The 288,358-nt window shown below is 43.4% G+C and overlaps 1 protein-coding gene across 1 annotated transcript; it reads right to left on the bottom strand.

The window, feature by feature from the left end:
- Nucleotides 1-75,926: 75,926 nt before the first annotated feature.
- Khdrbs3 (KH RNA binding domain containing, signal transduction associated 3) lies at nt 75,927-223,023 on the bottom strand. Its single transcript, XM_051159570.1, has 9 exons — nt 222,884-223,023; nt 174,280-174,398; nt 154,728-154,844; nt 150,479-150,625; nt 143,623-143,762; nt 138,942-139,137; nt 117,929-118,011; nt 78,637-78,695; nt 75,927-77,043 (listed from the first exon to the last, which is right to left on the bottom strand). The coding sequence occupies exons 1-9, from the start codon at nt 222,969-222,971 to the stop codon at nt 76,952-76,954; spliced, it is 1,041 nt and encodes a 346-aa protein (XP_051015527.1). The 5' UTR covers nt 222,972-223,023; the 3' UTR covers nt 75,927-76,951.
- Nucleotides 223,024-288,358: the final 65,335 nt, after the last annotated feature.

Here is a 288,358-nt window from a genome sequence, read left to right on the forward strand (position 1 = left end):
TGTCTGCAATGTTCTTGATCCCGGTGCTTTTGACAGCTCTAGCAGATATCAGAAGCAAATAGCTCATCATGTCTCCACAGGTCTATCTACAATGTTCCCATGCTGAGATCCCTGTCTTCCTACTAACACCTGACTCTCTCAGTGTTTTATAATCTCCAGCCAAGGTCTTTCATTATGACCATCAGCAACATACACACACACACACCAAGATCTGGCCATTCTCAGTCTGTGAACCTGTGCTTCTCTTACCAAGTGGGAAGTTTTCTCCCCAACCCTGGAATTGCTACCATTGTGTGTGCATGTATCTATGTTATGGGCCAGTTGGGTATGGTTCTTGTTTTATCTCAAGGAATTCTGAACCCACGTAAACAGAAAACCCTCTGGTTCCATGACGGCATGTTACTAGAAACCAAAAGAAGGATTCAACGCAAAGATGCACAGTGGTCTGAACTAGATAGCCATGTTTAAGTTCCAAAGTATATCTTAACTGAATATCTTCAACATAGTAGGTAATGTCTGTATACATATAATCAATTGTTAATTTTATGTACTAATTTCGAGCTATTGTAAATTGTTTTACTATTTTATTCATGTTTAACAAAACTGTAGTGCCATTTTAATTAGTAATTTTATTTCCTTCATCCAGATTTAAAAACATAATTTCTATACCCCTGACCACAACCAGCATTATAATAAACCATAATACTGTAGAGTGGGTATCCTTTCCTTATCTCTGAATTTAGGAGGAAATTCAAGAACCTCCATGTATAACCCAAACTGCCTTTGGAACAAAACAAATATCATTGTCCAAGTTATAGAATGTTTTTGTGAATTTCTGTTTTATTGAGCATTTTTAATCAAGAATGAATTTGCAATTTTGTCCAGTGGCTTTTCAGTTCTGCAGATTATCTTGATTCTTTTCCCTGGTATATATAAATATAATGATTTAAATGTATTGCCTTATAATGGAATATTCTTGAATTATTAAAAATAAATACCACATAGTCATGCTGAGCCCTTTAAAATGCACTCTTTTATTTTTGCTAATGTGTTATTCAGGATTTTCTATCATTTGTACAAATGAGGGGTAGTTTTTTTGCAAATTTATTTATGTGTAATATTTGTTTATGTTTGAATTGGATGCTGTGTTCATGACAAACATAATACTGTGGAGAATTTTGAGGAGCATTAGCAAGGTCTGCACTTTAATGGACAGAAAGCCCCTTGGAAACCATGTGGATTTGGTACATGTTACCATTTGAATATGATGGGTTAGGAACTTGGTCCCCATCTAATCGTCCTATTACAGGTGAAAGCTTTAAATGGGTTCCTGAAGGAGCTTTCATTAGAGTATCCTGTCCCTAAGCTTTTCCTATCTCTCTGCTTCTTGTCTGTTGTGCCATGAACTGCTACCTTCCATCATGTGTTCCTGCCGACATGATGATCTTCTGCCCAAGCACAGGAGGCCAGGCAACCATGGACCGACCATCAAAACCATGAGCCAAAATAAACTTTGCCCTATAAACACTGTTACCAGGTATGTGGATACAGTGACACAAAATGATGCTTTGTTGATGGCAAAAGTTGTCCTGTGACTATTTTCTGTATTTTACCTTTTACCAACTTGTCAAGTACCAAGCCAGAGAGTTTCTTGTCTTAAAATAAAAATGGTAGACAGTACCTGTGGAACAACCCAAGGCTGAACTTTATTATCCTGGAACAACCCAAGGCTGAACTTTATTATCCTTCTGTTTTACACAAATTTACCCTCTTAGGTTACTTTTAATCTCATCTGGGTTATCTCTGGGCTTACGTGCTTCTCTAGAAAAAATAAGCCTGTTTACCTCTTTCATTTTATTTACACAGATTTGAGGAGTATTTTTATGATTAAAATCTATGCTGTTTCCACTGGTAACCCTTTCTCCCATTTTTCAAATGTCTATTTGTGCCTAAGCTCCTCACTTTCTATTATTAGATGACTATGCAGCCTGTTAATTCCTAAGAATAATCCTTAGGTTTTCATTGACCAGTATTCTTCTTTGCCCTTTACATAACCATCAATTTCCTCTTCGGTTTGGGAGGCAGAATTTGACTACTGTATGCTCTCCTGAATGATACTTCCCCATGCCTGGCTAAGTCTGATGAGTAGTTTCCACAGCAATAGTTCTAGACATCGTGCACTTTTAGTACTCTGTGACATTACAGGTACTTAAGACACCATAGCTGCTTAAAAGGACTATATGTTTTTAATATTTTGCTTATGTATAGCTTTATTTATCATTGAAGACACCTGTATTGTTTATTTTTGTTATTTGTTGTAGTTAACTGAAGGAACAATATTTGGTCAAGTTTATTGACTGTTCCCTGGCCAGTTTTTAATGTTCAGTGTATAAAATCTACTGTATCAGCTAGAAATGCCTTGTCATTTTATTTGGCTTTTCTATAATCTTGCATATTTATTTTGCTTCTCAACTTACTAAACTGAGACCTTCTCACAAAATGTTATTTTTTCCCCAAGAAGCACATAGCTTCAGAGATGACCTAAATGAGATCAAAAGGAATCTGAACAGGGAACTTTGGGTATTGTCACATGTTCACGTGTTAGAGGACAATGGTGGGTACTGATTGCCAGCTGCCATCCTTTGTTTAAGACACAATCTACCGCTATCCTGGAATCTTGTCATCTAGACCAGGCTAGCTGCCCAAAAGGTGCCAAGGATCTATCTTTTTATTGCTCAGCTTATGCTACCATACTTGCTTTTTTTTTTTTTTTTTTTTTTTTTTGAGATATGAACTCAGGTTCTCATATGTGAAAGACAAGCATTGTGTGTGTCCACTTAAACCACCTCCTGTGTCTCATTCTTTTATTTTAGTAAGCTAACTCCCTATTATTAGCTAACTCACTATAATTCTAGTTATTGTTCCTTCTTTTCAAATATAAGACATATTACCGCCAGAGAAGTTGTGTGCCCCCAAATAACCATAAAAGAGCCTGTCCTTTGAAATCATATAAATCTTGATTTGAGTAGCAGCTGTAACATAGGGAGCTAGCCAATAATATTTAAATGAAAAACAAGGGTCTGATACAGCCCAGATAGAGGGAATGCCTTCTTCAGGAAGCCAGCTGGAACTGGTCACCAGAACGTCTGTTGGGCCAGTCAGTAGGAACCCTGCCTCCCTTCATGACTTCTGGACTTTCCAATTATTCTAAGATGACTTTTGGGTGGTCTGCAAGGCACTGGGGAGCAGGCATGGCAATGTATGTCGATCTCTCCACCAGAGTTCATCACAATACCATGACATGATGTGCTGTGTCCTCAAAACAACAGGTTTTCATCTCATCAGAAACTGCCAACTCTGAACATAAATGAACAAAATGAGAGATCTCCTTTTAGGGTCCAAATGTTGGTGAGGAGGGTCACTGCTCAGGAAATAAACATGAGCATTTGTTGAGTGTTTGCTCTGTTCAGATACTTGATAGATGTGTGTCAGTATTTGTAATAATATCATGAAGTATTATAACTGTACTTGATTTACATAGTTTCTCCTCTCCCTCCTCAAATACTTGTCTCAAGAATCCCTTTTTGTGCAGTTGAATATGTCCCGTTCTGTTTTGTACTGCTGTGACAGAAACCCACAGGCCAGTTATTATGTATCATTAGAAATTTGCTTACATGTCTTCAGACTGAAAATTTGGTATCGAGATGCTGGCATCTGGGAGCTTGGGAAACAACTCACTTGCCTCCTAAACAGCATGACCTGACTTTGATCCCCAGAACCTATATTTAATTATTTTAAAAACAAGATTGAGCCTGGTGATAAAAACAAACAAACAAACAAACAAAAAAACAAAACAAAACTTATAATTCAAGCTCTAGTGGAGATAGATGGGTCCCTGGCATTCAATGACTTGTTAGCCTAGCCAACTTGTCAAGTACCAAGCCATAGAGTTTCTTGTCTTAAAATAAAAAGGGTAGACAGTGCCTGTGGAACAACCCAAGGCTGAACTTTATTACCCTACACACAGAGAGAGAGAGGGAGGGGAGAGAGGAGGAGAAGGAGAGAGAGACAGACAGACAGAGAGAGAGAGAGAGAGAGAGAGAGAGAGAGAGAGAGAGAGAGAGAGAGAGAGAGCCCAATGCATCCATCAAAGGCCATCTAATTATGTCATAAGATGGTGGACAGTAGATGACAGGAAAGGTGAAGGGGAGAGAGAGAAGGAGAGAAAACAAGGAAGAAATGGAAGGAAGAAAAGGAAGAAGGAGAGGAAAGAAGGGAGAGAGAGAATGCTCCTGATATTCTGGTGACACAATTATTGTAAACATTAGAGAAAGCCATCATGGCCTAAGGACCTCTCTTCAAGTTTGCACTGCCAAATACTATGATTGTTGATGCACATGGCAATTAGATATCAGCAGGACACTTGGGAACATTCCATTCATATTGAGCTGTGGTTGCTGCTCTTCTTTTACAGACCATGAAGCTAAGTGCTTTCATGCCTCACACTTCAGATGTCTGTGTGATCCTCATGTGTGCCTGTGGACTTGAGACGTCTCCATACCCTTCTTGAGTCATATACTCTGAGTCCCAAGCTCACCAAGAGGCAGGTCCCATGAAAGTCTGCACTGACCAGGAAAGTGGGATAGAGGTGAGAACATCCTATTGAGACTCTAGGTGAGAAAAATATAGGGGATAGGGAAGTAGGTGGATCCAGAGGGTCCTAGCAACCTACAAGAGGAACATTAGGTTGGGAGGATCTGAGCCCAGGGGTTCTGCTTGATCTAAGGCACCAACCAAGGACAAAGCATGCAGTCATCATCAAACCCCTACCCAGATCTAGCCAAGGGACAGAACATTCTCCACAGTTAAGTGGAGACTGGGGACTGACTTTCACAGGATCTCTGGTGCCCCATATTTGGCCATGTCCCCTTGTTGGGGAGGCCCAATGACACTCGGAGGAAGGATAGCGGACTACCAAGAAGAGACTTGATACCCTAGCACCATATTCAGGGGGAGGAGGTCCCCCTCGGTCACAGTCATAGGGAAGGGGGATTGGGGTGAAACGGGGAGGGAGGGAGGAATGGGAGGATGCATGCGATGGGATAGAAAATGAGATGTAACATGAATTTATTTTTCAATAAAAATGTGTTAAAAAGAAGAAAAGAAAAGAAAGAAAGGGGGATATAAAAATATAGAGGACCCCTACACAGATCTAGCCAATGGACAGGACATTCTCCACAGTTGAGTGGAGAGTGGGGTCTGAGTTTCACACGAACTCTGGTGCCTCATATTTGACCACGTCCCCTGGATGGGGAGACCTGGTGGCACTCAGAGGAAGGATAGCAGCCTACCAAGAAGAGACTTGATACTCTATAAGCATATACAAGGGGAGGAGGTCCCCCTCAGTCACAGTCATAGGGGAGGGGAGTAAGGGGAAAATGGGAGGGAGGGAGTAATGGGAGGATACAAGGAATGGGATAACAACTGAGATGTAATATGAATAAATTAATAAAATATATTTAAAAATATAGAGGGAAGATAGAACATAGATTATAGAATCCTACTCCTCAACTCAAAGCCTTAATTGTTACTCACAAATAAGGTTATCTTTAATTCATTGGTATTGAATTTTGTATATTGATGCAAATTATGATCATGCAAATACTAGTCTAATTTTATCTCAAGAATAGATACCCTAGGTCTATAGATTCTATAGATGGATAAGGTAAAATAGTTAAATAAGGTCTTCAAAAGCCTCAGAGACCTACAGAATATGGCATTTAATGATGTTTTTGTTATTCTAAAGATTCTATGACAACAAGACAAGTTAACTCCTGGCAACACCCAGCTGACCTCAAAGCAGATGATGAGCACCAAAGAATCTCTTTATAGAGTTGGCTTCAAATGTGGCAAACAAGCCAATGGGCAAAATGTCCTCATTTCTGCCACAGAACGAATTCTGCCTAAAAATAGGCAAGCTTAGATCCAGGAAGAGTTGACAGCCGAACTCTGCCAGAACAGGGTAAGCAAGTCCTCAATAGTTCCTGCCTTGCAAATACATCTGTCAGAGATATTGCGCCTGAAGGCCGAAGATGATGCTCCAATGTTATAAAGAGTGTTGGGTGACTGTTCAGGTAGTAAAAGGTCTCAGTCATTTTTTCATTTTGGAAGCTGCTAAACTGCACCTCCAGTTCACTCAGGTATTTAAGTTTTATCCCTTCTCAAGTCTCTGATGGGGTTGAAGAGCAGATAGTTTAATCTTACAATTAAGCTTAGTTGGTTAGGGGTTAAGATATTTTTAGATCAAGATAGATTTTTTAAGTTAATAGAGATGAGATATAATAGATATTGATTTTCATTCAGAAATTTAGACCTGACAAGATAGGAAAGATGCTTTCTTCAACTTTGACAAATACAAAAAGCCAAATTCCTATGAATGTAGCATTTATCTAACTCCTGATTCTCTCATGGTTCTTCCTGCAGTATGTAGTTTACCTTATTCATGTGTAATAATATACATGTATATGTTAAAATTAATTTTAAAAAAGACTTGCTGGCTTGGAAAGCAAAACACCTCCCACCCCAAAGTCTCTCTACAGAAGACTCTGGAAGGAAGGCTGTCTGGGCCAGGATCACTTCGGGCTGAGAGGATGAGATGTTTGTTAAAGCAGAAAATGCTCCAATGTGCTGCCCCATCACCACATTCAGTCAGGTAAATATAAATCCTTCTATGTGTCAGGAAGATGGATCAGCAGGAAAAGGCATCTGTCGCCAATGCTGAGGACCAGAAATCAAGCCCTTCCTGAGGAAATCTGGTGGAAGGAGAGAATCAGCTCCTGAAAATCTTCTGACTTTCAGAGCCACGCAAGGGTGACGTGCAAGCATGACATGCAAGTGCTTTCCCCCAAACACACTAACTGTATGTGTTTTTTAAAATGTTTTACATAGCCTCCTATGTAGCTGTTAGAGATTTCTGTAGACCATCATCTTTAAAAAGGCGTTTCTGGTACAACAACCCCTTTTTGAGTGTAAGGAACAGAAATGTGTCCCTTCAAGACTCACATTAGCCTATTATGGAAGTTATAAGTTGATATGGGAGAACCCTGTAGAATGTCTAAACAATGTGTCTCTGTGCGTGGAGAATAAGGATTTAGAATGAAAAGGGACTATAGGATCACTAACATTTATGATCAAAAAGTGGAATCTGGGTGTTGCTCTGAAAACCCTTGTGTACTGAGGGACATGAGGACCACACTCCAGTCCTCTGTTCTTCTCAAGGCTGTACCTTTGCATCCCTGGAGAAAAACACTAGGCCCTTTCTATCATTCTGCAGGAAGAATAAGGAACTGAATTTGAATGAGCTGAGATAGTGAATCAGAACCTACTGCTGCCATCCATGGAAACAACTCATGCTGTATTGTATGACATTGATTCACGCACAGTGGCTCTGGTGGCTTCACTGTGGTCCATGATTTCTGCCATTGAGAGATCGTGAAATTTTGCAAAGTGAGAGAGAGGCAGGAATAACAATAGACCCATCTTGAAACCACCATTGCCCAAGTCTTCAGGCACACTGACTCCATCTTCAACACACAAACATGTTCACCCAATATTACAAGAATCCTAAGTTTCCCCAGGGAGTTCTATAGGGATATTGTTTAATATATTTTTTGGTTTAAATATAACTACTTCATTTCCCCCTTCACTCCTCTAACACTTTGCACAACCCTCTTTACTCTCGCTAATGGCCTATGTTTCTTTAGTTTTTGCTACACACACACACACACACACACACACACACAACTATGTGACACTCAGCCCAAACTGATACAACACTCTAGCCCCTAAAGTTCATGAATCCTAGCAAATCTTCTGTGAGATTTGTCTGCTAGAAATGTCAGAGATGCTATGCTCATGAAGTCTCCTTGACATGGCTGCCTAATAAAGACTGAAAAAGGACACCAATAACCATGCCAACAAGAAATAGGCAAAGCAGTGGATCTTATGATAGACTAAGGAATACTGAGCTCAGGGAGAATGGTTTCTCTGACAAAGAGCCCCAGATTGATTGTCCCATTCCAAGTAGTCAGCCCTGAAATCATATACATTCAAGGAACTCTGTGCTGACTTCTATTCCTTAGAACACAGGAGAGAAGCATAGGCTGATTCCCACATACAAAACTCACACACAAAAATTATTTCCCTCCTTTCTATAAAGCCAAATAGAGTATTAGCATAAAGCTAATGGAAGTAAGACACTAGGCTCTTTCCTTCTCACAAGCAAACTTAAATCCCTGGGCAGGGTCACTGGCAATGTGTTTCTACAAAGCAATTTGTTGGACCTCTTGCAGAAGTCAGATGTTGTTATTTCAACTGACATGACCACCGTGTCCCGCCCCCCCTTCAATGTGTCTACTGCCAGACATACTAATGGGAATGGAGTGACTACAGCAATGACATCTTGAGGATTTGGATCATTGAGGTTAGGTTGAAGACATAATTAGTGGGGATTTCTTGAAAACTACAATCATGGCTTTGTATACATGGTGAACCTATTCTGAACTCGCAAAAAGACACCAAACTTCATGGTTATCCAGGCCCTTGCTTAAAATAGCATAGAATTTACTTGTCATTTTATATATGAACGATACCCCGTCATATAATATTGTGTGAAATCACCAGGATCCCTGAGCTTAACCTGAAGTGGACTGTTGAAGAATGAATATGCTCTATGAGAAGGTATGGTTTGAACATGGTTTTGTGCTGATTTTGCACAGCCAGTGCATGTGATCCTGAGGAAGTCCCCTGGCTACAGATGAGTGTGAACCCTGACTTGTAATTGACAACATTAAATGGCCTGAAGAATCAAGTGGCAAACCCCTACATGAGCATTAGCAAGTCAGTCAATAAAAGGGTCAATAATTGGATTATTTCATTAATTAATAGCTCATCTCAAATTAAGAACAACTTTCAAAAGCAATTTTATTGGCTTTTTGCATTTTATATTAATTTCATATTTTGTATTTCAGATTAATTGTATATATATTTTCAAAGTTATTCACATTTTATATTCCAGATTAACTGTATATATTCAAATATATAATGATATAAAAACTCAAGTACGAGCATAATGAAATATCTTAGTAGAGACAAAAGAAGGAAAAACATAAAAAGGAAGGAGTGAGAGAAGGAGGGAGACAGGAAATGGAGGGAGGCAGAATCTTCCCTAAGTAAAGGCTTTCCTAGTACAGCAGAGATTAAGACTCTGCTGGTTAAATTCTCCAACAGAGGGAAGCCAAGCGTTGTGAGCAGGAGTGTAAAAGCAAGAGCCTTGACAAAGAATGTGAGAAACAAAATCCAAAAGCACAACAGAGAAGGTAAGAACAGAAGGAAATCATGATGTGCACAGACCATACCATCCACATGGGGACTGGCAGCAGCACCACTGTGCTGGGTTTACTCGGCGGAACGAGGTCTGTGATCTTTTGATAGCATTTTATAATGAGTGTCATTTAGAGAAACATGCTTCTATCTCTAAAACTCAACTCTCTTCCCAATATTATGATCACAATAACACTTATCTTTAAAAAAAACAGAATATACAACAAACAGAAATGGTGCTTCTGACAAAGGTATTTTTAAAAAACAGCTAAACATCTTTGCTGGTGGCTGCCCTATGTGAATACTGCTGGTTTGTACAGCTGTGCTGGGCTGTAGTGTGTCTGTCACATGGCTCATAATGAACCACACATCACCTGCTGCTCCAGTACTGCGTTGGATGCAGCAATCCTTCACCCACATAATTATGCTGAGTTAGTCCCTTAAAGGAAAATCTTAACACTTAGTGAATGACAGCTGTCCATCAATGCAAAACTAATTATCCATCCTATGAAAGTACTGCTGTTATAGAAAATAAAGGGCTTTATGTCCACTTCAAAAACATGTCAATAAGACAAACAAAAAACTTGAGGCTGGGAATGTGGCTTGATTGGCAGATTACCTGCCTCACGTGCATGAAGTCCTGGGTTTGATACCTAGCACTGAAGACTCAGCATCGCCTGTAAAGGGGACTTTTATTTGCCTGATGTAATTTTCCTCCTGGCGGCTTACTGCCTCCATCTGTTAAACTGGGCTTAGTCTTGGAAGCTTTTAGCCTCCATACAATCAAATCTGGGCCTAGAATGCTTTCAGCCTGTGGGACTTATTGCTGAATAAGCTCACCCTTTCTAGCTCTTTCTGAACTCTTACTGGCTGGTTCAACTCAGCTGTTTTGGCTCAAACTGGCTTCTCTCAGCTTCTGACTGAATTGCTCTGCTTGGCTTCAAACTAACCTCACAATCTGTTATTATCTTCTGGATCCTTCTTATTTTCTGGCTTCTTCTGTATTCACCTATGTCTAACTCGTCCTAATACATAAGATAACCAATATGTATTTATAGAACCAGAGAGTATTGAACTAAGGCATAAATATAGGAATATAAACACACATACTTGTACCTAGAGAACCATATGGAACAATCAAAGAACATGGAAGGCCAATATCTATCTAGGGTCTTCCTCTGACCATTTGAGTTACTTTCATTAAATTACACGTGTTTCAAATTTCATTTAAAAACAGTAATGATTGTGATATTTTATTTGTTAATGTTGATTGTCCTAACAAATTTGAAAGGTGGTAAAATACTTGAGTTATTCAATATCAGATCAATGCCAAAAGAGCAGCAGTCTTTTATAAGAGCATTCTAAGAGGGACTGTGACCCAGAGCATGATGTAAGAGTTCACAGAGATAAAAGCTCCTATGTTCACCACTGCCATTCAGTTGCCCTTAGACTTCCACTTCAGCCTGTCATTTTCTCTACCCACAACTCACATCCTAGGCTCCTCCACATCCTTCAAATATCCACACCTGCCCCCTACTATAGTTAACCATCAAACTTTCAGTCCAAATTTCTGAGCTTCTCTTGAGTCACACGCCTACAAATATCCCACAGATGACACAAACATGGTGCCTCACTCCCTTTTCGAACCATATCTCACAATTGATAGATTGACGAAAGGATTTCCAGGAGTCTCCTTTTGACTTTAAGCATTATTCCTTACTGAACGGTTTCCCAGCGGATGCTGGTACAGCCGTGGAAAGTATAAATAAGAAGGAGAAATGGTGGTCCTTGGTGACAAGTTAGGGACTTGTTCCAGATCTCAGCATCCTCTAAACTGCATCAGGAGTCATAAAGGTCACTGCTGGCTCTTCTGCTACAAGATCCTTCAAGTGTAAGGGGGCATTTTACAAATTCTCAGTGATATTTTTGTTTTGTTTTGTGGTTTTGGAGACAGGCCTTCTCTAATTATACAGCTCTGTCTATTCTGGAACTCTCTTTGTAAGTCTTACTGGCCTGACAGAGATCTGACTTCCTTTGTCTATCTTGTGCTGGGATTGAAGGTATGTGCCACCATGCCTTGCTTAAGTGAGTTTAAGCTGGTAATGACTAGAAAATACAAATACATCCCATGTTCATGGATTAGAAGAATGAATAATGTGAAATAATGTGACCATCCTACTAAAAACAATTTACAGATTCAATGCAATTTTATTCAAAATTCAAAATTCAAAACCTTATCTAGTTTGCTGTGCATAAATAAAACATCAGCTAATTCAGCACCACGGCAAGCATCAGAGAAGACCTGGGCTTAAACCCTAAACATATAAAAGATTGCTCCCCTCGCTCTATTCAGATTTGCACCCACTCCCAAGTAATTTGCAAGCATCTCCCTGTGATCATTCTCTGTTTACTTATCATTGATGTGATAAGCACCAACAACCAAAAACAACTTGGAAAGGTTTTCAGCCTAAAGGTCCTTCATCAGTGGAAGTTGGGGCAGGAGCCCAAACATGAGAAAAAAAGAGGAGCCCTGTAGGGATGCTGATTAGAGGTTTCTTCCCAGGTTCACTTTCATTTATCTTTCTTTTTTTTATTATTAATTTATTCTTGTTACATCTCAATGTTTATCCCATCCCTTGTATCCTCCCATTCCTCCCCCCCCTCCATTTTCCCATTATTCCCCTCCCCTATGACTGTTCCTGAGGGGAGGGCATCCTATTGGGACTCTAAATGAAAGACGCATGGGAGAATAGCAAAATAAAAGGATACAGAGGGTCCTAGAAACCTACAAGTAGAACAATATGATAGGCAGATTTGGGCCCAGGGGTCCCGCTCAAACTAAGGCACCAGCCAAGGACAATACAGGAGGTAAACTTTAAACTCATTTATCTTTCTTATACAGCGCAGGCCCACCAACCTAGAGGTGTCACTGTCCACAGTAGTTACGCCTACCTCCCTCAATTATCAATCAAGACAATATCCCACAGGCCAGTCAGATTTAATGGGAGGCAATTCCTTAGTTGAGGTTCCCTCTTCCCAGGTGTGTCTAGTTAGCAACCAAGACTACAGTATGTTATAACAAATGCTATATATGGATCTATGGAAAAATAAGATGAACTGGCCAGCAAGAAACAGCTATGAATTGTGCCCGCACAATTTGATGTACCACAACACTCACACATGGGTGTGGAAGAATTTTATGGTGAAATGGCTATAAAGCAGTAAACATGGAGTCTCAGAAGCATATTAGACAAGTGAATTCAGCTTTTTGAGCCAGCCTGATATATACGGTGATCATATCAGTCTTCCGATGTGGCTGACAGGATTCTCAGGAGACAACGCATGTGAAAATACCTAGCATACTCTCTGCTTTATATAGAAGCTCCAATGCAATAAAAGTCTTTAACATACATTTTATGAAAATATTCTATGCACTTTCTTTCTCACTAAAGCCTAAATATCTTGGAATATCCGAGCCACTCATAGTTGCTTATCTTTTCTTTCCCAGTTCTGAGCACCACACCTGGTACCTGATAGACCTTCAACAGCCAAATAAAGTCAAACAAAAATCATAAGACTGGAAATAACAGACAAATAGCATTTCTGGACAATGTGGGTCTAGGCATCTGACAGAAAGATTTACAGAGAGCAGATGAGCAGAGGGATTCTCAGAGCACAATCGGCTCTCAAACAGCTACTCGGCAAATGAAGGCAGAGTACACTTGGTGCAGAAAGACCTGAGAAACTGGAGTGAACAGGATTTTTAAGAAACTAGAAGCATCTCCAAAATGAGTGAGGTATTGGTGGAGTTTTGGTACTCTAAAAGGTCTGTGCACTTCATTTCCTACCCTCTTTTTCTCCCTTCTGACACATGGAACTTTCTTGGCCACTAGTGGATGATGGACACTGAGTTGTTTAGTAGAGGGTTGGTAGTAGAGGAAGACTTCCAAATGTCCCAGTAGTGACAGAGATTCCAAGGTAATGTGCCTGGTGCTCTTAACACACACATTTAATCCATAACCTTAGAAAATAGGTGTCAGTTTTGCATGAATTAAGATAAGACATAAAGATTTTAATAGGTCACATGACAGTATTTGGAATGATTTTTTTACTACTATAAAAATGTATTTATTTATCTGAAAATTGTACACACACACACACACACACATACATATATATAGTGTGCCTTGTTATTCATACCTGACTTACTCCCTTCTTTTCCCCTGAGGTCCCACAGTGTACCTCCCTCCCATCTTCATGTTATTTTTTTTTCTTTTTAAAAAATAACACACGTTCACCAGGCATGGTGGTGCTCACCTTTCATCCCAGCACTCAGGAGGCAGAGGCAGGTGGATCGCTGTGAGTTCGAGGCCAGCCTGATCTACAGAGTGAGTCCAGGACGGCCAAGGCTACATAGGGAAACCCTGTCTTGAAAAAAACCACACTTATAATAATAAGTCAAATTAATGTTGCCTCTCTGCTCAGGAACATGAGTAACCTACCAGTAGATACCATTAACAAATAAAAGAAACTCTTCATCCCTCAGCAGCCTTTAACTGGCATGAACCCCTCAGGTAGGAGTGGGGTGTTGAGAGCCCCTTCTCAGTTTTTGCTGGAATTTTTAACTAGCTTGACTTTTTGCAAGTTTTCTGCATGTAACCATAGCTTCTATGAGTTCATATGTACAATGGTCATGCCCTTTCCAAAAGAAACCATTACTCAGAATTCCTCCCAATTTTCCAGCTCTTACAATTTTTCTGCACCCTCTTCTATAACTGAGGATCACTTATTTTCAACAATAAAAAAAACCAACTACACTTTAACCATAATAAATCATAAACACCAGCCACGTAAACAGGAAGCCCAAAAGTCATATAGAATTCATAATCAAGCCATTTTGTTAAACTCTATTTCTTTTTGGTATTTTATTAAATTTTTATGAGTATATGTTATTCTATTGAGAACTGGGTTACGTTCCAGCAATTTCATATGAGTACACACAATGTGAAGCCAGACTCAGATTCTTAATCTCCCAGTACCAAAACCCTGTGCTTGGCATTGTTCTCATGAGAGCATAGTAGTAGAGGATGGTAGATAATCCCAGTTCCCCTATGCTACGCTTTCATGGCATGCTCCCTGGGCTCAAATGATTTCTCTTCATTTGCCATACTTGTTCCCTTGTCAAAAGAGCAACATTCAAATGTCATGAGACCTTACTCTCTGGATGATCACTCGCAGACACTTAAACCATACCCGGCAGTCAGTACTTAAGGCCCGGATCAGGGCCATGAACCCCAGAGAGATGGGAAGGTCCCGTCTCTATAAGCCCCAAGGAAGGAAACTACAGTGAGAGCCAAGCCAGCCCAGACAGTATCATTCAACAACACCAGAGGCTGTTGACAGTCTCAGACAAACATGTGAAGAAGCTCACCTTATTTGCCCAGTAAGGTCTGCTCTGTTTTGTGCTTGCCTGTGTCTTCTGTATTAGCTCTCATCTGTTATTTTCCACTTTTCTCTCTCTGTGTTTCTCATTTACTTTTACCACAGTCCATGGTGTTTTTCCATTACCTGGCTGCACAGGGCAGTCCTGAGTGTTCTAACCGGAGACCTCCAGTGACCTTGACTGAATAAGACAACACAAGCCTCTGCCTCCAGCTGCCTGCTAATTTTGGTCCTTCCTAGGTGGCCAGCTCAGATGCCCACCACATCCCTGACCTGGAGCAGATCTTCAAGCACCATTCAGCTTTTCCTTTGTCTTTGAGATTAGGCATAACAGGCTTTGAATCTTGGCTCTGCTGCTCATTCAGTGGTATTGTCAACTTCTTTACCCTCTGTGGGTCTCATTTCTTCATTTGAATAAGGAGACAATCAGATCTGCATCACTGAGTTCAGGGTTATAACTGCTTTATGAGGATTTCTGGGCCTTGCATGTAGATCAGCTTTTGTTCACATCCACATATAAAAGAAAATCTGCTACTTGTCTCTGTGACTGACTTATTTCATGTAATCTAATGCAAGATAGGAGGGAAGGGAAAAAGGGTGACCAGATAACAAGTATCAAAATACAGTCAGAATAAAGTAGTGAACTCTGGTTACAGAATACAATGAGGAACACCGTCCATATCTGCTTGTCATGTGAATTGTGGACAGGTGAACAGGGGTGCTCAGGGCTCCAAGCTCCAAGCTGTCATGGTAATGGTGTGGACATATTATATCAATCTTATCAGTATATCTAGTATAGCAAATGTCACATCTGATATCATAAATATGTCCAATCATGCATGGGTCAACATCCTTAAAAGGAGATGGAAATATTAACTGCCCTGATTTAAATTATTACAACATATAGAGAATGGTAGATAAAAATGATGATAGATGATAGATAGATAGATAGATAGATAGATAGAATTGTGTGTACTTTAAATTTGTTTGTACCAATAAAATAATAATTTATAAATATTTAGGACAATGTAATTCCAAAAAATCTGCTGAACATTCCATAAGGTTATAATGTACATCATTTTGAAAATTGTCATGTGTTGTTTCAACTCATTGAGAAGCTGTCTTTTAAAGCAAGGCCATGTATTTGTCTCAAAATATCCTCCAAGGACCCTTGTTTGTAGATTGGCTAGTCCAACCTGACTCTATAATGGGGTGGAGATAAGAAAGAAAACAGCCCAAGAATGAAAGCACCATATCCTTGAAAACAGCTAGAAGTAAACCATTACAGAGATCACTGTAGTTCATGCCATATGTAAAGGTGCCTGCAGTGAGGACACGAAGCTGGAAGTTCAGCCACAGGATCCTCCTCCACAAAGAGACAGCTCAATCAGAAACTCCAGTTGGATGTATTGGAGTCTATTGAATGTTTTGTGAGCCCCCGATATTATGTTACATTTCTGGTATTATTCGTTCTCTTACTTGGAGGCTCCAAGGAGGCCCTCTGCTTTCCTTCTGGACTCTCTCTATTTACAGAAACCATCTAGATGGCTGCCTAAAGGGCTTCCCCAGGCAGATGCTGCTAGATAGTTTAAGTCTGATTTGATCACGTTTTACTGTCTGTATGTCTTTCTATCCTGCTATTCTTTCTTTTTAGCTCACTGTATCCTTAATAAATTCACTCATTCAAAACTTTTTAGAAAGGCAATTAGAGATTGTTTGTAAGACTGACTGTTCAGAACAAAGGAAAGGACTATTGTTGTTTTGTTGTTATTATTATCATTCAACTTCAAATATCAGCCATGCCAAAGCTGAGAATCTCTGTCCTTCAGCTCTTAGTCTCTATCACATTCCCCAATATAGCCCAACTATCTATCATTTACCGTCACATTTGCCACACACTAACACATAGATGCATAGACAGATGGAATCATTTTTCACTTCTAAGATTCTGTCATTTGAACTAGATACCTTTGTTTCAATGGTGAAAAGATGGTTGTATAAATGTTAAGATAAAACTCAGAGCTAAAAATACAAAAACCTGTGTGGGAAGGTGAAGAAGTGGACAGCTGTGTGTATCATATGATTAAATAAAAATAGAATATTCCTTACAATTGAAATGTCTCTATTCAAATAAGTAGCCTTTCCATTGTACATGGATCCACCAAAACACACCTTAAGGTACCATTAAGACCTTGTTAGCATCCAGACTGGCAATACAGATGAGTATTCAGATGGAGAGATGTTATCTGAAGCCTCAAGTGGTTAGTAGAGTTATGAGTTGAAGATTATGAACCAATGTCTCAATGTGGCAGATAGGCACTCTTGATTGATTAGTGATACCTGTATGGACACAAAAAGGACTTTAAATCACACGTGATGCACCTACTGACATTACTGTAGTCACAACTAAAGACTTGAGTCACACTATCTAGGACTGGCTTACCAAGAGAAGAGTGTTGTCTTGTATGAGTCAGTCTGTGTGTCTAAAATTCCATCCATGAAATATATCTTTGTTTCATTACATGGGTGGCATCAGTCAATTTTGTTATATTTAATGAAAATGGTTATTGCTACCATGTGATTGAAATGAGATATTCTATTATGATAGTGTTTGTTAACTTGAGTTCCAAGATAATATCTGGCACTAGGCATTTTCTATGTTTCAGATTTTACAGCAGATGATAAGGTTACATTTGGACAGCCTCCATTCGTCTCTGTGTAATGTGCTATGTGGCAGTTTATGAGGTATGTATATTGTTGACATTATGTTATTGAGGAGAGAAGTTATAGGTCACTCTCTAGGTTCATCTCAATGTCCTAACTCTATATATCAGGTGGGTAGTGTTTTTGATGGTAGAAAATTTACTGAAGACTACATTACTGGTATAATTGGTTCCCTTCTCTAATACACATTAGATTTCTCTGGTGACAGAGACAAACTTCCATTGCTAAAGTGCATACAAAAATGAGCTGTCACAGTTACCTACCTACTCGATGGGTCCTAACGTGGTACTTCAATATTCACTCTCTTGACCCTTAAATCTGAATTGATTGATGGCTAAAACCAATAGAGCACAGAAAGAATGACATCTTATGTCTTCTGAGGCTAGATCAAAAAAAAGATGTTGCAACTACCTCTTAGAACATGCATGCTTGGAGAAACTTTCTACACAAATAGCTGGAGACCTTGAGGCAGCCATAATGGGAGAAAGCCCAAGTATCCAAGTGGAGAATACAGAGGAAGAAACAGGCACAGTTAGTCTCCAGATGTTTTGTGTCTCACAACCCAGGTCACTATATAGCTGCAAAGGTCACCACAATGCTTAGTGTAGTAAAGTGCTCAAGTAGCTCAATTCCAGATGCCACATGACTACAAACTATGGAAGACAAAGCAAGGGCCACTAAGGGAACTATTTCAGGTGAAGCTCACAAAACTGTGAGAAATAACAAATGACCATCCTAATCACAGAGGTGTGGAGTGTTAGGTATTGGGACTGGAGTCACACTGGCTGTGGCATATAAGACAAGTTCGAAGATATGAGGGTAGATGCTTTCATTTTCTAAGAGTGCCGTAGCAAACTTCCGAAGTTTGGGTGCTTTAATTAGAAAAAATATTTATGTTTGACTGTTCTAGAAGCTATAACCCAATAGTAAGGTTGGGTTGCTTCCTTCTCAGAAATGTGAAAAAACAATAGACCTCCTTCTTGCCCTCCTTCTTCCACATACCTGCTAACTGCCTTGGTGTTCCTGTGCATCCAGAACATCCTCTGTCATTCATCATGGGGCATTCTTTGTAGATATGTGCCCACAGCCAAATTCCCCTTTTTATAAGGACATGAGACATGCTAGATTAAATTATACTATGATTACCTAATTCTAGCTTGATTACGGTTTTTTTTTTTTTTTTTTTTTTTTTTTTTTTTTTTTTTTTTTTGCTTTTTCTTTTACTTGTGCAGCCTTGGATGTCTTGGACTCACTTCGTAGAGGAGGGTGGCCTGGAACCCACAGAGATCCATCTGCCTCTGCCTCCCCGAGTGCTCGGACTAAAGGTATGTGCTACCATGCCCAGGTTAGATTATTTTTCTTTTTTCTTTTTTTATTAATTTATTCTTGTTACATCTCAATGTTTATCCCATCCCTTGTATCCTCCCATTCCTCCCCCCGCCCCATTTTCCCATTATTCCCCTCCCCTATGACTGTTCCTGAGGGGGATTACATCCCCCTATATATTCTCATAGGGTATCAAATCTCTTCTTGGTAACCTGCTGTCCTTCCTCTGAGTGCCACCAGGTCTCCCCCTCCAGGGGACATGGTCAAATGTGAGGCACCAGAGTACGTGAGAAAGTCGTATCACACTCTCCACTCAACTGTGGAGAATATTCTGACCATTGGCTAGATCTGGGAAGGGGTTTAAAGTTTACCTCCTGTATTGTCCTTGGCTGGTGCCTTAGTTTGAGCGGGACCCCTGGGCCCAAATCTGCCTATCATATTGTTCTACTTGTAGATTTCTAGGACCATCTGTATCCTTTTATTTTGCTATTATTTTTCTTAAAATATTATTCTTACTAATTCCTTGAGACTTTCATACAATGCATTTTGCTCATTTTTCACTGTCCCTCCTCCAACTCCTATGTGATGAGCCCATACTTTCATACCTACCCAACACCATGATCTCTTTTTTATTTTATTAAGGTGAGTCTTATTCATGCTCCCCAAATACTCTTGGATTTTTTAGGGATGCCCCAGGCGTGCTGGTCAACATTCCAGTGTCCATACCCTTAAAGAAAAGTAAATCTCCCCCTTGTTCAGCAGATATCAGCTATAGCTGCTCAACTATGGGTAGAACTTTATGCCCACATGCCTCCTCCATGCTGGGATTTTGTCTAGCTTGAGTTTCTGTAGCTCATGAGCTTACAATAACATCCTCTACCTGTGAGTTCATATGTACAACTTCCCTGATGTGTTTGGAAACCACTGTTTCCTTGTACGTCATCCCCTGTCTCTGGCTCTTCCAATCTTTCTTCCCTCTCTTTCCAAGTGATCTCTGAGACTTGCCATGTAGAGATATGATATATATGTTCCATTTAGAGCTGACTATTCTGCAGTGACTTTTTCTCAGCATGGTGGCCAGTTGTGTGCCTCCATGTTGATTGTCATCTATAATCAAGAAGCAGCTTCTCAGCTAGGCATGGTGGCGTACATCTTTAATCCCAGCAATTGGGAGGCAGAGGTTGGTGGATTGCTGTGAGTTCAAGGCCAGCTTGGTCTACAAAGCAAGTCCAGGATGGCCAAGATAACATAGAGAAACCTTGTCTTTGAAAAACAAAACAAAACCAAAAGACAAAACAAAAAGAACAACAACAACAAAAGAAGCAGCTTCTCTGATGAGAGTACACTTCCTAAAAACTAAGAAGCCTATTCATTGAAAGATATCTGTTTAAAGGTCATAAAAGAAACTATAGCCTGGCAAAATCAATATGACACATATAGCTGAGAAAAATGACTCATATTCAGAAAATGGACTGGAGATAGATTTGTAGAGTGGCAGAGTGTTTGCACAGTATACATGAGGCCCTGGTTTTGAGCCAAGACAACACACATGCGCACACACTATCAAAATGTTTGTGTAGCTCCTGCAAATAAAAGACTCATCAATCTATTTTAAAATGTACCCAAAAGCCAATAGCCCTAAAAGACTGCAAGCTATGGAGTATCTGGACCTCTCCTACACAGTCATGGGTGCATATATTAGCTCTGCAATTACTCAAAATAGAGAGTTTATGACCTAGAAATTTCCATTTTCACTTTTTTCATAAAAGAAGGTAAAGATTTATACCCACTCAAAGGCAGGTCCAAGATTGATCATAACATTATTTATCACCATTCAAAGGTGGAAAACATTAAATATCCATCAATAATGGAATGAATAAATCATCTTAGTTATCTAATACATATATATTGTAAGATATAGATACTGTGTCTATGCTAATGTATCGAATGGATTATAAACATACTTCTTGGTAGAGTTTTTAGTCATGAAACATATCTACTAAGCACCTAGGTTGGATTTTCTCCATAGGGATGTCAGTAAGACCAAAGACAAAGAGTGCACAGAGTGTTTTCTCTGTCGTTTCATTCATAAGATGTTCGAGAGCAGGTGGCAGTCACTTGATGGAATACTTAGGATTGTCATTCCTTCAGCTGTCAATAGACATGATACCTGGAAGAGTAGTGGTCGGACACTGGACTCTTCTCTATCATTATATGCAAGTTATAAGTGAAAACTCATTGTGGAGGGTGGGTGGTGTGTGCTCTAATGAGGAAAGAGGTAAGAGTTGGTGAGCCTAAAGGGGAGGACAAGAGAAGTCAGAGGGATAGGAGTACAGGAAAGTATTAACTGTTAAGGAGTGGTGGAATGAATAAGGTTAGAAGCCATCAGATGGAAAGTGATGGAGGAGGGGCTGGGCTCAAGGGTCAGTCTGATTGCATCAACACAGGAGCACAGAGAGAGATGATGGGAGGCTAGAGGAGCCAGCCAGAAGCAAGAGCTGTCTTAAGCTCCAAAGGATGGGTGGGAATTTGTTTGGTAGGACAGGTTCTGAAAAGCAAGACCTGCAGGGCCACTCATGTCTCCTGGTCCATTGTGTCCAGGCTAACGAAAGGGTGTTTGTTTGTTCATTTTTTTTTCACCCACTAAATTCCTTCTGAGTTTTGTGGTAACAGTGAAATGTAATTTTAAAAAAACCACTGTGTCTATCTGGCAGAGGTAAAAGAGAAGACCCCAAAGTAGAAAAATAGCTAGTCCCGTCCAATCTTCCTTCCAGACAGGAAAGGAGGGGGCGGAAGGTGGTGTGATTGTGTTGAAAATGCACGCTGCTACATTCTTTCAGGAGCAGCGCTCTCTGAATCTGAAACCCACTTTATCACAGCTGTCAAAACAGACTCAGGCAGTACATAATTTATAACCCTGGGGTGGCATCCAAGGGGAAGAAGCCTAAAAGATTGGTTTATTTTTCTTATTAATATTTATTGCCTACGAAACAACTCTACCCCCACTGGACAAGAATATGGCCTTAATTTGAAGCAGATCCATTTGATTTGCATGTTTGAGCCTATGACTAGTCCTTGGAGCCTCAACATAGTTAAAACAGGGAGGTGACACCTCTTCATCACAGGCCACAGAGCTGTGAGGGAGCTGGAAGCTAAGAATATGAAGATATTGTCCTAGCTATCTAAATTTCATGCAAAAACTTGTCTATGACCAGGAAATGGACAGGTAAAGTTCAGACATCCCTTCAGAGTACTGGAAAGAGACATAAAAATCCCACCCAGCACAGATGCTCAGAGGGAAAGAGTAATGTGGCCCAGCTGTACATTGAAGGGCTGATGGGACTTACATGAAGCCAAGAGAAGGAACAGTATTTGCAAAGTGCAGAGTCAGGCAACCTGGGGGACTTTTCTCTCTTTGGGAACATTAAATATAAACATATATTCATATATAAATACTATTTACACATGCACACATATGTGTATAATTTAAAGAATATATAATTTTAAGAATAACCCTTTCCATTGAGACTGGGTATAGGGGTCAGGGGGAAGGAAGAAAACAAGGAATAACTATTGTTCATCCCTTCTAGAGGCTGCAAACCCGTTGAGTCAGAACTGAAGCATGCTTGAACCCCTGTGTCTACAGGGCTACCCTGTGAGACAAAGTTGGACGGGTGCTCTTTATTCCCATCTTCTGATGCCTTCCTTACCTGGTGTACTTACAAACATGGTACTTACCAACTATGAAGTTTTGTGAACAGAAAGATCCCTTGGCTCTATTCATGTACTCTTTAAACCTAGCGCAGTGAGGGCAGGTGCTATCATGGCACAAGTGACAAGTAGGGACTCTACAAGTGAGTAATTGATGAAAGATACTAGCTTAGGGTCTACAGGACATGGAGTCCGGTCTCAGACTCCAGACTCTTGAATCCAAAACCAGTTACTATTCTCTTTCAACACATTCTTGTCCAACTGTGCTTCCATCTTGGTTATCCACCGCAGCTTGACAGAAGGAAAAAAGCTCGAGGAAGCGCTAGCAGACAGTAAGACCGGAGTCAGCAGCTGCGGAGTCACACACTCTGTCTATGTGGATACAGTTCTGTGCCAGGCACCAGGCTCCAAACTTTGGCGTCTTGCTTTAACTTTTTTTCTTCTGCACCATCATCATTTAAAAAAAAATATCAAGGATAGTATTGCAATAGCAGCTCACAACTACTGGCGGGTAGTGCGGTACCACGTACTCACAGAAGCTGGTTGGTGCTTATCTGCCCAGTTCAGTTAGAGAAGTGGAGAGGGAAAAAACACAGGGTCCTAACCAAACACAGAAAAGGAAGGAGGAGGAGGAGGAGGAGGAGGAAGAAGTTCCCTCCTAGGACCAACCTGGCACAAAGAATCTATTCCGGAATGCTCTTTCCTCCTCCATTTACACCGCTTCCTTTTACTTTTTTTTTTTTTTTTTTTTTTTTTTTTTTTTTTTTTTTTTTTTAAAGTCTTCTGTGTTGCCAGGAGTCCACACGCTAGAGACAACTCGGCTTCTGCTTTTAGGTGTGGTTTTTGAGAAAGGCTTTTAGGATGTCGTTTTTTAAAATCTTTTCTGGGAAAACTTACTCCCAGAGAAAAAGATATCTTCTCTCAGAGCAAGAGGCTCTCGGAGTGACAAATGGATCGGATGCTGCTGACTTCCAGGCGCCCTGTCAGGCCTCTCAGCCATGCTACTGAATTCTCCCCAGCCCTGGCCCAGAATGCTGTGCTGGGGCTGTTAGCCACTCTCCCTGTAGGAAGCCAGGAACCAGAATTACAACTGGACAGAATGTGAGTGCCAAGCTGGAAATGAATACAGCAGGAATAGCAATGGAGCCTAGGGGTGGGGAGGGACAATCAGGAGCCACAGCTTCCTCTGTGCTGTGCAACTCGCTATAATGTGCTTAGTTGTGTCTCTAAGAGAACATGTTCAGGTCTTGACCTCCATGAGCACCTGTGAAGAGTCTCTTACTTGGAAATAGTCTTTGCCGAGGCAATTAAGCTGCAAAATCTCAGTATGAAATAGAATGGATTGAAAGTTGGTTCTAAATCCAATCAAAAATGTCTTTATAAGAAAGGAGAGATGCGTTTTGAGACATGGCAAGAAGGCCTGTGGAGAAGGAAGCCGAAAGTCAGTGTGATGTATCTGAAAGCCAAGGAAAACTGGGGTTTGCTGGCAGCCAGCAGGTGCCTGAGGAAAAGCCTGGTGTGGCTTCTCCTTCAGAGATTGTGGGAGGATCCAACCTCACCAGCGTTTCCAACCTTTTAACTGGGAGAAAATGAGCTTACACTGTTGTTGTTCTTGTTGTTTTTTGTATTGATTTTGTTATTTTTTACATATATATTTATATTATTACACCTATATAAAATAAACTACATAAAGCAAGAAGAACCACAGAACATTCAGGAATTACACTCATGTTACATTCATAGTGTTTTTGGCTGTTTGTATTTAGCAATCTTGGAAACATTTTCCTACCTCAGTGAGTCTAAAATTCTGACTGTAATGCAGTATCTATCATATCTCATCTCTATCAACTTAAAACCTCTATCTTGACCTAAAGACATCTTAACCCCTAAATAACTAGGTTTAACTGTGAAACTCAACTATTTGGTCTTCAGCCCCATCCGAGACTTGAGAAGGAGTAAAATTAATTACCTGAGCTTACATTGTTTTAAGCTACCTGGTGTAACCTGATCCACCAGGCTATGAAAACAGTTCCAGGGCCACGAGGAGGCTTTTTGAGGCTCCCAAGTAAGAAGAGAGACAGGAAGGAAGGTGTTGGCTCTTTAAGAACAAATTCCAGATGTTTCTCACCCCCACCTACATAAAAAGGGGAGCATCACCAAACTCAGGAGGCCTTTTTCCTCACCTGCAGGTTTGCAGGGCTCACACAGCCCTCAGGAGCCAGCCTTGCCTCCTTCTGCCTGCTTTGAATACACCTTTACTGGTAGGTGAAGGAGTGTTCTGACACTCCAAGGTGTGAGAACAAGCCCTGGTCACAAGCCCTCTTCTATGCTGGAGCTGCATACCTTCCCTTCTGCCTCCATGAGCCACGATGGAGTATGGAATAAAGGATTCAGGATATGACCCTGCCCACAGTAAGGAAGGAGATGTCCTGTGTGGTCTTGCTCTCCTTACCCTCTTCCTTCATCTAGACAAACTAACTCGAGCAAATAACTAACGGCTCCTAGATCCCATGGTCCCAGGCAGTGTTTTCCTGTCTCTGCCTACCTGGAGCCCCCATGACACTTGTGATGCTTCTGAGCTTTACAATCCCAGGAAAAGATCCAGGAAACCTGCAGAGCCATACGAATAGATGAAGCCTGTCCAGGTGTTGAGTGCTTCACGCAGGGAGCTGTTTCCCTCAGAAAGCTGAATAGCTCATGCTGCTATGTGTTTGCAAGCTCTGGTCCCTCTTCCAGGCACTCTTCTTCATCTGTATTTTTCAGTCTCCGAGTGCAACTCAACCTTCGACTCCTTTTCTTTTGTGCCCCTGTGCTGGTGTCTATGCCTTTTTTTTTTTTTATTAATTTATTCTTGTTACATCTCAATGGTTATCCCATCCCTTGTATCCTCCCATTCTTTCCTCCCTCCCATTTTCCCCTTTCTCCCCTCCCCTATGACTGTGCCTAAGGTGGACTTCCTCCCCCTGTATATGCTCATAGGGTATCAAGTCTCTTTTTGGTAGCCTGCTATCCTTCCTCTGAGTGCCACCAAGTCTCCCCCTCCAGGGGACATGGTCAAATATGAGGCACCAGAGTACGTGTGAAAGTTATACCCCTTTTTACAGAGCTCCCTGCTGACAGATAAAGTCAACTTGAAGAGTTCTTTTGGCCAAAAGCACATCTCAGAAAAAGATGGGTCAAGGCAAGGAGCCACATCCTATAAGGACACAGAATCGGCAGGTTTGTGCTAGGGTGGTGAAGGAAACAGAGACAGGAGGGCATGTGGGGTGCAAGTCTGACTTTTCAGAAGCATGAGATCCCCAAAGTGTTCTAACCATTCCAGGAAGCCACAACAGGGCACAGTGCAGAGGACAACGGGTCATGAAGTGTCCACCCCCAATTGCTATATCTATAACACAAGCTCTACACCTAAGTCTCAGGGAATATTGTGAACAAGGGGTCAAAAAGATTGTGAGATCCAGTGGTCCAGGTCTTCAACTGCAGGATAGTGTCTTCTAAAGAGAAGGAGGAGGATGAAGAGGAGGAGGAGAAAGAAAGAAAAAGAAAAGACATGAAGTGGAGGGGAAAGGCATGAAGAGGGATCTAAGAGGTCCTAGGGATAAATATGATGAAAATATGTTGTCTGAAATTCTCAAAGAATTAATAAAATATTATATTAATAACAGGAGACCAGATCTCCCCTTGGCTAAGCAGAAGATGCTCAGGATGCGGGAACAGAAGGACCATCTGCCTGAATGATTATAGAGCATGGATGGAAAGTCAGGACCTGGGACTCCAGCCTGCTCACTGGTGAGTGGTTTCATTCTGGCACAACACCGCACACTCATGTCTGCCTGACTGTGGCCACTTTTCTGATTAAATGGTTGAGCTGAGCAGTGGCAGGAGGCCTCCTGACCCTGACTTCAAGGCTGCAATATTTACTATCTGGCCTTTGACATAGACGCCTTGGCAGTCTTTGTTTTTAAAGTAAACGCAAATACCTCTTCCATTTACTCCATCTCAGGGGAGGACTTACAGGTTGTGCTCCTTCGAGTGGGAGCACGGTGTACATTGAGGTAAGAGCACCTCCCATCGGGACACCTTTATGGTGGGGAACTTGCAGTCCAGGTACTTTTAGGTGGGAGCTTTTAGTGTCCACCTTCAGGTAGTGCTCGCACATCCTCAGACTGATGAGAAGTCGGCTGTGTTTTCCTTGTTCTCTCCAGTGAGACAGGACATACAGCATTCAGTCGCTCCATCAGCTCCAAGCTCAGCCCCACTCTGAATCTCTGCTTCCCCACCACCGGCATTGACTCCCCTTCATGTGCTCAAGCATGGAATGGGCCTGGTGGGTATAGCTCCATGACACCCATTCCCCATTCTTGGCTACAGAAGCTGAACAAGGGTCAGGAGAAACCCGTAATTTCCAGGGCAGCCAGCTCAAGTTCCTGCCAGACACACCTGCAGGTGCTTTCCAAGCAGGGAGATAACCAGCACCTTCATTCCACAAACACCTGTCACTTGCTCATCCCATATGTGTCTTCTGAACAGCCACTGGGTTTCAGAAACTGACAGCAGGACATGGTTACACAGGGAGACCCACAGAGTTTGTGAACTCACGGGGAAACAACACTTAACAAAGCAGCCCTAAGCCAATATGAGCGTGGTGCTGAATTCCACTCATCCCAAAGACCTGAGATGTCTTCAGGAAGATATCTTCAGATGAAGGCAGGTGTGCAAGGCAGCCCAGTAGATTGGAAGCAGGAAGTTTAATCAGGGAGCAGATCCAGGCCATAATCCACAATGCTCACCTCCCAGGGATGTCTTCCTATAACTAGGTCCTACTCCAAAAAGTTCCACAAGCACCTAAAAGAGTGCAGGCAGCTGGATGGAAAAAAGGTCAGTACAGAAATGGCACAGTAAAGGTGCTGCTGCTAACAACAGGGCCCAGCACAGCTGGGACACACAAGAAGTGTCCAGAAAAAGCCCTGTAAGTGAGAGAAACTAGCTTCACCCCTGCTACTCCCCCCATAGTACTTTGGAATACCCCCAGCATTGTACCTGCATTTCATGTCAGAGAAAGACAAGGATGTAGCCCCACTGGGTTGACAATTGTTACTATCAGTGCTCTGACCAGCCCTCCAGTGTCTTAGCTACTTTGCTGTTGCTGTGAAAAATACCATGACCAAGGGAACTTAAAGAGGAGAGAATGTATTCATTGGAGCTACAGTTCCAAAGGCATAAGGTACCATCACGGCAGAGAGGCACGGCAGCAGGCAGCTAGAATAGGAAGCTGAGAGCTCACCTCAGGAGGGAAAGAAAATTGAAAGCGAGATGAGGAGGATGTAACTTTCAAAACCTGCCCCTAGTGATGTACCTTCTCCAGGAAGGCTGCCCCACCTATACCTGCCCCAAACAGCACCACCAAACAAGAAACAAATGTTCAAATACCCAAGTCCATGGGTATTTGAACCTATCTCCTTCATGCCACAGCCTCTGGACTGCATACTAAAATCAAAATTCAGTACAGCCAGGTAAAGTGTGCCCTCCAGGCACTGTGAAGGGAACAGCAGAGAGAGGTAACAAGGCCCAGCTGTGGTCAGACTTGCCTCCAGTGGGGACCACTGGGAAATCTATGAAAGAGGAAAAGGATGCAAACAGAGAGAAGGAGGGAGTTTCAGGTGGCAAGGCAAGTGTGGAGGGGAGCCAAGATAAGATGAGGTGAGGACCATGGCCATTTGGAGATTCTGCTGCCTCAACACCAGTCACACCTGCCCTAGGCTGTATCTCTCAGGTTAGAAACCAGGACCTAGTCTCCAGGCCCCTCCCTGATGTGAGACAGGAGCATGTGATCTAGCGCTACCAGCCACACGCTCTGGAGTGATCCAGAGATGGCAGGCCTGGATCATATGGAGAAGAATTGAAACCCATGGTTTTGTTTCTTAAAGCCCAGATCTCGGAGTCTAGTTCCTCCCACTTTCCCTTCCCTTTCACCATGTCCATCTCCTCCCTTTTCTCTCATTGCTGTCTGCCCCAATTGCTTCTCCACAAGATGTTATTTGTGTGATTTACAAAAGCTTTGAATGGATGTGGTTCCAAGATGACTCACTCATTTCTCCAGATTCAGTAGATGATGTCAGTGGCCTCAGTGGAGATGTGGATGGGAGGAAAGTGGTCAGACACATCTATGCATGGCCGTCTCACAAGTGATCCAGTGAGAGTATGGCCTGCTGGGAAACATCCCACAGAAGTCTGCATGCCCATGGGTGCGGGAGTCAGCAGGGTACAGGACATCCACTAAGGTGATAGAAGTGCAATAGAAAGAAGCTACCAGGCCTTGGAAAATACCAGCTCATCTGCCCATAGGAGTCCCATGGTCTTCAGTGGTCCTGGTTTGTGTCTGCACACTTTTATCCATACACACAGAAGTGCCACACATACAAATGACTTAACAGTTTGCTGACCCTCAAATCCAAGGTAAATCATTTTCTTGGTTAACATTGGTCACCAGAGAAAAGAACTATAGAGAGTAAAATATGAAAGTATATTTTTATGCCCCACAGGCAGGTTCAAACTGAGGTAGAACAGAACAAATGCAGCTCTTTGGTACAAAGAGCCGAAACAAATTAAAGCAATAAATCTAGGACAATGACAAAAGCCAACTTAATAGGACATTCCAGCAAAGGTTCATTTGAACACCACACACACAGACACACACACACACACCCATACACAACAGAGACCATGTAAAAATTACATACATAACACACAACACAGACTTTATACATAACATACACACATACAGAATACATACAACACAACACACAAAACACACATATACATCAAATGCACATACCATAACACACATATCATCACCACATTTTTCTAGTATGTGCATGTATGTTGTGTGTATATAGTTTGTATATGTGACATGTTAGACTTGTGTGTGTATATGTTATATACACACATACATATATATGTGTGTGTATTGTGCTTATACTCTGTGTGTTTTATTTAGTGTGGGGGGTATGTTTGTATGTATGTTGAATATGTATGTTCTCTGTGTGCTGTGTGTATAGTCTATATGATCTGAGTTGTGTGTTATGTATATATTTTCTATAAAATTTCTGTTGTGTATGGTGTGTGTGTGTACCTATGGTGCATTTTTGTTCAGATGAACCTTTGCTGACAACTATTAAGTTAGCTTTTTTCATTGTTCCAGATTTATTGCATATATATATGTGTGTGTGTGTGTGTGTGTGTGTGTGTGTAATAATATATATTTCAGGTATGCACAGATGACACACATGCCTTATATCCACATGTATCATAAACACACATAACATGCACAGTATTCTCACACACATACCATACACACATTAGACATGTATGCCACATATACATGTGTACATAATACATACTACACAGACACATACTATGCACATACCATACTTCCTTCGTGTACATACAAAATATATGCATACATTATGCTTGCCACTGTATACGTAACACAACACATAGAACAGATATTATACACACCTACCACACATGCTCACCCACATACATATTGTATACCTATACTATGCATTCCACACTCCAAATACACAAACACCATACATGCCCATCACATTAAACCCTATACATACACACATACCATTTACCATACATGCACATATCACATGCATGCTGTACACGCACAGCTCACATGCACAGCCAATATCACTGTCTGCCCCTGTCACCATATCACCAGAGCTCCAGGAGCCAGACAAGAGTGAAGAACAACTGGGTGAGTCAGAGGAGTTGCTTATGATATGCACAAAGTGTTGCTTGTGATACTCACTATGCGTTTTGTTTTCTCTCCATCACTGAATAATGCCTGAGTCAGTTTCTGCTCCCTACAGAGGACTTTGTGATGATAACTTTGCAATACACCATAGGCACAAGACTCTTAGGAGGTGGCTGTGAATCGCCACTTCATCAGTGCATGGCGTGGATCCTTTACAAATGCCAGTGTTTCCACCATCACCATCACTTTTGACTATCTGAAACCTCATTAACAGCCACAGTAATAATAGTTGTCATTGCTTCTCAGACTTTGGGCTTAGGTCAAGTACAGCAACTGTTAATTCTCATGAACCCATATCTACAAGGACTGGATCATGAGAAAAATGCAGCGAGGTTCCAAAAGGCGATGATTTGCCCAGATCAGCTGCACAGTTGTGCATTGCCTCACTCTAGAGTTGCATCCATGTTGGTCCTGATCATGGTTGTGGGCATTTCCTCAGCAGGTGGCAGTAAAAGGCTTAAGGGGTCAGTGCTTTCTTGGTCACAGAGACTTGTGCTTAAGTTTCATTCTGTATCCAACATATTATATCTTTTCTCTGCAGAATCTTTCCTCATAGTGCCCTTCCCCACACTGTCCCCAAGCAGGGCCACCTTTTGAGGAGCAGTCTGAATAGCAAGCATTAGAAGAAGGGTGTGGGTACAGCTGTCCACTGCCTCCACCATGGGTGGGGCAACATCCTTCATGTGAGGGCATCCTGGACTATGGCTGTGCTTGGAATCAGTTGATAGCACCAAGGGGTGTGGTTTATGTGTAGAACCAGCGTAAAGGGCTAGAATTGGCTCATATGAACCTTATCAAGGCTTGCACTCTGATATGTGTATTCTTTTTTGGACATGGAGCTGCATCTGCTTATAGAAAGAGAATCTTTGGTTAACTCACAAGAAAGCCCCAGACAAGTAGATGAGCTTCTTGGGGGAGAGAGAAAGGAAAGGATAAAGCAGAAAGATAGGAATCCTTTTATTCAGTCTGCAAGCATGCCTTGTTAGTAAAGAGATGCATCTTATGAGTTGCGGATAGAGTTCAGTTATAGAGCACTTGCCCAGCTAAGCTATCATGTGTATGTTAGTAAGTTGGTCCCAGTTCCATAAAATGAGTGCAGAGAGAGAGGGGTGGGGTGGAGATAATGGTCATATTTCCAAGGTCCTACCAACCACATAGATCCTCTATAGAGTGAGGTTGTTGGTGTCTACCTCCCATGTCAACAAGCAGTTCACAACAGTCTTGGGCACATGCTTACCACTGTCCCCAGTACTTCATTAGAGCATGCATACCAATCTGGGATGCCAACAATGGACAAAATCGTGTAGAAGAAGGCTGTTGGTACAGATGGCCCTTAGCTGCTTCAGGGCCCTGATCAGAGGCTCGATAAAAAAAAAAGACTTTCACTAGGGTAGCAGCATAGAGTTCCCTCAGAAGATCAGATGAACTCAAGGAAGCAAGCGAACCATTATGCAGTCATACTGGCTGAGGTCTGAATTGAATGGAATCTGTCTGCACATCACGAGCTCCACCCAGCACCATGTGACCTACTTTCCATGGCCCTGATGTTGCTTGGCTCCGGGAACCTCTGTACCCACTTAGACCCCTCTCACCCTGACCTTTTACATGTCCATTCTACCAGGGAGAGCTTTTGTGCCATCTTTATCTTGCCTCAGTTTGTAGACAAACAAGTATCATTTCAAGTCCTTCCTCCATCAGCTTTTGGCTGATAAGTCACACAGAAAGGCCCTTACACCCTGGCTTCTTTTCCCACCCCACAGAGACCAAGCAAACCTTTCTCCAAATTATCAAAATAAGACTGAGAGTTTCAGCTCCCCTCTGTGGCTGCTGCTTTGAGGAAACCCTTCACTTCCTTAAGCCCAATTATTTGCCTGGCAGAGACATTAACAGCCAATAAAAAATGGGCTTTAAAAGTGTTACAGCACTACTCCACATACAGCTAGCACTCGATAAGCCCTGCTGCCCATGTGACAGGCATGGTCCAGCCAATCCTACACTCTCAATTATTCCTCTTCTATTTGCTTCTCACAAGATTACTCACAGATGACAATATCTGAGCATCTATTGTGTACAGACTCTGATATATTTACAAGCATGGCCTTAGCCTTTGACATGCTAGATTTAAGGGGATATGAGCTCATAGACAAATAGTCACTACACAGCATGAAAATGATCTCCCAGCTACTGCCTTCATGGTGTTATGTAACAAACCACTTCCTAAGCCTCAAACTGTCATGTCACTATAAGCACTGTTGTCACACATCAGGTCCCATGGGCTGGCTATAGGGGTAGCTGAATTCTCCTGAGTCTCATTCATTGGCTGTCTGAAGGCTCTAGATTGGAATCTTGTTAGTGTCTGTCTCTTTTCTTACCCTCCCTTGACCAGCAGTTTCCAGTGCAACTCTCCTCACTGACAGATAATCAGAGCTCAAGAAGGTGGTTTCAACCAGGCAAGGGCACTTGATACTCCTCAGAGGGCTTGTCCTGTCATCTCAGTGCCGTAGGCCTGAGTCCAGGCTGAAAATCTATGCCCATTGTATCTACTTGTGATGAAGAAGGGATACAGGATAAGGATGTGTCTAGACTGTGCCAGCTGTCATAGGAGTCTTGACTCACAGGCAGTCGTAGATGCAATGGACACAGGGAACAAAGAAATGAGAACCCAGACTTGGGTTTAAAAAGCACATTTGAGAAGGGAGGAATTGGAAGCAGAGGGCATTTGTCATGGACCATCCAGGTGCTCCATGGGGCCCACCCTGAGCCATTGGAGAAAAAAGGAAGAGAACATAACTGGATCACACACTCTAGTGCTTCCAGCTGGTCCTGAGTGCTTTCCAATAAATGAAAATAACTCCCCGAGGTCACTTGATAACATTGGTGAGAGAGGTCAGAAGGGCAAAACGATTTTTCTAAGACTCCATTAGTGCAGATCAGACGACCACCAGGATGAGCTTTGGCTTTCATTACTCACCAGCATGGGTTCCCCAGGCTCCTAAGGACGGCTGCCCTGCAAATGCAAATTATTAGTTGCCATTTGAGAAGTCTTAATTATCTGGATCCATTGGAAACTGTGTCAGTTATTTGAAACCCAGAGGTCGATCGCTCAGATCAATGCTGAGCCATTAAGGCAACACACAGTCAATAGAAACAGCCCAACTCCCTACGCAAAGCTCCAGATGCCTGAGGATCTTCGTTTTCTGAAAAGAGAAGAGAAAACTTCAGTCCGACAGCATAAACACTAAGGAGGCTGACCCGCACAACCGCAGTCCTCAGGGGGACACAGAATTAGATTGAGAGCTTTCATTTAGGTTGCTTGCAAAGTTTTTCCCTTTATCCCTTGCAAACTTGACCAGCTTCAAAGTGAGCCAAACCTGAGGGGTCTTTCTGTCATCTCATCGCCACTGCAGCCCCGTGGAACCACAAAGTCCTGACAGAGAAGAGGAAGGTTGGGCACTGTACGTGATGCTGTCACCGCTTTGCTGGAAGGCTCCAGTACTAGAGGGAAATCAATCATGATCTTGCCCACCCTAGATGTTCCAGTGTGACTCAGGCAAAATGCCACCAAGCGTGTCCCTTGGCTGACTCCCTTCATCTCTATCAGCAGGATATCTGGAGCACAGGGTAAACATTTAGGTGCCAGTGTTAGTGTTTCTCTTTACAGAAACATCCACATGGCCATGCTCACTCATGCTCTCAGCAGGACCTGCCACCAAATCGTGTCCTGGATCTACCCCCTGACTTCTGTGGCCTTTGCTCCTACCATGGCCCAGATTCCAAGAGTTCTTGCAGGAAGAACATTTGCAGCTATGGTTGTTCTCCTGTGTTGCCAGCCCTGTAGAGTGCAAGCTCTGCACAATTGCACACCCAAGCCACTGTCCAACATGAACTAAAAGAATTCAGCACAGTGGGTTCATCCTTGTCTCCTGAAAAATTGTGTTGAGGTCATATGCTTGGTACTAGCAATTGTCACCTTAATTTTATCTTCTGTGCCTTTTAAATGGGGAAGTGACCTAAATCTGATGACTAGGGTAGTCATTAGAAGAGGACACACAGACACATCAGAGAAGGTCATGTAAAAACTCCAGTGGAGACTGAGGCAAAGGGCCTCCAGGACTATATGCAGCCAGCAGGAAATGAGAGAAGCACCCTTTCCATCAATGTACTGTAGTGGCCTAGACATACTAATTACTGACTCTGTGTCTGTTAGCACCTCAATTAATCTTCTTTCCCCAGAACATAAACTTGATAATACTAGAGATGCCATCTATATACTCCATTTTAGGGTTGGAGAAAATGGCTCAGCTTGTTGCTAAACCTGACCATCTGAGTTCCATTCCCAATGGAAGTAGAGAACCCATACTTCTGACTTCCACATGCATTCATGGCATGCACACCCACACCCACAACACACACACACACACACACACACACACACGCGCGCACGCGCGCACGCACACACACCACATTTATATATAAAAAACAAATAAATAGTCCACATCTATCACATTATCAGTGACGTCATGCCTGGTTCACACTACGGCAAAATGATATGTGTGGATAACGCCATAGAATCACTTTGATACCCCTTTCTCATCTTTGAGGACATTAAACTAACATGTTCACCTACAGACTTGTCTTATGACTGGCAGGACCCATCCTCAGCATAGGACTTTGCACACTATGGTCCTGCTCCTTCATGTCCAGGTAGCTGTGAACAACTGGACAAATAAGGACCAGTGACCTCACAAGACCTTTCAAGTCTCGTCTTGTACTCAGTGGGAAACCCTCAGATCCTTACTACTGCAGCACACTCCATACCTTCTTGCTTCATGCATTAAACTGATGGTAATCCATTCAGTACCCAAAGATGCTCTGGGCTCATTTCATAAGAGATCTGGTAGTCTATACATGAGCCAAGGAAAGGAAACCATATAGGTGATATTAGCTGACTGATCACACACAACTTGGGGAACTCAGAAACCATATTCCAGGTGATATGAGAACACCATGGATACCCTAACCAAGAACATACTTTTGCTGAGTGGATATGGCAAGGTGGTGAGGAAAAGCAGTACACAGACCAGGTAGGAAAAGGAAGAGTCTGGATATGATGTTATGGAGAAGCCCAGGACTCTCAGGACATGAAAACAAAGAGAAGAGTGACCAAGGGAAGCTTTCCCAATCACCCACCTTCTGAGGTTCAGTAAGGAATCTAGCCTGACAGATTGAGTTGCTCCATCAAGGCTCCAAACTCCATTTTTCACTCTTTGAACCAGCCAAGCCAAGCTTTCTAAACTGCCTCTCCCCAGGAAAATCATAGGAGTCTGTTATTGGTGGAGGAGATGGCTGATGGTCTGGGAGCTATCCCCAAGTTCTCCTACAGTGCCTACAAAATAGCAGTCATTGCTGCCTGTCACTTGGGTGAAAATATGGCCACATGTATGGAGCTGATTTACTACCAGAGGAAGGGGCATTAATCCAGCTACAAATTCTCTCTGCTAGGACATGAGGTGGTAAATTACAGCTAGCTAGGCAGCAGCTCCAACTCTGTAGGGTGTGTGTGTGTGTGTGTGTGTGCATGTAGTGTGTGTGTGTGTGTGTGTGTGTTAATAAAGGAAACTCTTTTAGTTCTTAACTGAACCACATTTCCAGATCTAAAAACCATAGCAGATGATGAGATTGTACAAACAGAAAGCATAGAAATGCCTTCTCCTGGCCTTTACTGACACTTGAAAACACAGTTAATTGAGTGAGCCTTTTTGTCTGCAGTCAGGACATTCCATGGTTTTGAGTATCATAAGAGAATTAACTCAACCAGAATAATTTATAGAACACCTATTGCATGCAAGGCAGCTTTCTAAGAACAAAGTGTCATGATCTCAGCCATTAATATTATTACCTTTATAACTTACTGAATACCTCTCATGAACTGAGCACATTACATACATATCTACACATTTTAAACACCTCTGGAAGGCTGTCTTTTATTTTCTCATCTACTGAGAATGGGCCATGTGCTTACAAGAGATAAGCTGGCTGATTTTGTGTACAAACTTGACACAAGATAGAGCCATCAACTGAGGAAATGCTTCCATGGGATCCAGTTGTAAGGCATTTTCTCAATTAGTGATCAATGGGGGAGGGCCCAGGTCATGGTGGGGGTGGTGCCTCCCTGAGCTGGTGGTTCTGGATTCTATAAGAAAGCGAGCTGAGCAAGCCAGGGGAAGCAAGCCAGTAAGCAGCACCCCTCCATGCTTCCAGGATTCTGCCCTGTTTGAGTTCCAGATCTGAGTTCCTGCAATCATGAACTATGATATAGAAGTTTCAGCCTAATAAAAGCTTTCCTTCCCAACTTGCTTATTGCTCATTGCATCAATAGAAACCCTAACTAAGACACTCGGCTTTTCATTACATCATACATATTAGATCCAGATCTCAACGTTTATAGGTCTCCTGACATACTGAGGTTGGGGGAGTTTCTGCTATTGGTTGTGTCCCTCTGTGTAACCCCTCCCGCCTCATTCAGCTGAACCAGAACCCTTCAGTCCTCTACTTGTATGGGCTCTATGGAAGACATAACAGGGTTTTGTCCCACGTCTCCTCTATCCTTTTATGAGGGTGAATCTCATGTGCTAATTAGCTGATGAAACACCCTTCTGAGAATGTCCTCAAGGGCAGCTCTGTGTGCTTGGAAGAGATGAGCATTCATATCAGAAGAGTGAGCACAGATGACCACATGGCAAGCCTTTAAAGAGTTAATCAAATGAAAGCTGAGGTCATTGGAGGTGGTCTTTATTCCATCTGGTTGGTGTCCATAGAAAGAGAACATAGCCAAACACATATACAACAAAACAAAATATAGAAGACAGAAGAGTGGAACCATGTGATTAATAAGCCAAATAATACAATATGCCTGTAAGCCACTAGGTGCCAGAGGGTATCAAGGAAGAGCCCTTTTAGTTTCTGGCGGAGAGTGGCCCTCCAAACATTTTGACTTTGATCTCTAGCCTCCAGAAGTATGAGGCAGCTTATTTAAGCCACCCAGACAATAGAATGTCTTACAACAGCTCCAGAAAACAGTTGCAAGAGACCAGGGCAATGTTAATATGTTCACATTATAAGCACCACACTTTCAATGTACCCAATTTACAAATGACAGGTGAGACTCAAAACTGTGTCTTCTCCCTTGTGGCTCAAAAGCTAGAAAGTAGCAAGACTGTCTGTGAAAAGAGCAGAGCACTCTGGACCCCTCAAAAACACTGTGTCAATACTTTCTGAGATCCAAATAGTTCTTAGCCTTCTGAATTGTGAGATCCATTCTACCAGGGGATGGCGTGGCCAAGTCAGTGACCCACTGGCTGCTTGTTGGGAAGTCACTGAACATTCCAGTTTCCTATTCTGAGAAGGGAAGAACAGATGTTGTGACCAGTACTGTAGCACAGAGTGATCAAATAACGCTGAAAAAATAGAACACTAAAGAGTAAGTAGCCAATGTTTTCCTGCAGAAGAAAGTGCAATGGGTTGTCAGAGGGAGAATGTCTTTTGCACACAGTATTCTGTGGATCTACTGCACATACTTAGCAAGCACTCTGCCATCCCATAATTATCTTCATGGTTCATGGCCAGAGTCAGTGGAGTGGTAGGGATGGGTGTCTGCATCCCAGTGTAAGTACAACTTCCACATTCCCAGGCTGCTGGCCATAGAGTTTCATAAAGGAGAGAGGAAGAAGAGAGGAGAAGAGGGAGCAAGAGAGAGAAAGGGCAGGAAAGGAGCAGGGAGAGAGAGAGGGAGGGAGGAGGCACAGAGACCGAGACTGAGAGTCTAGCCCAGCACTGATTCCCCTAGCAGCAAGATGAGCCTCTAAAGATGGAATCAAGCAATCCATCAAGGAGGAAATTAGGACACTAAAGGAGGGAATTGAAAATGAAGCTGAGACTGACAAGGAAGTAGATGAAGTATGAAAAGAATCTTTCTTTTTATGCATTTATACATGAGCACATCAAAACTATCACATCTAAGAGAGGCCACGTTTCCATTTGCACATGAACTTGTAGAAGTAAAATTCAAGATGAAGGTTGCAATGGCAACAATGGTATGGTATCCAAGTGTGCCCTGAGCCTGTGCTGCAGATATGTGTGTGCATGTGCGTGCATGTGCACACACACAAACACACCCACAGAGAGAGAGAGAGAGAGAGAGAGAGAGAGAGAGAGAGAGAGAAGAGAAGAGAAGAGAAAAGAGAGAAGAGAGAGAGACAGACAGACAGACAGAGATACAGGGAGACAGAGAGAGAGGGACAGAGTATGTGAGACAGAAAGAGAGACATATAGAGAGAAAGGCAGAGAGAATACCTTGGGAAAGCCATTGGTTCTGTGAGTTCTAGCTGTTTTTCGGGGAGGCATCAAGGGTTCACAGTGAAACAGGTGTGGGGCCCTGCTAAAAAGTTCATTGTCCCCTTCAGCCAAGCATGCCACCATTATTTCAAGGCTATTGCGATGCCCACTGAGACCAAAAGGCAGAGTAGAGACCTGGCTCTGGCCTCCTGGCTATCACCCAGGCTCATGGCCCACTGTGGCCTGTCCTTCTAGCTCCACCGTGGGTCTGTCTTTTTCCCTATGCAGCATCCTGAGCCCCTGAGACACGAAACTTGTTACAGCATGTCACCTGGTCCCCACCTTGCACAAGTGCACCAAGGGAGCTGAATACATGAAAGAGGCCAGCAGAAAAATAATTGCCAGGCTGAGAGACTCGATAATTGCCCAGTGACTGAAGTCTGCAGATGCAGGAGCTTTGGAGTTAAGTTAATTGATGTTCTTGACATGGGCTATGAAACAACACGGCAGCCTGTAGTAATGATTGCAGGATTCGCTAGTCCCCACGGGGAAATGTGAGCCTCTGTTTCTAACACCTTGATGTGTATAAATGTAAGCCCATCCCCCTCCCAGCAGCACAACCAGGAGATTCAATTGTGGACCTTTGTCTTAACAGCACTCAACTGGAGGATTACTTGTGCTTCTTTAAAACGTGCTTCATGATACACATATCAGGTCCTTTGCCCTCTTTAATTGGTTACTGTTATTGGTAATGAGATGTCCAATCTCTGCATCATTTTGCCCATTGCAGCACTATTTATAGCAGCTGAAACATGAAAAGTGTCTGTCAGTATATGAACGGATAAAGAATTGTGGCATATATAGAATGTTGTTTCCGCCAACTATGTGGTAAAACTGTACTGTATTGCCGAAAATGCCACACACTCTAGCTACAGGACATGGCAAAATCATTCTAAATAGTACGGATAAACCTCCTCCCTGCTAGGTAGCGTTCACAGTGCCAGAAGATGCTGTGGAGGCTGCTGTGGGGAAAAAGGCAGCAATATTCTTACCCAGTGTTGGACTCTGTGTGCTAAAATACTAACCCATCAGGCAAGAGGCACTCACTGCTGCAATAGTGCCAAGACTGTTATAGGGCACCCCACTGCTTTCTGATCAGATTGGATGCCTGCTCCATAGGAAGGATTCATGTTTAGTACTGTAAATCTACTCAAAAGTCCGTGACTGGGAGACCATTGGCTCTAGGGGAGGAAACTAGGGCTGTTCTTTTGCTAAATGGTCATGTTGTCAAACTGCTCTCTAAATATTTATGTTTATAACCATAGACCTGGCTGTTCTTAACCATAGTAGAGGAATTTCTTATTGCAGTGGGCAGCAACTCAGTGCAGAGACTCATAACTGGTCAAAGTGCTCATAATGAGTGACTAGGGGTATTCAGCCCTAAGCGGGATGTCTTTATCAACTTCCAAGGCTCAGGGAAGATTAAAAGGAGACAGAGAAAATAGAATAGTCAAACATGGTTGCACACACATTTAAGACCAGCTCTCAAGAGGCAGAGGCATATAGATCTCTTTGAGTTCTAGGTCCACATGTTACTGCAAACACATGGTGCACAGACCTACATTTAGGCAAACACTCATACAAATAAAATATCAAAAATTAAAATAGAATAAAAACAATGCACAATTCATCTCATTTTAGTGAAGCCCATATGTACATGGGTCAGGGGGCATAGATGACAAAATGAACACGCCACCCAAGGACTGTTGCTTTGCCTTCTCCATTGCCTATCCAGTGGCAATAATTCCTCACTGAGCAGTGGGGTCTCACGAGCTTCGGTTCTGGCTTGGTCTATATAGCAAGTTGCAGGCTAGCCAGAGCTGCATGGTGAGACCTTGTATCTAATGACTGAGAGGAGCTGGGCAGGGTGGCGCACAAGTCTAATCTTAGCACTCAGGAGACAGAGGCAGACAAATCGCTGTGAGTTCGAGGCCAGCCTGGTTTACAAAGTGAATCCAGGACAACCGAGGCTACACAGAGAAACCCTGTCTCTGGGAAAAAAAAGCCATTTATTAATTATTAATTAATGAATTAATACTGAGAGGAACTTAAAAGGAATGTGTCAGAGGATGGTGAGGAGTGCTGTGAAATGCTTTCTTGTGGACGTGAAATGGCTGTTGCACTCATGGACTCACAGTGGCTGCAGTTGCACACACAAGACCTATACAAGATCGAACCCATCAAAATTCCAGCATAGATGAATAGATTTCAAGGGGATTCATCAGTAAAGAAAAAACAGCCCCGTGAGGAGATGTGCACATTAACTAGATACTATAATCATTTCACAGTGCTCCATGTATTAAAACATTATGCTTGCATACCTTCCATTTGTGTTTATGTGTGTGCCTGCAGGAGTTGTCTCCCAGCAAATTCTAAATCTACTCAAGTGTATTGCAAAATCCACTGCCACACAGAGAAGTGTTAATCACCCTCTTCTTCTAGAAACTACCAAAGTCCATGGCTATTGGGGAGTGATGTTAGGTCACACTTGAGTTCTCAGTGTGACATAGCCAAAGCACCATCTCAGATAGCAATTTCTGCCAATCCAGCTGCCATCTCGCTGTGGTGAAGCCCATTCTGTTTCTTGAAGTATCCGGGCAGCTTGAGAAGAGTGACTCTTTGTTGGTTGTCTCATAGACATACTACTGAATCAACCAAGAAGCAGCAGACCTTCAAGGGTGTCACCAGATTCCACATCATATATGTCCACTAGAATTCTAAACTCAGGTGTTCATAAATACAGCTTCTGTTCTGCTTTCCCTTGGTCACCGTATAAAGACGATGTGTTCTCTAGTATGTATAATATTGAAAGGCACATATTCCAAGGACCTGCTTTGTTCAAAGAACCCCTAGCCTATGCCCTTCTTGTTGATAAGGAAGAAAATGAAACCCCTGGGGAGAATCGTCTTGATTTAATCACCAGTGAGGAGTGCTGGCACCTTCGTACTTACATAAAACATAAGCATGGGAAACAAGGAGCCAAGAGCCAAGGCAGGAACACTTCTACCACTGATTTAACTCTTCTGCCTGAGTGTGCACCACCTGGAGGATTTGGAAAATTATCTATTCTTTCCTTCAAAATAACCTCAAAGCCTAATGGCTCTTCTCAACACCCATTCACCATTTCTCATGTTTCTCCCTCAACAATGAAATAGCGTGCATAGTGTGAACCCGTTGTTGTACATGCTACCAGACCTCCCAGGACTAGAGAAGAGATTCGGAATTTCTGATCTGGCTCTGGGAAGCTCCTTTTGGATTGGTTGAGTGACACTAAATCTCTCTGTGGCATCTGCTGACCTGTCCAGCTGTGAGCTTGGCCAGAATGCCTCGCTTCCCCAGGCACCTAACTTTCCATGAGGTGTGTCATCATCTCGGGCCCCTACTGGTGATATCTCATGTCGATCAGTAGCTTACATGTCAATAAAACTAGATTACAACAGAGAAAGGATCAGTATGCAGTACTTAAAAAATATCTTTCAGTATTGATGATTTGATAGATGTGTACAATAAAATAGGACCAGCTGTCCCCTTTCCTCCTTGCAGCACTTCACATATTCCCCCAGCACCCCTACCACAAACTACATGCTTCTCTTTCTCAGTTATTTTTTTTGGGGGGGTGTTGTTATTGTTTGATAACCCACAAAGTCCAGTTAGTGCTGCCCATATGCACATGCTCTTTGAACTCTGCATTCTGATAACCAATGTCCTACTGGCAAAAAACAAAAAACAAAAACAAAAACAAAAAAACAAAAACAGCAAGTGCCTTTTATTGGTTCTTTGGGAACACAAACATTATTTCTGCCTCACACCCATTTATACCAGTGTGTCATGTATGAGCATACAAGTCTTTCCGGAGACACAGTGATTGCCTCCTTGTTGTTCTGAGTTCAGGCTAGCTCTCTCCACCAGGACTGTATCCCTGGCTACACAGAGAAATCTTCCTTTAAACGGTGACTGCAAGTGATGCAAGCAGCTGTCTCATGTGTTCAATGCACTTGTCAAACTTGGGAAGAAACTGGAAGGCAGTGCCCAAATCAGCCTTTACATGGTGGTAGCTGCCATACCCTGATAAGTCTGAACTGCATGTTATAAGGTGGGACACAGGTAGAGAGGAAGGCTGACAGGCAATTCTCTGTGAAGCCAGAGTCCCACAGGATTGGCATCTCCCCACTCCCGCTCTGCCTTAAGTGTGACCTAGAAACAGAAAACACCCTGCAGAGAGGCAGCAGAAGCCTTTGCTGCTCCCACCTCAGCCCCAAGTACAGAGAACCAAAGCATCCCCTGGGGTCCATAACAGCATGTAAGCGCTTTCACGTGTTCGTATACTCGATTATTATATTTAGTGTACTTTCAAAGACCCTGAATTAGTTGGCTGGTGTTGAGATAACAAAGTACCTTTGACATGTTTCTGGGCATGTGAACAAATCAATACTTTAAAAATAACTTCCAGTCAAACAGAGTAGAAATGTTCATACATTTAGATCCATTAAGACCCAGCTACTCTGTAATTAAATTTTTCCTAACAAAATAACTAATTGTATATCTGTAGGCTTTCACACACAAAATTATGACATCATTGTTTATAATAGAAATAATATTAAATTCATAAAATTCTTTGGTTAGTTAATTTATGACACATCCAGTTGGTAAATAGCATGCATGCAGTACCAGTGGTTTATTACATATCAGTTAATAGCTGGGGTATGAAACTATGATTAAGATCCAATTAACTCAATGAAGATGCCTACATGGACACTAAAACTGAATAAGAAAACATTCCCAAATTCTCATGGTTATTTCTAGTTAGGAGGATGTTACATAATTCTCTCCTCTTCCGTACTTTCCTGACCTTCAAAAAGAGACATCTATTGTTTCCAAAATGAAAATCAATCACTTAATCACGATGTCATCTTGTTTGATAGAACCTGAAAAATTGCTGAAAGAGCTTGTCTTGCCTTCCTTCCCTCACAGAAAGCTAGAGCTCTGATTCTGAACAACGTGTCCTCCTTTCCAAGATAGATTATATCTCAGAATCTCATCCATGTTCTCAAAATCCTGTGGGTTCTTGGTCTCTGAAGAACAGGAAGCATCTCTGACATTGCTTGGAATAGGATCCTCTCCTATCCAAACACTTACATAGTGAGAAACATCATGTTTCCTCAATGAGCACTGCTTGGCCTCGTAATCTCCATTTGCCTGTGGAGGGTGTGCTGGAAACTACCAAGATGCCCCTTCCACTCTCAAGAATTTGCTGCCTGAAATGCTGAATATGTTTTAAGTTGATCATCCTTGTGGTGGTTTGAATGAACATGGATATGTCCATAGGGAGCAGAACTATTAGAAGGTGTGGCCTTGTTGGAGTAGGTATGCCTTTGTTGGAGGAAGTATCTCATTGGAGGCAGTGGACTCTGAGGTCTCAGAAGCACAATCCAGGCACAGTGGCTCACTCTCTTTTCTTGCTCTCTGGCAGTTGTAGAACTCTCAGCTACCTCTCCAGCACCATGTCTGCATGTGCACCAACATCCTTTTAGCAAGGATGATAATGGACTAAACCCCTGAACTGTAAGCCAGCCCCAACTAAATGTTTTCCTTACAAGAGCTGCCATGGTCATGGTGTTCTTTGCAGCAATAGAAACCCTAAAAGAATCCTCTTGTGGAATTATATTAGTCAAAGAAAGCTACATTGCCTGTATTCAAGGCATCTCCTTGGCTATTCCACATCCATTAGCAAGTCATTGGTAGAAACACAAAAGCACAGATCCTCTGATTCACCTCTAAACAACCATGAATTACTTGACTTGAGACTTCCAGATGGAATAAAGGCTCAATGTGGCTCCTTCACCCAATGATGAATCCTTCTTCTGATTCTTAACACCATAAATGTGACCACCAGAGCAAATACTAGTAAACTTTACACATGCTCATATCCATCCTCAAGTCTTCTTTCCAAAAGAATGCCTCATAGTACCTGCAGACTCTTCCCATCTTCTCCTAAGATATTGGTACCAAAGGCCCCATTCTGCGTGACATTGATTTGTTCAGTGTCACCACATTCATGCTGGAGTCCTGACCAGTCCTGACCTCATTGGAGAGTCAGATCCCTACTCACAGCCCCAGTGACCTGTAACTCCCCTACTGGTCCTTCTATACTCATTCAATGACATATTTTTTACAAGCTCTTACAACTTAGCAAATACCCTGCTAACTTCGAGGAAAGAGAAGACAGGTGTCTTTCTTGTTTCCTTAGAATTTTCAGATCAGTAGAGGAAATAAACATTAATCAAGGTATCACATAAATTCATACATATTAGTTTGTATGATATGAAAATACTAGTATTAAGACAGTTTAACTTATATATCCAGTAATTTGCTTTGGCTCAATGTGAAAATTATAAGTTGTGTTAAAGTCCTATGTCTTATCTTCTCAACATGAGAAATAAATCAATACTAACAATTTTCTCTATTCATTATTAACATTTCCCCAGTACTCAAACTAAACATTCTATCCCATTTTTTTGTTTCTTTCCTCCACTTCTGCCTTTTTCATTAAAAAATAAATAAAATAAAGCCATGTGTTCCTTTAAAACTCTGATTGGATATTGACTTTCTTTCCCTTATTTACCTATATCCTGTATGCTGCAACTAACATTCAGAGTGAAATTTAAAAGGGAGTTTGGGAATTAAAACCCAAGCTAAGCAAAAGAAAAAGTTCAGTAAATAAATGTCCAAGTGTTCAGGCCCATTTCTACTGATGTGCTTTTTACAGATACTGTTAGGAGTTGACAGATGACAGATGACTTCCTGTTTGCCCCCTGCTAATCCCAGATCAGTTTAATGACCATGTACTGAAACCATTGGAAACATAAGCAGGACTGTGTGGTGACTACCCCAATACTAAAGTCTGTTTCCAGGAGAACAACTTGCAGAGGTCTTAGGGAACTGCCCAGCATGTTTGTGTGAGAGACATGGGGACATTCTTGGAGAGGCAGTGAAGATGTGTACAAGAATCCATAGTGAATGGGTGGCGTGGGGAAAGGTGAGGCAGAGAACTGATAGTGGGTAGTTGTCAATGGTCTTCTTTGGAGAAGAAACTTCTTTCCCAAATTGGTACCAGCTTGATTACTTCATGTCCTATTTCTCAGATGTGTGTTGTCTTCAGCAATATGGTCTTACTATAAAATTATGGAGGTCAATCAACAGAAATGGCAATAGGCTCTAATGCTTGGGAATGACTGTGGAACCCCCTCTTAGCCACAATGCAAAGAGAGATAATACATACCTGGCACTGAGATTTTTATCTGATAGTCAGTGGTGTCTGAGGAAGCATTGTCCTCTGTTATGGGGTAACTCCATTTAAACTCCTTTATATATTTGAAATAAAAAGCATGTATATTTTTTATTGTAGTAGATGGCAGGTTAATATAGAGACATAGTACAAAATTCAAAGTACTGAGAATAAGCAATTACCAGTGCTCAGCCAAAGGTGGGACATCTGTAACACAGCACCTACAACCAACACCAAAGACTCGGGAAACACTTCCGAAAATGAGGCAGACAAAAATGTAAAAACGAGAGGATGGAAAGGGATGCTGTTCAATGTTGTCCTTTGGACATGATATGGACGCTATACCCATGAGCTGGCAGCAACAGTGCTTATCTACATAAGGCTTGTATAAGATCAAGCCAATTGAAAATTCCAACATGGGTCGGGGAGGTCCCAAGGCCCCATCACAAGCTGGAGGACTATTGGCAGCTGATGGGTGTTGGGGGATAGAGAGTCATTTTTCCTTAGTAGTGCAGGCACTGTTAAGTTCCTTGTGACCCAGTGGCTGATCCCTGGCAGCATTACTTGAACTCAGAGGGTCAAAAACTAAAAAGACAGCTCCATGAATGGGAAAAGGAAGGATACCAAAATTAAAACAACTAAAATAAATAAATACTTATAAAAAGAGGATATCAAGTTGAAAGGAAGATGAGATGGAAAACTCTTGGGGAGAGGAATGGCAGGAGAGGAATAATAGGTGGATATGCAGAAGGTAAATTTTTTACCCGTATGAAGTTTTCAAAGAATAAACATGCATAAAACTTAAAAATACACAAATTTACTTAAAACAAATATCTGAGCAAATAGCTATATGTATTCAATGTTATTTATTTTTATACACACATAAAAACATTCATCTTTCAGAATAAAGAAAGAAAGTGTAGAGGTCACGAGCCTCAGAGAGGCAGGTGCTATTCCATGTGTGTTGAGTTTCCAAATGCAGAGCTCAAGGAAGGCAGTGACATAAAGGGAGGAGAAGAGAATGTGGGTCTACTGATGGCATTCACGGGTAGTGGGGATTCAAGCAGACCTCTAGCCTTCTTTGCCCTGCCTACTTGGGCAAGAAATGTGTCCGACATATTTCTGTTGAGACAGATGCCAATGGGAAGGGGACTTGGGTTTGTTACTTTTCTTTTGTTATGATAAACACCAGGATGAAAGCAACCTGAGGAAGAGGGAGTCTGCTTTGGCTTACGGGTCCAGCCAGAGGGAGAAGAGTTTATGGTGGCAAAGTGGAGGAACCAGAAAGTGGCAGATATGAAAGCAAGAGAAAGAAACTGAGGCCAAAGCAAAGAGAGTGAACTGGAAGTAGGTGAGGTATTCTTTTTTTTTTTAACTCTCCAAGCCCACCCCAAGTGACATACTTCTTCTAGCAAGGCCTGCATCTCTTAACTTACACCTGAGGAACCAAGTATTCAGAGGCTTAGACTATAAGAGACATTTGCCATTCAAACTATCACAGTGCTCGATCCCCAGTTCTTGGCTAGCTACTAGCTATATCCAGAGACTATCCCCAGCTCCCAAGAGAGAGCTTCATGGGAGTTCCAGAATTCAGAGCTACCTACTTTTATTTTTATTTTTATTTTTTTTATTAATTTATTCTTGTTACATCTCAATGTTTATCCCATCCCTTGTATCCTCCCATTCCTCCCCCGCCCATTTTCCCATTATTCCCCTCCCCTATGACTGTTCCTGAGGGGGATTACATCCCCCTATATATTCTCATAGGGTATCAAGTCTCTTCTTGGCTACTTGCTGTCCTTCCTCTGAGTGCCACCAGGTCTCCCCCTCCAGGGGACATGGTCAAATGTGAGGCACCAGAGTACGTGAGAAAGTCGTATCACACTCTCCACTCAACTGTGGAGAATATTCTGACCATTGGCTAGATCTGGGAAGGGGTTTAAAGTTTACCTCCTGTATTGTCCTTGGCTGGTGCCTTAGTTTGAGCGGGACCCCTGGGCCCAAATCTGCCTATCATATTGTTCTACTTGTAGATTTCTAGGACCCTCTGGATCCTTTTATTTTGCTGTTCTCCCATGCGTCTCTCATTTAGAGTCCCAATAGGATGCCTTCCCCTCTGTCCCAGTTTCCTGGTAAGTGAAGGCTTTTGTGGGACATGCCCCTTGGGCTAGTATGCAGATATAAGTGAGTATATACCATTTGATTCTTTCTGCTTCTGGGTTAACTCACTCATTATGATCATTTCTAGCTCAATCCATTTATCCACAAATTTCGGGAATTCCTTGTTTTTAATAGCTGAGTAGTATTCCATAGTGTATATGTACCACAGTTTCTTTATCCACTCTTCTACTGAGGGACACTTAGGCTGTTTCCATGTTCTGGCTATTATGAATAAGGCTGCTATGAACATGGTTGAGCAAATTTTCTTGTTGTGTGCTGGAGCATCTTCTGGGTATATTCCAAGGAGTGGAATAGCTGGGTCTTGAGGAAGCCCTGTTCCCATTTTTCTGAGATAGCACCAGATAAATTTCCAAAGTGGCTGTACTAGTTTGCATTCCCACCAGCAATGAAGGAGTGTTCCTCTCTCCCCACATCCTCGCCAGCATGTGGTGTCACTTGAATTTTTGATCTTAGCCATTCTGATGGGTGTAAGATGGAATCTCAGAGTTGTTTTGATTTGCATTTCCCTGATGACTAAGGAGGTTGAGCATTTCTTTAAGTGTTTCTCAGCCATTTGATACTCCTCTGTTGAGAATTCTCTGTTTAGTTCCAAGCCCCATTTCTCAATTGGGTTATTCGGTTTGGTGGTGTTTAATTTTACTTTTATTTTCTTATTTAGATTAGTATGTTATAGTTCATCCACATAGTAAGTGTGCAGTAAATTTTGTGCAGAAGAGAAAATGATGCATGGTAGTTAAATACATCATCTCAGAGAAATGTCAAATGCAGACATCTTTAAGTAGAACATTATGATAGGCAGATTTGGGCCCAGGGGTCCCGCTCAAACTAAGGCACCAGCCAAGGACAATACAGGCAGTAAACTTTAAACCCCTACCCAGATCTAGCCAATGGTCAGAGTGGGGCTTTCTCACGTACTCTGGTGCCTCACATTTGACCATGTCCCCTGGAGGGGGAGACCTGGTGGCACTCAGAGGAAGAACAGCAGGTTATCGAGAAGAGACTTGATACCCTATGAGCATATACAGGGGGAGGTAATCCCCCTCAGGAACAGTCATAGGGGAGGGGAATATGGGGAAAATGGGAGGGAGGGAAGAATGGGAGGACACAAGGGATGGGATAACCATTGAGATGTAACAAGAATAAATTAATAATAAAAAATTTTTAAAAAATGAGTTACAAAAAATACTGACAAAGGTCTAGCAGTAACAACCTCTGGACGAAAACATGCACTTGCAAAAGATCTCCTTCATCCCCCTCCAGAAGAGAAGAGGAAACACAAGAAAGAAGCACACAGTATAGAGCCCTGATCTTTACTTTGTTAATGTGAAATGCCCAGAATGCTACACAGTCTTTCACTGTGCACAAACAATAGTCTTGTGTATTGGTTGCTTCACTGACCTCTGTCTGCCTACAGGCAGAAAAGCAAGGCTTACAGAATGATGATCCTACAGGAAGAAGCACCTGAGCGAAGAAGAATTAGAACCACCACACAAACACACCTGGATATATAATGAAAATCACTAACAAGGGCAGATAAATGGTCCCACCATCAACCTTCCATCCAACACACAGATAACAGCTACAGTGGGCAGGAGGCATAGGAGTGCAACTAAACAGGACAGTCAGGAACATGAAGCTAGCATTAGACTAGCATGGGGCTGAAAAGAAGATACTACTCAAAAGATATGAGAACAATTCTGTTTTCTCTGAGCTGATTTTTCCAAAATTCTCCAAGGTTTCAAAAATTTCCATCTTGTCACAAGTTATTGGTGAAAAATATTACCATAATTCTCTGAGTTAATGAATCTTACTCACCCGTCCTGCAGTGAACTTCTTGGAGGTTCCTGCTTCTTGGACACACACCTAGGTCTTTCTGATGCCAAACAAAAGCCAGGCTATTTCCAGTTTGCTGCACGCTGTGCAATTGTACAATGCGATTGTCCTAGACTTCCATTGTTTTCTTTGAAATGCTATTCACAGGTCTGCATTAACCTGCTGGCAGCCATATTCATATTTTTAACTTATAAAGAGTATACCAAGTTCTGTTTGAAGATCTTAGTTAAGTATTGTCAGAAATGATAGATCCGAGTCCTCATATCTAGGTGGAGACCCAATATTCATATGCTTAGCCATCCTGTTCAGAGCATAGGGGAAAGCTGGGCAACTCAAGCACAAGGCTCCTGGTCTCTCAGTGGTCTAGAGAGAGAGAAGGCAGTCCACAACAGAGGACAGACAAGGGCAAGCAAGGGGCTCCAGGCCTTGAACTTGCCCAGGTGACAACAGTGAAATCTAAAAGGTTGAAGAGGCAGGAAAAGCTGCAAGAAAGAACAGCTAGATAGGGAAGAATGTGATCAAGGGCAAAGAAGTGCATAGGCTTCAGTGCCTGACAAACTGTGAAAATGTATATTGTTACCTCTAAATCACAGAGTGGGGAGAAGAGCCTCAAACGGACCAAGAAACCACACCATCCACAAGATGCATAGTCACCTATTAACTCTTTGTCTTCTAGAACAAAACATTGTGTCATCAACTTCTCCAGCTCAGAGAACTTTGGATTTAAGTAGCACTCTGCTACCTGCTTTTTTCCCTTATAGATGCCATTGCATGAGGCTTTATTAACCTTCACAGTTATGTGCCCCAATTCCCCAATAAACCTTGTTCTCTCTATCTGTCTGTCTATCTACACAATCCATATACCCATCCATCTTATGGGACCTGTCTCTCTTGACAGCCATACCTATACAGTCTAATAAAAAGGCTGAGCACTTATCTCACCCAGGCCTACAATAACATCAACAAAGTCCAGTCTTGGAGAGGGTTGACTTAAATGCTTGGGAAGAGCCCCAGACATAATATCTTCTTCAAAGGAAGTCATCATCTAAAGGGGAGAAGTAGGCACAGAAAGGGTTCGTGTTGTGATAATAGAGTAACTGGGATCCCAGTAGAAGCCCTGGTCCATCTGCAGGTATCCCATAGCACTAAGCCCTGGAGAGTCAGGGAACTGGAGAGATTGAGTTTCTGGATGAGTGACTAGCCTTGCCTTCTGTCAGAACCATTTGTCTGCTGAGTCACTTTTGATGCATAATTCCTCCATGTTTCAGTGGCCTCAACTGGATAAACAGCTGATGGTAGAACTGTTTCAACAGTTAAAGGAGCTGCAAGCTGGAAGCATCATCACCTGCCTGGTGTTCCCGGAAAAAGGCAAGGTACACTCACCTGAGCAAAAGCCTAAGGTTAGTCTACATAGACAATGGAGGAAGACTATTCCCCCTACTCTCATCCTGGTCTCATATACTGCTTTATCAAAGCTTAAACTTTTCTTAAACAGGAGCCCCTTGCTGATGAGCTAGCCCGTAACCATCTACATCTGACCACTATCCATCCAGCTGCAGATAGACAGGTGACTGTTATCCATCCTGCAAGCCCTTCAAGGTATCCCAGTTGCCTAGAGTGAAAGCTTCCCCTTCCACTCCTTTGAGGCATGCTTTATGGGGGACCCGATGGGGTTGGGGAAAGGAGATTCAGACAGAATCTCACTGGACCTCCAGACCTTGATCTAACTCCCCGCCCTCAAGCACAGAGTCAAGGGCTGGGTCATCCATCATCATTACAACCTGGTCATCCTGCCCTCTGAGTCGCCGCCTGGGAAACTTCTGCAAGAAGCCAGACTCCAGTGCCTGGATCGATTCTAAGCCTTGCCTTTTGTTTCTAATCAGAACAGCGCTGCCTGACAACAAGTCCACTCTTCTCCGAACACATGGGGCTTTCTGAAAGGTGTGTGGATGATGATGAATTAGGGCTGAGGCCCAGCCTAATGAAGCCCATGTGTCTTCATAAGCTGAGACTGGAAAAGTGGCTACAGATAGAACCTGGAGAGGGGGGCATGGTTGTGTAGCTCCTTTGCTGGGCACTGAGCATACACTGAGCTGGGCCTTTGGTAAGGAATGTCGTATGCAGTCTTCCAGTGCATAATCAACCAGGGAGAGTGGGAGTGTGGGGTGATGGGGAAATACAGAGATGGGGAGATGGGACGTGAATGTGAATCTAAGATCCCCACATCTTCCTTGTATGAAAAAGGATGTTATGCTTGACACATAGCATAATCATGATCATGTGAAGAAATTCAAAGACACTCTTAGGTCAGTGCTTGGTTTATAGTCAGGGATTTAACTAAGAAAAAACAATCTACATAAGGCTAACACAGGCTTTGGGCACACACATCTCTCCCTTGTGTATGCCTTTTCTCTCCATTCAGTTATCAAGGCAGATGTTGGATATGATCATGTGAGCTTTGGCATTTGGTTCTCCCATCAATCTTGCAAGGAAACAGAATTAGTAACACATGGTTCATGAAAAGACAAGTTCAAAAGTGTGAGGTGATCTCCCCAACTGTGCCATGGTAGATACACCTATGGGGACAACTGAAGCATCCTTCATGAGCGGCTAAGGTTGAGGATCAACAGTAAGGAAAAGGCTCATTTTCGATATGCAGACAATGTACTTCAGCACAAGAATTACTATTACCACCATTCCACCATATTAGCAATATCTCAGATGCTATTGTCTAAATACAGCCTTAGGCACATTTATGACTAAAGCTCAAGGAAGCTTCAGGTCCTGTCCACATGTGCAATGGGAATCATAAGTGATCCCATACCTGACTTCATAAAAATCACCAATGAGATGCTGTGGAGGGTCATGGGTCTTTGGGCCTTATGGTACCTCTGTTTCTGTATGTTGCAAGCCAACCTCTTCAGGACAAGCCCCACAAATGCACTTCAGTGACAGTGGCTCTGCCCTTCTCTACTCTGGAGCAGTTACCCTGCCTCATCTGCTCTGCTGTTATTTTAGAGTGCAGCTCTCCCTGGGAGCATGCAGCCTTTGTCTATGGGAAAGCCAGCAGGAAATTTCCCTGCACTGGGCCGATTCTTGTGTTTCTTTCCTGCTTTCAGTCTCTAGGCGATTTTGAGAAGTCTGAAGCTAGTTTCAACACGATGATGCTAGAGGCAGGCATACTTGAGTCCTGAGCCATTGTTCAGGACACTGCAGTTTGGGGGAGGGGAAACAACAATATCACACTTCTAATAACTGGTTTATAAGTCAGCACCAGCCCCCTGTTCATATTCATATTTTCTTTCTCCATCTGTCTTTCCTTCCATCTTTCCCTCTCCAAAAATACATCCTTAGCAGTATCCCAGATGCTATTGTCTAAATACAACCTTAGGCACATTCATGATTAGAGCTCAAGGTCCTGTCCACATGTGCAATGTGCAGAAGTAACCACTGCTGAGTACTCTAATATACCTTCCACCTAAGGCTCTCTTTGACCCTGGACCAGCAACATCAATCCCATCAGGCTCACTAAAACTGAAGTACTGAAGTGTGCCCAGCATCCTGTTATGACAAGTTCAGGTGATGCTGGTCCAGCTGAATTTGGGGATGCTTTGCTGCCAGAAGTGATTATTATGTTTCACTCTGGTGACAAAGTAGCTTAAGTTGTCATCCTACAGGAGAAGAGGTGTGTTTGGGTTCATGGTCTCAGAGGGCTCAGTCTATAGTTGTTTGGCTCTGTTGCTCCAGTCTGTGTTTAGGCAGAGAACCTCCTGGAGAAAGCTTAGGATGGATCATCTTATAGCAGGTAGGATGCAGAGATGGGGCATTCCTTCAGTGACCTCTATCTCTCCCATCATGTTCCCTCTCATAAAAATCCTGCATTCTCCAAACAGCACTGCTTACCAGTGATGACTAAAATCTTCTGCATATGGCCTTTGAGGGATACTACAATATAGAGGAATTTTAATCTAGCAACATGTCTGCTCTGGTCATATCCAAAGGCCTTCCAGGTCCATGTGATTGGCTGGAATGCAGACACACCCTTAGTACACACTTTTAAAGCCAGATAATGACACCTAATTGAGGGACAGACAAAATGACAAATCAGAGAAAGATTTGACAGAATAAGATACACTAAACTCTCAGGAAAACATCACAGAAAAGAGAGGCTATTTAAAAGAGTGTAAGAAGAGGCAGTTGAGTTGAGTTGAGTTGAGTTGAGTTGAGTTGAGTTGAGTTGAGTTGAGTTGAGTTGAGTTGAGAACAGTCAGTTGGCAGTGAGTTGAGAGTTGAGAGGCAGTGCAGTGGAGTTGAGCTCTTGCAGGTCAGTGCAGGTCAACAGAGGCAGTTGAAGCCAGAGAATAAGAAGAAGCCAGACAATTAGAACAAATTTCCAGAGTTAGTTTGAGGCCAAGCGGAGCAATTCAGTCAAAAGGTGAGAATTGAATCAGTCAGCTTGAAGAGGAGTTTGAGCCATAACAGCTGAGTTGAGCCAGTCAGCCAGAGTTCAGAAAGAGCTAGAAAGCATGTGCTTTTTCAGCAGTAAGTCTCTGAGGTAACAATTATATCTGGAGAATAGAAATACTTTTATGCTAAAACCTAAAGCATAACACATGCCTGGTGGTCCTCACTCACCTGTGGTTTCTCCTGAAGCTGAGCTTAATGTGTTTCCCAGCATCCCACCACCTCTCTGCTTGCTGACTCTAAACTTTAGTGTCGACCAGGGGTTGATAGCATGTGTTGGGGTTCATACTCTTATGGCTATCCATGCAGCAGGGGCAGGAATATATTCTCTGTAGCTTTGCCTTACCCTCACAGCCATGTTAGTTTGTAAGCAATATTAGTGATTTAGCCATAGTGTTCGATCTTTGCCCAGGCCAACTAAACATCAGGCACACATGGTTATCCTGGATGTGACTTCTTTGAGACACAGAGGCCATCTGGAGATGGAAACCACCTACTAAGGGCTACAGAGAAGTCAAACTAAAGAAGCAAGATTTCTTGACTAGAGTGAGGTTCCACTAATCTGGATAATATTGTGGAAGCTAAGACCTGACTGCCTGCCTGCAGTGAGATGCTCATCTCTGTTATGAAATGTTGGCAGGTCCCTTAAACTCATCAAGGTTCTGTTTCCTAGTTGGAAGAAGCATACTGTAAATTGCACCACTCCAGAGGGATACTCATTCCCAGACATCAATGAATGATCAAACATCAGACATTTGTCCCAATCTTGGACAAAATTCAGTGTTCTCTGGACAAGCAACATCTGAGACTCACACTATGAACAGGAGATATTAATTTGTTTGAACCTATTTTTTTTTAAGTAGCCATGAGCAGGATCAGTGAAGAGACTGTCAGCATCAAGGGCTTGGCCAATGGTCTGCACAGCATGAGAGAGAACACGTTCACTGTCACTGAATGGTTTTGAGCTCCCCCCGAAAACACACCGAGGAGTCAGCATGGAGGAGTTCCAGCACAGCTAGACTGGTTATTGTGTTAACTCTTCATCTATAAATGGCTGGCCCGATCCCAGTCCTGCTGAATAGAAAGCCTTCCAGACAGAGCCCAGGATGTGCCTCGGAGCACCCTGCACAGCTGGCTGTGTTGTAGTGCCAGCATGGAAAACTCTAGCTGTATGCTGGGCTGGGACCTGGATCTGGAGTGGGGGTGTGAAAGTCTGTCTCCAGAGGGTTTCATTAGAGTTTTAGTTTTAGCACCCCCTCCCCCTGCCATCTGCCCAGCACCTCACCTTTTACAAGAGGGGTTTCTGCCTACTCCAAGGTCATATGGTGAATGAATATCAAGTGCTTGGCTCAAAAGCAGCCTTAGGAAGCTTCCACCTCTTTCTCTTCCTCTACCTACTGCGGGCATTGGAGGCACCCATTCTCGAAACCTTGTCACCAGAAAAGCGTGTGTTGGAAACTGGTCTTCCCTGCAGCTCCCCTGAGGTCACCCTGCGATGAGGGGGTGGGGTCTCCGCCATCCTCTTGGGCCATTCCACACCTCTTCTCCTCTCATGATGCTCATGGAGCTCAGAGGCCCTTTGGCCTCAGCATCCACCTTCCATTCCTCTCACAGCCTCCTGTCTGCCTCGGTCTGCCTCTGCCTGCAGAAATGCTCCCAAGGCTAGTCTCAATTATCTTAACAAAGCAGACAAATCTACAAACTGCAGTGTGTAAAGTACTAGCTGTCACCTGTTCTCTGGGGCTTGTATCCCCACAGCCCACCATGATAATTGAGAAGTGCTGGGCTGAACAGCTAATACCTGCTGGAGAGCATCCTCCTTAGTAAATAGCAAGCCTCTGGAAGCAGCTGCAGGCATGGCACTGATGGCCAGCAGTAAAGGGGGCAGGGCCCAGGGACCCTGAGTAGCAGCATCCAGGTGAGAGTAATACTTACCCCTCCTGTGTTACCTCCAGGTAGCTTGGAGCTAGATTAATAGCTCAGAGGCAGAAAGAACCTCAGCCTAAGTGCTGTGTACGCAGATATTTTTTTTCCTCTTTAAAATAATCTTTATTTTACAGAGGGTTTTTTGTTGTTTCTTTTATATGGGTTTTAATATTGTAAGACTTCTCAAGTCCTTTCTAAGGAGTAGACAGAATATAAATGATAAATGAATAAACATATAAATAAATAAGGAAGATTTAAGCGTCTTTTCCAAAGCAATTTTTCATTTCTTCTTCCTGTCTGTCACTCAAGAGAAACACCCTGACTATTGTCGGGCCCCTTTCATGCCCTTGTTCACCCCTGTATAGGAAGCTGTCTCACCAGGCCCTGGCATACACTGTTGTAGATATGCCTCGGCAGCTACATTACATGAAAGGGGGCTCTGAGTTAGTAATGAGACTGTCCCGAAGGATGTGGCTCTCATAATGGGGTGTTGACAGAAGGATTAGATGTGGTAGAGACTCCAGGGTCCCCAAGTCTGTGCTCTACAAATCTTAATCAGCCCTCAGACATGTCCAAAGTCAAGAGAAGCTAGAGACCAGTGTGACTCGGGTAGAATCTGAAAAATGGCATCGGGAAGGAGACAAAAGGCCTTAGGAGGTTTTGCTTTGTCTCCCACTAGGGTTTTCCTGAGTGGGTCACAACTGAGGCTGTCTCTGTCAAGATGGAGGGACTTAAAGACAGGGCTGACAGTGGGGGAGACGGGACCATGAAGGAGTAGAGGGACTGGAGGGAAGTGGCTCCAGTGTACGACAAAAGATGCTGTCATACCACCCCCTCCCTCATACACAGAATTCAATCAAGTCTGTGCCTTTGGCTTTGATCTTGACCCTTCATGAAAATTCTTGAGTACACTCGGAGTCTTACTTAGACGTTTGGCATTCTGTTTAGCAGTAGTGATTTCCCAAATGTGGCGCTAAGTACTAAGACACCCTCTACTCATAAGCAGGGACCTCCATGAAGGACCCTCACAGAAAGCTGAGAGGCCTTTATCTGACATTACATTGGTCCCCAAGCTTGTGTCGGGGGTCTCAGAGCAGGGTGGGTCCCACAAAGTGGGCTGCTTCTTGCAGGCTTGGGTCTTCCAGGGTTTGGAGAGGGGGTGTATCCAGAGTGAGTTCTAGAGCACCAGTTCCACATGTGTGAGTGGCCCCAGTTTTGCCAGCTGTTCCCACTGGTAAGCTTTCTTAGAAAAGGACACAGACTGGAAGCCCCCTCCCAGCCTGAGCAATTCTGCATCTCTTCTTAGCTTCTGAGTGGTCAGGCAGGTGATGCAAAAACTGCAGTTCTCCATGTTCAAGGTCAGAACTGACTAAAAGCTTTGGGGTCGATGATGTGGGGATCAATGCAGCATCTTCCACTGCAGTGGTTGTTGGTGTTCAGACAGTAGCCATTTTCTCTTTCTTTCCAACAAGGGACTATTTCATGAAGACTACGCACCCCTGTAAAAGACTACACTGTTGAGCCCTCCTTACAGCCAAGAGCGGTTGCTTTGCATAGCTCAAGAAGAAATAAAACAAAATGTCAGACTTCTAAGAAGACTACATATGGGCAGCTAGCTGGCTTTGCAGGGATGGGCCAGGCAAAGGAGGCAGAAGCAATGGCCAGGACTCTAGCATCAATCCTAGCCCATGAAGTAACTTACCAAGATGAAAGCTCTCATTGTGCCTGATGACCCCTCACACTACCTTTGTTGTAGCTGACTGTTCACCAGCCCATCTCTAAGGCTTTCCCACCTGCTCTCCCATGTGACCCCTATATGACTCTGAACTCACTCTTTCATAGCTCCTTCTACATATAAGATTGCAGAGGCTCATCTAACAAGAATAAATGAATAAAAACTAAAAAAAAAAAAAAAAAAAAAAAAAAAAAAAAAAAAAGATTGTAGAGGCTCCCAATGGTGACATGGCCTCTGAGGCACTAGAGCTCATCTTGAATTGGACTTGTTCTTGAGATTAAGCATCTCAGTGTCAACTTTGTTCTCCTCCTCCTGGGGGACATAAGGCACAGGGGACAAGTGCTTTGTGCCAAGACTATCACTGGGCCCAAAGAAGACTTGCTTTGCAATCTGGTCAGATCCAGTTTTGATCCACAGCTGCTAGGGGGCCAGGTTAAATGCCTACTTCATGACTCTTGGCATGACTACCCACCTTCCCCTGCCCAGCAGGGGACTCTGTGCTCAGCAAAGCGGACCACTGTGTCTAGGAGAACCACAGCTTCACAGACCTGTACTGTCATTGTTTATCCCTCATAGGCATCCTTCACTTGACCATATGGCCTGAGGCTACAGACAAGAGGCAAGGTGTGCTCTTCCAGCACAGTTGCTACAGCCCTGCAGCACAGCCAATGATGGCGAAAGCTGTTGATGCTCTGGCCTATATTCTCAAGGCCCCTCACTGACCACAGGGCAAATTTTAGGTCCTGGGCATGGTAAGAGGGCCTGGTCCATCCTGGCCCTATCCTGTTCTACAGTGTGAGCATCACCATTTCACTACACACATTTGCTCTTCACCAGGCATATTCCCTCTGCTTGCTGCTTGGATGGTGTTTCCATCTTCCCTAGTCTCCTCCACCTGCCAGTTAGAGCTCAAATCTCACCTCCTCTAAGATAGGTTTTTTTCCTTCCTGCCCCATTTTGTACTCCCTATAACCCCTAAAAATCCTTTCCCTGGGCTGATGGAGTGTTTCTGTGTTCCTCTGCACACTCTGGAGGATGTTTCTTGTGGAAAATAAGCTTTTTAATCACCTTTTTTCCCCACCTTGACTATTGAACTGCTCAAGGACCTGTTTCAGGCACATGGCCACTAGTCTCACCCTGTGGCTATATGTCATTTCTTTAACCTCAGTAACCTTTCCACCACTTTTTTTCTTTCTCTTCTATCCTTCTGCATTATGATATACTTTGCAGAAAAAGATACTAAATCCTTTAGTGGAGATGGGGGGATGGTGAACACCAAACACAGAATTCAGTCAGTTAAAATCATAAAAGTCCACCAACTTCTATGAATTCAATTACACCACTAATAAGGGCAATACATTTCTCTTGAGAGGCAATGAGACAGCATGCTTTTTTCCCACCCATGTAAAATGTTGTTGGTATTTTAGGGAAATGAAAAATAAATTGCCTTGCCTTCTCCCTACCATTTATCTCCTGCTGATGTTCCTCTTCAGCAGTCTTTAAAAAAAATCTATCTGCAAATCCAGGTCAGAAAATTAGGAGTGACACACTGCAGAGTGCACTCAGACTTTGCAGCACACACACAGCAAAAGCAGGGTCATCAAGACAGGACAGCCCAGCTCTGAATGGGCCTCTTCCCCGTATACCCAGGGCTACCGACACCTCACAGATGTGTGCACCTGTTTCCACTGCTGCCAAGCCTAGAAGGTCGACACAGGACAGACCACTATCCAACTCAGCACGTTAGAAGTTCAGTATGAGTCTCATGAGCTACAACCCAGGCATGAGGAGTGTCCTGCTGCTTTCTAGAGTCCATCCTGCCATTCCCAGCTTCTGCCATTCTCCTTGGTTTAGGGAACCTTCCTCTACCAATACAACTCCTCACAGCTCCTCTCTCTGAAACTGATATCTTCTTATAAAGGTGCTTGTGATTACATTGGGTCCCAAGGTCCCCCAGTGTCTGCCTCCCCAGAGTCAGTGGCTTTTTGTGGGGTTGTTGGGAATTGAACTCAAGTCTTCATTCTTGGGAAGCAAACACTGTACTGACTGAACTATCTCCCTAAGGCCCGGCTCCTTAGCTTTTTGGTAATATTTACTATAATTCCAATTTACCCCAGCAAACAAGGTTGGCTCAAGTGGCTCCATAAAGGAACAGAATCCAGGCCACCACCCTGTAAGATTCTCCTAATTGCTGGTCTTAGTGCAGATCTTCATATGACGTAAATTCTTCTTCAGGAAAGGGAGGCTACAGACCCTGTTGATCTGCCTGTCCCCTGCCTCACACTTTCTCCTTTCTCCCAGAATGGCTCTCTGTTTCTGTGAAGCATCTATTTACAAAGCAGGTCACAAACAGGCATCTAAAGACAGAAAGTCATTATGGATCAGACAGGTGTCTGTATGTGTCCCACATAGGCCAATTCTCTTCTGCTTCCCCCTTTCTTCCTGCATCTGTGCCCTCCACACCATCCTCCTTGTCCCACTGCCACAGCAAGAGAGGATTGTGGAGCATTTTGCAGATGACATGTTGTTGAGCCCAGGATAATGCCCCATCCCTCGCTGCTCTGTGAGGGCCTTGGAGAGATGTTTCTTCATTTATTCCTGATTCTCACTAAGCCAATACTGTCATTCCAACTTGGCCACTGAGGGAAATTGCAGCTTGGAGGACTATGGAGCTGTGTCCATGTTCCCAAAGGATACCATTGCTGGTGGTGAGTGCTGTTGCCCAGTAACTGGAAGAACAGCGGAGAAGTGTGGGGTCCAGGCCTGCCCTATCCCAATCCTGAGGCAGTGTTGTTGCCTCAGGGGCATTTCTGAGCTAAGATGCAATGCCCCCACCTTATCAGACACACACGGTATGAAGCTTGCCCATGCACAGCCTGCAAGTTGGTTCTGCAGCCCCAGCCCACTCTGCAGGAGAGGCAGGACACAAAGCTCAGGTCAATGGTGACAGGGACCAACCAATGCATATTTTCCTTGTAGGTTTTGCCTAACTAATTGCTAAACGTGAAGTCCACTGTGGCCCCCACTCGTCACCTTGGCTTGTCCCTTCACAGCTGTCCTTATTCTACAGTCATGTGCTTAGGATATGGAGTGTGTGAGTTTTGCCAGCTAATTGGATTCCCTCTTCTGGCAAAGTAGTGAAAATAAGGCTCCAGTGCTTGAACATGGGGCATCAGATCCCAAACCAAATGCAGACACACCCACACAGTTTCCAGTAAGGCTATGAGAAAGGCATTGCCACCTTACAAATGCATCGAAACCCACTCAGAGATCTCCTCCACTGCTTAGCCAGTGGGGAAGGAGAGTAGAAAACAAAGCTGGAGTCTAGTTTTAGCTGTCAACTTGACACAGTCTGGTTATATTATGGAGTCTCACTTGGGAGCTTGCCAAGATCAGATTGGCCTCTGGCCATGTCTGTGAGGAATTGTCTTGGTTTTGATTGATATGGGAGGGCCTAGCCCACTGTAGGTGGCACCTGCTCTACGCAGGTGGTTCTGTGCTTTATAAGAAAGCTAGCTCAGCATGAGCCAGGGAGCAAGCCAGTCAGCAGTCTCCTTCCATGCTTTCTGCTTTGGTTTCCCTGTGGGCTCCTGCCCTGACTTCCCTCAGTGATGGGCTGTGACCTGAGAGCGTAGGTCAAATAAACCCTTTTCCTCCCCTGTATGCTTTAGGTTGTGATATTTGCCACAGCAATGGAAAACAAACTAGAACAGCCTGGTTTCTGAGAACCAGCCCTCAAATCCAAGATCAGGAGCCAGGCAAGCCAATCCTGGCAGCAGCAGCAGCAGCAGAAGAGGCTCTTGGGCTCCACTGGTGCTTGGCTCCAGCTGCCTTAATACCTGAGACTGGGCCCAGCTGCTGTTTGGCTCCTGATGAGGCTAGGATCCCAGAGGCATGAAGAAAGGCAGAAGAGCCAGAGCCCCAGTCAGCAGGGGCACAGGGAGTCAGCCAAGGAAATTGAGACCAAATCTCAGCAAGAATGGGGAGGTTAATGCCATGAGTCGTGTGGTACAAGCACAATGACATGAGCAGTGGTCGCCCTCCTCTACCATTGGAGGCTACTGCTTTAGAGGACACACAGCTAAATGGAACAATGTCATGCCAGAGTTGCTGCTGGACCACTCTCTTTGGCTAGGTGACTTGGGGAGATACCAAGGACCAGCAGATACAGGGAGAGAGCGGCCACTTCTAAAAAGGCAAAGTTTCCCAGCCTCCCAAAGGGCCTTGGAGGGAGCACTGTTAAGGTCACCTTGTACCTCTGCAGAATGGCACTCGGACACTTTTCCCATCCTTCCTTCCATAGAATCGTCTTTCCAGGCAGCTTGCGAAAATGTGTTTTTAATTTATGTGAGTTACTGTCCTACTTCCCCATCCTTTGATGTATCACCATGAAGAACCTGAGTGCCAGAAATGCCTCCTGAATAGAACATGACCTGACTTTCAAGCCAGTAGGCTAGTGGACAGCCAACTCTCCAGGCATGCTGACTATTTTGGAAGCCATTGTAAGCAGAGCCAGCACTGGCCCAGGGAGTATGGAGGTGGGAGCTGGAAGGAATTCAGTGAAGAGGAACCAGTGGCCATTGTTGAATCTGAAACCACCTCCAATTTGTAAAGTCAACTGCATGATTCTAAAATGCACCCAACTTGCACTGTAGTTGAGAACATTTCTGCCCCCCCCCCCAACCCCATACAGTAGAGTCAATTTGGTCCCATCTCAGCATCATCTCCATGTTAGGCCACTGGGGACTCAGGTAAAGATACTGGTGCACAAGTCTCTTCTTAAGTTCAGGACACACACACACACACACACACACACACACACACACACACACACACACACACACACACAGGCTTTGTGTGGATCTGTGGAAAGGTGCTCCAATTCAGTGGGCTCCAAGAAGTGTATAACAAGCATAAATTCCTCTGCTTACTATAGTCTGCAGTTAGAATGCCCACACCATTAATCTACTAAATATGGATGTTGGGATGCTGTGACCAGTGTCCATCAGATGCTAGGCTAGGGGTAAGGAAATGAGCATGGAAAGCGCTCCTGGCAGAGATAACTTACATAGTAATAATGTCACACTCTTGGGAAAGAGGCTGGAAGAAAGGCAAAGAGTTTCTGATGGTGTAAACTCTAGGTGTGAAGGGTGCAAACTGCAGAGGAAGAGAAATCCCCAGAGACTAAGACAGGAGTAAAGTGTGTTGTTTGACTAGTGTTGAGCTCAATGCAGGCTGACTTACAGAGTTCAGTAGGGAGACTGAAGAGCCATTGGGAAGGGAGGTTGGCTCAGAAAGGAGAGGGTTCTCGGGGCCTACGGAGCTTGACCTTTACCTTAGAGACAATTAAACTGCCTCAAAGAGCTTAGTGTGAAGATGTTTAGATATCCGGGAAGGCTAGTCTAAAGCAAGGTAAGGAGACATGATACAAGGTAAAGGCTAGAGACCTGGAGAAGCATGGAGAGATGCTCTCAACAGGGCTAGCTTACAGAAATAGCATAGCTTCCAGCCAGGGCCCTGAGGCTGGGTAAACTCACTGGCTTTATGTTTCCACTTGACACAAGCTAGAGCCACCAGAGAGGAAGGAGCCTCAGTTGAGGAAATGCCTCCATGAGATCCAGCTATAAGACATTGTCTCAATTAGTGATCAATGGAGGAAGGCCCAGCCCATTGTGGGTGGTGCTATCCCTGCGCTGGCAGTCGTGAGTTCTAAAGCAGACTGAGCAAGCCATGTGAAGCAGGTTCGTGAGCAAGACTCCTCCGTGGCTTCTGCATCAGCGCCTGCCTCTAGTATCCTGTCCTGCTTGAGTTCCAATCCTAACTTCCTTTGGCGATGAATAGCACTGTGGAAGTGTAAGCTGAACAAACCCTTTCCTTCCCAACTTGCTTTATGGTCACGTTTTGTCTTGTTTGTCTGCTTGTGTTTTATGTTAGCAGTGGTATGGGAGAAGTACTGCCCTTACTGAACAAGTATGTCACCATTTTCTCACAGCTCCCATGAGACCGGCTTTGCTGTCCCATCTTGAGAATAAAGGTAATAAACACATATGCAATGAGACTCGCCAGTTGGAAGCCAGCTTACAGATGGCACCTAGTTGTCTCGTCCCCTGGTTCATAACCTTATGCTATGATCTCCAACCAGGGTGGCTTTTGGCCAACAGCATGTACCACAGGTGATACAATGTCACTTCTGAAGCTAGGGTCAAAATGTCGGTGGCTTCTCTGTTTCCTTCTCTGAAAGGCTCTCTCTTGAACCAGCTGGGTTGGAGGAAGCTGCCACCAGGTTGTGAGGGTTCCAAGGTAGGCTGTGGCAGGATTCATGTAGGCAAGGAACGGAAGATGTGGGTAACATAGCCTTGCTGAGTCAGCTCAGAGACCCACTGAGCCTCCTGAGACTCTGGGACAGAAGAATTCCCAGTTCCCAATCTCCAGAGAGAGGATCATAAATTATTGTACCACTTACTTCTGAAATTATTCCCTAGTGTTAGTAACTCATATACCAGGCCTTAATTCCAGTAGGACAATGGGCCACCAGAGGCCCTCTCTGAGGTCTTCAAGCGAGTGGTGCATGTTGAAGATAGGCATTTAGGGGCAGGGGTAGCAATAAAAGGTTGGGCCTTGTGGGTAGGATGGAAGGGATCTTCTTACCCATATGGTTAGCTTTTGTCAGTATCAGGTGAAGTGGGGGACACAGATGGCAATTAGGAAACAGCACAGAGCAAACTGCCTAGGCAGAGCGAAAATGAAGGATTGCTGTAAATCTTCACCAAGTAGGAGTGTGACAAGCAGTTAGGGCCCATGAAAAACATCACTGTGCCAGCACATCTATCTGATCAGGCCAGACTGGGCCAATCTGGTCACATTCAGGGAGGAATCCTCAGATAATAAGAGGGAAATCTTTTGGCACAGCATCAGCGACAGCAACAGCAACTATTTTCACAACTCCATGAGGCTGTCACTTTGACCATAGAGCTTGAGGGTCTAAAGTAGTCAAATGCACTTGGAAAAAAGCCAGGAGCTGTTATTTTTTAAACCCTGGGGAGCTGCTGAGATCCTTTAAAAACCAAACAGGAGAAAGGTTATTTTTCAGCCTTCCATGCTTGAGAGCCGTTGATGAGAAGATGTCAGCAAGGGACCCCAGGTCTCTGAGAATTAACTCAGCCAGAGAGAAGTCGAGTCACCTGCCTTGCAGATGGAGGAGCTTCTCTCTGCATCCTCTATGCTGAGGAACTTCCCCTGGCATCTTCCTCTTAAAAAAAAAAAAAAAAGGAAAGGAGGACCTCGGACCTCGCAGCCTCCACTGTTTATAGTCAGCCTGGGGCATTTTGGAGTGAGATGTTGGAAAGGCAGTCCACAAAGCCTTGAGGGACTGGCCAGTCAAGGAAGCCATGAATACTGAACTGTGATTGGTTTCAGGTGTAGAGTTTATTCATTGCTTTTGGAGCCAGAAGTGGCTGGAGGCCTCTTCCACCCAGACTGCTGAGTTATGCTAGTGTCATTTCCTTTGTGTCATATCTATCTGGCTGGAATGACACATAAGAGACATGTAGGAAAATCTGGCCCATATGGATTGGAGATGTACATGCCGTGTGAAGGGAGGTGGTGTGTGCTTGCATAGGCAGGATATATAAAACTGTGTTAGTTAAGATGCTGTGGGAAGCTGGGATGTCCTCAGCTCCCAGCCATGGAGGGTATCAGAGGTGCTGAGGGGAAGCCCTGTATTTTATCAGCTGCTGCCTAGCTCTGCAGATGCTACTGCATACACACCAGAGGCTGCCAAGAGCCAGCCCTCCCTATTCTAGTCCAGATCTAACGGTCTTCCTTACCACCTCCTGTGCCAACAAGAAAAGTGGGAAGCCAGGGCCACTTCCTCCCTACTTTGTCCGTACTGAAAACAAACCAGACAGGACCAATATTTTTCTTCTCCAAAGTAAAGTCTAAGTGGGAGCTAAAAGAGATCCTGAATACCCCAAATGTTCACACTAGTTGAAATTACTCATTCTATAAATGCCAGGGAAATCTCAAACAAGCAGCGACTGATGGTAAAGATGAACTCTGAAATTCCATGATCATTAGCTGAGCAGGAATTTAAGAAAGAGATAATAAGTAGGTAGAGGCCCACAACCACAAGGGGTCATGTGAAGATGTGCAGCTGACCAGGAAGCTGGGTGATCCTGAGGACTCTACACATGATGGCAGAAGAGGCTGAAGGCAAAGAGGCTGAAGCCTCCTCCATGTGTAGAGACCTATTGATTGACATAGGGTACATTTGCTCATCTGGCTGCAATCCTACCCCATCTCCATGCATCTACCCTTGCTGATGCCCTTCTTCTTTGCTGGTATCAAGCCCAACACCGGAGCATAGACTCTGACTGTCAGGGAAGGCGACAGCTGTCTTCCATGCAGTGCTCCAAGCCTTGATGAAGTCCTAAGAGCTGACAAAGTCACTCTTGTATGCTTTCTTGATCTAATCCAAGCTTTTGTTTCACTCTCAGGACCATCAATCCTGGGACTCACTCACTAACCCATCTAATGTGGGGAAACAAGCCCCTTTCCTTGAGATCGTTTTTTGCCTGGAGCACCACCCCCCATTTGCTCTCAGCCTTTAGCAGCTCATCCTTGAACCCTTGCACCTTGCTGACTTCGAGTTCTGCACAGATGCAAGGGGTCCCTTTCCAGAAGTCCATCCTCACAGTGCAGCATCAGACTCTGACAGCTCTCTGCCAGGCTTTTCTCGCCAGCTGCACGTGGCCCCTTTAAATAGGCAGTTTAAACACCATGCGTCACTAGCTCCTCCTATGACCAGTCTTCCCAGCTCAGGGAGACCATCCTTTTCAATGGCTTTGGACCTGAGTCTTTGCCCCATCCTGCTCATGTCTTCATCTCACCATCAGCCCTAAGTGCTCTCCTTTCAAAATCCACCTGCAATCTGCCACCATGCTGCATTATGTTGGCTTTCTCTTCCCTTCCATAGTCTTTATGAGATTTAGCCACTTTTGTGAATAGTCACTACCTGATGTATTGCCCTGTAATTTAGCAGAGTGGGGTAAGACACACTGATCATTTCACTCTTTGATTCAACATTTCTGCTCATCCTGTTAACGGCTCCCATGAAACTCAAAGGTTGCCCTCCATGCTCTGTCTTCTCTCCCTAGCTCCCTAGCTCCATTTTTCTCCATTGTCTGTTTCGTTCTTCTACTTCTTAAACTAGCATCCCTGCTGTCTTTTTAGCACGAGGAACACTTCCACCTCAGGACCTTTACACACACTAGCATGTCAGTGAATGGCCCTTGTTCACTTGTACTGGTCTGCTAAGGCACTCTTATTCTTCAAGCAGCCCGGGAGCGGCAGGGCTTTCTCTTGTTGCCATAGCTCCACCGCCACCTGATCTTCCATTTTGTGGCTGGTTGCCTGTCTCCACCAGAATGTAAGCCTTTCCAGAATGGACTCCCTCTGGTTCATTCTCTGCTTTCTCTGTAGCTAGCAGTGTATAGTTGTTCTTAGGAAATACGTATGTGTTTAATGAAGGTGGTGAAGTGCCAGGCCGGAATTTATGTATCAGAAGTGCAATCGGTGACAGGACAGAGCTGAGCTGGGAGACTCACAGCCATAGGACTTCAGTTGAGTCAGCGAGCAAGAAGGGGGCTCAGAGTCCTTCATTTATCATAGTCTGCTCTGAGTCTAAGGTTTCTTTCTACTTTTCTAAATGGGTTAAGGGGTATGCTGAACTGTCACGGGCTTCCCTAGCTTGCCCATAGACCTCTGCTCTCACCCTCTTCTGCAAGAGCCTGCTGGCTGTAGGGTACTGCTGTGTCTTCTCTAGCACACATCTTGTAGTTCACAGAGTCAGAAGATGGAAAATGTACATTTGATAAATATAAAGATCAGAACTTCAGTAGTAGACGTGTGTGGTTTTGGAATGCATAATGAAAGGATAAGACAAGGTTAAACTATTCAAAGTTATTCTATGTTTAAACAATGCCCCAAACTCAGGGTGCCTCTAGGAAACATGGGAGGGGAGAGAGCAACACTTCAACAACGTGTGCGACTGCTCTAGAAATTCCAAGATCAGGAAGCATGTTGTGTCATCTTCCAGAATACCACGCTCCTTGGTATTATGCAATTAACATCACAGTGCACTAGCAACCGATGGAAGAAAAAGGAACAGAGTAACACTACACAGAGACCATGACCTTTGTGTTCTATTTCAAACCGCAGGCAGCACTGAAGTCCCTGCTCTGTTCCATGTGCCCCTCCTACAGAAGCCCTTCTCCCAACCTGGGACAGGACAGGACTCTCTTGCCTAACACTCGCATTTATTGGCCCATAACTGAGATGATAAATCACTCTACATCTGCTGTCTGCATAGATTTTTGACGTCTTGTGGGGAGTCACAGTTACACAAAGGTCTCAAAAATGCAAACTTTATAGAGCTGTGCAGTGATAACTAGATTTGTCATCTTCATCCATATTAAAATAGAAGAGATTTTGATGGGGAACCTTTATTAGCTACACACAAACCATTCTTTTTGTTTGTTTCTGAGGCAACAAAATAGAATGTTCTTTGAGATGAAGAAGAAAAAACGACTTCTAAATTTAAAAAAGGCATACTGGTTCATAAAAACATTCCAAAAAGACAAATTTGGGACAAAACAACAATAATCAACTGATGACTGTCAAGTTCCCAAGTGAGTTCATTCACTGAGTAGGCACAACGGTGAGGTGACTGTCCCTAAGCAGCCGTAACAGAAAGCAGTTCCTGAAAAAGAGAAAGATGAAATTCATTTGCACACATCAACAAAGCAACAATGATAACACCTATGTCGAATGGTGAATTTCAGGCCAAAGAGGAGGCAGGCAGGGATTGAGCACACGCAGGGCATGCATGAGAGGCAGTCCAGCAGAGAATGGCTAAAGTCAAGGCAGAAAGCATTTCTGGGGTAAAGACGGTGGATAGAGAAGCAGCATGACTGAGCTCAGGGCATTGTGGCCTTCAGGGCTGAATTCAGAATGGTGATGCCATGTCACACCAACCATTGGAATAAACGGTGATATTCCCATGGTTCCGTTCAGCACCATCCTTTCATCATGGTCAAACATGAGCCTGCACTGCTGGGTATTTAAACAACCCCTTTATTAATGAACACCAGACTGCTTCTTTCTATGGAAAAACTGCTAGTTCAAAAGCCAGGTGGGGCTGGAGAGATGGCTCAGAGGTTAAGAGCACTGACTGCTCTTCCGGAGGTCCTGAGTTCAATTCCTAGAAACCACATGGTGGCTCATAACCATCTATAATGTGATCTGATGCCTTCTTCTGATGTGCAGATGTACATGTAGACTGTATACATAATAAATAAATGAATATTAAAAAAAAGCCAGGTGACAGGCAGAAAGACCATCCCCAGCCCAGCAGCACCAGTGTGAGCATCCCTGCACCGGAGCTCAACTGCATAGACTGTGCCAGGGGACAAGGAAGCATATTTATAGCTTGCGGAGACCTAGCACCTTCGCATCTTTCTAGAGCATCTTGCTCCATATGTCTCCTGGCAACCCATGTTCCACCAACATCGAATAAGTCCTCAAACACATAAGCTAGCCCACGCGGCCATCACCTGCACCACCTCACACCAAGCCAGCCTGTCAGCACTAGTGTTTTTCTCATCCCCACCTCCTTGCATGACTGTCACTTTCACAACCCTGTTTCAGCCTCAACCCCCGCTGCTTCCACAGCAAGTGTGTTGGGGTCACACTTGGGAGAATCAGATGCTAACTGCTTTTCTAAGGACTAATACATCGAGTTAAAACACTTTGAATAAGGCAGGTCTATTGACCTTTAATCAAAGATAATGCTCGAATGACTTTTAATGCTTCAAGTTTATAAACTGTAATGTCCTAACGAAAGCCTGCCTGAGCTTACTGAGGGCTGAAAGAGAAACCTGCACAACCAAGCCAGGAGCTGGTAATGTCTAGCGGAAACAGCAGGCTCTTTTGGCTGCAGATGAGAGGGAGGTCTTTGGCCAGCTGGCGGATCCAGAGAAGCAGAGAAGAGGGGAAGATGGGCACAGACATTGTGAAGCCAGTTTTCTCCAAGAGGTTCAGGCCTCCAGTAGAGAGGCCCTTTACAGGCTGGCCCGCAAGAGGCACCTGTTATAGTAAGCAGGCTCCTGGAAGAAGAGAACACGCCTGATGGGTGAGGATTTCACCCCTCCTGTAAGGCACACAGATGGGCACCCAAGGCTGTCTAGACTGAACTCACCAGTCGTGCCTCTCCTTGCTTATTCACATGTCCCCAGGCCACCAAGTGCCACATACCCCCCTGCACGTACACGTGTGCACCCTCCCCTCCATCCACTTCACAACCTGTTTATAGAATTGTAAGAGAAGACCAGAGAAATCCTGGTCCATTTCTAACTGATACGACACGAATCCACCTCAGTTCCTCAACCTAACAGTCACAAGATCTGCACCTTGAGTGTATATATTTTAATGGTGGAGAGAAGGGCAAATGCCTAGTCATGGAACATTTGTGTCAGAATTCACAATGTTCCATGGGTCTTTGAGTGGTGACTGGGTATGGAGACAGTGGCCAGGGCAGAAGCTTCCCTGTGTGTGGTGTGATTCAAGCCTTACTGAAATTGATGGGCAAGTGGTAGACGCTAAGCTGGACTGATGAGACAAGGGAGTTTGCATCTGGCAGAAAATGGCATGGACAGGAAAAGGGTCACGGGGTGAGGGGTGGGCAGGTGAGGAGCAATCCCTCCTGCAGGCAGAGGAAGAGACAGCAGCAAGACCTTGGCAGAGCTCCACTCACAGCTGAGTAGAAGATCTGAAAAGAATTCAGCCTGGGTGCTGATCCAGAAGGAGGTGGGGTGTGGAGGCACTGAACTAGGAGTCCTAATGCAGATCAGTGTCATCTGCAAGTGGCTATAATTTCCCATTAGATAAAGAGAGTCTGATGAGGATAGGAAACTGATTTACAGCTTCCCCCCCCCCCCCCCCCCCCCCCCCCCGAGGCACAGAGACAGGACACAATATACCACTTTAAAGCTAATGATGAGCGCTCTCCTTCCCGCCTCTGTACAATGCTGCACAGGAAACAAGCATAAGCCTTATTTTATTCACTACAGATTTTTGAAAATAGTAGCACAGAGGCAGTTGTTGGGTTTCTAAATACATTTTTATGTTATCAGTTTTATATGAGACCTTTCTCTGAGCATCATGATAAGTATCTTTATGTCATTTGGAGCTAAACTGGGAGCACTAGATTACCTGCACTGTAATGATTTCCATGACATCTCTTCCCCTATAAGGGGTCTCAGCTAGCCTCACTGTGCCTTGGGTGTGACTCACTAAATCCACCCCTATCCACGGCTGTGTGATGAGCCAGAGATAGGAGGCTGTTGGTGCCAGGGCACCTAGGTTATCCACTCACTGCTCACTGGGCTCCAGGAGGTTGGTACAGAGTTCTGAAGGGAGGCTAGTGCATGGAGGTGTGGGCTGTGGACTCGGAGAAGGCAAGCTGAAAGGAGATCCTGCATATGCACTGCATCCCTCACCTACCCAGCCGAGATCATCTCTCACTTTCACCATCTAACTTGGCTGAAGTTTCCTCCAGGATCACATGTTCTTACACACACACACACACACACACACACACACACACACACACACACACACACAGAGCAACAGGTAAGAGTAAAGACCTTTGATCTGTTTTGGGCATGTTCTTCTCCATAGCGCTGTCATGTTGATTTTACAGATGGGGACCCTACAGTTGAGAGGAGTCACACCATTTTACCCCAGGTTACCATGCTGGGTGATGAGTGTTCCCACAAGCTATTCTGTGAAGGTATCTTCTTTCATCTGGCCCTGAGCCCCTGTTGACAACTTCCTCTTTCTCCAATCACCATGCCTGGATTTTGCATGCCTTTTCTGGCATCTACAACGCACTTTACATGTATCTGCCAGAGGCCAGGCTGGTTGGCGCTTTGCTACTTTCCACAGAAGAGTGTGGTACCTGCAAGAGCAGAAACTGTCTTTATCTGTATATCCTTTCCTCCTGTTGCCAAACAGATGCTCAGAAGATAGTTACTCCAAGTGAATACTAAAAATGATTTGACTTGTAATACCTACCGAACACAATGTTCAGGACCTAAAAGAAAAATCAATGCATCTCCTTATGCAGGAATGTGAGGCCGTGATGGAGAAAAGAGAGGCACTGATAATCATAATGTTTGGCTGATGCCCAGTAGAACCGAAGGGAGCAGCCAGCTCCGCATTGTAAGAATCCTTCACTATGATGAGGCCTGTATTACACGGAGACCGGAAAAGGTGTTTTAAGACTCTAAGACTCTGGATCAAAGTGGCTATGTTCAAATCATGCTTCCAGAGTTACAAGGACTTGGAGCTAACATCATCACCTCACCTTCTTTCAAAGCTTCAGTTGCTTCCTCTATACACATGGACAACAATGCTTAGAGTAATTAGAATCCAGTGAGACAGTCTACAGAAAGAGCTAAGCACATGCTTGGCCACTGATACAGCTAGCAACTACTGTATTATGACATTAATACTGAAATGAAGTAACAGTCACAAAACCAGCTCTTCAAAGAGAGCAGAGGATGACAGTCTAATTAACAGCAGAGGGGACACAGGCTGAGTTCAGAGGACAATGATCCACTTATAAGCAGAGAAGACTCTGGAATGAGTTCAGAGAGGGCAGAGGATGACAAGGGAGTTAACAGCAGAGGGGACAGTGAACTGAGTCCTGAAGGTCAGGGCTGGTTCCCATGTGCAAAAGAGCAGAGGATACGGATTCACCACAACAATCAGATCTCAAATTACTTTATTAACCTGAATCTTTTAAATCACTACATTTCTAACTTATATGCAGTACAGAACTCACACTGTGAATGTCATCACATAAAGAAACAGGTGGACTTCAAGGAAGGGACAGGAACAGGACACATGGAAAGAGCATGGTGTGGGGGGCACTATGGGGACTTCCTGTGGCAACAGGAGAAAGTCAGATGTGGGAGAGTGGGGGCAACGCAAGAGGATGTCCTGAGGTAATGACCTTTAACCCTACCAGGCAGACTACACTGGGAACTGCCTGGGAGAGAAGGAAAGCAAACACACCAGAGAGGCTCCAGAGACTATTAGTGCAGGATGGCTCTGACAAATCAATAGTTCAAGCCACCGAGAGGGATTCACACTGTGAAAGACTTCCAGGAAGTGGTAGAATACTGGCAGGTAAGCCTGGTTGGGGAAAGTGTATCTCTGGGGATGTGTCTGTCCAAGGATGTGTCTGGCTCCTTCCTGTTCCTGTTCTTCTCTGAATCTTGCCTGCTGTGGCAGAAGATCCCCTAAGGCCACAGGCCACAGTGACACAATGTCTTCCTAACATAGCAGCCAGTAAGAACACTCAGGACAGACAGAAATAGCTCTTGTCCCTAGAATAACTCCCTATCAATCCAATGAAACTATGGACACTGCAAAAATGGAATAGACCTAATATTCTCCAATTCCTGTCTGTTAGAAGACCACGCTCTGCCTACCCATAAGCCCTGATTTCAGAAGCATATGTGAGCTGGGTGTGGGGGCACACGCCTTTAATTCCAGCACTCGGGAGGCAGAGGCAGGTGGATCGCTCTGAGTTCGAGGCCAGCCTGGTCTACAAAGAGAGTCCAGGACAGTCAGGGCTACCCTGTCTCAAAAAACCAAACCCCCTTCCCAGAGAGAGAGAGAGAGAGAGAGAGAGAGAGAGAGAGAGAGAGAGAGAAGCCCATATGAAGATTAACTCACTCACTCTGGACTCAGCATAGGGTCTGATCCAGGGAGTGCAAGTGCTCTTCAGAGCCCAGCAGGGAAAGGGCTAGTATTCCCAGAGCCTGTACAATGGACCATTGCCAACATCCTGACTGGAGCCCAATGTCACAGTGTTGACCCATAGAATTCTATGATAATACACCATTTACTACTGTATAAACCATGGAAAAGAAAAAGCTACATGTATTATTTGATATGCCAATTCCTAAAAAAGAATACTTCAGAAAGAAAGAAACCCAAAGCTCTAACACTGTCACATTCCCTCCCAATAGTAGGCAAAGCAAAAACAAAACAAACAAACAAACAAAAAACAATAAGCAAACAACAAACCCAATAAACACCACAATTCATTTTTTTTCAATGGGTGACTTAGTGATTCAGTTAATTCTAACTATTAAGAAAAGTTTCTCCTTTATATTAGATACATGAACTCAATCCTGACCACCAACTTTCATGTGACTATATCACTGTCAGGTTAAATACGCTCACAGTATCACTCAAAGTTATAGACCTATAAACATGATAGTGTGCACCATTTCCCTGGTAGTGACAGGAAGGGACACTGGCTCTGATGTGCACAGCTGAGTGACAGAGCTCAAATACAAACACTTGAGAAGATCCAGCCAGGCAAAATGGTATACACATGTGATGAGTTTCAGGCCATCCAGGGCTACAGAGACAGCAAATCACAAAACACAAAAAGGAACAACTACCAAAATCCATTAACACCTACAAACGTCACACCCCAAAAGAGAAGTAATCAGAAAGGTCGAAAGGTCATGTGGCCTGGGACCTGAGTGGTAGTGGTTATCTACAAAGTGAGGTCAAATTAATGCTACCATCCCTCTTACAGATATTTGCCTTACAGACCTTCAGATTAAAAAAAAGAAAATTCCACTAAACACCTGATTTAACATTTATTTTATAAAAGCCCCAATATTCAAAAATCAGAAGCAAATAGCACTGGTCTATTAGACCAGGTCAACTACTTTGAAAACCTGCTTGTATGTTTCTGTAAGTTTTTGCATGTGTGTATGTGTGTGTGTGTGTGTGTGTGTGTGTGTGTGTGTGTGTGTGTGTATTTAAATGTTCACATTTGACATTTAGTTTTGCAGACATTTTCACTTAAAAATGTAGAAAACCTTTGCAGATTATTGACTAAACTGCTCTATTCTCATTGAAAATTATGTTGGGAATCCAGGTGCTGACAGCCTGGGGCTCCAGTTTCTAGCCTCTGGCCCATTCATGCTGCAGATGCCTGCTGACTGCCCAAGGAGGTCCTTTAGGACCTAAGGAAGCTGTCACAAGGGAAGCGGAGGTGGGGTGCCATGCCCCACGCCACAGCATTAGTAGAACTGCGGCTTTTCTCTTCAGCAACTTGGAGTCATGGGACAAGAGATCCTTACCTTTGTTTGCTCTGTCACACTGAGCTCCACTGACAGTCCAAGATGGTCGACAGTTCCTAACAAAAGAAGAAATCTGTTTACTCAAAATAAATATAAGGAACCCCCAAAATAAAGATAAACATATTATATAATCTACAATTAAAACTTAAGCCAAATGATTAACGAATAACTTTATTAAAGCCTTGTCAGTTTTAAGAACGCCCTCAATTACTAACCAAAAGATGTATTACACACAACTAGTTATGAGGTTTTACAGTTGTTTAATAGGGAAGAATTGGCCCCAATTAAACTGGCTAAACTAAGGCTTTTTAGATTACTAAAACAAATTAAACTTTTTAAAATGAGAATTTAGGTGACCTTAAAGCCTTTCTAAAATGGATAATGAAACTGGCTAAGTTGTAATCTCCCTGGTTTTATTAGTTATATTAAGATAAATTAAGTGAGATTAAAATCTTATTTGATTTATTTACCTTTGAAAATGAAGACCGTTTAAGGGTTACACATCCTCAGCCTTGGCGAGTGCGACCTCAATTAGTCAAGTCAGAATGTCTTTAAAAGCTTTGTGCTTAAGCTTCCAGCACGGAGCGAGGTGTTCATTAAGGTACCAAAAGTCTCATAAAAAATCCAAAGTTGCACTAGTGAAAAAACGCTCGACAAGATGAAAACTGATCACATCCTTTTCAGAAAAATCCAGTAGTTATTTTAAAACCAGTTTTAAAACCAGATTTGGTTTGCATGGGTTTAACGTGCCGCCTGAGCAGCTCGATACCGTGTGGACTCTTTAGACCGCCTCTGAACCTATGGTGAGTATATCATGGCACATTTAATTTTATACCACTTTTAAAATAAGCTGTACAATATTTAGTGTGACCCTTTTATGACAAGCGCTGCTAGAGCAACCCTTTCCCTGTTTACAGCTATTTATGAAGGCCTTTTTAAATAGAAAAAAACATGAAATCGTTAGCTCACACACACGAAATTTCTTTCAAAAGTTTATTTAGTATCAAGCAAGAGGAGACTTTGCCTAACACTACAGAACAGAAGAGTCACTTACAAAAGAATCCCACATTGTTTGCACTTGTAATCGGCTCCCTTTTTACGCAAGTTGGCAAGAGAAAAATAAACTAGCATATGGCTGAACGATAAAATAACTAAATTCTATGGAAACCTTTAAAATGAAAGGTGAGGCTTATGTTAAAAGAATGGATTAACATATTTAGTAAACCTATTCTTTTGTTTAACACTAGTTAATCAAAGTTATTTTTTTTTCCTTTTCATGACCTAGTTTTCATATACAGACTGCAAATAACAAAATTTTACATGTCCTTCTCCCTGCCAAGTGGAGGCTTCAACAAAGTGGTTTTAAGTTCCATCCATTCAGATTTTAAGCATTTTGATTTATTTAAAAAGGGATTGTTCATAGAAAAAATTACTTTGAACAGTATACAGGACGGTGGAGATTGGCTATGTCACAACATCAGCCAGTACAATCAGTATCTGCCATACGGCTGGTCTCTGTAGACGCCCTTCGCCGTCCTCGCCGAAGGAGCCTTATGTCTTGAGTTTGTCCATTCCTCTTGCCCTAAAACCAGGAAGATGAATCATAATTAGGCCACTGTCATGGGGTCCCAGGAGCTTCATCTGTCAGAAGCAGTGGTGAATGTCATACTGGAGATACGGGTCTCCGATGTACTAATAAAAGAAACACAGGGGATTTACTTAAAAAATATTGTGAACACAATACAAAATGATCTTGTCACCAGCGATGTGATCGCCTTGAGAAGAGAGTGACCTTTGTCTTGAGAACAGCAACTAACTGGAAGAATTTCCTCACGGAAAGATCATTCTAATTTCTTCCTACAGCAAAGACAAGGAGCAAGAACACGGATAACTTGGGAGAAGAGAAAACAGAAAAACCAGAGATCAAAGTGGGAAGGGCAGACTGAGAACAGTCACTGCCTCTTTACAGGCTCTCCGCACGGTGGTGGGGACTTCGTGACACCACGTCATAGACAGCATACATGTTGGACAGCTGTCACTAGACACAGACATTCTATCGCCTTTACCTCCTGAGATTCAACAGTGTCTAGTGTCTGGACTTTTACTGAGTTATCTCCAGGTCTCAGACAGCAAACAGTTAAGTCCCTGCTGCAACACACAGCAATTGAAAAGCCATGTGTCCTCAGAGACCAATTTAAAAATCTGTGAGAGAAAAACGCTTAAAATGACCTCTTCTGATACAAACATGCAATCAACGTCACTCCCTCACCAAGCCAATGCATCTCTCTTAAGTGTTTGTTATGAATTTAAAAAAAAAAAAAGCAACCCAAGAAAGAAAATAAAAAAACACCCAATATATGACCACCCCAGCTCCTGGCAGGTGATTCAACAAAATGCACTCCAAAGTGCACCAGAAAAATGCATTTTCAACTTCATTTCAGGGAACTGTCACAGAGTCACCTCCCCAGGATCTTGAGTCTTGCACGGGACACTAGGCATTCTTGGAGCTGTGCCCCCCCCCCAGGGCCTTCTCCTTCCCGCATCCCCCTGCCCTGCAGCAAAGGCAATTCTCCCCATCATTCTGTCGCCACTGTCAGTTCTGTTAATTAAACCTGCCACACTTCTGCATTTGGGGCTCCAGTCATGGATTGTCCAGGACCCTTAGGAGCTCCCTTGGAAGGAAGAGAAGTTACTTCCCAGAGAGCCTGACAGACCACTGTGGCTCCTCCCTGGCACGGTCTTTGTAACCTTCCTGAAGTAACTCTTACTAGAACCTTTCTGAGGCCCTGAGGTTAGGTGTAGGAGAAGCATGGGAGCTATAACCTCAATGGCTTGCCTTCCCTCACTGTCAGGGAGCCAAGACACGTCAAGAAGACCCCTGCCACCCAGTGTCTGCAGTTTGGCAACCTACTCAGTTAAAACAGTGAGAAGGTCAGTGCTGGCCATCACCCCAAACACAACACCTAAGCTTGGGCTCTGAGCTCACGCACTTCACTATTACATGAGCCTCTGGCAAGAGCAACGTGTACACATAGGAAATGAGAGGAGGAGGGTCCACACACAAAACAAATTCATTAGTAAAACGAGTGTGGATCTCCCTTCCAGTCAGGACGTTTAAGGTCTGCCCACGGCCACTTGGCGTCTCTCTGTGTCATTACTATGGCCACTCACTCACCATAGGAATCGTAAGCCTCCTCACCGAGTCCATGGCCGTAATCATAGTAATCAGCTCCGCTGCGCGAACAAAAGAAAACCCTGTTAGCACAAGATGTTTCTGCTGTGGAGTTAAATCATACCCAAAGAAGTGCTCACAACTAGATACACTAAAAATAGAGCCGGCTAAAGTGGAATTAATTCCTCCTGAGATGGCAGAAGGCTGAGAGGAGGCAGACTTTTTTCACCAGCAAAGGCTCCCCCTCACAACTCTCGAGTCTGTCTTTCAAAGCACATCTGGCCAATCACCCCACAGTGCAGGAAAGGCCGGAGGGAAAGGATGGATGGAGTCCTCTGAGAACCCATGCCAGCAACCAAGGCAGGGTTCACACCAGGTGCTGTGGAGGATGGGGCAGGAGGCAGCAAGCACTAAGCCTTTGTAAAGGATAGACAGGGTTTCTTTGACCCCTGCACATTTCCACAGAACTCAGGACCATGACAGTTGTGGGCACTTTACTCATCCACTGAACAGCAGGCCTGAGAGCTTTTGCCCTTCTCCATGAGCATTACTGTATTACCACTGAAGTGGCAGAAAACTCTCCACGGGTGCCTGGACGATGTGCAATGCAGTGCGGATGAATCATCCTGGGGGGGTTACAAGGCCTTTTCGACACACAGGTGAATCTCGGTTCTAATCTACCACATCTTGACAGCAAGTAGAGCCTGCTATCACCACCACTGTGCAGACACGACAGAAAGAGGCTTCGTCTTCATACCACATTTGAACTGTCTGTGATTCTGTTTTGGTTTTACAGGCAGAAGCTGTGTCACCAAACCACAAATGGTCTTCGTAGCTAAGGAAAAGGTTCCATTTATCCCTTTATGCTTTCTTCTTTCCCACCAGTTTTTTAAGGAACATGCATCATTGTTTCAAGTCCCAACAAGCAAGCATGAAGGTTCCAGGCAGAGTGGACCCCACACCTCCACACCTCCAGCAGCCTGGTGTCTTTTGCTGGCTACTGAGATTCATAGGCCCTGGAATCAAGGTAGGAAAGCTGTCACCCCATGTTACAGGTTAAGGATGGGTGCCAGGGATCCAGCCTAACATCTCACTGGTTACAGCATAGCTCAGTCTATAATGCACGGACCCCAACTGCAGGCTATACCCACACCCATCGTACCTTTTGCCCCCATGTTTCCTTTCTCGTATAAAATATACCTACGACCAAACAGTCCAAGGCACCATGAAGTCAGCTAGGTCCCCTCAGACCCCAGCAATGGAGTGGTACTCCACCGAGATGCAGCTTCCTGTTACTGCCCCTTCTGCTGGAGATGCTCTTTCACCCTCCCAGCTACTTTCTACTCAAACATCGCCCTGAACGTTACTTTCACAGTCCTCCCATTCGTAGTCAAGCTGGCTCCCAGCCTAAGATGCTGTCATCATTTTTCATCCTCGCCTGTACCAGAGGCTTCCACAGCAGGCATGAGGGGATCGATATATGGGGGAGGGTCCACACACGTGCACGCGCGCGCGCGCGCGCACACACACACACACACACACACACACTGTATAGAGTGCAATGTTGTGCAACGCTCTGAAGGGCCAGGAAGATGGAAGTGAAGGAGAGCTAAGAAGGAACAGAGTATGCACAGCACAGAAGAAGATAGGCTGAAAAATCCAAGAGTTTCCAAGTGTCTTTCAAATAGAATTACGAAGTTCTCAGAGCATAGGTGGACCAGAATCTTCTGCAGGATAGGTCTCCACTAAGTGCACAATATGTGGCAGACACCTTGTTAACCACATCCTTACAGGTTAGCTAGACACCGCTGAACACACTGGATCCAATGTGAATCCTCTGTAATCGAGGTTCTAGACCATGCTGAGCTGAGTTTCTCTAGCTGTCTGTGCTGTTGGGTCCTACAGCAGTCACCAAAGCAGCTGGTAATTATATTCAATGCAATGAACAACCTTTCCCGGGAGGCATAGGTAGCTACAGGGCTTTAGACATGTTCAAAAACCTGGCTGGCGGCTTCTCCTGAGCATATTCCACCTGAGCTAAAAATCTGTTTTTCTTGTTATATGACAATGAAGCTCAGAGACGCAGAGGGGCACTGTGCTTGCTAATGTTCCCTGGTGAAGTGAGTCCCATGTATAGGGCCTGAGTGGCAGTCCAGTTGGGCTGGCTAGATCCTGCCCTTGGCCCCCAGTGCTATCCAAGGCTCAGCCACAGAAACCGGCCCCGAGTTAAATCAAATTATTTTCTTGTTTTGTTGCAAGTAAAGTGACAAATAATGTCTCCAGGAAACTAAATTTAAGGAATCTTTGTTTTCTTTCCCAAAGTCAGGGGAAACATTATAATGGCTTCTTAGAAAAATTAACTTCCTGAGTCTTGAAAGTTTTGCCTATTGTACAGATAAGGAGAGAGTACCCTTCGTGAAGCCGAAAGGGCTTCCTTTCCGTAGAGACTTCCTGCTCAAACTCAGGGCTGACACGGCAGACAGGCACTGAGACTAAGGAACCCAGAGTGTAACAACCGCCCCTTTTATTAGATGATGTCACACAGGCTGGAGAGTTATCTGTGAAGAGCACTCACATTGCTCAGCGTGGGGTGGGGGGTCACGAATGTTTTCCAATGATCAGGAAGAGAAAAGGCAGCATCATTTGGCCCAGCACTGGTTTGGTGATAAGACAATCTTAGTTTTGACAAGTGAAAACTTTAAATTGACATTCGCTATCATTTCACCCGGTTTCTGATTATTTATTGCAAGACTGTCATCAAGCTGTGGAGCTGGAGCAGCTGCGCCCCATTCGCCTACCTGTCAGCTTCCTCCGAATTGCTCTCACAGCATTTCATGTCGTGTACCTCAAACGTCTATTAACCAAAGCTGTGTCCTATTTCCCAAGGATAAACTAAAAGCCATGACATGGCAGAGGGGAAACAAACATCAAGAAAATGACATTTAAGGGCACAACTTACAGTATTAATAAAAACAAACAAACAAACATAAAAACACAACAAACAAACAAACAAGAAACCATGAGGTTGCACAGTCCACACTCTATCACAAAAGATCCAGATTAGTGTCCCCAACCCCCGCCCTTTGCCAAGAGGCTAAGAATGGACTTCTCCTAGTCACGTCCCCAGACCTCCACACTCCTGCCCCCAATGCCATGATCACAGAAAGCCCAGATGCTCAGTGTACTTCCGGCCTGGAGAAGGTGCCAGTATTGTGATGGTCTAGCTCACTGAAGGTCCATCATGCCCTCTTCTTCTCCAGTTTACTAAGAATGAGCTCATTCATTCTTAAAACCTTAAGGACTTTTCTTGGTTCCATCATCCAAGTCAACAAACAAGCCCGGGCACTTCACAGTGGTGCACTCCTCTGGCCTCTTCTGATGGAGTTCAAGGCACAGGCTGGACCCTCTCTGAGGCTTCTGTCCTCCTTCCAGAGGTAAGCAGGGGGAACATGCACTGAGCACAGACTCCAAAAGGCCAAGTCCCCCTTTCCCAGATCACCCCTTGAGTAAGTTAAGAAGAAATGTTTGCCAGTTACTTCCTTTGCCCCTAAGCCTGCTGGTTAGAAGTTAGACCTTTCCCCTAATTTCTACCTTGAAGCTATTGGGCTCATTTTTACTAGTCCCTTGCTTATGTCAGCGAAGGAAGCCTGGGACATGACATCATAACACTGCTAGTGTGCCTTGAATTGTGTTTGCTCCAGCTGCTTCATCCTCTCCCCAGCTCACTCTCTGAAACTGCACTATGGAAAGTTGAGGGCAGTGTTTCCATGTAGCCCTCTAAGTGTCCACCCACCCCTACCCAAAGCAGGGGGGAGGGGGAGGAGCAAGTCCTTTCATCACTAGCCCCCTGGCCCCTAGCACATATGCACAACTATGACACTGCACTACTGTGCAGACACTGTGCAGTGAGTCTCCCAGCAGGTCCCCACCCCAGGTGTACTGGTTTCAGGATGTGTAAATGTCACCCTTCACCTTGTCAGTCCTCCAAACTCCTCTTGTCCTTTAATTAGTCACCTCTGTGGCATCCCTGAGGATCACGTCATTAAAACACAAAATAACTCTGCTTCTTCAGGCCTTCTTTTTGTGGGTTCCTCTCAGTTTCTGGTAGGGCAGGGAAGCCCGTGTCACCATCCCCATGTCCCCTCACACTCTCAGCAAGGTACTTCTTGGCTCTTTTCTACCACTGGCAGTCCCTCTTCCCTTAGACCAGTCAAGTTAGAGCATTTGAGTTCAGATGTTAGTCCTCTTTTCTTACTTAAACAAACCCTTTGGTCATTTTACATAGTCTCTTTAAATAAGATCTAAATACTCAAGCTTCTCAAATTTATGCAATCTTTCATGATGTTTCTAAGATTTATATTCATGTGCCAACTGCCTTTTAACATTTAAACATCTAACAGACACTTCAAACAAACCCAACTCCACATCCCATCAGGATGCCTGTACCATGCCAGCCAGGGCTGTGGGAAGATTACAGCAGCCCACCTCACCATGGCAACTCTGATCCTGCATCTAACTCTTCTGCCCAGTACTGCCAACTGATATACACAACACTTCTGTGCCCTTTCTTTTCAGAGAAGGTAAGACCCATGAGAAAGGAATGTGGGTCGGTTTTACTCAGTGATATGGCTAGACTTCCCTCAGAATAATGTCCAGGACAGAGGAGGCACAACACACTGAATTTTAGTTGAATACACTGAATGAGTGGTGAATGAATGAATGATAACATTAGAGTTGGAAAAACTATATACCCAACCAATCTGGAAAGATGCAATGTTATTTGCGGGTAATGCTGAACAAGAGGCATCTAATCTATCTCCTCCTCCTCCTCCTCCTCCTCCTCCTCCTCCTCCTCTTCCTCCTCCTGTTCTAACTGAATCAGATGGATAGGCAGAAAGCCTGTTACTTTGTGAATGTAGAAGGAGCCTGAAAAAATAAAATTTGGCTCTGAGCCTGAGCAGAAGTAGGCATTCAAAACCACAAATGGGACCTTTTTGTGTGTGAGACACTGAGCTAAAAGTTCACACAAAGACACAAGGTGCCCAATCCAGTAGTTACTGCAGACAGGCAGGTGCCTGTCAGCAGCACAAGGGTATGGATGCCCCACACTGACTCATCTTCTGAGGTGGAAAGGAAGAGGGAAGAAGACTATTCAACACAGTTGTCTAAGAGAGCTGAGTGACAATGGAGGGCAAAAGTAGGAAGAGGCAAAAGAGGTTGGACTAAAAACCATTTCTTGGACTCTTGTAGGAAGATTCTAATTTGGCAACTATACAAAAGGCATTATTGGCAAAGTTCTAACCGTATATTTAATTTATAATCATATTTTATATACCATATACTAGACATTCCACATATCAGGCACTGCTCTACAAACCTATGAAGTAGATATTATTAATTGCTTTTTATTCTCCAAAAGTGAAGCTGTCTAGTGTTAACCTTACTGTGTAAGAACGGCTACGAGAAGACCAAGGCTGGAAGGTCAGATGACTCAGCCTAAGGCCCACACCAGGCTGCATCCCTCACATCTGCAAAGCTATGGAGTCTGGAATGAACCCTCCATATAGCCAAGTGGCACACAGCCTGCTTATTGCTAACACTTGTTTGTCTTCTTACTGCTGCTCTGTACCCATGGCTTATGACCTGGCCAGTTCTTTAGCAGCTGCTGTGCTCTTCAAAGTGAATAGAAGACTATTCGTCTTTGGTTTTAGAAGTCTCTCTTCTTTCTAAAAATTCTTGCTCCTGTCTTAGCTTCTTTTCCTACATTGTTGTGATGAAATTTACTGACAAAGGCAATTTAAGGGAGAGTAAAAAACCTTATATGTCTTATAGTTCAGGGTGGCAACAAGGTCAGAGGCATCAGGAGACAGGGATTAACGAAATCTAGTACTCAGTTCCACTTGTGCATTCTATATTCTACACAGTTGATACAGTTGAGATGGGGCTTCCTATATCACTTAACATAATCAAGATAAGCCCCACAAGCATGCCCAGAGAGGCCCATGTCCCAGGTCATGCTAGACACTGTCAGCTGGTGACAATGACTCCCCTGGAACTGTGCTTCCTACTCTGGTAGTCCTGCCGAACTCCTTCTGAAGTGAGTGGCTGAAGCCTTCATCTCTTGGCCTCTGTACATTTTTTTTTCCTTCCCTAACCATTTTCATCCCACTTCAGAGCTGGCTTGGCCATTATAGGCCATGTCTTCTTATCCACACAGATATTAATTACAAAAGCATCCACCCTATGAGAACTGTTCTCTCAAGGTATGCCATTTTTACTATGCTGAGCCTGGTGTTTCATAAAAGCTTTGCAAATTTTGGCAATGCATGAATTTGTGCCTTTATGTTTCTCAGCTTGCTTGTCTATCAACACACACACACATACACACACACACACACACGCACACACACACACACACACACACACACACCTTACTTCAAATACTTTCTTGTGGTAGTATGAAAAAGGTCAGAATATCCTAAGCACTGGGATGTTCAAGTTATTTATCTGTCTGGGGGTCCCATGGTTCCCCTGGAGCATGGTACTATAAGACCCATGGGCCTTGTGCTGTCATAACAGTCACTTGGGCAATACTCGTCTTCATTGCTGAACACAAGAAACCAAGCCAGGCCTCTCTGCTTCACAGACAGTTCTTGGAACCCAGAGAAGGTCCTCTCAATCATGGCTGCCCATGTGAGGGCCCTCTGTCTGGCTGGTTCCTGTCTCCTGATCCACCTGTGGCTTTATCTGCTTCCTTCCTCTTTCCTTGGAAATCTTTCAAAACTTTCTTTCTTTCTGACAGTTCATGGGGCTGGATGGAAGGAAGGATGGTTGGTGGGGAGAGCAGATGGATATTTTGATTTATTTCTCTATTTTTTTTTATTAAATTCCTTTCAATTTCCTATCATTTAAGCCCTAATTCTGAAAGTCTCTGTGAAGCCGGCACATTGTTCAGTTGTCAGAACAACGTGACAGATGACATGAACCTTGTCACTTACACTGCTCCCCATGACTTCACATCCTGCAGCACTCCAGAAGCCAAGACGCCCACAGACAGACGTGATCATGGAGACTGCAGCCAGGCAGTACAAACCGCAACTGAATCCAGTGAACTGGGCAAGTATGCTCTGTCCCTGTGGTTCTGACAGCCTTGGCCTCCAGCGCTGCTGCATCCCCTCCTGCAGCCGGACTACTAAGCGCGATATCTATTGAAATGAATTTACAAGGCTGATTCTCCCAAACATTTGGATTGTCTCTTTAAGGAAAACCTTTCTGAATAAATTATCATAAAATTAATATTTAAGCTAATATTTGGTAAATTTTTATTATGTGACAGACGCAAGTGATCTACGCCAACTTCCCTGTTCAGTGTTTCTATTCTACCAAGGAGCCATTAATTCTTATACTAACCATGAAGAATTTCTTCAGATAAAGCAGAATAAATGAAAAGTAATATTTTAAATGAAATTTTGAGAGTATTCTTATTTTCCCATTATCATAGATAACTGAAGAAAATCTAAAATTTCTTCAGGGTAAATAACTAAAAAAATTTCAATCTACTTTCAATAAGAGCCTTCCTTACCTAATAGTGCTTTCATAATATTTAATGATATTGCTCACGAGGACATTGAATAAAAAGGCACAAAATCAGGTTAGAGCAATTGATGAAAGAGGCTATAAGCAAAGACAGGCCAGCCTACTCACCCCAGCTATGCAGCCTCTTGGCCTTTCCTGGATTACTGCTCACCTCCCACAGGGACCCAGCACCCTAAAGGGTAATGGTACCTAATGTGGGAAAGGAGATGGCACTAGTCTTACTTCCGCCTGTCTTCAGGGTTTTGCAAAATGTGTTCTGGTGAAACAGAAAAGCTATTCCTCTTCACTGGAGGATTCATACTTACATGCACACTGCTCCCTGCGACAGGGAAGTAAAGCAGACATTTCTGGCCACCATGAGAAGTACACACATGTATAACACAATTTAGACACCTTGCCCTACCCTGGTGCTGCAGGATCCAGGGATGGCTCCTCTCTTGCTCCTATAGATTACCATCACATCCTGAAATGGTCCAGAACCAAGGATTTCAATGTGTATCCTGAGGACCTCAGGGCCCATGAAGTAACGATGTTGTCGCAGTAATAAAATTTTGAGATGTTATTAGTCTTTTTCACCTTGCTGAAGTGTGCATCAAATCATGTGGGTGAAGTTGTTGGTGCTTTACCAATAATTAAGACAGTGGTAGGAAACCACACTCTTCACCATTACCCCCCTCCCCACACACAGCTACAACTCACTGACTGCTCACATCAGTATTAGCATGCCTAGCACTGAGGTCCTGTCTAACTAGGGAAATGCACATGGTTTTCCATAGTCATAATGCTTCTGCACAGATAGCAGACTAGACTACAGGATCAGCACCACACACTCGCATGAGGAAAGGAAAGAGGTCCTTGTGGATGGCTTTATTGCAAGCTCTCTTAATATCAGTAGTCTAAAACTGAATCCACAGCATCTCCATGGTATGTGAGCAATTTAAACAGCATTCCATTTCAAAGGCCAGGAAAAATTTATAGTCTAATCAGGAAATCTCCCTGTCTCTAAGAGAGCAGTGCAGTAACCCTATCAGTTCATGAAAATTGAAGGTCCAGTTTCTTGAATTTCACACCTTTCAGAACTGACCGTTAACCTAGCTGGGAGCTAGCACATCACATACAACATACACCATGGTGCTGATGGGAGGGAACACAAAGGAAACTGTCAAATAATTTTATCATGTTGTTCTTCACAACAAAATAAAACTTGGTGAAAGTGATAGGTATCTTGGGAATGTTAGGCAAAAGGCCTACCACTAAATTATACTCCTAAACATCAGAAATAAAGAACTTAAAACCCATCCTGATATTTAATCAATTTTTTTTCTTTTTCTCAGACAATATACTTTAAAATGACAGGAGAAAAAACTCTTTCTTCTCAATAATAAATAGTAACACACACACACACACACACACACACACACAGAGAGTAGATGAGAGAGAGGAGAGAGAGAGGAAGGAGGAGGATGAGAGGGGAGAGAGGGGGAGTGAGGAGGGAGGATGAGAGAGAGAGAGAGAGATGGCTCAGTCCTTAAGAGGACCTGCTGTACTTAAAGAGGATCTGAGTTTGGTTCCCATACTGGGCAACTTACAACTGCCTGGGACTCCAATGCCAGAAAACCCAATGGCTTCTTCTGGTCTCCAGGGGTACCTGCATTCATGTGCATATATTCACACACATACATACACATAACTTACAAGAAATTAAAATCTCATAAAATATAAAATGATTGTATTGAAATATTTAAGTTATTTTATTTTATAAAACATACAGGTATTAAAATCTGACTTTTAACATGGCATTAGTGTCAGTTTATAATCTATGCATTTCTGTGGGGGAAAAGCCCATTTATTTAATTTGTTAAAAGTCATGTCATTACTCTAGAAAAACAATGTAACCAGATTTGTTTATCCATTCATAGTCAGGCTTATTAAATACTTTAGGAACTGAACAGGGCTGGGGAGGTGGCTCAGTGGTTAAGTGTACTTGCCACACTGGCACAAGACACAGGCTCAGTCACCAGAACCCATGATAGGGGGCTCACAACTGTCTGTGCCTCCAGTTCTAGGGATCCGAACCTCTTCTGGTTTCCTCAGCACCTGCACTCCCTGCACATACCCACACTGGCAGACAGACAGACACACACACACACATAGACAGGCACACAGACAAGCACACACACACACACACACACACACACACACACACACACAGACAGGGAGAATACTTCAGAATTCTTCAGTTTCAATCTCTATTTCACAAAGGAGAAAACATTCAAATTTTATAGACTAAGAGACGTCTTTCAAGTACCAAAACTGGTAACCTGTGAGGCCAGGATGAGAAAAAAGATCCCTGTCAATGAAAAGCAGCCTACTTATTTCCTCTAAGCCCAAGGCCTTATATTCACAAAACCAGCAGCATCTGACCTTTTCCTCATACTTCCCCAGAATATGTTTGCTGACACCTTGAATGCGCAAGAGCCTAGCCTGGAGTGCTAACTCTGGCAGACACATTGGGTGCAAGCAGCAACAGGGAGTCTTCCCGCCAAAGCTTTCCTATCCCAGGGTTTTGGACCATGCACCCCCAAGCCACTCTGTGTGCTGGCATTGGTCTCTCATAGTGTAACATAGACCCTACGACTTTATGCATGGGCTCACAGACCCCAAAAGCTGTTCTGCCTGCGACTACTCCACCCCAGCAGCCAGAATCCAGGCATACGGTTAACCTTTCCCACTCTCACTTAGATTTTCTATAAATTATCCCTTAAGTTTGCCACAAGAGAACATTTACTTGGATAAAGCTGTCATGCGGAAGTCTGACAAGCACACGTGATGCACCACAGTTAAAGCACAGCCTGGAATCCTCGAGGTCCACGGTGGTCATTCTTCTTCCTTTGTGCCTCAGACCAATGCCTGACCAGCTCACATCTACCGGTCTCACAGACTCTTGGAGGATTAGATATAGTTATCATATTATTAGCGTCAAGCACTGATGGACAAAGGCAAGACTGACAGAGCCCCAGCATTGCCAAAAATGAAGGGGCCAGGCCTTTGGCTTAAAGGCTCCGTTGGGAGTGGATCTGGTCTCCCTTTTGGAAGCAGCACCCCTTTGAGTAGGCGGCTCAGTCTTTGGAGATCCAACTTCTAAAAGTGCCTCAGACATTAAAAAAAAAAAAAAGCTCAGTCAAACACAGAAAGGAAGGATGCGCAAATGAAGAAAGTTGTTTGTAGTGCTTTATAAGTCAGCACTGCAGCTGTGGTTTGGATGACAGGCTGATGACGAATGTCACGTAATTAGAGTTCACACATGCAAAGCACTTCCACTGGCCTGCCATTTAATGCAAAATAAATGCTGGCTGTTGTTCCTAACCCTATTGTTATAATTACATTTGTAAAGCCTCATTTCAGAAGTAATAATCGCTTTGTCTAATAAAAATGTTTTAAATGCCAATCAAAGATACCAGTTGCCTCCTACAGCCCCTTTCTACTCTGAAATACTTAAAGTGTCGCCTCTGCTACAAATAATATGAACATGCAGGCTAGTACTTTGTCAAACCAGAGAGAAGAAATTGATCTTGGAGGGTCATGTGAACTGCCCACTGGCATTCAGGCTACCCTATCTTAAATCAGTTCATAGAAATGATTATTTTGAAAGACTCCCGGATATTAAACTTGGATTGCGTGTCACAGCAACACACTCCAACACATCTGCCAGGAGGTTTTTACTCTGTTTAAAGTTCATCTCTCCCGGGAGGCTCCAAATCCCTTTCCTCTGTCTACCACAGAGACTAAAGTACCAGCTTGCACACTGGGAGAAACATGCCTCAGACAACACTGAAGACCCTGTGTCCAAGGCTCTTCCTTTCTTAATGGAGGGTGCTCCATATCAAACCATAACTGTTTGATATGATCTAGAATCACCCCAGGGCCAGCCGGGCTGGCACAGCTGTGAGAGATCATCTAAGGCTGAGCCTAAATGTGGGCAGTGACATTCCATGGGCGGGGGTCGGGAATGAATAAGAGGAAGGTGAACTGAGCACCAACACCTACCATCCTCTACTTCCTGACTGTGGAGGCCATGTGATCAGCTAACACGATGCTTTCCCCCCAAATTAGGAGCCAAATTAACCCATACATTGTTTTTGTCAGGTTATATTATGACACTAACAGGAACATAACTAACACATGTGGAATACAGAAGACAGTAGTCATGGAAGTAACTGGTTATAGATGATGCACTGTGCTGGTCTTCTATCTGCCCTGGTGAATTGCCTATTCCATTTTATCAATCTAGTTCAAAAGCCACACCCGTCTACCACTTCCAACACATGCAGCTCCCACACTATGCTGTGCGAGATGATTTTGATGGCACTACAGCATCTTCCTCATTGGCAGCTCGTTGAAATGATACACAGCACCTACTCTGTGCCAACCGTGGGAATGCAGCAGCAAGCACAATTTGGCCTTTGCAAGGAAAGGTGATTAGTCTCTCATGCAAGCCAGACAAGTGGGCGTGTGCAGTGTGGTGCTGTAGAGTTGTGTAGATCATGGGGTGGGGAGGGTGGCTCAAGCAATTTTAGGGGACACAGAAAGGTTTCTAGGAAGAAGAAAGGTCTGCACTGACAAGAGAGAAGCTAACGAAGGGAGAGCATGCTAACTGAAGACTCAGAGTCTGATGTGGGATGAGGAAGCGGCTTCAGAGGCACAAAGTGATCTATCCGAGGACCCGAGGCAAGGCTGCCACAAGCAAGGGAAAGCCCAGTTACTCTGACTTGCTTTTCACTGCCATCTAATTTAACCATCAATCACAACAGTCTAATCTGTGATATGTCTGAGTGCTTTAAAAAGAAGGCCTGTCACTTCAGGTGACAGAGGAGATTACTGGAATTAAATCTCATGAGCAAATCTAGCAGAAAAAGCCAGAAGAGACACTTTGAAGGTGCAGGAAACAGGCCTGTTTGGGTCACATACCCATGAAATCAGGCACTCTACTGACTCTACTGTCTTCCAGATAGGTATACATTTTTTTTTCTTTTTGCTGTGTCCTATATGCATTTCTTCTTTATTGAAAAGTTTAATTTTATTATATTAGTATGAGCATTCTGCTTGCATAGATCTATCTGTCTGTCTGTCTGTCTGTCTGTCTGCTCTCTCTCTCTCTCTCTCTCTCTCTCTCTCGTCCGCCTCTCTCTCGGCTCCCCATCTCTCTCTCTCTCTCTTCTGGTGTGTGTGTGTGGTGGGGTGTGTGTGTGTGTGTGTGTGTGTGTGTGTGTTACCTTCAGAGGCTAAAAGAGGGCATCGGCTTTCCTAGAACTGGAGTTAGAGATGGTTGTAAGCTGCCGTGTGGCTGCTAAGAACCAAATCAGTGTCATCTCCAAGAGTCCCCAGAGCTCTTTAATCAGTCACCTCTGCAGCTGCACTTCCTCTTCTCAATCGGTGGAGTCCTGAGGGCTGCACCAGGCACTGCAGATGGGAGCTGGTGACAATGCATCCCCCAGGCCTCTGCCGAGGAAGCGGTCACGGAGATGGGAAGACTCAAGGAGGGAGGCTTCCAGGAAGCATCCTAACCAAAAGCTGACCTCCCGAGAAGAGGGGTGGACAAGAGCACCAGAAGCCTAGACACCAGGCGCCCACACTGTCCTCTCACTAGCTAGGAACTGCTTCTATTCTGCCTCAACCAAAACAAAACAAAACAAAACAAACGAACAAACAAAAAACCCTTTTTGGACTGATTTGTGGAAACACAGAACTCAAAGGATCTGAGAGAAGGGTATGGGCGTGCCTCAGGCCTGACCAAGCCCACAGCTGCACTTGTACTGGAACAGAGGAAAGAGTCCTGTACTCCCTACTTAAAATATGCAGATGGTGCCACATAACCAGAAAAATTAATTGTAATTAGATCCCCAGAAACAAAAAACATGCAAAAGCTTAGCAATCCTTTGTTGGTAAGGACCCCCTCTAACTCACCCTGCACCCCCTCCCCCCGCCACCGAGGTCACATTGCATGACCCCGGCACACAAGCCTAGCCATGCTCCCTATGTGCGCTTCAAAGGACACACACAGGCAGCAGCACTGTGTAGCTAGGCAATGCCACGTGGATGCTCCTTCACAAGCAGGTCTTCATCTTAAATTGGGGTGTTCTGTCTTACTGCACCCACTTCAGAAGATGAGATCAAGGGGACGGTTACCACGAAGCAGGCTTCGGAGGCAAACAAACAAGGATCTAGACTCCAGATTTCCTCATGTAAATTTAGGCAAAGTTATTTCTACTTTCTCATTAGGAACATCTTTCCTGAGACTGCCGCAAAAGTGACATAGAGCAGCTACTCAGAGACACTGCTGACAGTCTTACAGCAACATACTAAGCCTGGAAACACTTGATCTCATGATCTATTCAGCCAACATTCACTGCTGCCTGAAAGCAAAGCACTTATGCATAGTGACACAAGCCTAATGACAGTAACAACAGTGGATAACTTCTCATACTGGCTGCACCTAACTGCAGTGCATGCCCAGGAGGGGAAGCACTGTTCCAGCATGCCAGGATTCAGAGAGACACTGCATAGCAGCTCATGCTCACACAGCCAATGGAGGAGCCAGCACCCACAACCAGCCTTTCTGCACACAGCATTCGACCCCCCCCCCCAATAGCATTTTCCAGATAGAAGCTACCAAAAGATGTAAGGTGGAGAACTGTGACATACAGGCATCAGAGGGAGGTGAGCTTGAGAAAGGGTTCAAGGGTTGTTCCAAAGGAACAGGAGGCTGCCAGGTTGCTAAGAATGAAGTTCAAAAGAATGGAGTATATGCTCAAGTTTAAAAAAAAAAAAAACATAAATTCACTGTTTGGGGGCAACCTCAAAATTGAGGGTCTGCATGCATGCTCCATGGCAGAATGGAGATCAATGTTGAAGCAAATCAAGACTATTTGTTTAAATTTCTCCCTGTGTTTGTTAGCCACACCGACCTGCAGTGGGTGGCGAGGCACACTCTTAGCATTGAGTTCTGTGGCTGTTGCACGGCATCAGCATCAGAAACACTCTATCCTCACTTTATAGCTGGTTCACAGTGTGCCATTGGCTCCCTTGTCAACCTTGAACGTGTTCTTACTGGCAATCTTTGCATCTGCTGTGTTGGAAAGAACCACAAAGTGGCCTGCAGCTTTGATGCAATGATTTTACAGACAGCAGGGGGTGGGGTTAGGGGTTCACATGTAACAACATCTTCTCTTAAAATCCCAAACCACGAGTCATCTTCATTTAATAGCTGTCAATAAACTCTCTATAATGGTAACAACTGTCAGCACAGAAGAAATGTGCAGTTTTACCAAACTTATCCCTAAGATGCTTTACACAGTCCTAATGAGAATTCTAAACAGCACTCCCAAAACAAAAACTCCCCCTTTCTAAGGTATGACCTCTATTGTAACACAAACTTTCCACTTCTCTCTTCAGTATGGACTACCCTGTACATTGTGATCTTCCTCACTGACTCATCCATATGCTGGGCTTGGAGGCATGTATCTCTGGGTACTGCAATAGCTGAAAAGCTTCTTCAAAGGTGAAACACCAATTGTTTAATGTACTGGTTTCAAAGTCCCTGTTATCTATAAACAAATCCACACAAAGATGAGCAAAGACACTCACAGTAGCAGTATGCAATGACAGCTAACCTTGGGCACAGCCCAGTAACCACCATTGTCAATCAAGCCAAAAATTATACACCTATACTATGGACTATTACTCAGAAAAAAAGTGATACATGTGAGGGTGTGATGTAAGAGATCATACAGTGCATGTCGCTATGTGTGTATGTATGTATGTATGTTTGTATGTATGTACGTACGTATGAATGAAACATCCAGAAGAGTTAAAGCTACAGACATAAAAGTATACCAAAGCTGTCTGGGGCAGAGGCTATAAGAGGGATAAGAAAAATGGGTATAACGGAGCTAATTGGGGAGATAGAAATGTTCCAAAGTGGCTTCATAAACTGTGTACATACCAAAATAACTACAATTTTAACTTAAATAGTGAATTTTAGGTCACGTTAAAAAGAATATGTTCCATGTATGACCTACACTTCTATGAAAATGTCCTTATGTAGCCAGACCAAGTACTTGAATAAATACAATGAAAAATTTAAAAAATATATAAAAATAAAATAAAATTTAGGACTGGAAAGATACATCAGTGGTTAAAAGTGTTGGCTATTCTTTCAGGGATCCCAGGTTCAATTCCTACATGGTGGCTCACAGTCATCTATAACTCCAGTTCCAGTTCCTGTGTCTGACCTCTGTGGGCACCAGGTATTCATGGGATGCATAGACAAACCTGCAGGCAAAACACCCATACACATAAATTAAAACTTAAAAACATGATGCTTCCTTCCTAAGTATTTAGTTTTGATGCTCCTCATGTGGGTTATTTAAAGTATTAATATATTAACTGTCGGTACACAGAATTAGGGATTTGTATACCTTGTATCATGCAACCAGCAAATCTGTCAGTAATTTCACTCTGTCGCTGTGTTGGCAGTTAAGCCATCCTTTGTAATCTGTCTGGATCATTCCAGTCTGAACCTCTATCTTTTCCTCCTGCCCTTGCCAGGCTGAGAGGCCTCAGCACCACAGGAAACAAGAGCAGCATCTGGAAAGGCAGCACATTCCTTTTAGCAGGAAAGGAGGAAATGTTTCACATACAATAATTCACTTGGCTGGTTTTTAAAACTCACTTAAATCTTTTTCTTGAAATTGAGCTTTATAAAGTCAATGGAAATTACCTTTTATTTCTTATTTGTCCTGATACCTACTTGTTATTATCAATGTTCATAAACTTCTGTCAGATAGATTCTACCACCTATAGAAATGATCACGTGATCCCTTCCTGTGGTGACATAGAGGACTCTCACTTTATTCAACCCTTTCAGTAACGAGGTAGATTTATTTATAGAGACAAACTTTTGGTTTCATACACTGCTACATTTAACTTAATATTTTGGTAAATGAGTTTCACATCTATGATCACAACACTACCATCTATAGCTATCTGGGTTTGTCTCTTTCTGATGTAGGGTCAGGTTTGGTATGATGGCCTCAAAAAATAAGGTGGAAAGCTGTCCTGACTCTTTGGCTTCCAGAAGGACTGACTGCATGGCATCAGACTGATGGGGTATCTGGCAAGCCACCGGACTAGAGTTTCCTTTTGCTATTCTCACTGGTACCACATGAGCACTCCCCGTCAGTATCACAACATCCGCACCATGCTCCTACAATCTATTATAAGTAGTTGTTTATCCTGTAAGCATGTGCACAGACCACAGAGACGGCAGGAACCGTATTGGTGATGCTGAGGTACGCCTTCTGTTCTTTGTAAATACACTTTTTAATCAATCAGAAACTGTGCTAGCTTCCTCAGGTCAACCCTTTTAATTCTCTGCATATGAGAAAAGAACATATATCTTTTGTCTTTCCGAATCTGAGGCACTTAACTTAAATGTCATTCTTTCCAGATTTCATGGCTTGGAAGAATATGAAGACAAAGTGAGGAACTCACAGATAGAAAGAAGTTTGCATCACTGCCCCATCACGCAACCACTCTACACATATGGTTCTCTACCAAACACACCAAAATCAATAGATATAACTGTTACTAGAATTACCTTGAAAGTCCTTCTCAGAAGGCCCTAATCCTACGTAATTGCAAATTTCTCATTGTTATTTGGGGATCCAACTGAAATCCATTTTCTTCTGCTAGCTTCATCACCTTCAGATGGTGTGGTTTTTCTACTCATGAATACATAAGGGAGGGGAACAGACCTAGAATATTAGGATTTTACTCGATAATTCCCAATATGTGGTGACCTCCACACCTCTAAAATTTGAGACAGTTATAAAAGCGATACCCAATAGGCAAAGTAAAAATGGAAGAGAAAAAAGGTGAAGGCCAGCCTTTCTGCTTCTAAGTGATAAACCTATGATGTAACATCTCTGACCAAGGCTGGCTCACTGCCTAGTCTCCCTTGCCCTGGACCACCTCGAGCCCAGAAGAGCTCCGAACCTCGCTGGATTCTTTGGGAGGCTGGTTTGGAAGCGGGTGGCTTGTAAAGGTACAAAGTACGCTAATTTATCACCCAAGTGGGTGTTCCCAGACTTACCCTGAGCCCTTTCATTGAGAAATATAATTTCTGGATCTTATCTTTTAGAATCTCATTATCCCAAACTTTAAACTTTCAGGATTGCGAACCTGGGGATTTTGACCTAAATAATAGAACACTTGGGATGATCATGTTCAGGAATGTGTCATTTAATGTCATGACTGACCCTGACAATCGAATAGTATATGTTGTCCTGCTCCGGTGCCTTAGCTTTGGCCACTGGAAGCTACTTCAGTTAACTCCTGTGTTGCTTCGAATCACTGTCAGCCTTTGCTGCTGGCATTACAAGTTCTTCTATGCCTTTATGACTGTTATCCACAAAAACTTGATCTTTTTGTATTGCATAGAATATTATCTGTGCTGATGGAAGCTCTATCTGAACATGAGAATAATGTATACTTTTGTTTTTGTGAATGCAGAGTGCTATTAGTATTAGAAGAAGGGTTTGACAGCATCATTCAATGTCTTTTCATGCTGATTTGCTATTTTCTTTTATATCCTTACTTATTGATCAATTACATCAATTTTGGCAACCAGCAATCTCTTGAATATTGTATTTCCTAGCCTTAAATTATTATTTTTTTATTTTGTAAATTGACTGCTGAATGTTTTATGAGAAACAACCTGAAATTTAGAAATAGCTACAGCAGCAAAGGGCAATCCTTGGTCGGCATGTTCATTGTATTTCTGCTTGTTTGTTTGCTACAGGAGATTACGACAAAGAGGGCAGCTAAATGCAGGGTCTGTCTGTCCCCAGCCACTCTATCTCCATCCTCAAAGTCAGCAGTGTTGGTTCAACTTTGAGTTTCTTCCACAGCCACGCATTATACGCTTTTTTTTTTTTCTGCTGTGTGGTTATGGTAAACTCCAAGATACTCATGGCAATTTGTTCAATTCAATTCTGTATGTTAACATATATACAAAGTCTCACCTGTAACTTCAGGTGACACACTTGCCAGAGCCTGGGCACCGTTGACAGCTACCACTCTACTGGACACAGTTGCTGTTACAGATGATAAATTGGTTGTCCAAACAACACTTTCCTGTAACTCCAGTTAATTAAAAAATTTTAACTGTGTGTGTGTGTGTGTGTGTGTGTGTGTGTGTGTGTTTACATGCATGTGAGGCCAGGCACCTTTGGAAGTCAGAAAAGGGGGTTGGATTTCTTGGAAGTGGATTTATAACCAGTTGTGAGCTACCTAACATGGGTGCTGGGGACTGACCTTGGTTCTCTTCAAGAGCAATACACAAAGCCATCTCTCCATCATCATGGCTTTTGCTTATCTTTATTGATTTCTTTTTGAGGCAGGGTCTCTCTCACTGTCTAGCTATAGATGGCTAGCCTAGAACTCACAGCAATCTTCTGCCTCTGCCACCTAATTTCAAAGGTTTAAATGTGTAAATCATTTCAATTTTATTGCTATTAAGTTTAGATAGAAAATTACTGTAACACATTCTTTAAACTGTTTAAAAATATCTCAAAGGGAAATGAGACACTTTCTATTGAGAAGATTTTGGAACCATGAGTTCAAACAAACAAACAAACAAACAAACAAAAACATAGCTTTTGGGGTGGTCTTTTGCACAGACTGCTGTTCTCACAGATAGCCTTCATTCAGGCAAGCCCTGGGGTGGCTTTCAAATTTTAAATCAATCTTTTCAACAAAGCAAAACTTGCCCAACTTATTTATAATGGGCACCATTAGAACTTAAGCTGTCAAAGTAGAAAGCTTTACACACTCTGTTCATCAACTCGTCTTTAGCACCCAGGACAATATTCTATGGAACTCTGATGAACAAACGAGTGGATTATGCTACAGAAATGCCAGTAATTTATTTTAGGGGAAACAAATATTTACCTGGCAACTATCTGCTAGACACTGTGCAAAGTTCTTTGAGTGTGTGCACAACCCCGTTTACATAGTGCACACTACTCAGCAGGAGTGGCCTTCAGCCATGGCTGCCTGTGGAAAGCTTCAGCAGAGTTTGCTGACCTACAGCAAGACCTGGATTGGAGGATAATAAAGAGTTGTCTGCTCAGACACAGGCTCTGCAATTGCTGCACAGACTTCTGTGAAACCAGGTGGAGAGCACACCAGTGCTCACACTTTCAATTCCATTTCTCCCTATTCCCAATAAAGAAAATCATACCAGCAACCGGAGACTTGGATGTTACCAAGTCCAAGAAGCCTCCTGTCAAATTGTGCTTTCTTTGAATATGTAAATGAGCTTCTGAACAATTCCTCCTGAAGCTACAATGCTTCCACACCGGAACTCAGTTACTGGCCCAACAGGTAGCTGCTGTTCTAAGCAGACAGCACAGGTGACATGGCTTCCCCAGTCACAGTGAGTAAACAGTAGGTCAGCAATTCAAACCCAAGCAGACAGGTAAAATGCTCAGTTATTTTTAATCAATAAAGTCTGGATTCAGCCTTTCTTGAGACACTTTTATCCCTACTACTTGGGCTAAGCTTATATGCTTAGTAATTTTTCCTACATGTAAAAAAATTCTTATCCGGCTATAAGGCATAGATGTAAAAAATAAAACTTGTCTCTAAACTTAGCATACCATACTTTTCAGTGATCATTTTTTTTAAAAAAAATCAAAAAACGAAAATCAAAAACCCTGCAATTGGAGCAAGTGACTCTATCTTTTTAACCTCAGTGCTTCTAAGTAGAAGACTAAGGACGACAGGGGAGTTTTGTTTTGGTGAAACGCCTACTGTTGCATATGCCCATGAGCTCTGGGTCTGCTACACAACATCAAATACAAACCTCAGGACAGGAAACAAGTGGCATAACATACAGCCAATTATTGTTTTTAAATGTATAGTACACATCAAGTCATACAGAGAATGTGTATGGAGGATGACCAGGGAGATGGCCTGAGCAGCTCACCAGCCACCAGCGGTAAGCACAGGCACACACCTACACACGCCACAGAGTGCTGCACCACCCTGTCTTACGCCACACAGATAACAATAAATTCTCTGCTGTACTGCCACACTATTACACAAGGTAGGTGCTGGCATTGCTTATTCCCATTTTGTAGATGAGGATTTGGAGCCATTGGGAAGGAACACAGACAGCTGCTTGACAGTGGGTGTGCCGGGTTCCTAAGTATATGCATTTCCACTTCACTGAGCATCCCACTTCACCTTCTCTGGTCCTGTGGTACACTAACACAAGACAATGCCAAAAATAAAACTATAGCCCATTTACTTACAAACAAAGTCAAGTCTGTCATGAAAACATATTTGTAATTGATGACAACTGGGATGGAACAATAGTTACCAGCACTGTGGCGCGCTACTACATAGGAACTATTTTCTATCATGTATAATGTAGTTGCTGCCCTTCCACCAATACCCTCAAGTCAACATGGCCCAAAGAAACTTTACCCCAGATTGCATTGGCAACTGAAAGTAATTATATCTCAATCTATCTTAACAGAGCAAGTAGGACCTAGATCGTTCCTCTAATTCTCTTTACCTGGAGGCTCTTCAAACCTGCTCCAACCCCCGCCGCCGCCCCCCCGCACCCCATGTCTCTCACTGTGGAGTGCTCACCGTGGCACTTGAAGTCTAGGTGCATCTACAAATACAACTCTCTTAAAAGGAAAATCCCTTGACAATAAAGGGGAAAACACAACGCACATCATCGTTGCATCAAACACGGCTTAATAAATGAGGATGAAATACAATCTGAGGAATTCAGACACTGACTTTTTTATAACTCACCAATCCCTGACCCTTACAGGCCTAGTGACAGGTTTGAGAACTCAGTAAATCTAACTCAAGAGAGTTTTCAACCATGTTTTATGGGGCTAAAAAGGCATGCATCATTCACTCTGACTGCTTATTTCTGTTTTTACCCTTTGGTTTATTTATTTATTCACTTTCCATCCTGATCACAGCCCCCTCCCCTCCTGCTTATTTCTTGGCATCAAGAGGAAAGACCATCAAAGGCTCCGAGTATGAAAAGAGGCTTCTAGCAGTCTAAACTGCCCTCCATTCCCCCTTCCATGAAATGACGTAAGATGCTCCCACCAGTGTGCGGTGTCTATTGCAGGAGGCTACAGTGGCTCGCTGGAGCACCACACACCGCACGTCAGCTCATTTAAGCACACAGCCTCAAGTAAGTTTTGACGTTACAATTTGGTGAGAATGCTCAAAAGTCCTGTCTCCTGGACATATTTGTACACATAGGAGAGTAAAGGAGCTAGAATTAAATCTAGGTTTTGCTCGAATTCACAGGTAATAATTTCTCTACTAAACCATGATGTTCAATTGGAAGAATCAAAACTTCAAAAGTGAGCAATGTTTTCTTTCAGTCATATAGTGACTACATGGATGACTTTTGAGGAGCACATGCCTAACTCCTTGTCCTTAGAATACATAATGTCCTTTTTCCTTAGCTTGACTGCTTTCCCTTCCCCACCCCTCCCTCCTTTCCTCTGCCCCTCCCAATACTTAAATATAAGTATATACTATTTTTTCTTTAAAAGTCCTGCAGAATTACTTATTGCACATCTCCCTTTGTTGTAACCAATTAAACATCAACTTTGCTTAAAAAGATCGTGTGTATGTAAAACTTACTAGGAAAACTCTTTTACAAATCAACAGAAACAAATTTAAAGACTGTATGAGATGGAGAAAGAGGATATGGAAAGATCTGCTAAGCAGACCTTTGAAAGTGTCCAGTAAAGGTTTAAAAGTTGGGGTTTGAAACCAACAGAGGCGCTGCTCACAGGCCCGCCACACCCCCGCAGCAGTAAGGAGCCTCTTGCTGGTGTGCTCACCCGGCGTAGCATCTGCCACTGCTATGAGTGGCTGATCATAAGTGCTCCTGCAGTCTTTCTCAGCACTATTAAGCAGATGGCAGCGCTAAATCCAAACGATGTCGTACATCTCCCTGGTGGACTCTGTTTTCATACATTACCATTATTCTACAAGTCCTCGTGATAAATCTCATGTATTCTCAAGAACATTAAACGGTGAACTGACAGTGGCAATTGATTTATTACTGCTCGGCTGCCTTTGCCCCCAGTGTGTTTCCATGCACTTGTGTAGGAAAGGCGTAAAGATGCTTCCTGTGAGCACTGTTCAGGTAGTCCATACATTTATTACAATGCCCCCCCCCACCCACCCACCTCACATTTATCACACGGGCAAGCAGCACTGGGCTGGGGTCCTGAACCGGACAGCATTCCAGGCTGAGTGTGCTCAACATTTCCTTCTCCCTAAGATTTAGGGCTGGCAGGAGAATCGAATGACAAGCACGAGAGCATCTAACCCAGTAACCAACAGCCAACTTCATTAGGAAATAGTGGGAGAAAATGCTTTTCTTTCATGTTTAATTTAAATAATTTTGTGATAGAGCCTTAGAATTTCTTGGATCATTTTTCAGTGCAATGAAGGTGTCATGTTTACTAAGCAATGCAACAGAGGAGAGAGCTGACAGTCGCTCTGGGGCTTCAAGTTAACTACTGCACAATCGCTGCTCCGTCACTGGGGAGCTGTGTTCGTCACATCTCAGCTCCTTGCAGTTCACTGACAAGAATCTGCCACTATCAGGGAGAAGCTCAGCAGGAGTCTGCCTTGCCAGGGACAAGGGGTCCCATCCTCATCTTTGCTTCTGAGCCACTCTGCCAGCACCTGTGCACTTCTACGTGCTCTCCACTTCCAAGTCTCTTCAGCTTGGGCCGAAGGCAGCAGCGGCCAAGCAGAGCCGATCGCTGAAGTCACACCTGCAGGAGGTCTCTGCTCATTTCCACCTGCTCTTCAGACATCTTGTAAAAATGACAGTCAGCTCAGACAGATGCCATGAACCCCACGATTGGCTGTTAGGGATTTTCCACTCATGTCCCCATCCTCTCTGCTACATTCAGAGTGAAGGCCAGCCTGCCCACTGCATTGCAAAACCCCACTGGCACAGTCCTCTGATGAGTCCTGACTGCCCTGGATGAAGTGCCCTTGCTATATTTTGGCAAGTGTCATTGATTTCTTTTCCTTTAATAGGTTTGCCACTGTGGGGATTTTTGTTTGTTTTTTTACCACTGCCATCCATTTGTCTTCTCATGGAGTTTTCACTAAGAATGAAGGCATCTATTGGTCTGATGCATTAATTTCAGTTGGGATCTATTTTTTGTCAAGGTCTACCTCATATTGTGCTACAGTATGTGTTCCTAGTTTTTAGAAAACTGAGCTATGTAAAGGTGTGTCTGGTGGGCTGGGTTCCACCAATGGAAATAACAACCATCATCATCATTACAATACGGGCATTAGTCCACGATTTTATAAGGCATGGTGAACAAACGCTAACCTAGACCAGATCATTCCATAGGGCCCCTGGGTGTTGTAACTCGCTGTTATCAATCCAAGCACGTTTGCCTGATTTTTAAATGTTCACACCTCAAGTTAAACAGCAGTTAGCACTAACAAAATCAAAATGCCTACCCATTCTCAACCTTCACAGGTCAGCGCTAGAGCTCATACTGTGCCATTATGCCAATGGTACTGATTGAAACCACCACAAAGTAGACAACAGGCACACAGGATAGCATCTGCCACCCAAAATACCCACCCAGCACTCTGAGCTTCTAACAGGCCTACTTTTATCATAACATGGGCTTTGCCATAAAACAAGTCAACAATTTTCAGTAGAACTTTTCTTGGCTGGATAATGGCTTTGGAGTTAGATAAAAGGTTAAGCCTGAGGCCCTTTGGATGGACCTTCCCACAGTAGCAGTGGGACCTCTCAAACCTCAATCCTTAAGTGGAAGAGTCTACCACTCAGGTCACCATGATACTAGAGATGATGCACAAACGACTGTAGCATGACCGATGCCAGTCTTAGCTCACTGACCAACACAGGACGCCATCTTTAATTGCTTTTTCTAGAATTTAAATAGCTTCATAAGATACCAGAAATAAATATCGAATGGCCAAGAAACACTTAAAGAAATGCTCAACGTCCTTAGTCATCAGGGAAATGCAAACCAAAACAACTCTGAGATTCCATCTTATACCCATCAGAATGGCTAAGATCAAAATCTCAAGTGACAGCACATGCTGGCGAGGATATAGAGAAAGGGGAACACTCCTCTACTGCTGATGGAGTGCAAACTTGTACAACCACTTTGGAAATCAATCCAGTGCTTTCTCAGAAAATTGGAATAGTGCTACAGCAAGACCCAGCTATACCACTCCTGGGAAAACACCCAAAGGATGTTCCACCATAAAACAAGGACATTTGCTCAACTATGTTCATAGCAGCTTTAATTGTAATATCAAGAATCTCAAAACAAGCTAGATGTCCCTCAACTGAAGAATGGATAAAGAAACTGGTACAGTTACACAATGGAATACTACTCAGCTATTAAAAACAAAGGAATCTTGAAATTTGCAGGCAAATGGATGGAACTAGAAAAGATCATTGTGAGTTAACCCAGACCCAGAAAGACATGCATGGTATATACTCACTTATAAGTGGTTATTAGCCACATGACACAGGATAACCAGACTACAGTACACAGACCTAAAGAAGCTAAATAACAAGGAGGACCCTAGATAGGATGCACAATTCTCAACCAGAAGGGCAAATAGAATAGACATCAGAAGCAGAAGAGAAGGAACAGGACGGAAGTCTCCCACAGTGGTCCTCTGAAAGACTCCACCCTGCTGGGGATCGAAGCAGATGCTGAGACTCACAGGCAAACTTTGGGGTGGAGTACAGGGAGCCTTATGGAAGAGTGGGAGACAGAAGGGCCCGGAAGGGACAGGAGCTCCACAAGGGGACTAACAGAGCCAAGAAATCTGAGCCCAGGGGGCACCCGCAGAGACCGATGCACCAACCAAGGTCCATGCATGGTAAGGACCCATACCCCCTGCTCAGATGTAGTTGATAGGCAGCTCAGTATCCTTGTAGGTTCCATAATATGGGGGAGTAGGGACTACTTCTGCCATGGACTCTGGTGCCCATTTGTTGACCACCTCCCCATAGCAAGGTGGCCTTACCAGGCCACAGAGGAAGAGGATGCAGGCAGTTCAGATGATAGGGGAGGAGGGCTCCCCTTTTTTGAGGACTAGGGGAGGTGGGGGAGAAGAAGGGTGAGGGAGAGTAGGACTGGAAGGAGCCAAGGGAGGGACTACAATAGGGATGTACAGTGAATAAATTAAATTTTTAAAAATTTAAAATTTCTTTTGCTCCCCCTCAAAAAAATCTCAGAAATATTAGAAGATAAAATGTGTACTTGTAGATACTGTCAAAATCTGAGTGCAATAAGAAATGTGTTCATCAGTATAGATTGAACCCCCTGGAAGCTAAATGCTGTCACCAGAGTCTCTAGGGGCCCTTTTGAAATCAATTTTATTTATATTTGTGATCACTTCAGAGGCCAGATATTTCTTTGGCTACGTCACAGCTGCTTAGAAATATAGACTAAAGCATTACTATTGTCATAAGAGGTATAGGTAAGACATGAGATGTACAGTAACCTGACTTGCTTCAGAATAGAAGGGATTACATCTGGGAGCAGGCACGCAGGAGGCAAGCCAGTGGGAGCGTGGTCACTCAGGGCAGGGCAGGGCAGGGCCAGGGCCTAATGGCAAAAGCCATTCATCATCTATTTACACCCATCACGTACGACTACCCAGAAGCTGTGTACCCACAGGAATCAATCAATAACTTCCAATAAGTTATAACTGCAGATTACAAAGAACTGGTTATTCCTCTTTTCAATAACTGCTGCCATCCCAGTAGTTAAATGAGTGAAATGAAATAAACTGTGGTGTTTTATACTACAATGTCTTACTCTAAGATGAGGCTTACAAATTGATAGAAAAATTTAAATACACAACCTCCCTCTGCCAATAAACTTGTTAGTGCAAGATACAGCAGATAAAGATGATCAGGACTCATCAAACTTAAAAGTCTTTTCTGGAGAGAGTCCTCCATTCAACAGATAAAACAGGTGGCTATGCCACCTCTTGTCTCGTTTTATCGAAGCCTGTCATCTAATCTCTCTGTTTTGGCAAATCTAAGACAGCAGATGGGAAGTCTTAAGCAAGGTCTTCCTGCCCTTCAGTTGTCACTTGGCAATGGCTACCATTGGGTTCTTCCAGATTTAGGAAAGTAGGCTTCCTACACCCACACCCCTGTGAAATAAGGAGAACCTTGGAGCTGTGAAAGGAAGGCGGTGCACCTGTTCTCTCCACTGGTCCTCTAGCAGGCCACAGAGTGAATGGTGAACAGCATCCCTTCCTTCCTGTCTCACTTCAGCATGGCTCCATGTTCCAAAGGAAAATTACAGTCGTCTATCCTATACACAAACGCTGAGAAAGCTTGACTCCACAGCCTGAAAGTGTGTGTATCTGTGTGTGTGAGAGAGAGAGAGAGAGAGAGAGAGTGTGTGTGTGTGTGTGTGTGTGTGTGTGTGTGTGTGTGTGTGTGTGAGAGAGAGAGAGAGAGAGAGAGAGAGAGAGAGAGAGAGAGAGAGAGAGAGAGAGTGTTTTGTCAGAGTCTGAACCTCTATAGCACAAGTCCCCAAATAATACAGACAATGCACCTGTATCAGAATGAATTTGTAACCACTGTGTCTTGTCTTGTGTAACACATGCTAAGGACAACACATCAAAGCAGAAACTTGAAAACACTAATATACGGGGTATTCTACAATTCTCTACTCAGACAGTGTGGCCACTAACAGGGCCAGAGGCAGTCAGTTACACTTAGCATAGCAGTGCGTAAGATAAAGAAAATGGCAACCACACAACAATTCAAAGTCATTCACCACTTCTTTGAATGAAGCAAATGACTAGGAGATGGCTTTAGCGGCATGCCTACTGGAGTCTGATGTGTATGCTCCAGCCCATGTCAGGTGGCAGAGGTTATACTTTAGGCTTCCACAGCTCTCAGGCTGGTGGCTCCAGAGGACAGGGTATAAAGTCAAGCTCTGATGCATTATCAAGCTCCATTCATGGCTTGCCCCTTCCCGTAAAGGAGACCAAGTAGGAAAACCAGAACCACAACCAATACAAAGGTAGCATGGAATGGGCTGCAGATTTTAAGAAAAGTATTGGAGTATGAAATTAATTTTACAAAAACTGCAATGTGCAAAGTAAGACATCTGAGCCACACGCACAGTGTGCTCCATGGCACTGCAGGTGTCACCCACAGTCTTGATCCTGAGGCTATGTGCTCTCCAACAACAGAAACAGGAAATGCTATTGGCCACAAACATCTACCGTTAAGTTGGAAGACTTGAGTTCTTAATTTTACTGTCTTAGTCTGTATATTAAAGATGTGGCTTAAGTGAAGTTTTGTTGATTATGATAATCTATATCTGATAAAGGCAGGCTTCGAGACACAATTCTTAAGATATCTGAATATCATTAAATACCAGGGATTTTCAACGCTTTATGGGTTAGGCTTTTAATCTCTGACAAACAATTTAAAGGAAGAAAGGATTGTTTTGGCAGATTGTTTCAGAGCTTTTGATCAACACAGGCCCTATGATGGGCAGAACAACAGGGCAGCTGTAGCCTGTGAGGAAAAAGAGCCTCCTTCCTGGTGTCAGGGAAGCACAGAACAAGACTGAGATCACAGGCAGGATGCTCCCAAGGACCTAGCCACAGTTACCCATTTCCTCCAGCCAGCCTCCACCTCCTAACGTTTTCAACACTTAAAAAGCTGCTTATAATTGGATACTAGCCCAACATGGATGTCCTCTGAGAGTCTTCACTCAGCTCAGGGATTGGAACAGAGGCTAGAACTTGCTTTTGAAACTCGAGGTGAAAGAGGTCCAGGAACTATTTGGGGTAAACACTTATCCACAACAGGACATCATATATGTTCAAACCACAATTAGTCAAAGCAACTAAAGTCAAAACAAGGGTGGGAGGAGCAATAATTGGTGGCCAAGATGACTTTGTACACTTGCTAGGCCCTGAGCTTTCAGATAAGCTCTCTGAAGCTATGCAACGAAGCCATGTCAAGATTGAATTTAGCAGTATTTAGGGGTACTGAGAAGGAAGGGATGATCTCCACACTGATTTAATTTGAAAATAGTAGTACTTTGGTTTATGTCAGGCTCCTATCTTTGAGACTTACATTGTACATACATCATGTATCCTTGTTGTATGGGCCACATTATAGACTCCCCTAAAGTCCTATCTTGAACCCCCAGGCTTCCTAATCCCTGACTGTGTGATTGGAGACAGGACCTTTAAAGAGATAGTTAAAGTTGAAATGAAGCCTAAGGACAGGTGTCTAATCCAATCTGATTACTGCTCTCCTGAGACAACTCTGGATATACAAGGGTGTACTTACACAGGAAGTACACCATGAGGACACAGGGGAACGAAGCCACTTTCCAGTCAAGGAGAACAGGGTTTCAGGTGAGGAGGACCTGCTGACATACTGACTTTGAGCCACAAGGAAGCAGTTTGGCAGTATTTTGTTACAGCATCGCAGCATACTAACAAAGGAGCACAAAAATGTTTCTTCAAGCCAACTCTGCAAAGCAGAAGTCTCATTTTACTTCACTATAAAGCAGCAGGTTAGATAAGGTTGTCCAATGCCATCCAGACAGAAAAGCCAAGGTTCACTGCTTTGCTTCTGTTTTGGGGTTGAATGATAACTGAAAAGTGATCTAAGTGTCTGAACCATAGTTTTCTTTTTTAAGAAGTATGCATTTCATGTCACTTGGCTCCTTTTGCACTGCACATGCATGTAGCTCTCAGGGACTTTGCTCCTCTGAGTGGCATCACCTATAGCCCTGAAAACCTCACTTCACTGCCATGGAAGCCCTTTTGTTTTAGCAAGTCTTTCCTGACACTTAACAGTTTATAATCTATAGCGTTGCAGCTTCGTAACTGCTTCTGCCCCTAGCTATGCTACGCATCTGCCAATCTAGCTTCTCTATACTATAAAGTAATTAATTTCTCTAAATTAAGTCTCAACGTGTCATTCTCTTGGGTCCCTATTGCTTCCAAGTCTTAAGTCTCGGCCCCAAGGGAGAGATAGACAGATAGATAGATAGATAGATAGATAGATAGATAGACAGACAGACAGACAGATAGATAGATAGATAGATAGATAGATAGATAGAGTGTTCTATCCATGTCACATCATGAGTGCTCCTTACCCAAGATGTTTTGCTGTTGTTAGCTGTCCCTTGTGCCTGGCTCACCTTGTTATGTGGTCCTTTCCCTGAATATCATCTCAGGAATGCTCCTTATATCCTTTATTCTCTCAAATATACCCATAAATTCGGAACTGAAATTTTATTGTTTTTCAAATGAAAACATGAAACTTCTCATATTTTCATGTAAACATCTCTTATAATACTTTAAAATTAAGTATTCACACTTGTTTCCTGGTAGCCAGTGAGCTTTACAACCATAGAATCTAAGTTAACAGTCTTTGGGCACCAAACCTAAGAGCAGTGCCTGGCATACGACAGATATTCAAGAACCACTGACTGAGTGATGCTTCCCATCATATTAATGCATCAGCACATTTAAAGTGAGCCCATCACCAGCTGCATCCCCAGGCCCAGCTCTCACCATTGTCCTGTAGAATAAATGATCCACATAAGTAACGGCTCATACTCCAATCCTGATGTAAGGTATCCTCTCAGAACTTGCTTCCATTTTGTCTGCCTACCAAAGACTCACTGTGACATCAGTGTCCTATAGTAAGGGCTTTAAACCTGGCTCTTTACAGCAGCTGAAGCACATCATCATCTGGACTGGAGTCCTGCATGAAGGTGTGTTAAATGAAAGAGCAATGCATTTGTTTTCTCCTCTGCTACCTACTGGAAACTATGTAGGATGGGACTGGTGCCCATGAAAACCAAACTCAAAGCATAAGGCCACTTCTATCCCCTCAAGATGTGGCCTCCTGGTGCAGACGCAGCATCCCCTAGTTCTTCCCTCTGCTCCTTGCAGAGTTTCCTTCTATGCCATCTCCATGCCTTTGTGACTCCTGCTGACCCACAGAACTGCTCTAACAGGGGCCCACAGGGGTCACACTGGGTTAGCAGGTACCTCACAGCCACACTTGGCTAGGACCCACTGTGGCAGTAGAAACCCCATAGAACAGACAAGCGACCCAACAAAATGAGGTCAGTTTCTCCACCACCAACAATTCACACATCAGAACTCCAGATGCCTAAACCACAGCTCAAAAGACAGAGATCAACAAACAAGGAAAAATGTCTCCTCCGGAAACCAAAAGCCCTAATAGAATATGTTCTGAAAAAAGTAATTCAGCTGAAGGATAAGACAAGGACTTCAAAATAGCAAGAACCTTAAAGCGGATATGAATATATCCCTTAAATAAAACCATGAAAGCACAAACAGGTGAATGAAATAATTAAAAAATTAAAGACATAAATATAGAATTAACAAAAAACAAACAAAAACAAAAGCAGAATGAATAAAGAAATCTCAGACTAAGATAAAACTGGAAATGAAAAACTCAGCCTATCTAACAAAAAACTCAGAGGCAAGCCTCACCAGCAGAGTACAAGACATGGAATAGAGAATCTCAGGTCTTGAAGACAAAGTAGAAAACATGGAGAGTACAAAAAAAATGTTAAATAAAAAAATCCACAAAATATTCATGATATCTAAGACACTTTGAAAAGACCAAACCTACAAATAATAGAGATAGAGGAAGAAAAAGAAATGCAGATCAAAGGCACAGAAAATATTTTCAATAAAATCACAGAATAAAAATATCTCAATATAAACAAAGAGATGCCTATATCAGGATATAAGAAACATATACAACATAAAAATACTAGAATGGGAAAGAAAGTCCTCCAGCACATAGAAATCAAAACACTAATTATATAGAACAAAGAAAGGGCAATAAAAGTTGCAAGGGTAAAAGACCAAGCCATATATAAAGGCCAATCCATTAGACTTCTCAAAGGAGTCTCCATGAGCCAGAAGAGCCTGGATGGATGTTCTTCAAACTTGAGAGGCCACAGATGCCAAAGATATAAATCAAATAAAGGGAGAAAGAAAAACATTTCACAATAAAAATAAATCTAAGAAAATTCTGTGCACCAATTCAGCTTTACAAGGCACTTAACAGAAAACTTCAGTCTAAAGAGAAGATTAACTGCACCCAAGAGGATGCCATAAATAAGTAATCCCAGAACAGTGAGTCAAAAGAGGGGGAACCTTACACCGTAACAACATAATATCAGGAGTCAATAAATAGTAGTTACTGATAGCTCTCAATATTTATAGTGTCAATTCCTCAATAAAAAGACACAGATTAACAGGATCCTTCAGCTGCATCCAAGAAACATACCTTAACAACAAGGCAGACATTCCCTCAGGGTCCCCCAACAAGGGGGCATGGGCTGTCTCTGACTCTGTTGCCTGCCTTTCGATCCCTTAGGCTGTCTTGTCTGGACTAAGTGGGAAAGGATGCACGTAGTCCAGCTGTGACTTGAGCCACCAGGGTGAGGTGGTACCCATGGGGGCCTCCTCTTCTCAGAGAAGAAGTAGAGAGGAAAATGGTAGGGAGGTGTGTGAGGGTAGGACTGGGAAGAGAGGAGGGAGGGGGCTGGGATCAGGCTGTAAAGTGATTAAATAAATAATTGTGAAACATAAATTATTCACAACAAAGAAAAAATAAAATAAAAAGCTGGAGAGATTTCTCAATGCCATACTTGAACACGCTACAAAAACAAGAAGAAATAATACCAAATGAGTAGCTGGGAAGAAGTACTCAAACTTGGGGTGAAAGCAAGGAAATAGATCAAGCAAGCAGACAACCAGACAAACAACAACAACAAAAACAACAACAAAACACAAAGAATCAATGAAATGAAGTATTGATGCTTTGAGGAAACAACAACAACAAATCAGGATGACAAATCCTTGGTCCAATTAATCAAAAGATAAGAGATAAGATCTAAATTAATAAAATAAAGGTGAAAATAGGACATAACAAAAGACACTCAGGAAATTCAGAGAATCATAATGACATTTTAAAAATCTGAATTCCACCAAATTTTAAAACCTAAAATAAATGAATTCCTTAATATAAATTCCTTAATATCAATAATAAATGAAGTTGAAAAGAATAAACAATTTAAATAGGCCCCTAACCCATAGTGAAATAGAAACAATCATTAAAATTCTCCTAACCCAAAGAATCCCAGGTACAAATAGACTCAGAATTCTACCGAACCTTCAATGAAAATCACCAATACTCTTCAAATTAGTCTGAAAAGCAGAAATGTTCCCTAATTCTTTTTAAAAATACACTATCATGCAGTCATGCCAAAACCACATAAAGAACTAACAAAAAGAGACAAGTATAGAGCGATTTCTCTCATGCAAAATCCTCAATAAAAATCTTGCCAAACAAATCCAAGAGCACATCAAAAATACATCCAACATGATCAAATAAACTTCATCTCAGAGATGCTGAGATAGTTCAACATATACAACCAGCATATAAAACAAATTGAAAGATAAATTCCACATAGTCATCTCATGAGATGGAGACGACTTTTGACAAAATCAAATATCCCTTCATGATTAAAGTCCTTGAGAGACTAGGGACACAGTGACACATCTCAACATAAAAAAAAAGTTTATAGTATGCTCAGACTAAAATCAAGACAAAAGAAAGGTTGCCTACACTCTCTATATCTATTCAATGCAGGACTTAAAATGTTAGCTAGAGCTGTAAAATAACTGAAAGCAATCAAAAGAATTAAAATAGAATAGGAAAAAGTCCAAGTATCTTTATTTATGAATGGTGCCATTTTATAAGTGAAGTGATTTTATACATGAAGACACTAAAAACTTCATCAAGAAACTTTTACAGCTAATAAACATATTTAGCAAAATAGGATGATACAAAAAAACTAACAAAAAATCAGTAACCTTCTTATATGCAAGTACAAATAGACTGAGAAAGAAATTAGGAAAAGAGTACCTTTCACAATAGCCTCAAAATGAAACAAAAACTAAAATAAAAGACTTAGGATAACTTTAACCAAGCAAGTGGAAGACTTGTATAATAAAAATTTTATGATATTGAAGAAACAGAAGAAGACATCAGAAGATGAAAATACATTACCAGCTCATGGATCAGAAGGATTAATACAACAAAGTGACCATCTTACTTAAAGAAATCTACAGACACAGTGCAATCTCCATCCAAATTCCAACACAGTACTTAGCAAAATTTAAAAAAGCAAGCAAGCAAAGGAATAACAACAACAACAACAATAAAACACTCCATAAAACTAAAACCATTCTGAATAATAAAAGAATTGGTAGAGGTGTCACCACCTCTGATGTCAAGTTGTGTTACAGAATACAGAATACAGTAATAAAAACAGCATGGAATTAACACAAACCAGACATGTTGAACAATGGAATCAAATTGAAGACTCATATGTAAGTCCAACCACCACCTATGAACACTTGATTTTTTTTTTTACAAAGAAGACAAAAATAAACACTGGGAGTAAGACAACAGATTCAACAAATGGTACATGCCCAATTGAATGGCTGCTGTTGTTCATCCTATACAAAACTCAATTCCAAATGGATCAAAGACCTTGACATAAACCCAGATGCATTGGATCTGACAGGATAGATAGTGGGAAGTAGACTTGAATTCATTGTCCCAGGAAAAGAACAGGACACTGATACCACAGGTACTAAGACCAACAGTTAATAAATGGGACCTCATAATGCTTAAAAAATCTTCTGTACAGTAAAGGACTCCATCAGTCCAGCAAAACAGCAGTCTGCAGAATGGGAAAGGATGTTTACCAACTATACATGTGGCCTGGGTTAGTATCTAGAATATATAAAGGACTAAAGCAAACAAACATACATACAAAATGAACCCTGAACATCAAGAGAACAAAACAGTTTTTAAAATGGGGTACAGAACAAAGCAGAGTTGTCAAAAGAGGAAACAAACAAACAAACAAAAAATGGCTGAGAAACACTTAAAGGATGCTCAAGATCCTTGGATGCCAATGAAATGCTAACCAAAACTACTTTAAGATTTCATTTCATCCTAGTCATAATAGCCAAGGTCAATAAAACAAATGACAGCTCATTCTGGTTAGGCTGTAGAGCAGGAGGAATCATGCATCCATTGCTGAGGGGACTGCAAACTTGAACAACCACTATGGAAATCAATGTGGTGTTTTCCTAGGAAGGTGAGAATAATCTCCATCAAGATACAGTTATACAATTCTTGTGCATAAACCCAAAGACTCTAAATCTTATCTCATCCATGTTCATTTGGGTTCTATTCATAATAGCCAGAAATTGGAAAACAGCCTAGATGTCAATCAAGCATTGCACGAATAATGAAAATGTGGTATACTTACACAATGTAATATTATTCAACTGTTATGAAAAAATAAAATAATGAAATTTGCAAGTACGAGAGAAAAAAATATCCCGAGTAAGAAAACCCAGACTCAAAAGCTGAGTATTGTCTGCTTTCTCTCATATGTGAATGTGAGTTTTTAATCTGTAGACATGTGTTTCAAAATAAATAATCACAGAGGTTAGGTAGCTAGTAAGGGATGGGAGGTCCAGGGGGAGAGGCAATCTTTTAAGGAAGGGATATAGGATACAGTGTCATAACTAAGAGATAAAGCAGAAACTACAATACAAGGCTCAAGCGGGGAGGCCAGGCTAAAGGAGGAAGTACAAGGAGGAAAAGCCATATGGAAATATAACACTGTTAAAGTTTCCTATATATATGAAAGGAGTCTAAGTAGAGTCAACAAATAATAGAAAAGACAATGTCCCAATGAGACATCTTATGTCCCCAAGTAAAACCTTCAGTGCTAGGAATAAGAATGAGTTACATCTTGTTGATTCGCTGGTCAAAGGACCCCATGGAAAACCCCGAACATCACAGACTATTGCCAAAGCTATTGCTTATGCTCCATGACGTGATACTACAGCCGTATTGCTATATATAACAACCATATATATCATCAAACATGGAGCTGGTGCACAGTTAGAAGCTTCATTTGTATTCATTAATGTTCATGGTGCTGTAAGATTTTGCATGTTGTCACCTACAACCTGATTACAAGATATACTGTTGAACTAGTGGCACAAATGTTATGGGAGCACCCAACCACGTTTTGATTGGCTAAGGTCCACTGCATAACCAAAAGACTCCTGAGCTAGAACTGATTGAAGTGCTAGTTGGAAATAACCAGAACTGGAAAAGACCAGAAAGTGCCATGCAAGCTTCTAAAGGAAGTATAAAACCAGTACTGTTATCTAGATATGACACCCATCAACCGCAATAATAACAAGTATGGTACAATAACCTAAGTATGTAGAATACACGTGCCTGAGCAGTAACAAACAGCTCCCTCATTGGACTTAAGATCCACTCAATAAGAAGAAAATCATGACTGGTACCTGTAAACATAGCAAACTACCTAGTGCTGGTGAAGTCATGGATCTTGTAGAAGAACGTACAGTCACTGCTTTACTAAAGCAGCACAAACCCTCACTACACTCTAAACATTTGTCCTTATACACACAGACAAGTGTAGTCCTCACCCCGTGTCAATAAAACTTCTCTTTGCAGCAGATAGGGAGCACTACAGAAATCTATAACAAATGAAAATGCAGAGTTGGGAAGTCCAGGCGCAGTGGATAGATCTGAAAAACAACTTCTACATCTAAGGGGACACTGCAGAAAATGGGGTGGAAATACTGTAAGAGCCGGAACATCAGAGCGTTTACTGTGAGACTGTATCTGTGCAGAAGCCACACCCATAAGTTCCTACCAATATGACTGCCTAAACATGACCCAAACAAAGACAACAGCAATAGACATGCCAAAGTGAAGGTGGAGTAGAGGAGACCATGAAGTCTCAACCCTATACAAAGAACTATAGGCAACCAACTAATAATGAGAGTGGGAGAAATTGGCTTTCTCAGGGAACAGCACCGCAATTGGTTATCATATACTAAATTATCATACAAGTAACATTAAACAGACAGAGCAAGAAATATTTAGGAATGAATCTATCTATCTATCTGTGTGTATAAATACAAATATATATATGCATGTGACAACAATTAATGAAAAAAGAGGCCCTTATTTGGAAAAAGAGCAATGTGACGTATATGGGATAGGTTCAAGCAAGGAAAGGGAAGAAATGATATAATCATATTATGACTAAAAAAATAAAATAAAAAATACAACTATTGCATGAGATGAATCCAATGCCTGACACTAGAAAACTGGCCTGAGACTATATACGTCACCGGCCCTAGGGTACACCTACCACTATTATTCTGCTAAAGGGACACAGCAATAAAATGATTCCTAATGACATCCTGTTATAGCTATAGATCAGTGCATCATTCATCCCTCACGGAATACACTTCTTATAGTAAATGATAATTAAGACAAGGCTTCACAAATGAACAGTGGTCAGGATGAGTTGCACTGAAACACTCATTCCTATATGGGTTGTCTTCATTAAACCCTTCCCAGCAAGGCTCAGGGATCTATTGCTAGAGGAGGTGGGAAGATGCTAAGTGTCTGAGGCGGTGCATGACTCTAAGTAAACAGCATCTTCCAGGCAGTATGATCTACACAGGTTTAAAGCAGAAAAAAAAAATCTCGGCAGTAAGGAGGGGAGATAGATATAAGTCCCATCTATACCAAGACCCTAACTGCAGTTATATCTGATGGGAAAGAGAAAGTCAGTCTTTCCCAATCCAGTGCCATTAGGTCTATACACCATAACCCAGGACAGGCCCCATGACAGCAGTAGTTGGTCAACACAAAATGAACGCTATGCCTTTTGTGTAAGCATGTTTTATGTTTTGTTTTGCTTTTTTTTCCTTACTGGATTGATGTGTGTGTGTGTGTGTGTGTGTGTGTGTGTGTGAGAGAGAGAGAGAGAGAGAGACAGAGAGAGACAGAGAGAGAGACAGAGACAGAGAGAGACAGACAGAGAGAGAGACAGACAGAGACAGAGACAGAGACAGAGACAGAGACAGAGAGAGACACAGAGAAAGAATATGGAGTTGGGGGGAAGGGCAATGAGGAGGATTTAGGGGGAGTTTAGAAAGAATAGAATCAAAATACATGAAATTTTTCTTAAATAAAGAAAAATGAGTGCTAACTACAAAAGGCCATTAAAAAGCGCTACCACACGGTCTAAAACATTTACAGCTCAAGCAAAAACACAGTACAGAATCCTAGATCTAGACGGGTGTTGGCCAGGACTCACTAAAGCGTGCAGGAAGCCAGAAGGAAGCAGTCCTTCCATTGCCTGAGCAGGTACCACCTCTCTGTTATGCCTCCTCTTGTGCAGGCACAGCATCCATCTTCAGGATGCACTCACACGGCCTGGCTGATAGGCCTTAAGAGAGAGGACCAGACAGAAACCTCACTCTCAGCAAGTGTTAGGAGGTGGACAATACATGTGCTATACCAGGGTACTTCCTACTGAAATTAATAGGCATTTCTGTCTTTCAACTAACCAGAGAAAAACGCCTAGTTGTAAAGAGTGGTCTTTGAGTTAGAAGATCCAACTCAAGGCGCATTTCCCCATTCCATTTATTGCGTGATTTTGGACAAAAGACTTCTTCTGGAACCCCACTGCTTGCTCTCCACAGTAGGACCCTTCAGGAAATGCTGGCCTGGCTATAGGAGGAACTGTAGAACAAGTGTCACACAGCTTTTGCTTGTCAGTTCCAATAAACTGTAGGAGTGACTCTGTTCCCAGCACTAAAACAAGGCATCTACTGAGAAAGACCACTTGTCTCTCACAGTCTGAAGGCTACTTGTCACAGGCTATACACACAGCAGTATGTCATGAGCAAAGACAAAAATTGTTTGATATTCTCACCTATTCTCCCCCATCAGAGTTTCCAGGAAGAGCACCCGTGTATTTAATCACAGCCTGAGTAGCACCATACACACACAAGTGCCTGCACACTCTGTCACAAGAGCTGCCATCTGAGGGTAGGTTTTGTATTCACTGCAGGATCAGTACTTGGTGTATGTAATGTATTGGGGTGAGGGTCTGATCAGGACGAAGGTGTCATATTTACAGAATATGTCTCCTGTTGGGAGACAGGAGCATCACTGCTAAAAAGGTGTGATGCTCTGTGAATAGCAAGCCAGGCTCTGGTTTTCATCTTCCTGAAAGGCAGGATGTTCACAATTCTTATAGGACTTGGGGGCCTTGGTTACCCACATGAAGGCCGTCATCCTTCATTAGATGGCATTAAACACTTGGGTCAAAATGTCAGAGTTGATAAAATTAAACTTATTTCTCATGCTCAGATGCGTTAGCATGACAGCATTCAGGAGTGTCAGTACAAGCTATTTGCAAGTGCAGGTTCCACTTCCCTAGTTAGAAGAAACAACGACAAACAGCAGCAAGTCAGATCAGCCCCACTAGCTGACTGTCACACCTCCCTGTGGAGGGGCCCTGTGTCAAGCTGATGGAAGGGCCTAGCAGCATGGAGTAACTCTTACCTTTGGGCTGGGGTGCTGTAGCTGTTGTCATAGGAGTCGTAGCTCTGTTCATCATATGCAGTACCGTACCCATCATCATAGTCCTGAAACACAGCAGAAAGCGAGACAAGTCAGAAGATCCTCTGGAAAGAAAGAGCACTCTACTTCTGGTCATTGCATAGCCCCAGTTGATGCTACACTGAGTCTAGCCATGGTGTGAGAAGTGGCTTCAGGCCAACTGCCACCACAGGAAGCTACCAACATTCTTCAACAGAAATGGACACACCAACAAAGAAACCATGGCTAAATCCTGGTAAGAAAAGAGCTATGTGATGTTTTCCCTAAGCAGCAGCTGGAAGCCATTGGGGTGCAGTGGGGCAACTGAGGCCCTTTTGGAAGGGTTCTCAGTGAGTGGTCTTTATCCAACCTGCCTCAGCATTCTCCTTAGTTCAAATGGGCTTACTCCCTAGTAGTTAGCTGAAGAAACTAGTCAGAGCCACTGATTTAAGATAGTAGCTGCTAGATACTGTGGAGAATTAGTGGGAAAATGGGTTAATTAATAAACATAAAAGATCAAATTATTCCCAAGATCAATGCCACAATCCGTGACTCAGAAAAGACCATGCGTCGGCCCAGAGCTGCTTCTTTTGGCTAGTCCTGAGAGCCAGCACAAGGAGGAATCTGGCTTCTAAAGCAGAGCTGAGGGCAGACTTGCTGGGTGGATGTCAGGTAAAAGTGTCAGGAAACATAAGTACAATCCCACGGGAAGCCAGGCAGGAAAAAGGAGGAAGAGGAGACTAACGTGGCAACACCTGATGCACATGGACTTCACAGAATTTGTGCTGGATAGTCCTAAACATGATACAAAAACAAATAACGGATCCTGGAAGAATGTGATTCCTAGAGCTGACGAATTATTAATACTTTGTGTCTAGTTTAAAACAAGAAATTGAGACTGTTAAAAAACACAAAATTATGGTCTCTCTATAAGAAAAATGGCTCTTAATAAAAATTGTCTCTAAGGAAGCTGAGTCATTGAATCTGCCAGGCAAAGAATTTCAGCCAGCTCACTGAACACAGCCAAGAAGCTAAAGAAACTGTTATGGTCAAGTAAAGCCTGAGTAGGTAAGAGGAGACCTTCAGTGTACAGAGAGGCCGGGTAGATACTTGACTTTCGATAAAGCAGAAACTTCATTGGTCTCATCAGCAGGAACACCAAACAGGAGTCACTGAACTTGAAGACAGACATACTGAGAACAATGGACAGACAAAAGGACATACCATCAGAGATAGTGTGCAGCACCAAATGTGTGAGCACATGAACAATGAGACAGCCTAAAAGAGAGGTGGGGGAGGGGCGAAAAAGATTTAGAGAAACGACTGATTCAAAACTTCCCCAATCTGGTGCCCCATATTTGACCACCTCCCCTTGGTGGGGCGGCCTGATGGCACTCAAAGAAAGAATAAGCAGGCTGCCAAGATGAGACTTGATAGCCTATGACCATATAGTGGGGGAGGAGGTCCCCCTCGGTCATAGACCTAGGGGAGGGGAATAGGGTGAAAGTGGGAAGGAGGGAGGAATGGGAGGAAACAAGTGATGGGATAACAATTGAGTTGTAATCTGAACAAATTAATTAAATAATAATAAAAAACCTTCCCCAATCTGAAGAAAAACCTTTGCATACCCAAGAAGCTTAACATTTCCAAAAGTGAAGCCTCAGACACATACAAACCGTAAGTGCCAGAAAGGTAAAACCAGAACAGCACCAAAGACATGTGCCTCATGACCCAGGGCAGTTCCTAGAAGACTAAGAGAAAGCATATCCAAACACAAAGGGAGCTTAGACAAGAAGAACTAGCTAGTGGGAGCGACTGTCCAGCATCTGTGACTGTACTGGGTGCAGTATTTGATATCCAGTGAAACTCTCCTTTAGATACAGAGGAAAAAATGGTTATTTTAGCAGATGAAGCCAGAAAGTACCTGCAGTAGATGTCCACTTAGGAGACACCAAAGCAACCATCAGAGAAGTGAGAAGCCATCAGACACTTTCAGCTCCATGAGAAATGTCATATTTAATATACATACAAAGCCATATAAGTACGTAATATTATTGAACATCTATGGAACAATGCACCCAATAAGAGCAAAACATGCCTACATGCCAGTGGATTGCAGAACATGCTCCATGTATTCAATGAAAAATTACAGTAACAAAAGCCATACACCACCAAAAAGCACACAGAAAAAAAAAGTCAGAAATTACTATTCATATTTAAATACAATTCACTTTTTAGCTAAAGTACCAAGACAACTCACTGGATACTTTTCAATAAATAACACTAGAATACCTCCAGACAGATGCCCATGAGATGAAATTAAGAGACAACCTCACATCACATGCAAACATCAACACAGAATGCATCATGTCTGTCTGAGAGCAGAGCAAGCATGAAGAACGACACATTTCATGACCGTGGATCAGTGATTTCTCTAGCAAAAGCCGAACTAAGGAATAGAGAGAAACTGGTGCTCAGAAATAGTTAAAGAACTTAACTTTCAAAGGACACTATTTAAAAGAAGGGAAGAGACAATCCACTACATGGGAGAAAATATTTACCAATAATACACATGATCTGGTCTACTCTTCGGAATATCTAAAAAAAACTCTTATAACTCAAAGAGGAGAAGACAGTAACTACAAGAGAAAATCCAGTCTTGTCATTCTGTGGGGGCCAAACTTTCTGCATGTTGATTGACTAATTTTGATATAATGCTCTACGCAGACCAGGTTGGCCTCCAAAACACAAGAGACCTTCCTGCCTCTGCCTCTCACTGCTATTTCTAATGCACTGCAAACTTCAAAACAGCCAAGGAAAACAATGTTTCTAGAAAATGGAACCAGAAGGGTAGTTAGGCCACAAAAGCAATGTATCTTGTCCTATAACTGGCTCCAAGTTTCCAGGGTTAATTACACAGTGGTCTTGAATTTATTGGCATTTTAAAAAATATTTAAATAGTCTGAACAACACCTTGAACAGTAGGCTCAACTATTCAAAGGCTTTTAAGTATGCACACAGCCCCTGGAAGCAGGAAATAGTACCATATGGTCAAAGAAGAATTGATAGAGTCCACTATGTTCATATCGCCTAAAATACATCATTTTTATTTAAGTATGTATGCATGTTGGTTTGTGTGTATGAGCATATGAATGCAGGGCACATGGAGGCACGAAGAGGCTATCAAAATCCCATGGAGCCGGAGTTACAGGTGATTGTGAGCAGCCTAACGTGGGTTTGGGGGCACAGAATTCTAGTCCATTCCAAAATAAATAAGCGTTCTTAACTGCTGAACCATCTCTCTAGCCTCAACAATTTTTAAACTAAAAAGAAATGGTTACTATAATTGTACACATTTTGCAGGCACAGTTTTATTTAAGGACATCAAAATGCTAACTGTCTTGACTTGGTTATTGTGTACCCACTTTTCAAAAGCATTTACACACTCACTTTATTTGATTTAGAAAAAATTAATTATCTAAATAGAATGTTTCAAAATCTTTTGATTTAATAAAATAAATATCAGCATAAGTGGATACTACCAACTTGAAGAAATGCATGATTACCATACACAGTTGAATGTTTTGTCACAAAGGAAAATAATGAACACAAAATGGGGGAAAGTCATATAAAAAGAATAAAAATGCCACACAGAGCAGGCCACAATGTTCTTTAGCGTTAAGGAGTAACTTGGCTACAATCTTACAATGGCCAATGCAAACTGGCCAATGTAAAAAAAAAAAAAAAAAGAATTCTGAGATGATTTTCATTATCAGAGAAGCAGCAAAACAGTAACAGGAATTCTGAGCAACTACTAAGCTAAAATCTGGCAATAAGTAATAACAGGATTATTTCTAATCATTGTTTAAACTCTTCTCATAGCACTGAACCTGTTGCTGGCCCTGTGCCAGCCACCATGGGTGGAGACTTTCCAATATCTAATGTACTTGTGCTGACATACAGTGGAGTGGGAGAGCGAGAGAACAGATGACCAAAGATAAGAGTCTCATAAGTCATCATGTCAGTGGTAAGCACTGAGGTGAGATAGACACACCAGCTAAGAAAGGCAAAGGAAACTCATGCCAAGTCATAGAAAAGCTGGGTTTCCTTCTCAAAGAAGGGTCATTAAAAATGATTCAGAATGAACTGAAGGGGTAAAGCAGACCAGGAACACACAGAGGCCCTTGCATTCAGAGAGGCTAACAGCTGGAATGAACTCTGTAAGACAGGAGGGAAGGAATGACGTTGACAAGCCAGGAGCTGCATCATGGAGGGTCAATTAAGGACTGCACATCTGGATTTTGAGTGACACAATTACCGTGTACCAAGAAAATCCTAGGGTAACACATGCCTGTAATCCCAGCACTCTGGGAGGCAGAAGCAGGCAGATCTCTGTGAGCTCTAGGCCAGTCTGGTCTACAAAATGAGTCTTGGACAGTCAGGGCTACACAGAGAAACCCTGTCTAGAAAACCCAAAACCAATCAACAAACAAAAACCAAAGAAATCCCTGTCTGGCAATACTGCAGAATAGAAAAGATTGTCTATAAAGCCAAATGTACAAGTAAGTCCGTGTGGGGGTACTCATAACTTGGAAAATGCACAGGTTATGGCTTCTTTAATAGCATGCTAGTTCCCATGGGGTGGGTCTGCATAGCTAGCATAACTGTCTTCTGAGAGGCTTCATCCAGCAGCTAATGGAAACAGATGCAGCGACCCACAGCCAAACAACAGATGGAGCTCAGGGAGTCTTGTTTTGTTTGTTTGGTTGGTTTTGGTTTTTTGTTTTTCTTTTTTCAAGACAAGGTTTCTCTGTGTAGCCTTGGCTGTCCTGGACTAACTTTGTAGACCAGGCTGGCTTCAAACTCACAGCGCCCGACCTGCCTCTGCTTCCCAAGTGCTGACATTAAAGGTATGTGCCACCACTACACGGCTTAAGTTTTTTGTTTTTTTATTTTTTATTTTTTGTTTTTTTGATACAGGGTTTCTCTTTGTAGCCTTGACTAGCCTGGACTCACTTTGTAGACCAGGCTGGCTTCGAACTCACAGTGATCCGCCTGCCTCTGTCTCCCAAGTGCTGACATTAAAGGCGTGCGCCACACCACCACCCGGCTCAGGGAGTCTTGTGGGAACAAAGATTGAGGGAGCCAGAGGAGTCAAGGACACCACAAGAAGACCAACAGAGTCAGCTAACCTAGGCTGCTGGGGGCTCACAGAGACTGAATCACCAACCAAAGAGCATACATAAGCTAAACCTAGACCCCATACACATATGTAGCAGATGTGCAGCTTGGTTATCATGGGGGTCCCCCTAATGATGGGAGTAAAGGCAGTCTCTGACTCTGTGGCCCGCCTTTGGATCCCTTGCCCCTAGCTGGCCTCAGTGTATGGGGATTGCTAAGAACTATTGTTGCAATTTGAGGTGCCATGGTGGGTTTAGTGCCCCTTGGGGGTCTCCCCTGCTCTGAGAAGGGGAGGGTGGAAACGGGGAAGGAAGTGTGGGAGTGGGACTGGGAGGAGGGGGTTAAGGGGGCTGGCATCAGGCTGTTAAGTGATTAAATAAATAAATGAGAAAAATAACATTAGATATCATAAAGAATGTGTAGTTCAAGCAAAGAGTTTTGACATACATTTAAGATTATAAATAACTACAATTTAAATTTTTAACTAAAATGCTATTTGGTACACTATTTTCTTCCTATAGCTATGCCATTCAAAACTTGCTCAATTATTCTGCCAGGTTATTGCAATACTGCTTAAAGCTGCAATTGGCTCACTGAATGACTAACATTGAGGTTTTATATTTCACAATATGAACCCACAGCTACTTCTTTCATGACGTCTTTGCTGGATTTGGCTACAGGGTGTACATTTTGTACTTCTTCCAATTATAGTGATGGTATCTACCAAATGGACAATATAAGGCAATATGGGACACACAAATACAGACATGACAAAACAGGGAGGAGCTGACTGACTTCTATGCTCCTGTACTGGTTTTACTGACAGGGCAGGAGAAGAGTTCTCAAACTGAGAACACAATTGAGCATTAATCAGAGAATGGCTCAGCAGACAAGGGAACGAGGGTAGCTGAAGAAGGGTGGAGCTTATGAGGTCCCTAAACATTAGCTTTCCTCCCTTATTTCCTTTTGTGAGACTATCACAAATAGCCCAAGCTGGCCTGAAACTCACTATGTAGTAGAGGGTGACCTTGAACTCCTGCCCCCTCCTGCCTGCACCTCCCAGGTGCAGTGAAGATAGGTGTGACAGCTTGCCTACACTGTCAGAGTTTTGTCTGACAACTCACTGTGAGCTGTTATCTTCACGTGCAATTGAGTGAAATAAGACAACAGCACAGAAAAGACACTGCACCCTTTCTTGAGTCATTCATCCAAGCTACTCAGTCTTGCAGGACTTGAGACAGGAGCTCACTATACTTCACCAGCACTGCCCTGACACATTGTAGCTGTCTTCACACTGGGGATCTCCGTGTTGTGCCTCACACTTCTACATTTCTTCTTAAAGAGGATATGACATGACAGGCATCCACTTGTCTGCCTCACTTCTGAGCCTCCAGTATAGAAACCAATCCAGCTCACCAAGTGTCCCCACTGTCTCTACCCTTGCTGCCTCTTGTCCTAGTCAGCTTTCTAGGCTGAAGTTCAAGTAGGTGGCTTCAATTTGGTTACAACATTTCAACCACACAAGACAGTCCTTTGTGACTGCATCACGCCAGCATTTGGCACCATGTGTGTATCTCTGTGCTTGCCCCTTGGGGATGACCTGCCTGGCACCTCACCTACATTATGACCGGAGGTTGTCTTAAAAGATTCCTTCAGACCAGGCACAGACACACACACAATGAGAACTCAATAAAGCTCACTGTTTCGCCGCACAGGACACTGGGTAAATGCAGGACAATCCTCCTTTATTCCGCTCACCTAGTCCTGTGCTTTTTCAGCTTTTTCACAGCTCTAGCTATTCCCCAGATGACCATGTTACTTAACTGGGTGGGAGAAATATAATTTAAGCCAACTATTGAATCGTTCTGGAAGCACCTTAAGAATCTCTGTATGTTATCGGGAGGCATGCACAGGTCTGCCCTCACCTTCCTTCCACATCTCTATTAGTGCCTCTGCTTTGCTGTTCTGCTGTTGTTCCAAACAGCCAGTGATCTGTTTTTGTGTCCTCCACCTCTCTCACACACCCACCTCCCTCTGCCTTCCAATATGAAACCTGAGGTCCACCCGGCATAATTGGGTCCCTTAGAACCTTCAGAATCTTTCAGAGCACTTCTAAACCTTTCAGTTGGACCAAACATGGAATCTACATTTGGTTCTCTAGTGTATCTCCATGTAAACATCTCTCGATGTACCTAGCTAAAATGCAAATCTAGGCTTGCTGCTTCCAGACTGAGTCCCACTCTGCTTCCTGTCTCCTACAGGATGCAGACCAAATGGGCACCTGCCTGAGTACAAGCAGCAGCCGTGCTCCTGGTTGCTGGTACTTCTGTATATGCAGTCTCCTCTGATGCCTCCTCAGATAACAAATGTTAGCTTGAAAACTAAATTATCATTTTGGGCTATCATATTTGATACCTTACATATATTTGGCACCTATAGTTATTTCTCTCACTTCTTGCCCTCTGGTCTATATGGTTCCTATGAGTTAGGCCTAACCTCTCCTCCTCTTCTCTCCCCTCTAGTTCCCTTCCCCCTAACCTGTCTTCATGCACACTTTGTTCTCATTGGTACCTCACTGCCTTTCCCTACATCCCTCAGCTAGTTCTCTTTCTTCTCCCAGTTAGTCATATGCTCGACAAAATAAGCCAGATTCAGGAAGACAAATATTGTATATTTTTTCTTACAGGTGAAAGCTAGATTTAAAATTAGGCATGTATGTGCATATAAGCGTCTTTAAATGTGTGTGCATAGACACAGAACTAAGAGAGGTCATGAGAAGGAAGAGGCTCTACATGAGGTGAAACTGAGGTGAGAAACGAGTTCCTAGAGAAGACATGGGAGCGGGGAGCAAACCAGGCCATGGTCTCATCTGACACAAAGCAGGCGATATGGCAACATCTATTGAGTAACTGAATGAAAGAATGAATTCATGACCAACTAACAGAAAATACAATAAATATCACGTTGAGATGAGCAAAAGTCAAGGCAGCACTGCAGAAGGAAGTAGGCACAGGGCTTATTAAAGTACTAAAAATCATGATACACAGACCCCATTACACCATTTCTGGTGAGCACTCACTATCAGACTTCTATTCTCCGCCTAGAGCAAATGATCACCTTTGGAACTCTATTTATGGAAGCCAGAATAAGGTTATCAAAAACTGCACAAATGTATACCGCAATGAACTCTTCATGGGCGCTCACTGCAAAGCTTGCTTCTTCATCAAGCACGCATCTGAGGTTTTTGCCTAGAACCAGTACCAGGACAATGGGCTCTTGGGTACATAAGGAGCATGCACTCTGACACAGGTGGAAAACCTTCCTGTACCACTCCCTGCCTGCTCCCAACGCAGCATATGTCCCGATGTGGAAATCACCACCCCCCCACCCAACTCGGCACATGTCCCGATAACTAGAACACTTGCTTTGAAGCCATCTTCCAGGACAGAGGAAGCAGCGTGGCCTATCTAGTTTTATTTCTGTCACAAGTAAGATCAAGCATAATATTTAAACCTGAGAAAAGCATTTTAAATTGAGAGAATTTAAAAGAGTGATTAAAAACTACTGCTTCAGTGTGGCATCCCTTTAAAGGGAGATAATTATGTTATGAATACTTCACTTTAACTAGGGTGACAACTGGCCATTTTGAGATGTGAAAAGTTTCCACACAGATGCAGTGAGAAAAGCTTCAACAAATTTAAGGTTTATAATGATTAAGTTGAATTTATAAAACAAATAATACAGACTTTTCAGAAGTTCATTTTAGCTAGGACATTCTTGGCAATGCAGCTTCAACAGTATCTTTAGTGAATGTATGGCAAGTGGTTTTGTATAAAGTCAGAGTGCAATACTGCTAATCATAAAGAAATGCCTTCCCATGCCCTCTGCATCACGTGTGAGTGTTTAAACCTGGGATGCCATGGGTAGTACTCGCCTTGTGGTAATAAGAAGTCACCCAAGAGGTCTGAGTCCACCTGTGGCGCTGGGTGTTGTGCATTCCTGTGGGGTTCTCACTAACCTCTCAGAACTCCAAACTTGGCAACTTGTGAAGTGGGAGTGAAAACACAACCCTTGCTGCTTACAATGGCTGTATAAGATTAACCAAAAAAAAAAAAAAAAAAAAAAAGTAGGTGAACCTGTTTCCTTCCTACAGTTCTTTCCCAATAAAGATGGTTCTGGTTCATTTAAAGAACTACCCCATTTTAACTCTATAACTTCTATGTCAGAAAAAAAAAATCAAAGCTATCCAAGGATGACCTCTGTAGAAGATAAACTCTTACAATCTTGCCTGAGATGTAAGGTCTGTATCTCTACTGTGCAAATACTATGACGTAAATAAAGAACTAAATGTCAAAAATCCCTCTGCAGGACCCCATACAGCCTTTGGAGCTGTGCCGGACAGCCACTAGCATAATGTCTTTGGACTTCGTACCTAGCGGAAGTAGAAGAAGTACTTTGGATGGATTTTCTAGATACTCAAAACACTGAGAAACAGCAAGACACTTGAACTAGAAATCTTAAAAGCGAGGGGAAGATAAAACTATAAATGGAGGGAAAATTAAGTGTTAAATTAACAATTGCATAATGATGGGAACGAGGGAAGATCATTCCTCTGAGTGTGTGTTAATGTGGCATCGTTATAAGGCTCACTGTTCCTGACGGGGTCTCACTGCACAGCTCAGGCTGGCCTCAGCCTCCTCACTGCACTAGTGTAAAAGTTTCTCTATTGATCCTGAATGTGTATCATGTGTCCAACACAGTTGGAAAACCTGGTGAAAGAATCAAACAAAAGCCTCTGCCATCATGGAACTGAGATTCTTGCATCAAAGAAAGTAACTGTCTTAGTAATTGTTGGGGAGCAACATTGCAAACGCCAATGCAAAACCCAGCGGATTTACCGGGTGCTTCACGCAGACCCGTTGGACCTTTATTCTTCCCAAGCTCTGGTTTGTTTCAAGATCCCAGCTACCTCTCTGCCACCTCCTTGGGACTTGACACTTGCCCCAGCTGCTCGTTCAGAGTTCCAGAAGATGAGAAGCCAGATAAGCTAAGGGACCAAGTGGACATTACATCAGCTCTGCTCCTGTGCATCTGGACTGACACTCATCATGGCCGACCCTTGAGACAATTGAGGAAATAATCACACAGACAATTGTATTCTGTGATTTAGAGGAGGAAGGGCCGAGAAAGGATGCCACAAGAGAAAATCAGCCACAAGTATTTTAGTCTATTAACCAGTAACTTTTTTTCCTCTCACTTCTTTTTCTTCTCCTTTTTCATTCTTCCTTGTTAGCTGTTTTTGTGTCATCTTCTGTACTTACAGCAGCAGAACAGAGCAGCTTTCTTACTGCTCAGTACTTATTTCTGGTTGTCTCTGCCACTGTGCATGAGACCACAAGAACACGGAATCTGTTCCTTTTCCCCAGTGTCTGTCACTACGCGAGCATCCAAGGAACACTTTCTGAATGAATACATGGCTGCCAGTGACGAATTTTATGGATCTACCCATTCTTCCACATGAACTTCCATCTGAATAATGACAGGTATGCCTAGTGCTGTCCATTCTACAGAGAAAGGGAAGAGGCTCCTGGGCCACCAATGCAGACAGAGGTGGAGATGAAAGCACCCAGCTCCAAGTTTTCTAAGACTTTTCCTTACTCAATTAGAAGAGCCCGCCAAGCACCCCGGAGACCACTATCCAGTCCTACAGCTTGAAGGACAATGAGCCGTTTTGGTTCCACAGGCAGGGTCAGGCCCAACACTTAAACTCTCTAAATCCGCAAGTTGATTAACTCTTTGATCTTTTATTCGAGAGCAAAATGAGTCATAAAATGAAAATCCTACATACTCAGCACAGAGCTTGTCACTGAGGGGCTCAGCTGGTTGCATGGGAGTAACGAGCACCCAGAAAGTGCACTGGAGCACCAACAGGCGCTAGAGCCACCCCATGTCATCTTGCAATTCCTATCTGCTCCCCAAACTGCCATCATGATTTTCAACACAACTGACGGTTTTAGTTGCTTTTCAGCTTCACATAAATGGACTCAGAACAGCTAGTATTTTGGGCCATGTTTCTTTCATTTGGTATGTGTTTTGTGAGAATCACTCACACTGCTGTACACAGCAATGACTGGCTCTCCCCCACTTTGAAACACTGTTCTGCATGATCTGGCTGCCGGTCCCTTGCCTAGTCCACCTGGTCAGCAGTCTCCACCTTGCTTTTGCCTAATGGTTTCCCACTGAGCCTCCTGGGGGAGGCCCTGTGTATTCCTGTTGGGAACCACTCAGATGCACCATGGGGCTCTGGAAAGGGAGGAGGATGGGGGAGGACGGTGCTGTGATCAGTGTAGAAACCTTTTCCAAAGTTCAGGTATTCCAACAGCAGTGCAGGCCACTCCTACTACTCCAAGTCTCACGCAATACCTGAAACCCCCTTTTCATCACAGGTCAGTATGAACGGTACTGGTGCTCTTCCTGAAAGATGAGACTTCACTGGTAAATGTAGCTTTACTTCTGAGCCAGCAACAATAGAAGTCCTTAGCTATTGGATTTTAGGTGACAGATAGAATCCTGAGTACCTCTCACATGACACTCTCATCTTCCTAACGTCCCCAGGTGATAAATGCGACTCTATTTGTAGGTGAGGAACTGAGGCAGAGCAGAGTCCAGTCCAGCTCGCTGGGTTCTCTGCCCCTGAGCCATTGACTAGTTATCACTAGCTTGGCGATGTCGTTATATTTTAAACTGTTACCAAGGTTTGTAAAAATATTCACATTCAAGTGCAATAGTTCTGAGTATCTTTTAGGACCCACTTCCTGTCACGTACCTCATGCACTATTTACCTAAAAATAAACTACACAGTGAAAAAACATCTCTATGAGAATAAAGATGTGAAGAAAGCTCATTGATGACACATTACCATCCAACTCCCAGTCTGCAGAACAGGGTCTCCTCTGTGTTTGGGAGTCTCCAGAGAAATCCCTTCTGGCTACCCTAGGCTACCCCACCTCAGGGCTACTCGTTCCCTACTTGACGGTAATGCTACTTCCTCAGGAAACCTCTGTCTTTGGTCCTATGTACTTTTCGCACATAAGTTAGTTATGTATACTATTATCCTAAAACTCAACTGTGTTTTGTCTCTGTATCAAGAAATCACACACTGAGTCTTTTCCAAACACTGGGCCCTGGTGATAAAAAGGGGCATAGTGCCTGCCATCAACAACTTACTATATACTGGGAAACTCTCAGACAGGAAAGATCAAATCACTGTAAGGTAAGTTACGCATCCACACAAGAGGATGACCACCTAAAGGAATCAGGGTTGTAAGCAGATTGAAAATGACAGTGGTAAGTGCTGGAGGAGACCACACACACTAAGGCTAACCTCACAGTAACACAAGGATTAGTCGAAGCTGGAAGCAACCATGAAGGAAATGTAAGAAAAGCTGTCTGCCCTGCCCAACTTGCCTATACTCATATATTTAACATATGGGATTATTTTGTACAATCTTCCAGTCCTACGCTAAAAAGCAGGTCAGAAAGAGGGCTGACTAGTGAGCTACTTCCCACAAACTGTATACTGTTATTTCTGGTAAAGTAGATCTAAGAGATTATACAACATTCATGTTTTTATCTAAATAAGGTGTTCCTGGGCTTTTCAAATCACAGTTGTAAAAGTGCATCTTCATAAATCACCATTTCACAATCTGCACTCTGTTTTAATTAAAATGGTCACTATGGAACATGGAAATAAGCTAGTTGAAGGAATCCCGGATTAGTTCCCTGTCAACATCACCCAGCAGCTGTGCTGGGGAAACGCAGAGGCAGTGAAGCCCTCTTGTACACAAAGTTCCAAAATCTGTTGGGAATCGAGTTTTAGGTGAAGCCAGGAATGGTGGAGGATGAACTCCGGAAGCAGGGAGAAGTAGGTCTCTGAATTCAAGGCCACCCTGCTCTACATAGCAAGAATCAGTCTCAGAAACAACAACAACAATAATCCCCTGCCCCCACAAACCTTCAGGTAAGCCTCAGCAAGAGCATTCTTCCTGTTGGACTCTTCACACACAATCTATGCTAAGGACTGACAGGTAAATTTCAAAGGCATGCCTGGCTTTCCCTAATGGCCTCCCTGATGTCCCAGCACTAGGGAGGAAGTGCTAAAGTACTCCCAAGGGACACGGGGAGGCTATCATTTTTCTTCAAAACAGCTTCTATCCAGTACAGCCTTAATGGGCCATCAACTAGGAGAACAGGCAAGCTGTGTCTCTGCTAAAAGAACGTGGGGTTTGGGGCTGTGCTTTTACGCAAAAGCATCTCTGACTCTTCAGTGGGTCTGAGCCATAGCTGCTTGTCCTGTGAGGAAGCAGCAGGCAAGGCAGGCCTGACATGCCTGATACGTGAACTGTGAACGGCAGCCGCCTTTTCTCTCATTCAAAGCCATTGTTGCACAGCACAATGGTCCCCTGACTTGGAATGGAACCCATGAATCAATGATAAGGGCTTGCTGTTCTATGCTTTTGTGGTCATTCACAAATGAAGGTACTTCAGGAACCACCAGCTCATTTGTTGTATACCCAACAAATGAGTGATGATGTCTTACTGACTTGACAGTGGCTTAGCATCACCTCCAGTAAGTTAGCAAGCCAGACAGCAGCAGCTGGGACAAATGGTGCTTGGCCAGTTATGCCTGGACTTACAATAAGAAGTTTCCCTCTAGCTCTGGTTCTTGTAGGGTTCTGTACATTTTCTTATTTATTCTAGCCCACGGCATTATATGAGTAAGAATATAACACACAAAAGCATAGCATGGGGACCAAGAATTGGGCCCCAGTCCTACTAGCTCATTCCCTCTTAGCTCTGTGGCCTTGGACTGGTGCTGACCTAATCAGGCTTGGTGACCAGGGTCCTTCCTTCCTTTCCAGATGAGGCAAGCTAGGAGCGCATCTCAGAGCTGCACACACAATTGTGCAAGTGAAACTTAGAACAGCCTGCTCACTTCTCACCCAGATCCCTGTGAAGGCCTCAGATGCCTGTGCATTACCCCCTAGGAATCTTGAAGGTAGGTGCAGGGGTTAGAGCGCTGGTCTCTGCCATTCAGACCTGTACAACAAACTCCAGGGGCCTTTGCTGTCTCGTCAATGTACAGAGCACAGCCTTCGCTTAGCATTTATCCAGTAGGCAAGGCCACACCACACCAGGCAACTTCAGCACACTCTCCTGCTCTGTTCCCTGCACAAGCACACTGTAGCTGGCTTATAGAAACATACTCAGACCTGCACAGAGAAAGGCCTTCAATATTCTTACTAAGCTGCAGGACTGCACACAGAATACCCTATAAACTGGGGCACGAGACTCATGACTCAGCTCAGCCTTACACACTGGGTGACGGCACCTTAGGAAGACGACATGAGTCACTCACTGCCCAGGCTTCAAAGCCGAATCAATCATAATTAAATGAGTCAGAGAATAAGAATAATATGCTTGTATTTCTAAGACAACGTAAGTTTACGCATCATGAAGGATTCAACGAATCTTAGTTCTGGGGCCAGCACACTGGCTCAGTGAGTAAAGGCGCTCACTGCTAAGCTTGACAGCCTAAACTCTAACCCTTGGGTCCACAGAGGGAAAGGAGCAAACTGACAACCTGTCCCCTGACTTGCTGACAAACACAACTGTGTGTACACACATGTAAATTAAATACTTTTTCAAAACTATTTTAGTACTCTAATACAGCAGTTCAGTTTTAGTTTGTTTCTATCATCATTAAATACTTGCTTTTTTGTATTCTGTCATTTTCCCTTCCAAATCAGGGCTTTTACTTGCAACATAAAGGATGCTGAAAGGCCCTTTTAGCCTCTTAGAACAAGTTCCTCATAAATGGCACTAGCATTTCATATCTCTTAGCTCACCAAATGAACCCCATAATGTTCACTACACTGGCTTAATATAGTCATTTTTCCTTCATCAAGAAGGTGGAAAAATATATGCAGGCCTGGCCATGAACTGAGAGTCAGAGAACATAATAATGGCCAAGTGAGCCACTTTCTGTATGCTCAGGTGACATCCACAAACTGTCAGGCCCTGTGCAAGGCTCCTGCAAATGGAATAAAGGCAAGAAAGAAACCCACAATCTACTGACCACAAAGCCAAGTACCAGAGTCAGAGGCAGTGCTAAGTGGTGGAGGTGAGGGTGACACAGCAACCTAGCAACCTGGGGAGCCCAGTGTCCTAGGAGAAACTCTAAGTAACAATGCAGCCACTCGTGCTGCATGCTTCAGGCCCTGTGGCTAGAACTGAGATGCCCACAAGGCCTGTGAACAAACACCAAGTTAGGGAGACAAATAGCCATAGTTCCCAAATGGCCAGTGGCAGCCTCTGACCTTCGTCCTCACACAGCAAAGGACACCAGGAGTCAGCTTCTACACTCTTCTGTCTTCGTTCTTATCTCACAAGAACCGACCCCTCCCCCCGCAAGAAATGACCAATCTCTTCCTTTTTTCAGCTCTTTGTGTGTATGTGTACAAACTTAACCTCTCTTGTTTGGCTCATGGAACATTTACTCTATTTTATGGGATAAAGTATTGTTCGGTTCTACAATTGAAAACAATGGCAATTCAGATCTTCAAATTCAATCCTTTTTCCCCTTTGACACTACCAGCATCTGATAAGGACAGAGGCTCCAGTTGGAGGGGGAGGGTAAGACAGGAGAAAGCATTAAAAGGAAAGGTATAGCAGGGGGAGGCGTGCCAAGACCATAGCTCTGTGCTTAGGGAGTGTCCTGACACAGATGGAGCCCTGCAGGCTGACCGGCTGGGAACAAAAGGCTGATGATGCCTCTACAGTCAGTCAGCAGAACAGGACATTCAACTTCATCCTGAGGACACTGGTGGAACTCTAAACAAGTCTCTCTCCCTTATGTGGCAGGGAGTGACAGCACATGTAAAGTCTGGCTGCAAAGGGTTTACATAACCTTTGTGATTGCTGGGCGTGTCCTGCAGGGTGACCTGAATCCAACCTTCACAGCCATGCTTGCAGGGACACAAGTATTTCCTTCCACATAGATGATCACTTCTTTTAAAGCAGAGTTGTTACTTATGCCCAAAGTCACACGTTGGTAATTATAAATAATTGGTAATAGGCCAGCAAGTCGGAGTTGCTTTGACTATTTGAACGCCTGAGGAGTTGACTGTGGCTCTTCGCATGTGTGGCCATGTCGGGCAGAAACTGTGGGGAGACACATTGCTTACTTAGGACTGGATGTTGTAATGGAGAGGGTAGTGATGTAGGGGTAACCTCTTGGATCTGTGATAACTTAGAGAACTTGTGTAGAACCTCGGTAAACTCTAAGTCACCAGTTATTGTTTGGTGTTCAAAGAATCCACATATAGAGAGCAGGAACAAGACCCAGACCAGGAGCCCCACTCCCAGCACTTCACAGTGAGTGCTTAGCTTATGCAAACATTAGACATATTTCTCTAAAAGCAGCAGCAGAGAGAAAGCCTTTCCCTTTCACAGTCTGTCAGTTGCAGATAACTGATAAGATCCTGCAGGGACAGAAATGCAGCTGCCATGCACACCAGGGATGCACGCTTGCTCACATTCATGGTTTCTTTTACTGTGACCAAGAAGCAGCATGCCCCCACTTTGCGGGAATGCCGGGTTCTGCCAAGCTGGTCTTCCTGTGATCACACTTAGAATTGTTAAAGTGCTCACAGTAAAAACACTGTATGTTACACTAATTAAGTTTTCAGTTATGTAATTATTTAGGTATAAGAAATAAGTTAGTGTCACTGGGAGAAAGGAACTTCTTATTCTTCAGAAAAAGAGATGCGGGGTTACTGTAATTAGGGCTAATTTTTCTACCTTGAAGCAGAGTGTAAGGCCCCTCTATACACTCAGTAACTGAAAACACACCCATTACTTATTTTCTGCATTTTTTTGGTAAAAAATAGCAAAGATGGACTACTCTGCTCATCTGGAATAGTTGTTAAAGAAAAGTCCACTCAAATATCCAGATAGGAGTTCTAAACAAAGCATTGAGTATACTAGGATTTCAAATAAACACACACACACACACACACACACACATGCACAGAGCAGGATTCTTCCTCCGGGCTAGGTTTAAATAAGCAACATGATGATACCCTACCCCCATATATACTCTAGAATAATCCCTCAAACAATTAATACTGAATCTTTTAAAAAAACTGAGATGGCTAAATATAATCAAACATGAGTTATGGAAATAAATTTTCTTCTTACTGAATACCTGTTAAGGACTTTTAAAAAATTCTTACTCATTGTAGGGTCAGAAATCAAATCCAAAGCTGCATGTACCCTATGCAGATAAGCGAAGGCCCCAATCTTAAGGACATTTTTAGAATTTACGTTTCTGAATTGCAGATGAAGCTCTCAGAGATAGGAATAATCTGATGTCCTTAAGACAGCAAAAGGACCTCTCTTATTTATTTTGAGTTTTGGTTTGTTTTAATCTTCATCCATCGTTCCTAACAGTTGTCCATTTTCATTTACCAACTTAAAGTGCCATAAAACAGGTAAATACTCATAGTGAAAAAAGGGCACAAACAGTTCTTAATCAAGTCAGTGCAACCTCCATACAGGAAAGTTACCCAGCTCGGTAAGGCTCTTTAGCCAGCAAATCCCTAAGGGAGTGTACTAGAAACTGCCGCCAGTGGCTAGAGAAAAACTAATAAAGACATGGCTTCTCTTCAGGAGAGCAAACGCAGACATTTGTACTACGCAGTTTGATGCTAGCTCAAAAGACACAGCAACAGTGGCGTGTCACAGAGGCCTCGGCAGTGTGCTGCCGTTGGCAACTTTCTAAAACTTGGCCTTCCTCATGGTACAGATCCTTCCACAGCCCTCCATCTAGTCAGCAAGCATTAAAGGTCGAGGTGCGCCAGACAGGACATTAGCTGCTGGAAAGGAGAAGGTGAGTAGGGAGAGGGGCAGAAGCCCCTCCCCTCGGAGAAGCTGGCTCAGGTTACTCCACTGCAGTGCAACAGCTCAGCTGTCCTGTCTTTCACTTGCTCTAAGATGAAAAACTACTTTTATTATTCAGGGCTCTCAAGTTCAAAGTTTGGCATTTTGTAGTGTGCCTATGCTAGCAGGGAAAAAACTGAAAAAAGAAAACCAAAGTTTAGGGCTGTTTGTTTTGTTGTTTTGTTTGTTAATATACCCTTTGCATGCAAGGATGCAAGCTAAACACTTGACAACCCATCAAGATTTCAAAGAGTTCAGACCAATGGCCAATGTACAGTCCCAAGTCAGAGACCACCAAGCTCCACTGGTGTGACTGAAAAGGGACATCAAGTTTCAGGTGGGTCAAGAGGACAGGATGAGGTTAAGAGAGAAGAGTTGAGAAACTGCTAAGGGCAACTTAACGATATGTGAGGGGAGGCTTTTCTCCTTCCTGCACCAGCCATCAGTGGTGTCCCAGCATACAGCTGTTGAGCTGTAATCAAGGGATTACAAAAAGCTAGGCTAAATGGGGAAAATCCTTCAGCCTGGCTATTAATCTAAAAGGTAATGCAATGAGTAACAGATGTGAAAGCTAGTGATCACATTTGTAGTCTGAATCCTTCATGGGAGGAGTCACTTGGCCAAGGTGTACAGTTATGACAAGGCTTTGTCTCCTGCATCCTGCTATTCCTCCTAACATGGCCTGGAAAGTGTACATGCATGGAGTTGGGAGCTGATGCCTCCCAGGCAAATGAAAGCAAGAAGGAGAAATTATCTGAATGCAACTCTAGGGTGTGGTGCGAGTACCACAGAATCAGCACTGGCCCCGTGTGCAAACCATTGCTTCCAGTGTCCTGGAGAGAGCCATGTGTGAGGGCAGGACTTAAGAAATAATGGCAGGCGCTTTTCCTTTCACAGCACTCTAATCTTTGCTCCTGAAAATGAATCAAGTGACTTTCTGAAGGGCTCCCATAGTAGTTGAGGCCAAATAGAGTAAATTCATTTGGACGATATTTATCTGTCAAGTCACCAATTTGATTGATCCAATTATTTTCTCATTATCAAAAATTGAACAAAAAAATTAGAGAGCTACAGGTAACCAACAACCCATCCCTACGCCTGCCCCTATCCCCTGCTTGCTGGCCAAAAATAAGGGTCCATTTGCTTTTGCTTTTCTCATCTGGGCAAGAAATATTTAGATTAACTCATCTAATTTCTAAGCTGAGGAGCAGACACACCCAGAGGCAGGGAACAAGGATGTAGCTTCAGTAGAAGGCTCTCAAGCAGTCCTTATCAGGGACATGGAAAGATGACAATAATTTTCTAAACGTGTAGTATGAAACCTGCAAATAAATGTTAAATTGCCTAACTCAATTCAAATGGATGGTGAAATGAATTCCATGACCCACAGCCCCTGCCCAGCAATTTCTAGAACACCGTCCAGCCACGCGTTGGTCTAAGAGCAGTCAAGGTAAGCCAGGTGGGAATAACGTGACTCGTGGCATGGACCTACGAGGGCTGTGATGGCACTCCTTCTCTTTGTTGGCCCTACTACTTTCGGAAGAGTCAGCATTTGGAGAAGAACTTGTGACATAGCCATCCCTGTCAGTTTCACAAGAACATAAAGAAGCAGGAAAACAAGCAACTTGAGGAGATGTGAGAAGAGCGAAGAGCCGCACCCTCCTACAACGGAAGAGCAAAACCGAGAACCGGGCATGGAACGACGGCAGGGTTGAGTGTAAACCACAGGGCTACATCAAAGGAGCCAAGCGCTGCCCATCCCTGCCCTGCCACATGGTCAGCTGAGTGAGAGAGCAACTGCAACAATGGCTGTAATGCCCAAGGGCTCAGCAGCTCAGTAACTGGCCCCACGAGTTTCTGCAGCAATAGCTGGCCTATGGAGCAGCAGAAATGGAGATGCACCATATGGGAAGGGCGGTCTGGACCAAAAGCAGAAGAAGAAACATTTGTTCCATTTCAGTTAAGTCCCGAGTGCACAAGGCAAAGCAGCCACAGATGAAACTAAAGAAGATTATGGTGACCACGGGAAAAACGAAACCTTCTAGAAACTGCAAAGAAGTGTCCAGCACCTCCATAAAGTAGTCAAGTAAAAGCCATTAGTACTAGTGTCTTATCCCTGTCACTGCCTTTAACAACTGTCCTCATTCTCCTGTTCCATATCCACAGTTACTGGCAGGGATCATCCATCAACTGGCCTCTCACTTTCCCAGTCTGTAATAAGCAATGAAGCTACAAGAAGAACCCCAGAGGTTGGCACCCTTACTGGGTCCCTTCCATACTATCCTCTGTTGACAGCTGTACTTCCTTCTCTTGTCTTATATACAAACCATATCCGAGAACTCAAGAATTGGTATTTAAAAAAAAGATAATTGATGCAAAAATACAGAGTTTTAATATTTTCTTCACTAAAAAGAACTTTAGCTACAAATCCATGCTTTACTAAGCAGATTAAAATGACACATTTTAAGGCAATGCCATCTTGGTATATTTAGGAAGTCACTTTTCCAGTGACTGACTTACTCAGAGGCAACCTGAGATGGAATATAAAAGGATGCTCTAGTTGGCTCATGGAAGAGTTATTAGCTATCTGCTGTACTCTGCCTTGCATTCCCCACAGCTAAAATTCTTTCAAGTTGCCTGGCATAACCGGTAATAGACTTTTGAATTTCTATGCTAAGTAATTTTAATATTCGACAACTATTTGCTAAGCTAAGGAAGTGAACAAGAGAATACAACTATGACACAGTATCTGGACCAGATCAACTTGGTCTCCAAAGCTGCCGCCTTTACTTACATACTCTCCATAGGTCTCCTGTGTTGGGGGTGGTGGTGGAGGTCTGTATCCAGTTGGGGGGACACCTCGTGCTCTGGGAGTGAGAAGTCCTCTTCCCCGGCTCACTGGCCCTCGGGTAGAAAGGACTCCTCGGGGAGTTGGTGTCCCACGTGGTACCCCAACTGCAACAGGCCTGGCTGTGACTCCTCCTCTTCCCCTATAAGCAAGAGCATCAAATTAGCAGCATCTGTCATATTTTCTAATTTGTCATTCTTTATCGATTTTGACATCTCAGACAATTGGCCATTCCAAACTTCTGTAAGATGTAGTAAGGACAATGCAGACAAAGTAAATCACAGCAAATAAACATGGATCTAGGCAGCTGGCACAGTACAACATGGGAATATCCAAGGCAGAGCCCAATTTCTTCACTGTAGCCACAATGGGAAGCTCTGACTTCTGGGAGGCCACACAAATGATACCCTTCTAGAATGACAGCGAATGTGACTCCAACACACAAGTGGGCCCTTTCATGTTCATCTATGGACAAGGAAACTTGAGATTTGGAGAGATCTTAAAATTGCTTGCGGGCTGGAGAGATGGCTCAGAGGTTAAGAGCACTGACTGATCTTCCAGAGGTCCTGAGTTCAATTCCCAGCAACCACATGGTGGCTCACAACCATCTATAATGTGATCTGATGCTCTCTTGTGGCCTGTAGGTGTACATGTAGACCACTGTATCAATAATAAATAAATCTTTTAAAAAAAATTGCTTGCAAGCACACACGGAGCAAAGAAGGGATTCAAAATATATGTCCCAGTTCCACTAAGTCCAACCCAGAGAGGCTTAAGGAAACAGAAGCGGGTATCCATGAGGGGTCCACGGCTTCCACCTCAGCCCTCCACAGCAACCTGCAACTGTAGAGCAAAGGCAAGAAGCAAAGGTGTGTGCCTGCAGTACACACCCCTACATTCATGCTACTCCCCCAAGTCTCTCTTTTAGGGTTTCCTGAGTCACAGGTAGGGTGAGGCAGTGCACAGGAAGACAATGGGTAAAGACATCTACTGTGTTAAGGAAGAAGCTTAGTTCTTTCCTTTGCAATAAAAATGTAAAGGTTTTATTATGATGTTACTACTTCCTACATACCGTATGATTTAACTTCAGATGCATTCAGGATCAGAAAAGTATCCTGAAGCGGTGATGGTGAGGCAATGCTAGAAGACTTTGGGAGCCAGTGTGTTCTGCTCTGAGCCGCCAGAGTGGCCTCACAAGGCACATACCCTACAAATTTATTCATGCAATGAGCTAAAAAATATGCTAACAGGAGAAGAGTTTTAAGTGGTCAATACTGAGAGACTACCTCATGGGACACAACGGTTTTTGTGAATTTACCATGTACTAGGGAATAAACGAGGGAGACGTAGATACGGTACATTCAGTTTGATAAACAGGAGTAACTAAAAGATGGTGATAAGAACCAGCTCCCAGGGAAGCTCCCCAAAGACCTTGTAATGCCATTAAAATATTACCACATCCTTCTCATGATTGTCACATGGTTCTGCCTGCTGAATGTAGTTTGTTTTATACATGTGTAATAACATAAAAGTATTAATAAAAAATATTACCGTATCATGACAGGGTTTTAAAGCAATGTTCACATTTTGAGACATGGTGTCACTATGAACCCCTAGCTGGCAAAGAGCCTGCTATGTAGACCAGTGTGGCTTCTGCGATTCCAGGCTTGACCCCTTGATTTCTTTCAAGAAGCAAATAGTGCCAGGCAGCAGGGAATGTACTCTTTGTAGCTTTGTGTTGTGACTGCCCTCACATGTAAACATTGTACACCCAGTATTCAAGCTTACTTCATGTTTTGCCATAAAGAAAACCGAAGATAAATTTGAGTCTCAACCACCAACTGGGGGTAGCTTTAAATGAAAGGCAGTACACATGTCCTAACCATGTGGCACATGGGCAGAGAAAGGGGTTTCTCCACCGGTTACATTCTAGAATAAAGAAAGTGTCTCTCATCCGTACCTCTTGGTAACCTCACCACCTTCGTTGAAAGACCAAATGAGAAGCTGCTAATGATTTAAGGAACAGTGAGTTACCACACACTGGCGTTGAGTGCGCCCCACCGTGACATCCTCCAACCAATGGAGGCTCATTCTGAGCTACTATTTGACTATGAGGATGCAACAGCTATAGGCAACACAATAAATTTTATTGTATACCTTTACAGATTTAGCAAATACCAGAGCATGTGCTTTTGTGTACTAAATTAACTTTGTGTCACTCAAAAGAACATTTACAGACATGTTTCCAATATGGTGATGCCTATTTGTGTATCCACATGTGATTATGCATCACTGATGGCTAGTCACAAGTATCTGTTAGACGTGGTTGGTGTACACCTGCATAAACCAGACAACAGACCCTCCTGTACACTCAGTGATTGCTGTGCATGCTCTGCTTTTACAGAACAGGTAGCACAATCGCTTGTTTACATCACTGTTACCATGGTTACCACATCGCTATGCTATTAAGAATTTGTGTTAGCTGCATTATAATCTAATAAAACCATTCCTCCCATGTAGATGAGAGCTACCTCTCACATCTGTCTACCTGGCAGCACAGGAATGTCCGTTCTGGGAGGCTGTTTCTTATCTGTCTGCATATGCTGCTGCCTCTGGAGGGGCGATCTGAACAAGACATTCAGTCCACAAAGGGAAGTCTGCACCTGCATGTAACATGCAGCACAAAACAAGCTATCTGCCCCACAGAGCAAGAGGCAGCCGGGAGTGGTAACGCATGGGCAGGCTAAGGTAGAAGACTTTCAAAAATGGCTACCAAACATACTCTTTTGCATGTGACAGAGTAAATGTGTTAGCTCCCATCACATGAAGATAAGGCTGGATAATGTCAGGCCAACCACTCTTCTGCTGCCTGCATCCTGGGAACCTGTACAGGTGAAGTTAATTATGGAAGAAGGCCTGGAAATGATGGCATCAGATTACCAAAGTAGGCCTTCCATACAGTCATATACCCCTATACAAAAGGGGGACAGAAAGGGATGACGAAGGACTAGACTCTCCGAAGACAGGTGGAGGGACGAGTGATGGGGCCACAGATCATAAAGCTATGACAGTCACCAGGAACAGGAGAGACAAGAAAAGGTTTTTTCCTTGCCACAACCTCATCCTATGCTAATGATACTGAATTTGGACATCTGGCTTCTGTTTCTATGGGGAAAAAACAAAACAAAAACAAAAACAAATCACTACCTAAAAAATACCAGATTTGTGGCAATTAGTCATGGTGACTCCAGGAAAGTAAAGAAAAAGTAATCATTTCAAGCAAGGTCCAAAGCAGAAGTGAACATTCCCATTTCCTGTGATCTGAGACTCACAAACACATCCACAGCGATGGTTAGCTATCTTTCCTAGAGGACCCAGTGTGCACGCTCAAGGCCTGGTCTACAACACAGTAGCCAAAGAACCAATGATTAGCACTCCCAGAAACAGCTTTCATTCCTCAAATGAAGATGGAGATATAAAATGCTATTTTAAATTCCACCACCACCACATATTCTATCTGAAAAAGAAATTTTACACAGTTAGCAGCTTAACAGAAAAGTTTAAGTTACCAGCTGGGGATGGTGGTGCAGCCTGTAGACCCAGAACTCGAAAAACAACTGGTAAACACTGTCCCCCAAACCATCTTCATCAACAAGAAATTTTAGCTCTTTCTCCACTGATTTTATATAGCCATCATAGGTTGGGTTTCTTTTTGTTTGTTTGTTTGTTTGTTTTGCTTTATTTCTTTGAAACATTTTTTCCTACTATAAACTTATCATGGATTCAGAGACAGGAATAAAAAATTGTGGCCACATGCCAGCTCAGTAGTTTTCAGCAGCCCTGGGTCATGAAGAGTGGACTCAAAGGCAAAGGCATTTTACAGCCTTTGCTGTGACACTGTTGTCAGCACTGGCAGGAAACAGCCCAATATGGAGCACTCAGTACACACACAGGGTATCCTCACAGTCAGTCAGTACACACACAGGGTATCCTCACAGTCAGTCAGTACACACACAGGGTATCCTCACAGTCAGTACACACACAGGGTATCCTCACAGTCAGTCAATACACACACAGGGTATCCTCACAGTCAGTCAATACACACACAGGGTATCCTCACAGTCAGTCAATACACACACAGGGTATCCTCACAGTCAGTCAGTACACACACACACACAGGGTATCCTCAGTCATCAGTCAGTACACACACACATAGGGTATCCTCAGTCAGTCAGTACACACACAGGGTATCCTCACAGTCAGTCAGTACACACAGGGTATCCTCAGTCATTCAGAACACACACAGGGTATCCTCTCAGAAAGTACAGACATGGGGTACCATGGCTAGTAACTAACTTAAAAACAAGCTCCATTTCAGTGCATTATAGAATCTATGCTGGGAGCAGTTAATAATATGTTGATAACTGCTAGCTAGGAAGTAGTACAGGATGCATATAAGTTTAGGTTCGACTTTCTCATGCCAACGTCAGTCTCATGACTATGACATCACAATGTCTGAATGCAAGTTTCTAAGAGACACTGAGAACAATTTCTAACTACTAGTGACAGCAACATTCAAGCTGTTGCCATGACACACTAACCTAAAACAAAAAGTAACTGCACCTACCTGGTTATTGCTGGGGTTGTTACACCTCTTGTACGCAAGGCGGATTTCCCTCGAACCACTGGGACATCTGCATTTTCTGAACCTCCATTCAGATATGTTAATTCCTGGAGCTGTGCTTGCCTGATTTCATCATTATAGTCCTGCACAGAAAAGATATTGGAAATATAAAAGCCCTTAGAATAGAAAGCAAGCATTTTTTTTTTTTTAAGAAAATGAGGTCAGAAAAGCAGTTAAAATACAAATTTATTGAAATAAAAAGTTTTTAAAAGAAAACCACAGGTTTTCCCTCAGACTGAAAGTACAGGTCAGCTAAAGTCTTTCCTGTTCTTATGCATAATTTCCACTTGCAATATCTGTAAGGACAAAAGGCTGCAGAGCTGTGCTATGGACATTGCTATTCACAGCTGCATTCATTCATAACTACTGACCATGTGCCTACTGACTAATAGAAGAGCCCGAGGGAGCTGGACATGTGCATCCGCACCAGGCAAGACAGCAATGAGCACGAATGTGCGTGTATGCTTAGTTCACAGTGTCACGCTTACCAACTCCAGGACTCCCATCCCCGGGAACAGTCCCACCCCCACAGTGGGCGGGTCCTCCCACTTCAACTAAGATAATTAAGATAAAATAACCCTCGCACAGGCATGTTCAGAGGCCTATATCATAGGTGATGCTAAATTGTTGCAAGGTTGACAATTACCACTAACCATTATCCTGCCCAAACAAGGAGCATCCAGATTTATAAATGTGACAAGTCAGCTAATCACTGAAAATGTGTACTTTTTTCTCAAGGCAGCAATGTCCACACATTACACCATGAAACTAGGACTCCATCTGCTTCCTTCCTCTTTGCAGTGGAAATTTGATAAGCAACAAAACCGCAGATTAAATAGATAGAACTGTATTGTCGCTGCTTTGTAGGAAAAAGAAAAGTTTACAGTCAGAGAAAAGCCTAACTCAGCTGTACAGCAGCCACAAAGGCATCTCTACGAGAGGGGCCATCTAAGGGAGAGGCCCAGTCATCAGAGGGGTGGCTCAAAGTTCCATAGAGGGAGACAAAAAGACTCAAAGTATAGCAAAGTCCAGAAGACACAGGCAGTAGCTAAGGCAGATGGGCTGCCCTGATCTGAAGAACAGCCTAGCCCACAGGGTGAGTTCCAGGCCAGCCTGGAATGCATATAAGAATATCACAAAAATGAATAAATAAATAAATAAATAAATAAACAATAAGCTAAAAAGATATATGGACAAATTAAAAAGATAATAAGAAGTCTTCCAGGGAAAACGGAAACCACATCATGTGAAGCCTTACGCACCTTCTAGATATATACATAATTAGAACTAAGGTTGCTGCTGAGACAACTCAACAGTCTTTAGGGAGCAAACCAGGCATTTGGGTGCATGTTCTAGAAAGGACAAAACAAACCTTCAGACTGCAAAAGAGGTAAGAGAACGTGAACGCCCCAGGGTGTCAGAGGAGGGCAGCCACACAGTCTGTGTTGCCCTACAGTCTATCACAGAAGCCAGTGACTGGAGCAGACACATGGAGAAGGTGGGCCAGCATCCATCTCAGTGAGCTAGAGTAAAGAGCCTGAAGAGCCATAGCGAAGGCACGAGCTTCTCATGGCAAGTGGGTGGCTACAAAGAGGCCGTCAATAACGGAGGCATCACAAGCCCACAGGCACTGGGGGCGGTGGGGGGTGGGGGCGGCCATAAAATGGAAAGCCACAAGCACGCTTTAGTGTGACAGGGAATTCAGGTAAAGGATTTATAATCTCACTTAAAAATCTGAAAGAAATAGCATATTTACTATTAGTAAATGTGAGTACACAAACTAACAATTCACCTTTTCTTCCTGACATTCCCAAATATCAAACAAAAAATAAGGAGGCACCACGGAATTAGAGGAACCCATGAGCACTGACAAGAAAGCTGAGATATACCATCTGAAGGGGAGGGAAGCAATAGAGAACGAGAGCCACGCCCTTAGCAGACAGCTCAGTGAGGGTGGGACGGCTGTACACAGACCACCTCCCACAATTATCCGAGGCCTGAGCCTCAGAGCAGTCCTCTGCACCGTTCCGTCATTCCAAAGTGTCAAGGACAAGACTGCTAACATCTTATCAGCCATTTTGCTAAAAAGGTGTGAAGATTAATAAATAATTTGCAAAGCACATTCTAAATAAAATGTGCTAGAAAAATGCTAATATTTGCCCTGTGGAAAATGGTTTGGAGGTGCGATGCTTAACTATAGATGGCTGAAAATAGATTCGATTAAAAGACCATAGCTGGAGCACTGTTTAGACGCTGGAAAAACTTCAGAAAAGTCAAGTTAAAATCATTTGCTCTAAGTAAGATTAGTTGTTTGTAGTGGAGCCCACTTTGTAAACCTATTTTAAAATACAGAGATATTAAATGGTTAAATGTATGGCTATGTGTTTTTAAGGCAATTTAAGAAAGTTTTAATTGGTTTCCTCTGGTAATATCATATGGGCAGATATGGTAAAACCATAGTTACAACCAGGCCATGAATGATGGCTTATGAACTCAAACTTTAACTCTCCAGGTGAAACATGTACACTTTTTTCAACAATTGAGAGTAGAAAAGGGATTAGAACTGCAGGTGTGTGTGTATGTATGTGTGTGTGTCTGTGTATGCGCACGTGTGTGTGTAGATGCAGTCATGTGTGTATGTGACTTTTCTACCCACTGATTTTATTCTGCTGTGTGATCCTGGAAAATGTGGGGAAGTTTTTAAGTGACTCATTGAAAGTGGACTGCCTCGAAGGATGAAGGTGCTGGCCATCAGGACGGATGACTAGGTGCCCATATGGTGCAAGGAGAAGACTGATTCTTGCAAGTTATCCCATGGTACATGTACACACACACACACACACACACACACACACACACACACACACACCTACAGTTCAAAAAATTTAAAAAGAAGAATCATAACTATAAAAAGTAACATTAGAATTCAATGTCTTCTCTGTCATTAACTTACTAGTCACAATTATTTGCCAAAGAAATCGCAATACTTCTGTTCAAGTTTTTCCTGGGATCACTAAAGACACTATATCTATAGAAAATAACTTTAATGCTTATTATTTAAAGACCAGCTAATTAAACTCTGGAATGAGAACATGATATAACACAGAAATAAAAATAGTATCATAAAACTTTACACATCCTCACAGGAAAAAATGTACAAAATCACATAAATTTTAAGAAACATAAAATAATAAGTAGAGATCTTATTTTTTAATAACTGAGGAAAGTGTCCTTATGAAGAACAACGAAAGTAAAATGGTTCAAAGACACCATGTAAAGAGTCTTAGGATGGATTCAAGTCACACGATAAAATGAAAATACAATAAAATCACTCATGAAAAATACCTAAATTGAGGATAATAAAAATAGAGTCTGCAACATTCTTGCCTGAGATGCCATCACTCCTTCTCCTCAGTCCAAATATGAAAAACCCTTAGCTCTGCTGAGGAGACGCCTCACTTATTCTGGATTAAAGAATAAAGTACCCCATGCCAGCAACAACATCAACAGCAGCAAAAATTTCAACAAGCCTGATACTGCCCCCTCCAGTGAGGCAAGCAACACCTCAGCTCAGGAGAGGCAAATACAGCAGAGCCCAGAAATGAACCAGGTAAGACGTTGATAGGCTCTCATGCTTACTTGTCCGACAGTGAGTCTGTGCAGAGGAGACACCAAGGTAGACCAGCAGGAGCAAAATGCCAAGGCAGACATGAAAAGGGGCCACTCTGCATTACACAATGCACACCAACAGGGGAATCACAATAAAACAGGCCCTGAGCACACAGCCTCTGCCATCCAATGGTCACAACTAAGCCAATTGGACACAGCATGTTGTTTTCTAGAAGGACAGAAAAAGCTAAAAGCAAGCTAGGAAGACATAAACACACATGATGGCAGCTAGAAAACATGAAGGGCACAGAGTCTGTGGATTTAGTTTAACATAATTACAAGAGAGAGGGAAGATAAAATACCAGCAACAGCAGCTTTTTTGTAAGCGAAGTGCTCAAAATTCATATTTGCTTTGGGACATTATTTAAATTCTAGCATTTTTCAGCATCAACAAATAAAAGGACATACAAAAATGTGAGCCATTCTTGTAGGGGAAAAGCAGGCAAAGGTAACTATGTTGAAGAGGACCCAATGTAAAATCACTGCTGTATAGTGCCCCCAGGGAAGCCACCAGCGGAACTGAGATGACGGAACTAGGGAGCCCAAAACAAAAGACATTTAAACAAGCCCATCTGACAAACAGAGGAGGACAGGAGTAGGCATGCCAAGATGCAATTAAGGGCAGGTCATTCTGGGTGGAGGGCAGGAAGAGAAAGAAAACTCAAAGAAATAACGACTGAAAACACCCTCCATGTAAAAAAAAGTGTACATCATCTTGCTGTCATGTGATGGACAAAATGCTCAAAACCAAATTCTAGACACAGCCAAAGAACCAAGTGTCATGGCCAGAAGCAAAGGGACTGACTTCTGGGCTCATTGCAAGATAGGGGCCACGAAGTCATGCAGAGACACAGCCAAAGGATGGTAGGTACCAATTGTCAACCAAGATTTATAAAGTGCACTCTTCACGTAGGCCAAGTAAGCCCACTCCCAGAAAATCAAGACAGAAGCTGATCTACACTACAAGAAAGACTAAAGTTAGTTCCTCAAGCTAAAAAAAAAAAAATTACTGAGGGGCATCTCCATTCACACAGAGAGTAATACCAGGAAGGACAAGTGTGAAAACACATCCTATAAGCCAGTCTCTCAGGGTTACTAATGTGCAAACTAACAGTGAACCATATCTTGCAACAAGTGAAGAGGGCAGCATATAAAAAGGAGTAAATGCTAACTCAGCTTTACATAACAAATCAACTAATGTGAAGTGCTATTATTAGTAGAATAAAGGAGGAAAACTCCAGGATCATCCCAAGTAGGAAGCCATGTGAGGGAGCACGAAAAAGGACGCCAAGGAAAACGTCACAGGCACCTCAAATGCCAGGAGTGGTCTCTGGTAACAACATGATAGGAATGTCAGTGAATCCTAATAATTCCATTAACTAGAACATTATTTAATCTTCCTGATGCCTCTATTTTAAAAAAAAAAATATGCTCTAGAAACTGCAAAAATGTCCAGTAAGGTCAAAGAGCAAAATCAATATGAAGAAAATCAATTGTACCTCTAAATAAATGTTCCATTCGCAACCATATCAGAAAACATAAAAAACTGAGAAATGAGGCTGGAGAGATGGTTCAGCAGTTTATGAGTTTTTGTTGTTCTTGCAGGGCTGGATTCCCAACACCCTCCCAGAAGCTTACAATCTGCAGGATCCAGAGGATTCAACACCCTCTTCTGGCAACAGAGAAAGTCAGCTTTCGGTTCTACCCTCATACCATACACAAAAAATCAATACAAAGGAACTTAAATGAAAAGAACCTTATGATTTTTCTTTAACAGTATCTCACTATGAAGCCCTGGACGGCCTGGAACTTGGTATGTAGGCCAGACTGGCCGTGAACTAACAGAGATCTTCCTGCCACCCACGTACAGAGTCGAAAGGCATGTATCATCATCCCACCTGGCAAAAGTCGCTAAATGAAAGAATACTATTAAGCATTTAAAAAAGAGATACTAGTAACTTTGGTTTAGAGAGATGAATTTTTAGCCAGTCCAGATTCTAGACTAGAAAAATAAGACTCTACCTCCTAACGGAGGTCTGTAAAGGCCATGGTGGAAAGTACCACTATGGCTATCTGCGGAAGAAGGAACATGCCCGCTGTGCCACAGGTCCAGTGTAAGTCATCGATGTGAACATAAGATTCCCATAGGCCTCTCTAGCAAACTGCACATTCGAGCGGGAAGAGACTGTCATCACTGGTTTACAAGCACCTACCACACAGTGAGCACTGTCCTGAGACAAGGCTGGGGAAGTAGCTCAGTGGAGTGACCTGATGAGTAAAAACCAGACTTCATGTTGGTTTCTTGACAGCAGATAGAATCATAGTTCAATTCTATATATGTCACTCTCCCAGCAGAGGTCAGGACTTCTGAGGACAGTCTCAGTGTGGACAGTTGCCTGGGAGATGTGCCAGCCTTTCTATAGTAAGTGTCTACAGCGTCAAAGTATTTACTTTATCATGAGAATGCAAGAAATCGGTGCTTCTCACCACTAGCACACAAACACTTACATTACCTTTCAAAACAACAGTAGGGACATGCTCCTTTTAAATTGTGACTTTCATGGCAATACCTGGCTTCTGAAAGGTGACACCCAGGAGAGCACACCCCTCAAAGCCTTTGCACCCTGAGCATCACAGATGTGTCTGCATGCTACTCATCCATCCAACCAAGATTTCTACTTTCCCATAAATGACACATTCCTCAAGCGGACAAAGGTGGCTTTTAGTTAGGTTTTTATGACCCACAGCAAGCACAGAGCAGGCACAGGGAGGACACTAATGACTAAAGGACAGCATGAAGTTGGTATGGCATCTTCAGAATCACATAAAAACTTTTCTTGGACTTCCCGAAGCTGAGTTACTGATTCTGCCCTTCCAAGGTTTTAGTCTTAGAAACTTGGTGATAATATGTAATGTGTCTAAGATTCCATTGCTTTAAAAGGAAATGAGTTGAGAAACCATGTCAAGCAATTCTCAAACAGGATACTGTGAAGTCCACGACACATAACAAAGAGGCAGCGCTGAACACAGAGCTGCACAAGAAAGAGGAGCCAGATCAGCAAGGATGCCGGCAAAGACTCAACCTTAAAATGCAAGTCAATGATTGGTTAAAAAAAAAAAAAGTACTAACAGGGATGAGGAACTTCTTGATCTCTTCCAAGGCATGCCCCATGCGGGCATAAGCTTCTGCTGGGGGAGCGAACACTTCAATGAGCACGTGCAGGTCGTCATTGAGGTGAAAGTACTTTGCTTCTCCACTTTTCCTCAGCTCTTCCTCCTGAAGAAGATAATTGCATTTAAAATGTGTCATTGTGAGACAGGAAAAAGCAAGCAAAAATTAATCAAAACTTATCTCACAGAGGCCTGTCATGGAAGATTCTATGACAAATAGCACCCCAGGATGCTTTACAACTACAAATTTGATCCTGCTGTTCCCAGGTTCTCAGCAACCCTGGATGGGCATCCTATTCTGCTGGGATACAGTCACTCATGCCCTAAGGCTGCCCTGGCTACCTGCTGATTCCTGTCAACTCCTGCCTGCCCCATTACCTGCCCCAGCTAAGCACAAACCTCTGTTCTACATGGCTTAGTGCCCAGCTCCCTTTGGCACTATTGATGCCTGCTGTTTTAGGCATGTTGACACCAAGCATTCACCACAATCCTAAGCATCCAAAAATGTTTCAAGCTCACTTCATTCTTTTTGGTGTTCTCTCCTTAGCAGGTGACTGCCAGAGAGCAGACCCTGTATGTCCATCTTGTCTGATGATGTGTAAAGGGCTGGTTTATGCTTTTCATTTCTATCTCAGTGCTCAGTTGACTCGTGAAGGATGTCTTGTGACTGACTAGTCACTGTGCAATCCAGAGTGAGGGCCAACACGCTGTTCCATGGCTTCATGACATAGTGGAATGTGCTGATTGGGGAGGGTACAAACTCAGATTTTGTACTCAAATCCCACCTTGACCGCTTGGCTGTTGGCCAGTGCCTTATGTTATCAGACAGGATTTTAACATGGGACAGAACTGGCGTAGTCTTATCTCCTTATCCTGCTGAAGTCAGACTCCTCAGAATACTGCCTGGCAGTTTATCTACAGCAGGACACACCTGAAATATAGGTTGATGTGGGCAAGATGCACAGCACGATGCCTTACATCAACTGAGGCCCATCAGAGCAGAGCATCACTGTAGTTACAGGAAAGGCAGCCACTGGCAGGCATCAACATGTGTCATCAATGAATGTAGCAAATAAATAAACATGAGTTTGTATTGAATGTGCTATAGTAGCAAACACTGTTAGAATGGAACAGTTCTGTTTTTTGGGTTTTTTGTTTTTGTTTTTGTTTTTGTTTTTTTTTTTAATGTGAGTTTTCACACTAAGGATTGTCTCTTTTGAAACAGATATGATTAGCTGAGAACTGATGCAAGCTAAAGTTAAACTAGTAAAAGGAGCAACTGCAACCAATATTCAAACACCCAACAGGGAACAGCAAGCTAGCTATGGGCCAGCAAATGGGATGCTGATAGTACACACCTAAAGGGAAACCTGTTACTTAAACTATCACCTGTGGCTGCTTTGGGTGATGCTTTGGAAGGTTTAACTGACAGATCTCATGGTGGAGGCAGCTAGCATGACAAGGAGGAGGAGGGAGAGGAGGCTGCTGGGGTGGAGTGAAGAGGGAGCTTTGAAATGAATATAGCAGTGTGCTTGCTATGACTGGGACCTTGAGTGTCCCTCACAAGTCCATGTTCCCAGAAAGGTGACTGGGTGACTCTGGTCATTGGAGGTGTGCCCTGGAAGAACAGTAAGGACCATTCCTATCCTGTCTCTTGCTTCCTGGCCATGAGGGAGTGCTTTTCCTGTTCTCCACTCTAGGCATGATGTGTTGTCTCACTGTAGATCCTCAAATGATGGTGTCAAGCCATCCTTAGGTGGTACCCCAAAATAAGCCATTACTCTTTCATAATCTGATTATTTCAAGTGTTTGCTACGTGATGGCAAGCTAACACAGAAGAGCCAGAAGAAACCTCAGAGGTTTTACTGGGTGTAGAAAAGGAGGGTACAAGATCCAACACAGAAATCCACACTTCAGTCTTTTCTATGGGATTGGGGTTGATGTCTGGGCAACAGTGAAAAGCTGAGAATTGTCTTAGCAACATTTACGAAATGCAAATAACTCTAAATACCCAAATGCCAAAGCAAAACTGAGTTGTTTGCACTCAAGATGTCTGTCTAATGAGCATCTACATTGCCTGAACACTGAGTGAGGCAGCTCCTTGAAAAGAGACAGTAGTTGTCATGGTTACTTTCCCCCTTGTTACCTGCTGGTCCATGCTCGAAGCCCTGCTTGCTCCCTGAAGCTAGAGGAATCGGCTATAAACACACAATAACAGTTATAACCCTAGTCCTCCCAGCCTCGATCTGGAACATGTTCCTAGAGAGATGTATGAGAAATGAGTGGCCAACTTCACTCTGGTCTAATGCTGCACTCAGACAGAGTCCATGAGATCAAGGGACATGAACTTCTGGTTCTATTCCATTGACAGGGGTTGAGTGGAGTGGAATTTGTACAATATATCCTCTTCCTCTAGTTACTCTGTAGTTTGACAGAATGATGAGCAAATGCAGAATCACCATACACATTTGGAGATGGACCTGCACGCTTAGAGAGAAATGGGAGGATTACTGAATGGGTGGTAAGTTTTCTGGGATAGAGGCCTGAGCTTGTAAATAAGGTCCCCTTAGAGCAAATGCAGAGGAGACACTTGGTGACAGGCATTCATGAGGAACTACTGAGGCAGATGAGGAACTTCTTCAGGCAGCTCAGTGCTGCTCAGGCTATATGCAGTCACCAGAGTGACAGGGATGGGGTGACGCATTCTTTCACTTCACAGACTCTCCCTTCCTGAGGATGTCTGTCCTTGTTGGATGCCAAAGATGCCAAGAGCAGAGGACAACCACAGCCTCGTCCGTCAGCCAGAATAATTTAGAAGGATCACTACAGTTTGAGAGCAAGCTGGTGATATTCAGGGTTCCATGCACTGCATGGACAGCCAGGCACATACCATGACTGAGACTGTATATGCATACATAATGGGGTGAGACTTGACAGCCTCACTTCTTTCCTTCTCTTTACTGTCAGAGCCGACATGGCCTCTGCCAAGAACCTCCCTTGAATAACAAGCATTCCTGACACTGGCCCGACTGCCAAGCAGCCTTATTAGACAATGAGTGAGTATACTAGCAAGTATTGAGTAGTCTCCTATGAGATACACATCAGTTCTACACAACTGACTAATACACAGTTTCATCCTCACCTGATGCCAACAGAGAAGTGTGGGAGAATCCGGGTAAGAACCCAGAACAGCCACACCTGGAGAGGTGTGAGGCTAACTTGTCTGCTAGGTTACATCCACACCGATACTGAACATACCCTCAATTTCTACCCTTAAGTTATTGGGGTCCTGGAACCTTTTCTTAAAACTTTCTGTGAGTCTGGTACACTTCCATTAGTGCTGCTCTGAGAGACACATGGCTTCATTAAAAGTTAAGCCAGAAAATATCGCTGATTCCTCTGGTTAATCCAGATACTGACCCAAGTTCCTGACATGTGCAACAAGGAATCAATTCAATAATTCAGTAATTTTCAACTTCTCAAAACAACAGGGCATATAGCACAAACATCTCTATGTAGAATAAATATATTTTGATTTGTGAAGCAATTATGAAAACATTTAAAATCATCTTTTGAGTGTGATAAAATGAGTGTACCAAATAAAGGGCGGAAAAAGAAGTCGATGTGCACATACTGAAAGTCAAGTTCAAGCATGCATCACTCATGGCTGGAAGGCACTGGGGAAATGCAAATTCTCCTGTGAATGCTGGGAAGCATCGAGTAAGATAACATGCCACAGCACTGGGCAGCAGAATCTCAGACCACAGCACTACACGGCCCACTGCTGACCACATATCTTATGTACTATGTGGAAGTGGATGGAAGTTGTATACAGTAAAAAAAGTATAGGAACTAAGTTAAAACACAATGGTGGGGAGACTACAGGGAACATTTCTTTCTTGTCACTATAAAAGGTGGCAGGCTGAATTCAGACTAAACAAGGTAAACAGTACTGTTTGATTTTTTTGCACATGAGTCTTAAATAGTTAAAAGTGATAAGATACTATATGTGTTGGAACTTGCCAGAGAACTTCAATCATCAACAGATCATCAAAATGTATCACTTTATAAAACATTTTCCTCTAATTTCATCTGAGCTTCTCCTTAACTCTTAGACACTAGGCACTGACTCAACAGGCAATAAACAGACATAACAGACATAACAGTACAGGGCCAATAAGGCCACCACTGTCCATGGCCAATATTACCTTTGCCTTGTCTCTCATGGAACCTTTTCCAAGGATGGACATTTTTGTCAACGTTTCTTCTTGTAAGCGCTTCAGAGAGTTGCCACGTGGACCCAAAAGCTTCCCCACAAAGTTGAACTAGGAAAAACAAATCGGCCAGATTTGTAACATTCAAGTCTTAAAGTAATTTAACACCAGCCTTGAATACTGAGAAACACTGCCCAACAGCTCCCATCAATAACAAGTACTTATATTCCCGCCACAAAGATCACACTGTGATATTTCCCAGACCACGAAAGTGGTGCCAAAGATGTAAAACTTTGAGAGGTATCCTTTGCATTTGCCATGTAAGTGACAGTGGTAATTGAGAATTTCCTATCATCTACATGCAGGAACAGGCTAGTGTAAAGGTGAGAAAGATTGCTACATGTCTGTCTCCTGGGGTGGAACACATGGGTTGTCCTGCTCTGTCAGCACTTAGGTTTAGTTGCCCAGTGAATGGACTGACTCCAGTGAATTCTCAGTCAGTGATTGAAAAAGATTCACAAGGAAATAATTCTCTTTGCAAATAACTAGGTGTAAGAATGCAGGAAATTCATGTGATAAGATAGCTGTGCTTTCTAACTTAATAAGCAAGGAGGAGTGAGTTACTGGACACACAGCCTGAGGTTAGACTGCCGTGGTTTGCCCTGGGGAAGCACCCTGTCCTCCATCTTCCTGGTTCACTCTCCTGTATAACACACATGAGGACAGCAGCCACCTGGGGTCATTTTGAGGACTGGGTGGCTGAGTGAGAAGAAGTCATTCTAACAATACTTAGCATATTAATATATAACATACATGCAAGAAACACTTTGAAGAAAAGAATTACAATGAGAAATGCTGAATAAGTCACTAAAGCTCTCCTGTAATTGAGATACATTACAAATATTTCAGTTTGCAAACCAGACACTTGACCAGCTTAGCACTTACTTCTCTTTGGAAAGATTTCTGAGTCCACACTGGCACAGCCTCTTGCTGTCTTGGTGCTCTATGCCATGGCTGTTGCTGTTTTAAGGGAGCTACAGTCTTTAGCAGTTGAATTAACTATGACATTAACTGACTTTCTTGAAATCAGTTAACACTTCAAAAATTAAAATGGCTTTTTTCATACTCATTTAAAATTTTATGCATCTTTAATCCAAATGCAAACTGTTTTCACTTTCACGTGGAATTAGTCCCGTAGGGGCATCAGCATCTTGCCCCACTCATGTCTGCCTATCCTTGCTCTGTACTCTCTCTGCTCCACCTTCCTAAAAGTTTCTACTGTTTGGACAGTAGATCCTAGATTTCCAGGTGTCTTTCATTTTTCCTGACTTGACTCTTTGGAGGGTGCAACTACACTCTTTAAACAATGTGGATTCTTTTATTTCCTCTATGAAATGTTTAAGTAATAACAAGGTTTTTTTCTTTTGAAAATTTATTTTTTAAATTCTCACTCATCCACCCTTCTCAAACTCAGGGACTCTATCTATCTGTGTCTGCCTGCCTGCCTGCCTGTCCGTCCGTCAGTCCATTCATCCATCCATCCATCCATCCATCCATCCATCCATCCACCCACCCACCCACCCACAAAGACACTATCTGCTAAGTTCATTTGACATTGCTCGTATGTACATAGGTTCATCGTTAGCCACTTGGGATTGAATAACCAAGCACCAGGGGTTCACCACAGGAAAACATAAACCCTTTCTCTCCCTGATGCCGATAGTTCTTCATCTAGGGTTGGAGCCTTATGAGCTTACCCCCATCAAGGATGGCACACTAACTGGTGCTCTCACTATCCGGGTCTTGCAGCCATTTTGCTAATATTTCACATGTGCAGCTTCCCTGACAAGTCTATACAACACTATCTCACAGACAGTGCCCTCTTACAATCTTACAGCCCCTCTCTCTTCATGTTCCCTAAGCATATGCATAGACACTGCACTGTGGATGTGTCAGTTGATTCTGGCCTCTCCAGTCATTTATTCTCTTCATTTTGACCAGCTGTGGATCTCTATAGTAACACCCATGTACTGTGCAAGAAAGATTCCATGGTGAGGGGTGAGAACCACTTAGGTGTGGGTATATGGACAAATATTTAAAATGCAGTTAGAAATTATACTGGTTTGTTTAGGAAAGTGGAAGTAGATTTGCCTCTAGGATCCATGACCTCACTGACCATGGGTAACAGTTGACAGTAACAAGCACAGATTACTTCCTACTCTCGGACCGTAAGTCTAACTAGATAGCTATTGATTGCCCTGAAGATATGTCACTATTGAATCACTGGAGGTGCCTTCTGAGCGTGTCATTGCCTCCGTTCTCAGGCGTCACAGCTGGGTAGGTTTGTTGCTTGTGTTTCTCCCTTGGCAGCTAGTGTAGCCCCTCTGATACCAGGAGAGCCAGTCCCAGGTCAGTTCTAACTCAATTCCTCCAAGTTTCTGTCCAAAGTTGTAATGTCTTAAGTAATATGGTCTAATCTACAAGGAAGGAGAGGTAACCAAGGGCAATGTCAACAGCCTCCATTTCTTTTGGAGTCTCTTGGAACTCCTTGACCAACAACTAGAAGGGAAGTTTCCCTTGCTTGGTACCAGGATCTTTGTTAGACAGTCATGACTCCTGGGGGTACACTCTCACCTTGTATGGTGTAACTCCATTTAAAACAACAGGTATTAATTTGGAAATCTATCTGGTGCTATCTCAGAAAATTGGGAATAGGGCTTCCTCAAGACCCAGCTATTCCACTCCCTGGAATATACCCAGAAGATGCTCTAGCACACAACAAGAAAATTTGCTCAACCATGTTCATAGCACCCTTATTCATAATAGCCAGAACATGGAAACAGCCTAAGTGTCCCTCACTAGAAGAATGGATAAAGAAACTGTGGTAAATTTACACTATGGAATACTACTCAGCTATTAAAAACAAGGAATTCCCAAAATTTGTGGACAAATGGGTTGAATTAGAAATAGTCATAATGAGTGAATTCACCCAGAAGCAGAAAGAATCAAATGGTATATACTCACTTATATCTGCATACTAGCCCAAGGGGCATGTCCCATGAAAGTCTTCACTAACCAGGAAACTGGGACAGAGGGGAGGACATTCTATTGGGACTCCAGATGAGAGAAGCATGGGAGAATTGGGAAATGGAAGGATACAGGGGATCCTAGAAACCTACAAGAAGAAAATTATGATGGGCAATTCTGGGCCCAGGGGCCCTGCTCAAACTATGGTACCAGCCACGGACAATACATGCAGTAAACTTTGAACCCCTACCCAGATCTAGCCAATGGAAAGGACATTCTCCACAGTTGAGTGGAGAGTGAGGTCTGACTTTCACACAAACTCTGGTGCCCCATATTTGACCACGTCCCCTGGATGGGGAGGTCTGGTGGCACTCAGAGGAAGGATAGCAGGCTACCAAGAAGAGACTTGATACCCTATGAGCATATACAGGGGGAGGAGGTCTCCCTCAGTCACAGTCATAGGGGAGGGGAGTAAGGGGAAAATGGGAAGGAGGGAGGAATGGGAGGATACAAGAGATGGGATAACAATTGAGATGTAATACAAATAAATTAATAAAATATATTAAAAAACAACAAGTATATGTACATTCATGCATGTACATATGTATGAGTGTTTCCCTATGGATTTCTCCTGCCCCAGGCACTGGTCAGCCACCCTTAGTTTTATTGAACTCTCCATCCTACCTCTCCCTCTGTATTACCCTTCCTTCTCTGACCCACAATTAAGTCCTCTTTTCCCCATTTATAACACACATTCATAACAATTTTCCATCCTTACAGCCCCCATCAAGTTCCCTTTCTATTCTCCTGGCTTCTTCTATTACTCCAGGTTACATCTCAAAGAACTGGAGCAAGAAGATCCACAAATAAGAGAGAACATACAGCATTTGTCTTTCTGAGTCTGGGTCACCGTACTCAGCACAGCCCGTTCTAAGTTCTGTCCATTCGCCTGCAAATTTCATGGTTACATTTCCTTTGACAGCTGAATAGACTGCATTGTCTATGTTCCACATCTTCATCACCCAGTCATCCTTGCTGCCATGGTCCCTTTCTCGGTTTCTGCAATGATGTTTACCAGTACTGTCTCTCCTTACTGAATTCAGAGTTTAATCTTTAGTACGCCAACGATGTCTGCAAGATAGCCAGTAAGAAGAAATGCATTTCAGCACTCATTTCTCCAGTATGTCAACATGTACCTAATACTTTCATTTCTTCATCTGCAGTAACAAATGAAACTGCTACCATTTCTAGAAGCAATGATTTTTCTCCAGATGACAATTGCCAATTATACACACACACACACACACACACACACACACACACGAAATAGGCAACATTCCACAACCACTAGGATGGCAAATGGACATTAGTGTTTCCCTGCAGAGTACACAGAAGCTGCGATAGCCATGATCTTCATTGGTGAAAGCCAACTGCCCTTCTACACATGTGATATGAAAATCTTCCCTGAGAACAATTATATCCAAACCTCAAGTACAAATAGGGCTAGTTGACTAGCCCGATACATGGATGTCATCGACTCTCACTCAACACTTTACTTTGCTATAATAGTTTCAAAGGTATTCTTCTTCAGAGCCTCAAGTCTAGCAAGGGTCATCACCTCCATGCACCTCAGTGGCCCAAGCCCATGGCTGACTTTCCCCAAGGGAACTGGCCAGGCCTTCTGTGTGCACTGTTCTATCTACAGTGCCTGTTCAGAGCGTATACTAACTGTTTAAGGAACTAATTAATTAAATTCTAGCAAGAGTACACTGGAGCATGCTTAAGTCTGCCCACTTTTCTTTAGCCCTGCATTAACTGACCATCCGCCAGCTATCTCCTCTCATGCATAACCACAAGAGGTCTTTGTCTCAATCTCCTCCTCCTTCCTTCCTCCCATCAAGAGAGAGTTCTTATTGAAAGAGAAGGTTAGCAACAGATATCTCTGATTAGAACACAGTGGTATCACTATTCTAAGAACCTATATCCTAATATTTGGCATTGGCTGTGAAAGGCCTTCCTCATAGAATTAGCAGAGCTGTAGCCACCAGGCCCCAGCACAGCCCACGCATCTTGGCTATAGAGAGCTGGAGAGAAAGTTATTTCTCCCCTGAAAATGAACACTCTGTCCCAGGAAAACTTTAATCCTATAGCATCCCTGGCACACACAGAGAGTCAAGACACTCAGACATCTGAGACAGCATGTTCTTGAAGGATCATCCTGTCCCCAGAGCCCATAGAGGAGAAAGGAGAATACTTCATCCATGATTCCCTGGGGAGCTGGGGACAAGTATGAAGCCGGGATACAGCCAGAACCATCTAACCCATCATTCACCTCCAGGAAGAAGGGGTTGCTGAGTGAGAACAAAAGTAGCAGCGCAGAGCCTGCTGCCAGCACTGAGGTCTGCTCAATGACAAGGGAGACATGCATTCAGATGATGATGCGTACAAGACAGAGGCAGTTAGCAACCACTGATGGCCTCCGGGACAGTTAGGCATGAGCTGTGTTGTTCGTGAGTCTCATGTCTCAGTGAGAAGGCACAGGCACAGGCAATCCCTCAGACACTAAGGAGCCTCTCAGACAGGAATCTCTAGGGGAATGGAGAAGAAATGGGGGGGGGGGGAGGAAACAGAGTCACTGACTCTGAGATAGAGGAGAGAAATACTGAGAAGAGCAGAGGACAGACACACCGAGGCAGGCCTCGGCCCATTGCCAGGAGTCCAGAAATCATTTCCTCAGGGTATCTTGGTCACTGCCTAAAATTTTCCACATTGGTATGAACTTCATGGTTTAAGAATGACAAATACATGAAAAGAATGAATGTTATGTAAATCCAATGCATGTATAGCCTAGGCACCCCCCTTGGAACTCCTTCACTGTCCATGGCCCCACCTACTTTTCTAGAACCTTCCCTTGACATTCAGAACCACTTACTCCTGCATTTCCTATGCAAACCAAATGATTTGAAGACATTTCTGTGGACTTTTGGTACCTGAGAACATATTTTATTCAGCTCTTGAATCTCCAAGCCCATGCACTTCCTAACACTCCATGCACTGCCAGAACGAAACAGACCCTAAAGTAAACAAAGTGTGGAAGAGGGACTGGAGATGACGACAATAAAGTAATGATCTTAGGACCAGGCACCTGAGCGCCTACCTATCTTTTGTTCTTTATGTTGGGAAAGCTACATCTATATCCATAGAGCCATAAAACATAAAAACACTCTTTGGACAAGAAATAAAAAGAGAACTTCAGAACCAGAAGGTCCTGTCATTGGGGTTGATGCTCACAGGAACAGCACTTGTCTAACACATAATAGGTGTTGGGTCTGATCAGTGACAGCACAAAACAGACAAAAAGTTAAAAACCATAAATGTGCTTCCAGCGTTTGGAGTCCTGTTTGCTCTAAGCTGCTCCATGGTGAATCAAACATTGGCTTCCACGCTGTGCCTTGCCTTGAGTAGCTCCATTGTGAGCCTCATGCTGTGAGAATAACTCGACATCATGCTTGTGATGGTGAACAGCCATCTTCTGTCCGAAGCCCACCACAGTGCAGACTGATAGCTATGGTGTTCACACAAGGAAAGCATTGCTACCTATAGCATACCAAATATAGTCAGAAGTCAGGGACCGTATTAGAAAACTCAAACCTGAACACAACAGACAAAGGATGGATAAAAGAGCATGCAAAGGGAGAGCCTAAACAGCTGCCTTTTGCCATTTATGCTGAGAAAGCCATGTCTAGACATACTTAGAAGGAATGAACAAAGTTACAAAAGTTTTCTTTTGAACATACACACACACACAGACACACACAAATGTAATTTAAAAACTTAAATAAGAAGACTTAAGGGCACAGTGTATGATAGGCCTGTGCCCTTACCAGACCATGCAAACACAGGTGCAACTTCTCTTGCCCATTCTGTACGCATCCTCCCCAACAATGCTCATCTGGTCCCCTACCGACACTTATTCTAGCATCTCTATCAGCTATTCTGGCACCTGCAGTTTCTGGGGCATTTCCTTACAGCAGTCACCGTACCAGCATTTGCAAGATCTGATGCCCTTTGGTCCATTCAGTTTGGAATCTGTGGTTGTGAATCAGGAGACATGGCTACAGGGACCAGACCTCAGGTCTCAGGAAGAACAGAAAACACTCTTATCCACTGAGCCATCTCTATAGCCCCGATCCATTTTAAATGGAACTAAGTCATTTGATTCAACACACTTACATACAATATGATGCTTATGTTGTACAGATAGTGAAACCTTTCCCAAGACATTAAAGAAGTTTATGAGAAACACTGTAAGCTTAGATGGGGATCAGTTCTCGCCTAGCCTTAATGACTTCACTAAATAAATTGGGGGAAAGAGCTCCATTTACTTGCTCACAATTCAGAGTTACATAAGGAAGAAAAGGGGCATTGGGGGACACTTGCTATTGCTATAACAAAATGTATGAGGCGGGGTGGTTTTCAAAGGAGCGAGGTTCAAGAGGCTGGCTGTTTGAGATCAGGCAGCTGCATCTGAAAGGGTCCCTTTCTGCAAACTGACACTGCAAGAACACCAAAGGACAACACACAAGAGTATGGTGAACAATCAGCCCAAGCAGACAGCCCAGCTGTGCAAACAACCAACTCCTCAGGTAAATAATCCATCCCAGAGAGCCAGAACTCACTGTCTGTTGAAGACCTTACCCTTTTTTTTTAAGGCTCCACTTCCCCACACCCCAGAAAAACAATCGATTTTCCACATGGGTCTCAGAAGACACAAACTCCACTGAAAGTGGGAGGCAAGAGACAGGCTGGCAGAGCTTGATGCAACAGTCGGGTTCATGGGGGTAAGCAGAGGCCCTTCTGGGCTGCCTTATCCCGTTCTCTCATAAGGCAGTGCTGGCTGGCTACTGGGAACCACCGTGCTCCCTGGTTTCACTGACTGTCCTCTGGCTGTGTGTCCTGAACTTCACTTCCAATAGTGCGCTCTCTGCAACACTGGTTTAGGAAAGCAGACACTGTCAGTTCTCCCAGCCTAATCTCTGACTCAGTCCTGCCCATGCTATTAGTAAAGGAAGCTGCAGATTAGAACGGACAAAGCGTGCGTGTGTTGGTTTGGAGTCACGTGGCCCAGCTCAACATGCTTTACCACCAGACAGAATTGATGAGGCAGCGGTGACCAACCAGGCCAACGTAACCGCCCCAAACATCATGGGGTTTTCTAAGACTTGGAAGTCTACCTGCCTACGTGCTTTGCTTGGTCAAGTTGGGAACTGGGTAGGGGTTTAAAGTTTACCGCCTGTATTGTCCTTGGCTGGTGCCTTAGTTTGAGTGGGACCCCTGGGCCCAAATCTGCCTATCATAATGTTCTACTTGTAGGTTTCTAGGACCCTCTGGATCCTTCTACTTTGCTATTCTCCCATGCTTCTCTCATCTAGAGTCCTAATAGGATGTCCTCCCCTCTGTCCCAATTTCCTGGTAAGTGAAGGCTTTTGTGGGACATGCCCCTTGGGCTAATATGCAGATATAAGTGAGTATATACCATTTGAATCTTTCTGCTTCTGGGTTAACTCACTCATTATGATCATTTCTAGCTCAATCCATTTATCCACAAATTTCGTAAATTCCTTGTTTTTAATAGCTGAATAGTATTCCATAGTGTATATGTACCACAATTATGTAACAAGAATAAATTAATTAAAAAAAAAAAAAATGTTGGGAACTGGGCAGCAGTCTCTCTGACATTAAAGGCCCTCTCTCACTCAGCCTTGTTCCTCAACAACAGCCTGGAACAAAACCTTCGATTCACATATACAAAACGGAGTGAATAACCCAAACCAAACTTAATACTCAAAGTTCTAGCTTAACTACTGGGCCTTAAATACAACCAAGCATAGACTACACCACAGGCAGGTGGTAGTGAACCAGGTTTGGTTTACAGGTTCACAGATGGAAGGAACCAGGTTTCTACAATATCAGTGCTACCAGGCCAAGAGTATCTTCTACCTGAGGACCTTATAAAATCTTAATGTGTATTTAAAATTCTTCAAGTGAAGATATATATATATATCTCCATGGATAATGTAAAACAATTAAGGTACAGTATCAGACAATGTAAATATTGTCTCTAAAGGTGGGGCTGAATTACGTTAAAGAACAAGAGAGTTTGTTTAATTTTTTAATGTTCGAGCATAGTTTAGAGTGCACATTGCAAAGGAACTTAAGAGCCAAGAAAATGACAGACTGAGAGCAGGTGGAAGCAGGCCCATGGATACACGGCTTGGGGAAGGCCACCATCAACAACTGTTCATCACCACGGCCCCTGTGCCGTCCACATATGAAGGTTTATAAACACATTTAGCTCTTATAAATGCCACTGCTCTTCTGCCACTGGTTGGAAAAATCCACAGGAACAATGTGTGTGAGACCCACCAGACCCAATCGGATGCAGAGACTGTTTCTAGTGAGGAGTCTGTTCTTAGCACATTCTCACTGTACCCGGCAATCTCTTTCCAAATAACCTCCCATCCCTTCTTCAAATTCTGTCCCACCACCTCTCTTACATTACCACCCTTTTAGCCTATATTATTTGGTGAAATGAATGCTTTCTACTGCTAAAATTATGAATTTTTTAAATTCTAAAATAGAATGCACTTTGATTTTCTATCTCCCTTGTATAACAGCTTTACCATAAATACTTATGAAATTAAAGCTTGTTTTCCCCTCAAATTTAATGGCATTGTTCAACACTTTGTCAATTTTCTTTGCTACAGAGATTATGGTAATATTTAAGCTGCCAATAAATGTTATTATTTAAATGTCCTAATTTTCCTAGCAAATATAACTATTATTGGTGGTAGATTATAGTACTGTTCCATCAAGTGTTGCTTTCACCATGGAATTTGTAAATGGTAGAAAGTCCAATGTACTCAGACATTTCCAAATCCTAAAAAAAATAAAGTAAAATAAACAATGGAACTTACCAGGAACTTCTCTAGATTATATGAGCAGGGGCCAAAAATGTCGACAGGGGTACTCAAGTGATACACACTTTAGAGACTCTTATATGTTTCATCACCAACTGATCAAAGTTGGGTTTGCCAGGGAAAGATGTAAGATAGCAAGGAAATGTTAATCCAGAAAAATCAGAAATGATACCAGTCTAATTACAGATGCAGAGGATTAATTGCAGGTTTTTAAATCAAAGGCAAGAAACAGATATGGATTAAGAGGCTCTTACCACGGTGTGGCTGAGGGATGACAGCATTCTCAAACAAATTCTGACAAGAAAATACAAGAGAGAAAGGTGAAGGAGCGACAAGGTAAGAAGCAAATGAATGGCATGTTGGGGGTGGGTGGGATGGAGGTTAATGAGGCATTAGTGGGCAGGCAAAACCAATTCCCTGAATTTGGCCACAGACACTTAAATAGACTCCAATACTTAGTGTTTAAAACAAACAAAAAACCAAAAAACAGAAAAAAAACAAAAAACAGGAAACAATCTAAAACAGTCAAGAGGACCTGTGGAATTCAGTTATGGTCATCAAGTCTGTCTAAAATGCATCCACGTGGAAGAGCTAGCGGGTGCCTGGCAGGATGTTTAAAGAAAAGCTGGCATGCTGGGAGCTAATGAACACGAGAGCTACACACACCCAAGACAAAGTCACAGGCGTTCCTAACACAAGCTTCTTTCCACTCTGCAAACAAGCTTCAGCATAGGTGCTTTCTGTGCCTCGTGTTGCATAGCTATGAAGTCATGACTTGTTTTGGTGAAGGTTCAAGTTTAGTTCATGGCAGAAATTACAGAGGAAAAGGAGAAGCCATGCAGGTACACCGCCCCTCCATCTCTCCATCTCCCTGTGTGTCTCTGCTTTTTGGCTACACAGTGGGAGCTGCATTGCTCTGCTCATCATGATGGATGGAAGCCTCCTCAGCTGGGCCTCAAATCCTCATCCCTACCACCCTGTGCTCCGGGTTTTCAACACAGCACTAAAAATTCTACTACAGAAAGAAATGGAATCAGCATCTTAATGACAAGTCTGTGGTTGCACATTCACTGTATTAGCTATGACTGCCTAGGTACAGGTATGACCAAAGTGCCCATCAATGAATGAAGGATTTAAAACATGTGAAGCATTTTTAAAAAATCACATCACTGTGACAGAGGTGAACATAGATTTATGCTAAATAAAATAAGCCAGCTACAAAGACACAAATCCCATGATCTGTGTGAAATCTAAAAGAGAAAAAAAACTGGGTAGGGAAAGGGCAAGGAAGAGGAGATGTTCCTGTTAACCAGGAAAAATTAGTTTGTGCTATCAACTGTATAGCAAGGCGATGTATTAAATGCATGTATCAAAATAGAATAGAGGACATGGCATGTTCTTACCACAAGAAACCACAGATGTTTAAAGTGATGGCCAGTGTGTTGGATGTTAAGAATCACACTGTACGACTGGGGATGGAGCACATGGAGTGTCTGCAGCATCAGTTCCAAAAACTTAAATTCATAAAAATGGCACTGTCCCCACAAACAAGTTAACTCCCAGTGACAGTAACAGAGACACGTAACTGCAAGCATTACCAGCTTATTTCTACAGGTAAACTGTCAGTTTACTACCTAACAAAGTAGTTCACGCTAACCCTCTGTCTCTGGAATTCAACCAGGTGCTACAGAAAAGGCGACTTGTAATGTGCTGAAATGCCAAATATTCATCATCTAGAGAAACTAAACCAGCGGCCACTGAGTAAACGTCCAAGCAGGTGGATTTGAAAGTGCCTGTACTAAGCTCCACAGGAGAAGGAGTGGAAGAAAGTCAACGTTAAGTTAGTTGGAAGCTTACCTCAAACACGGAGTAGACACATTTGATGGATCTTTAATCTCCAAGATCCTTAGCCCAAGAGCGCCTGTGAAAACACCAACCACCTTGCATTCCCAACATGTAATGCTACGGATTTTTAATAAGATTTTTTTAAACCACAAACTGCAGTGACCACATGAGAATACTGAGATATGTTTAAAAGCAGTCATCAAGTTCATAAATGTAAGAATGTCCCTTCTTGGATTTACTTAGTCTTATTACAATTTCACATGCCATGTTTGGTTACAATCCCTGGGAAGTGTGCCCCTTCCTGAAGTCAAAGGAGGAGAAGTTGATGGGGTGGGGGTGCACAGGGAGGGAGGGAGGAGAGAAAGGAAACTGCGCTAGGGATGTAATATATGAAAATATAAAATAAAAAAGGTAAAATAAAAAACCCAAACCAATTTTCCAATTATTATTCATATTTACATGCTAGCAGTCCCTTTAAAAAAGCATTTAATATTCTGAAGGGGGGGAGGTAAATTCCCTTCTTTTTTGTGTGTGTCTGAAGGCTTCATTAACTCATAGTTGGCCCACATCAAAAATAGTAATTAAAAAAATTTCTAGAAATAAGCCATTTGTAAATTTTAAGTAACCTTTGCAGCAGTCTATTGCCACAATCACTCAATTGTTGGTCACTGTTGTTGATCTGCCTGGGCCTGAGCTAGAAGCTAAACTTCCCCAAAGGTGCATGTGTGTGTCTGCATAGGGAAAACAAGTCTACACAAGCTGAGCACTCTGCGATCAGAGGCTCCAGCAGAATATCTTGCTGTGTATCTGCCAAGCCCGAGGAAGGCCGACTGTGTAGACAGAGAACCGGATGTAAAGACATTAACTCTTAGCTCAACTTTACAACTCTGCCTTTTCTCATGGCCTACAGCGTACCCTTCAACATGACACTGCACGATCCATGCTTCCTGAAACAGAACCACACATCTGCTAAAACCACTCAAAGTCACTCTAGTCTAGAAAAGTGTGCAGTCCCACTAGCAATTCTTCCACGTCTTCTATTAAAATCTGCATATCTTGTTGAACTAATCTTCCAGAGCAAATGAAATAGCTTATGATTTCCCAAATGTGTCTGACCTACACAGCATGCCCTCAAATCAGGAGGAAACACCAACCATCAACCTGTCTTCCTTGTGATCCTGACCCAGCTGACCTTTGCAATAGATAACGTCCTGAAAGCACCATTTTTTAAATATGTCAAAATGACCATCCTGTCCTTCTTTTACAGCCAGGTATGTGTTCTGAGTATTAACTAGTCACCTGTATTCCCTGCTCAAGTGAGTTTGAGACCAATAACTGAATCCTAACCACTATAGTTTTTCCATAACAAACACAGCTCAGACCAGTCAGCAGGAGAAAATGATTCGATGACGTGAAGGCTCTTTTACTAACTAGAATTCTACACACAGTTCTCTGTTGCTGCAGCAGCTCAAAGTACAGCCAGCAGCAACTCGACAAGGAACTGTACTCTCGCCACAGCTGCTCCCCTCCTGCTGACAGTTAGCACACACTAACAGGAGACCTTCTACAGCTCACACACACACTCATACAGTGCCTGACGTTGGCGATGCTGATCGGACATAACCATCCTAGACACGGTAAGCAGATGCAGTGTGCTGAGATCTGCTCGTCACAGAAACCACACATCTTCTTGTCTCATCAGAGCTGATACTGAAGCCAGGCAGTGGTGGCAGACGCCTTTAATCCCAGCACTCAAGAAGCAGAGGCAAGTGGGTGTCTATGAGTTAGAGGCCAGCATGGTTTACAGAGAGAGTTCCAGGACAGCCAGGGCTGTTACACAAAGAAATTCTATCTCAAATAAGCAAAAAACAAAAATCGAAAACAAAGCTGATGCTAGAGAGGAATATTTGAGATATTGAGATTTCATGTATTACTTCACACAAGAACTTAATACAACAAAGTATCAATTTCAGGATAATTAACATGTACCAGAATATTTAATTAAAAACAGTCGCTGTGTCTGCCCATGTTTCCATCCACTGCATGCTGGGCACAAAGAATCCATCAAAAGGTTTGCCTGTGCCACCTTTGCTCGGTAATGTGTCTGTCCATGCAGTGGTCATAACTAGCTTTCTATTTAAATGAAGATGTATCTGCCTTTGTTGTGAATAAAGCTGATCCCAATCTGACCACGGTATCAACCATAAACTGTCCAAGTCTGAACAAAACATCAAAGTTAACTATTGTCAGCCCTGAAAACTGACAGAAAACAGGAAAATGCTGAAATACAGTCAAGACCTGAAACAAACAGCCAGGTATACACTTAGTAAGTTCAGAGCTTTTACACCAGAGAAGCAAGACCCGAGGCAGCCATAGTACTGAAATATGAAGGGAGGAGCCCAGAAAGCGTTACCACAGAAGGTCTGTCAGGATCTCAGGCTGCCCCTAAGCCATATACTCTGACATTAGATGCAAAGTCAAATTGAAAAAGAGCACTCAATTCTTCTTAATACTTTACAGTCTGAATATAATCTAGTTAATTAGCTACCAGCAAGGCATCAGTGTCCTTCAGAGATCTGGAACAGAACTGAAAGCTGCCAGAATGGACATCTATAATGTCCAGGATACAACCCAAAATTGCTCAACATGACAGACAATACAACTCTTCATCAATATAAAAGTGTCCAGCCTAATGCAATGAGATGATCAAGACTTCAGAATTAGAAGACCAAGAGTTTCAGCATCAGCTTTAACTGCACACTCAGTGGCACAAACAAAAGTGACGCTTGTGAGGCTGGACACCCGACCAACACCAAGAAGCCAAGTAAAGATGGGCACAGTAGCCTCCATCAGCAATACCCAGAGATGGGAAACAGAGACAGGAAATCCCCCGGAGGCTGTGTGCCAGCTAGCTGGCATAAGTAGCTGTGACCAACCAAAAGTGCCAGCCTGTCTCTAACAAGGACACACACACACACACACACACACACACACACACACACACACACAGAAACACACACAATTTAAACAGACCTGTAACCCCTAAGGAAATAGAAGCAGTAATTAAAAATCTCCCAACCTAAAAAAGCCCAGAGCCAGACAATTTTAGGGCAGAATCCTACCAGACTCTCAAAGACCTAATACCAATACCCTTCAAAATTATTCCACAAAGTAGAAACAGAAGGACCATTGCCAAGTTCCTTTTATAAGGCCATAATCACCATGATATCCAAATCACACAAAGATTCAACAAAAAAAGAATTTCAGACCAATTTCCCTCATGAACATTGATGCAAAAATAGTCAATAAAATAATTGCAAACCAAAATCCATCACATCAGAAATCAAACACATCAAAACCATCGTCTACCATGATCAAGCAGGCTTCATCCCAGAGATCCAGGGATGGTTCAACATATGAAAATCCATCAATGTAATGCACCATATGATCAAATTGAAAGAAAAAAACAAAAACAAAAATATGATCATTTCATTAGATGCTGAAAAGGCCTTTGACAAAATCCAACATCCCTTCATGATTAAAGATCAGGGTTAAAATGAACATATATAAACATAATAAAGGCAATTTACAGCAAGCCTACATACAGCCAACATCAAATTAAACGGAGAGAAACTCAAAGCAATCCTACTAAAATCAGGGACGAGACAAGGCTACACACTCTCTCCATATCTACTCAACATAGTACTTGAAGTTCTAACTAGAGCAAGAAGACAACTGAAGGGGATACAAACTGGAAAGGAAGAAGTCAAAGTATCACTATTCACGCATGATGTGATAGTATACATAAGCGACACCAAAGGTCTACCAGGGAACTCCAACAGCTGATATACATCTTCAGCAAAGTGGCTTTATACGATTAATTTTTTTAAAAAATCATTAGCTCTCTTGTACATAAATGACAAATGGGCTGAAAAAGAAATCAGGGAAACAACACCCTTCACAGTAACCACAAACAATATAAAATATCCTGGGGTAACTCTAACCAAGCAAGTGAAAGACTTGTTTGATCAAACTTTCAAGTCTTTGAAGAAGGAAATTGAAGAAGATATCAGAAGTTGGAAAGATCTCCCATGCTCATGGATCGGCAAGATTAACATAGTAAAAATGACCATCTTTAAAAAAGCAATCTGGGACTGGAGAAATGGCTCAGCGGTTAAGAGCACTGACTGTTCTTCCAAATGGACCCGGGTTCAATTCCCAGCACCCACATAGCACCTCACAACTGTCTGTAACTCCAAGATCTGACACCCTTACACAGACATACATGCAGGCAAAATATTGATGCACATAAAATAAAAATAAGTAATTTAAAATAAATAAATAAATAAATAAATAAAAATAAATAAAAAAGCAATCTACAGACTGAACAGAGTCCCCATCAGAATGAACTTATTTTTCCTAACAACCTTTAACCAGATAAAAGGCAGGTGTTTTCAAGACAAAGACTAGAGTGTCAAGTGCAAACAAGACCTTGCTGGCCACAGCAGGCATCTCTGACCAAGTGTTTCTCAACAGTGAGTGTCCGTATTTTTTAATTTAAGGACTAATTTGTATTTGTGGAATCACAACCATTTAAATTTTGACCAATCAGAAGTCTAAGTAAAAATTATATAGACTACGCTGCATTTTAAAGGACTAAAATTTTTCAAGACTGTCTTAATTTGCTTATAAAGAAACATCCCTGCATTATAAAAATGGAACACCTCCCTTGTGAGAAAAGTAAGTGACAAGTGCGGCAGCAGGAGAGCCAACAGGAGCATCTGACTTCTGTCCTGAGTACGTCCAAACCTGAGGGGCAGGATGCTCTACAGAAGAGTGAGGGCGACAAGTAACTACAGGAAAATTAAAAACTCATATTCATTTTGTTTTTATAAACATCACCAATAAACGTGAGGCAAAGATGAGAGGTAAAATAGAATCATGCATGTTTCTTCTTTTTGAGAAGCAAAAGGCTCCTACCCCACCACCCATGTTGAGTATTTTACCAAAAATATAAAGTAGGAAGTAAAGCAACTTATGCAAATAGTATGATTATATAACTCGAGATCATAACAGATCTGTCAAACAACTTAATTGAACTACTAATTTAACAATACAAAGAAGAAACAGATAATAAAGATAACAAAGGTGCAGAACAAGCTTAGAATATAGTTTAAAACATCCCATTTCTGATAGTAAGTATTCAGGCAGGCACAGAAGACCTGTACTAGGAAGGTAAGCAATGCTGCTGAGCAGAATCTGAGCATGTCTCCATAAACACCACACTCAGACACGGAAGAATAAGAGCTGGGAAGAGGGTGAAGTCCCCAGAGCGATCAACAGTCAACACAGGTGCAGCCAGAACACAGCAGGTCATTGTGTAGAAATCCATGAATGAACGTGTAAATTTATATGGAACTATAAAAGATGCAGAAGAGGTAAGTAATCCCAAAAAAAGAAGGTCAAACCTTGAGCCATTCATGGCTCTCCATAGAAAGCGTCAGTAACCAAGACTGTGGTCCTGGCACAAGGATCCATGAATACATGCATGGAATAGAAGTAACTATCATTTCCACGGCCATTTGACTTCCCTCAAAGGTGCTAAATCAACACATGGATAGAAAGCATCAAATCCTATTGAGAAAAGCAAATACTCTGAAGGGGGAAGACAAGCTTGAGTTTTGCCTCGTCCCATCTTCTCTTGCTATAGCAAAATACTTGTGCAGAGGAAACTTACAGTGAAAGGGACTTTATTGGCTAACCGTTCTGCATCCAAGAGCAGAGTACCAGAATTTGCAGTTGTGGTTTCGTTTTTATTTTTTATTAGTCCTTCACACACACACACACACACACACACACACACACACACACACACACACATCCCTTCCCTACCCACCAATCTTTGGGTCTGCCTATTTTTTAAAAAATCTTCTCAAAACCAATTAGTGCTGCCCAGATATTCTTGGTTGTGTGGTTTTCCAATGGAGAAGGGTCAACTTACCACTTTGAGGGACTTCATATTACCATTCAAAATGGATGCAAATGTCACACACAGAGAGCAAACACACTAGTTCAGATCTCTCTTCCTCCTCTTCCTCTCTTTATTTTAGTGTGTGTGTGAGTCAGGTGTCCACCAGTGTCTGGGCAATGATTAATGTCTGTTGCCTTCCTCAGTTGCTTTTCCAGTTAGTTTTTGAGACAGGATCACTTAAGGAATCCGCAGGTCATTATTTTGGCTGGCTTCCTGTACCCAACCAACCACTGATAAAGTTACAAATCATGCTGCCACGGCCAGCCTTTATATGGGAACTGGCGATCTGAACTCAAGGCCTCAAGCTTGAGCAACAAACACTGTATTCACTGAGTCATCTTCCAAGTCTCTCTCTACCTGTCTTTATAAACAACTAATACCATCAGTTTGGCCTCACCTTCATCGACTGTCTAAACCTTGCACCTTCCAATGGTTCCACCTCCCTGTGAAGTCCAGAGTTAAGTTTCCAACAAAGAGAATTCTGGAGGACACACCAAACTTCTGAGTCACACAAGTTACAAAACTCATTTGAAGATGTGTCACCACTTTTAATGTAAAAGCTTAAATGATAATTTTAATTTTCTTCATTTAAAAACAAAAACAGGAAAATGTATTTACCATTCATTAAAGATTCTATTTTTTTTTTTTCTGAAATGGATCAAGATTTCTTACTGATGGAAAGAACTATGAAACAAAATATTGAAAAAAAATGACACTCCTTGAAGTAAGGTTCTACAAAGAAAATACAAGCCAAAGACTGAGCCAAACATTTGCAAAGTACAAGCTTCAAAAAAGAATTGTACAGAGAACCTGTAAGCAGTTCCTACCCATGGACCATCAAAGTGCACTTAGCCCAGAGATAGAGGTAAAAAATGTGACCTTTGCAAGAGCAGACACAAACACACAATGCCATTACTCACAAGGGAATGCAATATAACAACAGAGGGAAATACCCCCAATAAAGCAGAACGAATAATAGTAACAAAAACCCTCATAGTGCGACATAGTGCACAAGAGATGGGGCACAAGTAGGCACAGTCCAAGCACTTCACCTATGGACACAGCACATTGGGCACCCAACACTTTGGGGGAAAAAAAAAAAAAAAAAGAACAGGAATTCTTTGAAAAATAGAACATAGCTCAATTTCAATACTTGGCATTTTGCCAGACAAATGAAAAAACCTGTCACAAAATAACTTGTAATAAAACATTTATGCAATATAAGGTATAATATCAAACTGCACACCATCTAAACTAGCTCGAGTACACTGGGTAAGGATTATCACCCTGCAGTGCAAAGGAAGTAACAATAAGATTAAACAAAACCAAACACCCACCATTGGAACCACATACAGGCACCTGAAAGTCGGCCCCACCAGGTGACGCCCTAATGTGGCCCTAACTATCCCACATACACCGTTCAGTTCTAAACCATTCAACTTTACATTTTACACGTGGACACTGACAAGAAAGGCAGGCTGTGCGCATGGCTAAGATGGCATAAGTACTCCACTATTTACTGAAGTCAAACAAAACAATCAAATCACCCAGTTCACTCTAAAGTTTTAATTAGCTTCAAGCGTGCTAAGGCCCGGGCCTCTGCTGTGGCACCTGCTTCCTGGGGCGCAGGTTAGCAGCAGGCCACAGAGCTCGCCTTCCTTACCTTGGGAAACTGCTTCACGGGGATCAACACTTTCTGTCCCAGCTTCATGTTCTTATTGATCACCACATCAATGTACTTCTCTTCATCCTTGCCTTCTCCTTTTTGAAACTTTTCTATTTCTGTGGAGGCAAAAAGATACCCATGAAGCACGGGACCCACGAAGCACGGGACCCAGAACCACAGGTGTGGAGTCAGCTTAGCTCCACTGTGGAAGGAAATCAAATGCAGAGATGAGGACTCATGTTGACATGAGGTTTTTGTTTTACCAGTGAGATCTTCATAAATTAAAAATGCACAAAGTACGGCCATCAAGGCAGCCTTCAGCTACATGTACTGACAATGGTAAACATGAACAAACACAAAATTAAACAATTAGACAAAACATAATAATAATTAAGACCCACAAGAACTGCCCCATCCTGTTGTCAGCTCAGTGCTGCAAGGCACCAGTCACCTAATTTCTATTCTCCCCTGGCATTTTAAAGCTTGTTCCATCAAGAATTGGCTCCAAGATACGAATCTTGAGAACAGGGATGCCTTGAGAACAGGGATGCCTTGAGAACAGGGATGCCTTGAGAGGTTTGAAGAAAGGAAGGGAAGAAAGGAATTGATGCGATTACATTATTATTTCCATCTTTTTTTATAATTTTTTAAAGTTGACTCTAAGTTGGCGTAAGAAATGTAGATGTCCTTCAGTCAGCGTGCTCCCACCTGCAGCGCCCTCCCCTCCCTCACACAGCACCAGCCACTGCAAGTTAACACACTGCAGCGCCCTCCCTCCTCAGACAGCACTGTCCACTGCAAGTTAACACATTGCAGCGCCCTCCCTCCTCACACAGCACTGTCCACTGCAAGTTAACACACTGCAGCGCCCTCCCTCCTCACACAGCACTGGCCACTGCAAGTTAACACACTGCAGCACCCTCCCTCCCTCACACAGCACCAGCCACTGCAAGTTAACACACTGCAGCGCCCTCCCTCCTCACACAGCACCAGCCACTGCAAGTTAACACACTGTCTTCTGCTGTTCCTCCCCATTCCACATGAAGCTGGTGATCTCAGCTTATTTCAAGGTTCATCCACGTAAAACTCACTGACTCTCCTTCCTCAGAGAAGTAGCAGAAACAGGAAAATTCATCCCTCCTGTCTTGGTCCTCACAGAGCATGTACAAACAACTCTATTCCTGTAAGGGGGAAGGGCGGACGGAGGTAGCACACTCACCAGTGTCCAAGCTCCAGAAACTACACATGGTGTATGTTCTTACTCACTTTGTGTATTGTCTACAGTACCCCGTGTGTGACAGACACACAGTCAGGTGCGTCCCAAGCAAGGACTGTGGACTTTTATCCCCAACAAGACACACAGGCCCAGAGAAAGAGAAAGAGCTGGAGATGGCATGAATGGACAAATGAGGACTTGCAAACACTATTTTGCTTGTGTATACATTCTCTCTCACTACCTATGTCTCTAGCTCGGCCCTGGGAGATGCAGGTGCAGAGTGTAGATGTGTACGTCCTGTTCTGACTCCATGTCAACAACAGGATCACTGGGCACCTGGCTGACATCAGAGGTCTGATGGTGTCAAGGAAGACAGCAACAGGAACAAGAGTGGGGAGAGAGGGAAAGAAACAAAGGGTAGGCTCTGAAGGTGAGAAACACTCAGGCATTTTCCATGCATAAACACAAAGTGGGAAAATTTCAGCATCAGTGGTATCATAGAGTATGACAAATAATTTTCAGTCTTCAATACAAAGCACTGAGTCCTTTGGGGTAACCTGGAGGAATGGTATATGGAAACCTACCCTATAGCCCAATTCAAATGTAATTAGAGAAGAGAGTAGAACAAGTGGCCTATGAAAGAGGAGGGTGGCACAGTGGGAGTTAAAGGTATAAGTATAAAAGTAGAAGTGGTTTAACCAAAACTAAGGGCGTGTAAAAGCCATTATAGAAACTTACTAGAGGGTAGGATAATTTCAAAGTGTGCTTTTAAAGTAGCAGTTCAAATGGAGGAAGCAAGCAGAAACAGGCAGGGCTGATTCCAGAAGACATGTCTAGCAAACAAAAGCTGCAGCGCCAGGCACAGACACCTCCCAGAGGTGTGTCCAAAACAGCACAGGCTACACCACTGCTCTTGGTGCCCACCATAACCACGAAGTAAGACCCAGCTGCTGCAGACACCACCCATGTTGGTCAAAGGACATAAAGAAGTCAACTGAAACCCACTAGTCTTACGCAGCAATGGGCCTTTCAGGCTACAGCATCTAGTGGCCAGGGACGCTATGTCACTTTTGCAGAAGGCCCATGACTGTCACGGAGTAGTCATCTGCTTTCTGACTAGTTCTGAGGTCTGCTCCATGGGAGGGAACGTTATGCCTGGTATGGTATCACAGTCCTTGTCTAAAGTGCACAGCTGGAGACTTGGGAGGAAGGTCACATATCCTAGGATAGAACTTACTGTTACCTTTCTAAATGACCATGCTATCAGATACCTTCTAAATACTAGGCTTATACCCAGAGGCCTGGACTGTTCTCAGCCTCAGTCAGAAAGCCTTCTTTTTGCATTGGGCAGCAGAGTGTTGAGAAAAAGAGACTGTGAGAATTCAGCCAAAAACAGAGGGCATGATTATTAAACACCATCCACCACCTTCCATGACTCTTGAATGAGGAGACAGAACGCATGTAAGACACTGGATGGGAAGACGTGCTGGGGAATGCTGTCCCCTGGACATGGTGTGGCTATTGCCCTCATGAAAGCACAACTGCTGTGGTTACCTGTACAAAAACAAGCAGCCAAAAGTTCAATATGAAAGGCGGAGGAGCTCCCAAGGCCTCCTTCCAAATGGAGACACCAGTGGAAGTTTATGGATGCTGGGAACGAGAGGGTCACTCTTTGGGGTGTGGCCTCTGGCAGGCTGACCACTCCAGGGGATGTCCCACATCCATGCACGTATGGGCAATATTACTTCCAGTTAGTGGATTTTTTTTTTAAGAGAAAACCCCTCTCAATCAACAAAGAAACATGGTGCTGGTGGTGGCTGTGTTCTTCTATCAGTCAGGGGCAGAGCAGATGGCAGTAGTTTGTTAATTCTAGCTTGATGCCTAGCTTGAGGGCCAAAGCTGTCTTATGCCTAGGACTCATAAAAATCCAATCCAATCAAATCAAAGCCAGGAATGTACCATAGTAGGAGGAGGATACCATGCAGTGCAGGCAAGATACCCTAGACCTGTCCTCCACCCCATGGGCACTGGTGGGCCATAGACACACACAGCCCTACATACCACCAGGCAGCACAGAGAAAGACAGAGTCCTACAGACTGCCATGCCACCCACAGACTTGCCCTCTGGTACATGTAACAGGCAGGCCATAGACACCTGCTTGCCAACAGATGCATGTCATCCAGAGGCCTCCAGCCTCATGGCCAGGCTGCAGTGGAAGTGAAATATGAGTGGAGCAGCTTGAGCATTATGAAGAGAAATGGAACTGAAGACTCAAGGGTGGAGAGGGTAGCTGTTGTAAGTGGCGAGCCCTACCACCTGAGGCTATGGTGAGATGTCAGCTTGAGGGCCATGTCTGGGTCCTTGACTATGCAGTGGCAGGGGTTGGTGTCAATGTGCAGGGCTCATATTACCACTACAAAATACAAGGACCTTCCTGATCGAGGCAGCTACCAGGATCATCTGGATGTTCAGGAATTGTACAGAACTGGCCCCACCCCTCACTGGCTGTGGCACTCTGGAGAGATGGCACCACCTCTCACCAGCAGCAGCATTCGAGAGTAGGACTAGTGCCTTGCCTAGCACAGTGAATCTGCCTCTAGTGGCAGGGGTATGGGAGAGCTGACCCTGCCACCCATCTACTATGGTGTGGCACAAGTACAGAGGTCATGACTCCCTCCCCATCTCCGGCAATTGGAAACACTGCCCATGGGGTCATGAGCACTGGAGAGCTAGTCCTCTAGAAAGAGGACCCTGCACCTCATCTGGATAGTACAACAAGCTGACCCTGGTGGAGGGGGAACAGGTGAGCAGGCCCAGGATGTGAGTACAGAAAAGCTGGCCCAGCCGCTTGTCTACCTTAAGGCAGCGTGAGTATGAAGGTGATGCTCCACACCCTTCTCCCCTTATCACTTATGGTAGTCAGGAGAGCTGGCCCAAAAGGCATGAGACGGGAAGAGCTAGGCCTGCCCCTTTAATGTCTGTAGCACGCAGGAGAACTGGCACTGCACCTCACCTGGGCAACACAGTGGAGCTGGCCTTGTTGGTAAAGGTATGGGTGAGCCAGCCCAAAGGAGAAGAGAGGCCCAGTGAGAGCCGAAGAGCTGGCCCAGCCCCTCCCAGGCTTTCCTAATGGACCGAGGATTGGGCAGTGAGTGCATAGAGAACGGGAAGCAGACTGGTCAAGATGTGGTGGATGAAGACATGGAATGGGGATAAGCTAACTCTTGGAATGAGCAGCAAATGGGAGATGAACCTGGTTCATTTAAGAGTGGACAGAGAACTGAGGAGAGAGCTGTCAATGAAGTACATGCCATGTTTAGAGAAGCAAGGAGCCCAATATTGAATGTCCTGTTGAAATTACCACACACAGATACCTCCACACCCCACCTCCCTTCCATTCTTCTCTGTGGTGTACCATAGTGACCACTCACCACATCATTTCCTATACTGGAACACTGTGTGTCAGCCTTGTTTCCTAAATGAAACTCGATGCGCTGCATCTAGCTGAAATTCCACTTTCCAGTAAGACAGCCTGAAAATCCCTGCACATTGCTCTTTGACAACTCCTCAGCAGCTACTTTGTATTTAAAGTCTGTCTTGCCCAGCAGACCGCTTTCCCAATGTTTGATCATGTCCACTCCTTCAGAGTACCTCACAAGTGGCTTTCAAAGAACGGAGATGACACTGACTTAGCACCCTAACCATCACCTGTACCTTGTGTACTGCCTCCGTGGCTTGTTCCCACCCTGTGTCCACATCTCAGATGGATGTTAGTCATAATCTTCCCTGATGGTTTATTAAAACCACGTAATTAGTAAGCAAAACGGAACTAAAATATCTCAGTCTCCTCAAACATTTGTATCAACAACAGGTCAGTCACACGCTTTTATTGAGGGAACAATCAACCCGATAGATCTTGTGGGGTGTGTGTGTGTGTGTGTGTGTGTGTGTGTGTGTGTGTGTGTGTGTGTTTGTCTGTGTGTCTGTTGATGCAAGCTAGGATGGGAAGAAAAGTATTATGGAGGCAATGAGTTCCTAACTGAGTGCATACAGAGTTTATACTTTTGTATGACACACACTAGTTTGAAACTCTCACAGGGTACCTTGGCCTTCCTGGTGCTTTTTTCTAGTTAAGTAACTGACCTTGAAAATATGATTCCAGAGAGAAACAGATAAATTAGAGTCATCTGAGAAGTTGAATAAAGGGCTCTACACAAAAGTGTGGGAATGACTCAGTGTTTAAGAGCACTTGCTGTGCTTTCAGGGGGTCTGGGTTGGGTTCCCAGCACCCGAATGGTGGCCCACACCTATCCATTAAGTCAAGTTCAGGGGGAACCCTCACCCTTTACAGGCATCTGTGGGGCATCATGCATGCACTCAGTACACTTACATAATACACGCAAAACACACAAACACACAAAATAAAACTAAATCTTTATTTTAAAAACTTTCAACAAAGGTATGAATAATCAAAGCAATAAAGAACGACCACTCTGGGAGGAGAGGTAAGAAAGGAAAAGGAATGAAGGAGCAAGGGCAGGGCAAGGTCAGGAGGAGGACTTGGAACAAATTGAAGGAAGGGACAGAAAGGACAGAAGACAGGGCAGGGGAGATGGGAAGACGCACTACAAGCACCAGGCAAGAGCCATGGGCTTCCTTGCCAGTCAACCTCAAGCACAGCACAGGGAAAACAACAATGAAGTGAAATAATCTGATGTCCCTTCTTACTGCCCACTGTGAGGTGGTAGCAGAAAGCTCATGCTCATGAACATAACAAAACGCCAGACGACAGAGGGTTTTGTCTACACCTGCCTCTGAGGAACAGAGTGGCAGGGAAGGTGGACTGTAGAAGGCATGTAAGAAAGGCCTCTGGCAATCTGAACAGTGCCTGCTACCTCTTTCCAGCAAAGCTCCACTTGGGCTCAGTACACATGGAGCCACAGAGCAAAGGCTAGGAGAAACCAGGAAGTGGTGGGAAATCACTTAGAGCAATGCCAACTTGATTATTATGACTTTGGGGACAATGGGTCATCATGCACATGGCTGTGGGTTCTCTTTCCAGTCTAGAAGTATTCATCTCTTACATCATTTTACAGAGCAGGATGTCCATGCTTAGGAAGCCAGCCAAAGGCAGGCTAGTGGAGAGGGAATTCAGGATTCCTGTGCAGATAGATAATCAAACATCACCAAGTCTTTCCTTATTCTCTTTACTTTAAAGAACACATGGGTTTTTACCACGCTTAAGGATTCCACTTCTGAGTGTGCAGCTCAGTTCTGGGAAGCACATGCTCATGGATACAGAACACATAACTTTTCTTCCTCTGGCAAAGATGAAACACTCTATCTGCTCGACGGCCATTCCCTGGCAGGCCCCTTTTCTCTGCTGTCTCACATGTACAAACACACAAGAGCAAACTGTTGTGATTTGTGTGTGTCACGCACTACAAAGCCCTTGATGTTCATTCTTGCTGTATCGTGCCATTCCCTCTTTACTTCAATGGCTGTTTTCTGCCATTTCTCAGTGTAACAGTTCCCCAGACCTTAGCTGAACTTATGCTGCTTTAGAAGGACCATTCTAACCACTGAAACCCAGCATGTCGGCTGTAACACCTGCCAAAGCAGGAACAAAGACTACGTCTACAGTTCCAGGAAAGTCCCCCAGTGGAAAAGACCTTAAATGTACTAACCCTGCTTTTTGGCTTCCAAAGTTTTGCTTCTTTGGTTTTTCGAGACAGGGTTTCTCTGTGCAGCCTTGGCTGTCCTGGACTCGCTTTATAGACCAGGCTGGCCTTGAACTCACATCCATCCACCTGCTTCTGCTTCCCAGAGTGATGGGATTACAGGCGTAGACCACCACACTAGGCTAGTTCTGCTTCTTGCTAGCTACAATGTAATAACTAGGATGTGCTTTGTATGAATTAAGGCAGAGATCAGAGAGGCTTGGGGCTGCAAGATTTGGGTAACTTCCCCATGCAGCTGCCAGCCAACAATACAGATGTTCTCTTCAGCTTAAAGAGAGTCTGTGTGTGCTCTCTGGTGTACTTACTTCATGTCAGCTACTGTGAACACCTCACCATTTCTCATTTGAAATGAGAGCTGTCACCCCCAAGTGTCCCCAGGCTCTGTGAATGTAGGCACATCTGCTCCTCCTCCTTCTTTACTCTCCTGCATTGCGGCTCCTCTGTGAGAAGTGCTGTTTCCATGTCAGGAGAAGCTTGGAATGACATAACCTCAATCACAGTGGTTGGCAGTGAAGTTTGACAGTGGGGCTGAAGGAATTGTGTGTGGCATCAAGAATAGATCAAGAGCCAACCCCAAATGAAAAAGCACAGAAAGATTCCTCTACTGACAAAGTACCCTACAGAATGAAATAAAGACAAGGAATACAAACAGAAGCAGCCATGGCACCAAAAAGGCAGGGACAGACAGACAGACAGACAGACAAGAAAACACAAACACACACACACCATGACATGCATGCCAAAGGCATAGGCAATTCACTCAGAAAGGACTTGCTGCTCTGCATGGTTCCCTCACAATGCAATAGATCAATTTTACCATTTTAAGGAAAAGCGAAGATTGATCCTGTGGCTCAGCATCCGCTGTAGGAAGAATGAATGCAGACAGGCCCCATCTCTGAACTCCAAACCCCCTGAATCCAATGCAGAGTGCTAAATTCTTACCTAGGGATTAATGGACTGTGGGGACTATTCTAGGATGTCAACTTGACCTTGACAAAATATGTAAGAGTTTCATGAAGTTAGCCTTCCTCCAGTCCTAGTGCTAACCGTTCACCTGTCCTTCCCCAAAGGGACCTATGGCCTTTTCTAAGGGTTAACTGTACACTGAGTGAAGAGAACAATCAGATTTGTTGGGGTCTATTGAATATTAATCCAGAATCGATGCTGTTTCTGGTGACCCGGTAAAAGGTTGGGCTACACTAGACCACTTCCTCCCACTTGTTCTTACTGGAGTAGAGACTTACTGTAGGAGTGGGAGACAAGAGGAGAAAGATGAAACCAATGGCACAGGAATCTCTGAGACAAGATGCAGACCTAAGACAGGGTAGGTTCCTGGGAGGATATGGAGTGACTCTAGCTGAAGTCTGAAGAGGCCACGCTCTACCTAGACAGGCCTCCTAGTGAAGGGAGAGGAACACCAACCAATCCACAAAACCTTCGATCTAAAATTTACCCTGCCTAAAAAATGTGCAGGGACAAAAATAAAGCAGAGATTGAGGATATATCCAACCAATGCCTGGCCCAACCTGAGACCGATTCCATGGGAGAGAGCCAACCCCTGACTCTATTGATGATACTCTGCTATGCTTGCAGATGGGAGCTTAGCACAGATGTCCTCTAAGAGGCTCTACCCAGCAACAGAGCAAAACAGATGCTGAGAATAAGACCCAAACACTAGGCAGATCAAGGGGATCCTTGTGGAAGAGTAAGGAGAAGGATAGAAGGACTTGGAGGTGACAGGAATTCCAGAAGAAGACCAATAGAGTCAAGTAACCTAGATCCAGGGAATCTTATGGAGACTGAAGTACCAACCAATGGCCATGCATGGACTGCACCTAAGCTGCCTACACATATGTAGCCAATGGGCAGCTTAGTCTTCATGTGGGCTTCCTAAGTAGGGGGAACAGGGGGCTGTCTCTGACATAACTCTGTTGCCTGTTTTCTAATCACAAACCCTTGGCAGGGCTGTCTTGCCTGGCACCAGTAGAAGAGGATACGCTCAGTCTTGGTGTGACTTCATATGCCGCGACGGGTTGTGGGTGGGCTCCCCTTTTCTGAAGAGTAGGGGAGGAGAGAAAGGAGGAAAAGGGACTGAGAGGCAAGGAGGGAGATGACTACAATCAGGATGTAAAGTAAATACATTAAAAAAGAGAGATGATATTAATTGTTATCCTATTATAAGTTTTCAGATTCCAAAAGAATGTATTTCAAGGGACATTGCCACCATGGTTGTATGAGAGATAGTTATAGACCAATATAATTATGTCCTAGTTAAAAATCTAATGTGTTTGTGGTTATAGGTGGGATAGTTATATCATATCAGGCAAATTATGACCTGGTTATTGCTTTTATTTGAAAATTAAGCATGTCATAAGGAGATGTGAATGTGTCAATTTGACAAGAGATGGACTTATTATGGTGGCTAGTCTTGATTGTCAACTTGACTACATCTGGAATTAACTAGAAGCCAAGAGGCTGGTTACACCTGTGGAAGACTATTTTCTTAAGTAAGTGATTTAAAGTAGGAAAACAGCTTTAAACCTAGATCTTCTGAGATGGAGAGATCCACCTCTAATCTGGGCCACATCTTCTGCTTGCAGCCTATATAAAGGCCTTGGAAGAAGGGAGCTTGTGTTCTTTGCCTGCTTGCCCTTGCTCTTGCTCTCACTGTTATGTCCATTTCTTCACTGACTTTAGAGCCAATTTCTTTAGAATTCCAGAGTGGACTGAAGACCAGCTGAGACATCCATCCTCTTGGTCTAAACAACTATTAGATTTCTAACCCTTCAATTGTAAGGTAGCCATTGTTGAACTAGCTGGACACAACCTTGGAAATCATATATGGAGTTTATTATGTATGGGATTATATTACATTTATTTTATATGTTCTGTTCCCTGACTAATACACAAGCTCTCCAAGAAGAGGCTGAAAGACAAAACCAAGAGCTCAGAAAATAATTCAGCAAGCTTACTGAGTATATCTACCTTCTAAAGGGTCACTAATTCTGTGTCGCTGATTACCCATCAAAAAAAAAAAAGAAGAAGAAGAAGAATTGAGGTCACAGCACCTACCCTACACTGTCAATACGAGGACTGAATGATGAAGCACTCCAAAGGTTATGATAGAAACCTGACACGGGCAATTTGTTCCTAAGGACTTTACATTTACTAAAGTTCCTCTGAGATAGCAAGTTCTTGAATGATAGCAGGTTTTTGGTTTTTGTTATCTCTTTAACTTTGTAGTTCTTGACAAAAAATACAGCTCCGCATCTAATTCCCTGACCAGGCCTTCTAGTGTCCAGAACCTGTGGACGATGTGGTAGTCCATTTCCACAGTCTTCTGGTTCACTGCACCAATGACATCTAAGTGTATCCCCTTACTCCAAGGCCGTCAGAAGTTACTGTGGTTTTGAAACAATAAAGGCTAACCAGTAAGCATAAACTGAGATGACCCTAACACTAGGTAGAAGGAATCTAACAAGTTCAGCAATTACTATACTCTGGACAATACAGGTTCCTTTGTCCTTCTAACATCTCAGAGGAGAAGCTATCACTGCCCTTCCTCTAAAATAACCAGCAGAGCTGCAGTTTGCCTCCAGGACTGTCTGACTCAAAATTCTGCTCCTTCCCAGAACACCACCCTGCAACTCTAGGGAAAGGAAGTGGACTGCACTCTCTCCGACTATCTACTGTTAACTAAGAAATAACAGAAGCAGGGAGGAAGTTACTGACATAATAGGCCATGCAGACATCTGCATCCCAGTTGTGTACCTCGAAGTAGGTGGGGCACTGGGCACTAATTTATTGGTACTGATGATGACAGCTGGCCTGCCTCCCTTCTCCATACCCACTTTCATCCGATAACAAGAAAAAGAGGGTCTAAAATAAGCCTCCCTTGAATGAAGCAGGGAGTAAGGATGGGCGCAGTGATTGAAACAGCTAAGCAAAAAAGCCAGGCAGAAAGATGGAGCTGGGCCATGAGGACAAAGGCAGGGCTTGTCTTCCTGAACAAAGCAACTCCCCTGCCTACTCCAAAGTCGGAAGAGATTATCTTCAGTATAACCCAAAGCACGTGTCAAATATCCAGGAAGCCCACACACAGACTGCTTGGTTCATTTGAGATAGTAAGGATTTCAGTCAATAACTTATAGGAGAAAGTAAGAATTACTGATTAAGTCTGAGGAAACCAAAGTCTACCTTTTAGTTGTACCTCAGGGTTAAAACACATTTCTCACTTTTAATTGCAAACACCATTAAGTACTCTGCAGAGGGCCAGCTATCTTAAACAATTATCAGGCTCTGAGGTCACCAATTAGAACCCTGCAAGGATTTGAATTACAAAAAGTTTTATGATTAGGTGGAGTAATGATCCAAGAAAGAGATTAGTTCTGTTCAGACCACACTCATTATAAAACCCATTTCCTTTGTGTGAAGATTCAATGTCTTTCTCATTTATCCCGCTGGCATTATCACACGTTGAGATAGAAATATGACTGCACTAATAGCATTCTATAACAACCATATCGCACAAGCATTTTACTCTCTATTACTTTCGTATCTATTAAGATTACAAATGAGTATTTTTCTATTGGTTAGATGGACAATAATACATACAGACACCGAATTCAAAAAAAAATTCAAGTAGAAATGATCATCTCATTACCGCACATGTTTAGGTCAGGTCCATAATCTGTCCTATTCACAAACAAGGGTCAGAGCCAATAAATGTTTGAAAAGAAGCCTGAGACACTAAGCATCTTTGCATGATATTATCTGAGGGGGGGATCACTTTTATTTAAAACAGAACTTTAGAGATAAATATAATGATCAAAGGCTACAACTAGATCACAATGGAAATATCTAGTGACAAAAAGCATCAAGAAATCTTTAAGAGATAACACACACACACACACACATACACACACACACACACACACACACTTTCCAACACACCTTAATGTTGTAACAAAACAGACACTGCTGCCATACACATATCAAGCTCAGTGATCTTCGCCACCTGAAAACTACCAAACAAATATAAAATATTTAATAGCAAAAATACAACTGCAGCATAAACGTGCATTCTGTCACTCAGATTTGCATTAATAAGCTCAACAGAAAGTTAACATAATTATGAAAAATCAATTAGCATATGCTCTAATAGTCACCGCCTCGGAGGACATGATACGTCTTGGTACAGATGTATACAGCTGTTGAAAATGAGTGTTTCCACATGTACCCAAAAGCTAGAGAGAGCTTGCCCTCGGGGGCAGTCCTCCAGACACGTTTTATGCACTGCCTGCCTCTTTTGACACTGGACAACCAAGCTGGGAATTTGGTCCAGGAGTGTCATTTTAAAAGGTACAAATCTTTATATCTTAAGGTAAACTGAGTTATACCTTAAGCTTGTTTAGGGATCTTACAAAGAAAATAACATTGCCAGGGCCAGACAATGGCACTCATTTGTTTTCATTGTGTCCTTCAACCTTAAAGGATTTAGTTCAGTGAATGTGCAACCCAGAGGTTTCACTTGCCAAACCTACGTAAGGCTGAATTGTGCGACTTACTCGTTACTTACATGGCCTGTCTGGACAAGGGACACAGAACCAGAGTCAATACGGAACTTTTAGTGCACAAAGGCAACGGTGATGACATTGGCAGGAAGTCTGTGGTCTATTTGCTGTCTTCAGCAGATTTTGATGATCTATGAGACAGCGGTGAACTAAGTTAAGCACTAACAGGGCCTGGGATCCAAAGGTGTTACTTTAGATCAGGTGCTGGGTCCAGTGCCCAGGGCAGCTGGCTCACCAAAGCTGTAACACAGAGGCAGATGTGCAATATAGCTGAGGCATCACTGTTTCAGTAAGAGAGGACATTGATTGGGGCGGGGCGCGAGGAAGCCTACACGTTCTACAGGGCAGGCAATGGTAGGGGAAGTTTGTCAGCAATGCCTAGGATAAACAGCCGAAATGGCGCAAAGTGCTTACAGTAAAGAGTTAACGATCCAGGAGAGAATAAAATATACACAAGTGCTTTTGTTAAGTACAGCCAGGAAGACGAAGAGTGTGAAAATCAGGACTAAATGGGAGTAATCGCAAAGGAGCATCAATTCCATCTACAGGCATATCAGCATTCGGCTAATCTAGAAGAGGCTACTTTAACATGTTTAAGTTCTCTAAGAGCCTAGTCCAGCATAGCCTCTCAGTAACATTCTGGGAAGCATCAATCATCTGGCAGGATGCAAAGGGTCCTTTCAACCTTGAGATTTACACACATTTTCACAGGCTATCTCATTCACCAGCTCCTAGACACTTAAAGCTCTGCTATTGATCTTTGTAAGTCCAAAACCACTTTCTGTACCTTGAGTATAGATGGCATGCATCAAAAGACACCTGCTGAACGGATGAGAGCAGATAAACAATGATATTCTTCTTGGAAGCACAATGAGGCTTGATAAACCATTACAGAACAGCCAAGATTGGCATGAACAAAATGGCCGTCACTTGTCATTTCGTTTCCCAAATAGCCCTCTTGTGTCAGTTATTAAACACTTGTCCCTTAGCTCCATACCCACTGAGAGGCAGTGTTGTAGACTGATGTGCAGACATTCTGCAAGCCCCTCCTCACCAGCTAAGCTTTCCTCGCCCCGGCTTGGTCTACCTTCCTCTTCCGCATAGCGCTCATGGTGGTTATGATTTACAAGGATCTCCAGAACTTCTGGCATGGGGTTTGGCATGGAAGACCCCAGCCTGCTTGTTCCTGGGTGCTTCCTCCTTACCTGAAGAACTTTCCAAGTGGGTTTCCAAGTTAGGATCTAGCCAGGGAAACAGAAATCACACCAGGTGCTTCAGTAGATAGAAAGGACAAGGTTGACAGGCACAGGGTGTGTGAAACTGGAGACTCCTGAGCTCACTCAGAAATGGTGCCAAGGGGACGGTAGCGAGGCACCAGGTCAACAGAAGGGAGTAATTTGATGGGAATGCTTCTGCGGCTGGAATCAAGACTCACTGTTGTTATCTCAGAATCTGGAAGAGGCCCTCACAGGGCCGACTGAGTGTTCTGAGAAGGCAACTATAGCTCTCTGCGGGTGTGGTTGTATGGTTTGGTGAGTTTCAGCGCTCGAGGTCACTGGTCACTACTGGAACTAGAAACAAAATGAAAAGGAACAAAACCTCTCCAGCCCAACAGTAAGAATTTTCATTACTTGTGTGTTTGGGGTTAGGAATAGATCGATATTTGCAAGAAATCCAGTAGAAAGAAAGAAAGAGAGAAAGAAAGAAAGAAAGAAAGAAAGAAAGAAAGAAAGAAAGGCAATTGCATCAGAAGACATGCTCAATATCTTGAAAGAGCTGTCTCTATCTAGGCTTAGACATTTCAAAACTCCTGCTATGCGTGAGAGAGAAGCAGGTAGGATTTCCATAAGAGGCCCCAAATGCATATGGCCCTTCAGCCTCCTATAAAAACAGACAAGTGGAGGCTCCTTGTCCAGTACTCTAACAGGATGTGGCTCCGCGGGTAAGGCATTGAGGCTTTAAGAAGTGACTTGGGCTGCTGGAGAGATGGCTCAGAGGTTAAAAGCACTGGCTGCTCTTCCAGAGGCCCTGAGTTCAATTCCCAGCAACCACATGGTGGCTCACGACCATCTATAATGTGATCTGATGCCCTCTTCTGGCCTGCAGGTAGAGAATTGTATACATATTGATAAATAAATAAATCTTAAAAAAAAAAAAAGTGACTTGGGTCTCTCTGTGAAATGAAGTGACAAGTGCCTTCTCTTTCATTAATCCCAATCTTGGCTATTCTTTTGTGGTTATCAAGTCCCATTGTGCTGACATGGAAAACTATCACCCTTTGCTTGTCTCCCTCCACCCAGCCAGCAGGCATCTTTTCAATATATGAGCTCTAGTTTCTCGTAGACATTTTTTTACCTTCCTACTGCTGTTATGACATCAAAACCCTTCTGATTTGATTCTTCTACTCCAATACTTTTTGAAAAGCCAAATAATTTCATTTTTTAAGATTTGTAACTTATCGATGGTAATGAGTTGCTAAAGAAAAGGCCCAGAAAGTGTCCCTGGGCACATAGCATATTTTCATGGTATCTCTACGGGCTGCAGAAAATGCTCTCTTGTTAACCTATACTCCTCTGAGACTGGAGAGCAGAGCAGAGGGCGATCTCAGCACTGCTCACTGCTGGTTTGTTTACTACCCCACTTCCCCAATAGATATCATAATGACGGCATCAGTGTTCAGGAAAACGCAATCTATGAAATGACCTTAGCATAGATGTTCTCCGTGGAATGGAACCAGAATGAATATTCTTGGAGGCTAAATGATCTGAGCTAAATTTCTGATTTCCCCTGTGAAAGGCACAGGAAGACAATAAAATCTGAGGATACGCAACTGCAGGTGATGCTTACCCTGTGGAGTACACCCATCAGCTTCCTAATGTGAGCGGTGCAGAATACATTGCTATGAATATATAACCATTCAGCACATTACTCAGGGAGAAAATGTTTATCATACTCAAAACATTTGCTATCCCAAGAACTAATTAAGTTTACAAACTGTGCTGCGACTAGCAGAAGGCAGTGGATGTACCAATCATATTGTTAATTACGCTTCTGACAAAGGCACTGTAGTCCAGGTATTACATCCATGCCCTGCGACCAAACGTGTCCTTTAAAACTCTGTGATCTCAAGCCTGTGAACAAATGAAGCCAAAATGTGAGCAGAGATGAGTGCAAAATTAAGTTGTTTAGAGGAAAAGACAAAAACGCCCCTAAGTGAATGCTTGATGGAGGTAGTCACCTGTTCTGCTAACGAGTTCTCAGAACAGCACATTAACCTACAGACAGCCTCCAGATAAGAACAGCCATCTAGAATTTTGACACCTCAATAAACGAGTATGAATTAGTGATAATATGGAAAAGAATTCAACTTACAAGACTCAAGTATTAAAAGTGGGTTCAAATTACAAATTGGTTCTTAATACAAAAGCAAAAACATCATACAGGTGGCATCTAGTCACCTTGACTACTAGTTAGGGACACTGGTATCTGGATTTAGAGTCCTGACAATTAATGATACATCACTTCTGGTACCACATCTAGAATTAGCACATAACAACAAATTCTACCTTTTGCACCCATGTTTCTTCATGACCGAATGAAAGTGCCAACATCGGGTATTAAATATCTTCCTTATGAATTACTGGTCAATATTGGTATTGCCAGTGCTCTTGGTGGCCCACCAGAACCTGATGGTAAGACCCACTGCTGAAGTCTTCACAGGCTTTGGCTGCAGGCTATAAAGGAGTCAAGCCAGAACTGAACTCAAAGCTCCCTCCTTAGCGGCTACTGTGCACAGTGCAGGGAGGTGCTGTATAGGCTGCTAAGAAAGAAAAGATATCAATAGTCTGCAGCTGTGGACTGTGCATTTTATAACACCAGTCTGCCACACTGGTGCACCAGAAACACATCTGTTGTCAGGACAACCTATTGCTCTTAGGATTTAGGATTTGAGCCCTGTTCTAAAGTTAGGAATACGTGCCTGGCACCGTAATCCTGGTCAAAAATCCACAGTTGGGAAGATCATAGGCCCGACAGGCCATCTGTTAATTCCACAGTTCTACTAAATGGTCATGTGGTCAAACTGCCTTTTAATTATTTATGCTAATGTGCATCGATTAGTGGTGTGCTCTCAGCCTTAAGAGAGAAGCTTCTATTTACAGGTAATGCAGGTGATGGTAGAGGCTCATGGTGCTCAGGGTGCTAAGAATCCATAACTACTGAGCGCTCAGTCCTAAACTGGACATCCATATTGCACACCCTAAGGCTCAGAAAACATATCAAAAGAAAGGAAAGCACACAGGTACCAGATGATAATGGAGAGGCTACGGAACAAACACTACCTTCTGGATCCGGCTGGGCCATTGCAAGAAAGTCTTACAGAGGGTGGGATGGCCTGCATGAGACTGGGTCTACTAACAGTTGGTCCTAGAAGAGAGGAAGGGGGTGCTAATGAGGTCCTAGCCCTCCCTGGGGAACTTTGGGCTGTTGATAGGTACAAGAGGGAGGGGGTGTCATCATCTTTATTTGTGTAGCCACTAGTGAGTCCGCCAGAGTCCAGGGAACAGGTCCACATTCATGCTCTTGCAGCGGGCCATGGTAAAACCCAGTGTTTTAGTTTAAGCTTAAACAAAGCTTAAAGTCATCAGTGTGCGAAAGGGACTTGTAGGAAAAGAGGAGGGCTGACAGATTGCAGATAGAAGACGGTGGTTGAGAGCAGTCAGCGTGCATTGCATATGCACAGTTGTCAAGAGTAAATTTTAAAAAAATGTAAGGTACAGGAAAGGGGGATAGTTATCTAGTGTCAGATAAAACTGAAAAATAGGCAAGCTATTGGACAGTCAGGAACACCCACCACTGTTTATCCTAAACTTCCTCTGTGGCATGGCTTAAGAAATCTAGGGAGGCACTTGTATAGGTGGAAAACAGGCAATCTGCTACAGGCCATGCAACCATTTACTATTGACACACCTCAATAACACTCAGGAAGTGTAAGAAGTGCTTGTATAAAGTACAATAAAAAATTCATACAATATATGCTAAATCCAAGGCCACAGGCAAAAAGCCCCAAAGGGTGAGAATACCTACAAAATGGTGTTCCTGTGACTGCAAGCTTCCTTTAGAAGATACATATGCAGACTTTGAGGCTAAGCAGGACAGTAAAGAAAATGTCATTACATGACGCAAAAGTATGAACAGCAACAAGGCTGGGCTGGGTGCTGGCACATGCCTGCAATCTCTGCAGTTGGGAGGCTGAGGTGAAAGGCTCAGCAGTAGTTCTTAGCTTCTACAGGAGCCCCATCTCAGAAGAACAAACCAAAAACACTTCCCCACTCCAAGCTTTCAACTTTCTCACAGGAAGAAACAGTAGAATACACTCTGTTGAATCACGGAGGCTATCCTTACTTGAAGGGATCAGCCACACCTCTAATCCTACCTGGAACCTTCCCTAACTGCTCAAATCAGACCTCTCGCCTCCGAAGTCTCTGTCAGCTGCTGTTGGACTTCCAGTCCCAGCTTCCCCTGCGCTGAGTGACCTGGTGATTAGAGGACCCCAGCTGCCTCAGAGCATCTTCCTGCTGAACCTGGAATCTTAATGATTTAAAACATTTCTCGACAACTGAGAAAACAACTACAAATCCTTCTGTAGAGTGGGTTAAAAAACTATTTCATCTCAAATCTGTTGACGCGATTGTTTCTTTCAACACTTCAGTTAATGATTTCTACAGCCCAGAAACATCACACTCAAGAAAAAACTCTGCCCAGAACAAGATTCACTCAGTGACTGGGATCCTATGTGGCTTTCCAAATACGAAGGCCAAAGCTTATGCCTTTATGAATTCTCAATCCAGCACCTGATGGGTTCAAAGGCCCTACATTTTAAGAAAGAAAACTAGAGAAGACAAAGAGCTCAGAACTCAAGCAGCTTGGCTTCTATTTGTTGTATAAATTAAATGTCTGGTCAGCTGTAACTATACCAGACATAGCTGAAGGGCAGAAGGCAGCGAGAACCACTCTTTCTTGCACACCTACTGAACAGCAGACAAACATTAAAGGCACTTTAAAACATGCTAACACACAGTCTTAATCTTTGAAGACAGCGACTGAAGGATGGTCCTTTCCTTATGCATCAGGGTGCTGCATCTTCCTGACTAAAGCTTCTGATCATGGTAATGGCTACCACATCCTTTAGTGAAAATACGTAATCCAAGCATGAGAAACTTACTACAAGTTTCTACTACTGTCCAGCTAACCATTTGACTCGTGTTTCAAGACCAGTTACTGATGCCCCTTGAAACATTTACCATCACTTAGGAAGGTCAGTCTTGAACGGTCAATTCTAATAGATTACTGTAGCAGGCACTGGATGCTGAACACAGCAGAACCTTCGGCAGTCCCAAGACCTGCACTGCCTTTTGTTTCAGCCATGAACTAGCCACATGCTCTCTCAAGTCCATGGCTCATTTCTAGGCAGTGTTTCTGTGCCTCCTGGCGTTCTCCAAGAGGGCCAGGCTAGAGCTAAGAACAAGCTTCCTCTTGAGAAGGGGGCAGAAGGATGTGTGCCCACTTTTCAGACAGCTGCTCATCCAGGCACCCTCACCTATTTCAAAGCCTTTTCCTTATCTTCCAAGAACTTCAGACCTCTTCATCTGCTAATGAATCAAGTTCTAGTTTGTGGAACCAAAGCAAATTGCTTCAGGGAACAGAGGACCATGAGAGACTCACAGGAAGCACTTTTCATAACTCTGCATGGTGACTACACTTTTATTTAAAAGATTAGCCAAGTGGCCAGATCTTAGCAAATATGGCCTCACACTGGACTGAGTCTCCCAGCCTGGCCTCTGTACTCCCTGCTGACCAATTTGGGAATATTATAGGCTTAAGACCTTCTGTCACAGTTGTGATGTTTCTGTTCTCAGTAACACAATACCTGTAGTTACTGAGATGCAGTATCTCAAAATATACAAAATTGAAAACCCGGTTTCTATAAAACCCTATATAATAATAAAATCCCAAAGGTTAACCTTAGCTGTTAAACACAAGCAACTGTCAGCTTTATCTTAAATATAACAAAACAATTGTTTTACTATTTCATTTCAATTTAGTGGTAGCAGAGTGGAAAAGAGTACATAAAAGGGATTTTTTTCATTTCTACATAATAAAAAAAGTCTCTTTGATCAAATAAAAATCCACAGCAAATGCCTCTCCTCCTGGCAAGGTTAAAACTCAGAAAGATAAAGTAAATAAGATAAATGCGCTGAGAACACTCTGATGTTTCCGGAGTAGAAATTAAGGACATCAAACAATTGCAATGAGGAGGAGCTAAGATACTCAAGTGATAAGATGCGCGGCCTGCTGGCTACAGCTTCCGCTGAGAATTGAGAGTTTTGCTTTTGCGGGGGGGGGGGGTGAGTGGGGGGGCAGGTGATTATAATGAGTATCAAGCTTCAGATGGAAAAAGGGCGTCACCTGCATCTCACAGGAATAAGAGCACACAGCCCAGCATTTTAACACATCGGCGTGCGTTGGTAGAAAGGTTGCTTCAGGAGCAGGCAAGGTGTGGGTTTAAGTCTTAGCCCTTCAGCTGCCCCATCACCTTGGCCAAAGTACTTAAACTCTAACTCACTCTTGTGATATAACTGTAGATAGCAATGTCCCTGTGCATAACCACCATAATGAATGGAAATAGACCGCTAATATATAAGCAGGCCATGCTGACAGCTCATAACAGGCATCGCTGAGGAGTATTGTCTTGACACTTCACCTATGCTCTCTGAAGTAACACAGTAAAAAACAAGGAAAAAGAAGGCCGGAGGAGGGGAGAGGGGGGCTACACATCTCAACCTCGGCTGCAACTCCTAACGCCCTGTTCCTTTCACCTCTTTTCCTTTCCAATCAGATACCAGGCCACAAGGATGGGTAACCAAACTAACTGCCTGTGCTCGTGGGGTCAGAGAAATCCCACATGCAGTCAGTTCCAGGAGAACAGTAAGCAGAAACACTACACATACACACACACATACACAAACACACACACTGACTGTATAAGTACCCTATGTACACTTACTTGTATGAAAACTATAAAGCAACTAAGCTTTGACTATCAGCTAGCAGTCTCCTTTACTTCTCCGCTCACTGGACACCTCACAGTGCTGGAGCCTACACGGTCTGCAGAGTCCTCCCACAAACAAGACACATTTGGTATCGCACAACTTGGAGTAGGGAAGTCAGACTGAGATGTGATTATACTAAAGGGTGATCCGTGCTGTGACAGGCAGGTTCACAGGGCTACAAAAGAGCACATCAGGTTTTCTACAGCTCACTTCAGGGCTAAAGGAGGAGAAAGTAAGCGAAGAGGTGCTGACGGCAAGAGCTGTGACCGGAACGGATCTGGATGGAGGGTCAGGACAGCTCAGGAGGCCTCTTGCTGAAACATTCTTTAAGTGATGACTAATAGATTTCTAGCATCCCCAAAGAAAGTGTCTTTGGAGAATTCCTGGAAAGAAGCTGTGTCTGCAGAGACTGCCTGATTGGTTAGAACCACGGTGACATGGAAAAGCTGGAATGGTTCAGGTCTGGAAGCCAGTTACCTTATCTGAGGCTAGCTTTAGCCCCCTGACCAGCCATTCCTTACCCTCCACTGTGGCAGAACTAACGTCCCGTGACTAAAAGATAAAACCATTTGGCACCTATTAACTTAGCAGACCCCTCAGTTTCCAACAGCTCAAAAGCCAAGCATATCATTAGCCTTGGAGGTCCTCGGAAAAGTTCCCCCATCTTGTGTCATCACCTCTCTGCTGTACCCACCAATGTATCTCAAGCATGTCTTGCCTTGATAGTTTCTTTGTTCTGTTAAACTATAAAACTTCATGAGACTGCTCCCATGTTGGAGCATGGAATTTGGGGTGATCTTCATCTGTGTTCCTGGGCCTTGGTCACTTAAATATGGCTCTAGAATAAACCATCTTGTCTTCTCTTTAAGGTGGGAGCTGTGGTTTTAGCTCTGTCAGTACCCAGGCTCCAGTCCCTCAGAGCAGCTGGGTACAGCTAGAGCTGCGTGTTTTCCTGTGTTTGTGACCATTTGAAGCTGAAGTGCCCTTTCCCCTCACATGCAGCCGGCCTTGAAGATTCAAACCACAGGTTACACAAAGGAAGGAGAGGAAGTCACACTACACTATAGAAACTGAGTGCAGAAGACACAAGGCCTTCTGTCTTACCATATATAGGCCACAGGATAGTGACCCTGTTATTAGCAGAACAGTGTATCTGGGGGAGTCGGATGGAACAGCACAAAAAGGACTTCCCATCTCTGCCTTTATGACCACAGAGAAGCAACTTGCTCACTGGGTTAGCATTTTCTCCACTTTAAAAAGGGAAGAAAACAGACTCCAAATGTGCCAACATGTCCGCCTAGCCTGTGCGAGGCCATGGGTTTCATCTCCAGCACCACCAAGAAAAAACACGAAGGGGTTTCGCTTTGTTTTTTAAGGATTATGGGATACTAACTTGACAGCTTACTGACAGGAAGCTAGTCCCTGCTCAAGAGCACCTGTTGAGCAGACACTGCTAGGCAGGCACTGGAGACCAGCTGCTCCTTGGATAGCTACGTTACCATGCCCTCTTACTTCACTTGGCTGCACCACCTTATTTGTTCTTACACCTCCACAGGCTGTGCCCGTGGCTACGCCTCCAGCCTAGTCACCTCACATGATTGGCAAAAGATGCTTCTGTTAAAGGTAGTATGCTTGCATTCATGCAGAAAGCAAACATTTACAGACCCTGGAAGCCTTGACAGCACCCACAAAATCTCATGACAAAGAAGAAAAAAAGGCAGCTGATCTCTGAGTTTGAGGCCAGCCTGGTCTACAGAGGGAGTGCCAGGATTACAGAAATAAACCCTGTCTCAAATTCAAAAACCAAAACAAATAATAATGATGATGATGACTACAAAGATGATAATAATAGCAGGGCCCAGGCGTGGTGGTATGAGCATTTAACCCCAGCACTCAGGAGGCAGAGGCAGGCAGATCTCTGTGAGTTTGAGCTCAGCCTGGTCTACAAAGCAAGTCCAGTATAGCCAAATAATAATAAAAATAATAATAATAATAATAATAATAATAATAATAATAATAATAATAATAATATATAAAATATAATTATTATTATTATTATTTTATTATTGTTATTGCTATTGTTGTTGTTGTTGTTATTATTATTTAAAGGAAGAGTAATGGGCCATACAGGAAGAAAGCTCCTGAGGTCATGAAACAACACCTTGTAAGAAACCCTCTTGCTTTTTTTTGTAATTTTATACCTTTATTTTATTGTATGAATGTTTTGTTTTGCAGGTCTGTTCACCACAAGTGTTCCTGGTCCCTGCATGGGTCAGAATAGGGTATCAGACCCCCTGGATGAGGAGTTACAGGCTGTTGAGATCCACTGTGTAAGTACTGAGAATCGAACCTGGGTCCTTGTAAGACCAGCCTGCATACTTAACCATGGAGCTATCTCTCCAGCCCCCAAGAGTCCCCATTCTAAGTGCAACAGCACAACTTGTGGAATGACAGCAGAAATGTTTTTCTGAAGGCCCAAGAGGTGCTCAGAGCCAGGAGAACGTCATCATCCAAACCAAACAGCGTAATTGCCTGCTAAAGGACGCTCAGTTTTGCAAACCAACGAGCCCAGTTTTGTACTCATCACAAGCCCAACAATGACGATGGCCCTAATCTTTCGGTTACAGCACCTGGTAGGTGTGCTCTTCCCCCTAGGCTCACTTTAGAGCCCCGAGCAGCAGGGAGCAGGTGAAGAGACACAGAAGTGTGCTGATGTAGTGCCAACAACAGCAACGCTTCTGATAGCAGCTGACTGGCCAATGACGCCCACAATGCCAGCCTCTGAGTTCCTGCCTCTGCTAGCCAGTGAGAGCTCTGCTGAGCACAGGCTGACAGCCACAATGAGTCCAAGTAAGAATCTCTAAGGCAAGACCCACAAACCACAGAACTCTGTGAGATAAACACACACAGTTCTGCACACTTAGATTGGGATGGTTTATCATACAGAACCAGACAACACAAGTACCAAGGTACGTGGATCTTAAGTAAAGAACTACCAAGGCAGTCATGTGCCAATCCCTGATGCTTACATAGAAAGTCTTCTCAGGAGCTTCTTCAACTCACCATCTTCTTACCAGAATTCATTCACATATTCACCCAACATTTACTTATCTATATTGACTACCTATACACGTATACATACACACATATATACACACCTACACACACTCACACACACACATATACAATCACACACAAAAAGGAAAACATTAAGCCACATCATAGTGGACCAAAATCCTATTTCCCATGCTCCTCCACAGCATATGGCTGCACTGTGGCAGGAGTCCTACTCAGAACACAAAGAGAGGGAAAACAAATATAAGCATCACTCAGATTAGAAAAGGCAAGACTGTCATTATTCAGATAAAATGTTCTAGAAAGCCCCAAGTTGTCTACCAAAACAAAAAAAAAGGCATGGCTAGAGGACAAGAAGATTGAAAAAAATTACAGTAGGATCAATTTGACAAAATGTGTGTAAAATCTATACACTGGGAACTGTAAGCACTCAAGTAGAAACCTAAAAACCTGAAGATGGAGATGCACAGCAAGGCCACAGGTAAGAAACGGAATATTGTTTACATGACCTTCCTCCTCGAAGTCAACCGTCCAGCCTGCAATCCCTATCACCGGCACAGTAGGCATTTGTGTAAATCATAAGTCGATTCCACAGCTTAAGGATGTATGTGAACCTGAATGAGTAGAGAAGAAAACTCTGAAAGAGAACAAAGGAGAGAGATGTGCACTGCAGCTGTAGACTTCCTAAGCTCCAGCAACGACCACGCTGGGCACTGGTTGAAGGAGAGGCGTGCCGAGCCACCGAACCGCATCTAGAACTGGACCTGCATATGCACTGTGGACTAGGTATTTGTTCTGTTTGCAGTGCTGGGAATTGAATTGGGGGGTGTACCTGCTTGGAAGCATCTTACAGCTGAGTTACAGTTATCTAGTGTTTGATAAACATCCAAGAACAGTTCAGTCATGACACGGCGCTCGAACCCGTAGACATACAAACCGACCATCTGACCCTGATCACGCATGAGAACTACCTTGAAGTAGAGAGGGGCCAGATGCTCCTCCCTACTATAGATGTGCTTTGCTAGATCCTAACACTTGACACCAAGCTTCCTCTTAGTAGATTAGCTCCTTAGCCACATGAGTATTTGAGTTGCTGTGTAAAGCAAATGTAAAACAGATTTTACTTTAAGACTCACAAAGTTCAGCACAGAACTACAAAGCGGAGTAAGCACTGCCCACCCCATAGGTGGTGCTAAATCGCCCTGACACCAGTCAGACCAGCAGACCCACGCAGAAGAGGACTTCCCCTCTGTTGGCTGCTTATCAGCATCCCCTTTGACACTTTTCTTGAGACACCTTTCTACCATGGCATCCAAAACTATCGCACACTGGCACCCTTTAGTCACAGAGAGTACTGTTTAAATGTGTATGCAAGCGGCGACATTCAATAATATCAACAGTTGCTACTGCTCCACCAAGGACATTCTTAGGTGAAACCTGCTTTGTTTTTGAAGCTCAAAGTGTCTGGCAGTGAAAAATTACATTACCACTGCATGCTTTGATGCCACTGCACGGCGTCTGCTAAAGGGACTGAAGTTAAACCTCCAGACGGTATCAGTACAAAACATCAACGCAAAGGAAAAAGCTTGAAAGACATCATCACCTCAGAGAACTCCACTCTGACCCATAGGCCAATGCCCCAAGGGCCTAGGGAACCTCCAGGGCTTCACACCTCGGCCCACACTTCTTACTTTAGAGATCCATTTCTGCAGCTATCAAAGGGCTCCAAAGTAACCTCTGCTGCCCACACCTGATGGGTCCTTGGCATTGCAAACATTACCAAAGCACCCAGCTTTAGTTCAAAATGGATCTCTCCACTCTTCAGCCAACCCAATGCAAGCACACACATGCATGAACATGATTAGAGAAGAGTCCCACCGCCCAAGATTAAAAATTCTAGGATTCTGAGTTCAATGTGTTATCAACGTACAGGTGCACGCATCAGATTCACCTGGCCAGAGAAAAGCTGTCTTCACACTGGACCGGCCTCCATCCCTCTCCTGACACCCAACTCTTATCTTCTTCCTTTAATTATTGTTTTAAGAATTTGAAAATGGTCTTATAAATCCTATTATGGGAGGAAGCCTCAGAAAAAAAGAAAAATTTTCTTAAATCTAGAAAGAAATCCCCCTCCTCTGGGGGCGGGGTTGGGGGGTGGGGGAATGGGGAGGGCGGAGGAGGAAGGAGCTGTTAAACATCACTCCACATTGGAAATCCACACTTCTCTGTACTATTTAGTGAAGCAGACACGTAGAGGTCAGCTTAGAAACTAATTTTGCATGAGTACTTATAAGAACCGGATCTCTTTATGGCTCCCAGTGGTATTTCACAGAACTGACGAGTGGCAGATTGCTGCTACACATCCAGTGTCAACTCCAAAGCTCACGTGACTCACACATTAGGAGTGTTCATAGAAATGACTGACTGAGAACACGGCTTTCAACCTTTCTGTAACAGTAGGAGACAATGTTTTAAGCTTCAAGAGCCATGTGGCTTCCGCAGAGGACAGCTACAATGGGTACACCGATGTCTCTAGTCCAATAAAACTTTATTAGTGGCCGCTGTAATTGAATTCCATGTAATTCTGAATGTCAAGTAATATTTTTAAGGCAGACATGGTGACACATGTCTACAGTTCCGGCACTTAAGGGAGCAGAAGCAGGAGGAGTTTCAGGACAGCCTGCACTATTTAGCCACATTAACCAACTGGGTTAATTGACACTTACAGAACCCCCACCCCCACCCCCACCCCCACCCCCACCCCAAAGCAACACATACAGCTTTCGGCTTTCGAAGCATCAAGGGCAGTCAGTGAAGCAAAGCTTGTCTGAGCTGTGCAGCCATCCTGGGCAGACTCAGAACACTGAGCTCACACAGAGGACAGTCTTTGATGGCACTGGAACTAAACTACAAGAATGTGATGGATCAAAGGACATTCTTTAAACTCAGAAAAAGTTAAAAGCTATACTTACAAGTAATCATTGGTCAAAAAGGAAATTACAGAATATTTTAAATTTTAAAATGAACAAAACAAAATTTATAGTAGGCAGCCACAGAGGGAAATTTTGCTTTTCTATTTTTATTAGAAATGTCTCAAAGCCACAATCTAAGACTCACCTAAAGAAACCAAGAGAAAACAAAAGTAAACCCTGATCAAGAAAAAGCCTGTCAATTAAGATTAAATTTCAGTAAAACCTAAAACCAGCCCAAGAAGACAAAAAGCTATTCTTTGAATTGTTCACATTCTAGGATAACAGAAAGGGCAAGAAGGGGGGAGGGGAGGAGGGCAAGAAAAAGAAGAAAAGGGAAGGCAGGGGAAGAGATCAGAGGAACAGAATGTACATTATCAAGAGTGAGAGGGCGGCACTCCAGACTGCAGACCCCAAGACATGACAAGGACAGTAAAGAAAAGCCAGGGACACTATGTATGTAAATTCAACAACTTAGAAGAAATCAAACAACCAGCTTGAAAAACAAAAACCACTACCCCAGATCACTGTGGAATAAACCAAAGAGTGCTTAGCTGACTTGCAGACACCTCATCTGCTAAACAACCCAGATAGCTTTACTTTTAAAAATTCTACACACACAGTTAAGAAATAACATTTCAATAAAACAAACACCTTCAATGTGGACCACATTTTGGGGGGAATCTTGACTACTCTCACCACCTGTCTGAACCACTAAGTTTGGGGGCTTGGAAGCACTGTTCCTGGGCCACACTCCTTTCATGAATTCCAGACCCCAGAGTCAAATCATAGCAACATGTCTGTAACACCTTCTGTGCTCAAGGTTTACAGCCACAGTCTTATTTAATCTTTACAGCTAGAAAAATGAGCTAGATTGGCCTTGATTTCCTCGCTTCCAGCTGCAGACACAAAGCCTTGGCTTCCTTCTCTCTCAGCAAAAAGCTCAAATGCTTTGCTTTCTCCAGGTATAATAGCGCACTGCTGGTATTTGGAGTAGGGGGAGACACATGATCTAGAACAAGAAAATGTTAAACTCTGCACCTATAACTTAGGTTCATAATAATAGCATTCCATCTCTGTAAGAAAAGACATTTACATCTCTGACCCGGAAGAGAAACAAATGGAGCCGGAGCCTGAGCCTGCGTCTGACTTTTGCTGTTTTCATTTTGGCCTAAATGTTCCACGAGCCAGTGGAACCAGGAGAGGACTGGCCTAAGCACAGACTACAGGAAGCACCAGCTAAAGTGGACAGGAAAACAGCAGGAGGAAGCAAACTTTAAGGTTCAGGGAGGATTGAGGGAGTGTGTGACCAGACCGACTGCACTGAGGCCTTCAACACCAGTGCCTATGATGCAAAGGACGGAGCAGTGAGTGCACAGTCTGGAAATCCAGGGTATGCCAGTGTCAGCCTGCCAAGCTGAAACCCTGCATCTGGCCAGCACTATGAAAGACACAAATCCTCTTGGGCATCAAGCTGAGCAAGGGAGATAAGACATATAAAGAAAGCCATGGGGAGGATCTGGACAGAATTACCAAAGGGAAGAAGGCCTCTAAACATGCTACTGGCTAGACTGTAATGGTTTTAAAACAGTCATCATAGCCACACTGCAGCGGCTATGCTGCAGTGGGATGCTGCCTGCCTTCAGCATCTCAAGCTTTTCCTTCAGCATCAGCTATGAAGAGGAGTTAGCTATGTGCTCAAGCTACAATATTCAAGACACAACCCCTTTTCACCTTACTTACACTGCCACATAGAAAGTGTTTACAGCCTCAACTTCAACACTGGCTCTTTCCGGTTTGATAATAACCCGACTCCAATCAAATACAGTATTCACTACCGATACATATTAACACTGTCATTATACATTAATGCTATAGACTCCATACAGTAGACTCCATATATGATCTATTATATATGTTAATAAGTGCTGCTTCCTCAGTTTGTCCTTTTTCAAAGCATCTCCACTGTGAAGGATGTCATAAGTTTTCTCAAGGATGTCTGGAACAAGGCTGAGCTTTGCCATCCGTGGGTTTCTCTAATCCCTGGATGCTGAAGCCAAACACTAATACAGATAGATAATGGCATAAATTAAACCCCACTAAAAAGCATTTTTCCTAGTACGATAAATCTGGAGTAGGCGTCTCTAAACTACTCTGCCAAGCAGTAAGAACTACTCACAATTACAAAGCTATCTTAACAGCTCATTAACTGAAAGAAACATGGCTCCTCTTGCAGCCAGCCATGTCTACCTGATAAAGCTACTTGCTTCATAATTTGGCAAGAATTAAATGATCTATAGCAATGTATTTGCCCTTTTATATTCTGTCTCTGAGGCCAGGGTGCTGATAATATCCCTGTGAGCAAAGAAAAACTAGCATTGAAAAGTGTGCAAGTAACATCAGAAAGTCAGAGATGGCACAGACAGACAGACAGACAGACAGACAGATAGGTGGGTAGAGAGAGAAAGAGGAGGAGAGGTGGGTATTGCACAGCACTGGCCACATTGTGTAGTTTCCCTATATACGCCCAGGCAGACTACTTTTCCTAAGGCCAGGTACTATACTTTAGTGACACTTATGGTCCTGGCGATCAACATTAACACATCAACAGTAGTGAACTAATAACAGGAACAGATAACATTTATTGAATGTTGCTGCCTGTCGAGTAATAATGTTTTACACGTGTTAGCATATTTCTTCCTCACCCAGAGTCCTCTAAGGTGGCTACTTTTACTATAGCCATGGCTTGAACCAAATAAAGAAATGTAGGGCAAGGGAGTTAACTTGCCCCAGGACACTCAGCCAAGAAGCAGGACGATGAGACAGCCTAAGCTTCAGATCCCATGCTAGTCACTCTGCAGCACCATCTTCCAAAGCCAGGGCACATTGCCAAGTGACACCAAACACAATGGAGTCCTCCACTTACACTCTACAATACCCCTGTTAGTGTTCTGAACCCAGAAACAGTCTCTGGGTCAGGAGAGAATGAGATGGTCCTGACTGTGCTCAAACATCAAGCCCTTGGAGGTGTGAGAGGCCCCTGAAGGGTGCTTAGCTGATGGGCAGCAGGAAAGCTGACTAGCAGAGACAGGCCAGAAGCAGGATGCTTTCATACCAAGGGGCATTGGTTACGAGAAAGGAAAGAACCATGGGATGGAGTGCAGGACCCTCTTCCATGTGATTTAGACCATCAAGTCCCAAAGGCTAATCGGCGACCAAGGTCCCAAGACACAGAGAATGACACATTCTCCACACCACAGCTGCCCTGACAACAGCCAACGCTATCACAACCAGAGGGCAATTACATACTGCCACAGGAGCTGCAAACCACAACAGACAACGGCATTGAAAGCATTTCACTGCTGTCCACTGGCTTCAGAGTCTGGGGCTGCACAAGAATGCAACTACAATAATTATTGGTTTAAGAAGGTATTTGTGGTCAGGCCTGACCATTGTACCATGTGTTTGATGTGGAGCAAGAGTTCATAAATTAGCAAGTTCCAAACACGGGCCAGGACCAGAGTGTTGAATTAGCACACACAGCACTGCACAGAGAGAACATACCAGGGTTTACCTTCTTTCCGTGCTAAGAAGGTAGAGGCAGAGGAAGGAGACCGGTTGTCTAAAAACACTGTGGAAGGAGGGGAAAGCCCCAGCATGACTAAGCATAAGAACAAGACTGGACAGGTGTGCCATGCACAGAGCTAAGTAAGCACTAGCTGCCGCCAGCTCTGGGAGTTTATCCAGGATGTTATAGGCCAAGCACATTTTACCTACTTTAAAACGCACATGCTTGTGCTTCTTCGATGTTTTTTTCTATATAATTACCATGTTGGGCACTCTGAGTTTCTCTCTCTAGAGTTCCCTGAGCTTTATGGAATTGTTTCAAGCAATAACGTTGACTATGCTGAAATAAGATGCACAGAACAGCAAAAAGAACACAGGTCTTCCATTCCAGAAGCAACCTGCTTTTCACTTAGGCTAAAACCTAAATGTCTCAGAGGCTCAGTGGTAGTACATGTAAGGCGGGGGTGCTGGTACCCATCTGCAGGAGGCTGTTGCAAACATTAGCCGAAGTGATGATATGGAGAACAGACTCAGTTGTACAGAGGGTCGGTGGGAGCTACCACTGACACTGTCATGTTTTCCTTCTGATTATGGACTAGCTCGAGCTAATTACTTGAAACTAGACAAGAAGCCCTCACTCAGCACTATAAACTGAAGACCGCTTTCTCCTGAAGTTCGGCTTTACCGATAGCTGGCGCAATCCAAGTAACACTGCCTTTACCATTTCTGCAGCTATCATCTCTGAACAACCTTTACCTTTTTTTTCCCCCCTGGTTCTAGTTTTCTATCTTAGTCACCCAACTATTTGGGAAGCCAGACAGCTTTGAAAACAAATGGGCCCAAATCAGAGTCTTGTCCCATCACTGCACTTGGCAACCTTGTTCAGCCTGCCTTTCTGAGAGTCTCATTGAAGATAAAGACAATGGTTTCCACTTCGCGGACTGCAGAGCATCAGGATTAGAAGGAACTACTTTAGGAGAAAACAGAAGTAGTAATTAAGAAACAGCACAATAATAAACTTAATAAAGTAGGTTCGACAAACAGTGGATGAGACGCAGAGTGGGAGAAAAAAAAGGAACAAGGGTGGGGGGGACTTACCGAGTCAGTTAGCTCCCTGGGCATTCTTCTGATATGCTATACCAAACCTTTGGCAATCGCCCTGGCAGATGTTCTGAGTATTATACAAATAAGGCCTCGCTGTGAAGTGGAAAGGAGGAGAAATCAACTCCTTAACACCCTTCCCTCTCACTTTACTGTAATTATTTGAAAGGAAGCAAGTGAATCAGCCTGCCTTCCACCTACACTGTATTCAGTTCCACACCAGCCATGAGACCTTAGGTCAGTCCCACCTCCACCACGAGAGCCTCTTTTCCCACAGGTAATATGGAATTTACCTCCATCTCAGAAGATGGTTCTGGGGTTTGGGAGAATGCAGCCTGTCAATCTCCCGGCACAGCCTGATGCTTAGCAGGAATTCAAGCTGTAAAAGCCCAGATTTAGCCATCACAGGTGTGAGCTAGAACAAGCACAAAGGCCTCAAAAATGGAGACACAGAGCAGAGATGACGGCCTCATGGAAGGATCTGCAAGCCCACCCCATGCCCAGTTTTCAGAGGTCAGAAGAGGAAAGCCAGATTCTCTACAGCGCATCCAACCTACTCGAGGGCATTCGCAGCAATTTCAGGCCAGGACTGTGAGGTAATGAAGCCACTGTATTTGTAACAACTTGTCACAACAACCACAGAAAAGAAACACACTATCAGTTTCTTCAGACTCATTTTAAGTAGATCTTAAAGCTCAGAATCTGAAAACTGAAAAAGAAAATAATGTTGCTTCCTCTATACAGTCATACCGCTCATTAATATAAATCAATTAAGGACGTCAGTTTTACTGAACTACAGTGAATGAGTGATGTTAACCGTGAGGACTCCAGGCTTTGTTCATAAAGAACTCAGGATGTTAAACTACACAAACACTCAGTAACACTGAGCAAGGGGGCTAAGTTAAAATGCCAAGAAACCAAGCAGAGAAATACCCCGGGTCTGAGGAAGAGCCAACTCAAATGAGGGCACGCTAAGCAAGACTCTGCAAGTGCCTAGCCTGCCTCGCCTGCCTCACCCCCTCCCCCACCCCGCGAGCTTGGGCCACCTTCAAGCACACTGCAGTAGGTTCCGCTGTGTCCTGGATTTGGTTTGTCCTTTAAACTTCATGCTGTGAATGCTCAGTCCTTAGTGATGCAACTCCCTCAAGGTAAATGGGTCCTAGAAGAGCCATCCCATGCATGAAATGATGTTGCCCCACTAGAGAGGTTTAGGTCTAGGCTAGCTCTTTAAGAATGTGCAGATTTCTGGCTCCTTTTCTATGCGGTGGGTTTCCCTTCCACTTCTCTGCCACACTGATGCAGCCAAGAGATCCACATCACCTCAGGAGGCCATGCTGGCAGAATGATCCAACCACCAGAGTCATGAACCATATAAACCTTTGTATAAGTGAACTGGCTTCAAGTAGTTTATTACAGCAATACCAAAGGAACCGAGGCAGGTTTCAAGCTAATGCAAGATTTGAAATCTGTTATAAACATTTAAAAAAGAGAAGCCATACTATTCTTCTTTGTAGACCTATGGACTATCAGTTGACACTAATATTTTCTCTTCATGTAAGAAGGCCAAATCAACTTGATTGCAAAGGTTTATTGTTGACATTTTCAAACAGATCAAAAAACATTCTAAAAAGAGCCTCCTACGGGTCACTGGAATAGACATACTTTTACTAAAGTGCATTAAGTGAGTTATGAAACTGCCATAGCTAGTGTCCTCACTTCACTAATTCACTAGGAAGTAACAGTTCACTTAGGCAAAAGAATTACCCACTTCACTCAAGTCCATAGAGTATAACAAGGGTCCCTGTCTTCTCCTTAGCCAAGGCTATATCAATCAACTCCTGTCTTTACCAATACATCTGAGCCAGAGGGACAATTAATGGAGCTTCTGTACAAAAAACACAATAAATAAGTAGATAGATAAATAATAAATTAATAAATAAATAGATATTGTCCACAAAAAGATCTTTCCTCCTCTAGCTCTCTTTTTGAGCAGCTCTTGTCATGTGGCTTCTTCTTACAGTAAGAAAGCTCTAAAATACTACGCAGTGTGGATCAGGCCACTGCCTCCCTCAAGAGAGCAAACCAGACCAGAGTGAGAACCCAGAAGAGAGACAGCAGGGAAGAAGGTGCTACATGTGCTTTCTACTGAGCCCTAAGCACTAAGAAGAAGAGCTGGCCATTAATCTCTTGTGGTTCCTGTGTCAGAGGTCTGTGGCTTCCTCCGGGAGTCAAGCAGGCCCCAGGCAGGCAGAAGGATTCACATTCAAGTTTCTCAAGATCTCAGCCTAAGCATTCTCAGTCAGTGTACTCACATGCATTAAGAGCACCCACAAACCAAGTGCATATTGCATGGTGCCTACCACTAAATGTAAAGTCAACTGCCATGGCGTGAGCCAACCCAAAGTCAGAGACGAAGAGAAGCTACAGGGGCTGCTGAGTCTTCTAGGGGGTGAGCCTGTGCTTTCCCCTGACCCCCTACCCCCCCCCCCCCCCCGGGCTCTGGTCCACTTTAGCAGCTGGAGTTCCAGGGTGTCACGATCAGGATCAGCAGCAGCAGCAGAGGTTAAGATCCCATCTGAAAAGCAGCTGCCTGTAAGTGTAACTCAGCTCATACACTCTTTATGAAGGTAGGAAAAGGTGACAAGAGAGGCTTGCCCTTCGGCCAGCCCTCTCCTGTCCCGGTGCCGCCTCAAGCATCAGGCTTCACAAGCCTGATGTAGCCATCCGAGAGGTGACACCTCTCCTTAAAGCCAGTTGCTGGACACTCAAAAGGAAAACAATCTACTGCCCTCCCTAACCAACACAAGCTGAAGGAAGGAATCGTAAGTGACAACCCTGAAACCTCCTACTTCTCTGCTCTGCCAACAGCTGTGCTGCTCTGAGGGCCCAACACAGCACAAAAGAGCCACATTCCTTACATAGAAGGGGCTTAGGTTTTCCTGGGAGTAGGAACTCCAAAAATCCATTGAGACTGACACAGTGGGATCAGTACAAAGCACTGTTAAAGAAGAGGGACCACTCTGGGCACTAGGAACACAGATGAATAAGGCATGAGTCCGTTCTGCTACATAGCAGACACAGAGCCTGGCCTGTAGCCTTCAGGGAGGCCACGTTTTGACACTAGGGAAAAGCCTTCATCATCCAGACTCAGCAGTGCCCAGGATGTCCCTGCTCCCCATCGGGGTCACTCTGGAGTCCCTCTTCCCACCCCTGACTAGAATACTGCGCCGCGTGCGCCTAAGCTGGGCCGCAGTATCCAGGCTGTCTTTATGATAGCACTTACCACCCTACAATATAAATGTCTTTTAATTTGGCTGCTTCCCCACTGTGTTGGAAACTCTTTAAGCACGGATAACATATTAGCCAGCTCCATGTTCCAGCACTTAGCCCAGCCTAGCTACGCTTCCAATACAGAAGGACGGAAGCTATCCCTAGCCTGAGGAGACTGGGGAGGGAAAACACATGCCCTGCCTGCCTGCTAGTGGTGCCCCTGAGAGGAAGGCTATGGTTTTCGCAGTGCAAAGTCATGCTTCATCTTCATTTAGCTCCCCAACTCTACACTGGTAGTCACCCTGTGTGCTACCCAAACAAGTCAGCCAAGAATTCTTAGGCTGTCTTCTAAGTACCTCAAAAAAAGCACCCAAGAGCCATAATCTCTGGGCCTAGTACTCTGTGCTGAACTCCCTGAAGGAAGGCAACAGAAGCATGTGTGCTGCTAGCTCACCAGACTTGGGAAAAGGAAGGTTGACTAAATTTTAAGGACTTAACGATATATTTATTAGCACTTCACACACGATTGCACAAGAGCATTTGGGGACTAAGACACTGAAGTCATCTGCGGTACTTATCACCAAGAGAGTGCAGAGCTTAACTTATAAAGGCTGAGAAAAGGACAAAACTATAGAACTGAACCATCCAAAACACAACTTAGGAATGGGTAAATTACACCTCTTAATTCTAATCTTTGTATTCTTCTATGTCACTGGAGACTGAAAATACTGAGCAAGGCTTTGGCCTGGTGGTGCATGCCTGGTAACTTCAGGACTGGGAGACTGAGGCAGAAAGACTGAATTCTAGATCTGTGTGAGATGCTTAGTGACCTGATACCAGCCTGGGCTGCACAGACGGAACACTTGGAACTCTGAATCTCTATTGGTTCTGATTAGCATTTTGCTAAATGACGGGCATTAGGTCAAAAAGCCAAGAAAGTCTTTTCCCAGTGTGTGATGCAGACACTGCATCTGGGGATGCAGAGACATTGAAGAATAAAGCCTCAGGCTTTTCATGTAAAAACAAAGAAAAGCAGTAAACAGTTGCTAACTGAACGGGAACCTCAGAAAGCATAAGGTGCCTCCAAGGGCAGCAGCCCTGTGGAGGGCAGCAGTGTGCTAAGTTCACCCCACCACACAGTGGCCCTGGGGGGAACTGTGCACCAATCCGAAGACAGGGCTGAGGTCACTTCCTGCTGCTGCCAACAAGCCAGAAGGCCTGCTGGTGGATGGAAGATCTACCTGCTCAGCCATGCTCCAAACTCACTTTAGATATCTAGGAATAACAATAGATACTAAAATTAAATAAGGAGACCATTTAGAAAAGCCTAGTTTGTTCCAGAGCCACTGGAGATGTCTTATGTGGGGGCAATCACATTTCCATGTCAAAATACTGCTGTGTGCTGTGGCCAACGGGGCTCCACTTCATTGTCAAACACTACTCCAATGCAGACAGTATGTTTCAAGAGGTGACCATTCCTGGTGGCATACCTTCCTCTGAGAACAAGGTCACTCCAGATAAAACCCTCTTGTCACTGCTCTCAAAAAGTCCCTTTATAAATACATTAAAGTAATACATTACATCAAGACAAATGTGAGGGGGGAAAAATATCTATCCTGCAACAAGAAGAAAAGTATAATCCTGAGATTGTTTTTCACCCAATTGACTGGTACTAAATCTTGCCTCTCTGCTGAGCCTGCAAGAGTCATCAAAGGCCAGGGGAGGGAGGAGCCAGGGGCCATACCCCACAGTGCAGTCTGTCTTTAGCCAGCCTTTACTAAGGAAGTGGCAGGCTGGAAAGATGGCTCCATTTGTGTTTGTCATGTAAGCAAGAGGAACACAAGCCAAGAGCCAGCTGCAGCAGCACATGCAGCACCCTAGCAGTGGATAAGCAGACAACCAGAACCTGAAACAGAACCATGGGACTTGTCGGTTTAGCTGAATCAGCAAAGTCCAGCTTCAGTGGATGCTCCTGTCTGAAAATATACAGCAGAGCACAACTGAGAAGGACATCTATCTGATTTAGACCCCTGGCCTCTGCATGTGTGTAGTGTGCGTGTGCATGCACGCATGCACACATGCACACATACCCTCTCTACCCCACTCACAGAAGGCAACTCTCTTATTGTGCCACAAAAACTTACTCTCCTAACTTTACAAAACTATTTCTCCAATATAATAATACATTAAAAAGGGCTTAAAAGACTCTCATATTGCAAGCACATTGGCAAATTGTACGACATTGGAAAGATCTACATGAGAGAAAAATGTGGTCCGCAGTTGATGTAGCTCACAATTATCCTTTGTTAGTTCAGACAAGCACTGTCTACTGTGTCTCTCCTGGGGGTGACAGCAAAACTTATACCAAATCTTGTATTTAACCTTTAACATGAGATGAGTACGGGGTGGGCTGACCCCGTGGCACACAGCTTGTTTTTCTAAAGCCTGATCGCAATACACATGCTTGCACTAATTTATATACTGTCCACTGTGCCCTCTGCTCTCCCTATACTAATGGGAATCTAATAGAAGGCAAACCTCAAAAACATCTAGCCTTTGGTTATGGCACAAAAACAAAACAAAACAAAAAACAAAAACCTGAGTTTAGCGTGAAGACAAATACAGACACAATTACAGACTTGCCTCAGACCTCTGTGTGCCAGACTGCTGAGGAAGGGGTCTGACAGCAGTGTTATTACAGCAGCCCAGACCCTGGTTTACATGAGCATTCCACGCTGAAAGAAACCAGGACACAGCATAAGACAGGGCTGGCACAAGATGCTGCCCCAAATACCCAAATCCACAGACGCTCAATCCCCGGTGTAAAACAGTGTGATGATTGCTTACATTAAGCTGTTCGTATCCTCTCTGTTCACTAAATCATCTCTACAATATGTATTAGTACCCAATACTATGTAATTGTGTATGACTCACATAACAAAAAATATATACATGTCTAATAATGATTCTATATTTTCAAATGTTTCTGATATATCCTTGGTTAAAAACACTGATGTGGGACCCATGGATATATAACAAACCAGCTCTCTTCCCAAATGAAAATTCCTTCAAAAGGACCAAGGGGACAGGGCAAAGGGCTCCTAGTAACCACATGAGGGACAAATGTGAGCATCAGTTTCTACAGTAAAGGCTCATAACTCATTGATTAAAACAATCCATGAATGCACAAGATAAACGAGATAAAGTGAACAGAGGGAGGTAAGGAAAAGGAGTATGGACAGAGAGAAGGCAAAAGAAATGTCCCGTCCCGAGGAACGCCAGCTGATAAATGTAGCTCGAGCAGTAGTTAGAAAAGTGCCATGTTATAAACACCACGCCCACAGCCATGCATCAGGTAGGAAGTATGAATGGTGCCAAAGTCTGTGAGGGACAGTTTGACAAAAACGGAATATTTAGCCTTAAAGTTATCTTCTCAGTAAAACACCAAGTAGTTATAAAAGAAGACAGTTTATTTGGGGGGAGGTGCCAGCATAACTACCACAGGTCACCAAATTGATCACCAGTGCCTTGAAGCTTCTGGCATCATGTGTCCTCATACACAGAGGACACACTGTCTCCTCCGCAACAGTGCAAAAGAATGGGACAGCCCAAACTTAATGATGCTATCCCAGTAACACTGGCATGGCCACAGAGGTCGGGGAAGGCAGAGGGCTGGTGACACTAAAACACTGGGAACGTGGCAGCTGGATGCAACATGTGCACCGGATCTGGACCCCTCAATGGCAGAAATGGAACAAATGGCAAAGACAGGTATGGAATTGAGTGAGAGGCTAGCATCATATGTGAACTTGTACAGTGCTGCAAGAGCAGGCCCTTCCTGTTAGAGGAATACGCAGAGATGTTAAACAATCAGAGCCAAGGCCGAGTAACACACACGCATCTCGCCATCAGGAGAGTCGTGAACGTACAGTGAGGACACAGGAAGAAATGACAGTAAATTTTAGTTAACGCAGTGAAGCCACACAGGTGGTGTAAAGGAGTCTTAGCACTATCCTTTTAATATAAATATAATATAAATATTGAAATAATATAAAAATAAGCATAAAATAAAGCTTATATACGCTTTAAATTATTTCAAAATAAATCTTTAATGCCAAGGGGGAAGAAGTATATTGAATATTAGAGGAAGAGGAGACAGATAAATAGCTACAAGGTAGCATCAAAGGAGCACGAAGATGTGGGGAAACAGAGAAGTCAGAGACGTTACATGCAATGCGCTGGCACCAAGTCACTGACCGTACAGTTCTCAGCATCTAGCTCAAAAAGCTACCTGGTCCTGAAAAATGCAGAGAAAGCATCCTAACCCTGTGAGTTCTACCACAGCACATAACCCTCTCTGTGAACAGTCTTTAGCATGTTTCCCTCCCAGACAGGGTCCTGACCATCCAATAAGATACAGTGTGAGGGAGAAAAAGGAGGCTGGAGAAGCCAGCTCTGGGGTTAGGAGCTCTTGCTCCTCCTGCTAAGGCCACAGATCTGTTCCCAGCACTCACAGGGCAACTCACAAGCCAGCTTCAAGAGATCTGATGCCCTCATATGGACTCTCCAGGCATGCATGCAAACACACACACACACACACACACACACACACACACACACGAAATAATAATATCTTTAAAAGGATTGATTGATATATTAACAACAATAATGAAGGCGAGGGCAAGGATGACGACAGCAGCAGCCATTTTTGCTCTATGCTCTCTACACACCCAGTGTGCCACAGCGACTCCTCGTGGCACCACACTGACACACCACACACACACACTCCAGAGCACAGGTATGTGTTTATTCATCATTTTCCAGACAGAAAACTGAGGCTAAGAAGAATTAGTGCAGCCACAAAGGCAGAGCTAAGACATGATCCCACATTTGCTGACACAAGACTATCCTGTTCTGCATAATAGTCCAAGTTTTACCGGGGGATCATTTCCGCTAACTGTGGCTTACGAGCAGCCTAGAGCTAAGACAAAGGTTTTTTCTAAGTGGTTAACTTCTGTTTATGCTCCCTGGGCACAAATGGACTTTGAAAACAAGAGACAAAGAAATGAGGGCAGTAAGAAAGTCCAGGCCCTCCCCACAGAAAGCAGGGAATCAACTTTGCACTGGTCAACTTAGGCAAGGGCTGGGGAGTGATATAAAAGGTAGCTCATGGGGACCAAAGAAGACCAGGTGAAGACCCCACATTAGATACCACTGTCCCTTCATCTCAGTGACAACAAATGAGCTAAACACAGAGACAATACTGTCCCGGCTCAACTTAGCAGTGTTAAATATTCACAATTCAACTTAGTTGTTCCAAGTGCTCCAATACATACTACTTCCAGCAATGAAAACAAACTTTTGGAATTCTTAACAGTCTCTAGATACCGTGACCCAGTATTCAGTCCTGTTAAAAAATCACTTTAAAAGAGAGCTGTGTTTGTTTTCAAATCCCTTTGAGCCCACCCCTGACGGGCCCTCGAACTCACCATTCAATTCAATAGCAACAAAGGCAAGAAGAGGTAGAAAACCCCACAGCCACTCATGAGTCTTTTCTTTCCGTCACTTGCTTACACACTGTCATAGTGACATGCCAACTAATTGTGAAAACTGTAATTCCCCTTCCATGAGAGTGTAACAGCCCCTTGCCACAAGGCAGACCATCCTGGTATCTCTTTATAAAGTGTCCACCCTAGTGTTTCTACAGTCTTTCAATGGGTCACAGAGCCCTCTCTAAGTTAGTCTCATGGCTCACTCAGATGACCCTGTGACCACTCTTACTTTATCTGTAGAATGAGATGGACAAAACCAACTATACTCAGTAGTACCAAGACTAAAAGAAATGTGGGAAAAGCACACTAGCAATGGAGCACTGCACCTCTTAGGAACCCAGAAACACTAGCAACTAGACAAAAACACTCCACTGTACCCTGAAATGTTGCCCAGGAAATAACCCAAATCTGGAAAAAAAATAGTATCAATGCATGAAAACCCAGAGAAAGACAAGTTTGTACATCAACAGTCATTTCAGTTCAAAAGTTAGAACAGGTGGAAGAAGGATCTGCAGCTAGGTGGAGCGCCATCTAGTGGAAGAAATGCATATCACAGCCGTATATTATGTACAGAACACCAGGAAAAGGAGAGTGAAAATTGCCCCTTTTAATTTCTCAATGGGACCTCAAACCAACACTGACCCCAAGTGTAGGATTTATGCTGAAAGGAGAGACAAAAAGGTTGCTCTCTCACAACTACACACTTTGCCATACAAAGGAAGAGCATCAGTAATATGCCAAAACACCTTTAAAATCCTGAAAATAGCAGCAGGGGCTCCTTGGTAGAAACCATGGAAATTTACAACCTCTCACCTCAGAGCAAGCTCTCTTGTGCTGAGGAAGCAGTGCCCACACATGCCCTAAGCTGTGGTCATAAAAATGTTTATGCAACTTCATTTGTTAAATTAGGCTTTGGCACTCCAGGAGGCAGAGGCAGGTGGCTCTCTATGAATTCGAGACAAGCCTGGTATAGAAAGTTAGCCTAGGACAGCCAGGGTTACAAAGAAAAACCTTGTTTCGAGAAAAACAAAACCAACACAGAACAGAACAAAATTTAGGCTTCCGGTGTTTTGCCTGGACTAGCATAATGAAACCTACCCTTGCTGCTGATTCTGGTGGGGATGTAAGTAGCTTCCTAAGCCAGGACTTTCTCTTTTCGGTGCTGTGTCCAGGGCTGGAACACTAAAAACACTCTCATAACATTGCTGTAGGCAGCAGGGCTAAAATCAGTGTGTAATCACTGGACTCATATACCTGTCTTGGGCCAGTCTACAAAAACAACAGGAAATAATATAGGCCCACTGTATTCTGCACTATACATGTGTAACACAGCAACCATACACACATGGGGTCCTCAAGTTGCAGATGAACAAACTGAGGGTGTGACAAACTAGGCAATTGGGCAATCCTGAAGGGTGTCACCTTCCATAATCACAGGATTCTTTCTGCACAGTTTGCTCCTAGTTAGGTGTGGCCATTTCCTATGTAAAAATGGCCCCCACCGGTCTCCACACTGGCAGCAAGCAGTCTACCCGCTGTACTGCATAGACTATCTTCTGCTCAGCAGATCCCCTGTGGAAAGCTTTGCACTTAATTTAAGGAACTGAAGTTAGCACAGTCACACTGCTGTACCCAAACTACCTGAGGCTCCAAGTGCAACGCAAGCAACCTTCATACCATCTCACCTGCTTTACCTTGGTTTCTCCCCCTCCCTCCCTCCCTCCCTCCCTCCTTCCTTCCCTCCCTCCTTCTCTCTCTCTCTCTCTCTCTCTCTCTCTCTCTCTCTCTCTCTCTCTCTCTCTCTCTCCTTTCCCCCCCCCTCTCTCTCTCTCTCATGGAACTATGATCTTGTGTGTTAACATTCTTTTTCGTTTTCCTTTTTGAGCCAGGCTTGAAAGGATGGGGACTTTCCCTAGACCACAGACTGAGTAAGAATCTAAGACATTCTGAACCAGTTGATCCGCTGGCAGACCAAGAACTAAAAGCAAAGAGCTCTCCAGTTCCACAGGAGTTCTTCCACACAGCAGGCCCTGAGAGAAGACTTCGCTCACACGCTCTCTATGCCATGCTGGCCTGCTTCCTCCAACTCCCGACATGCAAGCCTAAGCCAACCTCCTCGCCTTGAACACCCAACAAAAGCTCAACAGTGTGGCTGGAGAGCCCAGAACACAGTGGGCGGCCTTTCTTTTAGAGTACATTTTCAGACACCTCTTTTAAAAATTCATCATCACCAACGGAAGTTCCTAATGGGCTTCTACCATAATCAAACTTTTATTTAAAAACAACACTGAATAACAGGCTTTTATATCCTTTCTTAAAGTATCCTTTCAAAGACTGAGGTTCCAGTCTGAGCATGGGCACCATCTCCACTGCTTTTTCCATTTTGGAGCAGAGATGCTTCATTAGGGGGCAAAAGAGGAGGCAAGGCAGGGATAAAAGTACAGACCTTGCAGGACCCTGTGTGGGTCAGAGATAGCGCATAGCAAGCACAGGCCACTAAAGAGGCCTTCCATGTGGTAGCTTGTATTTTAACCATTTATAACCACTGCGACAGAGCTAAGAGTATCTTGCTTACTGCTTTGGTAAAAAAAAAAAAAAAAAAAAAAAAATGGATGACAAGTGACAACGAGGTCTTTAGATACTGTACTGGCTGGTTTTGTGTGTCAATCTGACGCAACCTGGAGTCATCAGAAAAGAAGCCTCAGTGAAAAAAACACCTCCATGAGATCCAGCTGGAGGGCATTTTCTCTATTTGTGAGCCATGAAGGGGAACCCAGCTCATTGTGGGTGGGGACATCCCTGGGCCAGTGTCCTGAGTTCTATAAAACATACGTGCAAGGCAAGAGGAGCAAGCCAGTGAGCAGCACCCCTCCATGGCCTCTTCATCATCTCTTGCCTCTAGGTTCCTGGCCTACTTGAGTTCCTGTCCTGACTTCCTCCAATGATGGACTATGATGTGGAAGTGTAAGCCTAAAAGTTAAACCCTTTCCTGCCCAACTTGCTTTTTGGTCCATGGTGTTTCATCACAGCAATAGAAATCCATGCTAAGACAGGTTCCCAAGTTGAAGCTGGCATTCACAGCAGTTCAGTTGATCCTCTGACTTCCAGGTTCAGGGCCTCAGTGGCACACACCTTTAATCCAAGTACTCAGGAAGTGAGGCAAGAGGGTGGATCTTTATGAACTTAAGGCCAGCTTGGTCTACTTTATGAGTTCTGGGACAAGCAGGGTTACATAGTGAGGCCCTGTTTAAAAAAAAAAAAGGAAAGAAAAGAATGAAGGAAGGAAGGAAAGAAAAGAGAAAAACAAAAGAAAGAAAAAGAAAAGAAAAGGTTTCTGGTTGTCGCCTGGAATAGCAAATTAACTCCTTCAGGTAAGAATTGTAAGACAAGTGCTGAGAGCTTCCAGGAGTCTAGTTTGACTGTCTTTTTGTTTTTACTTGTGTTGTTTTTTTTTTTCCCAATCATTTCTTTATGGATTTGAGAAGGAAAACTGATTGCACTGGAGTGCACTGACTTAACAAATCCTCAGGAAAGAATAAAAGTAAATAAACATCTGATTCTAAGCAGAGCTGACAACATCTTCTCATTATCTCCTGAAAAAGACCCCTACTGTTCCTCCACAGGTAGGACCCCCCCCCCCCCCCGCCGGCATGCTCTCCTGCTGCTGAGCTTAAAGCCTCCCTTCCCTCCTCCCTGCTGTTGAAATTGAGACCTCATCCCCACCCCCTAGGCCTGGTGCTCCACAGACATTAGGAACAGAGCTCCTCTGTGGCTCTGCATTTCTGGCGCACAATCACTCTTCCACCTGTATGCTAATTATTGCACAACTGTGAAGGATGGAGATCATGGCCCAAGCATGAGACTTGATGCTATGACCTGCACACAAGGACTGGTTAAGACCAGGCCGTCTTGCCCAGCAACCTGATAAGAGCTAAACAGCATCATCACTACAGGACAAAGGTAAGCACCAGGAGACAAAGGTAAGCATCACTGGAGCCAAGGAAAAAAAGCAATGGAGCCCTGCCCTTCAGTGGAGAGAGGAAAGGAGAATGAAAGCAGAAATCTGAAGGGGGAAGAATTAAAATAATAAAAATAGACACCATATCATGTACCTTTCAACCCAGTGTGGTCAGGGAGAAAAAGAAGGAATGACACATCTGGAAGCCAGGCTTCCCAAGTGTCCACCAGCTTTAAGCAACAGGACCTTCACTTGCCGGATCTCCAAGGGTCAGAACAGAATACCACAGCAAAACCAACAACCAAGCTTTGCCTTGAGTCTCACGTCCTGAAAGTGTGCCACTTCAGACTATTCTACAACTAAAACCCTAGCCCAAAGGCCTCTCCACCCCTGGGTATTGGCAGTAATAAGAACACAAGCATCCCCTGGGGAAAGAAGGGTTTCAGAAATGTTGTTCTAGCCCCTCTGAACCTTGTGGTGACTCAGTATCCCAGAAGAACACCTAGAGACTAAGTTCCTGAGGAAAGAAGACGTTTATAACACTGAAACTCATTTTCTCCCACCGTGGAGCACAGGGCCCTCAAGTTCTCCATCTCTGCTCCAGTACCCAGCACAAAAAGCCAGGCACACAGGCTGGGCCCCCAAGGTCCATGAGCTGGAATACTGACACCCTCTATAAGATGCATAAAACTCAGAAGTGGCTGACCTCCAACCGAGTCACTGCATCCATTTCCTACAAAAGCAAACCACAACACTCACAACCAGAATAGAAACAACTTTTAAAAACAAACAAACAAACAAACAAACAAACACAAAATAACGGCAGCTTCCCCTGGATGAAGTGGAGAATCACACTCCGAAGCATATTTGCACCACACCTAAACACCACTCTGCCAATCTCACTGCTGAGCCCCCACTGTACAAGTCTGAGCACATTTAACCCAAACAAAAAGGTTTTTTCATTACAAAGAAATATGGGCTAATGGTCCTCTCTCTGTACATATATAGCCTAATTAATGCAAAGAACCCTAATATTTGAGAAACTGAGGTAACGTGAAAACTATTATTTTGAAATAGCAACAAAGCCTTTATCAGTGTGGGCACACAGACTGCCTCACTTGCAGCCTTCACTCCACTTGGCCAGGAATAGCCACCAATCCATCTATTATCAGGTAATTAAAAACACGGGGTTGTGCCTTGGACAGGGAGCCATCCAAACCTTGACCAGAATGCTAGAGCAAATCAGCACACAGGACATTTGGAGAGGGTTTCCTAAGTGGGAATACCTCCTGCTGACAAATGCAACACGAGTACACAACACCACTCTCCTCGCCAACCAACCTCCCAAGCAAGAAGCACAGCAGTTCACCCAGTAGGCACAACTGTAGGAGCAAGCTGGGAACAGTGAGCAGACACCAGAGTCCGATTTCTTCCATTTCTTACCAAGCCTGACTTCCGTCTTAATGTCAATGAGGCACTCTTCTTACTTTTGTTGGCAGATGAAATTTTACATTTGGGGCAAAGAGAGGAAAGCAGCTACCTTTGGAAATTAAAAGTCAATTCAATAACTCACGTCCATCATGAAACACGGTCCTGGAGAAAAGGCTGAGGCCACCTGCACTAGCTGAGAGTGTACCTGACAGCATATCCACCCAAGCCCTTACTTAAAGACAGGAACAACAATGGTATCTCAGCCGGGGCGCTGATCAATGTTTATGAATACTGCATTCTAAAATGACTACGTCTCATTTATAAACTGTCTCATTATCCTGCGGTGCTGATTACTAAGCTAAAATACTGGTCGCCTGAGGGCTTTAATTCACAGGTGCCTTGGCCTCAGAATGAAATCTACAGTGGAGGTCTGATTCTTCAAGGAAGTACAGAAAGAGACCACTGTCTTTTACAGAAGAACATCAGTCTTTCTAAAGAACCTACTATTTCCCTCTCTTACATTAAGTTAAACAGGGACAATCATATTCGCTGCATTGATTTCAACAGTGTTTTAAATTAACATGCAGGAAGAGTTCATTTCCTCTTTTTGGGAAATCCCATGTAGAAAGAAGAATGCCTCTCAAGATAGAAGATACAGGTTCAAATCAATTCTCAATGCCCACAGGCTGCAGCGGGGGTCCCAGCAGCCTCCCAGGAAAGCAATGACTGTCTTGCCCACAGGCAGTGTGAGGCTGGAACCAGATACTGAGTGCTTGGAGAAACTTTGTAAAAACTGTGTTAAACCATAAGGGCTGCGAGCTTTGGAGATGTTAGTCTCTCCGTACATGCCACACCATGGTAAAGGTTTACAGTGCCAATCATTCCCTACTGTGGGAAATTCCAGCATAACTTCTAAAAAGAGACTTCCCTCACAGGAAAAAAAAAATATATAGCAAAATAAGAATAGCAATGCTTTCATATGACCAGGAGGAAGGTGGCTATCAGATTTCAAATGAAACTTTGCCAAAACTCACCCAAATGCTGACTTCAGACGTGATTTTTTTAAAGGTACTTGTACCATTGGAGTTACATAACAGACCATAATTAATATTTTAAATGGCAGAGGTATCAGCCTCCGTCTCAAGTCATATAAAAACTCACGGTAGCAGAACCACACTAGCAGCAAGGCGTCCTTCATCGGTAAGAAGTGTACTTCTTACAAGAATTACGTTCCTGATGAAAAGCCAGGCAACCAAGTTCAACACCAAACAAGCCCTAAATAACACCTCCTGGTATCTGGTTCAGGAGATGGAGCCATTATTAACACCAGCAGACACAGGAACCCACACATCTGTGAACATCTAAACAGCACACGGCTAGGACAACACGGCAGGGAAAATAACCATGACTTTGAGAATAGCTCATTACCCTTTAAACCCGGTTTTCCTGATTGAGTACAACCCAAGTTTGATTTGGTCTCTCCGCTCGGCAAACTGTACTTGGTTTCATAGTGCAGGCCGTTTCTAGTCCACGGATCTCACACAATGTACAAAGAAATTTCTTACAGAGATGACAGCCCAGCAGGCAGCAAAAGATATATGTAAATCATAAAAAGTGAAGAGTACAAATCTAACTGCAGGAATCTAACTACAAAACTCTTCACAAGGACCAGGCAGTAGGACTTAAATTCTTTTTCTCTAATTGAGGAGTGAATGCCCATTACTCACAAGCCTGTTATATTAAAGAAATTAAAATAAGCATGTCATTAACGGACGGGGCTGGCAAACATATTTCTGTTCAACAATTCAAAGACGCTTAAATTCGCGACAACAGCCGACTCCTGGCAACTGTCTACAATAGGCAAGTAGTAGAGGTCGTGGTTCTAAAATATGGGTATCTACACGCAAATAGAATATGTCTGCCTCATCTTTCTCTCACAACAATAAGAGTCGGGGCCAGCACTGAGCGCAGTATACGCCTAAGAACCACTACACAGAGTGATTCATAAAATGGTTACAGATCTGACCAGATAAAAAGACTCTGTCCTTTCCTTGAAGGAAAAACAAAACAAATAAAAAGCCCAGGGGTTCCCAGCCCATCTGCCTCTGAAACGTTTATCCTAGACGCGGGTGTGTAGCAAGCAGATAGATCCCGGGAAGGCAAGCTTCATTTACCTTCCATCCCAGCAGATGATTCAGGAAGCCAGAGAAGTAGACCCGAAGAGCACTGGTCCTGGGTAGGCGTGCCTCCATAAAGCCCAGGGTCCCTGTCCTTGGCACTTCCCCGGTTCCTTTCCCACCCGCGCTGGTTGAAGGAGTGTAAAAATAAATGGCACAGGCGGGTGGTTCCTTTGGCAATGTGCTCAACCTCGAGCCTGCCACCAAAGAGGGGTCACCCGCCCAGCTTGTCTCAAAGAGAGGAAGGGCGAGCAAGAACTGGCTCTCTGGCGAGCCTCCTCTCCCAAACTGAGTCCTCCAAGGGCCGCCTGACTGCCAGGCTAGCATGAGTGCCCGCCCCCAGGAACGGCAAACTGCCCAGCCGGTGGCTCACTCACACACACACACACACACACACACACACACACACACACACACACACAACCGTGGGAGAGGGGCTGGGCTCCTCCCTTGGGGCCACTGGGCTCCGCTCCTCTTTCGTGCCTGAAGGATCTGACCCTAAACCTTTTCCAAGGTCCCCAAACTTCACTAACAACCCAAGCACCTGTTCCCTTCACGTCCTACGCAACCCATCCACCCAAGCCCATCCATTTCCCTGCAGCGCTTTTTTCCAGCTCCTTGGACACCCTAAACAGCCCAGGTCCCGGGGCGCCCCACTCTCCCTCTCCAGTGGGCTCACCCAGGATCCGCCCAGACACAGGCTCCTACACACTTGCTTTCCTCCGCCCAGAAGTTTCACCTGGGTCCACCAGGGTCCCCACGGGTGCGCCTCCAGTCCGGTGCAGATGCCCGGCCTCCGGCCTCCTCCCTCCTCCCCGGAGCCGGCAGCGCGGGTGCCGTTAACGGCCGGCACGCTCACCTCGGTTCACTAGGCGCAGGGCGTGCGTGAAGGAGGGGTCCAGAGAGTCCTTCTCCGCCATCAGCTCCGGCAGGTACTTCTCCTCCATACTCTCCGGCCGCCGGGCCCGCTTCTCCGCCCCGCGGCGCGCGCGCGCCAGCCGCCCCGCAGCCCGAGCCGCCCGCCCCCGGCGGCGCGGACCCCGCCAGGCGCCTCGGCGGCCAAGCCGGGCGGGCGGCCGGGCGGCGGCGGCGGCGGCGGCGGCTCGGGGCGGGCGGCGGCCGCTCAGCCCGGCCCCGTGGAGCCCCAGATCACCGCCCTGCGGACCACGGGCTGCACGGCGGCGGCGGGATGAGCGAAAAGAGCTGGCCGGCTAAGCGAGGAGCGCTGGCCGGACTCTTCCGCCAGCCGCGGCGATGCTTAGGTCTGCTGCGACCCGACCCGCGCGCCGCCCCGCGCGCTCTGAGCTGTCACCGCGCGGTGTCCCGCGCCCTCCCCCGCCCCGTCCGCCGCGCCTGCGCACTGTGCCGACCGCCCGGCGCGCGCCGCCTCGTGGGGGCACTGGGGCTGCGCGGGCTCGCGGCGGGGATGTCGTAGGGGTTCATATGTTCCCCCAGACCCGGGGTCTCCATCCCGAGCTCCCCGATGAGCGCCTCTAAGCTGTCCAGCTTTGCCTTGTATATGCACAGTCTGGGAAACTGAGGCTCACAGGTCAAGTGGAGCGTCCAAGGTCACCCGTCCTAGGGAGGAGGGACAAGGGCAGAGGCTTGGGAGCCCAGGTTCACCGGGGCCTACCATGGGAGCTAGCAGTACGGACCAGGCGCTTCGTTCTCCAAAGCTCCGCGTACTTGCCTAACTTAGCTCGCTTTGCCATCTGCTGATACTTCTACGAAAATAACGCCGGGCCGGACTTGAAATGCCAGCCTCCTGAGACCCTTTGCGCAGAGGTCGGTTATGTAAAAGCGCCTGCCCTTCAGACTGTCTTTGTCTTCCAAGACTTGCTCAGGGCTGCCCTTCTTCTTACCCACGGACAGAATGGTACCTGGACATGGATGAGTGAACCTCTCTAAACTGTCCCCAGTAGAGACCCTACCGCGGCTCACAGGGGTAGTGATGTCTTCTGTCTTCCTTGAACCACCCAACCAAACCCCAGCAAATGTTGTCCTAGGTACCTTCCTTATCCCTTGAGGACCCCTGGAGTCTTTGTTCAGAGGATATATATTAGTCCCAACAATGGATGCCAGAGTCCCTTGACAGCCCTCAAGACTTCCCCAGGAAAGCCAAATCGCTTCATTTCCCCTCTCCCTGTGTTCTGAAACCATTCACAGAACTGCAACTCTGCTCTGAGGCACTACAAATTTTGTCTGAAGGAGAGGTCTCCAACTCCTGCTGCCTGGGATGGATGTGGGGAGGGCACCAGAAAAGTTTGCTGGAGCAATCCCCCAAGCACCTGATCCCTTGTTGAACCCTGCTTACACTTGGTTGCAGGTAAGATGCCACTCCAGAGTGCCCTACAAGGACCTCCCCCATGACTCTCTTTAGGTAAAACTGACAAGAGGCAGTAAAATAAACCAGTTACTAGTTATGACCCTTTAGCAAAGTTAGGTCATCTTTGCCTCAGTTTCCTTATCTCTCAGATGGAGATGAGAAGAAATTATTTTATAGGATCCTCATGCACCCAGCCCAAAACAAAAGCCTTGGTCATTCTGTAGCACAACCCCAGGAGAAGAAGCAAGGAATCATAAGGGTAGGTCCTGCTTCTGCCCCAGAGCCCCAGGCTGGTCTGGTCAGACAGTGTGCCCCAAGTCTGAGTCTCACATCTGGACCTCCGATACCTATGTCAGCAGTCCCTAGGGGCATTGTGGGGTTCATGAGGGAAGGTTTTCCCATCTCAATTGAAGCATATGCCTCTTGCTTGGTTTGGGGGTGTTTTGGTTAGTTGGTTGGTTGGTTGGTTGGGTTTGTGTTCCCTCTTCTCCCTAGACTTGAATTCCAGTGATTCTCTAACCAACAATAAGGAATAGGGAAGGTAAGTAGAGTGCCTGTTGAAACAGCACTGCTTCTTGTCCTGTGTCTTCCATTCTATGCCTAGGTAGTCTAAACCTTCACTGATCATTGTCTTTATTAAACATTTACTGAGTATCTTTATGACGCATTTACTAATTACCTTTATCAAGCATTTACCAAGTGCCAAGCTGCTCTGGCAGCTTTATGCATAGTCCTCTGGACACCTTCAGGAATGAGTCTGTTTATCACCATTTACTCATCAAGAAATCTCCAAGGTTGAGTAATTTCCTACTTTGCCAACTGTCCCACGACTGTCAGGCTGAGATTCCAGGACCTCGTATTCTAAACCCTCCCCACCCTACCTTCCCAGGTAGTGATCTGAGACACGTGACACTACATCTGTGTTCCATCCCAACCGAGCATTTTGCCAGAGATGGCCCGCCAGCAGCTGGGGAGGAGGACTATACACCATGAGGCTGACAGCAGAGTATTGTTTTAAAATTACACATACTACCAGTATTACCTTTAGGCCTGGCTAGCAATCAATCAGGACACAGACACGTGTTATATTTTAAAACAGCCTTGGTTAACCTGAGCCAGGGCAGATAGCAATCCTCTAAACTACCTCCCATAGTGGGGCAGGCATGGGATCCCTGTCTCAATCCCATGCCATCTGCTTCCAATAACTTTTATCAAGCTACCTCCCATCCACAATCTGAAATATTTGTTAATGTTCTTTATCTGGGCTGGATTCTTCATCCATGCCGCCGGCCATGTGCTTCTTCTCCACCTAACCCATGGCGGCCTTCCTCTCTTTCCTTCTGGTCTCCTTTTTCCTTGTGGTAGTCCTTCTTCCCAGAATTCCTTTCTCTCTTTAGCCCCAGGTATTTCCTGCCCTGCCCAGGTGGGATGGCTTTTTATTAAGCAAAAGATCAGTCACAGGAGACAGTAAGCAGTAATTAACATCAAATTAAATCAGACCATCCCCCAACAGCAGAGATGCTGAAGCATCTGCTGGGGACCCTCTCCCTCTCTCAGAACCTTCCAAAAGGGCAGGTGCCCAGCAATGTGAGTGCCCATGCCAGGTCCTCCAAGGAAGAAGACTGATGTCTCTGTAAAAAACTCAGAAAATTGTTCCCACCCACCAGTATGGATGGGCATTAAGATCCACCACAGGGCACCTCCGTGTCTCGACAAATACTCCCTTTTTCTTCATGAAATCACCATCCTGTCCTCTCTAACTCTCCCATCCTTTAGAAAATAAAAGACTTGGGTCTTGTGGAAAGTTACAGCTTTCCTGCAAACATCTGCAGGTGGTAATTGAATTCAGGTCTCTGGCCTTCTAGCCTAGAGATCTCTCCAGAATACTCTGGCTCGTCAAGCCCATCCTCGGTGCTGAGATTGCTCTGGGTTTAGAAGACAGCACGGCAATAGAGACCTCCTCCAGTGGCACCTCCGGCAAAGGGGATCATGCCCCTGCAGACCTTGCACAAGGCTCCACGGTTCCTGTCCACACTTCATTGAGTCCCTCAGGTGGCGAACAGAACTAGAACCAGTTCCTAAGATCCAGGTCTTGCCTCCCAGCCCCAGAGATGCAAGGAGTAATTTCCAAGTCAGCTTTACCCATCATTCCAGGCTACCAGAGGGAGCACAGCCAGTCTTTGCAGTCCCACAGGGATCGCTGTCATCCCCTAATCTCCACCTGCTTCTAGCCCTTCACTCCCAGGGAGAGGTAGATGATACATCCCTGGCCTTTTAAAATTAGTTCTGGTGAGTCGAACACTGCCATAGTGCTTGATATCATCAGAGCGCGCACCAGTCATAGGCTCTGTATGTAAGGATCGTTCCCCACACTACAAACTTCCCTCTCTACTGTTTAAGAGAGGTGAGCACCATGTTGCATTATCAAGGCTGGAGAAATCCAAACCAAGTCTTAGTCTGGCTCCCACAGCCCTTGCTTACCAGCTACCAATCTGGCACTGGCAGACATCATCTCTAGCAGGGGCATTGGGAAGTGCCCATCTTTCAAGGTCAGTTAAGAGTTATACCTCAAACTGGGCATGGTGGCGCACACCTGTAATCCCAGCACTCAGGGAGGTAAAGGCAGTCAGATCTCTATGAGTTCGAGGCCAGCCTGGTCTGCAGAGTGAGTTTCAGGTTAGCCAAGGCTACACAGAGAAAACCTGTCTCGAAAAACAACAACAAAGATTTATAGCTCACTAACCTCCTCACAGACATGGTGCTAATGCTTCCCAGCTCTGTCTGCTCTCCCCACCAGCGTTATCTATGCTCTTGTGCATGCTTACCTCACAGAGTCTTTGTCTTCTGTGTCCTGGGAGCCGTTTCTGCTCCTTGGCCCAGTGTCTGGTTGAGTGGTCAGTTCACTGCAAGCAGACATTTATTCAGGGGACCATTCTTCCTGAAGGCCGTTCGCTAACACCCCTGCTGTTCAGATCTTTGAGACAGTTGCTTTGTCATGTAAGGAGGGCGCCAAAAGATGGCACAGCCTCCCCTAGAAATCAATCATGAACATGCGACAGCAAAAGACACCAAGATGTTCCAGTCTGCTCTCTGACTACAGCCATTGCCATAGAAAACAGATTTCATAAGCTGTGACTATCACTTAAAGGGCAGGATGCAACCCTGGAAGGGTAGGAGAGACTTTGGAAGGCAGGAGGCCTCAGAGTTCAAAGCACATCCACAGATCAGGAGTGACTCCTTGAGGCCTCCCATACTCAATGCAGGGGACAGCTGAAAGGAAGCTCAGAGTTTAAGGAGGTGGGTAAGAATGTTGATTTAGCCCATAAGTTGGAAGGAGAACTGGATACATTTTCTGATGTACACATGCATACACATATGAGCATACACATGCACACAGAGAGAAAAACACATACACACATATATACATGTTCAGCCAATCTATTCCACTCAGTCTAAAAACAGGAAAGCTCACGGCTTCCAACTCTATCATGCACAGACCTACAGACACCTAGCCTGCTTGCTCTGTATCCACATGCTTTCAATTCAAGTCCTTTTTTGATCTGGTGGATGGCAAGTCCAGGTTCTTTCTCAGGCACATTTTTCTTTAGCACAGCAGAAGCCATCCATCCAACTTCTGTTCCAGCAGGGATCCCACAGATATTGCGCACACACCCCCTCGTGGCCAAGTTTGGAAGCACATGCCCTCAAAAGTCAGTGTCCTGTGAGAGCCACTTACTTGGGTTTTGCTAAAATGAACTCCAAGAAGGAAAATGATGAATTCTGATTATAATGTGAAGAAAATGGAAATGGAAGAAAGTAAGTAAAATAGGGAGTAAGGAAAAGGGAAAATATAGAAGAGGGTAGAACGACCAGAAGAAAGAGAACAGTACATCCAGAAACAGAGAAACAAGAGGGTGGGCAAGCCTTCCTGTTTTAAATTTAGGCACACAAAGAAAGGAACAAGAATCCTTATGTCTTGAGTCAGCAGTGTGGCATCCGGGAGCGTGCAGATAAGCCATTTGACCCCATCAAGACCTGACTTGAGAAACTTTCCAAATTCACAATCCTTCTGTCTCTATTTCTAAGCCTAAAAAGTGTAACAAGTAACAGTTGTTTTTCTTTTCCTCAATTTTATTATGATCTGACTAGACCAATGAAGACTTGCCGAGAAGACCCTGGAAATCGCCATGCCTTCTCTGATCCCACTGTCGTGGATGGAAATGTGTTTTTATTATCTCCCTTGACGTGGAAGCCACCCTGAATCCTTCAGGTCCTGTTCTAAAAGGGTGATATGTGATGGTAGACTGCGCCAAATAGTCGTCAACTCTGGTGCTTTGTAAGATGCTATGATGTGAAAAGCACAGCTGAAATGTAAAATATTATTGCCATGACAGTAAAAATATCCATGCCCATCTCCTAGCCCACTATTTCTTGTCAGATTGCATAAAGATACACACAAAACAATTTTGTCTACATTAGGAGGTAGGTTTTTTTGTTTGTTTATTTTTGTTTTTGGGTTTTTTTGTTGTTGTGGTTTTTTTTGTTTTTTTTTTGTTTGTTTGTTTGTTTTTTTGTAGTGGAGGAAGACAGCAAAACTGCATATATTGAGTTTAGTAAAATCATTAGAAATAAAAATTATTGGAAGTATCAGATTATCTGTACATGAACAGCTAGAAGGGAAGGCGGTGAAGCCTTTAAAATCCAGCATATTTGGTCATCATATAAGAAGAGACTTGATACCCTATGAGCATATACAGGGGGAAGAGGTCCCCCTCAGTCACAGTCATAGAGGAAGGGAGTAAGGGGAAAATGGGAGAGAGGGAGAAATGGGAGGATACAAGGGATAGGATAACCATTGAAATGTAATATGAATAAATTAATAAATGATATTTTTAAAAGAAAAAGAAGAAGATCAGGCTCCAGGAGGCTGGTTAAGAACACTTGAGGCTCTTGCAGAAGACCTAATCCTGTTCGCAGCACCCAAGTCAGGGATGCATAACTGTCTATAACTCTAGCTCCTTGTTCCGGGCCAACTGACAACCTCTTCTGGTCTCCACAGGCCCCTCTGTGCCTATGCACATTCCAACAAACAAATATACACATATACATGCAACCCAAACTAAAATAAACTATTTTTAAAAGAATACAAGCTTGTACCCGAGCTTGTATAGGACATCCTATTGGGACTCTAGATGAGAGAAACATGGGAGGATGGCAAAGTAGAAGGATCCAGAGGGTCCTAGAAACCTACAAGTAGAACATTATGATAGGCAGATTTGGGCCCAGGGGTCCCGCTCAAACTAAGGCACCAGCCAAGGACAATACAGGTGGTAAACTTTAAACCCCTACCCAGATCTAGCCAATGGTCAGAACAGTCTCCACAGTTGAGTGGAGAGTGGGATATGACTTTCTCACGTACTCTGGTGCCTCACATTTGACCATGTCCCCTGGAGGGGGAGACCTGATGGCACTCAGAGGAAGGACAGCAGGTTACTGAGAAGAGACTTGATACCCTATGAGCATATATAGAGGGAGGTAATCCCCCTCAGGAACAGTCATAGGGGAGGGGAATAAGGGGAAAAGGGGAGGGGGGGAAGAATGGGAGGACACAAGGGATGGGATAACCATTGAGATGTAGCAAGAATAAATTAATAAAAAAATGTATAATCAAAAAAAAAAGAATACAAACTTGTAAAAATGTTTGCTGTTGAAGCAAGATGAGACCAGCTTATCAAAGATGGCTGTGGGAAAGAGCAGACATGAAGTTGACGTTGTTTATTCATGTAGGAACTCTGAATTCCCAAGGAACATATTTCAGAAGGAAAAGCAGACTTTTGATGGTAACTATGGTACAAGCTATGTGTGGCCAAACATTTCATTCTTTGGTTTCTCTACAACGTCCTCCTAGCTCAACCACAAATCTCAGCTGTCACCCCTACTTGGGCAGGAGTTATACCAGGTTGATGTACACTCCCCAAACCCCTGCTTGCTGTTAATGGAGGAGGGAGACAGAGCATCGTTAACCAATTCAACTTCCCTCTGCCTTAGGTGACAGTTGGCATGCCAGATTCCTCTAGCTTTTGTCATCTTTTCAGTGGATCCTACTTGGTCTTTCTAGCTACACTTAAATGGAGTCTGGTCTACAATCAATCACCATTTCCATGTACAAATCTTGATGACTTATGCACAGTTATACATGTTATACCAGGAGTACATACTGGGTGAAGATACCTCCTAAAGTGCCAAATACAGCCAGCCGCCTCCGCCTAGTTAGCTAGGGACTTTGGGGGTAAAGCGGCCTCTTTGGGCTTTAGAAAAATGAAGCAAGTATCACTTCCTACAAAGAGTTGCTTAACTATCCTCATGAGATAAATGTGAAGGGCTGATGCCAGCACCCATGAGCCCAGGAGAGATGGCATCTCAGTAGAACATCTCTGTTCCATGGTAGAGGGAGGGGTGATGTGAGCTATGTGCATAGTTTTAAAATGTCTAGAATCAACAATGTGAAAAGAAGCAAATGTTAATGAAGACATTTATTCAACTCAATGCAGTCAGAGTGTTATTTCAATATTGTAGTCAATAATCTAAAAATATTAATGAGATCTAATACTCTTTTTGGTAATATTTCTAGAATCTAGTATTTTGCATCCATAGCACATCATAATCCAATTTAAAAATTTCAGTGATTAACAAAAAATGCAAAGTTGTGATTTATGGCAGCATGGGCTACACTCTATTTAAAATTTTAAATTCAATTGATCAAGTAGCATTGTTAGTAATTCCTTACTAGTAATAACACCCATTCATGTGCTAATTAGCCATGTACAGGTGGACAATGGCTTTGACACTGGACCTCACAGCGTGACAAGAAGTGATCCTGAATCAAAGCCCTGCTGTCAGTACCTAAGGAGATAAATGTGCTTTGTCTTATCCTTCATGCAGTCCCAAAGTATATGTGGACAGCTGGTGTGGTGGCTACAAGATGCTATTGATATGCTAAGTTCCTTTCTTTTACCATCCCTTTCCACTTTGGGCACCCATCAGGACCTCATCCCAGATAAAAGGACTGAGGAAAATCCAAGGAGGAAATAACTAGCACTTGTCCATCCTGTTCTGCTGATGAGATGCTTCCCTGAAGCATCATGGAATGTCTTAAATATGCATACTGTAGTGGGCATCCTTGTTTGTGCAGGGCACAGTGCTTGCATGGCATTCTAGTTAGGGTTCTCTCTAGCTGTGAAAAATAACTGACAAAAGCAAACTAGGGTCGGGGGAGTGTTTATTTGTCTTGCACTTCGGCCTTATAGTCATCACTGAAGAAAGTCAAGGTGGGAACGAAGCAGAGGCCATGGGGGAGTGCTGCTTACTGGTTTGTTCTCCATGGCTTGCCCAGCCGGCTTTCTTACACAACCAAGGATGTCCTGGCCAGGACTAACACTGCCTACAATGCTCTGGCCCCTCCCACATCAATATCAATCATTAAGTAAGAAAATGTGTCCCTCCCCTACACTTGCCTGGAGGCCAGTCTTCCCAAATGATTCCACCTGTTTCAAGCTGACAAAAACACACACATGCACACACACACACACACACACACACACACACACACACACACACACACAAAACTTAACCAGTACATGTGGGTACATTTCCACTGCCAACAAAACTGGAGTTCCTCAGTAAGGGAAAAGAAGATAGTGGATGCTTGGTGAGCAACTGACAGCCTCCACGAGAGGCGGCAGCTGCAATTGTCATGGCTACCTCTATTGCTGCTACTGCTGCTACTGCCACCACCTAACTACTACAGCTCCAAGCTCTCTCCAAGAGAGGTTCACAATCTTCACTCTTCAAATTTTAAAATAATAGTATCATGTAGTTCTCACTATTTAGTGACAGTAACACCACCACCACCACCCTTCGGCGTCACCTCCCCGCCCCACTTAAGGTTTTAGATCTTGGAATCTGAGTACAGTTCGTGGAGAACGTGGGATAAAAAGAGAGGAGGGATGAAGTGCCTTCCTGCGAGGGCTGCGGATAACAGGAGAAACAGAATCTTCTAGATATGGTGCAGGCAGGAAGGACCTACTTTATAGGAATGAGGTAAAATCTGGGGCCAGAGTTATTGTTTGATGAGGTTTTGCTTCTAGCCTCTGAGAGAATAACTGTGGGAGGCAGATGTATGCGGCTTGCTGAAGGCTGTCATTTCTTACAAGCATCAGAGATTACTATATGGGATCAGATTCAGCCTTGAGACTTTCTAGTGATGCCGACTTTCTATGTCCTGTCTCCTTAGCCTGCCCCTATTTATCACCAAGCAGAGACAGATGGACTGTCAACCTCAGTATCGTGCAGGTATAACCTGGTTTGCTCTCAAAGAGGTGCTTAAAACCTAAGTCTAATAGTAAGACAAGTAATATAATCACTTCACAAAGCAAATGAAAGGATGAGATGAGCAAGTGCACGCAGATTTAGCTTATATCCTCACATACAGAAAATTTCCATTGTAATAGTGTATTGTGTTCTCTTACCGTGTTATCAAACAGTGAGTTTTCTATTTTCTTTTTGCTTATACTCTCTTTCAATTTATTAGAGTCCTGAGAGGAAAGAAATGGTGCACTCAGAAAGGGCTGTAACAAGATTTTACAAAGAGGTTATTTACAAGGTTAGGATGGAGAGAGAGAAAGTAAAAGGGAAGCACAGCAGTGTAAGACATCGGCAGAAAGCTTGGCCATCCTGCCTCTACAGCGAGGGAAGGAAAACTAGGTCTGTGCCAGATGCAGAAGTAGAACAAAGCCTTCAACAAAGTTTTGCCTGGAAACAGAGACCATGACCCTTTCTAACCAGTGGCACACCTAGGAATGATCCAGGGACCAAGCACCCTGACCTCACTCCTCTACTTCAGGCCTCTAACGGGTGCCTCATTCTGGCTGAGTCCAGGTGGAAGGCAGAGGTCAGGGGAGTCCAGCTGGTGCATTTTGACTGTGACCTTCCAGACAAAGAAGCAGGTTGAAGTGGGTGCAAGTAGATTTGGTGGATAAGATAAAGATGCTGAAACTCCTGTGTCATATGCTAGGGTATAAAGACTTTCTTTTTTACATACTTAGCTTGTACAGATTTATCTTTTTACTCATTTCTAGATCCAATACTTGCCTCAGCCTTCTCCGGTTGATTCACTTTTCCATTTACGTTGTTTGGGACTCTTGTCCAGGCTTTGCACACACATGACTTCTCAACAGAAGTCCACATTCAGAGAAACTTCATGTGCCACATAAAATGTAAAGCTTCTGCACTCACTCAGATTTTCACACCATGCCTGTCACACATGCTCGCCATGTATGTAGGTCAAGGAAACTAGTTCTCTAGTTTCACAGGAAGAAGAAAACTAAGTTCTCAGCAGAAAATGTGTGGGTTAAAAATCCAAGCTCTGTTGTTCTCAAACTGTGACTGTGGGTTACTTACCTGTTTAGTTTCTCACAGCCTTATCCACAAAATGGAGAAAAATCATCCTACTATGTAAAACTGTTTTGAAGTGTTTGGGGCAACGCATAGCACTCAACACCTGCCATTAGAGGCACAAAGCTAGGTGAGCTCAACGCCCTCCTTCCCAAAAGAAAGGTCAGCACCAAGGACATGGACAGCGCCCTCTCAGGCCTTTTCCAGTGCCAGGTCAGGCCTGTCTTTACATATGTATTTGACAGGAAAGTGTTTTGTCATCTAGCAGGTGTGGAGGATACAGCAGAGCCCTCAGGAGAATAAACCCACAGGAACCACAGTTGCATACTCTGCCTAAGGAATACAGGGCCATTTAGCAGGCTCATACCTTAAGGAGCCAGCTTCCCCATGCCAATGTCATCTTGCGATAGTTATTTAGCACCTCCTTCACTAGATTATTATGAAGATAAAATTAGTTAGCATTTGAAAACACAACATGACCATGTACACAGTAAGTGCTTTACCATATGACCATGTACACAGTGAGTGCTTTACCACATAACCAGGTACACAGTGAGTGCTTTACAACATAACCAGGTACACAGTGAGTGCTTCATAACATTACCATGTACACAGTGAGCACTTACAATATAACCAGGTACATAGTGAGTGCTTTACATTACCAGGAACACAATGAGTGCCTTATAACATTACCATGTACACAGTGCATGCTTACAATATAACCAGGCATACATTGAGTGCTTTATAATGGGATCAGAGACACAATGAATGCTTTACAACAAGATCAGACACACAGTGAGTGCTTTACAACAAGATCGGACACACAGTGAGTGCTTTACAACAAGATCAGACACACAGTGAGTGCTTTACAACAAGATCAGACACACAGTGAGTGCTTTACAACAAGATCAGACACACAGTGAGTGAGTGCTTTACAACAAGATCAGACACACAGTGAGTGCTTTACAACAAGATCGGACACACAGTGAGTGCTTTACAACAAGATCAGACACACAGTGAGTGCTTTACAACAAGATCAGACACACAGTGAGTGAGTGCTTTACAACAAGATCAGACACACAGTGAGTGCTTTACAACAAGATCGGACACACAGTGAGTGCTTTACAACAAGATCAGACACACAGTGAGTGCTTTACAACAAGATCAGACACACAGTGAGTGCTTTACAACAAGATCAGACACTCAGTGAGTGCTTTACAAGATCAGACACACAGTGAGTGAGTGCCTTACAACAAGATCAGACACACAGTGAGTGAGTGCTTTACAACAAGATCAGACACACAGTGAGTGCTTTACAACAAGATCGGACACACAGTGAGTGCTTTACAACAAGACCAGTCACACAGTGACTGCTTTACAACAAGATCAGACACACAGTGAGTGCTTTACAAAGGTTTCTTAGATAAAGAGAATATCCCAATTCAATAAATAGAATTTGCACAGTTGCTTTTTTGTTTGTTTGGTTGGTTGGTTGGTTTTTTGGATTTTGCTGTTTTGTTTTGTTTTAGTTTGGTTTGGATTGGTTATATTTGATACTGGTCTGCAAAAATGCCCTCCCTTAAGTGTTGATGTCAAACAAAAACTGTGTTTGTCTGTCCAGGAAAGAGATTAAGGTCAGCAAAAATCAAGCAGAGATTTATTGATACAAGCCACTCACATTCACTGCTTAGCATTCCATGGCCTAAGAATGATTTGACATTTTCTTTCATAGACCAAAAAATAAAAAAAAATAAAAAAAATAAATAAAACAAACAAACCAAACAGAAAATCTCCAATGCTAGCCCCGGTGAATAGCATTGAACTTCGCAAGTTACAAATGAAATTCTTTCTCCCAGATTACCAGCACGTTAGTTTAGTTGTTTCTCCTTCACCTCACCTGTGAAATGGGGTCCCTGATTCCCATATCTAGGGTCCCTTCAACCACAGGACATCCACTCAGTAGAAAGAAGTTCCCTTGTCGTTCATCTACAAACCTGAATAATGAGGAAGTCTAGGAAAGAGCTAATTTTGGAAACTTATTTCATAGATAGCATCATTAGCTGATGCAACATCAACAAGTTTGAAAAACAGTGTCCAGAGGTTTTGTTGGTTTTAACTCTTCCCCCTAACCTTGCTTATCAGAAAGAAGATTCTGTTGTTCTACTTTGAAACAAAAGGCTAGTACCAGTAGCCTGTACCAGTCTGTTTTCAATCTCTATACTAAATAACTTCTAGAAGAAAGAGTTTATCTGGACTTTTGGTTCCAGGGGCATAGAGTCCACAAGGCCTGAGAAGCATGGCACAGGCAGCAAGCTTGGTGACTGGGACAGGGGGCTGAGAGCTCACATCCTTTACAGTAGTCATGAACAGAAAAAAAAAACAAACAAACAAACAAACAAAAACAAACAAACAAACAAAAAAAAAACCTAGAAGAAAGTACGACTCTTTAGTGTCAAAGTCTGCCCCAGTGACATACTTGGTACAGCAAGGCTTCAGGGCCTAAACCTCCCAAACAGCACCACCAACTGAGGATCACATGCTCAAATGCCCAAAATTATAGGAGATGTTTCTCATTCAAACCACCACAGCTGCTTAGGAAACCAAAGATCCCTATAAAGTACATTTTAAAAATCTATATAAACTGCTCCTGTGCTGGTTATTTGTTTTCTGGGTTTGTTTAATAAAAACTATAGAGAGGCATAAAATGTTATATATACCAAAGGAAAAAAAAAACACCATTTGTGCTGAAGAACCTGCTGTTGTAATAGACAAAGGGCGCTTCACAGAGCACTCAACGGAAACCCAGTTCCGGGGGTGTGGCTTCTGACTCGGCCTTCAGAATGAGCTGAGGATCCCAGGCTGCACACAGCAGTGGTTGTTAGCCATTGAGCAGTTCCTCCAGGACGTCAAATTTGCTTTGATAACAGGCTCCTCAATTAGCCGGGAGAGTCCTTAAATCAAGTGAGTCTCTGATTAAGGAACTGCTGTGGTCTTGTTTTGCTTTTGTATTCCTAAGTCTAATGAAATAGCTGTCCTTTCTCTTGCAAATGGCTCCTATTTTTCTCCCAACCCCATGCCTATTTGGTCCTCTCTTGGGATTCCCCCATTCCCCATTATTATTCTGGAAGCCTTGCCCCTTTTCCTGCACCCCCAGTGGCTTGGTCTGCAATTCCTATGGCTTTTTCCTCCTAAGAGTCCCCGGACTCTCCCATCCTCCACCACCCCACTCCTCCCCTTCTGCCTCATAGTCCAGTCCTCTCACAGGGGCTGTGATTGCTGGCATCCCCCTCGACAAGCGCCCATGCTGCACCGCACCAGTCTTTAAAAATGCAAGTCTGGTTTTTCTTTCCTGCTTAAAGCCCTTCAGGGTCTCCCACACTGTTGGTTCAGATGAAGGTCAGATTCTTTATTCAACCAGTAACAGGCTGCAGAATTTGGCCCTTCCTACTCTGATAGTTTATTCTAATGTCACTGCAGCTACACACACCTTTGAGTTTGGAGACTATACCATCAATAAGTTGGATGGGCATGTCTTAATGTAATGTACAGTGGCGTCAACGGTTAATATTAGTCAGACTCTATTAACCTATTTTGCCTTGTTTTCATTCCTTTTCCACTTCCTTTGCAGAAAAAAGACCTGTACTGTGGCTGGCCTCTCTCTGTGGGTGGGTGGCACAGATAAGTAGAGTTTCAAGTCTTGATTCCTCTTTCTTCTTTTTGCTAGCCAAGGAAAAAGCCTAGGGCTTTGCATATACTAGGCATATACATGACCTCTAAGCTCCGTTTCCAGCTTGCTGCTGAACTAAGTAAGATATATTAAATGGCTTCTTACAACTTCAGCCCATCATTCCATCACATGCACACAGACATGAATACATATGTGGGCATGCACGCATTTGCACATGAATACATATGACCATTTGTCTTTACACACAGATATGCATCTGTAGACATGTATACACACACACACACACACACACACACACACACACACACACACACACACACACTGTTACTAAAAGTAAAGGGCCTCAGCTAGTATCTCAACAAATTAAAAGCATCGTTTAAATCAGGTAGCCAGGAGGCTGGAGAGGTGGCTCAGCAGCTAAGAGCACTGGCTGTGATTTTGGAGGACCTGGGTTCAATTCCCAGCAACCACATGACAACTCATAATTATCTGTAACTCCAGTTCCAGGGAATCTGACATCTTCACACAGACATAAGTGTAGGCAAAACATCAATACAAAAAGAAAATAATCAAAATAAAATCATTTAAAAATTATTTCTTAAAAAATGTCAATTGTCCAGTGATTCCACACAAAGGAAAATATTCCCACTACTTCCAAAAGTCCTCCAAGCTCTGTGCTCTGCTTTTTGTCCTGTTATTTATCTCTGTACTGCCTTAGTATATGTTATGTATATTTCGTGTCCTTTACTGTTTTGGAAGTTGGAACAGGGTTTCTGCCTTCATAAAGCTTAAAGTCTACTGGAAGAGACAGAAATGCCAGCAATCATTTCTATACACTAGAAGAAGTGACTCGACCTCTCTGTTCCCCAGACCCAGTGTCTATAAGATGGAGCTATGAATGCCATCCTCACAGTCTCATTATAGATTGAAAATAAATAAAACATCAATTTGTAAATGCCAATCTCATAAGATCAGTATGAGACACAATAGAAGCATACAAGACTAGTGCTTAGAACAATGTAAAGATAATACATGTCTTCAATAAGTGGCAGCTTTATATTTTGTTATGTGAGCAAAGGAATGTAGCAATATTTCTCATTGAGATTCAATTTTCTCAAAAGACAAATCAAGAGTTAGTGATGAAGAATGACACTGGAAGATGACAGAGCACACCAATAATCCCAGCAGGTGGATCAGGAATTCAACACCATCCTTAGCTACATAGTAAGCTTAGAGCTAACCTGGGCTATACGAGGACATGATAGATACATAGATTTACCAAGGATGTCCCCTTCAAAGAGATTCTGGGAAACTGAACTCAGACCCTTACATCTGAGTAACTAATATTACCCACTGAGCCACCTCTCAATTCCCTTTGTAAATAAAATAACTCATGTACATGCTAAGCAGTAACCCTCACTCAAGACCAGCTGTTTCTCCATTTGCTTGTTTTGTAAGCATTCATCACATTTGGCAATTCCAAATCCTCAGATTGCTCACAGCCCTGTAAGTCACACTTCAAAGCCATGATAGACTACCTCTCAACCCTGGACGCTTACACATCACCATGCAGTCACATCAGAGTCATAGCGATGAGCTTCCAGCTAGACGAAGCACTTGGGTCTTGCTGGAGCCTTTTCCAGAACTTCCCTAATCACCCCTCACAATGATCCCATGTGACCACTCATATGAACTGTCAACTTAATGCGACCTAGAATCAACTAAGAGGCAAGTCTCAGAGTATGTCTGTGAGATGTTCTCTAGGTTGAGTTAACTGAGACAGGAACACCCACCCTAAAGGTGTAGACACTGGGCTGGAGGGTTGGAGTCTCGGACTCTGCTCCAACGAGAAGGTGAGCAGGGACATTGATCTCTCTCCGCTTCCTGACAGCGGGTGACAAGTGACCAGCTGCCTCACCCTCCCATGCTTTCTGCGCCTTGATGGACTTCTTCCTCAGACTGTAAGCTGAACAAAGCCCTTCAAGATGAAGCATCTCTGCCTGGGGTTTTTGTCACAGCAGAGAGAAAAGAAACTGATACATTCAGAACAGGTTTCCACTTTTACCCCATTTTATGGATGTGGAGGGAGGGAGGGAGGGAGAGAAATCCTTGAGGATGAGGTAACTTGTCTAGCAATGGAACCCTCAGTTTGGGTTTCATAATCTGGCCCCACACCTGCATGATTTTTCCTTGCACTTTCTTTACCTATGGTGCCAAATCCTTCTGAAGGCTCTTGTCCATTTCTTCAAGGAATATTCTAATGGACTACAGGCCTTGGTGATCTGAGTGATTTGAGCTTATCTGGAAAAATCAGTCTCTAGGCCACCTTTAGTCTCTGATGCCTCCAGGGGCTGAAATAACACCTACTCCCTTCTTTTCTGCCTATAGTCTTCTTTCCTTCTTTGTTTTTCATTCATTTCCCCCGTTGTCTCTTTTTGTGTGCTGCCCAGGGCTGGGGACTTGCTAAGTTGGCAAGTCCTGACACACTGGATGAGAGGCGAGGGAGACTAAGGAAAGAAAAATGATCCCAGTGATTCTGTTGCTAGTGAATCACACTCTTTCTTCACAGCTGGAAGCAGAGTCTGAATAATCTCTGAATTAAGCACTTTTCCTGAAGAAGCCGCATTTTCTCCAACAAGAGTTAGGCCGCACTTCTGATAAGCAAGCTGAGGCTATGTAAAGAGAGGCCAAAAGACTGGGGGCCTAGGGAGGAGGTAGATAAATTCTCCCTGTGCCTGTGTGTGTGTGTGTGTGTGTGCATGCATGCATACGCACGAGTGCAGTATCAAGAATGCATGGCTCCTATTTCACAGATAAGGATATTTTGGTCAAAGTTTGCTCTGTTTTCAGGTCTATGAAGCACTGAACTAAATGGTGAAACCTCTTCCAAGGATAATAACTGTGTTGTCTTCTTGGCCTGTTGTCAAGTGGTTCCTATAATTGCACACCTGAACTGGGTCTACACATGCAGTGACCTCCTTGTCACTCCAAAGTCCCTCCCACGTGCACAAAATTCATTGTGCCACCTCTGACATGGTGTCCATCTTGGAAAAGTATCTTGGTTACTTTTCCAATGTTGTGCCAAGACTATGACCATGACACTCAAGCAATAGCTAAGAGCTTACATTTTGATCAACAAGTATACAAGCATGAGGCAGAGAGGGAGAAGGAGGAGAGAGAGAGAAAGAGAGAGAGAGAGAGAGAGAGAGAGAGAGAGAGAGAGAGAGAGAGAGAGAGAGAACTGGAGTGCAATGGTATGGGGTTTTGAAACCTCAAAGCCCAGCCCCAGTGGACACACATCTTCCAACAAATCCATGCCCCCTATTTCTTCCCGAACAGTCCCACCAGCCCTGGACTGAGCATGCATGAAACATGATCCTATGGGGACCCTTCTTATGCAAACCACCACACAAAGCAGGGCTGGTCATAGTCCCCAGCTCATCTGTGCTTGTAGCAGAATGCCATTGAGAGGGTTTTTTTTTTCTTTTTCTTTTTTTCTTTTGTTTTATTGCTATGTTTCTTTAACAGAACAGGAGTATTGTGTTTTCCCCTAGGTCTGTGTCCTATCTAGTCTCACGATCTTGACTTCCTGAACAGTGTCAGACATGTGTTCCATCTCACAGAGTGAGCTTTAAGTCCAATTAGAAAGCAGTGGTCTTTCTTTCTTTCTTTCTTTCTTTCTTTCTTTCTTTCTTCCTTTCTTCCTTTCTTTCTTTTTCTGTGTTTAAAGAGGAAGATTTTTTTACACGTTTAAAATTAATTTATTCAGATTACAACTCAATTGTTATTCCATCACTTGTATCCTCCCGTTCCTCTCTCCCTCCCACCCCACCCTATTCCCCTCCTCTAGGTCCATGACAGAGGGGGACCTCCTCCCCCACTTTATGGTCACAGGCTATCAAGTCTCATCTTGGTAGCCTGCTTTTTCTTTCTTTGAGTGCCACCAGGGCTCCCCACCAAGGGCAGGTCGTCAAATATAGGGCAGCAGAGTTCATTGTCAGAGTTAGTCCCTGCGCTCCACGTAACTGTGGAGAATGTCCTGTCCATTGGCTATATCAAAGCAGGAGGTTAGATGTTTACTACTTGTATTGTCCTTGGTTAGTGCAATAGTTTGAGCAGACACCCCTGGGCCCTGATCCACCCATTACAATGTTCTTGTAGGTTTCTAAGATCCTCTGGATTCTTCTATTTCCCCATCTCCTATATTTCTCTTAGATAGCAGTGATCTTTGATGCCACTATTGCCCCAGTGACATGTCCTGGCCCACAGGACAAATTGAACCAGGGTTTACCTGGAAGAGGGAGTAGGGATTGAAAGTGGGGTACAGAGACACGAGAAGTAACGAGTCAGGTCTGGAAATTTCTGATCAAGACTCTCTTTAATGCGGACGAGTAAGACTTTATATAGTAAGGTCAATAGGATCTATTCTGATCCCTCTCTGCCTAGCTCCTAAGGAAAGAAGAAAACAATAGCCTGAGTAGCTCCCTGTAAGAACTTCCTATCACTGAGTAGCTCTCTGAAAGGATTTCCTTAACTCTCTGTGTGTTTCTCAGTAGGGACTTCCCTACTTCTTCCAAAGGTAAATAGTCCAAGGATGGCCTGGAACACAAAGACCTCCTCCAGCAAAGCTCAGCAACTGGAAAGTCACAGCGTGCAGCTTAAGCACAGGATTTCTGACTTGGCAGAATTTAGCACACCCCAGCATGCCATGCAGGCAGATCGTCATTATAGACCAGAGGCTCTGTAGCTGCTTGGTGTTCACCTTTCTTCTCTAGAGGCATGCACCCCAGAACCATGAACCCCGGTGAGTACAGGTAAAGGCTCTAGATAGGCACTAGCTCAACTTCTCGTCTGATGAGAAAAAGAAAGAGGGGAAAGAGAGATGACTCAGCAGTTCAGGGCACATACTACTCTTTCCCTTCCAGAAGATTGGTGTTTAGTTCTCAGCAGCCATGTCAGGTGGCTCACAACTGCCTATAACTCCAACTCTAGGTAACCAGATGTCCTCTTCTGGGCTTTTCAGGTACCTGCCCATCTGTGCACACACCACACACAGACATATACTCACACACATAATTTATAAAATAGAATTAATCCTTTACAACGAAAAAGAGTGACAATGTGTCATTATTTAGCCATACGAGTTAATAGCACACTCCTGTTGGAATAGGTTAAAGATCTGTAAGCTACTTAGTCCGTTAACATACATTTCATGTCTAACACATTTATACTAGGATGATTTGTTCTGAGCTTTGGTAGTTTTAAATACAACAATAATGACAACTAGTTTGAGTATTTGGTGGGAAAAGAAATGCCCTGGAACTGTTATCTAGAGAGTGTTCAAGGAGGTGGAAGTGATAAGGCTTAGATACAGAGCATTCTCTTCTTGTGCTCAGGAGAAGCATCATATCCACAGCTGACTCAGAAATTTGTGCGAAAAATAGCATTAAATCACTTAATAGTTGGTCATATATGTGTACGCGTATAATTACACATCAAGTTTAGAAATCCAATCACTGTTTTAAGAGTACACTTCATTAGAGTAAAACTGAAATCCCTGTGAACCAAAAGGCTGCTCTTTTCCTTCTAACATCCAATGTCAGAGGGTCCTTGCTACCTTCCCTACCCTTCTCTACCACAAACCATGGAGGACCGCATGCCAGGCATTGGGGAGCAAATGGAACCGTCTTCTTTCCCAGCTTAGGGAAGGCATATATCAAGCAAGACATGGAAGGTCAGAAACAGAAATGGGGTGCCATGGGACTTCTTTTGTGTAAGCCCATGCCATCTCCTGTGGCTGTCTGCCCTGACTCTCCTTGCCTCATCTCTCAGGCTGTAAACATCCAATAGTCAATGAGCTTGTATTATTAAGTCCACTCAGATACTCTGAATCTCATTACAAATTGTGATTTAGAAAGTTTTGATCTTATTATAAAATGATTCCTTAGTTTTTTGAGAGGGTCTCATTGTATAGTCCTATAGTCCTGGCTGTCCTGGAACACACTCTATAGATCATGCTGGCCTCAAATTCACAGAGATCCACCTGCTTTGGTTCCTGGAGTAATGGGATTAAAGGTGTACACCACCACATCCAGCACTGAAACAATGATTTTTATCCTATCTAGTTACATACATCTGCATGTGTGTTTCACAAGTGTTTAAAGACTATGTTTTTCTACAATATAATTTGACCACCACACAAGCCAATTGATTGAAAAAACTATGAGTGTGAGATTAAAGAAAGTACAGCCAAATAGTCTATGTTTAATTTGACATCTAAAAGCATCACTGATATGCAAACCACACTTAAATATGATTTGAAATAATCTCTATCTCATTAGGTAAGAATGCTAGTAAAACAAAGTTTCATCACAGAATAAGTTCTATGCAATAATGAGTTAATTAAGCAAAGGGACAAAGTATATTTAAAGATCTATTGACAGGACATCAAAGATATTTTTCTAATATAATGTGCTTTTCCCGTAATGCATCTTCCCTCTTTTTTCCCTTCTGTGGCATGTGGCTGTAAAGAAACTGTTACAAATGAAAGGAAGGAAAGAAGATGAGGAGGAAGGAAGGGGAAGAGAGAGAGAGGGAGGGAGGGAAGGAAGGAAGAAGAAGGAAACTCCTACAGCAGGCAAGGTGCTTATACCACAATTTTCGTTTTAGTAATTTCTGGATTGTATCTCAGGCCCCCACACATGTCTTCTTTGCTAACAGTGTTCATATATTTCCCCATTGTAGTTTCATCCTTTGTATCTAAGTCTTTGTTTTAAGATGAACAGAAATTCCTGATAGGAATAACGCAACTTCTCTCTCTTACCTCCCCCTCCCTCCTTTCCTCCCTCTTTTCCTCTAGCTCACCCTACCTTCTTTCCTCCCATTATTTCCTTCCTTTGATTCTTCTCTTTGTCTTCATTTTTCCATCTCTGTCTTTCTCCCACTAAAGAAATAGGGCACATCAATACTTGTGGATGATGTAGAAGTAGGAAGGGGACATCCACTCCCATGTTGGTCCTTGCCTTGTCTGTGCAGAGATAGATGTACTTACAGGGCTCAGGGTAGACAGCTATCAGCCCCCACTCACCAAGATAGTGGAGCAAACATCAGGAAATCCCATTCTTCCCCTGCTTCTGCAGAGCATCGTCAGGCACTCAGTACAATGAATAGAATATATCCAGTCCAGACTTGCTCACTGCAGAGCAAAGACTTTCAGTCTGGTCCTACTTTCACCTGGCTAGTGTGAAATATTCATTCCAAACAGGTGAGGCTTTTGTTTTCATGACGGGATGGAGTGCATGAGGCAGACATGACTTCAAATTCTGACTTTTGATTCGCAGCAATGGTGAGACTATGGAGATAGATATTCCTCATATTTCTACATCTTCATCTTAAAGCAAGGGTAGCATATATTACAGGAATCCTGTGAGGGTGGAGATAAAACCACAACCAGGTCTCCTGCAAAGCCAGATCACTGCATTTTTGCTGTCAGCAAAACATCGTGTCTCCTTCCTCCTGAACAGTGAAGCTGTGAGCTGTAGTAGTTCCCAGGCTTCCCAGGGCTCTGACTTACTTGTGGAATGAGCAAAATTCTACTCTCATATTTGTTAAGAACCTACTCCACCTACAGGCTTTCTGCTCTGTAGGACACAAGGAAAAACTAAGGGCTTTAGCCCTTAAGGAAGTAACCATTATGTTGGAATAGATCACTGAATCCATCTCATTATTTGGTAACAAACTGAGCCAGCTGCAAGCTCCCCTGGATGCCAAGGAAAAGAAAGGTGTAAACAGTGCAGTTCAGCACCTGCTTTCTCTCTCTGGAACACTGATTAAGGGATAAAAACAATTGCTGCCTTGTCCTCATGGCTCATCTCCATACAGGGTGGACAAGAAATCCACCACGTCCTCTCGTGTTTTCTTACAGGTGCACCATGCAAGCAGTGCACCTTGGAACAGAAATTGCCTCAACTGGTAACTAGAGCTTCTGGCAAGCTTCATATGGCTTTGAATGTGCGGTAGGAAGATAAATGAGGAGACAGACAGACAGACAGAGGATATCATTCTGGCCTTTCTACTTAATTATATAAACACATATTTAACTCATTCATTTATTCCTTCTCTCTTATTAGGCACTCGTTCAGCTCACATTACCCACACTCCTCCCTTGTGTCAGGCACCATGCAGGATGCTTAGCCAAATTACTGTCAACCTCTCTATCTCCAATGGGCATCAATTACTCACATCACTATTTTCAGCTCTGACCTTAGCACATGCTGGGAAAGGCATAGAGTAGCCTCATGTGCTGGGGGATAGGTTCCATATCAACAACTTTAATAGAACTTAAATTGAAGCAAGCATTAAAATGGTTTGAACTACAAATGTTGTGGCTTTTCATGTAAATTTGACAGTGTAGAGATAGTATCTGTTTTGTTTGGTCCTAAATGCCTGCCCTGACCACATCCAGTTTCTTGATTGCTGGTGGCCTCTCAGCTCTTCCCTCCCAGCCCATCTTAACTCAACTCAACTCAACTCAACTCAACTCAACTCAACTCATCTAGATGCACAAACATTCGGAGGCTAGCAGGAGACAGCACTGCAAGTCACTTAAGAGTGGAGGGGCAGCCAGCTTCTGTTGCCATCAAGATGACTCTGAAGTGACCCAGTTAAATTATCATCTCTGAACTTATAGTTCACTTTTCATCTTCCCTCAAATTAGGGCTAATAACAGAACCTTTTTCATAGATTGCTAAAGATTGAATAATAAATGGCTCGATAAATATAAATGATTATTATTGTAGTTTTGAAATATAGCATTCTGCCCTCATTTCTCTCAGCCTTCTTTGTACATAGTAATTTTGTATCTCATTTTGCTGTCCCGTCTCTAACCTTCCCTTAATGCTCAGTCCTGTGTCATGACTCCTGGGGATTTCATGTCATCGTGGGCACCAGAAGGTCAGAAATTGTCTGGGCAACTGTTTCTGTATATCCAGTCATGCAGCTTGAAGGAACTTGGAATACGTGATGTCTAAACAGCCCCCACAAGTATGTACGTGGAAGTATGGCCATCAAGATGACTTTGAAGTGACCCTGCTACAGGCTTGTTTAATTATCATCTCCAAACCTCAGTTTCAGTTCTCATCTTCTCTCAAATTAGGGCTGATAACAGAAGCTTTCCCAGAGACTGAGCCCTCGAGTCTTGGGCAGCAGGGGCCTCCATGTTTGGAAGCAGGTATAGTGTAATGGCTAGGAGTCTTGGGAACCAGGCTCTCACTTATTTGCTTTAAGACTTTAGAAAATTTACTTAACTTTTCAGGCCTTGGTTTTCTCGTCTAAGATAATGGTATTGAGCTACATATTTATAGCAGGTTAGACCAAGGCAGTGTGGACCTTGTGTTCTGGATAACCCTACACTATGCTCCCCATGCGATATGACAGGGACCAAGGTCACATTATTCTGAGATCTTCTATATCTGCTTCCAAACTATGGCCATCTCCAAAGCCATCTACTTCCAAGATTTCGGGGGTTTCTTCTTCTTGGGCATCCTCCTGAAGGCAGGCAGTGCTATGAGACCTTTGGGTCTGAGGGGTTGTGACAAAAGGTTGTTTTTTTTTAATGTTCTGTCTACATGTACACCTGTAGGCCATAAGAGGGCATCAGATCACCTTACAGGTGGTTGTGAACCACCATGTGATTGCTGGGAATTGAACTCAGGACCTTTGGAAGGGTAGGTGGTACTCTTAACCACTGAGCCATCTCTCTAGCCCCGACAAAAAGGTTCTTGAATCTGTAACTAAAGGGTCTGTGCACAGAGTATGGCCTTTGGTGATGAAAATCAGACTAAGGAAGAAAACGGGGTGTGGGGGGTGGTCCTTTGTTCTTGGGCTCCGGGTGATGCTTCTTGGGTTGTAGTGAATACTAAGTGAGTTAATTCTCAGAAGGATGCAGTTACCCCCTTCCTGTGCATTAGTAACATCCCCAGGGATGATGTGTGCCTTTATTTCTCCTGGAGGGAGCTTGCTCAATTGACTTCCTCTTTCAAGAGCCCATGTAATTTGCCTCCTGGTGGACTCCCCTGGACATGACTTACCTGTCTTTGCAAAGACCATCTTGGTCTGTTGAAAGGAACTAAGAGATTCTCCCATCAGGAGCCCATCTTAAGATGAGACTCAGATTCTGATCTCCTCATGAATGATGCTTCCTGTATTCAGCATTGATTTACTTGGCAGTTGGTTGTTGTCTTTCACACAGTAAACTGTCCTGCCCTCCTCCTCCTCTTGAAACATCTTATGCCTCATTCAGGGTGACGTTTGCTGATATGTTGACTTGATTTCCAGTAGCCCAGTGGGCTGCCTAGGGTACATATGCCCAAGATACCCTATGGCTCCATCCTCCATCTCTCTGTCTCATTGTCTCTGCAAAAACCTCACATACCAACTCTTAGTTGTTGTTATCTTCTCTAGATGCTGCCTTCAGCCTGTTAGTGGACTTTCAGACACCTTCCAAGTGATCCAGACTCCAAGGACTGCTTCACCCAGAGCAAAGGGGCCAGCATAGGGGGAAGGGTGCACTGAGATGAAGGAAGCACCTGCTTAGTGCAACGCTCTGATGCCGCTAATGCCTCTTGCAGTGCAATGTCAATGGGATCGTGCTTTATAATGACCAGGTAATGACCTGCAGAAGCTCAAACAGAAGACTTTCCCTTATATTTCTACGTTGCAAGCATCTGGCACAGTGCTGGCAGAGTGTGTGCTCAGTGAGTTGGCTGAGTGAGTAAAGTAATGGAGACAGCAGGTGGAAACACAAGTTTTTCACGGGAAGATTGCAAGGCAATGTGTGAAAAGAGAAAGTCATTGGGACCCTGTGAGTTCTGCTTTAGGTTTTTTTTTCACATATGTTGGGATGCCCAGGTTTGTGAGGACATAGAAAGGATGGAGCCGAATGGTTCCACGTAACAGAATGAAGAAAATTTGAAGTCGGCCTGGCCAATTGGTGTGAGAGAAGGCAGTGGAGAGCCAAGTGTCAAGATGGGTGATGGAACACTGGCTACCCTAGCCACCAAAGCTTCAAAAAATCCCCCCAAAAAACTCTCATATATGTGTGTGCATGCATGCATACATACATGCATGTATGACACTGTAGGTAAGGGAGTGCCGTCAGGATTCTACAAAGAATCAGAACCAGTTGTGTATTTGGGGTATAGAGAGGATGGTTCATCCTGAGAATTGAATCCCATGATTATGGAAACCAAGAAGCCTCACCATAGTTGCCAGCTGGAGAACCAGGAAACTTGGTACCACAGCCCAATCTCAGACCTGAGAAACCAGAGCCACTGGTTTAAGCTCCCATGTCTAAAGATCTGAGGACCAAGATCTCTAGTATCTGAGGTTAGCAAGGTGCAGGTGCCCCCCCCCAAAAAAAACTAAGGGAATTCCTCATTCTTTCACTTTCCTGTTCTCTCTTGCCCTCAGGAGATGAGTAATGCTCCCTTAAGCTGGTGAGGAGATCTTCTTTGCTCAGTTTATTAATGATTCAAATGTTTACCACTACCAGAAACACTTAAATATATAGCTAGAAATATTATACCAGCTATCTGGGCACCACTTATCTCTGTCTAGTTGGTACGTACACACACACACACACACACACACACACACACACACACACACACACACCAACAAAATCATATGCATATGTATACAGGCCTTTTTTGTCTTCTGTTATAACAGAATACCCCGAAATGGAGCAATGGAAGTTAATTTAAAACAGCTATGAAGACTGAGAGCCCCAAAGCATGGCATCATCCAATGAGGAACTTCTGTGTACCATGTATAACAGAGGAGCAAGCCAGCATGTGCCCAGCAGAACGCAGCTCTGTTAGAAACAACTTGTCCCTATGATGATACCGTGAATCCATTCATGAGGGTGGCACTCCATGACCAACCACCTCCTCAAGACCCTTCCTCTTTTTACAGCTCCAGGTGGGTGATACTGAAGATGCTGGAGATACTGAAGGTGATGCCAACTGTCACTGTCCCCTCATTCTATGGCAGGCACTGTCCCAAGAGCTTTTCACACACAAACGTATCAGTCTTCACAACTTATGAGATGTCTTCCTAACACCCAGATGGAGCAACAGTCAACACCCAGCATAAGACCTGCCTCAAATATGTCTGCATCCAAGTCCTGTTCCAATAAGCTGTCTCTCTGTGGAACACTGCAGTCTTCATCTATAACCTTAAACTGTGGTTTGAATGTGGTTTGTCTTCCCAAAAGCCCATTGTAATTGGAGATTTGATACTCAGAGTGATGCTATTTGGAATTGGTGGAATCATTGGGGCTGTGACCTAGTGGAGGTATCTTTAAGTCACTGGTTATACGGCCTCAGATTGTTTCTCTCCTCGTGAGAGCTCATTTGACTGTTTGCCTGTGTCCTGAAACTTTAACCTAGAGCCTTTCAAATGCCAGGAAAGAATGGTCTTCAAAAAAGAGACAATGAAATCTGTCTTGCTGAGTTTGGGGACGAACATTCAAACCATAGCAGTGCATATGAGCCTGTATGTAGAAATGGGAGCAAACTTGCTTTCACACTGTATGTAGAAATCAGAAGAAACTTGCTTTCACACTGACATAGAACAGAGTCAGCACAGAGAACTCAGGAGGATAAAGAAGCTCCGAGAGAGGTGATCTCACGGCCCCTCTGGACAGTCGTGTTGGCAGATGCTGGATTTCCAACAGGGCAAAAAGTGGGAGTGACTGGTAATATTGTCTCCAGGTTTCTCAAGCACAAGGACCAGCTGATATCCAGTTATTTTTTTATTTCTAGTACTAATGCTCAAGAACAGTCTGGGCTTTTACAAAGGTGAGAACAAGCTCCCAGAGGGGTGATTCAGGGCTGCATGTGTACACTCAGTACAGCCTGAGAACAGGAAAAAAAAAAAAAACTACAGATGACTTGATGTAGAAATGTGGTGAGAGGCTTGGTCCAGGGTGGGGAGGAGAGGATAGTGCCTTCTCACTATGTGCCTTCCTTGGTGCTTCACTTTCCAGAGATGTGTGGGTCTCAAGATAGAGAGCAAGTCACATTCATCTCAGTGCTGCAAGCAAGGTCTATTACAGTGCTCACTGGCATTAAGGTACTAATACATGCCTGTTGATGAACAAATTAATGGAGATAGTTTTACACTCAAAACAAGATATGTGGCTCAAAAATGCAATTTGACCCAGCCTTGCATATGTACATCTGTTTTAATAGTTGTTATATTAATTGCATTCAGCTCTTTTCTGCATAGCACTTATAAAGTGGCCAGTGACAGTAATATAATTAGACTAATCAGAATAAAGGGTGAAATAAGATTTCCAAGGTATGTCTTGACCCTGAGTTATATGACATAACTACAGTCATTCAGAACATATTAAAAGGTAAGTTGGTCTAGTGGGATGATTAAGTCCTTAGAATAAACTATCCCAGTGTGGTTCCTAGCCTTGCCCCTTACCATGTTTGTAGTCCTGAGCCAGAATCAAATGTTTTCCTGCAAAGTGGCTCTGTGGTACAATGCTTACTTACCTTGGAAGGAAAAAAAATCAAATTTTTACCCTTTATATGAAGAAAGCAATATCCATTGCCTGGGACGGGATGCTTATGACTGACGACATGAGCACATAAGTGGTACTGTCAGGAAGATGACTCTAATTTCAAGTAATTCTATTTCTGAATCCAAATCTCTGATGATTGTGATCTTGAACTGGAGACAGGTAAGGTACTTGAGGAATCAGTCTGCAGATCTGAGTCCAAGTACTGTGAATGGAGGGGATTTGACTCTGCCTGGCTTTAATCCAAATCCCATGACCCTGTGTTCACCTAGATTCAATATGAAGGCTGATTCCAGCACTGAAACAATATCTAATATCAGCCTACTGTACCAGGGAGTTCTGCCGTAATCTGTTTTCAGATTTGCTGAAGTTTTCTTTCTGATTTTATCAGCAATTATTTCAAATGCAATTGGCACACGACAATTGTGTTACTGGATCGTTGACTCCCATATCCTAGTAGATGATGAAAAGCAAATGCAATTTTGACAGTTTTGCCTCTACTCCTTCGTGTTGCTATAGAGAGAAGCAGCCCTGGCTAGAGAAGCTTAGTGGAAGAGCCTGAGTAGAGCAACCTGGTATTCAAGCTTCTGCATCACCCATTGCTTCATGAGCACAAGTCTACGGGGCCTGGGAGCTTTACAAATTACCTTTTAGTTGTTTTTGCAGTATGTAGTTATAGCAACCAAATTTTCTGCCACTATACCAGCTTTTACCCAAAAAATAAACAAAAATACTTTTTTAAATGTTAGCTGCTTTCTGCCCCTAAGAACCCTTTAGTGAAAAGATTTCAGATGAAGGCCATGAACTACAGGACCAAAGACAATCAGACATAATACCTACCATAGTATAATAACTTATTTGTAAGATAGAAACTATGAGCACATCCTGGCTAACTCGTTTTGAAGATTAAATAATATAGTGATAGACAGAGGTAGCCAGTCCTTTCCAGTTTGTTTCCTTTTATACAGATGTGGATCATATATCTGTTCATGTATTCAAGAGCTAACACTCATTTCAAGCAGGAATGTAAATGGAGTGAATTTGATTATTCTCATTTATTTTCTTTTTTTCCTGAAAGAAGATCATAAAGCCTGACCCTGTCTCGATCTTTGGGTTTGAAAACATGCAGAACAAATCTGAATTCAACCTATATCACTGACTGAAGCATCACAAGGCACTGGCCTATGGGAGCTTGTTTTACTTCAACTAGCAGTGTGCTCTTGATGTGAACTGAGACTCTTGTTATATGCTTTATGGAATTTACACCCAGGGGAGAGATGGTTATTAGATAAGTAATTATAATTAATGCACATTCCAAATACTCTAGTAATATTAAAACAGTAGGACGTACATGTTGCGTGTGTATGAACATGCATACAAAGAGATTTACTTTAAGGCACTGACCTGGGAGACAACTTGTTGTCCACATTTCACATGATAGAGACCTTGGAAAGGACTGACATTCTCATCCCAAGGCAATCCTTCCCTGATGCCAGGAGAATCAATGCTGCCTCTGAATTCTGAGGGCACTTGATTGGAGAATTGCTTTTGCTTGAGATAAGGTGAGTATCTTTCCTGTTTACAGCTTCAAGTGGAGGGGGGAGACCCAATCACATGAAAGAAGGCAGTCTGCTTTCCCCTAAAATCCACTTCTTTTGTTATAGACAACTTATAAAAGAAAGAACTTAATTTGGGGCTCATAGTTCCAGAGGCTTAAAGTCTATGTCCATCATAGCAGGAAACATGGCACCTGGATCTGGAGTAATAGCTGAGGACTCACATCTTGATATGAAAATAGGAGAGAAAGAGAGAGAGAGAGAGAGAGAGAGAGAGAGAGAGAGAGACAGACAGACAGACAGACAGACAGACAGACAGACAGACAGACAGACAGACAGAGACACAGAGACACAGAGACACAGAGAGAAAGCTAACTGGGAATGGCATGGGCTTTTGAAATCTCCAAGCCTATTCTCCAGTGACATACTTCCTCTAATCAGGCCAAACCTTTTGACCCTTCCCAAACAGTTTCACCAAATGGGGACCAAGTATCCAAATATACAACTCCACGGACGCCATTTTCATTCAAACCATCACAACCACCAATTTAAATGTAAATCTCAACTTAAATAAACAAACAAAAATTAGTACACAGAAACATCAAGGATAATTTTTTAACAAATATCTATGTATAAATGACCCAGTACAGTTAATATATAAAAGTCACGTGGGCTCCCACTCACAGGAGTCCATGACAGGCAAAGACAGACTGTGCACCAACCTACATTCCTAAGGGGCTGGGGAGATGGCTTATTTAGTAAAAGCATTTTCCTTAGTAGCATTGATTTGAGTTTGAACTTCAAAAACAAAGTTGTTTTTTTTCCAGACCTGAAATTTACAATGTAAACAAACATGGCCTAGAACTCAAGAGACCTCTGCCTCCCAAGGGCTGCTATTAAAGGCAGGTGTTAGCATGCCTGCCAGACCCACGTTATTTTTTTTTTATTTTATTAATTTTTTCATATTACATCTCGATTGTTAGCCCTTCCCCTATTTCCTCCCATTCTTCCCTCCCTCCCACTTCCCCCCTTCTCCCCTCCCCTATGTCTGTGATTGAGGGAGACCTCCTCCCCCTATATATACTCTTAGAATACCAAGTCTCTTCTTGGTAACTTGCTATCCTTCCTCTGAGTGCCTCCAGGCCTCCCCATCCAGGTGACGTGGTCAGAAAAGGGGCACCAGAGTTCGTGTGAGAGTCAGATTTCACTCTCCACTCAACGGTGGAGAATATCATGTTTGTTGGCTAGGTCCTGGTAGGGGTTCGAAGCTTACTGCCTATATTCTCCTTGACTGGTGCCTTAGTTTGAGGAGGACCCCAGGACACAGATCTGCCTGTTATAAAGTTCTTATTGTAGGTTTCCAGAGCGCTGTGGGTCCTACTGTTTCCCCATTCTTCCATGCTACTCTCGCCTAGAGTCTCAATAGGATGTCCTCTCTTCTGACCCACTTTTTTGGTAAGTAAAGTTTTTCATAGTACGTATCCCTTGGACTAGTGCCCAGGCCTTAATGTCAACCATTAATAAATGGGACCTCATGAGGTTGAGAAGCTTCTGTAAGGCAGGAGACACTGTCAGTAGAACAAAGCAACAGCCTAGAGACTGGGAAAAGATCTTCACCAACCCTACATCTGACAAAGGTTTAATATCCAAAATATATAAAGAACTCAAGAAACCAAACAACCCAATTGCGAAATGGGGCTTGGAACTTAACAGAGAATTCTCAACAAAGGAATATCAAATGGCCGAGAAACACTTAAAGAAATGCTCGTCCTCGTTAGTCATCAGAGAAATGCAAATCAAAACGACACTGAGATTCCATCTTAACACCCATCAGAATGGCTAAGATCAAAAACTCAAATGACACCACATGTTGGCGAGGATGTGGAGAAAAAAGAACACTCCTTCATTGCTGGTGGGAATGCAAACTAGTACAACCACTGTGGAAAGCTATCTGGCGCTTTCTCAGAAAAATGGGAATAGGGCTTCCTCAAGACCCAGCTATCCCACTCCTTGGACTATACCCAGAAAATGCCCTACCACACAACAGGGACATATGCTCAACCATGTTCATAGTTGCTTTATACATAATAGCCAGAACATGGAAACAGCCTAAGTGTCCCTCAGAAGAAGAATGGACTAAGAAACTGTGGTATATTTACACTATGGAATACTACTCAGCTATTAAAAACAAGGAATTCCCGAAATTTGTGGACAAATGGATTGATCTAGAAATTATTATAATGAGTGAGTTCACCCAGAAGCAAAAAGAGACAAATGGTATATACTCACTTATATAAGACCCACCTTTTTAATGGCTGGGTAAAGTGGTGTGTGCTTGTAATGCAAGAAATAGGACAATAGAAAGCAGAAAAGGAGTATTCCTGGAGCTCATTGGCCAGCCATCTCAGCCTACTTGGCAAAGTTCCTGGCAGATAAGATACCTTTAAAAAGTGGAAAGCACCCAAGGAATAGCATCAAGGTTGTCCTTAGGTCTATGTACACCTGCACACACATGTCCAATCATGTACTCACACACACAAATATACACATATGCTCTCACATACAAATACACACATGCACTCACATACTTAAATACACTCAAGCATATGTACACACATACATCATATATACATACTCACACCCATACATACATACATGGAAATTCTCTATTCTGGGAGATCAGGAGTTGCCAACGAGACTATAGGTAAGCTGGGCAATGAGTTAAAATTTCCAGAGCATATCCTGTGGGACAGAGCTGGGATCTTTGTGATGGTTTGCCTTCTGATCTTTTCAGGATGCCTGTGGCCTAATTTCTGGGATAGGTGGATATTTACTTTGCAGAGAAAGGGCAGATTGCATATAGAATTAAGATTGCTATTCAGCTGACCTTACATTGTCCTATATTATATGGATGATCTAATGTGATGACAAAAGTTCTTCCAATGCAGAAGAGGGAGGCACTGGAGTGAGAGAGAGAGTAAAGAAGCCACACTGTGGGCATTAAGGATGTGTGAAGCAGCCACAAGGAAGGAGTGCTGTAGATCTCTGGAGAACGTAGGAGTGCAGTAGGCCTCTGAAGAAGCTGGAAGTTAAAAAAAAAAAAAGTGGCTGCTCTCTTAAGAACCTTTAAGAACCTTGAATTCTGCCAAGTGAAACCTTTTTGGAATTTCTAATCTTTTAGAGCTGTAAGATAATAAATGCTATTGCTTTAGGCCGCTAAGCTGGTTCTTAGTTATGGCATCAATAGCAAACTAACACAGATCTAGTTCTGCATCTCGAGTGCCTCTTAGCACTGTGCTTCTGAGTAACCTCTTCCTGTTTCATCTTCCCTTGCTCTGAACTCTTCCAGGCTACATTTTTAATTTGTCCTAAAATCTTATCCCTTACACATTATGGAGCAAGGCTGATGGAACCCAGCTGTCACAATACCCAATCACTGGTACTGAGACAAATCCGAGAGACTTATTAGGGTAAGAAGGCCAGAGTCACTCAAGGATCACTTGACATACTTCCCCATGGGCAACTAAGGCTCATAGAAAGGGGTGTGCTTGCCTACAGAGGCAGAGCTCAAAGGGAACTAGGTTTCTAGGTCTTCAGCCCCCAGACAAGGATGGACATGCCACCTATTTGATAGTGATGGACCCATTGGTAGTTTAGACCAACCTACAGCCCAGGTCTTAGAGCAAGTGTATAGTCCAAAATGATGGTAAGCCTAGGGTGGGAAAAGGGAGTCTGAGATGTCATCTTCTAATTCTGGGGGACTTCTCAGCAAGGGCAAGTTCCCCAGGGGCCTTGGAAATGTGGGGTGAATGTCTCAGCAGGCAATGTCCCCTTTGGGAAAGAATACCAGCAGTGCTGTCCCAGGAGAGGTTACAGGATGAAATTCCACGTCTGGGTAAGAAAAGGCTCGCACAAGCCAGCTTCAAGGTCTTTAATCTCTGTGTTTGCAAGCCTCAGTGGAGTGTGGGTGTAGGAGGATCAGCCTTCCTGGTGGGCCTTTAAAGCTCAGGGTTGTCTCTTACCTTATACCTCCTACCCTCCATTTTTCCAAAGCAGTGGGAACAACTCTCAACTTTGCGCTTTGTCACTAAGTCTTTGTACCCTTAGATCTTCTGTTCCTGGCTGCCGGGAGATATATCTGTCTTACTTCAAAAAGGCCCTAGCAGTGGGGTGACAGGCACCATGCTAAGACCTGGCTCATTTGCAAGTGGCCCTCTGTAGTTCAGACCAGGTTTGTGCAACTCCAGCTGCAGCCTCCCTCCACTTCTGGTTTGACTGTCATGCAGTGTTCAGCCTGCCCCTCATCTCCTTCTTTCTCTATGGCACAAGAAAGACTCCAGGCCACCCCAAGACTGTGGGGCTGGGACAAACTCGTGTGATCCTCACTCCTGGGCTGAAAACTGTCATCTTCCAGCTCTGTTAAAGCCTCCAAGTGACATCGGACAGCCACTGTGATTCTCTCCCTGGAAGAAGGGCATCCCTTGGGCCCTGCAGGATTAGTACAGAATGTGCAATTTGCATATATCTCCACCCTTTGCTGCCCACCCACTAAATCTTTTTTTTTTTTTTTTTGCCCAAATACCAGTAATACATCATAATGTTTAACTTACTTTAGGAAAATGATTATGTCCTATTCTCTCTAGTCTTCCTCCATCTTTCTTTCTCTCTCTTCTCTCTCTCTCTCTCTCTCTCCTCTCTCTCTCTCTCTCTCCTCTCTCTCTCTTCACAGAAGAGAAATCTTTTGTAGAGTCACAGGAAACAGCACTAGGGAGACTAATATTAATTTCTGGTACTCCAGAGACAAGAGCAAATTTCAATAAGGCACCTATCTCTCTTAATACTTTCCCTCCCTAGATTTGGAAAAGCCACTGACCTTAGTCTGGGTTTCAGTATATCTGTTTTTCTGTTTTGCATTCAAGGGCTTTCTTCAATGTGTGATTTTCCTTCCCTTTGTGTTGCCGGTGTGAGAGAACAGAAGACAGGAACAGAAGGAGGACACAGCAGGGCCGGTTCTTCTTGTTCCTAAACAAAGTCTCTGGTGGGAAGCTGGGTGGGGCAGCTTTTTCACATTTGTAAATTGCAGCTGAAAAAAAAAAAGTAAGTCCTAGTAAATATGAAAGAAAGGGGATTTTTTCCCTAGATATTTTGAGAAAAAGAAGAATTAACCTGGGCTTCTTGTTGTCCAAGATGAAGGAGTCACCTGAGACCTGAACGTTTTCAATTTTACTTAGAAATTGCATTTTATTTAGGATATTATTTTTAAATGGATTATTTTGACAAATATAATATAATGTTTTTATGTGCTCTATTTCATTAATACCAATGGTGAAGGTTCCAGGCTTCTGTCTTAGGGTTTCTCATGCATGCAGGGAGGGAGGAAAACAGGAGCAGAATGCACTTACCTACAGCAGTATTGGTTCATGTGTGTCCAAAAGCCTTCTCCATTGTCAGAGAACTACTACCCCACCCAGTGGCACCTACCAATGTAGAATAACTGTGTAGATGGGGCAACTGGAACACAGTCATGTCTGTAGTATGTGTCTAACGCTTTCAGTCTGAGCCCAGCCAGACTAGCAGATGCCCACCATTTCCTTTCAACATCTCCATAAAGCCGGCTCCACCCTGGCTTCTCTAGGCATCTGGTCGTCTTAATTTCTTCTGGCTTAATGAGTTTTTCTTCTCACCAGCACCCTTTGTCCCTAAAGATACCCAATTCTCCTCAGTATGATGCTTATCTATCATCGTGAAACACACTAGCAAAAAAAAAAAAAAAAAAAAAAAAAAAAAAATCACACTGACTTAATACAACCCTCAAGTTATTATAAGCTTTATTATACCAGATTCAGCTGAGTCTTTTCCTGGAGGTGGGAAGTACTGTGACTAGACTATAACCATTGAATAGACTATTCTGGATATAGAGAAGTCCCCGAGTCTGGCAGTTGTGGGGATGGCTAGAACCTGGGCTTCATGAACTATTGACTGGGTACAAGGCCTAGCCTCCAGCAGGACTATTAAGTCCATCAAACCTCTTACCTAGCCACAGCTGTATGCTCACATTGATTCCATAGGAGGGAGAGTCCAATTTCCTCCCTGTTGAGGTCTGAAGGTTTGTGACTTCTCCAAAGTTTGTTGAAATGCAACTCTCAGAGATCAGTATGAAGAGCTGGTACCTGCAGAAGGTTATTTCACGAAAGCCCAGTCCTACTGCATGCAATTAACACCATATAAAGAGGCTGGGAGTAACTGTTACATACCCTCATGCCATTCTTTTTGTTTTTTTTTTGTTTTTGTCCATGTCCAGATTCCAGAGCTATAAGATCTAAGTGTCTTCATCTGTAAATTATTCAGTGTAAGGCCGCACAAGTGGGCTCAAACTCCTCCCTTGAATATGAACTGATCTTAGCGCCTTGATTCTAATGAATACAATTATGTTGTGTAATTTCAGGAACAGGTTAGAAAAAGTAGTACAGGTTTGACCAGGTTCTTTTTCCCAAGGTACAAGCTAGACTGTAGTAGAGTTAGAGGCATTTAAGGAACTAGCCATCCCACAATGTGAGGAAGAGACTTTGGGTCAGCCTAGCCATCAGTGTCCATGTCACCTGATGAGATTTCTTTGTTGTATTGGGTATGGGCTTCTGATCTTCAGAGTTTCTCAACCACCAAAATTTTGTGTACATTGCTCTGTAGGCATAACTACCTCAGCAGTGATGGCATGGGGACTCTGGAATGTGTGCTACAGAAATTGAGGGTAGGGCTCCTTGTCTGCTGTGACATGACCTGGAGCAGCTTAGCCATTTCTGCTGTACTTCAGTCAGCCACTTGACAAGAGCTGATGAGGAACAACACAGAATCCACTTCTTGATGAAGGGGAGGTAAGAGGTTACAGCCACATTTTAAGTCATCTACACCCAGCTTTCTTCGTTCCTACAAGTGACAGTCATTGTTCAAAGTCATTGTTAAGACAGAAGCCGCCTGTATTTCATGTTTTATTCCTCTCTCATCCCCACATCTAGTTCCTCAGCCATTAGGACCTGCTGATGCCCATTTCAATGCATTTGAAAATCTCCATGTGTCTCCTCATCTATTTTTCTACTCCTCTGGCCAGTATGACCATCACCTCTTGCAGAACCCATGTCACCCTCTACTCTACCTTTATCCCAGACACTAGTGACCAAACATCACCAAAGGGATATTTTAAAATATTTTATGTATCTTCTTTTTGCTCCCCTGGAGTCCTGCGGTGGCTTTGTTCTTTGTGAGTGGTATTTGAACTCATTAGTGTAGCTCCCAAGGACCTACATATTCACTTTGTGTTTCCCTCTCGAGTCCAAGCCATTCCAATATCTTGCTTCCATCTACTATCATTCATGGCAAGCTCCTCCTAGTCCCCAGGACTATATTGCATGTTATCCTTTTTGCCTGGAATCTTTTTATTCGTTTCTTTTTTAATTTTTAAGTAATATCTTAAATGTCACCATTCCATTAAACCTGACCTAATTACACTAGCCAAGGTTTACTTCCTTTTTCTCCCTTTCTCTCTTTCTCTCTCAACACCCTGGTATTGCTATTATTTATGCAGTTAAATTTAAGTTTACACACTACCCTTCAGTTGTGTCAAAATGACAATGTAATATTTTCCTATGCTTGTAATATTATCCTGCCCTGTGTAACATCCTCATTATAGCCACTAGAGACAGTAATGGGTAGCTGCTGGTGGTGAAAATATACAACTTTGAATCATCTGAACTAACCAGTCAGACATAAATTTTAAGTACATTCAGTCTCTCATGAGGGAGGGGGTATTCTGCCATCATTTTTCATTCCAAAGTGTACATCACAAATTCTTCTTCTCCTCTTTTATTGGTTTCTCGTCTTCATTTGTTTATTGAGATACGGTCTGTCCTAATTTTCTTTTATTTCTGTGATAAACACCGCAACCAAAAACAACTTGGGCAGGAAAGGGTTTATATCATTTCGCAGCTTTATTGATCATGAAAGGCAGTCAGGGCAAAAATTCAAGGTAGGAACCTAGACGCAGGACCTAGAGCACTGTTTGCTGGCTTTCCATGGCTTGCTCAGTTTGCTTTCTTAAATAACTCAGGACTACATGCCTAGGGGTAGCACCACCACCTTCCTTTATGAATCACTAATTAAGAAAATACCTTACAGACTTGCCTACAGGTCAATCTGATTGATGGAGGCCTTTTCTCAATTGAGGCTCTTTTTTTCCCAGATGACTCTAGTTTGTGTCAAGTTGACAGAAAACTAACCACTACGGAGAAGCTTTGCTTTTCCTATTGTTGGGGAAGGCACACTCTGTGGTCTTTCTGTCCTGGGTCCCCATCCACTATGACTGGTCTGGTCCAATTCTGGGTCCTAATATTCTCTGAAGTCTGATTAATCCTGCCTGGCCATCACAGTGGATATGATTTAATATCTTTGCCATCTCTTCCTACGTAGGATGTCTCTACTTTTTATCAACTTCTGGCCTCTGCCTGTTCATTGTCTACTCAAGGACATTACTGGTCAGTCTTTGCCCTAGCATATATAGAAACTTCTGAATATTTTAAAGATTGAAAATGAAACAACATCTCAATCATGCATTTGCATTTTCTTCTCCTGATGCTCTTTACTGGTCCCATTTTGTGATGAACCTTGAGGAGGAATAGAGAACTTATTCCTATTACGATGATTTTATATGCATGACATTGTGGTGTAGTCTCCAAGACACAACTGTGACGATGGTGCTTCATAGAGACCAAGTCAAGAACCTCTACTCTAGACAAACACTCTACAGAGCTCTTTGACACCAAATCAGGGACTCCATTATTTTTTTCACAGGACCATGAACTTCATGACATGATGCTTCAGCTTCTATGTACTCTGGGTGCCTTTTGGTACACGGGTATGTTCTGCCCTTAGTCTCTGTTTCAGCTTCTTTTATGTTAATATGGTAAACACCATGAACACAACTTAGGAATTCAACTGTGTCAGGGCTACTGGCTACCCCTAATTGATTCCATTGCACATGATAGTATCACAATGCAGTGACAGCTCTGACAGGGTATGGCTAGTGCCACTTAGTACTATGTCATGCTATGACCCACTGCTGGAAATAATGAATCTTTTCTTTAAAACTTTAGGTTACTCTTATTGTCTCTATGGTCAAGCCTACAAATGTTGATACAGACTGTATAAAACCCTACATATTCTTTGTCTAATAATTTTCAAGAATATTTGGTTTTAATACAAAGCAATGGTATTTTATGTTCTTGTTTCCTTTCCAGGGACAATAAACTTAACTGCAAGATACAGTACTGCATTACGAGGTGGAGAAGGAGAGAGAGAGAGAGAGAGAGAGAGAGAGAGAGAGAGAGAGAGAGAGAGAGAGAGAGAGAGAATGAAAAGCCAAGATCTATTCTCAGTAGCATTACCCTTTATGTACCACAGCAGCTTTTAACTATCTCCTCCTTTTATGAATTTAGAATGCAACCTACCAGTTTTCTTCTTTCAGAATCTTCAAAAAGAATTTTTAATGTCTTAAATGAAATAGAATCACGCCACTTTTCCTTCTCCCTTTCTTCCCTGCAGTCTTTCGCAGATACTACCCCTCAAACCCTGCCCATGTCCCCCTATCAAATTGAAGATGAATTTATCATTACTATTATTGTTTTACACATAAACACACAAATGTGTGTGTGTATGCACAATAAATACACACACAACTTGCCAAATCTGTTTTTATTGTTTACATGCGTATGATATTCAAAATGGCTAAGATCAACAAACTAACCAACAACATGCTGGTAGGATTGTGGAAAAAGGAGCCCCCACTTACTTGGTGGGAATACAAATTGGTGCAGCTACTCTGCAAATAAGTATGGAGTATTCTCAAAAAAAAAAAAAAAAAAAAAAACTAGACATAAATTTATCATGTGACCCAGTTACACTGCTCCTTGGCCTATGCCCAAAATACTGAACATCCTCCTGCACAGCTGCTTGCTCAGCAATGTTCATTGCTTCTCTATGCATTATATCTAGGAAATGGAACTAACCTAAATGCTCTTCAACCAAAAAAAAAACAAAAAAAAAAAAACAAAAAAAAAACAGATAATGAATATGTGATATATTATACACTATGGAATACTATTCAGCTGTAAAGAAAAATGAAATCATGAACTTTACAGGTAAATAGCTGGACCTAGAAAAGGTTATATCAAGTGAGATAACCTAAACCCAGAGAGACAAATGTAACATATTCAATTTCACCTGTCTTTCCTAGCTCCAAATCTTCAGATACAGCTACCACTCCTCATCAAAGAGACCACTCTTCCCCGCAAATAGAGACCATCACAGAAAACCACAACTGGACACAATGCGGAGATCAACAGGTCATGGGGATCCTAGTCCCAATAGATACATATTATGACATATTATTACAGCACCTGCGTCTGTAGCCCAGGGAACATCACAGAAGAAGGAGCAGAAAAATAAGAAACTGCTGTGGAACAGTCTTTCCTAGCAATGGCAGCACAAACAATGCCAATGTACATGTTACTGTGGAGGCAGTAAATATCCTGAGGTCCTACTCATAGACAAAGAACTACAGCACGAACACTGGGAGAAGAATTACCCTCTCCAAGGAATGAGGCCTTTGCTGGTTGCTCAGTACAGACTGGTCAGCCTTGAAACAAAATACACACAAACAAAAACAACAGACACGGCAAGTTGTGTTGAACATCTTAACTCTCAGTCTTAGTCCAGGTTAAGTGAGATCTGTTCCTTTTTCTTTCTTATATGATTCCCCCTTTGCCTACTTTATATCCTACTTTGGGCCTATATACACATAAAGGGCAAGCAGAGTCAGCAGCTGGGGATCCCAGAACAGGCTGGATGATGGGGTTTGGAATGCTCTGCTATTTAGAAGGTACCAAAATACGTGGCTTATGTGGATGAGTCAGAAGAGGCTTTCCCTCCCCCAGGGAGAACCAAGGCCTGATATACTTTGAGAATACTCTCTGTGTAGAGAACAGAGCAAGTGTCCATAGGGAAACTGGAAGCAAAAGTCAGGTAAGCCCTGATGCTGACGCAATAGAGAGGAAAGTCAGAATGGAAGTGGCTGAAAAGAAATGGCAGTGGAGGTGGGGGTAAAGAGGAAAGCTAGCGAGAAGCTGGTGGTGGCCTGGTGAGAGACCTTACACCTCAGGAGTCCCTGAGCTCTTCTCCGAGCAAGCAGCAGGGAATGTCCTATGCTTGCTCATCTTTTCCAGCTCTCCATGGGCATTAAACACAGCTGTGTTAGCCTAACACAATTACCTTTGTATTTTGGTTTGTCTAGGTTGAGCAAAGACAGCAGGTAGCTCATGAAGAATAGGGGCCAATTACATTATTAATGGACATATTTACAGGCCATTGAAAGAAAAGAGAGTCCTACTTTTCAACTTCAGACAACCCAGAGGGGAAAAATTCACAAAGTTGTAATGGATGTAAACATGTTTTTGTTTTGATCCCAAGTGTGGGATGTGAGAGGCCACTAGAAAGGGAACTGCCTCATGCAAGAGCATGGCCTTTGCCAGTCACAAAATGTCCTGTATGGACTTTGAAAGCATATCAATAGGAGTCCAAAGACCAGAGAGTCATACCTTGGCATGCTTTGCATTGCTTCGCATCACTTGGCTGCTCATTGCTTCACTTTGAGGCACTCCTTGTGAGAAACACTCTGGAGAAAACTTTGATGAGGCTGTTTTTGATTCCTGCTGTTGCTCCCACTGGTGCTTGTTCCTGTTTCTGTGTTTGCTGTTGAAATTCTGGTGACAGGCGTGGTGGCACATGCTACTTTAATCCCAGCACTTGGGAAGCAGAGGCAGGTGGATCTCTGTGAGTTTGAGGACAGCCTGGTCTACAAAGTAGGACAATCAGGGCTCTTACACAAAGAAGCCATCTTGAAAACTGAGAGAAAGAAAGAAAAGAAAAGAAACCCTAGGCTGGAGAGATGGCTCAAAGGTTAAGAGCACTGGGTGCTCTTCCAGAGGTCCTGAGTTCAATTTCCAGCACTCACATGGAGGTTCACAACCATCTATAATGAGATCTGGTGCCCTTTTCTGGCCTGTAGGCATCCCTCTTCTGGCCTGCAGGCATACATGCAGGCAGAACATTGTATACATAATAAATAAATAAGTTTTTAAAAAAAGGAAAAGAAATGCTATGCTGGTGACAAAGAGTGGAATGATCCCAAGGAATTGAGTCTAGAAAGGTCTACCTCCACTGTCTCTACTAACCTTAGGAAGCAAGGTAGAGGCATTAAAGAACACCAAATAAAGTAGATTTTTAAAAGACCAAAGCTTACACAAAGTAAATCCAGGAAAGCTGGTAGCTTGGGGTCAGATGACAGAAAGGTGGAATTGAACAGAACAGCAGCCACCCTCACCCTCCCCTAGCTCAGGGATACATGTGTCTGAGGATTTCAGTCCAAATGGGATGGATGCTGAAAGTTTCAAGGGCTGCTGAGTGTCCCCTGTGCTGTTCAACCTAAACACTTCTATGTTTAGACATTTCATGTTATTTTGCTAAAGTTCTGCTTGAAAACACGGAATCCTCTGCTGCTGCAAGAAATGTGCATACCCCCTCTGTTATGCAAATCCACCTGTGTGTAGGGAAGACAAGGAAGCTCAGGAAGTGGGGTGCTCCTAGTCTCCAAAGGCAGCTTTCTTGAGACAGAAAAGAGCCTCCCCCTACCCTTAGTGTCCAGGAAGAAACACATTAGCTGAGTCCCTTTTAGTATGAAATTGATGTCCCCTTGTGGCAAGTACAGTTAGTCACAGGCTGTCTCTGGCCACAGTCAGTACCAAGACACCCAGGCACTCTGTCTCTGCTGAGTGGTGTTTCAATCAACCCCCTGGGACTGGACCATGCTGCTTCAAATACTCATTATTTCAGCTATGGAAGTCCTGACAGGTATTTGCACCAAAAGACTCTCCAACTCTTTATACCAGAGATGCCTTTGTTAGCCAAGAGCATTCAAAATGTTCTGTAGTTTGGGCTATTGGATTTTATTTGCAAGTTCTTACATTGATAGACTATAACATGCCCAGGAAGTGGGGACATTCTGAAAAGTTAGCCAAGGCAAGCGAAGACTATCCCACCTCTGGATACAAGGGGAACTCTCTCACTTTTTTTGTGTGTGTACCCATGACCCAACTTTGCTATACGAGGCAGGTTGGGTAAGGTCGCTACTGGCATTCAAGGACTACATGCAAGGCTCCAGGCAGTGCTCTGGGTGGTATACATAGAATTTTCATCTGATCCTCATGACAGCCTTGAGAGGGGTGATCTGTTATTGGAAAAGTGAGGGTCTACTGCAGCACCCCACAAACCCTGGCATCCCAAGGCCTTAACATAAGGAGGTATATGGGGCAAGCTGGATTGCAATATGGATATGGTATATCTTGCTTTTCCACTAGGATGCTTCTATGTCTCTTCTACTGTAACTAAAATCAAAGTGCTCTTGATAGCCACAGAGTGTTTTTTTTTTTCTCTTCATACCGGTTCTGTGCACACATTTATGATTTTCCCATTAGTCAAACTTTTACACACACACACACACACATACACACACACACACACCTCATGTCTTAGGAAAAGCAATACAATGGCATTATGATGGTTTGATGAACAACTTTTTTCTGCTGACTTAGGTGACAAAGCGTTCTACATGTTAAATGGAATTAAAGAACAGGTCAGTAGGGTTTCTTTTTAACACTAGAGAGAGATTAGAAGTGTCCTTTTATCCATCCACAAATATAGCTGCTCATGAAAAAAAGATGACAATACTAATTTCATTCATAACATACAAAAAGAGTGAGAAACAAATGTTCTTGAAACACAAATTATGAGATTTAGTTGGTTTGGTAAAACTTTTATGATTAGCTATAAACAATCAGTTTTAATGAAGCAATACATCTGTTCATAAAAATATAAATGATTATTAAAACTGTAGACAAACATTTCTACTCACAGAAGACCTAATGGAATGAAAACAGTAATTACAATGCCAAAAAATATTGCTAAGTGTTAAAATTGACACTAAGAAAATGAAACACTTTGCTTAATTTTTGTTAACATTTCCTGTTGAGACATGGCATGTGCAGTGTTTCAATTGACACAAAACCTTGGGTTTTTTAAAAAATTGTTGTTGTTGTTGGTGGTGGTGGTAGCTTTTCCCCCATTTTCACACTCTGCTTTGTGGTATTGTCACATAAAATTTGGCCTGGCTCCACCAGATGGATTTCAGAGCACGGAAGGTTCACTTACATTTCCTTCCTCCTTATATATTAGCTAAATGGAAGAGTGTGGTTTGGTTGGTATTGATGTTTTCATTTTATACAGTGGTCTGATATTATGCTCAGAAATACCATTGCTTAAGTATGTTACACCTCTTCCTAGGATACTCACCATATTTAGGGACAAAATTCAGGTCTTGGGACCCACAGTGAGCCAGCGAACCCTGTTTCACAGAGCTCCCACGCGACACTGACATGAAATAAAATGTACAGTGTGAATCAGTCACTTTGCATTTTGTCTGACACTTTCTGGACAATCAAAAGATTCCCTGACAATGGCTAGTATGTTCTATTTTAATATTCTCTCTGTAATATATGCAGACTGCTACAAACAAAAGGAACCCCACAAATTTCTGCAGGTCGACAGTGTGAACGGGCCATCTCCTCAGAGCGCTGAAATCAGCAGCATTTTGAACAAAGCAACCCGTTCTTTTAAGAAAAATCGCTCTATAGAAATGCTGTAATTTCCCTGTTACAAAGGAGCCTTTTCCCAAGCACGTAAAGTGCCAGTTTGTTCAGTGTGACCTCTGCTTTCATTCTATCAAGGTTGTATCTGATTACAATGTAAGACAGATGAAGGGGATGCCGTGCTAGGCAAAGAAGAAAAAAAGTTTTAGTCTTGGGTCACTTGCAAAAGTGGTTCATCACTTTTATTGGCAATGTTTTCAATATTATTCTGGGGGGGAGTCTCCTGTGTCATTCTGAAAAGACCTCTCTATAATGCATTTTTGGGCTCTTTTATGTGTTTATTGAAGGCTGAGCCACACAAATGAACCCTGGAGATCTACCCACACAGCAAGCTGGAGTCTCAGCAGACAACCACACCAGCCTCCTCCAGTCTGCATGGACTTTGACTCCTAAGCCTGAATTTATTCCCAATCCAGATCCTACAGAGGCTGATACGATTTCTGCAGGAGTACCCAATATGGTGAAAAACAATACAGACCCTATAATACAAATTCTATTTGTGTATCACTGGGAAGAGAACATCATGATAGTAGGTCACCTAACAGAGCTGTGGGTTCCAAACTTGGTTCAACTACCTAGTGATTCTTGAAGATTATCTACATTATTTGTATCATGCTAGTTCACTTGTGAGTGACTTTGCGGGAGATAACTATCTTTCTGATCCTCAGTTTCATTCCTTCTTACACAGAGTTGTTAAACTTACAAGTTGTGGGCTAGTAAACAGCATTCTGACTGTACATGAAATGTCAGGTAAGTTTACTACATGCGATTATAGTATGTTAAGGAAGAAAGAAAGCTGGAGTTTCTATCTTGCTGAGATCCATCACAGGGGATGTAGTTTACCACCATCAGAGTTACACAGACTATAGAGTCCCACTGGCATCTACATCCGAGTACAAAGACTTTGGAAAAACCCATTTGTGTCATGGAGCTTCTCAACCAGTGAAATGAGTCCTTCCAAATACCCGCTGTATAGGATGAGGTACCAGTGTTTTATAAATGCGAGGATGAGATAACGAACATAAAGCACTGGCATGCAGTAGCTGCTCAACAGATGGCATATTGTGCTTAGGGATGGATTGTCCTCACCTCAATGGGAAGCCAGGCTCTCATCAGCTTTACCTTAAAAACATGTTACAGCCTCCCACAGCGCCTTCCTCTGAACCCTCTGCCTCTGTTGATCCCTCCCTTCATGTCCCTGTGGGCTCTGTCAGCCATTTCCCGCCAGCTAATCTGAAAGTTTCTTTCTAAAACTATGAACCAAATCATGTGGCCCCCTTGCTCAGCCCTTCCAGTGGCTGCCACTGTCCTAGGAGTAAATCCACGACTTGAGCCCTTATCGTCTGTTATTATGCAATTGCTTGTTCCATTTTGGCACCGTGGTCCTACCTGATTTTTTTTTTCTTACATGAAAGGCTGCTCACTTTGCAAAAAAAAAAAAAAAAAAAACCAAAGCAAACCAACCTTTTTTCGCATCTCTCTTTCTTCTTGTTCAGTTTCTGGTTCACATGTCTTTCTCTGAGAGACTCTTTGACCATCTACTTTTCCCTCCACTCAGTTCACCAAAAGCATGACCATGTTACACTTAAGCATGCTCTCCTTCGATTCTAATGGATTTCTTAGAAGAGTGTGAAACCTCCCCGAGATCAGGTGCTTCGCATGTGTCACTGCCGCTTGTGTCATCCGTGTCTAGTACAGGCCCTGGCATATGGCAGGTGCTCAATCAATGTTGGATTAATGAATATTGATTGCTCATTTCATGCCGGGCACTTGGTTAAGGTGTCTGGGATTCAGAGATGAATGGCTGTTTTGTTCTCAAGGCAGATAAATATTGCAAGTGAGATAAGCTATGGATATTAAGTGAGAACAAAAGAAAGACAAAGCCTCCGAATGAGGTAGGGGTGGTGATGGCTGGAGCACAGAGTCTTCCCAAGTTGGCCAACACAATCTGAATCTTAAAGGCTGGACACCAGATCCAATGCTGCATCTCCAGTCTCTTGTACCAAGTAGAAATACATTGCATCTAATAATGCCGCACAAATAAATGTTGCTATTCATGTCATTGTTGCTTTGGGTCAGGACATTTCTTTGCTCATGATCCTTTGAACCACCGAACCCCTAGCAGAAAGTTTTGTTCCTTTTCTGTACACATGCCATAAGAGGAGACTAGGAATGGTGAATTTAAAGAGTAGAGAAGCCGGCACAGTCCCAGGAAATTCCTCTTGCTGTTTCAAGAAGATGATTCCTGCTGCTACAACCCTGAACAGTGCCGTCAGGGGAGATGCTGGTGAGCGGCTCTCATAGCAGCACACAAGAAGAATTGCTGTTAAAAATATTATGACAAGTTATATGAAGCACTGAGGGATACTCCCCGAGTCCTCAAGAGTGAGGCGATCGTTCCTAGAGTCATAAAAGTGCCTTGGCAAGCGAGGACAGTAAATGTAATAAAGGGGGGGGCAGGTTGTCTGAGCTCATAAAGGAGGAGGGTGATTGTCTGGTTACAGTCCTTCATAAAATCCCTCAACATGGTAGAGGGAGAGAAATTGGGTCAGTGGATGATGTTTCCATCACTCTTTCTAACATAGACAAGATTGGTTGGCTACAAAACAATGAGATCCTCTCATTATTCCAACAAATAAAGGCAAGCCATTGGGGAGTAACTGGTCACATTAGATTTGGCACAGGATATATTCCAAGACCGGAAGACTTGCTGGATGAAGGTCAGAAGACATGGCCCCAGGGTCTGTACCTTCTGAATTGGTGTGGGTGGGACCTAAGCTTCTAAACCAATTAGTTAGTCAGGGTAATTAAATCTAGTGGCCATAACAAGCAGATTAATAATCTTTTCACCATTCAGTACTAGCTTATAGTCTTTCAGGGGTTCAGTGGTCAATGCCTCCTTGATTGCATGATTTGGTAGACATATCTTTCAGCCAACAGATGGGAAAAGACATGTTGACCACGTTGGGTATCTTATGGGGTCCAGACACTTTAAAACTAAAATTATGCATTGTTTTCCCTGTTATATACAGTAAAAGAGTAAGGAAATGTCCATAGTTAGGGTAAATTAATCTCTTATTCATAAGGAGAGAGAAATCTATACAATTGAGGATTCACAGGAAGGCAGGAATCCTGCAGCATAGACCTCATGAGACATTCTTTCCTGACCAAGCAAATCCCCCAAACTTTGTCCTCCTCTTTTGCTTGTTATCATCTTCCATGAATATATTTGCAGTAGGTGTTGGAGACAGTCTAACCTTGTCAGCCACAGAGTCTCTGCAGCCCATGGTTTACTATTAGAAGATTGAAGGACCAATGGTTGCTTTAAGTCTCAAATTATCAAGTTTCTGTTTACTCTGAAATTGTGATACAGTTCTTGCAAGACCTCAGTGGACTGCTGATCTCTAAGGAATTTATTTTTATTTGTATATATGGTGTGTGTGTCTGTGTGTGTTTGTGCACGCGCGCATGCCACATGTATGTGGTACCCTCTGAGGCCAGAGGAGGGCATACAATTCCCAGTGCTGGACTGATAAATGCTTATTGCCACCACCATGGCTGTTGAGAATCAAATCTGGGTCCTCTGGAAGATCAGAAAGTGCTCTTAACCACAGAGTTGTCTCTCCAACCCCCACTGCTAATGTTTTCAAACCTATCATTTCTCTGCTTTCTCTCCACTTGCTGTTCCCTTCCAATTTCATGGTACATTGATTGACACTTTCAGAGTTAAGTGGCAGACCACATTTTAAACTTGATCTTTGTTGCAGTGTTAGGTCAGACAGTTTGCCTTTTAGAGAAAAGATTTTGTCAATATTATCTGTTATTTGAATCTGGAATACGCTTTTCTGATCCTCCCAGGCCCCACATTTCAGAACTCTCTACTCCCTTCCATTTTTGCTTATAAACCAATTAATGGTCCCATGAGTACATCTTGTTTTTGCAATGCCTTTTGTCAAAAAGCCAATATTAGCCAGGAACTCCCAACACTCAATTTGCTAGACACGAAGCCACTGCTGTCTTAAACCTAACACATGTCATATTCTTGGATCCTTTTTAGTGCCGAATACTGAAAACTGGGTATGTTTTAGGAAAATAAAGTCCCTTAAGGGATTATATCAGGAATAGTGCAATATACAGCGGCAATCATGCTCACTCATTGGAAGACTGGGAGAAAAGCCATGGAAAAGCCACTGTACCTACATTTGCATCTTCAAATGGAGACAGACATATTGGGTAATGGTGTGCACCATGTGGGAGACTCTTCTGAGGATGCTCATATGCCGCTGGTAGCCCAGTGCAACCAGCAGAGAGAGTTGTGCTCATGGTAGCACTTTCCTTAAGCGTAGGCTTCTACAGTGTCCCACAATGTCGGGGCACAGTGGCATTGGGACAGTCGGTTCCCATAAGCAACATTATTAGATCCTAGGTAGCAAAACACTGTGTTCTCACTGAAGGACAGAGTCTGGTTTCAAACTGCACAAAGAGAACACTGTCTTCTCCCTTCCATCATGACACATGAGGGTTCTCAGGGACCAATTTCTTGCCCCCTTAGCCTTTTCTCTGGTTGGTAGCAGACAAAATCAATCTGTATGCTGTGAACATGGGCACATTGTGTTCTCTTACTCTGCCTTCTCTTTGCCAGGCTACGTCCTTGACCCACAATTCTCCTGTATGACAGATCCTCTCTCCTGAGAAAAATTTAAACAATAAGAAAATGATCATCTAACTTGTCAGAAATTTTGGATGCTGCAGAAGTAATGCTCAGGGGGAAATTATAGCAGTTTTACTGCATATGCATTATATAAGAACAAGACTTCACATTGAAAATGTAGATTTATGTCAGGAAAAAGTAAAGAGAATAAGCTTAAATCAGCAGAAAAGAATAAAAAAAAATCAATGAGCTTGAAATCAGGAAAATAATAGGAAGTAAAGCAAAATTTAAAATGTATCAATACACTAAAATTTTCTTGACTGAATAACAAAAGAGAAAATTCATACTACCGATAACAGAAATGAAAGTGAGGTCATCACTACAGATGTGGTAAATGCTACAGAACAATGAGGAAAAATTAAGACAATTTCCTTTAATAATTTAGATGAAATAGAATGATATCTTGGGAACGACAAAAACTTGTGAAATTTGGATTCTGAGAATGGATGGTCCTGAATGGATGTACGATTATAGCCACTAAATAATTTGAGTCAGTTAGTAATACTCTCATTGCTAAATTCTATAAATGCCTCGTGACAACCAATTTTCTTTCACAGTGCCAACGGAGAATGACCCCTTCCTAAGTCCTTCTGTGAGGTCAGCATCAGCACAGAGGCAGCAACAAAACTAGATTAAGAATTACCACAAAGTACAAACCAGGATTTCCCATACACAAAGACACACACACACAAAGCTTCAACAAAACATTAACAAAACGAGACCAACAAGCAGAGTACTCCAGTCTCCATGTGTGAATTATACTGAGTGACTTCTTCGTGAACTATGTAATACAGAAAGGGGTATGGAGAACAACTTTAAAGCAAAGAGACTGGATGAACACTAGCTCAGCAAAGTGATCACGGCCATTGGCAACAGTGGTGAGTCATACTGACACCCCACTGTCTGATCCATGAAGGAAATGCTGTTGTGCCTCTGTGGATTTCCTTCCCAACCACAGCACACTTTGTAAGCAGGAAGAAAGTATCAGACACGTTCTAGTGAAAGATAACTCTACACACACATGATGGGAACTGTCATGGCCATCTCAAACACAGAAAGTGTATAGAACTGTTTAACTTCCAGGAAAGTGTGAGGGAACATGTGGAATTAAATTAGTACGGGATCCTGGAAGGCATCTGAGATTTGGGTCATTAGGTTAAAATTAAAGCCTGTACTAAGAATTCCCTGCAAACTGTCCGTTCAAGGGATTGCATGGAATGCAGCTACACAGAAAGGAGAGAGCAAGGGTTAGTTTTGAGGCAAAGTCCTGTGAGAAGGCTGGGTTCCTTGGGAACCTTGAAAAACAACTTTGCATGTCCTAGACCACATGGTTGCTTTCATTCCCTTGGAACCTTGCAAATTACAGAAGTAATCTGCCAGTTTATCTCCTGCAATTTGTTTCTTCTGCTTCCTGGGGAAGTGAGAACACAAAGGCATGACCAGAATAGTTCTTGAGAACAAAGCCCCTGGCATTGAGTTGTGCAGTGTGGGACGTGGAACACACAGAAGCCCTGGTAGGATGCACAGCAAAGTTCTCACCTTTCCTGTTTTATGAAGAACAACCTTTATCTCACTTTTTACTTTTGTGTAAAAAAAAAAAAAATGCTGAACTATCTTACTTCTGACTTGATGTGGTAATGTTTTTTTCCCAGTGTTGGTCTTCAATGGATTCACTTAAAAAAAAAAAAAAAAAAAAAAAAAAAAAAAAAAAAAAAACATGATAATACTGGAATCCAGACATGGCACTTGCTTCCTAAATATATTTTGACATATAAGTGAGCCATCAAATTTCAGAGTTTAAGACTGTCCCAATATGTGCTTCTGGATTCCTTGCTCCCTATAGTGTCCCCAGTGGTGATTATTCAAGTTGCAGCAATTATGGCACAACTCTCTCCTTTAGGACAAAGATTATGTATTCTATGAAAGTTGACCCTGGACTAGAATGGTTCCTGTGTGTAATTCAGAAAATCAGAGATGAAGAGAGATGAATGTATATAGTAAATCATCTTTGGCCTGAGGGAGAAAAGTTTTCATTATGATTCTAGATTTGTAGTCTGAGAAATTAAAATCCTCCCAAACTGTGAGAAGGAGCGGTGATGGCAATGTTGTCCTTATTGCTGTTGGAGTCTTTCTGTCTATTCCAGGGTCAACTGAAGCTGAAGGGCTCTCCAGAGCAGACACAGCCCCCCCACCAAGGTCCCCTGAAACTGTGCTCTGATTATAAGACCCACTCAGTGCCCTTGTCTCCCCTTCTGCAAAGTCAAATGTTAATATGCTGAACTCCTTTGTGCTCATTGTTAATAGAAGTCCTTGTCTTTCAGCAGTGGCCTTGCTTGCTGTCATCTGAAAGGGACATGTGGGGACATGTTGCATTACTCCAAGTGACAGGCTGGGAGCATATCCCTCCCCTCACTAGCCTTGGGTTTACTCTCTGGCAAGAGTTGCTCAACTGTAAGTTTCAAGATTTCCGACCCCATTCCCCATGATGGATCCATCTTTTGATCACGTAGTCTGGGAATATGCTAAGCAACCAAGTAAACGAGATAATTATGGTGATGATGATGACCATATACCTTCTTTTAAAAAGGTATAGGAACTCCTGAGCAGACCTAAGAGATGACACGAAACCCTTTCCCAGGTAGAGGAATGACGCTGCAGAATAAAACAAAACACATTCTCTTCTGATTTCAGACAGGTCTCTATTCCTGCATGGAAAGTCAGGGCATTTCTGTCTTAACTGAGTGTTAGTGAATTTTTAATGTAGAAAAAACACTAATCACTTGGACATACATTTACTGGGGCCCTGCCACATGCCTGCACATGCACAAAGCACCCTGTGGACCATCTGACACTATCACCAAGGTCACACTAGGTAGGATTCACAGATCAGTCTTAGGAAGTCTGAAGCAGGGGATTTATGGCATGGCCAAGGATCCTCAAAGGGACCACGGAAACTTAGGCTCGTGCATTTTAATCTCACTGGCAGTCTTTATATCGTCACACTTGCCACCTCAGGTCTGTGATGTAGTGCATGAATCTATGTAAAGGGCACTTGTGTTTAAAGCAACAGAGGGAGAGACAATAGAGGTAATGTTGAAGGACAAGGGCCCTTTACGTAGAAAAGCCATGAGCCTTTGCAGAGGGCTCCAGTGGTCCTCACTTTACATCCTACTGGCCAGACCACATCATATCAGCTGGGCTGTATGGAGTCCACATGGATACATTTCCTAGCACACGGTACACAGTCTACATTATGTTAAAGATCAACTTCAAATGGACAACAAATAACTTTTACTGAGAGTAACCATGTAATAATCATCATCTGAAATTCACATGTAACCGAGTACCCTACATTTTTCCTGTTTTTTTCTTCATTTTTCATATAATATATTGTGGTCATACTACCTCCCTCCCCCACATACTCCCGGGCCCTCCCTACCTCCCTATCTACGCAACTTTATATTATTTCTGTCAGAACAACAACAAAATCCCTTGTTGGGTGACGGTCTTATGCACGATGTACTCAGATGCTGATTTCTGTGCCCTGAGATCTGGTGGCAGTCCAGGACATGGACATTGTCACTTTTATGAAGACTCTCCTGTATCAATGTTGTATAAAAATTCTTCTCCATCAACTCTGATTGGATAATAAAGAAGCTGATCAGCCAACAGCTGTGCGGGAGAGTTAGGGATAGATTTCTGATCTGCGTTAGGGGAGTCATAGGTAGGAGGAGAGGGGAAGAAAAGGTTGAGAAGACCAAAAAATCTACAGAAAGGTGGTCATGAGGAGGTCACCATGAGGGGTGGCGAGGGAGAAACTAGAGGACAGGTAAAAGGGCACGTGGCTGGGTAATGGTCCAGACCAGTGTAGACGGGCTAGAATAAATGAGTATCTGCCATGTTTAGTGTTTAAAGCTTAGTAATAATAAATGTAATAGGTCTCCATTTCATTATGTGGGAGCTGGAAGGTGGTAGTAGAAAGACCTGTACTTTATTTTTATAGACCCTCAACTAAAAATGCACAGAAAATAAAAACAAAACATCAAATCATAACAACAAAAAGCACACATAATACAACGTGGAATCTGTTTTGTGTTGGCCATTGACTACTGAGTGTGAGGCCTTCCCTGCAGTGTGGTTGATATTCCCATTGTCACTGTGTTGGAGAAAGCACATTTTCTCTCTCCCATCATTAGTCAATTTCCAATGGCTTCTTTGTGCCTATTTTCCCTTCTCTGCTCTGAATTCTTTTTCTGGTTTGAACCTATTCTTCAGATTTTGTTCATGGTGTCACAGTCTGTGAGTTTGTGTTTGCATCAGTCTTGTAACTGGAAGATGCTATTTTCTTGGAGTCAGCCACTATCTCTGGTTCTTCCACCCTTTCTACTGCCTTTTTCATACGGGTCCCCAAGGCTTGAGGGGAAGAATTTGATAAGGAGATCCCATTTAGGGCTGAGTGCTTCAAGGTCTCTCGCTGTCTTCACCTTATCTACTTGTGGGTTAATCCCCATCTATTGCAAGAAGAGGACTGAGTAATGTTCTGATCTATGGGTAGAGCAACATATCATGAGGAATCATTTTATTGATATAATAGTATCGTAATAATAATAGCGGGTTTTCCTTAGGCCCAAGAACTAGCTCGTCACAGTTTCTTGACTTCATTAACCATATTCGGCATGAGTTCCATCCATGAAGTGGCTCTTAAATCCAATCAAAAAGTGGTTGGTTACTCCTTAATATTTACCCCACTATCACATTATTATATCTTGCAAACAGGTCATTGCTGTAGATCACAAGGTTCATAGTTATGTGAGAGTGATGATAACTTTTCTTTTCTGTAGTGTTTATAGCATTGCCCTCCAGCACTATGAAAGCTAGTCAGTAGGAGTAAAACTTCTAGTTGTGTACTAGCTCACTTTTTTTTTCATGTTCAATGATATAAGTAAATGCTTCAGTAATAGAACCTAAATATCAAGCTGGGTATGGTGGATAACCAATAGCATTGGCGATATCATACAATGTTAAGTGTGTAAGGGGGGGGAAGGGGAGTTGTGGGACACTTTTGGCCAACCACTCAACCAGATATAGCTCATTTCTGGCACTGAAGGCTTTACTTGTCATATGATGCCTAGTTGTGACATTATATCCCAATTATAGAACACCCATTAAAACACACACACACACACACACACACACACACACACACACACACACACACACAGACACGCTTCTACAGTGGTAAGCTTCTATGTGGTTTTTTAAAAGAACTTTAGAGTTTGTTGTTCCTCCCCATATTTCCTCCTTTACCCTTCTCTCCCATCCCCCATTTCACTTAATCTTCCTCTTCTCTTTCCCCTTCTCATTTTTCAGATTTCACTGTGTACTTATTCCCTGCTGAGTCTGACACTTCTCATTAGCTCCCCCTTGAGCATCTTCTCAGATGCAACCATCAATCTTGTTACCTCTCAATATCCCTCTATTCCGTGCTATCCCTCAGTAGCAACTACTATGACCCCAGGTTTAAATAACAACTTATTAGGGGAAGATTGTCTGAATCTGTCCTACCTTTGAGGGTTAGTGAGTGTATTGAAAAAGCAAGATCATGTGGCGCTAGAAAGCCAGAAGCAATGCAGAGCATCCTTGATCTGGCCTTTGTCCACATGGGGCTTATGATAAATGTATCGAATAACGGATGGCAACAAGCAGTTCTCTTCTTCATAGCGAGAATGTGAAAACTGGTAAAGGTTTTAAAGATATTTTTGACTAAAATATATGTAAAAGCAACTCCAAAACCCACAGGGAAACATACCTAATAAAATTAGCAGTCAGGGAAATAAGCTTCAAAACCACAGTAAGATTCCACTGCACACCAATGTGGCTGCAATGGACAGATAAGAACAAATGTGAGTAAGGATGAGATGATGTTGTGACCATCACACATTGCTAATCGGAACGGCAAATCAATAGAGAGGTAGGAAATTATTTTACTAAATCTTGTTTAATATGACTCAACATTCTACTCTTAGATATATACCAAGAATAGTTTAAAACAATTTAACAAAATGTGTGTATGACTGTTCATAGTAAGAATATTCTTTTTTAATTTTATTTATTAATTTATTCATATTACATCTCAATGGTTATCCCCTCCCTTGTATCCTCTCATTCCTCCCCCCTTCCATTTCCCCTTATTCCCCTCCCTATGACTGTGACTGAGGGAGACTTTCTCCCCCTTTATATACTCATAGGGAATCAAGTCTCTTCTTGATAGCCTGCTATCCTTCCTCTGAGTGCTACTAGGTCTCCCCCTCCAGGGGACATGGTCAAATATGAGGCACCAGAGTACGTGTGAAAGCCAGACCCACCCTCCACTCAACTGTGGAGAATGTTCTGACCATTGGCTAGATCTGGGTAGGGGTTTGAAGTTTACTGCCTGTATTGTCCTTGGCTGGTACCATAGTTTGAGCAGGACCCCTGGGCCCAAATCTGCCTATCATAATGTTCTTCTTGTAGGTTTCTAAGACCCTCTGGATCCTTCTACTTTGCCATTCTCCCATGCTTCTCTCATCTAGAGTCCCAATAGGATGTTCTCTCTTCTTTCCCAGTTTCCTGGTAAGTGAAGACTTTCATGGGACATGCCCCTTGGGCTAGTGTGCAGATATAAGTGAGTATATACCATTTGAGTCTTTCTGCTTCTGGGTTAACTCACTCATTATGATCATTTCCAGCTCAATCCATTTGTCCACAAATTTTGGGAATTCCTTGTTTTTAATAACTGAGTAGTATTCCATCATTTATACCATAGTAGGAATATTCTTAATAGCCAAATTCATGACTGTTCATGAAATTCCCCTATGTTTCAATTAACAAGTGGCTAAACATTTTGTATATGTATAGGGTAGACTATTACTAAGCTATAAATAGGAGTGCAATACTACTTTGATATCAAAAATCTGGAAATGAACATAGACATAAAATATACCCAAAACAATCTATGGTTTAATGTACATAAAATGTCCAGAATGATGCAATTCTGTAGAGGTGGAAAGCAGGTAAGTGATAACCAGAGGATTATGGGAGGGAGACATTGGGCTAATTACTACTAGGACTTATAAATATTTAGGGTGGTACAATTTTTCTAGAATAGATAGCAGTAGTAGTTCATATGCAAAAACTTCTAACTCTATGCTTTAAAAGGATGAATTTAAGTTGGCAAAAATGGCTCAGTGGGTAATAGCACTTGATACACAGCCATGAGCACCTGAGTTCAGAACCTAAAAATTCATGTAGAAAGCCAGGCTCAGCCATGTAAGCCTGTGACCTCAGTGCTCAGTGGGGATTAGATGGGTAGAAACAAGTAGATCCCTGGGGCTTGCTGGATGCCAAGGTCTCTTACAAGTGGCGAGCTCCAGATTCAGTGAGAACCAATGTCTCAAAGAAATAGGGGAAGAGATAAAAAGATACACAGCTGACATTCTCCTATGGCCTCTTCACATGCATACAGATCCATGCACACACAAACACATGCACACACACACACACACACACACACACACACACACACACACACACACACACCAGAGAAAGACATAAAAAAATTAAGGATGAACTTATAACATGTGAAGTAATTGTAATAATAACTGCACGGCAGATGCTGCTGAGCAGATGCTATGATGCCTCCATGATTTCAGGAACTTTGGGATCAACATCATAGGTTGATTTTAAAGAAATGCTAAATAATATTTTAAAAGAAAAAATTACTCTGTTTCTACTATTGCTTCTGGAGACTGTTTGGGGATGGCTCAGTGTGGAGGGCACACTTTCGGAGTGAAATTCTTTGTGCTAACTCAGCTTTGCTTTATGAAACACTTAGTATTCATCAATTCATTCTAACACTGTTGACAGCATATTTGGTAAACATCAGTGACCACACTTGGTGGTGTCTTGGAAACACTGTTACAGCCTGCTGATCCTAGCAATGGGACCTGTCACTGGTACACGGAAGCCATGGTTTGTTTTGGACTCATAGAAATGAATAGATTAATCTCGTCCTTTTCTCACAGAAAGTACCAATTTCTAGTGAGATATATGTTACATAAATAACCTACACAGAAATCTATAAAAGATTTTAATAAATGTGCTGAAGGGTAAGAATTGGAATAATAAGATATATTTAAATGGCAGAAGCAGCAATGAATACTCAAACATGCAATATTTTTTCTTCTTTCACTTTGAACTGCTGAAAGCTTCACTGAGCTATGCTAACTTAGATCTGAGGAACACAGGGGAAGGTGAAGGGACGCAAAGAGAAACGAGCCAAGCACCAAGTGTCAGAAAAGAACTTGAGAGAAAGACAGAAGCTGCTTGCACTGACTCACATAGGTGTGCCTTTGTCCTGCTCTGCCTGCTGGGAGTCTTTCAGAGAGTGAGAAGGCAATCTGGTGGGAACAGTTGGGCAAGACAGTTGGATCTACAGACTTGTCACAATTTATGTTACTGTCCAAAGGAAGCCAGGAGACCTGGTCTAATAGCCATTTCTGTTCTCCAGTTGCCCATCTCAGCAAGCAATGTTTCCTCTGGGTGTATAAAATGAAGGGACAGGAAAAGGTTGCACAGTGCTTCTGTGTATTAGCTACTATATCAGACTTTGTGCCTCTCTTGGCTGTACTGTGTTGAGCCCTATGATGGCCACACAGAACAGGATGGGCTGTGGCTCAGAGTTCAAAAGTGGATTTTATTTCTTAGAGTTGAGGCCTCAGCTTAGGGTTGATTCCTAAGCAAAAAGACAACCTAAGAGTTGCAACATATGCCAGAAAAGCTTAAGTATTGGATAAGCATGGAGAAACCCTCCTACATTTTTTTTTTAGTGGAACTATCTGAAGTTCAATTAAGGAGTTAAAGTAGATGGACCTTGCTCATGCTCAAAGAAGGGTAAATGAACTGTCTATCTAGTTGCCTTTGCGTGATGAAAAATAAATCAACAACAACTGGTTGGTCTTATAGAGCAAAAGGCAAATAACTGAGCCAAGGAGTTGACAGAGTATGGCCCTTGGGTCCAATCAGCCCACAGGGTGTTTGCACAGTGTTGAGCGCCATCCACATCCACTCATATAGCTATTGCCTTTCACTGCTCATGTGTACCTCTGAGTGGCTCTGGAAATCTATGGCTCATGATGCCTAACGTCTTCCTAATCTGGTCTTTTACAAGCCAGTTTTGCTTTCTCGGGATGTAGGAACTTGCTGCACTTAATTGTATCTACCCTAGATGCATTCATTCATTCATTCATTCATTCATTCATACATACATACATACATACATACAATATTAATTGTAACTCATTCACTCATGTGAATTAAAGGCTTGCTGTAAATATGCCAGGGGCTTGGACAAAGATCTAGAAGGCCTGGTTCTTGCCAGCACACAGCTGTATGTTTAGGGGGCAGGTACAGATGGCTTCTATACAGGTGGCAGTCACTATGAAAATAGCAAGCAGAACAGGTTGCTAACCCTGGTGGATTGAGAGAGAAGGTAGTTCCAGATGCTATGATTAGTGTCCTTAATGACCCATGAGTAGAACTGGTCACTGCCTGTGGTGGGTATAGGAGGTGGTGGAACCTTTAAGAGGTGGAGCCTTTTGGTAGGAAGGTAGATTTGGGGTACCATGCCTTTGAATGTGATTTGGGGACATTTTCCCTTTCCTATATCTTTTTGGCTTTCTGATTGCCCTGAGATGAGCAGCTTTTCATGTCACACATCTCTCCACAGTCTGCGGCCTACCGGGCCCAATAGAAATGACACACCTGACCATGGACTGACTCCTTCTAAGCTGTTAGCCCAAACAACTTTTTTCTCTCTTTATTATAGTCATGGAAAATGAAAAATGAGGAGCCTTCAGGTCCCATTCAGGCACAGAAGGGAAAGCATGACAAATTAAGATAGAGTCAACTAGTTGTAGCTGCTTAGAGCCTTTGTAATAATCCTGATAATGCCCGGTAAGAAGTGCTGATGCCTTAGGAGAAGGTTGAGTAAGGCGAGCATTGAACTTGGTTATGCATCCATGATATAGGAGATGGTCCTCAACAGACTAACCTAGTTCACACAGGACCTCTGCCTCAGAGAAGGTCCCAGAAGACTGCATACCTAACAATTCTTCCTATCTTTTAAAAAAACTCCATTGCCTGCTGTGGCAAGTTGGGGTGGCTGATGGCTATTCTTGCATCTTTAGAGACAAGCCAGGTCTTAGGTCCTGGAAGGCTTTGAGAAGAAATGGAGGGCCAGATTCTCTTTCATCTCCTGGCCTTTGCTCTTCCTTTTTCTGTTTTTGGTCTCTAACTCCAGACTAACAAAGGTTTCATTATTTCCTTATGATTCTCCAAGCTCCCTGAAGATAAGAATCGCCCAGGGCCCTTGCAATAACTAGCAGGCTAGTACAGCCAGCAGCCTGCACGTCCCCAGCCGAGACCTCCTAGTAACCTGTAGGTTTGACATGCACCTTGGGAGGCTTTATCAGGGAGCTCAGGGAGCAGCGGCCCCCAGAGTTTAGTGCTGCAGGTGCCTTAAACCAGATCTCTGGATCACAGTTGAGTTTCAGTCACTGTTGAGTCCCATGTGAGTTACAGATACAAACAAGCATTAGCTTCCTCCCCTATAGAATAGGGGTGAATATTATGCCTCCCCTAAGGCTTCTTTTGAAGAACAAAGTGAGGCATGGAAATGGATCACCTGGCAGAGTATGAGGCACTGAGTAACCCTTATTGGAATATTATTAGCTTTTAGATTCTTCTAATGAGTTAAGAATAACTGGACATTAACAGTGCTAGCTGCCGTGCACTGAGAAAAGAATGAGATGCACACTTCCCCAGCCTTGCCTCATAGTCTTAGGTAAGCCTTCATTTAATAGCCTCATACAATGTCCTCTGGCTTCACTCAACTCTGCACTCTCAGTTCCTGCCTAGCCTTTCCTAAATTGTCTTAATAGTTTTGGGCTTTTTTGCTCACACACCTGACTCACCTTGTTTCTGACCCTTTAGTAGGAAGCTGCTTCTGTCTAGAATATCCTAATCTTCTTCCGTGCTCCTAACTGACTGGCAGCTCCAGCTAAGGTGTTACACATAGCTTGGCTCTGTCACTCCCCAGTGTGGGAACACAGAGTTTATCTTGCTCTTTTTGTGTGTGACACATTCAAGAGCTTCAGGGATGGAATAAGGGAGGTAAGGACACTCTTGAAGTAAAGCATGCTTCAAAGACTGACAGATGCGTGAGCCTGGAGGGTCAAAGTTGGAGCCAGTGCATGAAGCCTTACATGCCTCGCTGGCCTTTGGTACTCTCGTTAAGAATGTACTGGTAGGGACAAAATGGAAACCTCCCATTGTGGAGCTTCCACAAAGGGAAGATGCTTACCTGGGCAAGCCTGCTCGCAGGGGTCTGTGATGCCAAAGAAACACGATGAACATTTGTTAAAGGTGTCCACGTGAGTTTTAGCCAGACAGCTCCAGCAAAAGCATTCCTGCAGCTCAGTCATAGATGACAACAGCTAGTAGGGGAGAAGAGAATAGAGAGAAAGAGAGGGCTACAGGACATGCAGGGGGGTGTGAAAGCGGACCCATGGAAGTGCTATGGACTAATGGAAAGTTGCAGGCTTGGGGAAGGAGTTCTGGCAGTATGGATGGGGACAAGGCACATTTTGTGGTTTGGCCACTTTACATTTACATGAGTTCCTAAATTGCCTTATCCCTGAAGGTCTTCATAACCAATATACTGTAATAAGACATTAGATCTGTATAAATAATACCTCAACTCTTAGCAACTCCCAACAGTAAGATTCTTTTCTTACATATCCCACCCACCTCTCCTGTTTTGGTTGCTCCTCTTTTGTCATGATGTGTGGCCCTGAGGTCACCATGAGACATAGATACTCCTAGGCAGCAGAAGGGGAGCACAGGTCAGAGGAAAGAAGGTTCTGGAAGAGATAGTACTTGTGAGTTTGGCTCATGTCTCAAATAGTTTCCAAACGAGCTGACCTACCCAAGGTTAGCACCCATTGGCCAAGCCTGATGCCAGTGTTGCAGAGTTCCTTCCTCTTCATAGTGAAGCATACGTACAGCTGCACATTTGGGGACCAGGTATTGCGGGGCTGCTATTGACTGCATGGGAAGACTTTGGAGTGAGTGACTACAGTGCCAAATAGCTCATTTGCATGTCCAAGTGTATAGTGACAGATGTGGCACTGAAAGCCATGTGTGGTATTCAGATGCAGGAAACTTATATGCTTTCAGAGAACTACAGAGTTTGAGCCAGGTGGCCTGATGCACACCAGCCCCTTGACAGTTCCATTCGCCATCTTCTAGCTACTCTGTTGCTTCTTTTCTTTTTCTGTTCTCTTCCTACTGTCTCCCTCTTCCTATTCTCTTTCTTCTAAAAATGAGATGCGAGAGAGAGAGGAGGGAGAGAGAGAGAGGAGAGAGAGAGAGAGAGGAGAGAGAGAGAGCGAGAGAGAGAGAGAGAGGAGGAGAGAGAGAGCGAGAGAGGGAGAGAGGAGAGAGAGAGGGAGAGAGAGACACATATAGGGCTACTGCTCAGTGGTAGAGTGATTGCTTAGTGTGCACACAAGACCCTGGGTTTGATACCTTTTCCTGACAAAAAAGAACTCCAAAAGCTACGTGACTTGCCCAAGGTCAGCAACCAGAAACAGTGTTCCCATTTCCCATGTTGAAGTCGTTTGCAGGGCTGCAATTTGAAGAGCATTAAACAAAGTTTATAAAGCAAAGTCATCTCTAGAAAAATTAATCAAAACAAATCAAAGCAAAACAAAATTATCAAAAAAAAAAAAACAAACAAACCATACAAAAAATAAAACCCATACAATTAAGCCTCCTATAAAAACCCACTTAGCTAATATTTATTAATTGAATTCAATATGTACCTGGCAGGGTTGAACTTGACATCCAAAGGTCTGATTGTGGAGGTCAGGGCTGTAACTGGAAATCCTACCCGTCTGGGTGTTACAGTGGCAGCCATTGCGCTGGGTGAGAGCACTAAGCACATTTGATGTTTGCTAAAGGTAATTTATGCCACAGCAGCAGTTATTACAGAACAATCGCAATTTCTCTAGGATTCAGAGAAAAGATAATTGAGAAGCTGTGCTTTCAGGGAGTTCATTAATTGTGTGTATGTCTCGGGAGGTGACAATCAAAGGAATAAAGAGACAGGCTTCTCTTACCACAAATGCCTTTCCTTCAATTATGTCCCTTCTGTATTCAGAAAAAGTTTGAGAGTGTAGCCTGTGTGGCAGTGAGTGAGATGAAGAATGGAGTGGTGCTGCCTCACAGCCCGGGGGGAAAGTCCTCCTAGGGGAAAAACTCAGGTGACTGACTGTGTGACCCAGATTGCCTTTCTCATCCTCATGGTCTCAACTCATGGGGATAAGAAATCTTCCTGTCTAGATCCGAGTAGGGGTTCAATGCTTACCTCATATATTGTCCTTGGTTGGTGCAGTAGTTTAAGTAGATATCCCTGAGTCCAGATGTTCTTCTTGTAGGTTTCAGGACGTTGTCCACAGTTGGTGGAGAGTGAGGAATGACTCTGACATGAACTCCAGTGCCCCATATTTGACCACTTCCCCTCGGTGGGGAGGCCTAGTGGCAGTCAGAAAAGGATAAGCAGGCTAACCAAGATGAGACCTGATAGGCTGTGACATATGGTAGAGCAAGATGTCCCCTTCTGTCACGACCTAGGAGAGGGTAATAGGGTGATGAAAGAGGAGGGCGGGAGGAACCGGGAGGATACAAGTGAAGGCATAACAATTGAGATGTAATCTGAATAAATTTAAAAAAAAAAAAAAAAAGAAACCGATCCGTGCGGGTGGCACACGCCTTAATCCCAGCACTTGAGAGGCAGAGGCAGGTGGATCGCTATGCGTTCAAGGCCAGTCTGGCCTACAAAGTGAGTCCAGGACAGCCGAGGTTACACAGAGATACCCTGTCTCAAAACAAACAAAACAACAACAACACAAAAACAAACAAACAAACAAACAACAACAACAAAACAAAAAGAAGAAACCTTCCTTTTGGGATTTCATGCAAAATAAGAGTTGTTTGTGTAAAGGTGGTCCCCCACATTGTCACAATAGAGTAAGACAGAAGAGAACATCCAGACTTATTGTGATAGCCACTGTGCTGACCATCCCCACTCTGAGTGCTGCTAGCTCCCTTCTCTTTTCTTATATCTTTATCCTCCTGGGTTGGGCTGGGAGTGGGGGGTGAACGCAGAAAGACAAGAGTCACCCTGGCAAGTGTGATGTCTCATCATCACAGAGAGTTAACAGTGTTTCCCACGCTTAAGTAATGAGCATCAACTAACTGGTCTTGTCGCATCCTGGGGCTAGAGGTCTTTAAATGCCTTCTTCTTAATGATAATCAATGCACAGCTGCTTGGCCCAGCACCAAGCAAAGTGACATATGCCATCAGCTTCAGACTCTTTGCTGCCTAAGAACTTGAGCCAGGCATGGCAGTGCTCTTCTTCCGTGATACCAGCATTCGAAGAGGTTGAAACAAGAAGACTGGGAATTTCAAGGCCAGCCTTGTCTCAACTATCTTAAAAAGAAAAAGAGATCATACACAGGGGGAAGAGATTCCCCTCAGTCACAGTCATAGGGGAGGGGAATAGGGTGAAAGCGGGAGGGAGGAAGGAATGGGAGGATACAAGGGATGGGATAACAATTGAGATGTAATATGAATGAATTAGTAAAAAGTTTAAAAATTTAAAAATTAAAAAAGAAAAAAAAGAAAAAGAGAATTTTCTGAAGCACCTGGTTCCTGTTTGGAATGTTCAACCACAAAGAAACTCTTCTCAGTGATGAGTGGAGGTATGCTTTTCTGTCTCTCCTACCATCGATAGGTGTCCTATGCAGATGAAGTTCGCAGCGTGTTTTCTGAGACTATGTAGATTTCTATCTAGCTGTAAGTTAACATCACCAAACCCTAGGGGTCTCATTTTTCTCTTAAATTTAATATTTTGAATGCTAAATTAAAGTACTTTAATTCTAAAGTACTTTGAAAACCTAGTGTTGGTACTTCATTTCCCTTAATATTTTATGTGTTTTGATAAGGACTATAGTGCTGCACTTAACAGTTGTAGGCTCTGCAGGTTCCTAGTCAGTGTCCATATCCCAGTTCTACCGCTTACTGGCTGGTAACCATGACACAATATACCTACGCTCCCTAGCAGTATCTTCATCCGCAGAATGGAGATAATGATAAATCTTGGAAAAATTGCTGTGAAGATTAAACCAGTCATCTAAACATCCCTGTGGAACATGCTTGCTACATAATGAGTGTCCAACAAACACACATCCCTTTCCTCAAACACCACACACCGGGGACACATTAAGGCCTGCAGCAGGTGGATATGGTTTTAAGTGTGTCCCATGTAGCTTTCTTATTTGAAAGCTCACTCTCCCACGCAACCATGTTCAAGTGTGTTGTAGTCATTAGCAGTGCCACCCTTGGAAGGTATGAAGGTATTTCTCACCAGAGCCTAACAGAGACACCATGAGACAGTAAGTTGTTATAGAAGGAGAAACACTGGTCCCCTCTCATGGCTTCTCCACTTGCCATATGCCTCTTTCACATGTTCTCCATCAGTGTGATGCCATCTACCATAAAGTCCTCACCAGAGCTCACCAGAAGCTGGTTCTCTGCTCTTGGGTCTCCATACTAGTGAGCTAAATGCACCTCTTTCTTACTAATCACTCAGTCCAAATATCTGTTACAGGGATAATAAACCAATGCACAAGTTTTATGACTTCCTCTTCTGAGACTGAAATACCTCTCTATCTATCTATAGCATCACTGGCTTTCTGAGATTGAATGAGGCTGAAAAGGGCTTTCTTCGATTTTTAATTTATTCACTTTGCATGGGGAAATGTAGTATTCCAAAGGGCTAGAAAAAGCCAGTTATCTATACACTGACATTGCGAGGTCCCTTGTATACCCCAAGGCACATAGACACCACACTGACAGTCTCTATTGTAAAACCTTGCTCGTATTTAATTGCTTTTGATGAGAAGACACAAAGGAGTCTCTGAGAGATGTACACTACATGAGACTATCTGACAAGCTGAATACCTTGATGCTCTACGGTCAAGGGTTAACAAGTATCTATCTCCCTTACCTATGCACAAAAGGCAGAACATTGTGAGGT

Source organism: Acomys russatus, chromosome 17 (assembly GCF_903995435.1).
Source record: "Acomys russatus chromosome 17, mAcoRus1.1, whole genome shotgun sequence".
Taxonomy (NCBI): Eukaryota; Metazoa; Chordata; class Mammalia; order Rodentia; family Muridae; genus Acomys; species Acomys russatus.

Bases quoted from the DNA above. Each gene is read 5' to 3' on its own strand.
- Khdrbs3 (XM_051159570.1), bottom strand. From the start codon at position 222,971: ATGGAGGAGAAGTACCTGCCGGAGCTGATGGCGGAGAAGGACTCTCTG. The intron at 174,399-222,883 runs GTGAGCGTGCCG...TTGCCTCCACAG, and splicing joins CCTGCGCCTAGTGAACCGAG to AAATAGAAAAGTTTCAAAAA. The intron at 154,845-174,279 runs GTAAGGAAGGCG...TGTTTTTCCTAG, and splicing joins CCGTGAAGCAGTTTCCCAAG to TTCAACTTTGTGGGGAAGCT.